This window comes from Leptinotarsa decemlineata, unplaced genomic scaffold (assembly GCF_025532065.1).
Source record: "Leptinotarsa decemlineata unplaced genomic scaffold, Ldec_3_MD MMD2_tig00003736_RagTag_RagTag, whole genome shotgun sequence".
NCBI classification, from domain to species: domain Eukaryota; kingdom Metazoa; phylum Arthropoda; class Insecta; order Coleoptera; family Chrysomelidae; genus Leptinotarsa; species Leptinotarsa decemlineata.
Window position 1 is genome coordinate 2,161,824 of NW_027412593.1, and position 243,793 is coordinate 2,405,616.

The window sequence follows — 243,793 nt, forward strand, 5'->3', positions numbered from 1 at the left end:
TATCAATAGGAAAGTTTTTGAGGATGGATGTGTGTATGTATGTTTGTGTCTCTTTCACGCCTGAACGACTGAACGAATTCAGATGAAACTTTACATAAATACACCTTATACATCAGAATTGATATTGTTAGGACCTTTTACCATTTGTGGCATGGGGGTTTGCTGCCAAACTTCGATACTATGGCTGTCGAATCATTTCTGTGTATGGCTCTTCAGCTTACTGAAAGAACGTTCTCATACAACATACAAATAGATCAACTTAATCACCCAAAAAAATTTTTCAAAGGGAATAGGCACAACGAAGGCGAATTCAAGCGGACGATACGACCCAGAAGTGGCTTCAGCTAGACCCCTCAATAGTAAAGCTTTCTTCCCCTACGTTAAAAATATTACATAACGGATTGGGAGAATTTTGGAAAAGTAAAACGAAAATCAGTTTTCAGGTCAACGAAAGTTATCAGAAAGGGTGGGTCTGAGATCGGCCAAGAACCATAGAGAGTCTTCAGCTGAGGGTCGATCTACATCGGAACCACGAAGTACCTCGGGCAGAACGACAAGTCATCTATAGCCAAACGTGCACTCAAAGAAGGCACATACGTTATCCTGTTCGAATATACACAGGCACCGGACAAATCTAAAATCACTATCGAAAATCACACAGGGAAGCAATGAACACGAAAATGATTTCAATAGAAAGAAAAAATGCATTAACATCAATGAAATCTGGCTACCTGCCGTCAACAGTACACAAATTAGATTATTCAACTCAGGTTATAGGAATAAACCAGAAAAACAAATATGGGACGAAATGTGAATGTCCATCGCACAAACCAAAAAAATTGCTTTGACAGAATAGAAGAAATTATCAAAAAAATTAACATTGTATGAACGATGAAATAAAAATCATCAGAAACTGTTTCTGCTGAGAAAAATTCAACAATTTATTATGAAAAATGAGATTTGAAACTTTCTATGGTTTTTGCCACTTTTATTTGTTACTAATGTTACTGCAGTTTCGTCCTATAAGGACATTTTCAAACTTATACATTGAACTTAAAATGATTGATTACATTAGCCCTTATATAACACCACTGTAGGTAATAACAGAGGTACTTGAATTGATTGAGTAGGTACCTGAATTTTGTTTACTAGTTATAATGCGGATATGCTCATTTAAAAACCGGTGAGTAAAGTAGGGCGATTTGATCATTGAACAGCATGCACCCGCAATATTTATGCTTATGATTCCAAAATATTGAATTTGCAACCCATCCTTGCATAGTGCAAAATTTCCGTATCGTTTAGTTTCGGGAACATGTGATTGCATCCCAGGTAATGCTTTGAAAACATTGAATCATTTTTACCTAGTATTATAAACCTTTCATGTCCAGCAAACCGTTTTTGAGAAATTTCGACCACATTGTCCCACATAAACACTATTACACTCCGGACCCTTAAGCTTATAAACTCCAGATTTCTCCAATTTGTCCACTTTATCTTTGGAATTGAAAAAGAAATCAGATAACTTAGCATATGGGCTTAATGCAACTTTCACATTGTTTTTTCTGAAGAAACCCGCAATTATCTCTGTTCTTTTAATAAAATATGTTAGAGTTACCCATTTCTTGATTTCTGATTGTTTGATCCGGGGGTATATAGATCTGTAAGAGAATTTACGACTTTATTTTCTGACTATGCAAGGGAAGGTTGTAAATTCAATTATTTGAAATTCTTGGAAAGTCATAAGCATAAACATTGCGGGTGCAACCTGTTGAATGATTAAATCGATCTAGGCCGTAGTCCGAATCACGCTCACAGCGCTCATAGCGTACCAACGCTCGGTCCGATTCGTGCTTTTCACGCTCACCGTTAGCGTTGTGAACGCTATGACGTCACATGTTACGTCACACCGTAGTGCTCACAGTACTCACGGATCAGATCGTAAGCACTGTAAACATTGACGTTATTTTGCGCCATTTATTTGAACTATCGAGTGTTTTATTTTTGTGAATTGAAACTTCCGAAATTAAATTTATCAAAACGTCTGTGAGTTTTTCCGTATCAATTGAAGAAACTGGCGAGATAGAAAATCTGAGAATCGTTTCTTCGACGTAACGTTGATTACGAGGTCTGAGCTCCAATTTTCCTTGCTTCTTGTTCAACACGAGAATTGTGTTAACCAGTTCATCTTCAGAGCTACTCAATGATGACGAAATATCTAATATATCTTCTACATCGATATCACTCTCGTCACTTTCCCCGATTGCAGAAAATGCTAGAAATACAAGCATTTTCCGATCTTCATCAGCTACACCACATACTCTACTCATGTTTATTTAAAAAAATGCATTGTTAGGTTATGTTTGACTTGTGGAATTCGTAAACACACACACACACACACAACTGGTGCGAATTATTAACACTGCAAACAGACGTTGGCGCGCTCACGTAAATCGGACCTGACGACAGCAGTGTAGAAGTCGTAAGTGCTGTGAGCACAATTCGGACCACGGCCCTAGTTTACTCATCGGTTTTCAAATTAGCGTATCCACATTGTCACAAGTAAACTAAATTCAGATACTCAATTAAGCTAAGTACCTCTATTATTACCTACAGTTGTGTCATATAAGGGCGAATGTGATCAATCATTTCTAGTTTAATGTATAAGTTGGAAAATGTCTTCATAGGACAAAACTGTAGTAAAGTTAGTTACAAATAATAGTGGTAAAAACATAGAAAGTTTCAAATCTCAATTTTCATGATGATTTCCTACCAAGTAGTAACGGCTAAATCCATCAATTTATCAACAATTTAATCCCACTTCGTTCAATTAATTATTGAGCACTTAAGAAAAAGTTTAGCTCAGAACATCGTCCTTCATTTGAGTAATTCATTAATAGTACAGTTCTGATTTGTTTCTTTGAATAATTAATTAGCATTCTTTCTATAACTGGATGCCTTTATTATTTATTATCCTTATTCAGCAGCATTAAAATTATTATTTCCTAGTTCGCAATCACCCGAAGGCCGAGTTTAACATACATCAGCTTAAAAAAGCTGATTGTTTACCCCGAGGAAACAAAAACAATCGATAATCTTACGCAATGATTGGTTCAGTTTCGTTATACTACATTGAGGATGTTGTTTATTTGAAACAGCTACTTATCTTATCTCAAGTAAATAAGAGCCCATCCAAAATATGAATATGGCCTTGTTGGTTATCTGAATTTTTTTTCGAATGGGTTTATAGCAAAACACTCCTTTCAAATATATAAATCCACGCGAAAGTAGACCATGTCATTTCTTTTGAAATTTCGACAGCTTTCTTTGTACTCATATGCCTAAATCAGAATTGTTGGAAGGTGTTTGCCAATGTTTCGTGGTGCATTTCATTGATTTGAACTTCCATTGTCTAATATGATATAAATTCATCTTGAATTCCACGAAAGAATCTAAAAGGAATCAAAAAGAATAGCTGACAAATAAAAATTCCAAGCCAAGTTACTTCACGACTTCACGAACCATGTAAATGCAGAACTAGACACCTTCCTGAAACACATCAACACTTTCACAGTGAAGATGGAAGACCACAACGAATTGCCATTCTTAGACGTTTTGGTGAAGAGGACCGACACTAAATGGATAATATCTGTATACCGAAAACCAACTCACATGGGACAGTATCTGAACCAGGAATCCAACCACCATCAATTGACTGAGAGAGAAATCATCGAAACTCTAGTAGACCGTGCTTTTGGGCTTTGTAATACAAAGGAAGGTTTCTAAAGGGAACTGGGCATCATCAAAAATGACCTTCAACGGAATGAATAGTTACTCCAAAGTGAGGGTGGAACAGACGTTGGCTAGAAGACAGCAGAAGCCTCACAAGGAAGGGAAGCCGCCAAAACCAGTACTTGTACTTGGAAAGAATAAGAAGAATTGGGTCCAAGTTTAACATCAGAACCTGCTTCAGATCTGGGAACAATACCTGTAGCAGCTTCACGAAAACCGGGCCACCAAACGCGGACTGCGATTTCAAGAATTGCATTTACCCTGTGAGTGCGGAGAATCATACATCGTTGAAACTAAGAGGCCATTGAAAATTCGCATTTTCGAGCACAAGAAACACACACAGCGAGGAGAAACCAGCAAATCAGGAATAGCAGAGCATGTTTGGACTCGTCAACATAACATCAAGTGCTCTCAAGCTGAAATCATCCACAAGGAGGAACACTGGTTCAAGAGAAAATTTAAAGAAGCCGCAATACTGTTGACCAACAACGCATTCAGCCAAGCTAGCGTGGAGATACGCAACATATGGAAACTTATCATCAAGCGGAACACGACCAACTCCCACCAAACGGCCATCTCTCGCTAAAAACCAATGAAGCGGAGAGAGAGAGAAGTGGGGATACGTGGAATGATCTATAAATAGTGAGATATCGAAGGAATAAGTCCAGTTATCACCCGAAGACGATTGTGGATACTAACAATCGAAACGTTGTGAAGTAACTTGGCTTGGAATCTTTTGATTTTTTGAATTTTCATTTCTTATTAATAATTTCAAATTTTCATCTCGTATTGATAGTTCAATTTTTTTATTGTTGCTTGTATTTTATTCCATTGTAATTTCAGTTTTTTTGCGTATTATAATTGTTATTTTTCAGCTAATCTTTTTAATTCTTAGATTCTTTCAAGATCAAGTTATATCATATTAGACGATGGAAGTCCGAACTAATTAAATAAATCAGAATTATTTACCATTCAATAACAAACTTTATAAACAGGATTCAGATTGACCAATGGGCTCACTCCTCAATTCACTTCCGGCAGACATATTTATGAACAGCTTGGAGATCACTATAGTTAATAATGACAGGGATTTTTTGAAGGACAAAACACAAGCACTACAAGAAAATCCTTAAGGCGCTCTAAAAGCAGTGCCTGTGCGAAAGTAGCGATTCACGTTGGATTTGAGTCGCTGGAGATTAAATTCATTGGGAAAATCGTTCTCGAGGAGTTTATTCCACAAATGAAAGATGTACAATAAAAAGAGGGTTGGAGACAATATAGATCCCTGGGGAACACCAGCGATGATGTTGAAAGAATTGGAGAGTATCAACCGACGGTCACTTGCAGGAAACGAAGTTTGGTCAGCAAACCCTTATTCCACACACGGTCAAAGGCTTTAGAAATATCAAGCGCAACAGCTTTCGACTCTTCACGTTTTTCGATTGTGTTGTTTCAGATATGGGTGACAAACGATGGAAGGTCGCTTGTTGATCTATATTTCCGAAAGCCATATTGATGATCGCTCAAGATATTAAAGCCTTCCAAATTCTCAAGGATGTAGTGGTGGATAAAAACATATTCATTTTTGGTACAGATATTTAGACGATATTCTCGCCTACACGACTACTGAAATACTACTACACTACACGACTACACGACCTCTGAAATACTTCATGACATTTATGAATAATCCTAATAGAGACATACAGCTCACACTCGAAACAGATATAGAGAAACAGATAACTTTCTCAGACCTCACCATTACATATGACCATGATAAATTCGAGTTCAATGTGTTCACAAAACCAAGCTATACAGACATTACAATCCCAAGTGATTATTTCCATCCCGACAGCCATAAATTAGCAGCCTACAATATCACGTAGAGCATTCTCACTACCTTTGTTTACTAACAATCTGGATAGGGATATTAATACAATTATACAGATAGAACAGAATATCGGTTTCAACGCAGACACAATCCAGAAGTTAGTCAGAAAACAAAGCCTCAAATTTAGGTATAGATTAATGTACCCCCAGATCAAACTATCAGGAATCATGAGATAGATATCAGTCCATGAACCTACTGTAAAGGTAAGGGAAAACGGTCCCGAACGAATTGTTTCTTCAGATAATTTTTCTATACGTATCAAAATATACCAACGGATTGGCTCAAATTTCTGAAAAATTTAATAGTTGACGGGTGTAAAGTTATCCACATCCACAAAGTACACTGAGAAAAAAATATCGCATTATTATTTTTTCATTTACCGACTCTGCACACCTACCATTTTTCAATATGATACACTTATTGACTGAATTAGTAGAAAAACAGAACCGTCCTAATTTATTAAACTGCCTGAAGGGGTGAAAATAGGGTGGAAATATTTTAAAAAATCGTAACATGAAAAATCGACTTTGTACACCTAGAAAATTGAGATATGTTAGTCCTGATGATCTACTCGACAGAAAAAACTTCACGTCAGAGTTTTCCAGGCCGTCTGAGGAGGTGAAAATGGGGTGGAAAATGTAAAAAATCGTATCTTCGAAAATTGAATGTGTTCACCTACAAGTTTGAGATACGTTATCTATCGTGATCTATTTGACAGAAAAAACTTCACGTCATAGATTTTCAGGCCGTCTAAGGGGGTAAACATGGGGTGAAAATATCAAAGAATGTCTTAACATGAAAAATCGACTTTGTACCCCTACAAAATTGGGATGTTATTTCTGGTGATCTATTCAGCTGAAAAAACTCTACGTTCTAGTTTTCCAGGCCGTCTGAGGGGGTGAAAATGGGGTGGAAAGTTGAAAAAATCGTATCTTCGAAAATTGAATGTATACACCTACAAGATTGAGATATGTTATTACTGACACTCGATTTGATGAGAAAAACTTCACGTTGTAGTTTTCCAGGCCGTCTGAGGGGGTACAAATGTGGTGGAAACTTGAAAAAAATCATATTTAAAAATCGAGTTTGTACACCTACAAGATTGAGATATATTATGCCTGACACCCGATTTGACGCGAAAAACTTCACGTTATAGTTTTTTGGCCGTCTGTGGGGGTGAAAATGGGGTTGAAACTTGAAAAAATCATATATTTAAAAATTGAGTTTGAACACCTACAAGATTGAGATATGTTATTCCTGACACCCAATTTGACGAGAAAAACTTCACGTCATAGTTTTCAAGGCCGTCTGAGGGGTGAAAATGGGGTTGAAAATTGAAAAAATCATATATTCAAAAATTGAGTTTGTACACCTACGAAATTGAGTTATGTAATCTCTGACACCCGATTTGACGGGAAAAACTTCACGTTATAGTTTTTTGGCCGTCTGTGGGGGTGAAAATGGGGTTGAAACTTGAAAAAATCATATATTTAAAAATTGAGTTTGAACACCTACAAGATTGAGATATGTTATTCCTGACACCCAATTTGACGAGAAAAACTTCACGTCATAGTTTTCAGGCCGTCTGAGGAGGTGAAAATGGGGTGGAAATTTGAAAAAATGTCTTAACATGTAAAATCGACTTTGTACACCTACAAAATTGAGATATGTCATTCCTGATGAACTATTCGACTGAAAAAAATTTCACGTTATAGTTTTCCAGGCCGTCTGAGGGAAGAAAATGGGGTGGAAAGTTGAAATTGAGTTTCTACACCTACAATATTGAAATATGATATTCCTGATACCTGATTTGACGAGAAAAACTTCACGATATAGTTTTCCAGGCCGTCTAAGGGGGTGAACATGGGGTGGAAAATTTAAAAAATCATATATTCGAAAATTGAGTTTGTACACCTACAAGATTGAGATATGTTATTCTTGATACCCGATTTGACGAGAAAAACTTTACGTTATAGTTTTCCAGGCCGTCTAAGGGTGTGAAAATGGGGTGGAAACTTGAAAAAATCATATATTCAAAAATTGAGGTTGTACACCTACAAAATTGAGATATGTTATTCCTGACACCCGATTTGACGAGAAAAACTTCACGTTATAGTTTTCCAGGCCGTCTGAGGGGGTGAAAATGTGGTTGAAACTTGAAAAAATCATATATTTAAAAATTGAGTTTGTACACCTTCAAGATTGTTGCAATTGTTATAATTAATAAATAGTGTGAAATATTTTCAAAAACATGCTTTTACTCTAACTCTATAGTTCTCCTTTGCTTTGGTTTTATGGTTTATGAAAATCAAGGGTCTGATATGTTTCTTTGAGGCTATTTATTACTACAGTTCAATCAGATATGTATTCATATAGAGCATCTGAAAGATACTGACTTTGCAGCGTTGTCAAACTGTTTCCGAAGTATCTAGTCCTACATACATTACACTAACATTTATCAATTCATTACATTAAACAACTAATATGGTGCAGAAGTTTCCAGTCTTCTCAGAACTGAAAAACTCTGACACGTTGTTTTTATTTGTTGAATCGATAATCAGGAGAATCTCAATCTTGTAGGAGTTCAAATTCAATTTTCAAATATATGATTTTTTTAAATTTCTACCCCCTCAGACGGCCTGGTAAACTATGACGTGAAGTTATTTTCTGTCGAATAGATCATGATGGAAAACATACCTCAAAATGTTTTTTTCAACTTTCTACCCTATTTTCATCCCCTCAGACGGCCTGGAAAACTATAACGTGAAGTTTTTTCAGTCGAATAGATCATCAGGAATGACATATCTCAATTTTGTAGGTGTACAAAGTCGATTCTTCATGTTAAGACCTTTTTTCAAATTTCCACCCCATTTTCACCCCCTCAGACGGCCTGAAAAACTATGAGATGAAGTTTTTCTCGTCAAATCGGGTGTCAGGAATAACATATCTCAATTTTGTAGGTGTTCAAACTCAATTTTTAAATACATGATTTTTTCAAGTTTCAACCCCATTTTCACCCCCTCAGATGGCCTGAAAAACTATGACGTGAAGTTTTTCTCGTCAAATCGGGTGTCAGGAATCACATATCTCAATTTTGTAGGTGTACAAACTCTATTTTTAAATATATGATTTTTTCAAGTTTCAACCCCATTTTCACCCCCTCATAAGACCTTGAAAACTATAACGTGAAGTTTTTCTCGACAAATCGGGTGTCAGGAATTACATATCTCAATTTTGTAGGTCTACACATTCAATTTTCGAAAATACGATTTTTTCAACTTTCCACCCTATTTTCACCCCCTCAGACGGCCTGGAAAATTATGACGTGAATTTTTTTCTGTCAAATAGATCATCAGGAATAACATATCTCAATTTTGTAGGTGTACAAATTCGATTTTTCATGTTACGATTTTTTAAAACATTTCCACCCTATTTTCACCCCTTCAGATAGTTAAATAAACTAGGACGGTTCTGTTTTTTTACTAATTCAGTCAATAAGCGTATCATATTGAAAAATCGTAGGTGTGCAGAGTCGGTAACTGAAAAAATAATAATGCGATATTTTTTTCTCAGTGTACTTTGTGGATGTGGATAACTTCACACCCGTAATAGTTGAATTGAAGCTGATTTGAAAACAGAAGTAGTCATCGTCTTTCAATCATCCAGAATATACAATACTACTGTATTTTATGGGAGAAAATTGATGATTCTACCGAGCCTTTCTACATTTCGTCGAATCGACCAACGAATGACAAAATTCACAACTTTGTGTTTGTCATTCTCTTGTGATATTTCTTTCAATTCGCTCATTAACCTTTGTTGACAAAGGTTCCAAGACCTACTCTATACGAATGCGACCCCTGCAAGAAATACGTACTCCAACGAAACTACAATGGAACTTCAACATTTTTTGGTACAAGAACAGATACAATTGTGAGTTTTTTTCAGAAAAAACAATGTGAAATAGGCATTCAGGCCGCATGCCTGTTTGTCTAATTTCCAATTTGATGTCAAAAATGAAGATGACAAGATGGAGAAATCTGGAGTTTATGAACTTAAGTGTCCGGAGTGTAATAGTGTTTATGTGGGACAATATGAAAGGTACTTCAGACTAGGTAAAAAGGATAAGATATTTTCAAAGGATTCCTTGGCATGCAACCGCAAGTTCCCGAATCTAAACGATACAAAAATTTTGCACTATGCAAGGAAGGGTTGTGAACTCAATTATTTGGAATCCTTGGAATTTCACAAACATAAACACTGCGGACCTACTGAATGACCAAATTGACCTGGTCTACTTGAAGGTTTTCAGAATAGCTTACCCGCATTGTCACAGGTAAACGAAATTCAGGTAATAAGATCATCAAGGAAATACTGTTATTGTATAGGTATATGAAGGGGTACATTGTTAATTATTTAAGTTTATTGTATTCGTTTGAAAATGTCCTTGTAGGATGAAACTGCGGTAACGGTAGTTACAAATACAAGTGGAATAAAATAGCTATTTATGATATGAGTGTTAAAAGTAAGGTCTTATTTTGTGAGAGAAAAAGTTTTGCGAAATGAGCGTAGCGAGTTGAAAAACTTACTTTTAACACAAATATCATACAATTTTTTTGTACAACTGTCCTGTTTTCATAATAAAATAGATAAATTTGATATTTCTATGAAATCGCATTTTTACATTTCTTGTCAATTAACTGTTTTCATGTTGCTGTGAAGTGGCCGTGTCAGGTGACGCCGAATCACCTGGTTACCAACAAACAGAATTGTTTACAGCTCACGCGTTTTATTTAAGATCACATTTGAAGTTATTGCTGGTGTCTGATGTTTTGCATAATGAAGAACAATAGTGAGGAATTGTGTGTTCCTGACGATATAGAAGAGGCTGCAAAAAGAACTTCAACTGACTTGTTAATCGGCTCAGCACTACGACATCACATATTCTAATTTTCTTAACTGGTGTAGACTTAAAAATATCGAAGGAAATTTTAGCGAAACCGTCTTCTTAGCCTATCGAGAAAAGAAATAGAAAATATGGAACTCGTCAACTTTGTGGAACAAGTTTTCAATAATGTAGTCGAGTGAGTTCGTTAAAAATGGTGTTAATACAAGCAATACAAGCAAATGTTTCAAGGTAATAGCATTCTTGAAGCGGAAAAATAAAAGTTATAGGCCAAAAAATCGAAAACTCTCACGTTTGATTAAGTTTATAAATAAGGCGCCAGATGAAAAATATTTGATATTTTTCAGATTAAAGTTGCTACTATTTTGGAATACATGGAGCCTGCCGGCGTGAAGAGCTGTGCCATTTATCATCAGGAGACATTTAATTAATGGATAAATCATTAATTGTTCAAATTCCAAATACAAAAACGAAAATATGTCGTTGTTTTGCATTGCTGGAAAAACATTGACTATTTTAATAAATACGTTGCAACATTGCCTTCTGTCATCAGTCATCAACGTTTTTTTCTGAAATACTCGAATTATATATTCAGTACCAACCCAGTTGGTATAAACACATTTAGGAAAATGCCCTCTACCATTGCTGAGTTTCTGAACCTCCCGGAACTTAAGGAATATGGTCACTTTTTCAGAAGGTCTTCTGCTTCTCTGCTCGTAGAATCAGGAGCAAATATAACGGATATCAAGAAGAACGGAGGATGGAAGTCTACAACAGTAGCTGAGGGTTACATCGATCAATCTATTTCTTATAAAAAGGCTATTGTTGAAAGAGTAATCCCAACAGCTAGCTCCAGCGTTACATCATCGTCCTCTTCACTTCAAGAATTATATTTTGATATCCATGAGATTGTCAACTCAGATAGTTCAAATATATTACAAGGCTCTTCAACATCGCAAAGTATTAATATCAGCAGTTGGTCTAATGGTACTTTTCACATTAATGTTCATAAATAATAGTAACAATAATGTAATTATTGTATATAATACATTTGTAACAGAATTTAATTGTATCTATATCTATTGTCCATGATAGAACTTCCTTGAAAATTGAATAATTTTGTTTTGTTTATTTCTATTTGGTAGAATAAATCGTGTTAAAAATACTTTCAACACTAGTGTTAAAAATATTTTCAACATGCTATTTTATAATCATCATCTTTCAATACCCTTGAAAACTTCTTCGATTGACGACTTGTTTATTTTGTTGAAATTCATGTTCACTGAGGATACACTACAAAACACACTTTTGTCTATTTTCCACTATATTTCTTTATTGTTGACCGGTTTCGGCTATTATACCATTTTCAAAACTAACTCATTACATTTAAATCCGAGTAATTTATACCTATATTATTCTAGCATAAATGATTTGATATACCTGATATATCTGATATACCTGATATGAAACGCAGGTACCGGATATCAGGTATATCAGATATATCAGGTATATCAAATCATTTATGCTAGAATAATATAGGTATAAATTACTCGGATTTAAATGTAATGAGTTAGTTTTGAAAATGGTATAATAGCCGAAACCGGTCAACAATAAAGAAATATAGTGGAAAATAGACAAAAGTGTGTTTTGTAGTGTATCCTCAGTCACCCTTGAAAACCATTAAAAATGACACTTTTACTGACAGTTGTACAAAAATATTCTGATTCTTATTTTTCATTAGGCAGATTTTTGAAACTCTATGAATGAAGATATGTATACAAATTCTCTGTGTCTTTGAAAAAAAGGGAGAAATGCTCTTGATTATTTCATCTTTGGTTGCCAATGAAATCCTAACTTTTTTTGGTTCAAACCTCAAATTTCCTACATAAATACCGAAAACATCAACCTCAAATTGAGCAGAAATAACCTAAGTGATGAGTTTATAGAATAATTCTACAATGATCAACAGAACAATTGCAGAAAGAACATTGGAATAGAAAGAAGTAACGTATTTAATTCCTGTTAGACATTTCCATCTCAGCTTTGAAAAAGAACCCTGCGGGAATAAACAAATGTAATTTATTCTGTAAACTGGAAACGTGGATTTTGATTGTTCGTCTCTATAGCTTCTTCATTATGTTCAAATGTGAAGAAGCGGCCATTATGTTTAAATGTGAAGCGGCCACGGACCATATTTTGAAACAGTTGCATTATACAGTTATTTCACTGCACACACTGCGCCTTGTTTGTGTTGAGCCACCTTTAACGTTTTCTTCCCAAATACGGACCTGCATTTTTATCACAATTTTTGGTATAGGTATAATTCCATATTTTCTGACAAGTTTGTCAATAGTAGTTGGTTTGAAGGTTATTGACAATGTTTCATGATGAATTTCACTAGTTCGGACTTCCATTGTCTACTATATAAAATGATTTGAAATCCCTGAAACAACTAAAAAAGAAGAATTAAAAATGAATAGCTGAAAACAATTATATTGAGCAAAAAAAACCTGAAATGAAATAATAGTGAAATAAAATACAAGTAAAAATAGAAGGACTGAATAAAAAAAAATGAAAAAAGAAAATAAAAATAAAAAGTTAAGAGATTCCAAGTCACGTTAGTTCACGACGTTTCGATTGTTAGTATCTACAATCATGGCCAGGAATCCAGACCAGAGACAATCTGTTGAGTCTTCCTATCGAGGAGAGTCGTTTTTGGCAATTTGCTACCAATTTAGACGTTGCTCGATAGGAGCCAAGAGCTTCCAACGCTTGACTGTCCGAGGATATTTTTATTGACTTTTGTATGAGGTTGGAGTCTTCCAATTCCTCCGCACACAACTCAATATCGTAAATTTTCTCTTGAAATACAGTCTCCCAGAGAATCCAGTCCCCTCTAATGGGGAACAGTACAATATAACATAGTTCGTAGTTGTCAGTTGAAGGCATAAAGTCAGAGGTCATTCCCAGAATCCTGTGACTTCCAATGTCAACGAACAGTCTGTTGCACTCTGAATTAAATTGATTAGGTAGTGGAAAACTTTGTATTTTCTAATGACACGATTAATCAGTTACATGCTAAATGAAGTTTAATTGTAACCTATATCACCAAATGATTATTGACAAAACTCATAATGAAAAATTCAAGTCAGTCTTTTTTTCGATTGAAAAATTTTCAAGAATGTTGTTGGGGACAAATGAATAAATATTCCATGGATTTCATCGTCACATAAATAGCTTATGAATTCAATGGAGAAATAACTATGAAAAATTGAACCAAACGTCGTGTATTTATTATACATTTCAGTTTATTGAGTGACAGACGTGTACAAGCTATAAATTGAGTGTTATAAAAATGTTAATTGCGCTGGACTGATGTAATTACGTTTATTTCACCACAGACGTTAAATGATTCAAACGAATTTCTACAAAACATCACAAAAAATGAATAGAAAATGTTGCAAGAAGAATTAGCTCTTATAATATATGTTAAATACTCTTACTCAAGTAAAAATATGATACTATGATGACCGATAGGTACTTGATGAAAATCCTTTATAACGTATTGAAAAAAACTCCAAAATGAGATTTTCACTTTCTATTCACCCTAAAATATTCAACTTCCTATTCACCCCATTACTATGAAAAGTAAATATTTTAGATAATGAATTCATCAAGTAGAAATTTGTCAGATATTAATATCATTAGGACTCAAATAATTATGAAAGCATTATACAGGATTGATTTAGTCAGTATTGTGAAGCCTGAAGATTGTATAGCGAAACACGTGTCGCAGTTTTGTAAATTGTCGAGTGGAAGTCTGACATTGATATTTTTTCAATACGTCTCAGTGCCGAAAAATGTTCAAGAATCATAAACAGAAAATTCGATATTCATAGGACGATGGCAATTGAAATTTTGGAAAAATAAAAAATCGTAGAAACAAGTATCATATGGAACAAAAATAATTATTCACTCTCAGAAATGCTGAGTCGAAAATTGGACTTTGAACTCAAAATTTTGACCTCAACCTTAATATAGCAACTTTCTAACTAGAAACGTGGACAAATTCATATACTCGAAATATAAAATATAAATTTTGAATGGTAAAATTTCGTGTTCAAAGTCATAAATTTCGAATTTTGAATCCGCAATGTTACGAAACAATACTATTTCCCTATGCCTATATAGATAGGTATAGGGAAATAGTATATGAATTTGTTGACAAAGTGATAATGAATCATAATAAGATATTATATACGGGGTGTTCCATTTGAAAAATCAAAGAAGCCGCTACTTTATAGTAGAATCGACAACGCTTCGTCTAAAATATTTTAGGCGTGTAGGTCATATTGACTTATTCATACTGTAGAATTTTCAGGTTAATCCGTTGAATAGTTTGCCAGAAACGGCTAATTAATGCTCATCATGAAAAGCCTTGTATAGTTCACCATCTTGGGAAGCCCGTTATATTGAATTTATAATTCACATTGAATTTTTCAAATTCTTTTCAGCAAACCTTCTATTTTCATATAAATTGATTTGAAATTCCTGAAAGAATCTGTGAAAAATTAAAAAATTCAACCTAAAAATAACAATTTTATTGAAGAAAAAACTGAAACTACAAAGAAATAACATATAAGCAAGAACCAAAAAATAAAAAAATTGAAATATTAAAACAAGCTGAAAATTGAAAAATTAAAAAAATCAAAAAATAATATCAACAAGAAAGGAAAATTAAGAATTTACAGATTCCATACCAACTTCTTCCCTCCCTTCTTCCCTTGTCCAGCTTCATTTTTTAATTTTCAGCTTGTATTCATATTTCAATTTTTTTATTTTTTGGTTGTTGCTTATATGTTATTTCTTTGTAATTTCAGTTTTTTGTTCAGTAAAATTTTTTTTTTCGGTTACTCTTTCCAATTTTTTACAGATTCTTTCAAGGATTTCAAATCAATTTATTAGACAATGGAAGTCCGAACTGATGAAATACACCACGAAACATTGTCAACCACGTTCAAACAAGCAAACCCTTTCTTTAATTTGATTCCCATATCATGGGAGTGCATCAAAAACTGGTCCGCTATCTTAGGCGCCCCAACCATATTGATACTTATATCATGTGGGTGCATAAGAAAACTAGTCCGCCATCTTGAGAAGTCAGTTGATTCAGAGTGCAGTTATATTGTTTTAGTATTCTTTTCATAAAATTCTCTCATCTGATACCCAAGATCATGGTGATGTATAATAACTAATCTACCATCTTGGGTAATTCGTCATATTGGATTTGGAGTGACGTCATGGTATAAAAAACAAGTTCGCTATTTCGGGTGGTCCACCATATAGAATGACGTCACTTAGCTAATCCTGAATTGTTTTCCATTGTGTATGGAAAGTTACAGCTGAATCTAATGAGGATGAGTGCTTCAAAGTTGAATCGCAGAAAAAAAAAACAAATTATTACAGTTTATTGTGTGATTTGCACTATAAAGGGTTTTACAAACGTAAACTGTTTACGCTGTATTAATTAATTTTAATATGGATTTTCATCAAATACAGGCCAGTTCTATTCGATTCAATCACAAGATTCAACCTGAACCAGTGACGGCTCGTGCATTGGAGAACAGGGTAGGCTTAAGTCATATAGACTATATACACACAGAAAAGCCCGCCGGAGGCGCGAAAATTTTTATGTTGTTGCACGCTTTGCTCAATACTAAAGTTAGGGCATGGGCATGACAATGCGTAAAAAGTACATGAGGAGCTATTGACTTTATTTTAGTTTGTAAACCATTTAAATGGCCGGCCATGACCGCAGCCCCATCATAGGTTTGTACCAATTAACTTTTGCCTAAAATTATGGGTGTCACAGGTACGAATTAAAAAATTAAACAAATCGTCAGCTGTGCGCCCAGATGAAACATCATAAAAACCCATAAAACGTTCTGCCACATTACCATCTTTGACATATCTGAAAACGACTGAAAGTTGTGATGTACAGGTAATATCGGTAGTTTCATCAATTTCCCATGCAAAAAAAGGAACACTCTCCTTACTTATATTTTCCTTAATAATGTATGCCACACTGTCTATAATAATCTCATTCTGGATGGTTTTTGAGGTGCCCGAACAAACACTACCGTTTAAAAAATTGCCAAATTGTGAATCATATTGGCCCCATAACACGAGGTGAATTTTTTGAATCGGAGTATCCTATTTGAGACCACGTTTGGTATTCGGTTAGTACGGAAAATTAAACACAGGGCCAACAAAAAAGTTTTTCTCGTTTAATGGAGCCGGTTAACCAATCACATTTATCGTACCCACTAATATTAAATCCCAATTTTGTGGATTATCTGACGATTTAATTGAAATCAAATTTGGTTGAGGCCTTGCCAGAGTTTTAATAATGTAAAATTTATTATCATAAGATAAAGACTTAAAATTATTTGTCAGCAACCAATCGACTATATCGTCAGATTTTTCAATTTCGTCCAACTTATCCATAATGAATGAAAAAAAAAACTTACCGAAAAGTGAAAACCTGAAAACACCTTCAAATTGAAAGAAAACACTTCAAAAACACATTAAAAATATTACCAAAAAGCACTGCTATAATATAATACTGCCTGTTTTATACACAAATAACAAATATTATCAAGAAACACTAAAACGATTTACCGGAATATTTTTTAGTCCCGGTCCGTCACGGTATCCCGTCCGAATAATTAAATAAAAAACAATCGCATTCGTACACTAACGGAGACCAACTGGAGGCAAGCCTCCTCTGTCGCTATGATTTCTGAAACTGAAATTACAAATCGGGACATATGTCGCTGGTTGGATCGGTCTCGTGGAGCTTCTGTTTTTTAAAGCGGTCAGAGGCTTGGCTCCCTTGCAATGTATGTCATTTATTATTTCAGGTTGATAGTTTATTCGTTATTCGTTCATGGGCGGTGCGTTTGAGTTTTGTTGATGCAGGATACAGTGTGGTACGTACTACGTAGTGAGTGATAGTGTTTTTTCGGGCATATTATGTATTTATATTAAAAATTAATGGTAAAGTAATGATACCCAAGCCTTTTTAGAAAAAAATAATCATAATTATTTGTCAATATCTTTTAATTTATTGCGATGAATAGCCTCAAATGTTATGAGGAGGCTAGGCCTCCCTTGCCTCCTCTGACGAGCCGCTAACCTGAACTGATATGCAAAGCAAGTTAAATGAATGCTGGTGTAAATACAGGTGTTTGAAAATAGTTACTTGATAACGAATAAACAAATACAACGTCGCATATGAATGAAATAAATGCCAATTTCATCCTTCACGATAGCTATTTGTAAGTATATGTATGCTTCATGAATACTTTTTGTAGAAGGAAAATATCAAATCTAGTTATTCGATTCTTGCCATCAGTCAGATAATCACATTCCAGATTTTCCAGATTTTTATTTCATTTAACTCACATCGTTACATCCAACTTGACAGAGAGTGCAATTCAATTGTGGCTACCGTGTATATCCTATCATTACTCAAACATTAATTATTATGAGGTGATACATTGAGTACAAAAACAACATTTTTTGGGAGATTTACTGGTGGTCTGCGAGCTAACAAACTTGTTTGTCTATATACACTAATATGGTAAAGAGAAAAAAATTGTTTATTTCTTTGTAATAGATAGATTCAAAGATTTTACTGATGTCACCAAAAGAAAGATACATCATTAACAAGCAACATGGACTGGATTAGATTTTCAGAGTTCTTGTAAGCTGACCTGAAAAAACACTCACCAAATGAAGACATCGGCTTCGTTAAAAATCTGTATTTATTTTGACCTGGTAAAAAGTTGAGTTTAAATATACGTAGAAGTACCTATATAAATTCAGCATGAAAGTATGGTATGTTTCACTAGAAAAATTAGAAATAACTTGATGACTCCATATAGAACTGAATTCTACGTGAATCTGTTACATAGCCAGAAATATCACCTGATCTGATACCGCTTGATGTTTTCATGAAGTATGACCACGTTGAAACAAACATACATATGTCAATAAACTCTTTTTTTAGGAAACAACATCTAACAGTATCTTGAATTATTTATATTTCAATAATTTTGGCGTTGATTCATTGAATACTAGCCAGTCAATAGTAGAAATTATATTTTTGCAAGCATTCTGTGCTCAATTTGTAAATTGTTTACAGAACATTCCTGTATCTAATTAAGAACATTCGAATAACGTAGTATGTTCCTCCATCTATCGTCGATTCTCAACATTACAACTCTAAAATAGTTTTCTGCTTATCCATATTGACTCAGTGTAACTCATGCCATTAAAACCTCCTAGATGACACCCGTATACATTAAAGTGGGAAAATTTAATTCTTTTTCAATATTTTTCTTTGTCATAATAGAAAAATTTAAATCAAACTACTCACATATAGAAGAAATTATTTCAAACACATAAATGGTGTGTACTTGAGAATATTTTAATTAGTGTTCTTTTAACGAGAGTAAGATTCAAATAACATACCAATTCAGAACTATTAACTCAAGTGTACGAGTGCGAAAACTAATGAGACAAGGTATAAGATCGCACCAAATGCCATCAAAAAACAGGGGCAAAGGTGGTATTCGCAATCATAATAATAAAAAATATGGACCATTTCCATAATGTTTCTACACTTTAGATTTTTTTTTCTATAGGATTCCTTTAAAGTCACGATTTTTTTGATTCATTGACGCTTCTGTTAATTGACGCAGGTAATAGTGTTTAAGCATATTCTTCTTACGAGCTTTCAATTAACTTGCTATATATATATATATATATATATATATATATATATATATATATATGAAATCTAGAAAGGTTAATGCAGTCAAGCTGCTGGAAAATAATTCCATGAAAATCAAAAAATAAATAGATAAGTACTCTTTGATCATTCCCATATTGATTTCAATTTAAGAGCCACCGGTATACAGCTGTTTCAGCCTATTGGGCATCGTCAGTACCGGGCAGGCGGTCCTCGATTGAAGACAAAATGAGAAAAAACCAAGAAAGTACTTGATAAAAATAGCTGCGTAAACGCAAGCGAAACATAAGTGGAACCACCTATTGGTGTGACACCCATATACTCATATATATATATATATATATATATGAGTATTTTAAACCCATCAATTTATTACCTTACAATTTATATGATATGAAAGCTTATTGCGAGAATAATCTGTGCAGATAAATAATGATATAATGTTTCTGATTTTTTTTAGTTCAAAATAACTATAAAATATATTGAAGAAGAACGTAATACAAATTATGAAATTATGAAACAACAAAAACTTATTGGCGCTGCAGGGCTACTTCATTGATTCCAGTGGCGCATTTGCTTTTTCAGTTGCAAGAAAACCCAGAAAAACCTGCAGCACAACATCATCTGAAGATCGTGATTTGCCAATGACCTCTCTTCCGTAAAATAAAATGTAGGGGGTCTCCAGAGGTTTCAATAAATTGAAGACATTGCCATAACACTTAGTGACACGACTATCGTCAAACTTAAACCAGTCCGTTTCGTCTTTGACCAATGCCTAATAATGACCAGATTCGACGCGAGAACCACAGAGATTGAAGTGTTCATCAATTTCGAACCTTCGTAAGAGTTTGATGCTTCCGTCAGAAGTTTGAAGATCAACAGTGTTATTATTAGATTGACTGGTGCCTCAGATATACTTGTTTTCTTATAATGTTCAGTTAGTTTGGCGCATGTTTGGCAATACACTTGATCATCACCGGTTGAAAGTTCCATTTTCTCATCATTTAACAATAAGTCTTGCACGGACTGGTTATCAGTCATATTAGAAAACGCTAGTTGAAGTTTAAGAAAATCACATACGTTTTTGCTACCTCTTGAACATTTATTACATATTGAACATGTGAGTAATTTTCCAGTAAAAAATCTACAAACACAAGACGACATAGATGTACGGAATTATTCAATCCAGAGCAGTCAGAAGTAATGATTTTGCTATTTTTCTGCTTACGAAGAGTATTCAACAAGAACCCCAAGAATTCGGAGCAATCATCTTGTTGTCCTAACGAGTATCTAGTGGACTTCGAAGACTCCAGGAAATCGGTTGGTGGGAAAGATTATATATTCTTATGAAACTGCAACTGCATAAACAATTGTTTGAGTTTGGTGAATAAGTAGGAAACATTCTCATTCTCGTTCTAAAACCTCGTTTTTGAAATTCTTCGTCATGAACAACACTTGTAAAATGCTAATCATGTAGCAAGTGTTTCCTAAATTATCTAATCCTATTTTACTTTCAAGATTTTCAAGACAACTGTCTACTGATTCGAAAGGATATACATGTTTCACAATTCACAAAATCTGTATCAGAACCATTTCTCAAGCTACAATCGATCCTTTCAAGTGATGAAGGGTTTCGTAGAGGGATCGATTCGTAGCTTGCTTCATGAAGCTCTTCCACTGAAACCGCAAGGACTGCAGCTCAGATTTGGGAGGCAAGAATGACCTAAGTCCATTGACTGCACTGAAGAAGAGAAAGGTGGATCAATCACTTGCGAATTAACCTTGATAGGATACTGATGAATATACACATATCTCCGCTTGTTTCGAAGAGATTTTAGTTCCGTGCTGAAATGGGGGCAATGCATGATCTCATCAAAAACAAGTGAAAGAGAAATAGTTCCAAGGACTGAAGCAGCCCCACCACGTTGAATATCAATATTAATTATTTCTATCAAAAACGTAGTAGAACGGTAATCTTTCGTTGCTTGGCCTATTGTTCTTCCGATTTCATGAACGAATAACAGATACTCTGGGCCATAAACATCAAAAGTTTCAACCGCTACTGGGTGGAAAAGATAGTTGTTACCAAGATTTTGAAATTTTTTTCGTTTTCATTTTTCGCCAGACAATGCAGACTTCGACGAGATGGAAAGCCGCGACCGTGTCAACGCAAGGGAACTCTCATACCATTGGTATACCGTATTTCCATGTTATGAGAGACATACCATCTGGTTGTTTACCATCATCTCGGCTGGTACGTTGGGGTTCTAGAATTGCAGGAACATCCGCTCACACCATTGCTCGTTTCAATATATTTCTTGATCTTGAAATGAGTTCATTATTTTCGTTACTGCTCCACTGTTTATAGTTCCATTTAAATGGAAAATAAATATGTGCATTTGAGCTGAATAAAAAAACCTCATTGACTCCAGAAGCTCATTTTGATGAATCATTGGAGTTAAAAAAAATTGTCTTACCAAAGGAAAGTTCACAAATGCTCTTGAAGATTTTCCTATTGTAGGGACTTTTCCTACAACTGCTTAGTATAAAAACATGTAAATTCTTTATTGTCAAGCAGTCATTAAAAGTCGAACACAGTAATCGAACACTCGAAAATCGAGTAGTCGAATTCTCGAAATGTGCGTTGGCTAACCTGAACTTCCGGGTCGACACCTGAGGAGAAATCCAGAGACAGGAGTTCCTTTCTGATCCCGACTGTGGAGTGAGTAACATCGAATCCATTCACTGAGGGCTAGGTCTGCAAACACGTTGTCTCCGTTCTGCAAACCACGTGGTCCCTCAAATTCTTCTTGCTATTTTGCTGTAGTGTTTTGTAGTGGTGTTGTGTTAATAAATATTATCGTTGAACACGTGTAAATAATAATTTACCTATCACCATCCCGACACTATATTCGAGGAACCAAAATTTGCAGTCTTTTTTCAATACTCAGTACCCGAACCGAAAATAAATTTATTTTGGGGGGATTTCAATAAATATTTCATATCTTCTGTATAAAGTTCAGGGTTGGTTGTTGAATATAGCTCCAAACAATACCAATCTTGAACCGAAGTCATTTTTCGTGAAAGAAATCAGAGATTTCCATTCTCTTTAGATTGTAGAAGATAAAAATACCCAAAAAAGAGTAAATTCTCCATTCCCTTCGGAAGTCCGCTGCTTGTTGCAACAGTCTTGGCTTCGAAGACAGTTGATATTGTATTTCTACTCAATTTGCTCAGTACTGCGTAATCAAGATGGATGATAGTTAGTTGCACGAAGTACAAACATGCAGTTGGAAGGCAGATCGCATATTTATGCTTATATGAATAAACTGTTTCCCTAAAAACATAAATTCGTATATTCCAAATAACAGATCAACAACATGTTTGCATTCGTGCTATAAGTAGTGAACAAGCATCTTATATTTACGTAGTTGGGCCAGTATCCCAACGGGTATATGAGCAAAGAGGATCAGAGAGAGGTGTGGCTAGTTGCAAGAAGAATCAGGTTATCTAGCAATAAATACAGAACGTAGGACTTACGGTAGTATGAACCTCTCTATGGCATGGATCGATTACCGCAAGGCATTGGATGCATTGCATGAGCTCCTAATGCATTTCCACAGATGCCTTGCGGTATTCGACTTCTTAGTGAAATACGCTGAACAACTGATCTGGAAGATTCGCTTCACCATAACTTCTGGTCGACCTAGAGTCCAAACAGAGCAGGTCACTTTCGGAAACTGTGTATTTCAGGAAGATTCCCTCAGCCCTCTTTTCTGTGTGTAACTCTTGCCAACCGTTGCTCTCAGGAAACTCGAAACAGCTGCAGCACCGAGATGATCACAATTGTGTCACTAATTTACCACCCAGCCAGAAAATGACCCACATTAATTCAGTTCAATACAATAAATTGATGTAGCCGTTACTACGTGGTAGGAAATCATAAAAGGAAAAGAGATTTGAAACTTTCTAAGTTTTTACCGCTTTTATTTATTCAATGTATAAGTTTGAAAATGTCCTTATGGCACGAAACTGCAGTAACGTTAGTTACAAATAAAAGTGGTAGAAAACATAGAAAGTTTCAATTATTTTTTCTTCATCAGTTCAATACAGTACAGTTCATTTCATTTATAAGTTCTGGAATGTTATTTATTAAAATTACTCTTATGGTAAAATTATTTTCTATAAGGCTTTCAATTCGATCTAACACTATTTTGAAAAAGAAACAAAAATGAATCGGGATTTGGTTCTGATTTCAATTCAATTTGTAATCATGTTTGTGCTCTCTGAAGCGTGGTATTTTTCACAAGTTTTACCAGTTTCTCAGTATCACATACAGAAAATAAAACTTCTAACGGGTAATTACATATGAATTGTTCATCTACATAGAGTTAGTAGGGACCAACTTTATTTGCCGTATAAACAGGGAGGGCTAAATCTTATTGATTTTGAATTGAAAGCAAAAGCTCTATTCGTCAAAACCCGTGAAGGAAAAATATTTTACAAAACATATTTGAACTATATGCTAAATAATAACGTGAATTGCCCAGTACACAACTGTATTAAGAAATACAAAGAAATCATTCTGGAGGCGGCCGTAGAATGTAATCAAGATAAATAGGTATGCTGCTGAAAACAAAACTAATATACCAAAGTTTTATGAAAAATAAAATACATTAAACCGCATATAGAGTTGAAGTTTCGGAACATTAAATGGAATACCGTATGGAAAGTAGTCGGAAATTGTAGATTTCCGTCAAAGTGGAGATCTGCTGTTTACAAAGCGATAAATGGAATATACCCGGTAGGTTCTAAAACTTTACGTCACGGCATTAGCGACTCCAATTTGTGTTCGAATTATGACGATATTGACAACATATCGCACCGTAATCTCGAAGGTTTCATGGAAATGGTGCTATACAAAAAAGTTTCGCATGTGTAATGATAGTGGTGTTTCAAGAGAGATATTTCAAACTTCCTTTAAAAGGGAAACAGATACAAATGTTTGGCTTTGGATATACAGTGCTTCATTGTATAACAATTTAGAAAGTTTCGATACCCTGATGTTCCTAAATCTGAAACCCTACCTTTAGTTTCTAACTTGCTTTCTCAACACCTAACATCTGACTCTACTAAAACAGATATATTAACTTTACTTAAATTTTGCATTTCCCAAGGTTGTTTTGTTTTCAATAATTATTAAATAATGTAAAATTGATTATAATCAATTTTACAGTCAACCTGAAGACCTTGCAATGGGTAACCCCCTTTCACCTTCCCTAGCCGACATTTTCATGGAAAATTTAGAAAATTACTTCATTATTAATAAAATTGATAAGACTCTCAGCTGGTACAGATATGTTGATTACTGCCTGGTTTTCATAGATAGCAACTCTAATTTGGCGCATGACATTCTTGATTCCTTAAATAACTTACATCCAAAAATCAAATTCACTCTCGAAATAGAAAAAGATGATGAATTAAACTTTTTAGATCTTACTATAACAAAAATTAACAATAAACTAGATTTTTCCATTTACAGAAAACCAATCCAGACTGATCATGTCATCCCCTTCAATTCATTTCATCCTATTCAACATAAAATGACTTCATTCAATTGGCATGTCAACAGATTGTTGAACATTCCTTCATCAGCCTCCAATTTTAATTTAGAATTTAATACATTAAAACAGATTGCTGTCAACGATGATTATCAACCACCTATCATTCAAAAATTAATAAGTAAATTCAAACACAGGTCACGTAGAAGATTGGCCTTCAAGGCCTTCAAGGTTAGTTCACCTTCTGTGAAATATTTTTCTTCACCTTAATTTGATCAAAATATGTGTACTGTAGTTTCCAAATTAACTTATAGAAAATACCATACCTGGCACAAACATTTCTTTTAAATCTCAAAATAACTTAAGCAACTTTTCAGTAAATTCCAAAGACAAAATTAACAAATTACACCCAAGTGGAGTCTATAAGCTTGACTGCTCTTATTGTTTTGCATTTTACATTGGTAGAAACTGTAGACCTCTTTTAACTCGTATTCATGAACATTTAAAAAACCTGAAAAATCTGCTTTTGGCCACCACATTAAATTTCACAATCATAACTTTAGTCCCAATAGAAATTCCAAAATATTACATAAAATAGATAATAAAAATTTCCTCAGACTGGACTTGTTTGAAGAAATGGAGATTTTCAAAGAACTTTCCAATAATGATCATTGTTTGAATACTCAAGTAAACTCAAACAGAGATTTTCTTCCCCTTCATAAAAGGAATATGAATTGTTAATTATTCAAATTTATTACTAATATACTTCATTCTATATTGGCTTCCCCTCAACATAATTATTTTAAATCCATAATGGATCACTCCTCAAGTTGGTACCATTATTTTTAACATGAAACTTGACACATCTTGTCTCAAGTTGCCCTTCTTTCATATAATACCACATGGCCTCAATCCAAAAATGTATTTTCTTGGCTATCAGCCTTTTTTGTTTTATATAAGTCAAATATTACAAATGTGCCATGTACTCATTTTGATACTTCCTGTTGCCTGACAAGTAAGTAATCATAAACAATTTTCCAAATTTCATTACCTTTAAGAAATTTTTGCAAATTTCAATTTTCACAAAACTTTCTTTCCAATTAGATCACTTACTTTCAGGTGAGCACTGATGATGACGAAAGTCGAAAGCGCTTTGCAATAATTTTTTAATTATACACTTTCATACAAAAACTCTTCAATTCATTCTTTCAAAGATTTGACTAGTTTAATAGATACCTACACTTCGAAGAAATAGGTGGAATATAATAAAGACTAGTAATATTGTTAATTTTTCTCATGAAATTTATTTCTTTCAATAAATTTTCACACTGTGATGATAGTTAAGTTCTACTACTATTATTGGTTTTTTTTCTGATTAATTCGGCCGTTACTTGATGAAGATCTATAGTAATTTTAAAAACTACAGCTCACGATTTGATCTCCACAAACTTCATTTGAAAAAATATAATCACAACATGTTTCGCTAGCACAGTAGCTTTTCTTCATTCATACACTTAAAAAGCTACTGTGCTAGCGAAACATGTTGTGATTATATTTTTTCAAATAAAGTTTGTAGACATCAAATCGTGAGGTGTAGTTTTTTGAGATTACTATTATTGTGCTACTTTTATGAATTGAATAAAGTGTTTAAAAATTAAAAAAACAGGTACGCTACAGTTTCCAAAATTATTCTGAAAGTATGTTTACTTAGATAGTTACACACCCACAGATTTGTATGAAATTTCATTTTCCACTCAAGACGTAGTTCATGACGAAGAAATGTTACGCACAACTGATATGAAATGTTTATTCAATGTAGCGGTGTTATAGTCTGAGAGCTGGCAATTCATTTGTTGGATGGGCGGTGTGATTACAGTTTTAGTTTGTACCCTTTTAAAGAATTTTGATTGGGAATTTTTGCTAGGTAGAATTAGAACCTCAGGCGTGAAATGAATCTGAAAAAACACTTTTAATCTCACCAAAAATAAAACACTGATTGTCGACACAAGTTTCGCTGAGAAAGTTTTCAGGATCAGGAAGTAAAAACTGAAGTTCATCAAATAAATTCCTAACATTGTGTGAGATTCTAATGGTATCTTGATACCTGATTCATTCTATATCATTGAGTATATGTTATGTATCTGATATTCACTCAGTTTCTAATTTCTAATTATTAGGTAAGAAAGTGTTATTATAGTTCTCCTAGAGTTTGACCAGACTGCTTCCTTTTTGTGGTATCTTCTTCCAGGTTGCCAAACACTTGGACTATACAAGCAGTTTTGGAAGTCACCTTTATGTTCAACCAATCAATTGTTGTTTTTGGATCACATAAAAAACTATACGAGTAAGATTCGAAGATATTATCAACTCATCTAATAAAGAGAAAAACTGAAGCTCCACCATATTCTGTTGTGGACAATGGTGGTAGCTATCGGAAATAAATCTATAGGTGCTAGTTTTTTTCCAATTCTGAACCCTTATCGACATTTCTTATGACTAGTACTTCCAAAAGAGGTAACTCTCTGTGATTTTCATTTCCATAGGTGATTTTTATTTTTGGGAATTTGTTGTTGAGACAAGATATATTATTCTCTACCTTACTCATATTTTTTATTAATAATAATAATATACTTTATTGTCATTAAGAATAAATCTTGTGGACAAAGCTTGTGAAAAATACATACAAATATAAATATAGAAATATAAAATGTGAATATAAAAACACCTACAAAAAAGTAAAGTTAGAACATACACTAATAGTTCAACATCGAAATTTTGTCTCAACATGGTTGTGTACAGATTTGTTTAAAAATATTATCAACACTCATATAACAGACTTATAAACATATATATATATATACTTATATATAATCTAATATATGAAGATATATTGTTGGTTGGTTTGTTGGTAAGAGATAAACTTCTACATCGCTCAACCGATCGTGATGAAACTTGACATGTATAAGTAATTTTTCATAGAGAAGGTTTTTAGACTATCAATTTTTCTGTAACTTGCCACTAGATGGCGCTGTAGAACAATTTTTTGAAAGCACTGTTCTATAACGCTGCGCACCCCTAAGTTCGTTGATTCTGATTCTGTCAAACATTGGAACAGCAGCGATACAGCAATATAGTACTAGTATAACATAAATGAACACACTCATTGAACCAGACAAACAAGCATTTATATCCAAACAAGAATATAAACAAAAATCTTATATAACCTGAATTCAAATATGTACATTTTGTCACGTAAATTTATCATTATAGAACTCTTGCAAATTATAATAAGGTCCATCAGCCAGAAATATTTTTACAATTATTCTAAACATTTTGTTGGTCAAATTTGCTTGTCGCATATCTGAGGGCAAGTGATTAAACATCTTGCCCCCATTGAAATGAATAGAATTCCTGACCGAATTTGTTAAAGGAATTGGCAATTTCAACGCGATAAAACGGGTGCTATAATAATGGCATGAAGCATCAAATAGGAACATATTTTTGTAAATGAGGCAAACCGTTTCCAAAATGAACAAAGCAATCACTGTTAAAATATTTTGCTCAGCGAATTTGTGTCTGCATGAATCACGAGGTTTAATTTTACATATAATATACCTGATAGCCCGTTTCTGCAGTACTAATACAAAGAGAAGTGCTGATGAATTGCATAACCCCCAAAACGATATTCCATAACATAGGTGGGATTCAACGAGGGCGTAATACACCGTTCTGGCAGTTTTGATTCCCAAATTTATTGAAGTTACTCTTACTGCATGACATCCAGAACAAAATTTACTTTTGAGTTGTTTAATATGCTCAATAAATTTGAGCTTGTTGTCAATGTGAATACCAAGAAATTTAAATTGAGTCTCGTTCTTGATCACTAAGTTATCACCGAATGACAGGTCATCAAGAGCACATCCAAATGATTAAATGTTTGTTTTAGTGATATTGAAGGATAGCAAATTAGCATCATACCACTCCTAGATTTTTTTATATCAGTAGATGCATTGTGTAAATCATTTGAATTTTTGTTGTTCCACAATATCGTCGTCTCATCAGTGAAAAGAGTGAAATTTCCAAAAATGCTCAAATTTGCAAAGTCATTGACATAATATAATAAGAATAAGATGGGTCCCAAAACTAATCCTTGTGGAACACCACACAAAATTTCCCTTTTTTTTCTGAAAGTCCTGCTATTCTTACCATTTGATTCCTTCCTGAAAGGTAATATTCAGACCATTTGAGCGTCATTTCTCTGCAGCCGTATTGGTGAATTTTTCTTAGCAAGATCTTATGATCAACGCAATCAGACGCCTTAGAGAGATCACAAAAGATCGCAGCTGCTACACTACCAGAATTAAACTTTGAGTAAATATCATAAAGAAACGAAAAGATGGCATCGTGCGTATTTTTATTGCTTTGAAAACCAAACTGGCTTTCACTTAGAATATTGTGGTGTTGTAGACGTATTTTCACAAGTTTTTCGATAACTTTGGCTATAGTTGAAATGAGAAAGATCGGGCAAAGATTCGCGGGATCATCTGAATCTCCACTTTAATATAATGGAAGGACAAGGGATGTTTTCAGAAAATCACAAAAAATTCCATTGTGGAAAGAGGTGTTGATTAGAGATACCAATGTTTGCAGTGCCTCAATGGGAAGATTTTGAATGATTTTTATGGAGATTCCATCATATCCAGTTCCATTTTTATTCTTTATATTCCTCAAAATTTCTACTAATTCACTAATGTTTGTATCGTACAATGGTAGGTTATCCTTAATTCTGACATCTTCAAAAATTTTTAAGGGATCGTAAGGTACCACCACTATATTCTCACTAAGGTTTTTTGCGATCGAACAATAATCATTGATTTTATCAGGACTAAGTGATATTCCCAAATGTTTTTTTTATTTTCCCGTAATACCACTGATAGCAGACCATGCTTCTTTCATTTTATTAGTCGACTTACTGATTTGGTTATCATAATGTATTTCCTTCGGTCTCGTGATAGTGGATCTATATATTCTGCGGTAGTTATTTAAATAGTCGTGAAAGCAAATATTATCAGTAAATTTTCGCATGTTATGCATATATTTTTCGAAGAAATTTTCAATCCTGTTGTAATCCATGGTTTTCTTTTTTTGACTTTGATTTTTTGCATGGGGAATGATTTATTAAATAAAAAAGGCTTATAAGTATTGGATCCAAATCCGTGGAAAGTAATTTAGAACTTTTCTTGCTTCCCTTTCAAATTTGCTTATTAAACACGAAGAAAAACAATGGATTCCCCACTGCAGAACCCTCATGCTGCTTGTAGAAACAATTGTTAAGCTGGAAGCAATTCTGTTCCATACAAATATGTGTGAGCTGCGTGTGTATTTTATCAGTTCGGACTTCAATTGTCTAATATAATATAAATTGATTTGAAATTCCTGAAAAAATATTAAAAAAGACTAACCGAAAATAACAATTTTATTTGAACAAATAAAAATTGAAATGTTAATAAAAGCTGTAAATTAAAAATTATTATTAACAAAAAATGAAAAATAAAAATTAGATTTCGAACTAAGTTATGTTACGCCGTTTCGATTGTTAGTATCCACAATCGTCTTCGGGTGATAACTGGACCAATTCCTCCGAGATCCGACTATTTATATGCCATTCGAGTGCTTTCACCTACCCCATCTTTTCTCTCTCCGCTTTATTGGTTTTTAGCGGGAGATGACCGTTTGGTGGGAGTTGATCGTTTTTCGTTTGATTAGTGGTTTTCATATGTTACGTATCTCTACGCTAGCTTGATTAAATGCATTGTTAGACAACATATACGCGGTTTCTTTGAATTTTCTCCTAAACCAGTGTTCCTCTTTTTGGATGATTTCAGGTTGAGCCCACTTGATATTATGTTGATGAGCCCAAACATGCTCTGTTATTCCGGATTTGCTGGTTTCTCCTCGCTGTGTGTGTTTCTTGTGCTCAACAATGAGAACTTTCAATGGCCTCTTAGTTTCATCGATGTATGATTCCCCACACTCGCAGGGTATCCGGTAAATGCAATTCTTGGAATCGCAGTCAGCGCTTGGTGGCCTGATTTTCGTGAGGCTGCTACGGATAGTGTTCCCAGATGTTATACTTGGACCCAATCCTTCGTATCCTTTCCGATAATCCTCTGATGTAGGGAAGTAAAAATACTGGTTGTGGAGGCTTCTCTTCCTTGTGGAGCTCTTGCTGTCTTCTAGCTAAAGCCTGTTCTACCATCACTCTGGAGTAACCATTCCGTTAAAGGTCGTTTTTGGTGATGCCTAGTTCCCTTTCGAGACCTTCCTTTGTATTACAGAGAAATCATCAAGACTCTACCAGACCGTGCCTTCGGGCTCTGTGCCGGTAGCCTGTATATACGGCAGAGCAATTGCCACACTCCATATACAGGCTGATTCACGGTGGATGGCACATTAGACGTTTCTGGTGAACCAGACAACGGATCACTTTGAAAATTTAATGGAGGGCATATTCGGACATTCTCTAGCCAACTAAAATATTTTCGATAATGCGGTGTTGCCGCTTCTATTAGAAAGCAGTAGCAACTTTGATTTTTCAAACGGAACACTCTGTATATAATATTATTTTTGGAATTTCCAACAATTGCCCGACAACTTTTCTTGATATTTCCCTATACCTATCTGTTACTGTTTTCGAAATAAAAATCAATTTCAATTTTTTTCTTCAAAAATCATGACTTCTAAAAATGCCGATATCTTTTAGTTAAGAAGTACTATGATATCGAAATTTGGTTTGGAGTTAGGTGATACTTGGACACCTCCCACACATCAGCCTAATCTCCGTTACTTCAATACAGGGTGGTAAAAAAATACAGTTTTTTCGTTTGCTTGAAAAAGTTGCTGAAATTTGATTATTTTAAATGGAACACCCTGTATTGTCTATTGGAATGTTAGAAAACATATTTTTCACGTCGAATGATGAAAGTTTGATATCATTTTTGATATACAACTTTGATAATTTGTCAGCTAGGTCTACTGTGTTTAAATAATTTAAACTTCGATATCTACCTGAGGTGCGTAGTATATTATATTTTATATACCCTATTCAAATGCTCCCGAGATAATTCGACGGCATTTCGACTCTTAGGTCTCCAGTATATTCCCGTTTGTTTTTCAAAAGCACTGGCATAATACGTTTTAATGACGAGCAGTAATCACTTCTTATAGATTTTATTATAATTTTGATATGAGTCCTAGGCAAAAAAACAAAATGTGTAGTAACTTTTGAAAATGGAAATCACCACATTTTTTGTATAAAAATATAACTTTCTCAATTTGAATAACATGCTATGGCTGAAATAAATTCAAATAAGTGTATGAATGTCATTTGGTACTGTCATCCAGATATGGTAAAATATAGAAAAAATTGTAGCGGATAACAAATAAAACGCGAAACTTTTCCGAAGTCCACTTTGCTTAATGACGTATTCCAGAATTATATCACCTAGTTCAAAAATTACCTGATAATGTAAAACAAATTAGATGCGATAAAGAATTATATGATGATATCAAAACCGTGTTGATACGGTGGCTGTTATTATAAATACTTATCATTTTCACATGACTATCTGACGAACAAATCCAAGTGTGTTCATGATTCTATGATACATATTTAGATTTTCGTTGTTTGAGAGTATAACAAATTTTAAAAAGGACACCACTGGAGAAAGCAGAAAATGCTAGGATGAGTTAGGGAATGATAAAAAATTCAGAAATACATCAACAATAACAATTCACTTCAATTGTGTCTCTACTTTTTCATTTTCTCTTCAGATTCGTAGTAGAGTAGAGCCTTGAAGATGATAGCACGACCAGCCGTCGAAAGCGCTCGCATATGATGAATTGGAGTTATAAAGCTTCAAATCCTTCTTGTGGCATATTTTGATATGATATATATATATATATATATATATATATATATATATATATATATATATATATATATAATGACTTTTTCAGCATCTTTCTTTTTTTCAAACATTTCATGGAATCAGCAGATTCCAGTGAAGTGAAAAAATAAGAATTTTAAATAATAATACAATATTATTGTTTCTTGATATTATTTATTTTGGCAATAATGTTCCGAAACAGAAAACTGTACATACCTCAGCAACTTTTAATGCTTTATAAAGCTCAGATCAGACCTTCCTTGGAGTATTATTCTCATGTATGGAAGTACAGCCCTAAATATACCCTGAAGATGCTGGAGTCCATCCAGAAAAGAGCCATCCGCCTGATTGGAGACGCGAACATCACTTGCAACCTTGATAGTCTGGAATATCGAAGAGAGGTTGGAGATGTGCTCTCTTCTACAGACACTTTCACGTGTTAAAGTAACTTGGCACACGGTACATATCAGAATTACAAGACGAAATGTGACTGCTCATCGCTTTAATGTTCAACTCACTACACTTCGAAAATTCTTCCATTTGGAGAACTGTGTTTATGTAAAATGAACTTCCTGAGATCGTTTTTCTAAAAGTACTGAATCTCCAGCGATTTAAATCCATTGTGAATCTTCACTTCCGCACAGGCACCTCTCTTAGAGCGCCTTGAGCGCCCTAAGTCACTCCATATTAATCGAGAAAATAGCTCGAATGGGCTCAAATCTCTCACTAACTCAACTCCTTCACTTTTATTTGGATCAGAGAACCAATGTTGTTTTTTATAGTGGATTTGCGTCTGCACCACACTTATCACCACCCGGTTTGCCACAAGGCTCCAATCTGGGACTCAAACTTTTCCTCATCTTTATAAATGATGTCACCTCGTATGGCAACTTCCTTTTTGCAGACGACTTGAATATCTTTTCATCTATCACAAGTTTGCTACTTCACACGTAATGTCAATATTATTGGGTATTTTTATACTTTCGTGGATGAAATACTCCTTTGCGAAGAAGCTGCCAAAGATCTAGGGGTGAAGTTCGACAGCAGGTTGACATTTGTTGGCCACACCAATACTGTCACGGCATCGGCTAGAAAAATGCTTGGGTTTGTTCTGCGCAACTGTAAATCGTTCACCAATATTACCACCTCAACCATACTTCATACATTTCTCGTTCGCTCCAAGTTAGAGTATGCTATTTTGATTTGGTATCCTCTCTATAATGTATATAAGAAAACCTTGGAAAATATGCAGAAGCATTTTCTGAAGTTTTTTGCATTTAGAACTGATGGCATGTACCCTGCTAGAAGAACTAATGACCACTCCACATAACCTCAAAGATTCGGTCTACCTTCCTTGGGGCAACGTAGAGTTTCATCAAGTATTGTTATGTTATACAAAATTTTGCATTGTTCCATTGATGCACCCTCGTTACTAGAACGAATTAACTTCAACATACCTCAAGCTACTACACGTAGACAGATCACTTTCCATATTCCTTTTACTAGATCCTACCTTGGAAAAGTATCTCCTATAAATTTGATGTGTGATAATTATAATACCCACTGCAGTCAATGCGATATTAATTTCGATCCACCATATTATCCAAAATTAAACAAACCATCATCTAGCTTACTGTCTTCATTTCATGTTATTTAGAAATAGTAATTAATTAATATGTCATCTATTTTTCTTAATTCGTTCATATATGTGGATTTATTACTTAATATGTCAATCTTTTATTATATATTTAGTTCAAGTAGCCTTTATTTATACTGCATAATTATATTTTATATTGTCCTGTAAATGGATTCATCTGTTGGACAAAAATTTTGTTTTTATAAGGACTCTTCTGTACTGCTTGTGTTTTGTCCTTGAAAAATAAAAAAAAATATGAAAACCTTTTGGCGCTGATTTGACCCGCCAAGCTCCCATCAGTGATGGTAGGCTGAAACACTCAACAGTCGTGAAAAGGCAGGTCTGAAAGTTGGGGTGATGGCATCTTCCCCTACGAGACGCCATCTATAGCTTGTTCTTCATAGGACAGATGAGTGGTTCAGGCTAGTACCATGGATCGAAACAGTGCGATCTGGTATTGGATCACCAGTTCATCTAGTTGCTTTGCAGTGGAAGCTGCAGTGAAAGACAGAAGACGAATCTCGTTCGGGAGAATTTCATTACTTTACTCATCTTGGTAACACAAAAAAGTTTCTGATTCTCTATAGAAGTGTGAAATCAGGAATAAATCAGTCACTCATATATTATGAGATATAATAATCTTGATTGAAATTTTTCATGGTGTGCTAAAATGCTAAAGTATCTCAAAATTGTATTGCAATCGTAATTTAATTTGAATTGATTGAGCCGAAAAATTCAGTAGAAAAATGAGAAATGAAGTTTTCTATGTTTTTTACTGCTTTCATATGTAACTATCGTGGAGCTCATATTGGATTGCGACTCAAACTCTCACCACTTGAGCTGGGGCCGCAAGGATATCAACGCCAGAGGTAAGTCCCTATATGAATATATAATTAACAAAGATCTAACAATCTTGAACAGAGGGACGGAGCCGACATTTATTAACGCCCGTAGCCAAACATCAATGGATATCACGCTTACGACAATATCAAACAAAATCCAAGACTGGCAAGTCGTGGACCATATTTCTATATCAGACCACCGCTGGCTGACCCCTACGGTAAGCCAGGATCTCAGGACCACTGTAAAATCTCGTGACCCGAAGAGGACGGATATAGCTCTCTACAATCGACTCTCAAGAGGAGCTCTGTGGGTAACAGAGGTCCTGACTCCTGGCAACAATAAAGAACTGGAGAGGTACACGGTATCTATCCACAACAAAATAGACATTGCCTATAAGGAATCCTGTCCGATGAGATGGCACAACCAACACATGGTGGTGCCCTGAATTGGAACACCTCAGGAAGACAGCGAGAACGACCTTTAACAAGGCAAAACGTACAAGACTCGAAGAGGACTGGGGTATATATCAAGCCAACCTCAGAGAGTTCAGAAAAGTCTGCAGATGAAAGCATAGAATAGCCTGGAGAGCCTATTGTGAGGCAGTCGAAGACTTTCCACTAGCTTCTAGGCTACAGAAGGCACTCTCAAATGACCTCCATAAGAGTATCGGCATCCTGACGAGGGAAAATGGCGACAAAGCCGCCAACCTTCAGGAGAATGCTGAGATTCTTATAGAAAATCACTTCCCAGTTTCTGTCTTTCCTGGAACGACGAACTGGACGGATGTACCAACAACACTCTCACAATACGACTGGCACTCTGCTAGTGCAGTAATTGATGAGAACAAAATAAGATGGGCTATATCGGGCTTTTCCCCCTTGAAGTCACCAGGACCTAACGGTAGAAGACCAGCCCTACTTCAGGGGAACTGGACACTCTTATGCCACACCAGGATGGAATATTCAGAGCCTCTCTAGCTCTGAGGTATATTCCCAGTAAGTGGAGAGAAGTAAGAGTAGTATATATACCCAAACCTGGTAGGATGGACTACACCCTACCAAAAGTATTCCGACCAATTAGTCTAACATCGTTTTTCTTAAAAACTTTGGAGAGGCTATGTGAGCGGTACATAAGAGATGAAGTACTAGTTCACAACACACTTCATCCGAATCAGCATGCATGTACTCCGGGAAGGCCTACTGATTCGGCCCTTCACCATGTGGTTGGCTGAATCGAGGGATCATTGGAAAACAAAGAATCCACCCTGGGTATATTCATAGATATCGAGGGAGCGTTTGATAAAACAATCTTTCCAACAATAACCCAGCAACTACACTCCAGGAATGTACCCCTGGTAGTAGGAGAATGGATACTCAAAATGCTCTCTAGTAGAACAATAAGTATTCTGTTTCTGTTTAAAATCTGTTTTTCCGTTAACCAGCTGTCGCACCCCTACGAACGACAACCCTCAGAAGTCGAAACTTGTGCGAGCTAAGGATTAACGAGGTCTTACCTTTTAACGTGTGATTCCTAACACATTAATGTAGAAGACATCACAGTGAAAGGACTGGTCATGAGGGGATGTCCATAGGGAGGGATCTTATCACCCCTCCTCTGAAACATAGTTCTGGATACCCTGATTAATCACCTTAACAAAAATGGATTCTACACAATTGCATACGCAGATGGCAGAATTATCTTGCAGACTGGCAAATTTGTAAACACACTGTGCGATAGAGCGCAAGATGGGCTCAAATTAATAGAAACATGGTGTAAGGAACACTCACTGTCGATCAATCCCAAGAAGACTGAGATGGTCCTTTTCACCAGGAAAAGAAGTTTAACGGGCTTGAAATCTCCCGAAATCTTCAAAAGCAAACTAAACTTCTCTGAAGAGGTGAAATACCTTGGAACTATCCTCTACATGGAACTCTCATCTACAGAGTAGAGCAAAAAGAGCATACGTGGCTTATGAGCAATGTCGGAGGACAGTGGGACGCGCATGGGTTCTTTCACCCCGTGTGGTCACCTGGATCTACACTGCAATAATAAAATCTGTGTTAACGTATGGAGCCATTGTATGGGTACCAAAAGTTTTACAAGTAACGGCCATCCAAAAATTATATCAAATACAGCGACTGGCTTGTTTAAACATCACAAGAGCTATGAGAACAACACCAACCGCGGCAATGGAATTAATCACGGGTCTGACCCCTCTAGATCTGTAGGGTAGGAAGGTTGCGTTAATGATCATGGTACGACTGCACATGGACTGTAAACCTCGAAGTAGGTTGGTTAATGCTGGGCCTATGGCGGGAAGCGCTTACTGCGCAACCTCTGATGCAGGCAACCTCTGATGCAATTGAAACCAGGTTTGTGTTTAATAAACCCTACAAAATACAAATTGGGCAGTACACAGAGTCAGATGCTACAAATGCAATACGGATTTATACAGACGGCTCAGGATGTGGAGTGTACTCCAGATTACTGAGCCTAAATATTAAGTGGAGAATGGGAAAAAATACCAGCGTGATCCAAACAGAACTGGCTGGTATCTCAATCGCCACAAAAGAAATAACCAAGAAAGGAATTACTGGCAAAAACATAACAATCTGCACTGACAGCGGACAAGCCCTACTAGCCTTGAAGAGACAACGTATGACCTCAGGGCTAGTACTAGAGTATCACCAAGATTTAGCCAAATCCTCGGTAGATAATAACATTATCCTGAGGTGGGTTAAAGGGCACGACAGGAGTAAAGGTGATCGCATTGCCGACTCTTTAGCCAAGGAAGCGGCTGAACTAAGAATTTCAGGACCCAGTGGCACTCACGGCTTGATCACTTCGACAATTGCGGAACTAGTCAAATGTTTCACCCATGCTCAATCCTTAAAGAGATGGGATGGAATCAAAGGATGTAATCTTGCCAGGATCACCTTGGGCGACCCTGGGAAGCTGGCGCCGAAGAAATATCTGACGATGATCAGGAAAAATCTACGCCTAACAGTAGAATTTTGACTGGCCACTCTCAACTAAGGAAACACCTCCATAATATGGGGCTAGTGGACACTCCTCTATGCCCTGTGACAGTGCCCTTTGCTTGCATAGTGCACAATTTCCGTATCGTTTAGATCCGCGAACTTGTGGTTGCATACTGAAGGACTTTTCATGTTTAGCATACCGTCCTGAGAAATCATGGCCACATTGTCACACATTTATTTTAGTCAGAAAAAAATCTCATTAATACAGTTTATTGTATGATTTTTGCTGTAAAGTGTTTCAAAAAAACCGCGACACGTGTTTTGCTATACAATAGCTTTTTCAAGCGTTAATAATTATTAACACTATATAATAGCTTTCACAATAATTATTAACGCTTGAGAAAGCTATTGTATTACGAAACACGTGTCGCGGTTTTTGTAAAACCCTTTATATAGTTAAAAGCATACAATAAACAGACTTATTAATGAGTTTTAATGTGGATTTTCATCAAATACCTGCCAGTTCTATTCAATTAATTTTAATCAGTTCAAAATCAGAATGATACAATATTTCAAATCTAAATGTTTTTACAATGTAGAAGAGAAACTTTTCAGAAAATAATTTTTGAAAATATTATAATAGTTGTATATGATTATAATTTATAAGAAGACAATATTAGTTATATTAGTTGTTAATCTTGGTATTGAAGATATAATTGGTCTTCTTTGGTTAAAACCTCCAAACGTTTCAACTGCAACTGCGGCAGTTGTCTTCAGTGGCGTGGTCAAAATATTCTTCTTGACGTGTCATCTACCGCAGTTTCAGTTGAAACGTTTGGAGATTGTAACCAAAGAAGACCACGGCAAAACCCGGAAGCCTATCAAAACATTGATGCCAGCCGTAAAAGCCTACATTCCTATATTATTATTGAAGTGTTAGAGTATTTGTTTTTTTAAGAAAAAAACACAAGCACTGCAGGAACATCCTTAAAGCGCACTCAGAGCGGTGCCTGTGCAAAAGTAGCGATTCACATTGGATTTAAATCGCTGGAGATAACAGTTAAATTCGAGGTGTATTGAGTTGAATCTCAAAACTATGAGCAGCAGAGATGTGACTTATCTTAGTTAAAAGTATCTGAAATACCGATACAAGATACAAAATACGTATTTACATCTTGTATTTGAAATACATTTTATATTTTTCATTTTGTATCTTATATTTAGATACATGTTCCTGGTATCTTAGTATTTTGAAGATACTTTGTTCCCCAAAATACTTTTACTAAAATAAATTTCAGTTTTTCTTTCCGATATTGCCGATATTGCCGGAAACCAAATGACAGATGGCGACACTATCTTTCTAAAAATGTCACCGCCTAAGATGTCCCACCGTCATTCCTGTCACTCATTCCGTAATTTTTTCATATGTACGGTGTTATATATAATAATTATCAATAACAATATCGCCTTTGTGAGATTCGGAATCGCGAACATGGAAACGTAAGTCTTATTTTATTTTGCTAAGTTGCATATTACATGTTTGTCAGATATGTGTATGTAACTTGCGAACAGAACGGAAAGAGTTTAGGTTAGAATAAAAACAATTTCTTAATTTAGTACACAGAGTATTTTTGTATATACACGAATTTAGTAATTTAGTTCATTAATATTAAGTTTGAGTCGAATCAGAGTTCATTCTGTTATGTTAGGTGTTATTCTGGCCACTTAACCCGTTGCTTCGTCACTGCCACGATAAAATTTATATTACTTGAGAAAGTGTATTTTGTGTTTTCTGGGATAAAGAGAACAAGTTGAGTATACCACTCATTTTAAAGTACTGCTTTAAAGATATTAAGCAAATGGATGGAAGTGATGTGAATGTGATGAAAGAACTGCTTTCTTTTAGGCATCAACTGTTTGTTGAAAGTGAGAAAGATACTTCAAGTTTATTTCCTTGTAATTATTTTATTATTCCAATACTTGATATATATTTCTTACAGACCCTTTGACATACATCAACCAACAACAGAACACTTATTTTCCAAGAAACTTATATCTACTCACAGAACACATATTATAAAGGTTTTAAGAGAACTTGTCATGAAAAATTGCTATTCTCAACACCCCCCCTCAATTTTACCTTTTCAAAAAAAACGGAAATCATTAAATATTCTTACCAAAGAGATACTAGATACACTTACATGCTAATTTAATCAAGTGGAATTACTCCAATAGCTGTACGCAGTCTCATGAAATGGGCCGCTGTAAGACCTTTAGTGAGAATATCAGCCTTTTGATCTCTCGAACAAAGATACTTGTGACACAAGATCTTTAACAAAATTATACTTAACATCTACATGCTTGAGCTTCAAATGATTTGGTTTTGTCAACAAATGTATACATGAGGTATTATCCTCAAAGATAGGTAATGGGTAATCCACATGTATACCCATATCTGTAAGCAAACCTTTCAACCACAAGGATTCACAGGCAGCTAGACTCAATGCGACGTATTCTGCTTCTGTTGAGGACAGAGCTACAGTATTTTGTTTCTTTGTACTCCATGAAACTGTACCTCCAAATATTTCAAACAGATATCCAGACGTAGACTTCCTGTCGATTTCACCAGCCCAGTCTGCATCTGCATATCCAATCAATGGATAAATACTTGAACGTGGAAAAAATAGCCCATAATTTGAAGTACCTTTTATATATTTAAGAACCCGTTTTAATCCAACCCACTGAATCTGTGTTGCATTAGTTTGATAACGACTATAAAAATTTACTGCAACACTCAAATCTGGTCTTGTGGACACCATGGCATACATTAAACATCCAACAAGTTCACGGTAAGGCTTAAACCCAGAAATACAAGGACCCTCCAATTCCCTTGGTGGGTGCACTTCCAGAGGTGTAGACACAGGGTTACACTCCTCCATACTAAACCTTTTCAGGACGTTTTTGAGATATACTTCATTTGATATATATATGCCATCAGTTGTATGAATAATTTTAATACCTAAAAAATAGGTCAAATTTCCTAAGTCCTTAGATTTAAATTTAAACTTAAGTTTAGATTTTATATCTTCAATCAATTGAGAATCATTACCAGCAATCAAGATGTCATCGACATACAGCAGTATGAATATCATGTTATCTCTACAAATCTTAGAATAAAAACACTGATCATATTTACTTTGTCTGAATCCAAGATTTATCATAAACTCATTGAATTTTTCATTCCAGGCTCTTGGAGCTTGTTTCAACCCGTATAGTGCCCTATTTAATTTGCATACTCTGGATGTGCCATCCTCTAGGCCTTGAGGCTGTTTCATAAAAATATCCTCCTGTAATTCCCCATTCAGGAATGCATTATTGACATTAAGCTGCTCACAGTAAAGATTCTTATAGCTAATGATTGACAAAAGTAATCGAAATGTTGTTAACCTGGCAACAGGTGCATACGTTTCATTGTAGTCGAACCCTTTCTTTTGGCTGCAGCCCTTCACAACTAACCTTGCCTTATACTTTTCCACCTCACCATCAGGGTTTCTTTTGAGTTTAAACACCCATTTGTTGTCGATGGCTTTTCTTCCTTGAGGAAGTTCACACATCGTCCAGGTGTTATTTTGCATAAGTGCTGACATCTCTTCCTGTACTGCTATATTCCAAGCATTTCTGTCATCCCTTTTTACTATGTCCTCATAGAGGAGTGGTACATTGTCAACATAAGATTCAGCACTTAGCGCAAATACTGCAACATCCTCCTCTAAGACATAATCCTGCAGATGTGTTGGCAGTGTCTTTGGGCGTGTACTTCGACGCAGTCTTTCTGGCTCAACTGGTTGAATTTCTTGTTCTAGCTCTGTGACTACTTCTCCGCTTGAGTCATCTTCAGACTGAGACATTTCCAATTCATCCCCTGGCTCAGTTGCATTGTGCCCATTTGAGGTTTGGGATACTTCCTCCCATTCACCCAGCTGTTACTTTTGATGAACTTATGATCATCAAAAGTAACATTCCGTCCTTCTATTACTTTACTCTCTTCAGGATTCCACAATCGATAGCCATTGTGGCAATATCCTACAAAAAAACACTCAATGGTCCTGGTTCCAAACTTCCAGTCTATAAGTCGCTTGGGTGGATGTAGAAAAGCTACACATCCAAATACCCGAAGCTTTCTTACATCTGGTTTCTTCCCAAACCAAGCTTCTGCAGAGACCTTGCCTTCCAGGCAGCGACATATGTTTAAAACATATGTCGCTGCCTGGACAGCTTCACTCCACAATTCTTTCTTTAGACCTGATTCCAAAAGCATGCATCTAGCCTTTTCTGCTATTGTTCTATTCATTCGCTCAGAGACTCCATTTTGCTGAGGAGTGTCCCTGATGGTGCACTCATACTGAATGCCTTTGGTTTCGAAAAACATTCTCATGTTTTCTGAAAGATACTCAGTTCCTCGGTCACATCGGAATCTACTTATAGGAAGATTGAAGTGTGCTGTCACCATGGCTTCATAAGCCTTAAAGTACCTGAAAGTTTCAGACTTGGCTTCCAGAAAATATACCGAGGTAAAATGAGTGTAGTCATCTACAAAGCATAGAACATACCTCTTTCCATTCCAAGAAGTAATATTAATTGGCCCCATTATGTCACTGTGGATCAACTCCAGTGGTCTTTTAGCTCTAGTTCTTCCTTGACTATGAGGTAGTCTGGTTTGCTTACCAGCAACACAAATCTCACATACTTTCCTTGCATCAGGATTGCATGAGAGTTCCAGTCCATCAACTAGTTTTGTTAGTTTTTGCAGATTTGCTTTGCTGATATGGCCAAAACGACGATGCCAGAGCTGAGCTTCTGTTTCAGTGAGATAAGCGTCAGCTGATCCTGACAGCCGTTCCAGACTTAGCTCATATAATTTATCATTCCTTTGGGCTATAGCTGCAATTTTATCATTTTGTTTGATAAGAGCTTTCCCATTTACAAAGATTACGACAAAACCACTCATTTCAAGCTTTCTTACTGACAAAAGATTATGTTCTAGACTAGGAACAAACAATACATTTTCAATCAATATGGAATAAGTTTTACCATTTACATATGATTTGAGCGTCAAGCTTCCATATTTTTCAGCTATAAGATGTTGGCCTGACTTGGCTACCTTAATTTTAATTGGATTTGCACAATACCTTATATTTTGTAGAACACTGTCATCTGAAATAAGATGTTCACTCGCACCTGAATCCAAGTACCATTTCACCTGATTGTTAGTGAATCCACATTTCTGAGTACTGGCTGAGAAACAGAAATCATATTCCGAACCCTGATCATTGCTAGAGTCTACCTTAGCCCTGTGGACTTGACCAGAATTTTCTTGACTTTTTTTGCGCTCCAACCACCTTTCCCTTTTCCGACATTCTGACTTCTTGTGTCCAACATTATGACAGAAATGACACTTGTATGGAAATTTTTCTCCATGGTCTTGCTTGTTACCTTGATGAGAACTTGCCTGGACTTTGTTCTGGGATCCTTTGAACCGCCTTTCACCATTAGAAAGAAATGCAGCTGAGGAATAAGTTTCTTCCTTATTCTTCAAAACTCCGACACTACTTAACCTCGCTTCCTCATCCAGTAGTCTGCCTTTCACCACTGGTAAGGTAATGAGTGAGCTATTAGCAAGTGATAATGTTTCAAGTGAGCTTATTACGGTTTGATATTCCTTACTAGGCAGGGACTGAAACAACTGAAGAATGACTTCTTGTTCTGAAAGTGATCCTTCAGCTGACTTATATTCTCGAACAAGTTTCTCAAAGTTGAGAAAATGATTAGACAAGCTGTCCCTAGAGTTAGCTTTTAGGGCTTCCAGCTGTTTCCTGATTCTGTATTGCGTTGGTAGACTGTCTCGCTCAAAGACAATTTGAAGGCTTTTCCACATCTCATAAGCAGTGTCTTTACCCTGAATGTATTCCAGATGGGAGTCTGCTACTTTTGTGACAATTCTTCTTTTGCAGGCTTTGTTTTGTTTCTGTTTTTGTGCATTACGCACTTGTATACTTTGAAGTTCATTTGGCGTTGCACCCGCTGCTGGAATTTCTATCTCAAGTGGTGACTGTACATATTCCAAAAGTTCCAATTCATCCAGCAAAATCTCCATTCGAAATTTCCAACTTGAGAAGTTTGTGCCGTCGAACAAAGGAATCTTAAATTTTTCGTCTTCTGAAGCCATTTTTTCCGTTACTCCTTTTTTTTGGATTGTTAAAAAAAACTCAAACCTCACTTTTTCCGACTACCAAACAGTTACCAAATTCCGTTGGTCTGGGCCCATAACCTGATGAAAGAACTGCTTTCTTTTAGGCATCAACTGTTTGTTGAAAGTGAGAAAGATACTTCAAGTTTATTTCCTTGTAATTATTTTATTATTCCAATACTTGATATATATTTCTTACAGACCCTTTGACATACATCAACCAACAACAGAACACTTATTTTCCAAGAAACTTATATCTACTCACAGAACACATATTATAAAGGTTTTAAGAGAACTTGTCATGAAAAATTGCTATTCTCAACAGAATGTATCTGCAGTATGCAATGTATGTTCGAAAACGATAAAGGGTAGTGTTACTACAAATTTCCTGAAGTATTTAAAGGTAGGTTTTGTAAACTGATGCATTTGTTTAAAAAATAATTCATTTACTTACTCTGTGCTAGATTTTTTTTTACTTACTAGGCTTTTGTCCTGATGAAAGATATTAAATTTTCCATATTACTTACCTACTTATATACATTTTTATGTTATTACAGATTAAAGGCCACTCAGATCTGTTGCAAAATACAACTCTTAAAAAAAGAAAAGTTACTGAGATTAGTAGCAGTGGTGCCAGTGGTTCAGAATCAACATGTAAAAAATTGAAGCAGTCTACTCTTACAGATGTAAGTGGTTCAAGATTTGTTAATTTGGACAAATTAATTGTACAATTTATTGTTGAAACCATAAGTCTTTCAAAGCTTTGATTGAAGGATCACAGCAACTAAGTCTCCCAAGGTTATGTGTCGTATTACAGCTAAGAATAAAATTAGTAATGAGTACAATGAATTTAAGAAAACCTTAAGCTAGAGTTGGACAATGTTGAATTTGTGTGCAGTACAGCTGAAATTTGGTCTTCATCTAAAAGAAGTTACTTGGGGTTGCAGTCCATTGGATTGGAAGTGAGACTTTTGAAAGGAAAAGTACTGCAATTGCTTGCAAAAGATTCGAGGGGGCTCACACATACGAAAAAGTTGCTGAAATGATAGCTGATATACATTCAGACTATAATCTGAAACTATCAAAAATTGTTAAAACGGTTACAGATAACGGCTCAAATATGGTTGAGGCTTTTGAGGTATTTGGAAAGTCTGATTCAGAGGTAGCAGAAAATGAACATGTTTCACAAACATTAGGAGATCTTGAAAAAACATCACTTGATGAAGGTAGTGAAGATGATGATTCACTTCTAGTACTACAAGCTTTTCCAGATGCTTCATCAGACTTAGAAGGTGATTGCCTTCTGCCTGGACATGAAAGATGTGCTACACACACTTTACACCTGATTGCTAGTACTGATTTCAAACAAGCAAGAATCAAATATACAGTTTATAAGAAACTACATGACACAGCATTATCAAAGTGCCAAGCACTGTGGAACTTGTGTGCTAGATCCCCAAAGGCATGCGAGACATATTTACGAATAACAGGGAAGTCACCAACTTCTCCATGTGCAACTCGATGGAACTTCTACTATAATTCAATACAAGATCTTTTAGCCGTGCAGAACCATCTTAGTGAAGCCATGAAAATGTTAAAGTCACCACCGCTGAAAGAAAAAGAAATTCACTTTTCAAGTGAATATGTGGACTGTTCAAAGCCTATAGCAGAGGCTATTCAAAGCCTGCAAGAAGAAAAAGACAATTATTATGGCTGTCTGTTACTGGAATTATACAGAATCCAACATGTTATCAAAAGCCTCAGAATGGGAAATCTAAAATACTGCTCTGCTAGATGTAATAGAAGAAAACTTAGATAGACGGTTTAAACGGTTTTTGCAGTTGGAACCAGCAGCAAACGATGCTATATTAGCCTCAGTGTCCGATCCAATGTTTAAACTGAAATGGGTACCAAAAGCGCGAAAGGAATATGTGAAAGAACTTGTCCTGTCTGAAACTAGAAAGATCAATCGATCTGAAAAACAAAAATCAGAGGCTTTAAACAACATTGAAGGTGATGTAAATAATAGACAAAAGATGAATCTTATTATATGTTTCTAGAGGACTCTGATTCTTCAATTGCTAGTGGCGAAAACACAAGCAGCACCAGTGATTTAGAGACACTCCAGCACCTGAACAATAAAGATGCAGATTTTAAGAGCTTAAATGCTTATCCTACGATAAAAAAATATTCCTGAAATATAACACCTGTTTGCCCAGCTCTGCCCCTGTGTAGCGACTCTTTTCTTTTGGGGGCATGATCATGAGGCCTCATAGAAGGAAGATGAGCGACAATATGTTTGAAGAATTACTTTTAGTGAAATCTCAACTAAAATATAAAGATTAAAAAAATTAAAGTTTCAATTTGAATACATACCTTCCTATATTATCGAAAATTGTTTTCTTGATTAAATAAACTTGGCAGTTCAATTAAATATTGTTTTCTTATAAAAGTATTTTATCTTCAAAAAGTATTTGAAAGATAGGTATTTTGTATCTAGTATTTCAGATACCTTTTTAAAAAATTATTCATATCTGGTATACGAAATGCCTTTTTTTTGAGTATCTTGCATCTTGTATTTCAGATACTTTGTATAGGGTATCTTATACATACTGATGAGCAGCTACAGTCTATCGCGTATTTCTGATATGTACCGTTCTTGATGGAATCAAATGTGCTAAGTCACTTGAACACCTCCCGTGAAAGTATCTATAGAAGAGAGACAAATCTCCAACCTTTCTTCGATGTTCCAGGCTATCAAGGTTGCACGTGATCTTCGCATCTCCAATCAGACGGATGGCTCTTTTCTGGATGGAATCCAGCAACTTCGGGGTATGTTTCGGGGCAGAACTGCATACAGGCAAACAATACTGAGGTGTGTACAGTTATCTGGTTCGGAACAGTGTTCCAAGCTTATGAGAAGCAGCCGTTGCAATTCCAGCGAAATGATTGTGCCAAGACATTTCAACCCCCTTGTCGAAGCAGAAAGCGGGATTGTCTGACCTGACATTATTATATCCGGTTCGGAGACATTCATCTTTTTGGAGAAAACCGATGCCTGGGTTTTTGTGGCATTGAAATGAACCTGGTTACTTTCACCCCAATTCGAAATCACTTCTGATCCTCATTAAGATATGCAATCTCCTACTGCCGGTGAAGATGTGTCTCTGCAGCTGATGTCCTGGAATCCAAATGGAACGACGAGATAAGTGCGCTGTTGTCAGCAAAGCAATATTTTGAATTCTTGGTTTTTTCCAATAAGTCGTTGATATATAATAAAAAGAGGGTTGAAGACAATATGGATTCCTGGAGAACACAAGCTTTAATGGTAACAGTATTCGAGAGATATCCATGGACGGTCACTTGCAGAGAAAGTTTTTTCAGGAAGCTGAAGAGCCATACACAGAAATTATCCGACAAGCCATAGCATCGAAGTTTGGCCAGCAAACCCTCATGCCACACACTGTTAAAGGCTTTAAAAATATCAAGTGCAACACCTTTTGATTCTCCATGTTTCTCGATTGCGTTATTCCAAATATGGGTGACATAAGACAGAAGGTCGCCTGTTGATATTTGTTTCCGAAAGCCATGTTGATGATCGTTGAAGATGTTGAAGACTTTCAAATAATTGAGGATATAGCAAAGCGACTGGTCTATAGTTATTTGAACAATTTTTCTTTTTTTTTTTGGAAATAGGCTAAACGCGAGCAATCTTCCAACAAGAAGGAAAAACCCCTTTCTTGTAAGACAGATTGAAAAGTCTGCAAAATACTGGTGCGAGTTCATTTGCGCACGTTTTAAGTACGATGACGGGCACTTCATCAGGGCCAGACGCCTTGTTGATATTGAGCTGTTTCAAAATTCGCCTAACTAGACGCTGTCGAAAAGTAATTTCCGGCATTGTAGATTCTAGTGTGGAAATAGTGGGTGGTGCCGTTCACAGAAAATCTACTATGGAATGTGACGCCAATTGTTCGACTAGTAGATTTGCTTTTTCTATGGCTCTTGTTGCAATTGAACCATCCGCTTGTATTAGTGGTGAAATTGTGTATTTTTTAAAGTTCTGGTTGACAGCTTTAGCTACCGACCAGAAGGATCTGGACCTGTCGGAACTGGCAAGCATTTTATTCCTAATTCTCTGATTGTGAAGTTCTTTGCTTTCATTTATCTTAAGATTGCAGCTGTTGCGAGCATTAACAAACCTAGTTCGGTTTTCGGCACTGAGATTTTTGCGCCACTGCCGGTAGACGAGATTTTTGGAGGCGACAGATTGTTAGAAATAAGACTCTTTATGTATCGCAGTTGAATAAATTATCTATTTCATGACATCATTTCACGAATGTGAGTTTTATGAGATCATTTACTTTCTGTCCTATATATTCCTGGTGACCATTTTCATGACGTTCAAACAATAATAAATATTGAATTTCAAGTGAGTGTTCATGGAAGACGCACATGTTCCACAACAAATCCTGTAACGGAAAAAGAGAGTACACCAGCTCATGGACTATATAAACTTCCTTTCAGCTTTGACACCAGTTGAATTTGTTACGGCTCGATGAAAACAACAACGCATGCGTCTCGTTGAATATTATGCTCGTGAAAGCGCAACCTTTGCTGAATATAGTCGCAGTTTTAGTGTGTGGCTATTGCGGGCATTCATTAAGTCAATCTGCGTTAATTAACAATAGTTTTCAAGGTAAGAGCGATTTTATATTCAAAGGATTTTGTCGGCTAACAAATGTTTGCAATTTTTTGTAACTCCGAAACAGTTTATAACCGAATAATAATGCAATATACTTCTTGCAATTAGGCACCTTTTCATTGGAAAGTGAGCAATGGAAAGTGACCAGAACCGCTTCCTTCATTCATTTCATTATAGCTTCTGTTTTCATCCATTTTTGAAGTGTGTGGAGCGGATATACCCAAATTTATCATTGACAATCGAACAGTAGTATTATTTTTGTAAGTCTCAGTGATGAATTCAAATGCTGGTATTCCAAGAGAATACGTTTTTGATGTAAATAATCTAAACTTACATGGCATTGGAGAAAATGTTCGTTTAGTTTACCGATCACCTTCACATTGAGTAGGGTCAAACTATTCACAATGTTTACAATGTTCTATTTGCGATTTTCACATTATAATTCACAAAACGGCAACACGTTTTACAGTAATCCTAAATACAGGCTCCTGAACAATCTATTTTATAGTGAAATACGTGTACAGTATTGTAAACTGTTTTGTGAAAATTTCACAAAGCATTATTATAAAATGAAACACGTGTAGAGACTTTATATATTCTCATATTAGAGTGTTGTTTAATGTGTTTTCTTAGATTTCTGTTACTGCTTTGAAAGATTCTGCTACGCATTATTGAACTCACAGTTAGTCCCTCGTTGACAACAAGGATATTGCGGTTGCTGTATTTCTTGATATTGACGGAACATTTGACAATGCACTACGTAAATCTAGGCTAGGAAGAGTATAGAATCCACCATAATTGGCTGGATCTATGCCATGCTAGTAAACAGAACTGCAACTAAGACTCTTCAAGTCGAGGCCACTCGGTTCAGGGTCACCAGGGGCTGCCCTCAAGGTGGGGTACTATCTTCCCTTCTGTGGTCGCTCCTGATGGATAGTTTGATTGATGTCCTCGACAGAAGAAAAGTTGATCTGCAAGCTTATGCACATGACCTTGTCATCCTGGCAAGGTCCACGTCGGTCTTGTAATATCCTCCAAAGCGCGTTGGACGTTGTTCACAGTTGGTGCTGAGGGAGCAGATGTCTGTCAACCCCAGCAAAACTGTGTTAATCCCCTTCACCTTCCCCCAATGGTGAGGTCATTCCATTTGAAACGAAGGTGGAATATCTTGGCATTGTCCTTGATAAAAAACTCACCTGGAACGCTCACTTGGAAAAAGTTTTACACAAAGCCAGACTGTCTCTATGGACATGTCGAAGGATTTGTGGTAAAACTTGGGGTTTAGGTCCCAAACAAATCCATTGGATTCATGTGATGATTGTCAGAACAATGATCACTTATGGTATAATTGCCTGGTGGTCGAAGGCTTTACAGAAAACGGCCCAGGCGAAGCTCTCTGGCTTACAGAGACAGGCTTGCCTGGGTATCCGTGGTGCCATCAGTACCATAGCGTCAGCGGCCATGGAGATCCTTCTAGATCTACCTCCTCTCTACATTTTTTCTGGTGAGAGAGGCTAGATGGACTGCATTCGGACTCTTGCACATTGCCAATGGCAAAAATCAATTTAATGCAGAGTGCAACAACTGTTGGTTGACACTGGAAGTCACAGCATTCTGGAAATGACCTCTGACTTTATGCCTCCAACTGACAAGTACGAACTGCCTCATAAAGTACTATTCTCGAGTAGAGAGGACTGGATCCTCCAGGAGAAGGAAATATTAAAAGCAGACAGTTGTTGCACATCACGTGCAACCTTGATAGCCTGGAACATCGAAGAAATGTTGAAGATTTGTGTCTCTTCTATAGATACTTTCACAGGAAGTGTTCAAGTAACTTGGCACATTTGATTCCACCAAGAGCGGTACATATCAGAAATACGTGACAGACTGAGGCTGCTCGTCGTTTTGAGGTTCAACTCAGTACACCTCGAACTTCACTGTATGACTAGTCTTTCATTTGAATAACTGCGTTCATGTGGAATAAACTTCCTGAGAACGTTTTTCCAATTGGATTTAATCTCCAGCGATTCAAATCCAATGTGAATCACTACTTTCGCACAGGCACCGCTCTGAAAACGCCTTAAGAATTTTCCTGTAGTGCTTGTGTTTTGTCCTCAAAACAGAAAAACGGCATTGCCTTCATCCAAAGGATCGAAACCTCTTTATCAAAAAAAGTATTGACACCCCATATAACCTCGTAATGAACATTTCAGATTGGGAAATATCAACAATAATTTCCTTTGAAGTAGCTCTTCTATTCACGATTTCAAGCCTCTTCTTCCGGTTATGAATAAATCAATTTGATGATGAGGAACCTGGTAGATAAGCCAAAGGTAAGAATGAGAAAATACCACGGTTTGAATAAAAATGAGCCAGAAAATATTGCACTGCATATTTCAGCTGAATGTTCCTAGTGCACGGAAGTTGAGTGGGTGTACTTCAAAAATTGATCGTTTTGTCCAATATTTTGTGGGTTGAAAAGCAATTTTACCTATTTACGCAGTATTTCGAATCATGATTTGAACGGAAGCTCAATTATTTTAATTTTTATAGCCGTAAAGAATGTTGGAAATGATTTTTAATGCGAAAAGTACATTGTTCCAAAAATATTCTATTGCTCGTTGAATCATTCCAATTACCAGGTCCGGGTAATCATTTTTTAGATCATACGCCAAAATTTGGAAGTATGCCCTTCGTAGATTGGTCTGAGGAGAGCAAAACATTGTCTTCAAATATCTTCTAATGAAGATGCAGAAAATGCTAATAACTGTCACACAGTGAACAGCAGAATAGGGCTGTTAAACTACCAAATACTTCAATTGAATTGATAAATCTAATGATTCTCTTTCTGCTATCTATAACAAATAAGTACCTGCAGGGTTGTCTTTTGTGAAAGACAACCAAACCTCGACAATCATTGTCGCTTCCTTCTCTACAGCTTTCATCACAAGCAGAGTGGTGATCTCGAAGTTTGGATTAGTAACAGGCCGCTGTAGAGACACCACTTTCATTTTGGATGAACTAGGTTTGGGTTTTCAATCGATGATCACTTCACCGAATATCTTACAGAAGAGACACTAATCTGACGACACTTTAACGTTGATGGGTTAAGTTCTGTGGAACGAGTAGCAGATATGCCCAAATTTTTTCTGTGATAGAGTCCCACCTTTTTTAGATGAGGGAGTTTTGCCCTCTAGATAGTTCTAGAACAGTCCAGAACATTTGAGAGTAGGACTACTCACTGGTAGACGTGTAAAAAGCAAGATCCGTCAACGTTATATAATTTGAAGTTTTTCCTTTTATTCCAACGACCACTTCAATCAACATTCAGAGTGGAGCTGTGGGTATCTCAGCAAGAACTTAACAATCAATAATTCAATTAAAAATAACACAAACTTTGACAATTGATAACGGCCATTTCGTTGAAGCTGAAGTTGTCATTTATTCAGTCTCTTTTACCAAATCACCATGGACGGATGTAGCACTCAACAATACATGGCTTTGCCCATTTCACGGTCGCCATAATAAAAATAATGATAATAATAATTTAATTTAATAATGAAAAGAGAGAGAATGCATACAGCAATTACAATTTTTTTGCATAAATGATACCTACTCGATAAGTGAGCATACACCGGTTTCGTGATAAAAGTACATTACTCAACTACCTGATAAATATACAAGAACACCACAAAAAAGGCAATACGCTTGAAAAATATATATGGTAATAACAGAGTACGTCAAAAAAGCAAACACATTATTAAGAACATTTCAAAAGTACAAAAGTGTTCGTAAAATAATTTTTTGCTGCGAACTGGTTTATTTCGGGCAAAAAAACTCAAGAGACATTTTTTTATTAGAATGTAACAGTCTATCGGAAATAATTTTTTTAATGGTGAACAAATAATAAGACAAAAAGTTACATCGGAAATAAATTTTAGGGGTTACGTTTTCCACCCCTTACAACCATGGGGTAAACCAAATAAATTACTGGCTGAGTGTCTTTTTGGTAGTACAAAACGTCAGGTTAATTTCAATATTGTAACTTTTTTAGTGCTTGTGAAAAAAATTGTTATACAAATTTTATGTACCCCCTTTAAGGGGCTGTATCTTAACAAGGGATGCTCCAATGAAGTTTCTTTATATGAAAGATTCTATCTTTCTTTCAATGAGAAATCACCTCCTCAAATGTTTTACACTTATTTAGTTACACCCTGTATACAACGACATGTGTTCGTTGAATACTCTCTGGAGCAGTTGGCAACTGAATGATTGGGTAGGTAGGTAGGAGCACTATAGGTCGATGGTTACACACTTTTTATGGCCTGAATTGTATAGACTAGACATCAACATGTGGTTTCAACAGGACGGCGATACGTGCCACACATCTCACGTGGAGGTGATGTCAACTGGCCATCGAGATCATGCGATTTGAACCCATTAAACTTTTTCTTGTGTGGTTTTCTCAAGTTGCAGGTGTATGCGAATGAGCCACAAATCACAGCGTTCTCCAAAGCCAACATAACCCATGGCATCGGTCAAACTCAGCCTTATTTATGCGCCAGAGGCATGGAAAATTGGAAGTTTAGGAAGTTTAGATGATTTCTCACACACACTTCATTTTATTTCAATTTGAAACTAGGAAACGCTTGATGTGATATATATATATAAATATCGGTTTGTGACATCACTTTTTCGATAACTCTATATAATATATAATAAATATATGGTCTGTAATGCAATTATCTTCCATGATTTTCAAGGTAGCCAACGTATTTTAATGAGAATAATTTGGAATATCTAACGTCTCTAGACTCGCGTATCGCTAAGCAAATTAGCATCATCAGGAGATGACTGAAACTACTTAAAGTCATGTTATTGTTTTCAAATGTACTAGACGACAGATCACCTTGCAAATAAGGGTCATTGAATTGATTCCTAGTATTTTGTTATTGTTTCTATTATCATCTACTACCTGATTGAAACCTAATCTTCACCTGCAATTACGTAAGAGTGCGAACCATGGACTGTTTGTAATGATACCTTTATCACCGTTCATAGCACTCGTTCCACATTATTTGATTGAATAATGTGACATGAGATGCCAAAAAAGTCAAAATCCAGGAAACTACATAGTGTTGTGAGGTTGTTCGTGTCAGAAATTATTTTAAAGTTGAACAAAGCACGATGGACGTTGTTGCCTGAGGAAGCAGATGTCTGTCAACCCCAGCAAAACTGTGACAATCCCCTCCACCAGGAGGAGAGAATTGGACGATATAACGTCACTTTCCTCAATGGTGAGGTCATTCCACTTGGAACGGAGGTGAAATTTTTTAGCATTGTCCTTGATAAAAAACTTACCTGGAACGCTCGCGTGGAAAAAGTTTTATACAAAGCCAGACTGCCCCTATGGACATGTCGAAGGATTCATGGTAAAATTTGAGGTTTAGGTCCCAAAAAATATATTTCAGTTATGTGATGATTTTCAGACCAATGATCACTTACGGTGCAATTGCCTGGTGGCCGAAGGCTTTACAGAAAACGGCCCAGGCGAAGCTCTCTGGCTTACACAGACAGGCTTGTCTGGCCATTAGTGATGCTATCAGTACCACACCGTCAGCGGTCATGGAGATACTTCTAGATCTATCTCCTCTCCACATTTTTCTGGAGAGAGAGGCTAGATGGACTACAAATAAACTTGTGCACATTGCTAATTGCACAAATAAGTTCAATGCAGAGTACAACAGACTGTTGGTTGGCACTGGAAGTCACAGCATTCTTGAAATAATCTCTGATTTTATGCCACCAACTGTCAACTACAATCTGTCAACTAGAACCTATCATTGGCATCGCTCAAGGCTATGCCAAACAAAGATTGAACACCTGGATGGCAAGAAGATTCATGGACTTCTGGCAGAATCTTTCAGGATAAGCTCACTCCAAAGCGTTCATTCACCTTTCGAAGCTTGATACTAAACAGTTGTTGGACTACAGTAGAAATGAACTACGATGTCTCACAGGTCTTCTTACAGGTCACTGTCATTTGAATCATCATATGCAGATACTTGGACTGTTGGAAGACAGTTTGTGCCGCCTCTGTTTGGAAAATGATGAACCAGCAGAGCACATACTTTGTGCCTGCCCCGCTGGGGACCGAATCAGGTTTTTAGAGTTCGGAAGAGCCGTCTGACCTGAAAGACTACTCACCATACAAACTAATCGACTTCGTTAAGAAGCTGGGTTTATTTGGTCGAGTGTGAATAGGTGTGAGCCACAATGAACCCTTGCGGATCGCGATGGAGGGTCGAAAAGACCCACTCACTTTGGACCTAACTTAACCTAACGTAAACAAATAAAATATGTTAATGAATACGAAGAAGTGTCATTGATGTAAAACTGTTGACGTGAGACATGATACACAAAATTTACGTGAATTCACAATGAAACGTCTATTAAAACATCCAAAATTATTCAACAGTACATGTGCTAAGTAACCTTGAAAACTTAAACTGAATTATGGCATATGAAGTATGTCATAGAAATCAAGAATATAATATCTGTCAAAAGACAACCCATGAAACAATATCTGTTGAAAAGTGGCGAAAATGTGTAATATCCGCCATGAAAGTATACTACCAAATGAGGAAAAACTGCTACCGACTGCTAGAGAAGAAAAAGGAAATGACATTTATTTTATAAAAATTATTATCTGTCAAGGATTTTTTAACTTCAGGCACAGATTTTCTTCGATATCGAGTAGTAAAAAAATACATTTCACTGTCAGTCTTTCTATTGAGGTAATAATTCAACTGTGAAATGAAGTCAATTTCCATAAACAATCTCTAAACCTCATTTTGTTCAAGTGGGATGATTTTGGTTGAATTATTGTCAGATTTATAACCTTCTTTGAAATCAGTCACCAACAAAATGATGATGACCAAATTAGCTTTATTTCATCATGTTCACATTCACTGACATCTCGTATACAACAATCACGTTTGGAATTGGCGTCTGTCAAATAAGTTCATGTTTTCTGTTCCATGCTGAGTGTATATTTTGTAAGATGAAAGCAGTAGAGAAAGGCAGAAAGCGATATCTCCTTTGACGGTCGATGTCGAAACTTGTATTTTTACATATATTGATACTTACTTAACGCCCGATACTTAATGAAAATTCATGTTAGAATTTGCACAGTTTACTGTGATTTTCACTAGGAAAGACTCAGCTTCCTCAAGCATGGTAAAACACGCATCAAGGTTTTGTAAACTTTTTTAAAAGTGTAGTAGAAATTTTTCACAGACGGCCGTGAGAACTCTCATTCATATTGAATGGAAAAGATTCGAGTATGATGTTGATTCCGTAGATGTTATTTTTGCATGTGAACTTATAATAATAATGATAAATGGTTTAGTTTATTTTTCGCTAATCTACCAGTCAACCAATGATAGCTGTATGTCTTGTCACTTCGTGTGTTCTGAATTTGAAATGTATTGATTTGACTGAGCTGTTTGTTGTTTTACAAGTTGTTTTTCGATTTTTTCTTTGAATTATCGAAAAGCTCTTAAATTTTTCTTCTTAATTTGCTTTCCTGCCAGTCTTCGTCTTAGGCCATGATAGGCTGGCCTTATGGGTAATTCGATCCAGTTGAAAACATACTTAGTAGGTTTCCTACGATAATATGTGTCCCTTATCGAAATCAATTCTCATTTATTCTGGAACACAAGCCGATTATTGCTCAATTCGTATTCATATCTTTCACGTTAGCAATAATGTAATTTACTTCCAACACTATTTTGCACGATCAAATATAATAAATTTAGAGCACGTTTTCGAAATATAATGTTATACAATTATTATTCACTGATAACTTGAAACACAAATATTATATTAACTGAGAAAACAATGTTCGATTTGAAAACCTTTAGATATAATGTTATATGGACAAAATATGTGAAAAATGAACTATCGTTTGGGTTATGAAAAATTAAGAGTTGGTTTATGGAAATAAGTCTCTAAAACGTTCATTACAAACATAAAAGTTTTATCTTCTCTAGCTGTGGTCTGTGACTCTGAACCATCATTAATTCCCCGGCTCATCATAAATTAATGGATTCAGACTCCCGAAGAAGTTTCAATAACAACTATAAATAATGTCTACATTACAATTTACAATTTTACAAAATATTTAGCGAAATGTGAAATAAAAATATTCATAAATCCTTATGTCTAGTGACTACATTACTAAAAGATTAAACAAATCTGGTGCTTACAAGGAAAAAGATGTAACAAATCTGGTACTGACAAAGAAAATGGTAAGATAAAGAAAAGCTTCGGAAACGCTATAGCTTTTTCAATTGATTTTTAAAGACCTGAAGTGATACCTACATTAAACAGATCTAAGTTATTATGATATTGATTTCCCAGCTTCAAAATACGAGGAACCGGACTGTTCAAAGCATAATTGGTATGGAAAAAATGTATATGATTTTTCTCGTATCTTTTTGATTGAAATTAAAAGTTATCAGTTGAAGTAGTTCTGGGCAGTTTATCTCACTATTTATTAATTCGAAGAGGAAACTCAAGTTCATAGAAATTCTCCTATCTTCCAATGATTTTATATTCAACTTGGTTAAGAGTTGACAGTACTCATATTCATTTTGTTGAATACCAAAGTGAAAAGCACAATTCCTTAAGAATTTCTTTTGAACATTCTCAATCAAATCGATATTTACATTATAGTATGGGTCCCATATAACCAAACAATATTCAAGAATGGATCTTACGGAAGCACAATATAAAAAAAAATTAAATTGGTAGAAGCTTTTCACAGAAGGTCGACGCTCACCTTGGACGCCCCAGAACATCAACAACCTTCATGAGTATCGCATGAGTATCGTTCAGGAATTGTTGAATGACGTCAATGGCGATCCAAAGCTTGAAGGTCATAACTGAGGACGAACCATGATATATCATGACATCGAAACCAATCGTCACAATGGAGGAGCCCAGGAGAGCCAGGACGTAGCGTAGTGCATCTGGAGTTCTTGCCACATGGTCGTATGGTCAATAAGAAGTTATTCCCCTTGAAGTTATTCTCCGCTTGCGAAAAGCAATACGAAGCAAAATGCCTGGTATTGAGGAGAAACAATTCATGGCTTTTGCATCAGTATAATGCACCTGCTCACTCGTCATTGCTTGTTCGTCATTTTATGGCCGAAAACAACATCGTTATCATGCCTTAGCCACCGTATTCACCAGATTTGGTCCCTTGCGACTTTTTCCTGCTCCCAAGATTGAAGAGACCTACGAAAGGATGGCGTTTTGCGACAAATTGAGGAGAGAAGACAACTCAAGGACATACCAAAAATTGCATATTAGGACTGCTTCGAGGATCGAAAAAAAAAAACGCTGGCGTAGGTGTATTATATCTGGGGGACTTCTTTGAAGAATATGAATTGATGGATATATGAATATTTTTTGAGTAAATTGAAAATTCACTTTATTTTTTGAACAGAGTAATATACGAGGTCCGGCTGGTTACGAAAAAGGTTTTATTATAAAAATTATTCTACATTCGAATGCTCTCCTTCGATATACTCCCCTCTCCTCACCACATACCCTTCCATACGTTTTTTCCATTGATCGAAGCAGTGCTGGAAGTCTTCTTTGGTGAGGGCCTTCAGAAGCTCTGCCGTTTTTTGCTATACCGCTTCCATCGACTCATTTCGGGTCCCTTTCAAAACAGAGTTCATCTTCGAAAACGAAAAAAGTCACACGGTGCCAAATCTGGTGAGTACGGCGCGTGTTCGAGCACTAAAGTGCGTTTATCGGCCAAATACCGCTTCGCAGATATCGCATTATGGGCAGGTGCTTTGTCCTGGTGCAAAATCCACGAGTTGTTCTTCCACAACTCGGGCCGTTTCTTTCGAATTCGTTCTCGCAATGTTGCCAAAACTGACAAGTCTAGTTGACAGTCTGACCCTCTGGAACCCATTCAGTCATCACGATACCGTTAATGTCGAAAAAAACGATCAACATTGCCTTGAATTTTGATTTGGAAATCCTTGCTCTCTCCGCCATCACTGAAGCGTTTACACCCTTGAAAAACACGTGCACGTGATAGAGAATTATACCCATAGGCCTCTTGCAAGAATTTATAGCACTCAGTCGGAGTTGTTTCAATTACACGAGAAATTTGAGATTGATACGTTGCTCCTGTTTTTCGTCACACATGGGTTTCGGCACGAAAAAAAACACGTTCGTTTCAAACCGCTACTGCACAAATACTATAATAGTGACGAAAACGTGTTTTGGTACGTGAATAGAGAAGATTTCCAGATACTCAACGCACTACTTGTTTTTCCCCACCCCTCTAAGGCGCCCTCTAGGCGCGCAGTATCGTTATTTAATAGCCGGACCTCGTATATGTGACAGAATTGTATGTAGGGAAATGCTTGATAAATCGTTGCAAATCGTTGTTGCGGTTTTGTGAACGGTCTGATGGAAAGTGATTTCGTAAATAATGTATCTAAAATATCAAACTGATGTCAAAAATGTTATTGCGAATTTAGGAGTCAAGTTAGAAATTCTGATGTATCACCTTGAAATGTGTCTCAAGAGAGTTTCAATTCTCATCAAGTATTACGCAATATTCAACCTACTTTTTATTGCCGAAATTGACAAGCCCCTTTTTTAATGATGTATCATTTTTCTCGATAACCTAATTGTGTTATCGAACTTATCAATCTTAATCCTATTCTAGTCAATGGAAGTAAAAAAAAATGCCTCGATGATTATAGAAGTGAAGCTACCTACACGATTTTTCCCGAGAGAAAGAGACCGTTCTTACCGGTTAAATTGGGATATTTATTAGGCCAGGCGTACTATGTTGAAAAATACTGATTTTTCAGAAAAATTCCTTACAGGGTAAACTCAACGGGAATGGTTGGGAAGGTAGTCAGTAATGTTGGGGCAAAAATTCAACAGCTGAATGTTTGCAGGGGCGGAGGGGTGGATGTGAAAATGGGTGAAAAACGGTTTTTCGTGGTTTGCAGACAAAATAATTGTTTTAGAGAAAAAAGTTCAATGAGAAAGTTGTAGATAATAAAAAAATCTATAACTTTTGTATTTATACTTTTTTCACATAACCTCAAAATTTTCGAGTAAAATGCAAAAAACCACTTATTTCGTTTTTTATTTTTCATTTGACGAAAAAAAGGCGTATCATTATGAAAATTCAAGCAATTGTACTATTTTTCATTACAAATAAGTAGCAATTTTTTTTTGCGATAAGTTAATTAATTTCTGAGAAATTCGTGTTTTTCGAAAAAAAAACATTTTTTCAAGTTAGTCTAAAAGGTTTTTTTTTGGCCTAGACAACTTTCACCCCGCTCATTTTTTTCGTAATTACATCAGCTTTCAGATGAAAAGATAAAAATATACTACTTTAAGCAAAAAAAATCGTTTAAAATGCAAAAAACTGAAAAATTGTGCTTGTTAATGTATGTAGAATCACTAATGTACACGATTAAACTATCGTTGGTATTAATTCGCTCTTCTTTACCTACAAATGTTAATTTGAATTTTGTAGTTCATGTTCAGAGATCAAAGCATCATAGAGGGGATATTTATTGTTTGAATTACAAATTTTGGAGCAACAGCTGTGCTTCGAACGGAATACCGTTAAAATCAGTACGTGAGCGTCTTTTCAGTCAGAGCGTTTCATAGAGTGTTTCATCGTAAAATAACAAGTGTTAATTTGGTAATTTGTTTTGTGAAAAAAGAACTTATTTAAGTGAAAGTTTACTATGATATATTATATAAAATTTATATTTTTTTATTTAATAGAATTGAACATATAATTATATTATATATTATATATATAATAATTATGTATTATATCATATATTATATATATATATATATATATATATATATATATATATATATATATATATATATATATATATATATATATATATAAAACTGAAAAATTGTGCTTGTTAATGTATGTACACTCCCTAATGTACACGATTGAACTGTCGTTGGTATTAATTCGCTCTTCTTTACCGACAAATGTTAATTTGTATATATATATATATATATATATATATATATATATATATATATATATATATATATATATATATATATATATATATATATAAAATAAGTGAAACAATATTTGGGTATGCAGCAGGCCAAAACTTAATGTACGCTTATAACACAGATTCCAAGCTTTCGATAATCTTTATTATCATCACTGACGCGCTCGAGAATTTCTGACGATCAATTTTTTTACTAATCTGATCCTTCATCCTTCACGGGCGGCCTAATATATGGGGCTCATATTTGGTGAAGGTACTTAACCGAGTACAAGGTATCGCCCTGTATATTAATTTGCCGCGCTTCAGTAAATTCCGAAATCCCCGCTTGGGCTCCCCTATTATCAGCAACTTCTCTAAAAATGATTCGACGATTCTCCATTACAATTTTTTTCACTTTCTCATCATTTTCATCGATTGTTGATGTACTGGTTGATGTGCTGAGACATCCATTTTTCTCACAAAATTGATGCAAATTCTTCGATCCATTTTTTTCGATGGTAGAAAAGCGGCGAACACGCAAAACACTTCTATATAACTTTTATGTCTCTTACCAACAAACAAAACAAAACAGCTGAAACTGTGAGCATATGTTCGAGACGAGTGTACCAACATAATAAAAAAATCTCAATCCGAATTTTTTTGAAAAATATATTATTCAACCTGACATCAGTTATTATCATCACCCGAAGACGATTGTAGATACTAACAATCGAAACGTCTTGAACTAACGTGGCTTGGAATCTCTTGAATTTTTTATTTTTATTTTCATTTTTATTTCTTTATATTTTTGTTCAATCGTTCTATTTTTACTTGTATTTTATTTCACTATTCTTTCATTTCAGGTTATTTTCGCTTAATATAATTGTTATTTTCAGCTATGCATTTTTTAATTCCCCTTTTTTTAGTTGTTTCAGAAATTTCAAATCATTTTATATATTAAACAATGGAAGTCCGAACTAGTGAAATTTATCATGAAACATTGTCAATCACCTTTAAACAAACGTTGAATACCCGGTACGGACCCAGAACCATCAATTATTACTCCAACCTCTTTTCAATATATGTACATATATGCGAGAATTTAAATCGTGAAACCTTTTTGATTTTGGTGTGATTTCCTTAACTGAACGATCACACCGAAATCAATGTAGGTCACTGTTTAACAAATAAAAAGTACTTTGATATCAAAGTAATTTCGTATGTATAGATATCAATATATAAGTCATTGTTTCTGACGAAATCTTATCAGACATGCTGTAGTGTATATGCACTTAATATGAACTTTCATTCTGATATCAATATGAACTTTGATTGTCTACAAAGACAATGAAACCGTTCTATTATGAACATTCAATAACTACCATTCCCAAAAAGGTATTTTATAAACTCGTACCAATAATTTCTTTCAAACGGGGAAACTTTGTTCAGATAAACTTCAACTTATTAATGAAAATTGAAGCTAATAATTAATCTAGTGATGCCAGTTGAATCCAGTTCTGAATGAAAAATAACCAGATATCATAAGCAAACCAATGATTATTTATTTTAGCAAATCTCTCAGTGAACATGAACGGAGTTCTTTCCCAACACCAAATCGTTATTTTTACACCTCGACACGTGTTTTAATTACCAAGTGATCATCTTCAAGAAGAAGATTAAACCCAGTTTAATCTTTCTTTTGAAGATGATCACTTGGTGATTGAAACACGTGTCGAGGTGTCAAAAATAAAGGTTTGGTGGGGGAATTGAACTCAGTAATATTCATTACTACACTAAAGGTTCCAGTAGCGATCTCTCCTGTCTACCGGAGAAAATGCTGGAACCCTAAAACTTTGATGTCATGTGGTTCAAAACAATATCAGAGAAGATCGATCATTGAATATCAACGACAAACAACTAATATTTGAGGGAACTTGTATCCAAATTCACAACCACCGGTAGTGTACATAACAAAAAGCCCTCAGGTCATCCGTCCATTCCGGAAGAACAGCAAGTGCAAATAATTGGTGATATGTAAGTCCTGTAAGAGTGAATCCTGAACAGTCTACTTATTCCGTCACGAATATTTGTGAGGTGTCTCCTACTGTGTGGAGACTTTGGATAGAAATAGGTATCATCCATACAAAATTGAAATGGTACACCAATTAACTGAAAATGACACTGAATTCTGCGAAATCATTGCAAGGCATCTTACCTATCCCCTCAATATTTGTTTTAATGACGAATTTACTTTTTTCCAAACGGCAATGTTCACAGGCAAAATTGCCGTTATCGAAGTGACACTAACCCTTCCCTTTTCCGAGAAACACATACCCAGTATTCAGAAAAAAATTAACGTTTGGGCAGGAATATTGGGACACTATATTGTAGGACCTCTATTTATTGATCAAAATTTAACAGGAGAACTGTATTGGAATATGCTGAAAACTTCTGTTGCCCCTCTCACCACTGAAATCGTCGAAGCGAATCCTAATGAATTCGATATAGATATTGTATTCCAACTGTGGTAAATTCGAATATTACCTGTCACTGGTGAGCATTGTACAAAAAGCTGAATGTTATTTTATTTTAGTGTTTTTTCTTATGTTGGAGTTTTTCAGAATTCGAGGTTGATCCTTCGTCATTCAATAAAATGTAACTGAAGTGTCTGCGTCTTATTTAACATATTAAAGATTATTATTACACAAAAACACTACACCAATAAGACGGAGCACCACTATATTACTCCATACAAGTAAGAAACTATTTGGATACTACTTTTCCCAGTCGTTGGATTGGCCGTCGAGGTCCTACAAAATGGTCAGCCCGCTCGCCAGATTTGACACCTTTGGACTTTTTTTATAGCGCTATTTGAAGCAGAAGGTGTACGAAACTGAACCTGCTTCAATATTGGATATACGGCAGAGAATAATGAATATTTGTAGAGATATTGACGTTACTGTGTTCGGCGTGAAATATCGGATAGGCTGTTCATATGTCAAGAACTTCAAGGCAACCATTTCGAGCATCTTCTGAACTGACCTCAAGCTTACTACCTCATATTATGTAGTTAAATGCCCATGTATTCAGGCAATTATTGAAAGTTCCGCCATTTTGTAGTATTTGAAGATTTTGACATTATATTCTAGGGTTGTGAAGCATTTGTCAGGAGCTTCAAACAGTCGCCATCTTGAACGTTTCATCTGTCAATTTCACTTCAAAATAAAGTATTCTTGCCTTAATTTCATTATCCCTGATTTCAATTTTTTGAGTTGACCAGTTCAAACAATAAAAGGGGGACATTAAGGAAATGCACTGTATAACCAATAATGCTCTATTATATTGTCCATTTCCGTCATTACTTTTGACTACGACTTTTTCTATGATGAGCGCTTTTAAACTTACTGAATATATTTTCCTGGTACTGACTCATATATATTTTATCATATGCAAAATTCACATCTGAAGTGTTCTGTTTTTTTGTTTACAGGAGGAACGAGTACGAGATTTCAGTTCCAGTGTACCTACTTGCACTTGCGAATAAACTGATTAGGAATTATTATAAATTTGATTCGTGAAGGAGTTTCACCTTTAGTTTGAGAGAAGCAAAACAAACGAGTGATGAGATCGGTTGAGAAGTTTTGTTTGAGGGAGCCTGAATGGATTCTAGACAGAATAGGATCAGGACCGCTGTTTTGGAGAAGAGATTCCAGCGAAACAAACTCAAGGTGAACAATATAAAACTTTTGATTATTCGAATTTACTTTTATGTTAGAACTTCTCGAAAAATAGTAGTTCTCAAGATTCTCGTAGCAGAACTTATTCCCAAAACCAATATTTCACAACTAAAAATTCCAACCAACCAAATTCTTCAAAAAAATTGCCTGGTGTTCAATGTTAATAACGTTTTAATTTCACACTCGCGACGAAAGACTCAAAAATAAATGAGGAAAAATAATCGAAGATGGCTCATGTTTGTTTAATACATACAATGTGTAAAAGCCAATTGGAATAAATTCATTATTTTGGTTACGGTACATGTTTAACAGAATGTCGAAACACGTCAAATTTAAATTATAATTTGATATACTTCAAAGGAAAAATGCTAACCCAACTGCAAACCCCGTCGAATGACAGGTACAACCCCCAATTTTTCAAATGGGAATTATAGACTTGTGATATATCGTTTGATAGGTCTCTTCATTCTCTATTCAGAACTGTTATCGCTTTCAAGTTTATTGCAATAATTGAGATAAAATAAATGAAAATCTTGTGGTTACCGAAATTCGATAAAATACACTCAAAACTTACTGCAATATACTCAAAACTTAGTTCATATTGAGGTATTGATAATAAGAAAGTGAGCAAAAACCATAGCAATATTTTTTTTATGGTTTCCTTCAAAAAACTGTAAATACTTTCCGTGGAAACGTTAGTTTAAAACTCTTTGTCAACTTGTTTTGTATGTAACAACATTAGTCGTCAGTATTTTAATTTAAGTTCAAATTTCGTTAACTTCAAGTCTGACAAATGGTTAGATTAACAAAATGCATAAAATAACAGTTTTACAAATGATTGATAATGGAGATAAAACCCGAACAAAACAGGAAGAAGCTCGCTTATTTCATGAGAAACTTCCCAATTTACCGCCCATATCTCAAAGAACAATAGGCAAAATAGAGAAGCAGTTTCACGAGCTTGGTCATGGGGGGCGAATAAAAGAATCAGCTGCCAATGCAATGATTGATGAACTTAAATTAGATGTGATGCTTGAGTTTGAGAAAAACCAACATACATCGAGAAGACATGCATCCACTACATTCAATGTTAGCCATACATCGATAGTAAACATATTAAAAGAAAATAAAATGCATCCCTATATAATGATACCTACGCAGGAGCTCATGGAAGACAATTTTGATAGAAGAACTTATTTCTGTGAGCAAATGATCGACATGTTGGATAACAATATCATCCAATTAGTAGACGTTATGTTTTCTGATAAGTGTATTTTGGCTCTTAACGGTCATGCTAATCGGCAAAATTGCCGCTACTGGGTAACTGGATGAGAGAAGAACACACGCAATACACTCAAAAGGTGAATGTTTGGGCAGAGATTGTAGGAAACCATATCATTTGCCCCTTTTTCATCGAGGACAACTTGAATGGCGATAATTATTTGGCACTACTTCAAAATGATGACATTCCAAGTTCAGCAAATTTATATCCTGATCTAGAAAACCCTCAAGTTCCAGAGAATATGATATGGTTTCAGTAGGATGGAGCACCACCACATTACCAAGTTGATGTTTGGCAATACCTCGATACAACATTTCCCAATCGGTGGATAGGGTGGCGAGGATCGATTGAATGGCAAGCGCGATCACCTGATCTTTCATCATTAGATTTTTTTATGGGGATATGTGAAAAGAAATGTGTGCCAAACCAAACCTCAGATTTCAATGATCTAAAAGAACGAATAAAGCTTGCGAATACGTCAGTCACGCCTGATATGTTGAATAATGTTAGAAAACACTTTCACTTGAGATTAGAATGTTGCCAAGACGTTCGCGGTGAACATTTTGAACATCTTCGTTAAAATCTATAGTTTTTTTTCATATTCTCATTTCATTACGTTTTGCATTACATTTTAGTTTTTGAGAGTATTTAGTTTTTGAGATGTAATTTCGGTAACCGCATGATTTTAATTTATTTTATCTTGATTGTTGCAATGAACTTGAAAGCGATAACATTTTTGAATAGAGAATGAAGAGACCTTTCAAACGGGCGTTTTTACGTTGAAAAATGTCAAATTATATTATAATTTACATTTTACGTGTTTCGGTTTTTTTTTTATAAAATGAATTTATCCGAAATGATGAATTTATTCCATTTGGCGTTTACATACTGTATAGAAGTTGAGTTGTTTATTTGCAGCATACCCCAATATTCGACGCGACGTCTCAAGTGTTAGTCGACCGTAGAATAATAATTTTTCCGGTCTCTAGGGAGCCTAATTCGTTTGAGGTTTTATCACCACTTGAAAGCAATTGAAGATATTATCGTTTTTCTGAATTGTTGAACTCTGTCTCATAATAAGATACTCGTATTAGCAATATTCAATTTTTTTTGTCAATTTTGTGATCAGTTTCACTGTTTCTTCAGGTCAGTTCCAGTGAAATGCTTTCGATCCTTAGAACATTTGTCTTTTTGTAATGAAATATGATTCTATAATGGAAGATGCATTAAAATATATTTCTTACCAAGATCGTTTGCTGTTATAAGCCCTTCTTGTTTAGATTATGAGATAGTATTATATCATTTTCAACATTATTCATAATAATAATTATACAATTTTCACACTATAAAAAAAAGACTTCAAGAAATTTTCAAACGAGAATCTCCGAATACAAAAAAGTTGTGTATTCCAAAAACACTTTATTGTGAGATTTTCACTAGATTGTTTTACAAAAACGCAACACGTGTTTCGCCATACAATGGCTTCATCTGGCGTGTCTTTCACGCCAGATGAAGCCATTGTATGGCGAAACACGTGTTGCGTTTTTGTAAAACAATCTAGTGAAAATCTCACAATAAAGTGTTTTTGGAATACGTTAAGCCGCGTTTACACCGGAGTTAACAACACGAGTTTTTAACAAAAAGTTATTAACTTAACTGAATCGCCAAAAAATTTCTCTTAACAAAAGTTAACAACTCGTGTTGTTAACAGAAAATTCCATGTTGTCAACAAGATTTATGTTAACCATCAAGAGTCGGTAAAGATCAAAGGAAATGTGTTTTGTTTTTAACAAATGTTAACAACAAAAGTTAAAAGCCTCTTTTAGCGCGTTAACTTTTGTTACCAACAGGTTCCTCTCTTCCCCCACTACCCCCTCGCCCGGCATCCTGTTACACAGAGCGGGCCAGTAGCCCCTCACCCCCTCAGTACCAACTACAGCAGCGGACGAAACACGTGGAGACAGACTGAGTTTATTGTTGACGTGAAGTGTTTTGTTTATTTCTAAAATTATGGAAAGTGAATGGAATCAGGAGCAAGTTATCAATTTGATAGATCTATATCGCGAGCGCCCAGTGTTGTGGGACCCAGCCAATGCTGATTTTAAAGATAGAAACATAAAAAACTATGCTTGGACAGAAATTGGCCAAGCTCTACGCATGACGCAAAGTGACCGCAAGTCTTTCTTTCACTAGAATGGTTTTTCTGTAGTTGGTGTCCTTTTTCCCAATTCTGTGCCCCAGTTGTCCGATCAACCACTCAACATCACAGCTGGTCATGCGGAGGAAATTCTTTATGCTTCCGTCGCACCTTAGCTCACCTGAAAGAGGGTCACGATCGTCTTCTTCCAGATCGTTTAACATGTCACTCCCACTGTACACAGTCCTTGCTCTGAGTGACGGTTTCACCCAGTATCTCCTACGTCTCCTTTGAGCGGCGGTAGCCAATACAACGCACGCAGCTGCAGCGAGAAGCACGTCATCCTCTCGTACCATTGTCTCAACTAGAAATGCTGGCTGTGCATGAGCGTTGATTAATAAGATGGCGGACTTTTAACATTTGTTGTTAACAAAACTAGCAGCCAAAAGAAAATGTTAACAACAAATGTTAATGACTTTTGTTTTTAACATCAGTTGTTAACAAAAATGTTAACAACTAATGTTATTAACTCCGGTGTAAACGCGGCTTTAGTTATGGATTTTCATCAAGTATCGGCCGATTCCATCATATAAAAAAGTTGTGAATAAAAAAAATGTTTTCAATTTAGTACATTCGTATTGAAGCTTGTCTTGTAATACGTTTTTTTAATTATTTGCGACGCCACTGAAATTGAAATTCAAAATATAATTTCATGAAAAGCTTCTTGTTACTCAACAAACACACATAGTTTAATCAAAATGGGCGAAAATGATTGTGAGTTATTCATAAACGAACAATATTTTTAGTAAAACTGTGACACCTCGTTATTCGGAAACGAAACAAGTTAGAACACTCGTTCATATGAACTTTATTGGATCATTAAGCTTGTCGCCCACTTGTCCGGCTCAGCACAGCACGGCCCGGATAGGACTGGAACAATGAAAATGAATGGACAAGGCACAACCAAAAGCGTTCGCCGCCGGAAAGGATTCCAGCTCTCCGATCCTGTCCGGCAAATACGATACGTGCTGTGACGGACTGGCCAAGTGAGCGCGTCGCCGGCCAGCGCTTGCCAGCATCAACTTGTTCAAACGTGCCTGGGAAGTTTCTGTCTCTCTGTTTTGCTATTCACAGTTTTCAGCACAGTGTCAGACGGTACCTATGAAAATGGACGAGAAAAAATTGAGTTGCTTGTTGAGGCAGGCTCTGGAATATCCAGAAGTTCTGAAAATTTGCCTGAAGTCATTAAGAAATACTGGAAAAATTTCTCCTCGTCTTCTTTCAGGTCGTTAAAAACTTTCTTTTTTGTAACTATTTTCTTCTACATTCAATAATGCGGCCACTATAATGATGACTTCTTCATCAGAACTGCTAGTAATAGACATGTTTCTGTCACCGCTTGATGTCAACTGAAATTCCCTTGAAATCGAACAAACAGCATCTTCAGTATGCGATCGGGCGATGCCCGATGCCCCGTCGCCATCAGGCCACTATAATGACTTCTTCATCAGAACTGCTAGTGATAGACATGTTTATGTCAACTAAAATTCCCTTGAAATCGAACAAACAGCACTTTCAGTATGCTGGTTGTAGCTTTAAGCTACAGAATGGCGCTGTCCTCAGCCTGATGATGACGGGTTGTAGCATCGGCCACTTGTCCAGCTACAACCAGCAACTGAAGGTGCTGTTTGTTCGATTTCAAGGGAATTTCAGCTGACATAAACATATCTATCACTAGTAGTTCTGACGATGAAATCATTATAGGGGCCGCGTTATTAAATGTAGAAGAAAAATATTGTGGGTCCATCCCATTAATCAAAAAAGGGCAAATCTGGGAGAGTTTCATCATCTTCTCAACGATCTGAAAGAAGACGAGGAGAAATTTTTCCAGTATTGCCGAATGACTCCAGGCAAATTTTCACAACTTCTGGATATTCTAGAGTCTGACTTAACAAACAACTCAATTTTTCCTCGTACATTTTCATAGGTACCGTATGACACTGTGCTGTCAACTGATGGAATAGACACTATGCTGTCAACTGATGGAATAGCAAAACAGAGATACAGAAACTTCCCAGGCACGTTTGGACAAGTTGATGCTGGCAAGCGCTGGCCGGCGACGCGCTCACTTGGCCAGTCCATCACAGCACGTACCGTTATTTGCCGGACAGGAGAGCTGGAATCCTTTCCGGCGGCGGACGCTCTTGTCTGTGCCGTGCCGGGCTAGTGAGCGGTTGTCCATTCATTTTCATTGTTCCAATCCTATCCGTATTTTGATGGGATGGGCCGTGGTGTGTTGTGCCGGACAAGTGGGCGACAAGCTTCATTGTTTTATGTCTCAGGCCTCACCTGGACGTTGAATACCAATCACAGGATTTTATCATAAAACCCTATTTCAACTGATTAAAATATACTCATAATTATTATATTTTTCAGGGTGAGGTTTCGCTACGACGTCGACGTCAAGGAATTTCACAGGCCCTCACACGAACTTGAAGATAATAGCTGGCTTGAGCAGGGAGCGGAAATTTTAACAGCGAGCTTATGTGTCACTTTCTGCATCACAGTAACTGTTTTTCTACCGTGGTTCCTGCTCGTAGCCAAGAACTGAGGCCTATCTAAGTGACGCTCATTTGATTTCGAATATATTTCCATTTATTTGTGTAACTGATGACTCGTTCATTTTGTGGAAATTCATGATGACTTTAATGAAATGAATGAAAACGCTTTTGTTTGATTTCCACTAGTTATTTTATTTTTACGACCGGTTTCGGATTTTCACCTGGGTAAGAGGGTAATTTTTCATCCTGATGAAATTACCAGGGTAATAAATTACCTTGGTAATTACTCCGGTTTTTATACTTGATAACGGGATAAAATCCAAAACAGGTCGTGAAAATAAAATAACTAGTGGACATTAGACAAAAGTATTGTCATTCAATGCGTTAAAGTGATATTTCCATCAGAACACTTTTTCTTCAATCAGGAAAAACTGTATAGTGGATGTTTCTGATCGATCCATTTCCTTGTAGAATGAATGTTTTCAATTGTTAATACGTCATAATGATGTTTGTGATAACTATTTTTAGGCTTAAAGAGGTTTGTTTATCCGTTGTTGTTTATCCTCGAATGTTTCTCATATTACAAATAGTATTTATTTTTATAACAGAAACTCAATAAATTATTATTATCTAATTAAGTGTTACAAGTGTAAGTAGTAAATATATAATAACCAAGAAAGAAACCAAGCTGTTTTGATTCATTAAATAGGGCTTGAGAATTATGTTCAGAGCCATATTTATAATATTAGATACTTCTTCTTCAATTATCTCTATTACCTTCATATCAAATTTTCGAAAACTATTTTCAATTTTCCCCAAATCGACTCGATGGGATTGAAAACACAAAAATAGGGGGGAAGTCTCTGTATGGTGTGTCCATACTTTTCAGCATTACTCCCAAGGGCATACACCTTTTCAAATGTTTTTGACCCTAAAAATTCAAGTAGTTGGTTTTTGGTATAGTAATCTTTAAAATACAAATTGTTATCCATTAAAAAACTTTGTATTTCATCTTTCCTAGAATTTTTATACGGTACTTTGATCAGCTGTCGCAAATGATAGGAAGCGTTGTCAAGAACTATTACACTATTCGCATCCAAATTCGGGATCAATGTGTTTTCAAACCATTTCTCGAAAACATTAGCTTCCGTGGTCTTATGATAGTCATTATTGCCGTCCTCAATTTTTTTCCACAATTTCAAAGAATTTGCAACCCATCCTTTACTTCCTCTGCAATGCACAATGATCAGTCGCCATCCTTTGTTTGCAGACATGTTAGGCGTACACATTCTCGAACTATCAGTCCACCCTTTCGTAACTATGTCCTGAGTGACGTCCAAATAAAAAATTTGCCGTTGTTCTTATCTATATTTAGCTATTTGTTCTATGAATTTGTTACGCAATTCCACTATTCTTCTGCTTTATTCCATAACTGCTTGACGTTTGTTTATTATTTTAAATCTGAATCCCAGTTTCTTTATCTAATTCTGAAGAGTTTAACAGCAGCTCACGTTATGGCCGGAAGTATTCAATTTCTTCCTTATGATTTCAGTTGTAGAAATCCCATTGTTTTTGTAACAGTCGTATATTGTTTTTTTCAATGATTTTATTAGATGATTTTATTCAATATTCAAATGCATTCGAATCTTATTCACTGGTATCTCTTTTTCGCATTGTTCACCATAGCTAGTGAAATCACTCAAATCGCGATCAGTTCCTAAACTGAACACGACGGTTTTTACTATCCCCGCATTCCCCGATTTCTATTCGTCACCGTAACATGACTTCAAATTTAATTTTATGACTCTTCAGCCAATCATAACACTCGGTTAGTGAAAATTATCCAATACGAACCGCCAATTCCGCCGATTCATTTCTATGTTTTGGTTTTTTTGGCCTTTGAGAGTGCCGCCAACTTTAAATGTTCACAATATCGTTTACTTCGACTAAAACAAGTTGCTAATGGCAATCAATATTATTGGGAGAGTAGTGGTTTTGATTGTACTAAAATCAATAAATAAACATATGCCTGAGTCAGAAAGTTATTTAATCGTTGTTTCAGAATAAGATCTCAAAAATATGATAGCTAGAAAGCATTTATAGTTTTCTTTATTAAAAAGTATATAATTCGGTAACATAACAAATGAAATGATACGACGACGCTGCAGCTGCAGTAGTATCTTAACAAAAGAAACTATGTATAAATTTATATGACTTCCAGCAAGGTTTTTTTTTGTACCTTGGGAGCGGTCTGACTTGTCCATTTAGTCCAAGTCTTCAGAAAACACTGCAGCCTCTTGGGCTTATTGCGTTTATTCTCCCATCTTCTCGTGACACCCATTTCATCAGTCTCGTTCTCTGTTCTATTTTGTACAGGTTCCATGTTGGATGTTCGTCATATTCTTCTGGGCGTAATTTTGTACGTCCATATATAGCGTGCCTCTTGTGATTCAGTGCCTCATATTCGCATAAGATGTGTAAAGCTGTTTCTATCCTTTCGTTGCATAATATGTAGCTGAGATCTCCGTTGTACAGCCCCATTTCATTCAGGTGTCCTCTAAGCGGACAATGACCGGTTAGTAACCCTGCAATTATTCTGAGCCGATCCCTCTTATATTGAAGTAGTTCTTCAGTTCTTTTCTCGGACGGTTCCCTAATGAAGGTTCTACTGTGTTTGTTGCGAGGTATTTTTTTCCTGGCATCAAGGCTACAAAAATGATTTTTGAAACGTTTGACGCATGTAGGTACATTTAATTCAAAAGGGAAACAACAAGATATCCAAATGTAAATTATCTTTGTAACGAAAATCAACTCCGACGTAGAAAAAAATTGGAAATTGTTCACCATATGAGTAACTTTTTTCTGGATGTTATCAGCAACAGGCTGTCTGAGGGTTCAGGTAGAGTCTGAAAGGTTGGAAAACGATATAGTTCCGCTGTTTGGCTATATTATAAATACCCTGGATTCGAGAAGTATACTTTGAACTGTAGCAGCTCAACTTTCCTTTTCCCAAAACTGGTCGGCAGCAAAAGACGGTATTTGGAGATCCAAAAGTATTTCAAACCAGACAAAACGTTCACGGCGGTTGGACAACCCACGTTCCATGGAAAATACCAAAGGCTGTACTTGTCCGTAGAAAATTATCCCAGTTGTAGTATTGGTTCGAGAAATTGAACAGTTGAAATAACTCACCTCCTCTGACGTACACGCTGACGAAATTTGTCTACTCAAATGACTTTATGTGAAGTATTCATTGAGCATTCCTTCTTTCTGAACTACCAAGTAAATTACTGGTAATTATGGAAAATGAATTCCTTCAATAATAATTCGTTTTTCTTCAGACCACCAACTATTCCATGAAATACAGAATTATCAAAAAAAGAAATAGCTGATGTTTATTAGATTGGATGGGTGATAAAGTCAAATTTTCACGTTACAAGTTGGAAAAATATATGAAAATATTCATTTCGGAATGAGAAAATGACGTATAAATTGAATGAAATGTGCAAACATTCATCTCGCCCGACACAGTGGGGTCTGGATAATACCTACCGTAAAACAACTACTTCCCTGACTAATATCCGACAGATATTTACGAAATTACCTCTTTCCTAGGTCTGCTACTGATGAAATTTGCTGCAAAACCTAAGAGTATTCTTGATTCATTTTTGAAACAGCAGCTATCTGCTTCTCCGGAAGAATCCAGTCGTCTCTTCTTGGTTTGGGACTATACAGGCCGTTTTTTTTACACAAAATGAAACTCGTCGTAACTTGATACATAAATAATTGCTATGGTGGATTTCTGCTCCTCCACTAAATATAAAAAGTTCCGTAATGACTGCTGATAAACTACCTTATACAGGCCGTTTTTTTAGTGGATCTCACTATTGCTATCTCAAAATGGTAACACCTTCAAGGTCGGTTGGATTGGACAAAAGTTTCCTATTTTGGGAACTAGAATAATATCTTTTCAGATCGAGAATATCAGTGGTTGTTTCTGAAATATTTGCCAAAAATTAGAATTGTCGAAATTTGGTTTTTGGCTCTTTCTTCTCCATTTTGACTGATATAAAAAATGCAGAGGAACTTTCAAAAATAATGGGGAATAAACAAATTAAAGACGCGATGTTGGGTCTGTTAGGTTATGGTAGATGTCTGGTGCGCTCAACAATTGAGGTTATGACATTTACAATCTTGCGAATAGACCAATCCAGCGACCTGTCAAAACGAATTCAATATGGCGGCGTAGGGCAAACATTGTATTTTATGATATACGACCATAGTAGTTATTGTTTCTTTTTGTGATTTCCTGTGCGTATTTCGGCAGTGTTTTTAAATTTTAATTGATAATTAGTGCTTCAACTAAAGGGAAATGCCCATTACGTGCATTGTGGTTGGCTGTGGATCTGGTAACAACAGGGATAAAGTCGGGTTTTACTCTGTTCCTACAGTTTCAAAACACAAGTCAAAACACAAGTTTTTGACTAATAAAGATGAGTTATCCAGAAAGCGAAAATCCCTATGGTTAGCTGCAATCAAGCGAGATGATCTTACAGATTCGAAAATCAAGTATTAGAAAGTCTGAAGCAGATATTTTATAACAAGTGAGTCTCTGGATACTTCAGGTCTCCACTGGAAGCTATTTTGCGTTTAGTGAAAACTACTTGATAATATACATATTATTTTCAGGCAAACTTGCTTCTTCAGAGGATGAAACCAATCCTGACTGGGTTCCTTCGCAGAACATGGGTCATTTAGCACAAAATGTTCGAGAGAAGAAGTTGAAAGAAAAGCGAGGTTGCATAAAAGAAAATTATCTAAAGTAAGTGGTGTTGTTTCAGGTGAAATACTTATGTATTAACATGATTTTGAAATGTCTTTTGTTGACAGAATGAACCCCAGTCTTAAATGAATATTGATAATGACGAACCTAGAAATGGACAAGAAAAAGGCATTTTAACAAGGACTGATTTAACGATGGAAGAACTGGCTCTAAAATTTGAACAACTGACTGAAAAGACTATATCATAAATTGTATTTTGAGTGGTAATATTAAAACTCTTATTATATATTCTTCATAAATTCATTAATTGAAAGTTGATATTCATGGTACACAGCACATTTATTAAATGAAAACATAGATAATAAACATCTCAAGATAACTCAAAACAGAGCTTTTCACACAAACCAAGTTCAACACTTCAAAATATTTTCAATTGACTTTGCTGTTACTTCATGAAAATCCATAGTAATTGTAAACTCACAATTCATTTCATGTACTGGTACAATTGGGAACATCTGTGTCATGGATGGCATTGGCCACACAGCTTCCATATATGTGCATGACATATCCGCTTTTTTGATATTTGCATAATCAGCAGCAAATAATATGGCGCCAACGTGACTACAAACTTCACTGTCTCCGGCCATAAAAGTACAGTGAGCTGTACATACGCTTCCATCTTTTGCTATGATGCACCAAACATCTAAAGGTTTCGCATTTGCTTTCTGTGAATGCTTGACCTGAAAATAAGTCATTAAGATCAGTCTCTACTGTAAGAATCACTCTGGGACTCTCAAATGAAAAATTGAATCATTCTCTTGATCAACAAAGAAGACAATAAACATAAAAAGTCACAGGTATAGCTGATCATGGATACACACAGTTTAACGTGTATCGCTTCTTAGATGAATTAACTATACCATTAGGAAATCAGAAAGTTAGCATACTGCTTGCTTAGAAAAACTCACCTGTCCAACTGAAATGTATAAATTGTTATCAATCTTTATTCCCACCTTCAAAACGAAGCCAGATTCAAAATATATATACAATTCCAAACCTTTATATGCCTCCATCTGCACATGCGTGCAGTATAAAAACCAAATATGAAGCAATATCCACATATGTAACTAGTAACACCAGTTATGTAACAACATCCATTGAATAATCCAAATTAGAAACATTCAATGAGACAGGGTCTAAACCATTGACCAATCTCAAGTTCATTATATATCTGTAACACAGTGATAAAAATGTAAACAGATGATGGTGTATTTTTTTGAACATACCGTTTAGCAACGTCTCTGCTGTTCAGCAATAGTGATTTCAAGTATTCACTTTCCATTTTGATTGAATTTAAACACCACAAAAAGCTCCAAAAATGTGAAAAAACACTCCACAATAGCGAACAACACCACAACCAATAATACTCTTATGACAATAGGTAATTAGATTGTTTGCCCTACGCCGCCATATTGGGTCACAGTCACGTGGTTTGGATTGCTCTATACTAATATCTCTTATGTCATAATGGTAGCCAAGGAACAATATCTATCACAAATTATTTACATTGAACTTTTCACAACGAAGTTGTACTAAAATTAGACTACGAAATATGACGAATCAATCTACTCTACATGAAGACTCATTACTTTCCATAGTACCTAATCATTAAATGACTGTGAAATAAAGAAAAATTTTCTGCTGGTTTTTAATTCAATCTAAGTAATATTTTCCCGATACAAAATCTGCTGCTAAAAATGAGCGTGACTTGGCAATATTGGCCGTGTTAGTTTGATTCTCAACTTCGTGCTTCATAAACACAATATAAAAAGTTGATATTATTCAACTGATAACTTATCAAATAATTCATTTATGGTAAGGTATCAATCACTGGGAACAATGATATTCTGCTAATTAGACGAGACCTCCAGTTTGTATCGTTCGAACATAGGCGTAACATATCAGATACTTTATTTTCACAAAAAATATTAAAGAACAAAATGAATTGTCTTTCGTTATTATCAATAATTTGCTCAGATGTTTCGAATAGAACAATATAAGAGCACATGAATTATTCATTTTACCTTTCAATAGAACAAACTGTTTGCAGAACTCTCCTCTATGTTGATGCGTTAAATGGGGTAATACTCCTGCAAAATACTTCGATATTTTTAATCCTACCTACATGGTCGTTCACGGGCAAAAAAATATTGAAAAATTTTTTTTATAAATTATAATTCATTGATACATTCTGTCAATAACTATAATTCAGTTTTTATTGTTACTGTATTTAATTCTAATTCATCCTTTATTTCAGACACTATATACATGTGTTTTATAGGTTACTTTTGATTTAATATTAATTCAATCGTGTGGATAGTGTAGTGGAATTTACTGTGTGTATGTAAAATATAAATAAATAAATGAAGCTTTTATTGAAAATATATTTCTGCAAGGAAAGTTTTTTCATATGCTAATTTATTATAAGTAAGTTATTTACACTGTTCATTTTACAAATACACAACTCTTTGAGAAAATCTAATTCAATGTTCAATCTAACTAATTTTTGAATTTCAAATGTGCTTCGTATGAAAAAAATGTTGCACCACACTGTATGCCACACCTTTTATATATGACCAAAGATGAGCGCTGTAGCTACACTTCGTCCATTATTGTCTTACAGCGACACGCAGCGTCCAATAGAAGAAACAGTTTTGCAGAAATCAGACAGGAATCCTTTTTACACTCTTCTTCAGTTCGATGTTAACTGGCAGAGGTCGGTAGCATTTGAATTTTGAAAAACTATCAGGTTGTTTCAGAAGTTTTGTCTGTTTCTATGAGATTATTTTGATCTGTAATAGGTATCTTAGTGAACACTCATTCAATAATACATTCATAATGTATCAATAATAACAAAATTTCAATAATTGGAGTCACGGAACATGGCTCGCTCCAGAATATCCAGATAAATTTGTTACTATACCTAACTTCAACTTGATACGTATGGACCGTGATGGTAGAGGTGGTGGCGTATGTTTTTTCATCAAATCGCTGTATGTATAAATACAAATTATATTACTCTTCAATTTCGCCAAATGGTCTAGAGCAGCTATGGATTATAGTCAATATAAACAAACAAACAGTATCCTGTGGACTTGTTTATGGCCCACCAGGAACAAATGTAGAGGACTGTATGCAGGAGTTAGCTGATTTACTGGAACGAGTGTATTTGGAAATATCTAGTGTAGTGTTAGTTGGTGATATTAATATTAATTTGTTAAACTGTGTCTCTCGCGACACTCAACTATTCACTGCCCTAGTTTCTTGTTTCGATATGATTCAAATTGTAGAAAATTCTACTCGGATAACAACTTCTGAATCTCTGATTGATGTCATTTATATTAGTAAGGAAGTAATGGTAAGAAATTCTAATACACTTGATATGAGTGATCATCTGATATGGTATTTTGCGATATTGATTTCGAAGGCGAAGATACTTATGATAACTTGATTTTTTATAGAAATTTCAAGAATTTCAATCATGAACTTTTTTCTCAAGGTGCTGCTAACTTACAATGGGGTGATATTGTGACTATGCAAGATATTAATTCCAAAGTAAATTTTCTCAACGAATGCATCATTATGTTTTTTGACAAACATGCTCCAATTTGCACTGTAAACAGAAAACATAAAGCATATCCGTATATAACTTATAATATCAAATTGATGATGAAAACCCGTGATAGAGCTCATGCCAAATATCTCAAAGAAAAGACAGCATCCGCTAGACAGTACTATGTAACTTTACGCAACTACGTCAATGACGCAGTAAAACGTGAAAAAACAGCATATATACAATTCGTTTTGAATAAAAATAAAAACAATTCAAAAATAACATGGAGAAATCTTGCATCCTCGCAAACCAATAATAGCCTTCCAATTGAACTACGTAGACCTGAAGAAATCGATGACTATTTTTTAAACGTGGCTGGACATTCAATAGTGAATAATGACACACTTTAATTCTACATTAATAATAAATTGAACGCTCCTATGAACTTTTCCCTCACAGATATATGTGATGATGATATTTTGACTGCTATCAAAGACATCAAATCTGAAGCTTTATGTATTGACAATATAAATATCAAGATGATTTCTTCAGTAATACCACACTGTATTGATGAAGTTGAATATATTTTCAACGAGTCCTTCAGACAGGATATTTTTCCAGATGTTTGGAAAGTTGCTAATATAATTCCAATTTCGAAAAAAAATGCACCTAACACGTTCAGTGACCTACGCCCTATCAGCAGTCTGCCCTCATTCTCTAAAATATTCGAGAAAAATGTTTCCCGACAAATAAGAGCTTTTCTGGAAGAAAATCGAATACTCCCGTACGTACGAGCAGTCTGGGTTTCGCAAAAAATCGAAAGTCACCATTTCAATACTGCTTGATCAAAGTAAAGCTTTCGATTTACTCATAAGCAAGCTCAAGTTCATAGGATTCGATGACATTTCTCTTGAATGGATGACCAGCTATCTCACAGGCCGATCACAGAGGGTCAAACTGGATGATTACTCATGGTCATCCCTAGAAGAAACAGTCTCAGGTGTACCGCAGGGAAGTATTTTAGGATCCTTGGTGTTTTCAGTGTTTATTTTTGATTACCCCCACTTTCTTATCACATTGTCAAGTACATCTATACGCATGAATATTACCGGAGTTTTTTCCCAAGACCAAATCGTTATTTTTACACCTCGACACGTGTTTCGATCACCAAGTGATCATCTTCAAGAGGAAGATAAAACTAATAACTACTCAAAACTAAAGCTACTTATACTAATCAGGTACATCATACAGATAGGTAATCAGTAATACCACCCATACAAGTGTACCACCCTAAATTAATTTTACAATTGGCCTTTCTATTATTTACAATATGTCCTTATGTATGTTTAAATGTTACAGCTATATATAGAACAATTTTCCTCTTCCTCTTCCTCTTCCTCTTGCTCTTGAAGATGATCACTTGGTGATCGAAACACGTGTCGAGGTGTAAAAATAACGATTTGGTGTTGGGAAAAAACTCCGGTAATATTCATTACTACACCAAAGGTTCCAAACAGTATATCACAAGTACATCTATACGCAGATGATATACACTTATATTTGTCTTCTCATAATATCGATACAGAAAAATGCGTGGCCAATATAAACACAGATTTGCACAAAACATTCATATACTGAAAATCAATGGACTGAAAATCAATCCAAATAAAACTTTGGCCTTATGCATAGGGTCTCAAAGACAAATAGTAGAAACTCAATGTAGCTTCAGGCTCACTCTTGATAACGCAGACATTGACTGGGTAGACAGTGCTAAAAATCTTGGCGTAACCATAGATAGCTCTTTGTCTTTCCATGAACATGTGACAAACATTTCCAAAGTATCATTCTTCAAACTCAAATCGCTATATAAATTCAAGTATCAGTTATCAGAAGAAATGAAACTCAGGTTAGTTAAAACTCTTATTTACCCCCATATCGAGTAGTGTTGTTCGGTGTATTACAATTTTTTGCCGCAATATAACAAACAGACGTTACAACGTATACGAAATGGTTGCATGCGATTCGTATGCTGTATACCATACGGTGAACATGTCATCCCATTTTTGTTAAAAATGAAGGAGCTGAATGTGAGGTAATATGTGAGTTCAATATTTGAAAAAAATGTTTTTGTTTAAGTTGCTTCAAACTGAAACACCCAGTTATTTATATAGTTTATTAAGCAGACATTCTGACATACCTACATATGGTCAATTTGAGAATAAACTCATTCAACATACCTAGGCACCGTACTTCCAAATTTCAAGGATGTTTTTTTTATATAGCCCCTTCTCATCTGAATGAAATTTTACCCCTTTTAAATCATACTATTTATCAATTCAAGAAAGAAATAAAATCACAGATGCTAACTGCCCAGTGCTAATTTGAAAATTTTAAATTCAATGTATGGTAGTGCAATGAAATTGTTAAATTGACCAAAATAATGTTAAGAATATTAAGAGTTATTAGCAACTATTTGATGTATTAATTTTTTTCCTCCTCTATTATTGTTATGATAGTAAATAAGTGTGTTTATAATTATTTTCTTATAGGTACTCACTGTATAATTTTTGGGATCGGTGGAAGATGGCCTTTGGCTAACCCTTTTCCTTTTATGTATAAATGTATTTTTATGCGTAATAAAAGATATTATTTTTGTTTTTCACCGTAGTGTGCGCTGGTCAGGCCCTATCCCGCGACGCCCCAATGCATTCGGGAGGGCGCGCCAGCATTGTCAACCAATGATCACTCCCCACACCGTGGGGTAAGTGATCATTAGGTCCGAGAATCATGTGCCCTGACCAAGCGCAGTGAGCCAAGAATGACAACCTTCTGCATCTGTTATCTGTGCGGCGGATATTATTATTTTTTTTTCACCGTAGTGTGCGCTGGTCAGGCCCTATCCCCCGAAGCCCCGATACATTCGAGAGGGTGCGCCAGCATTATCAACCAATGACCACTCCCCACACCGTGGGGAAAGTGATCATTGGGTCCGAGAATCATGTGCCCTGAGCAAGCGCAGTGAACCAAAAATGACAACCTTCTGCATCTGTTATCTGTGCGGCGGATATTATTATTTTTTTTTCACCGTAGTGTGCGCTGGTCAGGCCCTATCCCCCGAAGCCCCGATACATTCGAGAGGGTGCGCCAGCATTATCAACCAATGACCACTCCCCACACCGTGGGGTAAGTGATCATTGGGTCCAAAAATCATGTGCCCTGAGCAAGCGCAGTGAACCAAGAATGACAGCCTTCTGCATTATTATTATTATTATTATTATTATTATTATTATTTTATTTTTTTTTTTTTTGTTTCCCCGTAGTGTGCGCTGGTCAGGCCCTATCCCCCGAAGCCCCGATACATTCGGGAGGGCGCGCCAGCATTATCAACCAATGACCACTCCCCACACCGTGGTGTAAGTGATCATTGGGTACGAGAATCATGTGCCCTGAGCAAGCGCAGTGAGCCAAGAATGACAGCCTTCTGCATCTGTGCGGTTAAGATTTCTGCCTTAGTGCGGCAAGCCGGTATGATTTTAAGATTCGAGAGTAGAGAGGACATCATTCCACCAAGGACTCCAATAATCAGAACAACCATCTTGACAGTGATCTGAATAGAGTCTGCGGAGTTCGAAGAGAAAATCTCGATATTTTATCCGTTTTTCCTCCGCTTTTCTGACGATATTCGTCTCACCAGGAGCTGAAAACTCCACGAGTTTTGGTGGTCTGGTGGTCGAGAAGGACTACATCAGGCTTATTAGCTTGTATGAGCCTGAGGGTAGGGAACGAATAGTTCCAATAAATTCGGCACTTCTCGTTCACCACAACGGATTCAATATCCCCCGGGGCGTAGGGCAACACCGGTGTCTCGTCAATACCGTAAGAGTGCCGTAGATGGTAATGTAGCACTCTTAGGGCCGCGTTATGTCGATGGATATAGGCCGAGACCGCATATGCTGGACATGCTGATAGCAAGTGAATTAGGGTTTCGGGCACCTCGCGGCAGGCCCTGCACCTTGTGTAAGGAATCTCTATACCCATCACGCGACTGCGGTAGACTGAGGTGTTGAAGACACCATCCTGGCAAGCCATGATGAACCCCTCAGTTTCCGACTTCAGCCCACTCGACCTGAGAAAAGCGAACGTCAGGCGGTTTGATAAGCCAAAGTCTCCAATGTTATTGAAGAAGACCCCATGCATTGGCTTATCCTTGTGTCTTCGCAGAAGTAAGGTGATCTCTGCGGCTTTTATCTGACCTTTTTGCTGAACGGGTTCCAACTCGGTAACAGAGTTGTAGTCACCTCGTTCAGAGTCGAAAACTATACCGAGTTCATCAGCTACTCGGGCAGCTGCCCTAAGGAGAGAAGCTCAAATTCCTGCTCTCTCATGGTCACGGACCATGCAGAGAAGGGGATCCGAACTCCTGACGACTTTACAGGCTGTATAAAGTACCATTCTGACATGTAGACACTCCAAACTTAAAAGTCCACGACCTCCCTATTGTCGGGGGAAGTACAACCGTGGAACGGACGATTTGGGATGCAAACTCCTATAGAGATGCATCATTTTTCGGGTCCTTACGTCGAATTGATACAGCTCCTCCCGAGTCCACTTCACTACTCCAAACGAGTAGAGCAAGATTGGAATGGCAAGCACTAATTATTATTATTTTTTTTTCCACCGTAGTGTGCGCTGGTCAGGCCCTATCCCCCGAAGCCCCGATACATTCGGGAGGACGCGCCAGCATAATCAACCAATGACCACTCCCCACACCGTGGGGTAAGTGATCATTGGGTCCGAGAATCATGTGCCCTGAGCAAACACAGTGAGCCAAGAATGACAGCCTTCTGCATCTGTGCGGCTAAGATTTCTGCCTTAGTACGTCAAGCCGGTATGATTTTGAGATTCGAGAGTAGAGAAGACATCATTCCACCAAGGACTCCAATAATCAGAACGATCATCTTGACAGAGTGATCTGGATAGAGTCTGCGGAGTTCGAAGAGAAAATCTCGATATTTTATCCGTTTTTCCTCCTCTTTTCTGACGATATTCGTCTCGCCAGGAGCTGAAAACTCCACGACAAATATCGTTTTGGTCTGGTGGTCGAGAAGGACTACATCAGGCTTATTAGCTTGTATGAGCCTGAGGGTGGGGAACGAATAGTTTCAATAAATTCGGCACTTCTCGTTCCCCACAACGGATTATTATTATTATTATTATTATTTTATCACCGTAGTGTGCGCTGGTCAGGCCCTATCCCCCGAAGCCCCGATACATTCGGGAGGGCGCGCCAGCATAATCAACCAATGACCACTCCCCACACCGTGGGGTTAGTGATCATTGGGTCCGAGAATCATGTGCCCTGAGCAAACGCAGTGAGCCAAGAATGACATCATTCCACCAAAGACTCCAATAATCAGAACGACCATCTTGACAGAGTGATCTGGATACAGTCTGCGGAGTTCGAAGAGAAAATCTCGATATTTTACAATTGTACTGACATTTGTGTCAATACTTCTACATTGCATAATTTGTAACTTTCTGTGTTATATAATCAATTTTTCATTCCTCTATTGAAATTCTACTTATACGAATATTTTATAAATACGTTGTTCCAGCATTTACTTCCATACAGTTCTATATCCCATTATTTTTAATATTTATTTCATATATGCTCTGTAATAAAAGCATTTGGCGTTTGGCATTGTCTGAATAATTTGTGTTGTTTCTAAAAAAAAGTCAAAGCCTGACAAAAAACCAGTCATCAAGAGTCAGGCACGTGATTTTTTAAAAAAATGTTCAATTATTTTCAAAGTGTTAAATGTGAGTCGGATTCGTTTTCATATGTGAAAAATAAAACATCTCGCTACAGGTAGCATTGAATAAATTTGAAAAATAACTATTTCAACACAAATCTTCATTTTATATTAGGTATTTCAATATGAACCATTGAAAGAGGGGTTGAAGAATGGGAACCATTAATTTCTGCAAATAACGGAGAAGCAAAATTTTCCACCCCGAGAAAGAAGCGGCCTAGAAGAGCACCATCAACTGATATTACCCAGTATAAGTATTCCAATAATAGACGGATTATTTACGACTTTCATAATATGGAAGGGTGTCGTAATACGGTAAAAAAGTTCCAACACAAAACTAATGAAGTTTTGGAAAAACTTAATTCCAAATTCACCCGTGAATTCGGTAGTCGTGACCGATAATGCTCCATAGCATAATATTCAAACTAAACCAGCCCCCAACATAAATTCTAGGAAGGCTGCCATGGTGAAGTGGCTGCCCCTAACATGCTCAAACCCAAATTATACGAGTTGATCATGGTAAATAAAAATCATCGTATTAGATACAAATTTGATGAGGTTTTGCTTGAACACGAACATAACGTTTTGCGACTTCCACCCTACCATCCAGATTTGAATCTCTGTGAACTCATTTAGGCTACTGTCAAAAACAAAGTGTTTTGAAAGAATATTACTTTCAAATTGGAAGTTATGAGTAAGCTGGCGGAGCACGAGTTTGATCAAAGCACTGCCGAGGAATGGCAAAAGCGTTGCTCACATCTAGTAGAAATAGAGCAGAAATATTGGGAAAATGAAACATTCACAGACGTTCAAGCAGGGGTAAATCTAGTGATTATAAATTCAAATGACGATATCAGCACAATCACAAGCAGCAGTGAAGATGATAGTGACTGATTGAAGTTAATTGTTGGATAAGTGTATCAGTCTTGTACCTGCGCGATCGCTCGCCATCAGTCGTGGCGTGTACATCTTGAATTATTTATAACTTTCACAATGTTTTATGTGCTGAAAAATGGTTTCAGTACATTTTTCTAGCAATCATTACGGAACGAATGAGCCATTGCACGTATTTTCCTAACTATTATCTCTATTTCGTAATATTTTCACCTTGTGAACTAGACTATAATGCGTCTAATTCAAGACGTGTCAAAACAAGTAGACTGTAAGCGATAACTCATTTATTTTATTTCAGATCGTTCCATGAAGTGCCTTTTACACAATGGACAATAAAAAGAAGTTTTGAGGCATTGTTTGAGACAGTGTGGGTGAAACAGGTGATTACAGGGTGTTATTCTCGCGCTTGACATGCTACACAAGCAGACGGCACATATGTCAGCCCATTCTTGTATGTCCTCTTTGGTAGCCACTCGAAAACTCCGATAAGTTTGCCTCTCCGCTCTGAGGGTCTTCCAGTTGTTGTGGTAAACATCTTTTATCCGAAGATATATAACAAAGTATACAGTGAGTAAGATAAAATGGGAATATTTGAAGAGGAGAAGATAGAATATCGTCACAGTCGCTGCTGCTATTGCCACGAAGTTCAGAGCCATAGGAACATAGAGATGTTCCAGATTTTCCAAACTTTCAATGTTCAAAACTTCAACCAGCTCTGGTATGATCTGGAGGAATATCTTCTCGGAACACAAGTAGTAAATGAAAGTCGCGATACTGTAGATCAATTTTGGTTCATAGTAGATGCCTTGTTCTCTGAGACACATAACTATAACAACGGCTTTGGCCCACTCGATCAATATTTTACACATCCACTGCAGAAAGCGCCTTCTATTGGAAAAATTTAGAATTGGTCTTACTCTGTTCGTCTGCCAAACGTCTCGCATTCTTGATACGAAGTAGGCGAATACAGAGTAGAAGAGGATACTTGATAAGGCGATAACGACGCTTTTGTCTCCTCGCGATTCGTCGAATTCAGGATGTTTATCAGTTGCGGCGTCGAACAAGATGAAAAAACAAATCTGGAAGAAATTGAACGAAACGTATTAATTATATGGATATGATAATCATAATGATAATTGTGTGATATTATTCAACAGTGATAACATAAAAACCTTGATTTTTTTATAAAATTTGTTCGTTGAAACTATATTTTCAGATGTTCTGCAGCTGTAATACTAATAGACCAGAGCTGAAGCCATCAAAAATGGTAAAAAGTGAAAAAAAAAATAGTACAATGAAACCGATTATAAAAGGAGGGGAAAACGATAAAAATTAAAGGAATAATAAATTACGGGTGATCTGAGTTAGAGAAGTGGGAGGGGATGAGTTTTGAAGGGTAAAAAGTGGTTTATCTTGATTTCCGGCAAATCTACAAGTCCTCTGGAAAAAAGTTAAATAAAAAGATCCACAATTTTTTTATTCACAATTTTTTCACAAAACCTCAAAATTCATGTGAAAAATTCAAATAATCAAGTTTTTAGTTTTTTATTTTTATCTTTCTCAAAAAAAAGTTTTTTTCACAAAATTTGGTGAAAACTTACCTTTTTATATCTCAAATGCACTGTAATTTAATTAATTTGAAACATTTATTTTTTCACCTTATTTTGACTCAATATCAAAAAAGCGCCCTAATTTTCAATCGAAAATTCTCGCGTCAAAATATCAACTTTTTCCAAAAAGTCGATATTCTTTCTGTTTGTTGAGATCTCTACTTTCTGATGGTGTAAAAAATATACATTAACGTGGTAAATGTTCTCAGAAAATGCGAAAAATTAAAAAAACTCGAATTCGACTTTTTTTAAGTCATCATGTACAATTTCGAGCTATTTAATAAAATTTACACTTTAATCACTCAAAAAACGTAAAATTCCATGTTACATTAATAAACAAAAAAATTACAAATCGAAATATAGTACTACTTTAACTAACAAACAAATAAGTTTAATATAATAGTTATTTATTATACAACACAACTCGAGGTTGTGTTGTCTCCCCACGCGAAGTGGAGGGAGACAAAAAACCGAGAGCTAAAATCTAATATTTTTCCCGTGTATAATGCACAATTTTTTCTGTGACGGGAAGAAGGACGATTCAATATTGAAAAAAACATATTATTACAATATGTTAGAGTCAGAAAATTATCGATGTGAAATTTGAATTTTTAAACAGGTAGGCTGTGGTGCTTATAGCGTTGCTAGAAAACCAATCAATAGAAAAGCAAATATATGTGCTGCAGGTTTCTCCGGGTTTTCCTGCAGCTGAAAATGCAAATGCGCCACTGGAATCAATGAAGTTGCCCCGGAGCGCCAATTAATTTTTATTGTTTTGTTTTTATTTTTATCGTTGTTTTAATAAAATATTTGTCAATTCAATTCTGTGATTTGATTTAAAAATTGCGAACTCAGTGGTCAGTAGTTATTTTGAAAATTGTCTAATTCCGAGTTTTCTCTGTCTCCACCAGACTTAGTAGAAGCAGCGAAAGTAGCGTCACCAAAATTATTGCCAGCTAAATCGTGGAAAATTATAAAAAAGACATTCAGTTCTTCCACGGAGACGGTGTTGTTGGCTTATTTTTCGGAACTGGCACAACAACAAAAGCCATCAACAGTGTGGTCGAATTATGTACCTATATTATTATATTAAAGTTGTTAGTCATGTTGAGATATCTTATGAGGTCATTTTCATAAACTACATAGAGTATTGGTCCCAGGATCGAGCCTTGCGGAACTCCTTGAGGTATGTGTAAGGTATCTGCGGTATTGATTAAGTTTCACAACTTGCTTTCGATTGCTTAGAAAAGAATCTAGCAGGTGCAGGGATACTCCCCTGACACAATATCTCGATAACTTAGAAATCAGTAGTTTACGATCGACTCAGTCGAAAGCGCGTGAAAAGTCTAGAAATAGGCCCATCACAAATTTGTTGTTGTCCAGATGTTTCATTATATGGCTCTGGAATTCACAGAGAGCAGATTCTGTACTTTTCTCTTTAATGAAACCATGCTGCGATATTTATCGAAGAAAGCACACAGCTGGTTTTTCATATTCAGCTTGAATAGTTTTGAAATACTAGAAATAATGCTCATAGATCTATAGTTATTTCACTTGTTATACCACTTGTATCTGTAACTTATGCAATTGCGTCCTACAAACACATTTTCAAACGAATGTTTTCCTTTGAAAATGTCCTTGTAGGACGAAACTGCAGTACCTAACGTTAGTTATAAATACATAGGAAGTTTAATTTTAATTTTTCAATAAGATAATAACAATTCATCAGCTGATACTTTGGAATATGATAATTATTGTAAGGCACAGGTACGAAATTCTATGGATAATGGTAGACGTCAAAAGAATCTAAGCGACCAAGATTCAACAGAAGCAGAAGTGGCTGATTATTGCTGATATTCTGAATAATGCTGATATGAACCCGAAGAAGAAAAACTTCTCGCTAATGTTCAGTATTTGAAATTGATTTTTACCTGTGGAATTGGCCGCGGTGGGAGTGCGCCTGACTCACGATCGGAAGGCTGTGGGTTCGATTCCCGCCTCGACCAGATATTTTTCTCTAGAGAATTCATCTGGTTGAAGCTAGGATGATTCTGCAACCGTGTTAGGAATCACACGTTAAAAGGTAAGACTTCGTTAGTCCTTAGCTCGCACAAGTTTTTCAACTCCTGAGAGTTGTCGTTCGTATGGTGGCGAAAGGTGATTAACGATAAAACAGATTTTGAACAGATGTTTTTTAAACCCTAATAATGTTGAAAAGTACCTCTCTCTCTCCGTTATTTTGAATTTCATGCGTGAACTTTTTATTCCGGGATCCAATTCTGTAGAAAGCAATCTAAACTCTACCTTTGTTTCATTTCAAGTCAGTTTATGATCAGATGACCTGACTTTGTATCGAAACGTGCATCGAGAGACACTGTTACAGTTCTGATTCATGGTATGAATGTTTTCATCACCCCCCACTCTACTTATCAATAATCAACTAACCTGGCAGACAAATGCGTATATACTGTGAATTTTAATGAAAAACTGTTCAACATAATGTATTTCCTCCATCAATTCTCTTCCCATTTCCATGAAAAACGTCGATAGAGATGGAAACCATCCTGGAATTAAATAAATATTGTAGCTTCCCCATTCACCATGGAAATAATTTTTACCTCGTCTTACTTTCATTACTGTTCAAGTAATCATCCGAGTTAGATTCAGGAAGGGTTGTGGTCATAATAAACTGGAATAATTTTGATTATTTTTCCGAATGATGTGAAAGAAATGTCAATTATAGTGATTTTGAAGCTTGAAGTTGAGATAAATCAATTTGTTTCTGTCACTAATGACATACCGCATGATTTCCCAAGTCTCTATACAAGTGGACCAAATTACCATTGACATTACGTGAAGAAAACTTTCTGAATTCAATAATAGTCGTAATTTGAAATTGAAGTATATATATTATTTCTAAAAAAAATTTCACTAGTAATACAACTAGTGGTTAAATTATTTTCGGATATTAATTTGACCTCGCATGGTATTCGGTAAGAAAATTCCACACCGGAATGTGGTGAAAAATTAAATATTTTTAAAATACATGATATGGTAGCAGCCACTCAATATAACCATATATGCAAATAGACTCGGGCCATTATCAGGAAATAATTAACACAATAAGGTCTGTTTCAACTTCGGCAAAGACGATTCAAGAATCTCTGAATCAAGAACAAGCAACTACTTCCAATCAACCTGCCATAGTCTATAATAATTGTGTTTTCCATATAAAGAATAATTACAATAGTCAAAATAATATATTTAGATTTATCATCACTTGTAACCATTCATATAAAATAAAAAACTAAAAACTCATCTTTTTTTTAAGCCAAAGTGACAACCTAAAGCATAAAATAATATATTCTTCTATGTTATATCAATTTTGGATTACTACAAGGAATAGAAAGTTATAATTATATCATAAAAGTAGTCAAAAGTTAATTTTTTCAAATGAAACCCCCCATATATTACTCGATAAATTGAAAGATGGTAAAAAATGCTTCAAGATGATATATCATGTCCCTATACCTAAATCGTCAAGTTTTCTCAATAAAGTCGCTTCTTCTAGAAACATTATTTTTTTTAGAATTTGGATTTAGGTAGCAGTGGAATTATCAAGCTTATAGCAGTTTGGTTACTTTTATAAGTAATTCACAAAGAGTTATCGACAGTGTTTCGAATCATCTTCCAAAATGAATGCAAATATCGATTATTCAAACGAAGTTTTTATAAAATTATTTATTATACACATGAACAAAGTGATCAAATCATTGTCAGAACGTGTAAAAAATTCAACCAAATGTATCCTGAATTAACACCAATGAACGAGAGGAAGTTTGTAAGGTTACAAAATAATTTCCTTAACTATGGCTCAAAGTTTCTAGGGAATAACTGTACCAAAAATCAGTCATTTCTAGGTAAAAAGTAGGATTTTGTGGGCTAAAACATGTGAAAGTACAGACAATAACTGTATAGGATGATTCAAAATAACAAAATTGTAAACAAAACACGATAAATGCTAAGAATGTTGTCCATTACATTCTAAACGCTTTAAAATGTTTTTATTACGCGACTTGTGGTTGCTTTTTCAATTTCCTGGGGATCCAGATCTTCAATACTCCGCACTATTCGCCGTCGCAATTCTTCTTTGGTAGGCACTGTATACCATTTCTTTTGAAACACCCCATAAAAAAGTCAAGTGGCGTGAGATAGTGTGGTCTCGGTGGCCAATCCCACGGCCCTAAACGCCTAAACCAACGATCGTCGAAGAGTTCGTCAAGTTTCCTGGAAACTTCCTGGGTGAAATGAGCTGGCGCTCCGTCCAGTTGAAACCACGAATTCCTATATTCCTCTAAAGGCAAATTTTCAAGAAAATCGGTTACAGTCGTCCTTAATATTTGGAGATATCTCTCTGCATTCAGTGTTTCTTCATAAAAGAAAAAGCTAATTTTATTGTTCTTCAGAATACAGAAAACATTCAGGTCAAATTTTTCTTGAAAACCCATTTCTTTTGTAACATGAGGATTATGATCAGCCCAAAAATGTTTATTCCTTCTATTGAAAATACCATCCTTCGGAAATTTTGATTCGTCGCTCCAAATTATTTTTAACAAATATTCCCGATCTTCCTGTGTATGAATCAAAAGGGATTCACAAAAATGCATTCTACGTTCGAAGTCTTCTGCTTTTAGAGCTTGAACTTTGGTAAATTTATATGGATGCATTCCGTGATTTTTCAAAATTCGTTGTACTGAAGCATGTGATACACCTTAATCTTTTTCTGCACTGCGAATGGAAGCTTCTGGATATGCATAAAAATATGCCAAAACGTTAACAGTATTGTCTTCATTTGAAGTAACAGGTTATGGTAATGTTGAAGGCGCTTTTAACATGGAGCCATAGTTAAGGAAATTATTTTGTAATCTCACAAGCTTCCTCTCGTTCATTGGTGTTAATTCAGGATACATTCGGTTGAATTTTCTACAACTTCTGGCAATGATTTGATCACACTGTCCGTGTATGATAAATAATTACATAAGAACTTCGTTTGAATAATCAATATTTGCATTCATTTTTGGCGATTTTTTGAAACACCGTCAATAACGATTTATCAATTACTTATAAAAGTCACCAAACTGTCATAAGCTTGATATTTCAACGGCTACCTAGAAATCAAATTCTTTAAAAATTACTTTTTGTACAACTGTTTTTGAAAATATCTTTGATAGAAACACTTCAATCAGAACACCTACCAAAAAATCATTTAGAGAAGTTCACACATACAGTTCGTGCTATTGGTAATATTAAATCCCGATGAAGTTACTGATGAAGTTATCAGCAGTAACGTTATACAAAAAAATTTGTATGATACATTTGTTAAAAGTGATTTCATTTTGCTCCACTTGCTGACGTTCGTTTTGCAATAATCCCCACTCACAAAATAAAATGCCACTTTCAACACTTGTAGGTTAAACGTGAATAACTATTTTTCCACAAAAATGGCTTTATTAAGAAAATTTGACGATTTAGGTATAGGGACATGTATATCATCTTGAAGCATTTTTCACCATCTTTCAATTTATCCAGTAATATACATTTGAAAAAATGAACTTTCGACTACTTTTATGCACAATGGAAATAATAGTAATTTTAGCACGCCCTGTATGATATGGAGTCGATTTCTTGGTGTCATTTGAATATTTCGAGTTTGTTAAAACTATCATCAAAATATCAACTTTTCATGAATTGAGAGTACTGATGTACTCAATTTCAATTAAGGCTATGTTTTGGACAATATTTAGCACAATTTATTTTTAATCTCGAAAACAGATAGAGATAGATATAGGACATTATCAACAAAAAAGTATTGAAATACTAGAGCGATTCCAAAAATGTATTAATGTACGGGGTGTTCCATTAAAAAAAATATAATTGCTATGACTTTTTGATAGAAGTGGCAACGCCGCAATGCTGAAAATATTTTAGATCGATAGAACAGGTAAGGAAATGTGAGAGGAGAAATTTTCAGAAAAATCATGCTTTGCGTTTTCCAGAAACGTCTAACCTACCATCGACCGTGAGTCACGCTGTATATATAACGTATTCAAAAAACACTTAATTATCAAGTATCGGCCAATTCCATCATATATCTGTATATTACATCAATCTACAACAGACATGAAAGCACGTAATCGGAGTAATAAAATAAATAAATTGATAGGCACCGCTCGTTATTAATGACAACTCATATATCATCTACACTAGAAACTTTAATATTCGTAATCCCGCCCTCTAATTTTTCTATTTGCTTAGGCCATCTATCAAATTGAATAAATCGGAATAACCTCAAAGTTACATGAACGATATTTCTATTATAAAATGGGTCAGTATGTATTTTAGTACAAAAGTAGGATCTCCCAATTGATTGAGGGAGCTAATTCAATTGGGAGTCAACAAAAACTTCAGATGTTAGAATGATCAGTTGAAAGTAGAATGGAAACGTCTCGTGTGGAATGAATTTGTCTGAAATTACTTTTTGAATACATCAGAACCTTCAGAGGTATGATTTTCAAATTGAATTTTGATAATTTTTCAATCAGAGCAAAAATAACTGTAATTCTATAATTTTTGTAAAGCCCAAATTCATTTCACAAATCGTTGATACTTGTGAACTTTTCCGTTAGATTTGTAACAAAATATCTTACATGAGACAAACTTGGTATCACTTTCAGTGAAGAAATAATCACCCCTGTAATAATAATACAAATTTTGATCCTAGACTTCATACTTCGAAACTGTGGCGAATATAGAATGTTGATATGACAGAAAACCACATCATTGACGTTATTTTGATAATAATATTCGCATTTATGGTAGATAGTGTGAAATTTAAAACGGTACAAAAACAGAGAAATAATTAACTATCTACCAAAATGCAGAGTTCACACCTAACAAATAAACAAAGGCACAGTCTTCTACTCAATCGTTGAAAAATACCAACACTATCTAAAGTAAACTGCTTGGTAATAATCATACTCTATAAAATATTACTGGAGTTTTTTTCCCCAACACCAAATCGTTATTTTTTTAACACCTCGACACGTGTTTCGATCATCAAGTGATCATCTTCAAAGAGGAAGATTAAACTAGAAACTAACGCGAAGCTAACGCTATTTATGCTATATAGATATCCCATACAGGTGAACCACCCAGGTGTACCACCCATACAGGTATACCAACCTAAATTAATTGTACAATTTTTGCCTTATCTATTATTTTACAATATATGTTTAACTGTTATAGTTGTATATAAAACAATTGTCAGCTATATAAAAATTAATTTCACAATATTGCCTATCTAAATTTATTTTTGCAATGTGTCCTTATCTAGTAATCAGTAAACCCAACAATATTATTTTAACAAGCTATATAGTATGTATGTTCTTTGGTAAAGGTCCGTCATAGTTATTCATAATATTATTGTGTTTACTTATTTCCACACTCTCATAGGCATCTAGTTGCCTGTTGTTAACTTGTCTAACTAATTTTAATGAACTGAAGTCTATGGAATGGTTTTGTTGCAAAATATGATGGGCGACTGCTGATTTTTCAGGTCTTCCATATTTTAAGTGTGCTATGTGTTCCTTATATCTTACTTCAATAGATATGTTTGTCTGTCCATAATATTTTGCATCGCAGTCCTTTCATTCAATTTCGTAAATTCCAGACTTTTCCGAATTCTCGACTTTGTCTTTTGGACTTCCCAAAAGGCTCTGTAGTGTATGACTTGTTTAAAAAACCACCTTCATACCTAGTTCCTTGAAAATATATATAGCTTGTTAAAATAATATTAATGGGTTTACTGATTACTACATAAGGACACATTGCAAAAATAAATTTAGATAGGCAATTTTGTGAAATTAATTTTTATATAGCTGAAAATTGTTTTATATACAGCTATAACAGTTAAACATATATTGTAAAATAATAGATAAGTAAAAATTGTAAAATTAATTTAGGTTGGTACCTATACCTGCATGGGTGGTATACCTGGATCGTTTACCTGTATGGGATATCTATATTAGCGTTAGCTTCGCGTTAGTTTCTAATTTTATATTCATCCAAAGATGAAAATCGGACCAAGTACTGTTCCCTGAGGTATACCCACATTGATTTATAATGTTGCACTGAACGTACTACCGATTTCAAAAGTATGTGTTTGTTCTTTAGAATAATCCTACACAGTTCCAAAGCATGACCTCTGATACCATTATTACACAATTTATCGAGTAAAGTTTCACGCGACATCGTATCGAAAGCCTTTGCCAATTCCATAAATACCGCGAGACATTTCAAAGATTTGTTCAATCCATTTCAAAATGAACTATTGATAAAGATGTGTAGATTATGCATAGAAGTTACTTTCAGGCAAAACATTTCTTTCCCAAAAATTATTTGCTTCCTCAAAATATACCCGTTTCAATTTCTGTCTGTCTGTCAACTACTGCCTGGTTATAGATTACTAATGCTTTGTCTTTGAGACCCATTTTCATCAATTTGCCTTGCAGTGGGTGCTGCAATCAAATACAGAAAACGAATCTCATTCTTGTAGTCGATGTTGAAGCTTAGCTTTGCAACGGATCGCCTTGAATAGTCTCGTCTTCTTGTGATCTCATAGATGGCGTCGTGGTAGGTGGAGATGCCGGTGCCTTCTAGCGTATTTTCTAGATGAGGGAACGAAAAGAAGTCGCTTGAGGTTAGATCTGGTGAGAAAGGCGAATGGTTGAGCATTTGGGAGAATATACAAAACTATCGGCGGTAAGAATATACAAAACTATCGGCCAGTACCACTGACTTGTGCAACAAGTGCACCCATATCTAAATGAAAAACAACATGGGTTCTTACCTAAAAGGTCACGATAACTATCTTAAATGTTTTATACAAGAGGCAAATCAAGTTGTCGGAAATAATAGTCAACTAGATATTATTTTCACAGATTTTAGTAAATCCTTCGACAAGGTTGACCATGAGGTTATGTTGAAAAAACTATACACTTTTGAGCTTTCAGATTGACTCTTGGAGCTGTCAGCTTCGTATCTTATAGACAGGAAACAGTATGTAGTTTATATATAAGGGATGGGAATCAGAGGATTTCTCCATAAGATCCGGTGTACCCCAAGGGTCCAATCTAGAAACTCTTTTCTTTTTATTACTAATATATGATCTGCCGGAGGTAATTCGGGACTCGCAATGTGCACTATTCGCAGATGATTTTAAGTTATTCAAGGAAATCAAGAAGATGTGATTTTGCTACAAAGTGACGTATAGTTTACGAGTGGTCCCTGTCAAATCGCCTCGTATTCAATGTTGACAAATGCTTTAGTATGTCAATCACTAGGAAAAAAATAGGGAATAATTTTCAGTTTAAGGTAAACAATGAATATTCAGCCCAAAAGACAGAATGTAAGGATTTGGGAGTTACGCTGAATCAAAAACTGACTTTTGGTCAACATATGATCAACATTATAAACAGAGCATATATAAACCTATCTTTATTATTAGGAACTCATTCAAATTCACAAAAATATCCACATTACTAACACTTTATAATGCATTTGTCCGTAGTATACTGTAATATGGTGCAGTATGGTCTCTTTATTATTCAGTTCATAAAAATGAAATTGAAAAGGTACAGAAAAAATTCTTAAGATTTCTACATTACAAAAAACATGGTGTATATATTTTCAATCTTAGTTCATACTTCTTTGAATGAATTCAAATTCACATCCTTAGAATTTAGAAGAAAATTGCTTTTCTTTTATTTTTCTATAAGCTATTGCATAATAAAGTAGGTAATCCACACTTATTGTCAAAAATTTATCTGAACTGCAGTACATACTTCAATAACACAAGTTTACAGCCAATTTACGACTGTAATGCCGACGGCAGTTCTTACTTGGGGATTATTGTTGCTTCCCTATGAGGAAAAACGATGGAACATATTAACAAAAGTCAACATTTGCAAAAAGGTAATGCACAAAAGACTTCATTTGAATGTTTTTCCATGTGTATTGTAAATGAAGTCTATTATGCTCAAAATATATTGTTTTTTTCTGGTTTTGATCTTATATGTCCTTAAATTATGTGAAAATTTTTGTAGAAAATATAAATGAATATAACTCAAAATCTTTACGTGATGGAAAATTGTTTATGTCGAAGTCGCAGTCAGGATGCTTTAAACTCTAATGTATAGCCATTATAATATTACTCGCAATTTTTTTTCTCATTTTTCGGCTAGTGTAATAGAAGGAAAGATGTATTTGTTTTGCCTAAACCTCGAACCAACCTAGGTTTATATTCCCCGCTATACAATATGGGGTATCTTTCAAATTGTTTGAGAAATATAGATTGCTTTGTCAAATGTAATGTAAAAACATTTTTAAAAAATATTGAAATTGAGATATCATCCTTAGAAATCAATATTTATTGTAACTGAAAGTCAATTTAAATAAAAAGGGTCCATTTGTCATTTTCAACTGAATGTGTCTTTGAATTTGATTTTGATTCAGGTGAATTGAAGTAATTTCAGTTTAAGTCATTGTATTACAATGAGAATAGTTATTTTATTAGTTTTTCATATTGTAATTGATAATTGGAACTATTTGTTCTGTGGATTACTCAATAAATAAAGTGGAGAAGAAGATAAAAAAAGTTCAAACCCTATTTCGTGGATTTTTGCCATGGCAAACGTTGAGGTGTGGTGAAATAAGATTGTTTTTTTTTAAATGTGGCCGGTTTTCCGCATATTCTGCCTTCAGCTTTTCAAGTAATGATGCGTAGTATGTTGTTGTGATGGTTTTTACATTTTGAAGATACTCGATTGAAATAACTACACGACTATCCCAAAAAACAGCCACCAACACTTTCTCAGACGAAAAAAAAGTTTTAGCTTTTTTTTGAAGGTGATTGACAATGTTTCATGATGAATTTCACTAATTCGGACTTCCATTGTCTGCTATATAAAATGATTTGAAATCCCTGAAACAACTAAAAAAGAAGAATTAAAAATGAATAGCTGAAAATAACAGTTATATTAAGCAAAATGAACCTGAAATGAAATGATAGTGAAATAAAATACAAGTAAAAATAGAACAATTGAACAAAAATAAATAAAAATGAAGAAATGAAAAAGAAAATAAAAATAAAAAGTTGAGAGATTCCAAGTCACGTTAGTTCACGACGTTTCGATTGTTAGTATCTACAATCGTCTTCGGGTGATGATTGTGCTCTGTAATTCGAAGGAAGGTCTCGAGAAGGAACTAGACATAATCAAAAATGATCTTCAACGGAATGGCTACTCCAAAGCGATGGTAGAAAAGACTTTGGCTTACAGACAGCAGGAGCCTCGCAAGGAAGAGAAGACGTCATATCCAGTGCTTGCACTTCCCTACATCAGAGTATTATCGGAGAGGATAAGAAGAATTGGTTCCAAGTACAACATCAGAACCTGCTTCAGATCCGGTAACACTATGCGTAGCAGCCTCACGAAAACCAGGCCACCAAACGCGGACTGCGATTCCAAAAATTGCATTTACCGGATACCCTGTGAGTGCGGAAAATCCTATATTGGTGAAACTGAGAGGCCATTGAATGTTCGCATTGTCGAGCACAAGAAACACACACCGAGGGGAAACCAGCAAATCAGGAATATCAGACCATATTTGGACCCATCAACACAACATCGAGTGGTCCCAAGCTGAGATCTTGCACAAAGAGGAACATTGGTTTAGGAGAAAATTCAAGGAAGCCGCATACATATTGTCCAACAACGTATTCAGCCAAGCCAGCGTAGAAATACGCAACATATGGAAACCCATCATCAAGCGAAAAATGGCCAACTCCCGCCAAACGGTCATCTCCCACGGAACCAGTGAAGCGGAAAATGGGGAGGGATAAGTGAAAGTACTCGAACGACCTATAAATAGTCATCTCACGGAGGAATCAGTCCAGTCATCACCCGAAGACTACTACCGAAGATACTAACAATCGAAACGTCGTGAACTAACGTGACTTGGAATCTCTCAATTTTTTATTCTTATTTTCTTTTTCATTTCTTTATTTTTGTTCAATTGTTCTATTTTTACTTGTATTTTATTTCACTATCATTTCATTTCAGGTTTATTTTGCTTAATATAATTGTTATTTTCAGCTATTCATTCTCAATTCTTCTTTTTAGTTATTTCAGGGATTTCAAATCATTTTATATAGTAGACAAAGGAAGTCCGAACTAGTGAAATTCAGTTTTAGCTTTTTTCGGAGCCGGTTACCCCTTTGCAATCCACAGTTTGGACTGTATTTTTGTTTCGGGCGTATAATGGTGTATCCAAGTTTCACCTAAAGTAATTAAACGGCGCCAAAACCCGGATTCATTCCATCTAAACTGCGCCAACAGAGCGCCAACAGGTTTTTGTTCTAACGTGAGAAAATTGGGCACCCAACGAGCGTCAGTCACCAGGTAGAAACTGCATCATTACCATGTACCACTCATTCGATAACCGCCGTTTCTTTTTTTGTTGTTTTTTCCGCTTGAGGGCAACCAATGTGAGGGAGAGGAAGGCCAAATCCGCGTTCGAAACCATTGCTCACCGAAATGAACCACCAGCGAATGAACAACAAGTGTGTACTGGTCCTATTTCTGGTGAGAAGAAGGTTTTGATCAAAAGATTGAAGGGCTGATTGCAGTTGATTGAAGAGGAAACGTTTCCAGCGTAATGTACACATCTGTATCACATAAAATCCAGCCCGAGGACATTCTTTTCCTTCATGCGATAAACGGGTGCGATACTACCTCCGCACCTTTTGGGTTGGGAAATAAGAAGGTGTACAGTACGTACGCCAAATATCCCTCCCTTAGGGCAAACATGGCCATTTCTATCAACCCAGATACGACTGCATCAGAAATTTGTGAAGCAGGTGAGAAATGCCTAGTGGCAATGTATGGAGGAGATACCAAGCTAGATAACCTGGATACACTGCGATACAAGATATTCATGAAGTCACGAAGGTGCTGAAAACAAAATTCCAACTTGCCCGGCTTCCACCGACTAGTGAATGTGCAAGATATCACTCCTTCCGCACATACCAGCAGGTACAAATTCTATTAGGGAACAACAAAATCCCTACAGTTTGAGGGTGGTCACTAAGCAAGCAAGGAGTGGTACCTACCACCACCACGAAAAACGCAGCCCCGGATTCTCTCCTCAAAAGTCTTGCCTGCAAGTGCGCCAGAGGCTGTAACACCGCGGCTTGCAGTTGCAAGAAGGCAAGTCTGCAGTGCTCAGTAATTTGTGAGCATTGCTCCGGCTATGCCTGCAAGAACTCGCGTGAGTCTAACCTCAGTGAGGAAGACGAAGATGATGACGTCGATGAGGAGGACCTCATGGATGAGCTTATCGCCCAGGAGGAGCACGAACTAGGGCGACGACACCGAACCTCCGAAGAGCTTGACGAAATAAATCCATTCTTCGTTTTCTTTATTGTCAATTGCTGCATCCTCACAAATGTGATATTCCATATTTTTGTTCGTGTTCGTTGTAAATACATTGTTTTGAATAATGACGTTTTTTACTACTTATTACGTATGACCTCATTCGCCGTACATACACACCGGGTGTCCCACATTTTATGTGACAAGCAGTATCTGGTTTGTTGAAGGAGATACACAAAAATGTTTCATACAAAAGTTTTAGGAGTTCGTGAGAGCTATATTTTGATATAATTTTCAAATATACAGGGTGTTTGGTGTAGGGGCTACAGACCAAAATTCCATTTTTTTAAATAGAACGCCCTGTATATCATTACATATTCAGATGCTACGTTAAATTCTGATATCATTTCATGTTTGGTTTTTGAAATTCGGTTACGGCGTTGTTGAGTTATTGCTTAAAATGTAAAGTCTTGAGAACGACTATTATTTTTAAAAATATCTCATACAATTATTCTCTCTGCATCAGATCACATGAAAATTAGTCAAAATTTTGGGTGTTCGAAGTAATGGTTTCAATTTTGAGTTGTGGAATTCAGTCAGGAATCATTTTGAATATGAAACAATTGCGAAATTGAAAGAGGTGTATTCGAAAACAAATCTTTAATTAATAACAATGTAAATAATATAACTTGATGAATCATTTCATAAGAATGGTAGGTACCTAGAAATAAGTCATAAAAATTGTTCAAAGTGATGCCCATTAGATTAGAATGTGAATTAGATATTATACAGGCTTCGAAACGTCGAATCACTTCTCTCGTACAAGTCGCTCTTATAATATCAGGCGTAATATCACTGCACGCTAGTCGAATTTTCATTTTCAGATCATCCACATTCAAAGGGGGAGTAGTGAAAACAATATCTTTTAAATAACTCCATAAAAATCAAGCGGTGATAAATCTGGGAAACGAGCCGGCCACCGAATTGGACCCTTATTACCAATCCATCTATTTGGGTACGTTCTATACAGATATTCAGTAACAACCTGTGAATTGTGAGGAGGAGCACCATCTTGTTGCCACCAAATTCCTTGTCGTTCTGCTATGGGAATATCTTCCATCAACTGGATCAAATCATTTTCTAGAAAATGTAAATATCGCAATCCATTGAGATTTTCATTGAAAAAGTAAGGTCCTATGATGCGGCCATTGAACAATCCACACCATACATTAATACCCCAAGTAGTTTGAAAATTACTTTCGCGGACCCAGTGAGGATTTTCTTGAGACCAATAGTGACTGTTATGTCGATTCACAACTCCATTATTGTGGAATCGCGATTCATCGCTCCACAAAATTTGACTGAATATGTTAGGACTTCCATGTAATATTACGTTCAAAGTCCGTGGGTTTCAAACCTTGTACCAACTGAATTTTGAATGGGTGGTATTTATTTTCTTTCAGAATTCTCTGTACATTGGATTTACTCACACCGACTTCTTCTGCAAGAGTACGGATAGAAACATGTGGATGAATAATAATATAAGCCATTACATTGATCTCTAAATCTTCAGTTCTAACAGATCTCGTATGATGACGATGCTTTATAGTAGAAGGAAATGACCCAGTTCGCAATTTTTCTACAACTCTCGAAAAAGTCATTCGTGACGGAATGGGTCTGTCTGGAAAACGTTCTTGATATAGACATTGTGCTTGACGGCAGTTTTTCTGACATTCCCCAAAAATTAATAACATTTCAATGCAATCACTTGGACTAAACGCGAAAGGCATACTGGAGTTTTCGCACAAAGAACACAGTTACTGTTTTCCAAAGAATCACTGAATCGAACTGACAAGTAGATACAATTCAACAACATTTGTTACTATGGTATCAACAAGCATAAGCTACTTGATGAAATTGTGCAATATAAAGCAATTCACCCTCAAGTTAGTCACATTCTCAAGAATTTCAATATTATATTCAACTGATATCGATATCGTATCGTAGAGGTGAGAATAATGGTTTGTATTCAGTATTAGTCTAGTTCAATTTAATGAAAGATATAGACTGGATTCGTGTACGAGTAAATAAGTTTTTTTGAAACTTTATATTTAAGGAAAAGTGCAATAACTCAACAACGCCGTAACCGAATTTCAAAAACCAAACATGAAATGATATCAGAATTTAACGTAGCATCTGAATATGTAATGATATACAGGGCTTTCTATTTTAAAAAATGGAATTTTGGTCTGTAGCACCTACACCAAACACCCTGTATATTTAAAAATTATATCAAAATATAGCTCTTATGAACTCCTAAAACTTTTGTATGAAACATTTTTGTGTATCTCCTTCAACAAACCAGATATTGCCTGTCACATAAAATGTGGGACACCCGGTATACAGGACACAGTACGGTATAAGAGGCGATTATGGGTCAGAGAGATCAATAGTCCCAGGAAAGTGGCAATTTCAAATTTTTGGGACTTATTGAACTCTTGAATTGATGATTTAGAACTTTCAGGGAGGAAGTATGCGATTGGAATTGATGGTGTATGGCTACAGCACTTTGAAAATGGGTTACAGCAGTTCGTACCGGAATTGAAAAAAAAAAAAACTATTTTTTGATCGTCCGTAAAAACTTTCCTATCTGACCAATTTCGAATTATTTTTTTTGAACGACGGGAAATTTTGTTTTCTTCAATTTAACTTAGAATAACTTTTCACACAAGATTGATGGTATTCGAGTTATAGGTAAAAAACTAAAACAAGTAAAAAAAATCGCGGTTTTTTGGCGACTAAAAACTTTCCACAACTTACTCGAGGTCGAAAACTTGGATTTGACATCACTAAACACGTGTAAACAAAATACTAAAATTTCATTTATTGGGGAATTTTTCGTTGCTAAAAGTACCTGCCGATTGGACTACTAAAAAAACTTGAAGTCATGGTTGAAATAGACCTTCTAACATTTTGAAATAATCTTTTGAAAAGGGTAGTGAATAAGCGTTCAGATGAATGACTCCATCAACTGGCAACTCATCCAAATAATTCAGTCCTTTTTTTTCAAATATAAATAGATCCAAAAAGCTTTGCTGGAATGATGATGTAAGTAATCAATTGTTAAATGAAAATCAAATCCACAATGAATTATATTATACTAATTACAAAACCTTAAGCTAAGTGAAGTGTAAAAATATATACTGATTGGTCTAGCACTGAAGATTATTTAAAAAACATATGATTATATTAGTGTATGAAGGTATATTCCCTTTTACAAATCGGACAAATCGAAGAATTATGCAGGCACTGTCGCAAGCAACTGGCATGAAACATATGCTGACAAGGAGTCACCCTTGCGGTTTCCATAGAGCTCAAGCAGACAGCGCAAACATCATCGCAGTTTTCGATTTCTTGGTCTGTTGCATATCTGAACTGTTCCAGTACCCTTTTCTCGTCTCTGAGTTGTCTCAAACTGTTCAAAATCATATCTTTCAGTCTCAAGTAAACAGTTAGATAAAACGATAGTGAAGTGAATCTAGGTTGCCCATGAAAGCTCAAAAGCGTCACCAAAATCACAGCCAGACCAATCGTGTAAGACTTGAGGAAAACTGGGGCATAAAGAGGCTCTAGCGCTTCTAGAGATTTGAGTCTAAGCCACAGCAGGAAGGGTAAAAATAAATCTACGAATACTTTCTCAGTGCACATGTAGTAGGTCCATGTGATGAACGTGTACAGAGCAGTTGGTTGGTAATGCTCCAAACCCTGTTCCAATCCGAACACCAGCAGCATAAAGGTTACTGTAATTATGAACGTTACTGCTTTGGTCCATTCTAGAACTATTTTGGTCGCAGACATGGCAACGTGCTTGATATTGCTGTGCTGCGTCATTCTCACTGTAACTGACCAGTCTTCTTTCTCAACGAGTTCTTTGATGTAACTTGTACAATAGGCAATGACGTTGTAAAACATCAATGAATAGAGTCCAGTGATTTTTTTTTGAGGGCAGTGGGTACCTCCAAACGAGCAAAGCAGCACTCTGTCGCATATCATGAAGAAAACTAACTGAAAATGAAAAATATTTGTAATACAAAAATAACTGACAAAATAGTTAAGGCGTTCACAGCCGAGGTTTTGAGTGGCATTATTTTTCGGGTTTGAAGACCGTCGATTTTTGGAATTCCTTCCTGGCGTTTTGCTGGCACGAGTGGCTATCTTCTTCAGAGGTTTATACAGTCTAAGTTATCTGCGATGACTGTATATCACGGCTGCCCAAATCATATGTGTGTAGTTTGGTGTGCTAATACCTGTACCTGGATTAGATGAATTTCGTAAAGCGTGTTCATGTTGACTCAGGTAGTTTGGTGTGCTGTTACCTGATACCAATAACATTCATTGACCTTGTTCTACTTGCCGTTGTGGTTTCCTTCACTGAGTGCGTGTTCCGCCACAGCCGACTTGTCCCTAGGGTCACAGGCAGAATTGGAACTCTCTTGGGGAAACACAATATCGAAACAGTTCTCACACCCAAGAAAACACAACAAAGTATCAGGCCGGCTGAAGACAAGAGAGACCCACTGTCAGCAGCAGGGGTCTATCGGATATCGTGCACTTGTGGGAAGGTATTAATCTGAATCAACAAAAGATCAATGGAAACATGGCTGAAGGGACATGAAAGGAATTGCAGACTAGGTCATACGGACAAGTCAACACGCCACAGCCGTAGCTAACTTCACAAAATACACAATTCCACAACTAACACAAGCGGATGGTTCAATTGCAACGACAGCCATACAAAAGGCAAATCTACTAGCTGAACAATTTGCGTCCCACGCCACAGTTGATTTTCTGGAGAAGACACCACCCACTATTCCCACAATGCCGAAAATTACTTTTCGACAGCGTCTAGTCAAGCGAATTTTAAAACAGATCAATATCAACAAGGCGTCTGGCCCTGATGAAGTACCCGTCATCGTACTTGAAATATTCGCAGATTAATTCGCATCAGTATTTTGCAGACTATTCAACCTTCTTATAAGGAAGGGGTTTTTCCATCTTGTTGGGAGTCTATTCCCAAAAAGGGCAAAAAAAATCTTCCAAATAACTATAGACTGGTCGCTTTGCTATCAGTGCTATCAAAAATCATAGAGGAAGTCGTAAATCACCATATCCTGAAATATTTGGAAGGTTCCAACATCTTGAGCTATCATCAATATGGCTTTCGAAAACAAAAATCAACAGGCGACCTTCTATCGTATGTCACCCAAATTTGGAATAACGCAATCGAGAAACATAGAGCATCAATAGTTGTTGCGCTTGATATTTTTAAATTCTTCGACCGTGTGTGGCATGAGGCTTTGCTGGCCAAACTTCGATGCTATGGCTTGTAGGATCATTTTTGTGTATGGCTATTCAGCTTTCTCAAAGAACGTTCCCTGCAAGTGGTCGTCGATAGATATCTCTCGAATACTTTCACCATCAACGATGATATTCCCCAGGGATCCATATTGTCTCCAATCCTCTTCTTATTGTATATCAACGACTTATTGGAAAAAAACAAGAATTCGATATATTGCTTTGTTGATGACAAGCACACTTGTTTAGTCATTACTTTTGGATTCCAGGACATCGACTACGGAGACACATCTCCACCAGCAGCAGGAGGTTGCATATCTTAATAAGGATCTAGAAGTGATTTCGAATTGGGGGTGAAAGTAACCAGTTTCAATTCAATGCCACAAAAACTCAAACATCATTTTTCTCCAAGAAGATAAATGTCTCCGAACCGGATATAATGTCAGGTCAGACAATTCCGCTTTCAGCTTCGATGAGTTTGTTGGGGGTCAAAATGGACAATATCTTGACACAATCATGTCGCTGGAATTGCAAATGCTGCTTCTCAAAATCTTGGAACAAAGTTCTGAACCAGAAACCTGTACACACCTCAGCCACTTTTGATGCTTTATAAAGCTCAGATCAAACCTTCTTTGGAGGATTGTTTTCTTATATAAAGTTCTGCCCCCAAACATAGCCTGAAGTTGCTAGATTCCATCCAGAAGAGAGTCATCCGCCAGATTGGAGACGCTAACATCATTTCTAACCTCGATAGCCTAGGACATCGAAGAAATGTTGGAAATTTGTCTCTCTTCTATAGATACTTTCACGGAAAGTGTTCAAGTGACTTGGCATATTTGATTCCACTAAGAGCGGTATATTTCAGAAATTTGCGACGAACTGTGGCTGCTCATCGTTCTCAGGTTCAATTCAGTACTCCTCGAACTCTACTGTTTGAGAACTCTTTCAAATGGAGAAATGCATCGGTGAGAAATGAACTTCCTTAATGGAGAAATGAATCTCCAGCGATTCAAATCCTGTAGTGCTTGCGTTTTGTCTTAAAAAAAAAACAGGATACTGTTTGAAAACGCGATGTATAAATCCTGAAGAAACTAGCCACTCCCACCAACGAAACGTCAGGAAGAAATGCTGAAAATTGACGGCCTTCAAATCCTAAAAATAGTGATACTGATTAGTAAACGGTTCCAGTACTCACTACAAAGAACTTTCCTCTCATTTCTGTGTCTCTTATAAAATGACCAAAAGTGATAACCTTAACCGTTGGTTACCCTTTTTTAGAGTAGCAAAATTACCATTTTGAGAAAAATGTTTCAATAATTACATTACTTGGGTTGCTCGGATGAAAGAATACATTTCGCTCAAAATGTAGATGAGACAAAAGATAAAAACTCAAGTTTTTTTTTAACTAAGAGGAGTTCCACGATGTAAAAAACTTAATCGAGTGAAGACTGTTAGAACTCTAGGGACTCAGCAGAAAAGAACTGTTGATACATCTAAAAATTTCGCGGAGGCGGAAAAGTCCATAAACGACAATCCATAACCTTCAAAACAAGGGAGAGAGAATTTCAGTCATTTCCTGATGATGCTAATTTGATTAGCGGAATGTGCGCCGGGAGAGTGGTATTGTCGTTCAAAATATTTCAATATGTTCAAATGTTGTATGAAGTATTACTCGAATATATGAACGTAGAGATCCTAGCACCATCTCCATTACAAAACGGGAGAGTTGAATCCAGTAGAGTTCTTGTTCTTCCTGCTCTCATTCATTTAGTATTGGTATATTTTATTCTCAATACATGGTTCCATCCCTCAAATTTCACATTTGAAAAGTTCAAAAACTACTATTCATTTTCAGTTTTGAATAATTTTAGGTGGTCTGAAAAGTTTGCTACCTAACGAAAATACAAGACATTTTATCATTTTTTTTTATTTCCAACATAATCTATTTTCAACTCTACACACTTCTTCCAGCGATGCTTCCATATTTGTAACTTGTCCAAATTGTTCTCGAATCTGATTGCCTTTTCATTTGACGAAAATCTCTGACCTCCGAGAGAAATTTTTGGATGCGGTAATAAAAACAAGTCGCTTGGGGCTAGATCTGGTGAGTAAGGCGGATGGTGAAGCAGTTAAAATTGTAACTCGTGGATTTTCGCCATAGCAACCACTGAGGTGTGAAACAGTGCGTTGTCTTGGTGAAACAGGATTTATTTTTTCAGCAAATGTGGCCATTTTTCTGCAAGTTCCGCCTTCAGCTTGTCAAGTAATGATGCGTATTATGTTCCTGTAATTGTTTTTCCTTTTTGAAATTGATCCACGACTATTTCAAAAAACAACAGTCGCCATCACTCACCCAGCCGAATAAACAGTTTTTTTTTTGGAGCCGGTTTCCCCTTTGCAATCCACTATGTGGACTATATTTTTGTTTTGGACATCTGTATCTGTAGAATAGGGAGGTTGAATGTAAGCCCACGGCACTTAGGCCACATGTGACCCATTGTACATCCTCCCGAAGAGTTGTCCTCCTAGGACATCGTCCATCCTGTCCTTTCCAGGAAGGTGGACAGGTCACTGAAAGACATCTCCTTTATATCGGCAGGTGTAGGTCAAGACTCGCTGAACACACTCTCTTATTGACGATAACTCCAGGCACTCGCATAGGACATGCCTGACAGTCTCATCTTCCTGTTCACACATCCTGCATAAAGGTGTGTCCACTAGCACCATATTATGGAGCTGTTTTCTTAGTTGACAGTGGCCAGTCAGAAATCCTACTGTTAAGCATAGATTTTTCCTGGTCATCACCAGATATTCCTTTGGCGCCAGCTTCTCAGGGTCGCCCAGGGTGATCCTGGCAAGATTGCAACCTTTGATCCCATCCCATCTCTTTAGGGATTGAGCATGGGTGTAACGTTTGGCTAGTTCCGCAATTATCGAAGTCATCAGGCCGTAGGCGCCACTGGGTCCTAAAATTCCTAATCCAACCGCTTCCTTGGCTGAAGAGTCGGCAATGCGATTACCTTTATTCCTAGCGTGCCCTTTAACCCACCTCAGAATAATGTTATCATCTACCGAGGCTTTGGCTGAATCTTGGTGGCACTCTAGTACCTGCCCTGAGGTAACACGTTCTCTGTTTAAGGCTAATGGTTCTTGTCTACTGTCAGTGCAGATTGTTATGTTTTTGCTAGAAATTCCTATCCTGGTTATTCCTTTTGTGGCGATTGAGATACCAGCCAGTTCTGTTTGGACCACGTTGGTATTTTCTCCCATTTTCCACTTAATCCTTAGGGTTAGTGATCTGGAGTATACTCCACATCCTGAGCCCCCTTTGGATTTTGAGCCCTTTGTAACATCCGACTCTGTGTTCTGTTTTATTTGTATTTTGTAGGGTTTATTGAACACAAACCTGGGTTCAATTGCATCACTGGTTGCTGCAGCAGAGGTTGCGCAATAAGCGCTTTACGACATATGCTCATCCTCAATTAAGATTAACGCAACCTCTTCAACGTACAGGTCCAGAGGAGTCAGACCCGTAATTAATTCCATTGCCGCGGTTGGTGTTGTTCTTATTGCTCTTGTGGTGTTTAACCAAGCCAGTCGCTCTATTTGATATAATTTTTGAATGGCCGTTGCTTGTAGAACTTTTGGTCTCCATGCAATGGCTCCGTACGTTAACATAGGTTTTATTATTGCAGTGTAGATCCAGGTGACCACCCAGGGTGAAAGATCCCATGCGCATCCCACTGTCCTCCGATATTGCTCATAAGCCACATATGCTTTTTTTGCTCTACACTGTAGGTGAGAGTTCCATGTTAGCTTCCTGTCGAGGATAGTACCAAGGTATTTCACCTCTTCAGCGAAATATAGTTTGCTTTTGAAGATTTCGGGAGGTTTTTAAGCCCGATAAACTTCTTTTCCTGGTGAAAATGACCATCTCAGTCTTCTTGGGATTGATCGACAGTGAGTGTCCCTTACACCATATTTCTATTAATTTGAGCCCATCCTGCGCTCTATCGCACAGTGTATTCACAAATTTGCCGGTCTGCAAGATAACTATGTCATCTGCATATGCAATTGTGTAGAATCCATTATTGTTGAGGTGATTAATCAGGGTATCCAGAACTATATTTCAGAGAAGGGGTGATAGAACCCCTCCCTGTGGACAACCCCTCATGACCAGTCCTCTCACTGTGATGTCGTCTACATTGATACTCATTGCTCTACTAGAAAGCATCTTGAGTAACTATTCTCCTACTACCAGGGGTACATTCCTGGAGTGTAGTTGCTGGGTAATTGATGAAAAAGTTGTTTTATCAAACGCTCCCTCGATATCTATGAATATACCCGGGGTCTCTGTAACTCTGTAAATAGTACTGCAAAATAATTGTTCACGAAGGTGATTGCCTCTTAATTTGACAAAATTTCTGGCCTCCGAGCGGATGGGGTAACAATAAGAAGTCGCTTGGGGCTAGATCTGTTGAGTAAGGTAGATGGTCAAGCAGTTCATATCATAATTCGTGGATTTTCGCGATGACGACCGCTGAGGTGTGAGACGGTGCGTTGTCTTGATGAAACAGGATTTTCTCTTTCTGCAAATGTGTCCATTTTTCTGGCAAGTTTCGCCTTCAGCTTGTCAATTGATGATGCGTAGTATGCTCCTGTAATGGTTTTTCCTTTTTGAAGATAATCAATTGTAATAACTTCATGACTATTTCAACCATGACTATTTCGCCATAACATTCCCAGTCGAAAAAAGAGTTTTTGATTTTTTTGAGTCCGATTCCTTCTTTGCAGTCTACTGTTTGAACAGTAGTTTTGTTTTGGGCATATAATGGTGTATCCAAGTTTCATCTACAGTAAATAATCGGCGTCAAATCTCGGATTAATTTTGCCAATAGATCGTTGTAAATGTTCATTCGGACACGTTTTTGGTCTAACGTGAGCAAACGCGGCATCCAACGCGCGGACAGCTTTATAATACCTGAATGTTCATTCAATATGTGAGAAACACGTTCTTTTGACATGTTCATAACCTCTGTTACCTCTCTAATTCGAATGCGACGGTGATTTTTGGCGATGTTTTCGTCGGTAGTTGCAATTTTTTGACGTCTCAAACGTCCATCATCTCCCAAGCTCTCACGGCTTTGAAGTGGGAAACTTCGCAACCACCCTCTATATCTCTCAATGGGTTAAATGAATTGAAACTTCCCAGCTACAGAAAATATTTGACTATATATAAAATACATCTTCAAATCATAGGTGAGCAGTTGAACCTGAAGGATTTCGTTGTGCAACATAGTAATAAATGAAAAGAACTAGGTGTCAAACGGTAATGACATCTCCCCTTACGAACATGCTATCTAAGAGATCGACAAAAAACTCAATCTACAAATATCAGAAACAACGAGGCGCTAGAAAACCTCCAGGTCAGTTGCAAAGCCAATTTTCGACGTCGACCGACATTCGTTCTCTGCCTTTCTTTGCAGCTTTCACTGCAAGGTGACTGCTTGAATAAGGACCAAAAATCAAGGCATCCGTGATCCAACCACACAGAGCGCTTAGTCTTAGCTGCCATCTGTGTTGCTAGGCTCAATAACGAATGCAATGTTAGACTCAATCGTCCTCAAAGGACAAGCCTGAGTAATAACAGTGTACTACTCAGTTTCACTCACTCAAGAAACAGTTGAATCAATTGTTCCACTCGTGGTTCAGCCTAGCACCACTGATGAAATTTATGGCGAGTTGATACAGCGCTGTGTTGAATCACGGATGCTTTGTTTTTGGGCTCTGATTTCGAAAATAAATATATATGAGTGAATAAAAAGTTTTTACCTGGGTAGTTAAATTAGAGATGTTAGTCATTTTCATGAATAACTTTTCACATCTATCCAATGGGTGGTAGATTCGACACATGATGTACCACGCTGGAACATAGTATTTTACGAACAAACCTACAAAGGAGAGAAAATGACAAATGAATTTGATTAAAAGTCAAGTTTTTGATTATGAAAAGAAAACAGTTTAAAAACATATACCGTGTCCATTGAGTTCGCAACAAATATCTAATTCTTTTATTCGGTGTACAGGGTGGGCCAAAATGGGCACTTTCAAAGGGAAACTCCTGTTTTCAAACAAGATAGATGAACACTGATGGCTGTGACTGAGAATTAAATTTCATGACAAATATAATGGTGAAAACCGTATATAAATATCTATCATCGTTTCTGAGTTACAGCATGTTTTTCAAAAATGCACATTTTCGATAAGGTGCTGTAACTTTTTTCCTGTCAAAAATTTCTTGTTTCCATAAAAACATTTCCAAAGCACTTTTTTACGTAGACTTCGATAGTGTGAAAAACTTATTTTGTCAAATGAGATATCAATAGTTATTTATGAAAAACTGTTTTTTTTTTCAATGAGACACCCTGTATATTCCTACATATTTCAATAGAACCTAAACTCACCTTTCCAAAAATGAAACACACTTAATATTTTGCTAGTCATTTTTGAAATACGGAGCTTTTAGGTTTTTTCATGTAGTGTCATGTAGTGTGAAATGCACCCTTTAAACAAGTAGGCTTTGAACGACGCGACGCGGCGATAAAACTGAAAGAAATTGTTCAGTAGTAGCTATCAAATGCTATCATTGAATAATGAGCATACTCTCAATAAAACTGATAATAATTCATACTATATATTTATTACTAATAAATGAAACTTCGACAATAATAATAATAATGATAAAGAACAAACAATGAAATATATTTTTTCCGAGAAGGTGTTCGAAATATGTACCAGCTTCTCCTACACACAGGCAACACCTTTTCTGAACGTTTTTGACCAAATTAATTAGTTCAATAGAAGTGAGAGAAGAAAACTCTCGTTCACTTCGTATCTAGAATTGGTCGGCAATTCAAAAATGAGATCTTTCAACCTTCCTAAGAGGTAAAAGTTCTTAGGCGTCAGATCCGGTGACCTGGTCGGCCAACGGTTGGGTCCTTGTTTGGCTATCCAATTATTACCAAAATTTTTAGCCAAAAAACTGATGAAAATTGTAGTGTTGTGAAGTGAAACCTCCGTCTTGTTGATAATAGATTTTTCAGAGCTCCATTAGTAACAATTCATCAACAGGGGTTCAATATTTTGCCTTAAAATTTGTAAGTGGGAGTGCCATTATGAACGGGCCGATAATTCTATCCCTAAAAACACCTGCCAATACACTAAATCCAAATTTATCTTGACTTTTCTTCTCCACAATAGAATGAGGATTTTGTTGTGCTCCAGTATAAGAATTGTAGTGGTTGAAAATGCTGGCACTGCATAAGCTTCTTTTGTCCAAATACTATTTAATGAGAAATCACAACTTTCCTGGAACTACTGGCAAATAGCTATGCGGCGTTTAAAATCTCCTGGTCGAGTTGATGAACTCTTCTGGTCCTGTATAGCTTTTTCAAAATCCTCCTAACGTTAGTTCTTGGTAGGCCTGTTGATATTTTCAAATTTCGCGTCGACTATTTCTTCCAACTCCTATTTGATTCATTTAATTTTGACTTTTTTTTCACAAATTGACCACCATCAATTAGGTTGTATCGCAACCTCTAAACAACCTCTAAAACCTTGTTTTTTCTCTGGATATCTCTCGTGAGACAAATTGCTTGCTGCTTCTAAATTTTCCTCGGTTTGTATAACACACAATATCATATTCCATTTTTCATAATTCTCATACTTCATTGCGGATGTGTTTAAAAATTTAACAAAAACTATAAATTGCATAGCGTCTTTACTGCTCAAATCAAAATTTGACAGCTACCAGTAAAGATTTGCATTCAGTTTTATCGCCACATGATCCAAAGCCTACTTGATCAACGTGTGCGTTTTAAAATCTACACGAAAAAACCTGAGAGCTCTTCATTTCAAAGTGAAACATCAAGTGTGTCACATTTTTGAAAGGTAATTTCAAAAATATGCAGGAATATACAGGGTGTCTCGTTAAACAAATTGTTTTCCATCAAGAACTATTAATATAAATGCGATATTAATTAATAATAATAATAATAATAATAATAAATGGAAAATGTTCTGATAGAAACAAGAAATTTTCGACAGGAAAAAAGTTACATCAACTTTTTGAAAATGCACTTTTTCGAAAAACATGCTGTAACTCAGAAATGATGATAGATATCGATATGCAATTTTCACCATTGAGTTCATCATAAAATTTGACTCTCAGTCACAGCCATCATCAGTTTTCATCTATATAGTTTGAAAACAGGGGTTTTCCTTTGAAAGTTTCCAATTTGGCCCACTCTGTACAATGATATTTGAATGGGTTCAAACGTTAGTGCATGTTCGATGACAATGAAGGATGCACTAAGAACGGTGTTCAGTCAAACAACATACAGGGAAGATCAGAAAATATCAAATTCGTTCAAGAATAAGGTACCTTCATTTAGAAGAATACAAGAAATTGTTGTTAAGAAAAGTATTTCAAAAGTGGAATTTATTTCTGGAATCCCAACCAGCAAAATTGTTTTATAATTTCATGATGCCGCAACAGTTTTATTTTGTTGGTATTTTATAATTACTTTCAAAATACTGATTGATTATATTAGACGAGCTGTGAACATAATACAGTTGTAAGCAATAAAAGTGTTTTATTAATTTATCATAGAAACGTTTATGAAATAAAACTGAAAATGTGTTATAAAATAGTCACGAAATTATCACAGTTTTAACAAATAACTTATCAAACATATTTGCCTATATAAGTAAATTGCTTTGTAGCAGTTTCATAGCACTTTTCTGTGACGTTTCTATGCAATTTATAAAACTGTTTCAAAAATATTTTATAACTGCTTCCTGTAGCTTTAATGAAATTATTTATTTGGGATGCTTTCGAACACAATTATGTTTTCATTATCATATTGTCACTTTAATGATAATTTCCCAACTACTTCATAGTATGGTATATTCACTACAAATCCAAAACAATAAAGTAACTTATAAAATCAAATTGCTTTCGCTAATATATATGTGCCGTCGCCAAGAATGAAATGCAGCATTCGAAAAGAACCAGCTGACATTGATTTCAGAGGTCGTGTAATGAAGTATTATTTGTCAGTTTTATTTGACTAGTGTCCCAATAACTATATACCTAATAACGTCCTGTAATATTGGTCATTGGAAGAAAATTAAGAGAAGTGGTTCGTTTTAGACGAAGACCCATGTAACTTAGTGCTTTTGTTCCTGCTAAAAACAGGAAAGGGTTATTGATGGTTGAAATCCGTCGATTTAAGAAGAGCACCATGTTTATATACACTCTAATCACTAGTCAAAACTCCTTCGGAATTCTGCCTTTATAATCGATGGGAGAAGCTTTTTAGCCAAAACATTACGACAGATAATATTCATCCAAACAATACGTGAGAACTTCTATCTTCATTTTCATAGAAATCTCTAGCTTTGAAAGTAGTCCGACTCTGCCGCATTACCATCACTCCTAGAACTAAGTGTTTCTTAACAGTTTTATAGGGGTAACATATAAGCTGAAATACGTCAAAACTCTTGCTATCGATACTAAATAATTTTATAGAACGACGCCAATTTAAAATGATAGCAATTTGGAATACTGACATTAGATGAGTTGAAAGTATGACATACGGCACATATAGTGATATTTACAGATGAAAAGTACATATATATTATAAGATTATATTATTTAGAGCAAACAGAGTTAATTTGCGATTAGAAAATGAATACGTTGACAGAGTGACTTTTTTGTATAATCAATAATTTTTCCAAAAATTTTAATAAAAAAGTGGCGCGCTTAAATTTTACTGATAATAGGCTATAAATTTGTCAATAAAATTTCATTCACAGTTAAAATATCAATCTTTGAAGCACGAATAATGTCTTTAACAGCTTTATAAGTACAAAAGTGAAATTATCAAAATGGCCCCGATCTTTCTACTCGTTAGTTTTCAGTTGGTGACATATCTATTATATTTTCCTAGTGTCCAATACAAAATTACTTCTTGTGCCTTCTAGAAAACATTTAGAACACTTTTTTATTTTATCGTCATCCTTTTAGGCTGCATTATATTTCATAAAGCTTACTTGGAATTACTAAAAAACTGTTATAAAATTGTATTTCAATTATTTCATAAGATTCTTGACGAATAGTGTTAGAAAATTTTGTAGTAACTGAAATGTTTACGAAACTATTTTGTAGTGTTTGTAAAAGGCCTTACAAAATATTTATGAAGACTATAATGTTTTATAAAACGGTGCCAATTTCCTTTTTATAGCTGTTTTATAAATACATTGAAATCATTTATGGAAGAAATATAGTTCTATAATTTGTTTCTCCGAAACGTTTTCACAACCATTATGAAATATAAAATTGCTGGTTGGGAGCCTCTTATTCAATAATAATATAATATATAATATAATTATATATTAAAACAACGACAAAAATAAAATAAAAACAACAATAAAAATTAATTGGCGCTCCGGGGCGACTTCATTGATTCCAGTGGCGCATTTGCTTTTTCAGCTGCAGGAAAACCCGGAAAAACCTGCAGCACCACATTATCTGAAGATCTTGATCTAACAATGTCCTCTCTCTTATAAAACAAAATGTAGGGTGTCTCCAGAGGCTCCAATAAATTCAATGCATCGCCAGAACACTTCGTGACACGACTATCGTCAAACTTAAACCAGTCCGTTTCTTCTTTGAGCAAAGCGTAATAATGACCAAATTCAACACCAGAACCACAGTGAACAATGACTGCATGAATATTATAATAGTGGTCTGCTAGGTTGAAATGTTCATCTATTTCGAACCTTCCAAAGAGTTTCTTGCTTCCGTTAGAGGTTGAGTCTTGTTTGAAAATCATCAGTGTTATTATTAGATTGACTGGAGCCTCAGCTATACTTGTTTCCTTATAACAGTCAGTTAGTTTGGCGCATGTTTGACAATACAATCGATCATCACCTGTTCACACATCACAAATTCCATTTTCAGATTTTCCAAATCCTTTCATTTTCAGATGATTTAACAATAAGCTTTGCACGGACTGGTTATTAGTCGTATTAGGAAAAGCTAGATGAAGTTCCAGAAATTCACATAAGTTTTCGGTACTTCTTGAACATTTACCACAAAGTAAACCAGTGAGGATTTTTCCAGCAAAAGATTTACAAATACAAGACGAGATGGGTTGTACGAAATCATTCAGTCCAGAGCGGTCAAGAGTATTGATTTTGCTATTGTTTTGCTCACGAAGAGTATTCAACAAGAACTCCAAGAATTTGGAACAATCCTCTTGTTGTCCTAACGAGTATCTAGTGGACTTCAAAGACTTCAGGAAATCGGTTGGAGGGAAAGATGATACCTTCTTACAGTTGTTTTAGTTTGATGAATAAGTAGGAAACATTCACGTTCTCGTTCATCATTAAAACTTCGTTCTTGAAATTCTTCGTCATGAACAACACTTGTAAAATGCTATTCATATAGCAAGTGTTTCCTAAATTATCCAACCCAATTTTCTTCAATTATTTTTCGGAAACTTTTAAATTATAGGGACACCGTAATCATCTAGCGGTGAAAGGGTGAGGGTATGTATGACCTACGAGATGAGATGGGTTGTACGAAATCATTCAGTCCAGAGCGGTCAAGAGTATTGATTTTGCTATTGTTTTGCTCACGAAGAGTATTCAACAAGAACCCCAAGAATTCGGAACAATCCTCTTGTTGTCCTAACGAGTATCTAGTGGACTCATTCATCCTCATTTCTAGTAAATGGATGGTATAAATTTCTTGAGGTTCATTGGCGGTAGATTCGGATACATTTCATTGAACTTTCTACATGTTCTGCTGATAATTTTGTCACACTGTCCAAAAATAATAAACAAATTCATAAGAACTTCGTTTGAATAGTTTTGTTCCATCGTTTTGAAGGTATTTGCAACTTCTGAAGTGACGAAAATGTCGATATTATTAAGAGAATGTCACAACACTACTGTCAAATAAGCCTGCTTACCAAATACCGAATGGAAATACCATTCTGAAGGGACATTTTCACAAATAAATGTTCATAAGTACGAAACTTGACTAGTTAGGTATAGGTATGATATACATAGAAAGAAAGCAAATTTCAGCAGCTTTCCGAATTTTCAATAATTTAAAATAATCAGCAACTTTTACAAACAAACGAAAAAACTGTATTTTTTTACCACCCTGTATTGAAGTAACGGAGATTAGGCTGACGTGTGGGAAGTGTCCAAGTATCACCTAACTCCAAACCAAATTTCGATATCATAGTACTTCTTAACTAAAAGATATCGGCATTTTTAGAAGTCATGATTTTCGAAGAAAAAAATTGAAATTAATTTTTATTTCGAAAACGGTAACAGATGGGTATAGGGAAATATCAAGAAAAGTTGTCGGGCAATTGTTGGAGATTCCAAAAATAATATTATATACAGAGTGTTCCATTTGAAAAATCAAAGTTGCTACTGCTTTCTAATAGAAGCGGCAACACCGCATTGTCGAAAATATTTTAGTTGGCTAGAGAATATCCGAATATGCCCTCCATTGAATTTTCAAAGTGATCCGTTGTTTGGTTCACCAGAAACGTCTAATGTGCCATCCACCGTGAATCAGCCTGTATTTGGAACAGTTTGTTCACTTACCTTCCTGCATTTTGACGAAAGACGGGAGAGTAAATGAAAATTTCAAGAATGACCAAGAAGTTTTAATCATCACTGTTCAAAACGTTTTATTTTTCAGTCGAAGCTTTTTTTTGTACTTTTTTGGCTGTGTGTGTAGTCTGCCATCATGTTAACATTCCACCGACCTTGGATTCTGCGTTCCATTTCTTTTATGTCTTGATGGAACCATTCTCCTTATTCTTTACTCACAGCCCCCCGATTTTCAGGAAAGTAGTCCAGATGTGAGTGAAGGAAATGGACTTTGACACTCATGTTGCAGCCCAACATTTTGTAGTTTTGTATAAATTCAGCAACCAAAGTTTTGTAATTTGGGTCTTTTTTGTTTCCAAGAAAGCCTGTTGGAATAAGTTTAAATGAATTCTAGGCATTTTGTTCTTTTATTTCCATTTTAGTGACAAAGCTTTCATCTTTTAAGTTTTCTTATATCAGGCCCAACAAAGACTCCTTCTTTCATTTTAGCATCGGATAGACCAGGAAACTTTTCAGAAAGATACTTGAAACAATCTCTTTCTTTGTCTAATGCTTTCACAAACTGTTTCATCAGCCCCAATTTAATATGGAGTGCTGGAGTTGGCTTTTTTTGGGATCCACTAAACTTTATTTTCAAACAATTTTAACTCCAGGAATAAGACCCTGTCTTATTGGCCACACCTGCTTGACATAGTGTGTTCCCTGTCACGGCTATCCCATTCACATAGGAAACATGGAAACTTGGTGTAACCACTTTGTTGACCTAGTAACATTGAAATAACTTTCAAGTCTCCACAAATGGTCCACCCATGATCAGAGTAGCTGAGCTCATTAAGAACAAATTCAAAATTTTCATAGCATTCTTTCAAATGGACTGGGTGTCCAACAGGCATAGAAGCATATTGGGTCCCATTGTGAAGAAGTACAGCTTTCAAACTTCTTTTTGATGAATCGATGAAAAGTCTCCATTTCTCTGGTTCATACGTTATGTTGAACATTTCCATGACGCCAGGTATATTGTTGCAGGAAACTAGGTCACCCTCTTGTGTAAAAAAAGGGACAAATTCCCTTTCTCTAAATCGGTCCCATGAAAATGAAACACCGGAGGCTAAAATATGTCTTTCTTTCAGTCTAGACCCTAAAACTTCAGCTGAGTCCTTTGGGAGGCCCAGATCCCTTACTAAATCGTTCAAGTCTGATTGAGAGAAAATTGACATCTTCGGGAGGCAACTAAAGTCGAGCATTCACCGCAACGGGGACCACATTACTGAGAATATCCAGCCCTTCCTCACCCTGCCACTCGACATTGAAAAAGTGAAGACTGCCAGAGAAGACTGCCAGAAAACTTCCAGTTTTCCTCATTTTCCATCTGAAGTTTTTCGAATACAGCCACGACCGTTGCACGAAGATTATCAATGCCTTTGGATTTTGACTTGACTTGAAGATTGATTCGACTTTGGTATCGTCGGAAACACCATCTTCAATAGAGATGCAATACAAGCTATTCGCCGTCGTTCACGAAGGCAAAAATGCCAACATTGGACACTACGTGACCGATGCCTTCCAGTCGGCTACAACTGCTGGATAAGGTACGACGATTCTTCGGTCAAGACCGTGCAGGAAGAATACGTATTGAAGCCCCAGGAAACTTGAGTTCCTTATTTGCTGTTCTACAGGAAAAGCGATTTTATCCCATCTAAAAAAACTCCCCCCTAGGAGGATGAGGTTGCTGCTTTTACGTAGAGTTCAGCGTCCGGAATCTTACGGAATTTCTCTTTTTAGTTATTATTGAATTTGAATTTTTTCTTTGGTTTTAGTGAATTTTTTATTCTTTCATTTTGTTGTAATTTATGGCATGATGTATTAATTTGATAAACCAATAATAAAAATAGAAAAAAAAAGACAACAGGAGACGTTTAGGAGAGTAGTTATAGACATTGATGAGCTACCCAGGCAATTACCAAAGGCAAAAACCCATGAAAAAAAGGTCTAGCTACTGTATAGTGACTAGTGTGATTTACTATAACTTTCTGCAACTGAGCTAGACCATCAGCAGAAGCCGGCACTGCTCAACAAATGGGTTCCGATTCTGCCCCACAACAACGCCCTCCGCATGTATCACAAATCACAACCAAATTTGTTGACATCATCTGCCGTCCTTAGATAACTTCTCGTCCGAAAAAGACTTCTTAAATGCAACATTATATAGCGAGCTCCATTTGAAAGTTCAAAACCGAAGTCAGTAAAACCGGAAACATGCGAAATATCTCCTCCTCATATACCAAATCTCATTTTGAGAGAGATTATGGCTTGTCTGAGAGTTTCGTTAACATCACCCGGTATGCCCAGAGTTTATAAGGAATTCATAGACTTTCTCTACATAATTTGTGCGAAATTTTCCTGTAGGTGTTTGCGGCTGACTAACTGTCCCACATATTGTACCCAAGTAGATTCATTGAAGGTGAAATCTACACAATTTCATCAATCATTAATATGTATTGACACGCCAGCTTATTTAACTGAATGTTAAAGGTTACGAATTCCATTACCTATAAAACTGTTGACAGATCTGGAGTCTGAAAGAAGATATACTCGTATGACTACAGGACTGAAATATTCCATGAAGAAAACGTGGAAATGATAATTAAAAAATGAAAATGAATGGAAAATGTACAATGACATTAATTTGTATACGTGATATAATCAGCTGCAACTTGATGTAAATCCATAACTTAACCAAGCATTTTCTTACTCGCGCTTGAAAACGCCTGAGAAGTCTATTGTATAGCGAAACATATTTAAACTTTTCAGTAAAAATCACAAATTGACATTATTTGTGAAGAAAAAAGTAAGTTAAGTAGAATGATGTCAGAGAGAAGATACGTGTCAGTTTTTCTCTAAGAAAATAAATGTACGAGGAGTTCCAGAGTTCTGAATTCCACCGGCTACATTGATCAACTTGAAAGTTGTCGATATGTCGGCACAATCACTTGTGTATGGAGTTCCAGTCCCTAAAAATACGGCATGTTTAATATGCAGAAGCAGAAGCCTTGAAAAAATCCTTAAAACGCTTAAAAATCCATGATCGAAAGCGAATTTGGAAAATTTGTGATACAAAGAAATGATTCGTGTCATGTACCGGCATATGGGTGTATGCCGTATGATGCCCACTTCGAGTGGGCATTACAGGCATTCAAGAGTGCGTGAAGATTATGACTACAAAGGGCTTAATTGTCTACTACATAGTTACTCATATCTGAACTTTCCAGAGGAAAGTTTATGTTTATATCGAATTTGCATAAAAATCTTTCTGTTGGTGTTAAGTATTAGAATGAAATAAAACGCTTCCGGCTCACAACTATACATGTATTCCTAATTCCAAAACCAAACCACAACTGAACTCGGTTTCCCATGAGTCGGTAGCTCATGTAAAAAAATGTACAATAAAAACCTTTGTTTTTATACATGATCCGATATCTAACACCTTCCCCTTTTAACAATTGCAGTCGGAAACCAATACCATTAGATATGGGAACATCTAATAATTTCAGGAATATACACAAATATACACATATATATATATATATATATATATATATACAAATTATACAAATATACAATGAATATATTACAAACAATATCAATATGTCAATTCATCTGGAGGCCGAATCTGACTACGCCGTCTTAAAATTCTATCATTATTAGATTTTATATTTTCCCGGGTAACATCTAATATGTCAGCTGCCTCCGAAGATGAGGGAATTTCTTCAATTTTTTCTGAGATGGTAGAGCGAGGTATTATATTAATTGCCTTATCCTTCCCTTCCGTTTCAAAAGTCTTATTTGCTTTCAGTTGATTTTTGTGTCTTTTCCATTTTAAACCTCCCTCTACCTCTACAATATAAGTTCTACTTCCAATTTTCTTTAAAATTATCCCTTCAAACCACGGTGACTTTCTCGGTCTGAAATCTCGCACTCAAACCTTTTCGAGTTCACTAAAAATAATATCCTTTTTATAACCATAATATTTTATTTCATATTCCTGTTTTTATGAACCTGTCTTTCAACTGAAGGTAGCATTAAATCGAATCTGGTACGCATTTTTCGTCCCGATAGTAATTTAGACGGTGTCTCCACGGTGGTAGTGTGTGGAGTATTTCTATAGTAAAATAAAAAACAATTTATGATATGATTGAGACTTCTTTCATTATCTTCTTCTTTATCTTTAATCAGGGCTTTTTTTATTATTTTAACTGCTGATTCTGCAAACCCATTTGTGGCAGAGTGATATGGGGCTCCTGTAATATGCTTGATACCATTTTCAAAAAAAAATGAAATTCATCCGACAAAATTGGTTGAACATTATCGGAACAGAATTCCCTGGGTAGCCCAAATCTTGCGAAAACAATAGTAAGAATTTCTATGGTAGTTTTGGAAGACGTATTATTCATTTGAAAACATTCGATCCACTTGGAAGTGGCGTCCTCCAAAACTAAAAAGTAACTGTTAAAGATTGGACCAAAAAATCTGCGTGCAACCTTGTCCACACTTCTTTGGGCCAATCCCAAGGCTTCAGTGATATTTTCGGGGGATTATTAGAAAATTTTGCACAAATTTTACAAGTCTTTGCCACTTCTTCAATGTTTGCGCCCATTGACGGCCACCATACATAGGACCTTGCAATTGATTAAACAAATACTCTATTCTCGGAACAGGGTATTTTTGTGCCTCCAGGTGAGGATTGAGGGTTATTTTAAAATCGCCACAGAGTCTAACTCCACCATTTTGTTTCAATATCGGAACGATGGGTGTTGCCCATTCCGAAAATTCGACAGGCATTAAAATATCATTATCAACTAATCTTTTTAATTCATTTTCTATTTTAGGTTTCAAGCTGAATGGAACAGGGCGCGCCTTATAAAATTTTGGAACAGCCCCTGGTTTTAATTTCAAAGAAACTTTAAATTTGTTAAAAGTGCCGAAATTATTTTCGAATACGGCACTATACTTCATTAGTAAATTGTCAGGATTGACAATAAAACTTATATTGTTCAGATTATTTTAGATCTTATTCACTTTACTTATTCCTAAGTTTAACATTTTTAATCCATTTCTTCCTATTAATGGTGGACCTCCGTTTTTAATAATATATATTTTCAACATGTAAGCTTTACCTTCGTAAAATACTTCAACTTCTACAAATCCTAACGGCTTGAACGAAATTCCAACATAATCTCTTAACAACAAATCATTTTTCTGAAGTAACTCATTTCTAAAATGTTTTTGAAATAAACTTTCAGAAATTGCGGCACAAGCAAAGCCGGAGTCGGCTTCAAAACTGAATGGTTTATTATCAATTATCAATTTAACATAGGTGGGTTTTACATTTCCTTTATTATCAATTTCGATATTTTCTAAATTAAACAGGAACTCGGCAGTTTGTTCGGATTCTATGTCTTTTATGAAATTTTGGCTAACATTAGAACGATTGCAAAATGCCCCTTTTTCCCGCATTTATAACAACTGTTATCCCGGAACCTACACTCAGAACTTTTATGGTTTAATCGACCACATACATAGCACTTACTTGAATCTTGTGAAATACTTCCAGAAGAAAGCACATTTCGCTGTGCACACCCTGTCCTACCTGCTGCTATCCATTTGCGAAGCCTACTACTTTCCGGGGAACGACTGAAATGGACATCTTCAACTTCAATATTCGTTCTAGCGGCTTCCACTGCTACAACCTGCACTTCTTCTTGTTCTTTAATAGCGGATTCCTTTGCTAAAGCTATTTTCACTACGGAAGCTAACGTTACTGCTTCACTTGATGCATCTTCCTCAAATAAACGGGACATAATTTTTTCGTTTCCCATCCCAATTACAAATATGTCTCGCAACACTATTTTCAATTGCTCCTCACTGAACTTGCAATTTGTAGCGAGACTTTTCAACTTTGCTTCCCATTCGGAAACACTTTCACTCATACTTTTTCGAGCATTGTAAAATTTGAAACGTTCCGAAAAGCACGATTTTACGGGGAAAAATACACAGTTAGGATGTCGATGATTTCACTAAAAGTTTTTGTTTCAGGTAAGTCCGGTATGCATAAATTACGCAGCAAAACATAGCACTCTTCGTTCAAAGTATTCATTAAGATTGCTTTCTTCCGTGTTTCTTCTTTGATCTCATTCGCAATGAAAAACTGTTTCAATCGTTCATTAAACACAGAAAAGTGTGAGTTTTTGTGATCAAATACAGCTAGAGAACCAAGAAGTCCTGTTGCCATTGTTTTTTTCTGTTCGATGTTTTTATTCTCACTTTGCCACACTTAATGAAAGAATTGATTTACGTGGAATTTCTTATATCCTCGTCGCCAATTGTTAAGTATTAGAATGAAATAAAACGCTTCAGGCTCACAACTATACATATATTCCTAATTCCAAAACCAAACCACAACTGAACTCCGTTTCCCACGAGTCAGTAGCTCGTGTAAAAAAATGTACAATAAAAACCTTTGTTTTTATACATGATCCGATATCTAACAGTTGAATAAGAAGTTTTCAAATTTAGCACAAAAATTCGGGAAAAATATGAATTGACCGTTTTTTGTGAATTTTCTTCTTTCTTTGCGTTTCGGCTCCACGCCTAGAGTTTCTTCTTTTATTCATCATTGTGATAATCTCTGATGCCGGTTCTCTGTGGTCTGATCCCAAGCGTTATCGTTCAGTACTTCGTCAATTTCTGGCAATCGGTTCAGGCTCCTCAATGATTCTATCAACATCCCCGCCTTGCCCTTCCAGTAAATACTGGAGGAACTCTTGAGGGTCTTGTTAGGCATAACTCATGAGTCAAGAGGCAAATCTTTGGATCTACCTCTTTAATGGAACTGTGGTTAACACTCTATTTCTCTGAGAGAGCTCTTGGCTCAAGTTCTATGATTTCATTAGGGAAAGCTTCAATCAAAACATTTTTCATATTAGATATATGAATGTTCATATTTTTTATGTAGGCTTCCTTTACCAAATATCCAGCAACCATCTTGTATTTGATTAGCACTGTATCATATATTCTAAAAGTTTAAGGCTTTCGCGGCCAGTCATCGGAGATATTAACTTAGGATGTAAAAACCTCTGAGGAAGCTAGCTACTAGCGACTAACGAAACGTCAGAAAGAAACTCCAGAGGGTTTTTACAGAGCCATGCACTACTGGTCTGAATTCGTGACACTGTTGGCTCGGCAATTCGCCACTACTCTCCTTATCTATGATACAGTGACTTTCCTTATCACTGAAATCCACTGAAACCCACAGTTTGATAAAGGGTTGAATGGATGAAGTGTTGAATGAAGGTAATAAGATTAATAATAATAATAATAAGAAGATAATAAGAATAATAGATCTTGCAGTTTTTTTAAGAAATTGGACAATCGTACGAAGAGTACATGCTATCGATATGAAATTAGGAATAAACAAATGTGCAATGGTTCATCCGGAGATTACGCTCGTAGATGGAAGCATCCTATGTTTTCTGGATGCCAGAGAGACGTATAACTAACATTGCGGTGGAGCAACGCCACTCCCATACAGTGAAGAACACTGCCCCGTGGTAATACCAGCACAAAGTTCGATAAATCTAGTCATTGGAACTGTTGGGAAAGAACATAGTTGCTGCAACAAACATGCTTGCCGTTCCGATCGTACTGTACGTTTTTGATATAGTCAAGTGAACTCGAAAAGAGCTGTACTAAATCGACATGAAGACACAAAAAATTATGCACATTCATAAGAGTTTGTCTCCCAAATCTGTTCAACGTCTGAGATTAAACGGAAAACTGAGAGGCCGTAAGCGAGCGATGAACTTTATTTTGTTTTTGACAGTGAGCAAAATAACCATAACTTTGTTACTGAGTTGGAACCCGCTCAGCAAAAGCACAGTAATCAGTTCACTTTTGCGGCTCAACAAGGATGAGCCGATTGATGTGGTTTTTTTAACGACATTGAAAACATTGGCTTATCAAGGCAACTAATATTTGCTCTCCTCAAAACGAGTAAGCTCAATTGGAAAACTGAGAAGTTCATCATGGCTTGCCAGAATTGTATCTTCGATAGTTTGGATAACCGTAGTCGCATGATGGATATGGACGTTCCTAATACCAGATGCAGAGCCTACCATAAAGAGCCGGGACCCTTAACATTTGTTGTTAACATGTCCAGAATATGCAGACTGAGTCTATATCCACTGATATAACGTAGCTCTAAGAGTGTTTTATTGTCACCTTCGGCACTCTCATTATATTGACGAGACACTGGCCTTATGCTCCGGGGGATATTGAATTCGTTGTGGTTTTTCACCCTCTGATAGATAAAAAGCAATAAGTATGATGTAGGCCTCCTCGGCCATTGAAGTGAGACGATACCCGTCCTGGAGTGATGAAGCCAATATATCCAAATGAGGAGGAAAAAAAGATGAAGTATCGAGATTAACTCTTCGACCCCATACAGACGCTACCCAGACCCATCTGTTATAATGATTGTTCTAATTATGATAGTCCTAGGTTAAATGACGCCTTCACTACTCTATAATCCCAAGAAAAGAAATGCAGAAAGATATCAGCCTTTGTTGGCTACGACTGTTCAGGTCACACGATTATTGGCCCCAAGCACAGCTTATTGATGATTGTGGAGAGTAGTCTCTGGTGGACGAAATCATAGACGATAACAGACCGATAACATGCTTAAATTCCTGTTTTAAGTAGTTTACGAGCAGAGTATTCGAACGACTATATGAGCAGAGAGTTGAAGATGGGAGTTGCTGGATGTGTTAGAACCTGTTCATCGATAGAAGTGTTATGTAGGATTCGATACGGTAAATGCGTAACCTCTCTATGACCTGAATTGATTACTACAAGGCATTTGATACAACAAATATGTCTGATCATCGGAACTGTCGGGAAAGAACAAAGTTGCTGCTACGAATATGCATGCCATTCCAATATTTCTTACTGTACTTTGTATTAGTTAAATGGACTCAAGAAGAGCTGTATCAACTCGACAAAAGACGTGGAAATTGATGCATCTTCTAAATCGTTCGTTCGATGGTTGTACTTCCGTCGACAACGGTGAAGGACAGGGTCTAAATTGTCAAAAAACATCTTGAAATCAGATAGTGAACATCGAGTGGAATGGAATAGGACAAGAACCTCAATGATGCCTCAACCCAATGAGCCTCACTCTAAGAGACGTAAGCTAGAAGAATCAGCGTATATTCTCATATCTGGAGAGAATTGTATTTCGAATAGCTCTTTAGAAATAGACCGTACTTGGCTACCCATCTTGAAGAAAAATTTGGATAGTGGTGAATTTTCAACATACTGATATCGGAGAGCACCTTGTATTACATCGAATTTTTCAGTTGTCAATCAACAACATTGACATAATTTCATATTTCGAAACTCCTTTGATATCTGTCGAAAAAGTAAAGAAATAAATAATCAAAAAGGAATAACTGCCAGTGTATTAAAACTTTTTTGTCCATTTCTGAAGACGGAGGCAGATTTTAGCCTCCGTAACGTTAAGATAAGTATTGCATTATTTCTTAACAATTTTTTTGATAGGCAAAATTGTTAAATACGACAAGTTACTGATAAATAGAAGATTTTTATTTGTGAAAAATACTTTAATTTCACGCAGTAACTTATCGTGGTAAACTAAAAAGTTTGACGTTCTACGCTTATATAAGGTTCTCCATTATAAATTTTATATTTTTCAGATTGTGGAAGGTAACAAATACCCACAAAAGGTCGATAAAAAATGATTTTCCTCTACAAAAAAATAACTTTTGTTGAAAACTCGTATTCTATTTATTCAAAGTTATATGAAAATGATTTTTCATAATTTTTAGCTCTATTTGTTTGAAAAATTGTTATAAACAAATGTATTGTTTATAAGATATTTGAAATTTGTTGAGGGGATTTTCATCAGTGATGAATATTATAATTTTTGAAAACAAAATCGTTTCTCAAAAACATTTTTTTATTGCTTGAAAACGCATCTATTGATTGAAAAAATTTTTTGCTACTGAATATGAATATTGAGGAACAATTTTTTTTAAATCATAAGTTCTATTTCTCTTTGATATTCTGATATTTTCTTCATTTATTCAATGAGCAATTTGTTTTAAACAAATTAACTTTCACGAATTTTTTTTTCAAATACTACCAAAAAGCAGAAACAACCATGTGTAACTTTTTGTGTAAAAAAATGTTTCTGAATTTTTCACAATTTTTTTAATACTTATCTTTTTTTACACAAAAAGTGACACGTTTTTTTTTTGTTTTTTTTGGTATGTAAAAAAATATATATCGTAAAAATTAATTTGTTTGAAACAAATTGTTTATTAAATGAATAAAAAAATATAAATTAAAAAAAGTTTTTTTTCAGAATATCGAAGAGAAATAGAAATTATGAAAAATAAAATCGTTTTCTAATATCCATATTTAGTAGCAAAAACAAATTGTTGATCTACAAATTCGTTTTCAAACAATAAGTTTTTTTTTATCTATAAAAAACATTATATTCATTATTGATAAAAATCCCCCCAAAAAAGTTTCAAATATCTCATACACTATATATTTGTTCATAACAAATTTTTAAACAAATAGACTAAAAATTATGAAAAATCATTTTTAAGTAACTCCAAATAATAAAAATAAAAATATATTTGAATATTGAAAAAAAAATTTTATGGCTTCAATTGAATTTTTCACTTTTCAACGTTTTTATTATTAATAACAAGGTGTAAATTTTTTTTTCAATTTTTCCAACGGAAATTCAAGCAAAGCTCCAAGAAGTAAACAAAATTTTAGGTTTTCAGATTGAAAATTATCATCAGAGTTTTTATGTAAATTTAAAACTTGCGAAAATTAGTTAATTAACTGAAGTATATCTAATAAAATAATGACGGGAAAATTTATTTTCAATGGATTTTTGTTTATTCAAGTGTCTAGAAGGTATGTGATTTTTTTCCTAATAATGATATTTGAGTTTCCCATATCATATGGGAAACTTTTTTTTTCAAAAGTTTCGATGAAGTTTAACTTCGGCACTTGTTTGTGCTTTAAATTCAACTTATAATGATGCGGCTAACTGCGACCCACTGTCGTTCAGTGTTTGTCAAATTCAACTTTTTTTTTTTGAAAATGTGTATTTCTAGATCGAATTTAACAAAAAGTTACTTGAAAAACTTGTGTCTACGGCAATTTTATATCCATATGCCAAATTTCATGCAACTAGGATACATGTTAACGTTTTGCTTATTTTTGACAGATATCCCCTTTATTTTAAAAAAACAAGTTCGGTTAATTGTCATCAATTGATGTATACATAACAAACTCATCATGGTGTTTAACTTTTCTGATACATTTTTACTTATACGGACATTTTTAAAGAGAAATTGAAACTTTGCACCAGTCATGTTAAAATTTTTATAGCAAAATTTTAATTTCTCTCTAAAAATGTCCGTATAAATAAAAATGTATCAGGAAAGTTAAACTCCATGATGAATTTGTTATGTATACATGAACTGATGACAATTAACCGAACTTGTTTTTTAAAATAAAGGGGATATCTGTCAAAAATAATCAAAACGTTAACTTTATCCAAGTTGCATAAAATTTGGCATATGGATATAAAATTGCCGTAGACACAACTTTTTCAAGTAACTTTTTCTCAAATTCGATCTAGAAATGCACTTTTTCAATTAAAAAAAAAAGTTGAATTTGACAAACACTGAACGTCAGTGGGCCGCAGTTGGCCACATCATTTCAAGTTAAATTTGAAGCCCAAACTTCATTGAAACTTTTCGAAAAAAAAGTTTCCCATATGGTGCGCACTTTAATGATGACATTGTACATATATATATATATATATATATATATATATATATATATATATATATATATATATATATATATATATATATATATATATATATATATATAACACTTCATTTCCAACAGGTGTACACTCAATGAACCTTTTTCCTAAAGTACGAAAAACCACTCACTAGCAGCGCTAGTAGTTCGGTAGGGACAAACACTGCCTAATCCTCATATAAACATATGATAAAGTACAATTAAAAAAGAATGTCTTCAACAGAAGAAGATGTTCCTGGAGCAAAACTAAAATTTGCAACTGTAAAGGATAACAATGTTGTAACATTAAAACGTTGGCTTGCATACCGTAATTTTAAAGTAACTGGAAAAAAAATAATTAATAGACAGGTTATTTACAGACTCTAGTGAAAGATTAGCGGTAGATTCAAACTGTAATAAAAGAAATTCAAAATAATTATGAATTTCAGATATATTTCCGAGTGAAATATGAATCAAATATAGATGGTATTCAAATGAATTTAATTAAATATAATGAGTGAATATAATTCAATAAACGATTGAGGTTATATCTCACTCTAATCAATGGTGATTAACTATGAAAAACTCACTATTCATTTCGCGTTCAGACCATATATATTTATTTATTTTTTGCACTGTTAAATCCACTCTCCTAGAAGCATGTATCCATTTCCTACATTTAACCTCATTGATATGAGGTTTTATAAATGATATAAAAAACACGTTTTCTTCCGGATATCCATTATCCGACGTACAATTCGCAAAACAGCAATGCTTTGTTGGCATTATACTAGCACAAAATATTTTTTTATATCAGATTTATATTTTTAAATGATAAATTAATATTACGTAAATAATACTGTTTCACATGTGAATAGTTTATGTATGTCCCTACTACTAGTGCTGCCTCTCGTGACACGTTCGCTATTCTCAGGCTCATTGCAGAAAATGTTAAAATTGCGGAAAAAATAACATTATTAGATTCAATTGACATATTGTTAATGACTAAGTCTTCACAATATTGATATCAAACAATTGAAATTTACAAGAAAAATCTATAAATCAAAGATTCTTTGTGGGATACAATCCTTGATGAAGTTCAAGAAACTTCCAATAATATCACACATGTTGCATACTAACTGAAATTATAATACATTACTTTCTGGTGCTCTGACATATAGTTGTCGAATGTCAAATGAAATGATCATAGGTAAAACAGCATTTCTATTATTAAATTAAATTTCATTGGATATGTAAATATCCAATCTCTCTTGTCGTTGATCGTTTGTTATTATAGCATCGACATTTTTGATAGGATTAATGAGGCACTGTATATTCATTTTAATTTAGCAAGAAGAAAAACAATTAAGGTCCACACTAATCGAGAGACACCATGTCAAGGGTTCCTGATTTGATGTGGAAAAGACACTTCGGGGGTGTTATCAAGAGTATAAAAATGAGTTGCTGGTATGAAGCTTCCTCAATAGCCCAGAATCCTTCGACTGAAGTCTTCTCGCAAGGTAAGTTGTTTTGTCTATGTTTTACTGTGTTTCATTGAAGTGCCAAATCGGAAATATGAAAAAAAAATATATATTTATATCAATGGTTATAGTTTGAAGTATTCGAAATATTATCGATTACATTTATCAAAAAAATACAGTTCATAGTTTTTTATCTACCTTTTTTGGGTATTTTTACCTTCCACAATCTGAAAAATATGAAAATTATAATGGAGAACTTTATATAAGTGTAGAAAGGGCAAACTTTTTAGTTTACCCCGATAAGTTACTGCGTAAAATCAAAGTATTTTTCACAAAAAAAAAATCTAGTTACCTATCAGTAACTTGTATTCAACAATTTCGACCATCAAAAAAATGGCTAAGAACTAATATAATACTTATCCTTAACGTTTCGGAGGCCAAAATCTGCTTCCATCTTCAAAAATGGACAAAAAATTCAAAGATATTTACAGTTATTCCTTTGCTGATTATTCATTTCTCAACTTCTTAGACAGATGTCAAAAGAGTTTTTTTCGATAGGCAAAATTGCTAAATACGATAAATAGAACATTTTTCTTTGTGAAAAATACAGTTACGCAGTAAACTGAAAAATTTGCCCTTTATACACTTGGATAAAGTTCTCCATTATAATTTTCATATTTTTCAGAGTGTGGAAGGTAAAAATACCGAAAAAGGTTCGATTAAAAATTGAATTTCCTCCACAAGAAATGACTCTTGTTAAATCCATAGTTGTTTCTTCATGCGTTTACTTATTTTTAACGTAATTTTTCATTCTGTCTCCAATGGACAATTTCAAGATTTGAATATATATCAAAAAAATTATATTTTCATCTTACTTTAAACAAATAATTATGAAATGAGTTCTGGTAAATTTTCACAAGTAAGTAGTAGTAGTAGTAAGTGATAATTCATATTTAATAATTTTGTATTACAGAGATTTTATGTACTGAATGATTTGACTCATGCTGCATCAAATCTTGAATTCCAAACAATTACATTGAGCAAAATGTGAATGTTTGAAATGAAAAAAATGATGTATACATTGAAAATTTAATTGACTGTCCTTCAAACGACACATTGTTATTCAGGTTACGATATATCAAGTTAATGATTATAGTTGAATTTGATTCTTTATAGCAGATGTAAAGAAATATGTATGTTTCTTGAAAGGTGTTTAGATTATTGTATTCACTGAAAAACATTTAACTGTGGACTTTAATATTATATTACCATTCCATGGGAAAGAAAGTTTTTGGCTTTCTACTACTCCATCTTAGTAAAAAAATATACAACCCCTTCAATTCAAATTACCATTTCACTTTTTATGGAATAATGATTGAATAATGACTTTTTATCATAAACTCCTATATAATTCACGATAGTTTTGATTACGCAGATTTCAAAACAGATTTAAATTCAAGTCATATCACACTGAAATCTTGTATTTAGAAATAATCTTCGTTATTCCAAATCTGGACTATATAAAATTCGTCCGCAAGAAGATATTTGAAAAATAGGATTGTGTGGAGGTTCCAGAGGAATAATAAAAGAAAGTGTCGCCAGAAAATAATTCCTGAACTTTGAATCATTCTACAGAAATATGATATTCTGGCATATTCATATACATATTATAATGTTTTGTTCAGGATGTAATGAATCGATTCGTTTTCAAAAACAGTCGAATACTGTTTTGATATGACATTCATTTATTCAAAAACAATAAAAGTGCTAACAAAATCAGTGCAATCTTTGAAATATTTGAAATGGAAATTCTGAATGGAACAACGAAGAATAATCTATGTTCATTCAAACATTGTGAAACGATTTGAGATATAAATCCATGCTCTAAAAATAGCATGATAAAAGTTTTCATGTACGTGTACTTATGTCCCTAAATAATACATCAGTTGTCATTCTAAATAGCATTTCATATTGAAATTATCAAATGTTTTGAAACATATTTAAAATTCTTATCCATTTTGTATAATATACATGCCTGTTTAGATTGTACCTTTTGAGAAGTTCATTATGAATGTACTGTATAAATTCCGTTGTTGCTATTTTCGTTCAAAAACCTCAATGAAAGCCATACCGTCATAATATAGAAAATTGATTGAATTCACCAATAAATGCTTTCAATCATCAATCCTTAATCAAAAATTGTTAATATTGGATTATTTACCTAGTTTTTGAAATAATATTCAATACTTTTTGAATCCTCTTTTTGAAAACGATTGTTGGAAAAATTTACAGGTGGGAATGTCAAAACGTAAGACCTCGTTAGCCCTCAGCTCGTACACGTTTCGACTTTTGAGAGTTGTCGTTCATAGGGGAACGACACTTGGTTAAGGGAAAAACAGAGTTTAAATAGATTTAAACAGATATACTTTACCATACTTCTATCAGTATATATAATACTTTTTTTCAGTATTCAGAGACTTTTTGTTTACTCGAAATTATGTTGATGTTTTTCATTTCATTAGGTTGTTCCAAAATTTTTGTCCGTTTTTATGAGCCTATTTTAAACTGTGATATCCCATACTTATTCAATTTAATCAAAATTGGCGCTGTTTGAATTAAATTTGAAAATCGCTCAACAATATCATATAGTAATAAGCAGAAATGGAGCAAAATACTAATATTTGAAAAAACAGGAACAGCAACAATATATAGAGTACAAACATTCATTGATAAATTCAGTTCTGTTTTTTGAATTTTTTACATCTTTGTATCATTCCTGAGTAATTATCAGCGATAAATCTTTTCATAAAATGAGATATTCCTCAAATAATTGAATGCTACGTTTATTTCTTTCAAAACCGCAAATTCAATGGAATCTTTATTGAATAAACAACCAAATTTCAAAAAGTTTTATCATACAGATGAACAATACTTTCGAGAAGATTTTAAAATAGGTCAAGACGATTCCAATCAATTATCATTCGCATTATACAAGCAAAAAACCACGTGCAGAGCTATCTTCTGATAATTTTCATGTAGTTTTGACGACTGATTATCATAATTGAAACATGAATCTCAAATTTCACTGAGTCACGTAGAAATTCAATCTTACCCACGAGTTTATTACCAAGCCGTCTGAGCCATCTCACTGGATACTTATAATTGGCCGATATCAATACAGGTAGTACCAAACAGGAGTACGTGGCCAAACACCAACCTCCAAGGCTAAAAAGCAACGGAGCATGTCCTCTTGAACAATATGGAAGAAGGAACAAAACTGACAGAAGACAAACTGAAAAAAAAATTACAATTAGTTTTACAAATATACGTAGTATGCATTTTGAAAATTAAATTAGTTCTGAACACCTAAATTCTAGAAATTTTAGAAATTCTAGTTGGCAGGTTTGTTATTCAAACACGCCAAAACGAATTTGGATGAAAATTGGCACATGGATGGCCCAACGACTGTTACCACTTCAGGTTAACTCCATTATACTATCCTCAAAATATAAATTATGGTATGCTCATCTCCAGATTGTTTAGTCTAGTTGATATGATGTGGCTAACTCAGTTCAAGAAACGCGCATCGAGAATACTATTGCAGTTCTGGTGTTCAAAAGTGGTTGTCCCAACACAAAAATACTTGTCATCCAGCATAATCGTTTTTGGTAGGAAGGTTTTGGCTTTCTACGAAGTCTTTTCAAAAAAATGAAGTGAATTTTCATTTTTCCCAAGGAATATTTATTTATTCATCAATTTCGATTTGATCTCCTTCAAAGTAGACCCTCTCAGATATAATAAATACATTTGTGTTCTGATATGCCCTTTTTGGTATGTGAGACGCTCGTCCGTTCATGGGTTTCTTCAATCTTGGAAACAGGAAAAAGCCGCAGGTAGACAAATCTGGTGAATACGGTGGCTGATGCATGATTACGGTGTTGTTTTTGGCCACGAACAAGTAACAAGTATTGTGTGTATTGTGATGTGATGTTTCCTTTACATTAAGTGGCGCATAACTCCCGAATAATACTTTTAATTGACCATGCGGCAATAACTCTTGATGCACTACCCACAGTTATCGAAAAAAAAATGAGCAGTGCCTTGATATTTGATCAAACTTGATTTTTTTGGTCATTGCTCTCCTGGGCTTTTCCATTGGGATGATTGGCCTTTGGTTTTTGATGTTATAATCATACATAAATAATAATACTATCATTTATTAATGAAAAGATAGAGAATGTATACAGCAAATACAATTTTTTTGAATAAATGATACCTGCTCGATAAGTGAGCAAACCCTTGTTTCGAGATAAAAATAACCCTACTTAACTACATAAAAAGAAAAATATATTCAATTCAATACAAGAACATTAGGAAAAAAAGCATCACACTTAACAAATATATATGAAAATGAGACAGTGTAATACGAAAAGCAAAGACAATAATGACAACATTTATACAGTACATTTTTTTGCATAGATGATGCATACTCGATAAGTGAGCAAACATCTGTTTCGTGATGAAAGTACATTACTTAACTAACTAATAAATATTCAGTCCAATACAAGAACACCACGAAAAAGCAATACAATTAAAAATATATGTGGGAATAACAGAGTACTTAAAAAAAGCAAACACATTAATAAGAACATTTTAAAAGTACAACCATTTTGGAATAATAGTTATGAAAATAAAAATTAAAACCGTGCATGAAGAATTGAAAAAGCGAGTATAAATAAGATGAGATAAATTGTTTCACCTTATTTTTAAACATGTTAAAGTTCATTATTTACTTCTTCAGAATGGTCAGGAATAAATTGAACGCCTTGGGTGCTATATATATATTATACCCCAACAACATGGCTTTGTAGCAAATGAATCTATCAGCACAAATCTATTCACTTCCACAAATTATGCAAATGAAACCCCAGGGCTCTAATTTGGGGCCCCTTCTGTTCGTTCTCTTCATTAACGACCTACCATTAGTATTAAATTATACTGAAGGTGCTTTGTTCGCTGATGTTTTTGAATTTTATAAACAAACTGTTAGAGACTGTGTATTATTTCAGAAATATTTAAATAGCATTTTTGAAAGGAGCATAAAAAATAAACTGTATTTTAATGTTGAAAAATGTAGTATTTTGTCTATTACGCGATTAAAAGAACCTGTTATGTTTGAGTACAGAATGAATGAAGATGCCCTAAATCGGTGTTCTGAAGTAAAGGATTTGGGAATTACTTATGACCACCTACTGTCCTTTTCCACAGATATTAAAAATATAGCTAAGTCTGCAAACCGATTGCTAGGTTATTTAATTAGACAATCATTTAATTTTACCAATGTACAATCCCTTGAAATTTTGTATTATAGTTTAGTAAGGCAATAATTTGGTGCAATAATTTGGCTAGAAAAAATGAAAACAAATTTTTAAGATACCGACGAGTGCTTAACATTTTGATGATTTTGTTTGAAATTATCAATAATAAAACTAATTCACCAACGTCATTTTCATTACTGCGGTTTAATGTGCCTCCAAGGAGAATGCACTCTTCTGTTACTATCGCTGTTTTATATAGAACTACTATAGCTCCTCTTGCAACAATGTGTCGACTAGCAAATTATTATAACACACTCATTGATCTGGATTGGTCAATAAGTCAAAATATGTTTAGAAACATTATAACCAAACAAATTATTAATTTATCATCATACTGCTAACTGATTATAACCACTACTCAAATAAATTTTCTTATTTGTTAAATTGAAACTAATATTGTGAAAATCATAGTGTTAAGTTCACTTTTACTTTTATTCTCACTTTTATTTTTACTTTCACTTTATTTTTCATGTTTATGGCTTGTAAATCATTATAATTCATTTGTAATATTATATATTTATCCATGTAATCAGACCAATAGGTCTGTTTGGTGACTTTCTACTAAAACACAGTATAGTGTTTTCATATGATTGAATGACAAATTTTTCTTGAGGTAGTTGAATTCATAAAGGATGTTCTGTAGTTTTTTGGTGACCTACAGAATGCGATTTATCCATTTCAAATTACTATCAATGGTTACACCTAAGTATTCGATTTCTTTCACAGGTAATATTGAGAAACTTTAGTTTTGTGAAGTAATGATTTCAAGATTGTCAAAATGCGGTCTGCTTACATCTCTATTTATGTAGAGTAGGGAGGGTGAGTGTAAGCCCACATCACTCAAGCCACATTTGACCCATTGTACATCCTTCCGAGGAGCTGTCCTTCTAGGTTATCGTCCATCCTGTCATTTCCAGGAAGGTGGACAGGTCTCTGGAAGACTTATCCTTTATATCGGCAGGCCAACTCGCCGAACACACACTCTCTTATTGACGATAACTCAGGACACTCACATAGTACATGCCTGACATTCTCATCTTCCTGTTCACACATCTTGCATAGAGGTGTGTCCATTAGCCCCTTATTATGGAGGTGTTTCCTTAATTGACAGTGGCCAGTTGGAAATCCTAATGTTAGGCGTAGTTTTTTTCTGGTTATCGCCAGATATTTTTTCGGATTTCATCCTTTGATTCCATCCCATCAATTTATGGATTAAGCATGGGTGTAACATTTGACTAGTTACGCCATTGTCGAAGTCATCAGGCCGTAGGGGCCACATTATTGCAACTGACAGGTGGGTAATTGCTTTTTTTAAGTTAACCGTTAGTAATTTATGTTCGAACCAGTTCTTTACTAGTGAAAAATCAGCCTTAGCTTTATCTCTTAATATGTCCCAGTTTTCAGCATCATACACTATTGCTGTGTCATCGGCAAATCCAATCATTTCGCCACTGCTATTCAACGAGAACAAACCATCTATATCTTTATTGAACAAAAGAGGTCCCAGAATACCACCTTGAGACACACCATATTGAATAGTTTCTTCCTGACTGAGGACATCGTCTACCTTTACGATCTGCCGTCTATTTGAGATAAATCTTTCATATAATTTCAGGTTTTCATTCCTAATACCAATGTTTTCTAATGTTTGCAGGAGTAGGACATGACCAACAGTGCCAAAAGCTTTTGATAGGTCTATGAAAACACATAGACCGGACTTGTTCTCATTCAAAGCATTATTTAGTTTCGTGGTTAGGGCCAGGATTGCATCTTCTCTTGACGTGTTTTCTCTAAAACCAAATTGCTTGTCAGATAAAGTTTTTTATTTTTAAATATACGTAGGCAACCTTTTCGTTATCCATTTCTCGAATATACCCATGATTAGTCACCAGTTACGATCTGCAACACTCTTGTCGATGCGCGAATAATCAAATAAGTTGATATCTTCGGGAGATGAAGAAATTCAGATGACAGTTTTCAAATTATTACAATTGTCAAAATGCTTCGCTTTTCATAACTGATGAAGCAACGTTTTTCTACAGATGCTATACAATGTGCCACTTCTCTTATCGTTTTCGTATATTCAAAAAGAAATATTTCTCACGTAGTGACAAATATCCGCCATTACAGTGTAATGGCGATGTACTGAACTTATTGGAACCTCTGGAGACACCTTACATTTTGTTTTATGACAGAGAGGACATTGGCAGATCAAATTTATAATGTGGTGCTGCAGGTTTTTCCGAGTTTTCCTGCAGCTGAAAAAGCGCATGCTCCACTGGAATCAATGAAGTCGCCCCAGAGCGTCAATTGAATTTTATTGTTGCTTTATAATTTAATATTTTTTACTGTTATCAAAAAGTCAGTCATGAGTTGTTACATGTCAGATTGATATGACACATTCTCCATGTTGACAACGCTATGCCGACGATTCGCGTGCAATATCCAAGTAGCCCATTGTCGGCGTTTCCATAACAACAAAACCGAAGCACTGCATAATTATTGCTGTCAACTTACTCAACGAAAATAGTTTCATTTTTGATTGTTATAGTATAAACAGTTCAGATTTATCAAATTTCAAATATAATGGAATACGAAGATTCAGAGTTGAAAAATACACCTTCAGAAATTGTTCAGAAAGCAATGGATGTTTGCAATAATTTGCTACCAAGCACATCAAAAAAAAAAGAAATCGCTTACAGAAACTGTAAACGATTGGACTGGAAAATGAAAGCCGAAGTAAATTCTTGTTTCGAAAATACCTTGTTAGTTTATTTTGAAGAGTTGTCAAGAAGATTGAAATCATCAACATTATGGTCTCAGTACCTACTCGATGGTAAGGAGTACCTTGACTATCAAAAACTGTGTTAATATATCAAAATACGTGAAGCTACGTGCATTTTCAAAACGCAAATCTGAAAACTATGCTCCAAAACAGTCAAAAACATTAACTTCTGAAGAAATTCAACAACATCTGATGAAAAGTATTTGCTGATAGAGGTATGAATTGAAAATTTTTAAATTGTTATCGACAAATTAATGTTTGGTATTGATTTCAGGCTGCTTTAGATATTGGCCTTACAGGAGTATGCCGTTGTGATGAACTTCGAAAATTAAAAATTGATAACATGGAAGATCTTAATTTAAAAAATATGTGAAGCCTCGACCATGCACAAATGAAACACGTTTTTTTTTAAATTACAAAAATAGCAAATGTACGAAACAGCCTGTGGGGATAAATAAATTTGACACCATGGCGAAAGAAATAGCGAAATTTTTGCAATTACCGAACTCGGAATTATATACCGGCCACTGTTTCCGAAGGTCACTACTTAGTATTCGGTAAACTTTGCTACTGCGACTATTTTAGTTGCAGGGGCAGATCTTTTAACATTGAAACGCCATGGGGGTTGGAAATCCAGCAATGTTGCTGAATCTTATATCGACAACACCATAGCTAACAAAATGAGAATTTCAAAAAGTATAGTAGAATCCATTCAGCCTCCAGTCTCATTAGAACCTGAACACAACAATGCTGTGGAAGCTCAGTACGTTTCCCCATCAACTTCAACTTCAACCGCAGCTAAGATTTCAATTACCGAAAACATGTTGGAACAAAACGACCTACCAGAAATTACTTTACAAAATTGTTCAAATATAACTGGTAATTACTATTTTCAATAAAATATAAAAATGAATTAATGACATACAAGTATTATTATATATGTATTTTAATTTTCAATAAATGAAAACAACGCAACCGTAGTGCGCAAAGTACAGTGTACAATGCGTGAGAAAATGACATATTTCTCACTTATTGTACAATATACTATTTTCTCGTCAACAATTTCTGGAATGGAATCACAGTATTGGTTTTCTCTATCATATTTTTTGAAGTCAATGAAAAATAAATACTCATAAACGTTATAGTATTTTGTTTCAATCAATTTTTTATGAAAATTGACATATTTTAGATGTCTCGATTATAACAGAATGCAAAGCGAAAGTCTGAACCCTCTTCAGTCATTGTTTTTTGCATATTTCCTCTCATAAAACACAACTTTTGGGAAATATTTGTTCTATAAAATTCTATCAAAATTCGAAAAAAAATTTGTATGAATTACATTGGTATTGATTCAATAACAACAAATGTCAATAACAATCTGAATTGTTTCTGAATTCGATATTTATTTCGTTATAGTTGAAAAGATTTTGTAAATTATAAGTCATTCTTTAGTGCTGCATTAGGAGCTTAAATACAGAAATTATTCACCCTGATACGAATTTGCATCCAGGAATTTTTACTGCATTTATATGAATATTGAAAACTGATTTCTCAACCTTCCAGAAACTGAAGAGACCAGTGAAAACATATCTCAAGGCAAAATACTCCACATATCATTTGTTACATTCAGTGTCACTTTCAGAAAATAAGCCTCGTTTGGAATTTTTCGAACAAAATAGAACTATTAATCAGATATATCCAAAAACAGCTTTCATTTTTGTTTCTGGTTCATTGGAAAAATAACCTCGATAGTAGTTTGTTTATCTCCAGACATTTCATGAAATCGTGGCGTCTATTCATGCATGGTCCATTAAAATTAGAACCAGAATTAGAACTAACAAATACCCTATTCATAGAAGTCAGTGATATAAATGGAGGGCATTATCCAATTTAGGACTTTTTATTAGATTCGATTCACATTAGTTGTTATTTGTTGTTTCATAAAACTATGTCGAGACCTGTATAAAGGTCTTCTAAAATATCTGAAAGTGCATTTGCACCCAAATAGAGGTTACACAATTTTATAAATGTAAATAAAAAATTGTTCAATTGAGGTACTAATTTTCTGAATTATCACGGAAATCCATTTATCTAAATAGTGAAATTCATTGTTGGCAAAAAAAGCAATTTCCATTGATTTCTTGAAATAATCAGTTGGCTAGAAATTATCATGATTTTTAATAAATTATAGTTTCTTTGAAGGGAGTTGACAATGTTTCGTGGTGCATTTCATTAGTTCGGACACCCATTATCTAATGTGATATAAATTGATTGGAAATACCTGAAAGAATCTGTAAAAAAAATAAAAGAGAGATCAGCTGAAAAATAACAATTATATTAAGCAAAAAAACTGAAATTACAATAAAATAAAATACAAGCAACAACCAAAAAATAAAAAAATGAAACTATATCAGGACAGAGATATCAACCTGTCTAGGAACCTATGCAACTGTATTTCAACCGGATATTTATGCTATTGAATTGTGTGCGGAGCGATTGAAAGAATCTCATCCCATACACAAATCAATTTAAATATTCTCGAACAGTCAAACCGCGTTGGAAGCTCTTGGCTCCTACAGAGAAACGTCTAAATTGCTGGCAAATCGCCAAAAACGACTCTCCTCGATAGGAAGATTCAACAGATTGTCTCTGGTCTAGATTCCTGGCCATACTGGCCTGGAAGGCAATGAGGCTTCTGACTCTCTTGTGAAGGAGGGTGCTGCAAGCAGCTTCATCGGACCAGAACCTGTCATTGGTATCGTTTTAGGCTTTGCCAAACATTGAAGACCTGGATGGCAAGAAGATTCATGGACTTCTGGCAGAATCTTCCAGGATTGGCTCACTTCAAGGCGTTTATTCACTCTTCGAAGCTTGATACCAAACAGTTGTTGGACTACAGTCTACAATGTCTAACAGGCCTTCTTACAGGTAACTTCAATTTGAATCATCATATGCAGAGACTCGGACTGTCGGAAGACAGTGTGTGTTGCCTCTGTTTGGAAAATGATGAAACAGCAGAGCACATACTTTGTGCCTGCCCCGCTGGGGATCGAATTAGGTTTTTAGAGTTCGGCAGAGCCGTACTCTTACCATCTGACCCGAAAGACCACTCACCATACATACTAATCGGCTTCTCTCTCTAAACTCTTGCGGGTTGAGATGGAGGTCGAATAGACCCAGTCACTTTGGACCTAACCTAACCTAACCTCATTTACCTTACGACCATGTGGCAAGAACTCCTGATACACTACGCTACGATAATTGAAGAACACAGTGAGTAGAACCTTGACATTTGATCGAACTTAGCGTGCTCTTTGCGAGCTATAGAATCTTTTATTAGGCGCTTCCCATCTTCAAATTTAAATATAACAAAGTGAGTGTTCGATTGATGACCTATTTATTCGGTAAAAATTCATATTGAATATAGAATAAAGGAAATAACTTTCGTCTGATTTCTACTAAGTTTTTTATTTGTTACGACCGGTTTTAGTTTGTTAAACCATTGTCAAGAAACGATTTTAGTAAAGAGTAGAAACCAGTTTTTTCCTTCATCTTATATTCTAAGTATGATATTATCGAAAATATTTAATTCGTTTGAAAGACATCTTGATGACATTATGTGTGGAATATAACATCGTTCAAATGTCCGACACGACCGAAACGTCCAATTTTCCATAACTCTGGCGCATAAATCAGGCTAAATTTGACCGATGGCATGGGTTATGTTGGCTTTGAGGACCGCTATGGTTTGTGGCTCATTTGCATACACCCGCAACTTGAGGAAAACCTCACAAGGAAAAGTCTAACGGGGTCAAATCGCACGACCTATGTGGCCAGTTCACATCACCTCCACGTGAGATGTCCATGGCCTCAAATCGATCGTGCAGAATATCTAATGTGGCATGAACTGTGTGGCACATAGCGCCATTCTGTTGAAACTACATGTCGTTGGTGTCCAGATCATCCAATTCAGGCCAAAAGAAGTTGGTAATCATCGACATAACAAACAGCGGATAAGTTTTCGGTAAATCTTGCGTTTCTTCAACGTACGGGTGTTGGTCGATCGTTTACTGAACCAATGAACTCAAATTCACATTGCGAATAGTCCTCTCAGCAGGACAATTACGGCGAAGCGCTCGGTACGTTTTCCGCAATATCCATTCATGATAATTTGGTAAAACGAACTGAATAAATGGCAACTAATCCTACAGATGTAGCTTCAACAAGATAATCGTTATCAATTGTCAAAGTTCAGAAGTCCCTGTTGAAATAAGACTCTATAGAATCGAAATGTTTAATGATTAGATTAGATCAGATTGTCTGGGAGCTAAACCATGGCCTGATCCATCGCGACCTTTTCAAATCTATTGTAATGCTTCTTGGTTGGTAGAGGTCATTGTCTAGCTTGATTTCTTTGACAAGACTCCATAGCATTGACACTGACCATTTTATATAGCTGGCAGCCTCTGGTTTCTGCATCTTGCGTGTCTCAGCCTTGCTATCTCTTCGCATTCACAGAGCAAATGCAGTGCGGTTTCTTCCTCTTATTGACAGAACCTGCATTGGGTTTCTTCTATCAGACCCATGTTGCTCATATGTTTCCTGAGTCAGCTATGCCCCGTTAGTAGACCCACCACTACCCTTACAACCTTACGGTTGTGGTTTAGCAGGTCTTCCGTGAATCTAGTAGATGGTTCCTAGGAGCTTATTCCATCAATTCATCGATTTGGCTTGCATCCATGAATTTATGGATGTCTTTATAGATGCTTTCGCTACCCCGCAGAAGGGTTCTGGGCCGATCATAGCCTTGGATGCGCCTTCACGGGCTATTTTGGGTACTCCTTGAGTACCCAAAATAGGGTACTCAAGGAGACAGCTTCCCACCAGTCTTGAGAAGACTTGAAATAAGCTGAGCGCCTTAAATACCGCCTGGTTGTCGGAGAAAAATGGCAATGGTCTTATTTCAGACCTTCTGCCTGTTTATTTCCTCTAAATGTGTAATGATACTTTTGTTTTGACTTTTCATTCCTTTCTCCTTTTGTGACGTTAACCACTATATAAGAGGCGAGAACCTCTTGTATCAGTGACAACACTATCTATAATCGGATCCAAAAATTGATATGTATCCGTATACGGCATCTTTGTTTTGAAATCACTGTGTCTTGTGTCTTGTTCTGTTACCGAATTAACGTCAATTCACTGGTTTCAGAAGTTTAAAATATTCAAAATGTGGAGACAAACGTTCATCACCAATTACATTATTTCATAATCATATGGAAGTAACAAACAGGTTTCTGATGAATCTGAGAGCCTTACTACTAACCAAGTGGAAACAACAAACTCCATATCAGAGGAAAATTAAAAATACAATGAAGAATGGAATATCTTTGCGAGCTGAAAGTGAATTTTCATCATGTTTGTTTTCTCTCGAATTTTCTGTCTTATCTCGATCAAGATGACCCATTCTTCCGTCTTGTTGAGACATTATTTTTTAGGAGGAAATCTACTTTTGACTCGTTCGATACAAGAGACGAGAATTTCTTGATTTGGTGGCAACAACTATTGTTCAGAAATTTTTGAAGCAGAACTGCTATTTTTACTCGTCATGTATACAATACATGACGCCTTGAAAGACAAATTTTGCAGAAAAATATTTTTCATGATCCTATTTTATAGGTATTCGCATCGCATTTCTAGTCATATCTAGGTTTTTACGTTCATTTCCAAAATGAGGATTTTCCTTTTCGTTGAATGACGAAGGTGTGGTTTGAGATCATTCATTTCTGAAATGCATCTGTTCATTAAAAATTTGTCACTTATTTTTCAATAAAAGTTTGAACAGACAACTTATTTTCAAGGTTTACCATCATCATCGTATAAACTTGTTTTTTATTTTTTTTTTTTGTTATTTTCACTGTTAATATTGAGAAGTATAGTTGAATTTCGACTTTTTTCCTCATATCTAAACATGTTGTTATTGAAGGCTTTGAAACACAAAAGATTTGTTTCCACTTAAATCAGCCAACAACGTTTTTACGAAAAACTCCAATTTTCTCAGTAATAAAACATAACCAATAACTTGAAATTAATTATTTTAGTAATTTGTGCCAAATAACATTTCACACACGAGTTATGATTATGCAGTTTAGAAAACCAAGCTCAAATTTATAAAATTTAGTAAATTGCTGCATACCATAGCTAACAGAGCACGATATATACTTGATTTGGAACGCCGTACCTTCTTTTCCGTTAAAACTGAGACTACTTTTCAAGAAATCGTGCATTATATACTCTTGCAGAATGGTAAACAAAATATTCTCCTTAAGCTCAATTAATTTTTTTCCAAAACGCAGCCCTCTGTTGACACCTAATTTCACCAAAACAAAGAATACTGTCAGTGAATTTCATTAGTTCAGACTTGTCTGAACATTGAACATTGTCTGATTTGATATAATATAAAATGATTTGAAATCTCTGAAAGAATCAATAGAATTATAATGAATAGTTGAAAATAACAATTATATCAAGCATGAAAAATACAAAGCAACAATAGAAAATTGAAAAGAAATTAAAAAAGTTCAAGCCAAGTTTCTTCACGACTTTTGGATTGATAGTAACCACAGTCGTTTTTGGGTGATAACTGGACTTATTCCCCCCAGAGATGACTATTTATAGGTCATTATAATGCTTCCACCTATCCCCTTTACTCTCGCTCCGCTCCACCGGTTTAGCGGAGGCTGACCGTTTTGCGGAAGTTGACCGTTTTCCGCTTGATTATGGGTTTCCATATGTTGCGCATCTCTACACTAACTTGACTTTATACGGCTTCTTTGAATTTCCTCCTGAACCAGTGTTCCTTTCTATGGATCTCAGCTTGGGATCACTTGATGTTGATGAGTCCAGATTTGCTGATTTCGCCACGCTGCGTATGTTTCTTGTTCTCGGTAATGCAGACTTTCAATGGCCTCTCACTTTCACCGATAAAGGATTTTTCGCACTCGCAGGGTATCCGGTAAATGCAATGCTTAGAATCGCAGTCCGCGTTTGACAGCTTGGTTTTCGCGAGGCTGCTACGGCTAGTGTTTCCGGATCAGAAGCAGGTTATGATGTTGTACTTGGATCCAATTCTTCCTATCCTTTCCGACAATCCTCTGATATAGAGAAGTGCAAGTACTGGTTGTGACGGCTACACTTCCTTGTGAAGCTCTTGCTGTCTTTCAACCAAGGTCTGTTGCACCATCACTTTGGAGTAACCATTTCGTTGAAATTTTCGAAACATTCCTTCGCATTTTCCACTATTCATCTTATTGATTTTTCCAGGGATTTTAAATTATTTTATATCATATTAGACAATAGAAGTCCGAACTAATGAAATTCACCATGAAAAATTGGTAACCACCTTCGGACAAATAATAAAATACTGTCAGTGTTGATGACCCCAATTATTGAAATATTCCAAGATTGTTTTTTTAGGTCAGGTCCATATTTACAAGCTGTTTCAATTTTAAATTTCGAGATAGATATAATGAGCATTGACCTGATGCAGACAAACAATTTTCTATTCAAGTGAAATTCAAAATGTAAATCAGATTATACCTTACACACCTGTTCAAAAAGTAATTAAAGTCTTGAAATATTGTATTGTAGAATTTATTTTTATCAGTACATAGTGAGAACTACGTGTTTGGATTTTTTCAATTGATGATAACTTACCAGTTTCTGCAATTTTTTCATTTCTCTCTTCGGGTTGCAATTTTTGTAGAGTATGCAAACTCCTCAATCTGCCTCTCACCCTAATTATCATACCCATTATCGTTAACGAAAACGCATAACACACTGAATTCGGCTTCAAATACGTCTCCCAACTTGACACTAAACCTCCACGTTTTCAGTTTTCTGACGCTGAACTTTCAGCGGACGCACTGAAATAGATTTCAGGAGAATCTTTTCCAATTCCTACTCTTTTCTTATTATTGTGAATGCGCCGACTGCGTTTTATTCATGTTTTGATAAATATTTATCTCACTGTGGCGTTTTTTTATTTGTGCGAAATTTTTCATGGGTTATTTATGTCTCTTGGCAACTGGAAGTGTGTTGCCAGTTGATTAGAAAATACCCAAATCTCGGATTCAATTTATAATGAATTTCATTTGTGCGGACTTCCATTGCCTGATCTAATATATAGAAATGGATGTTTGTTGGTTGGTTGGTTGGTTGGTTGGATGGTTGGTAAGTGATAAACTTCTACATCGCTCAACCGATCGTGATGAAACTTGACATGTATAAGTAATTTTTCATAGAGAAGGTTTTTAGGCGATAAATTTTTCTGTAACTAGCCACTAGATGGCGCTGTAGAACAATTTTTTGAAAGCACTGTTCTATAACGCTGCGCACTCCTAAGTTCGTTGATTTTGATTCTGTCAAAACATTGGAACAGCAGCGATACAGCAGCATAGTACTAATTAGTACTACAACTACCAAATTCTACGCGGGCAAAGCCGCGGGCAACAACGAGTATTAAATAAAATGATCTGAAATCCCTGTAAGAACTAATAAAAAAAAAGAATTAAAAAGTAATATCTGAAAATAACAATCATTTTAAGAAAAAAATCCTGAAATGAAATACGAGTAAAAATAAAACAATAAAAAGTTGAAAGATTCCAAGCCAAGTTATTTCATGATATTTCGAATGTTAGTATCCACAATCATCTTCGGGTGATGACTGGACTACTTCCTCCGAGAGATGACTATTTATGGGTTATTCGAGTACTTTCACTTATTTCCGTTTTCTTTTTCGCCCTTCACCGGTTTAGTGGGAGATGTCCGTTTGGCGGGAGTTGGCCATTTTTCGCTCGATTATGGGTTTCCATATGTATCTCTATGCTAGCTTGGCTTAATATATTGTTGGACAACATGTATGCAGCTTCTTTGAATTTCCTCCTAAACCAATGTTCCTCCCTGTGTATGATCTCAGCTTGGGACCACTCGATGTTTTTCCTTGCAATGGTTGTATTATGGGGAGTAAAAATCCAGACAAGTTTTGAGCAGCCAAATCTCTGGAGCTGATGATCTGTCTGAGTAATTATGAAATTACTAGGCTGCTGTGTACGAAACTGTTATTGACAACTGAAAGATGAAGTATTGACACAAGATGAAGGACTGCCAATGGAATCGTCACTTTCACCAGTCATAGCCAGACGACACCTTTATAATATGGAACATGGGAATACTGAACTAGACGCCTTCATTAATCACATCAACAGACATTTCATCTCTCTCACAATGGAGTGGAATGTCCACAACGAGTTGCCATTCTTAGACGTATTGGTGAAGAAGACCTACACTAAGTGGAAACATCTGTATATCGAAAACCCACTCACACAGGGCAGTATCTGAACCACGAATCCAACCACCATCATTCGAATAAAAGAGGAATCAAGACTCTATCAGACCGTGCTTTCGGGCTCTTTAACACAAAGTATTACGAAGAACAAAATCAGATCCTGCTTCAGATCCGGAAACACTATCCGTGCAGCCTCACGAAAACTAAACCACCAAACGCGGACTGCGATTTCAAGAATTGTATTTACCGGATACCCTGTGAGTGCGGAAAATTCTATATTGGTGAAACTAAGAGGCCATTGGAAGTTTCACATTGCTGAGCACAAAAAACACACACAGCGAGGGGAAACCAGCAAATCAGGAATAGCAGAGCATGTTTGGGCCCATCAACATAACATCGAGTGGTCTCAAACTGAGATCATACACAGAAAGGAATATTGGTTTAGGAGTAAATTCAAAGAAGCCGCATACATGTTGTCCAACAATGTATTTAGCCAATCCGGTTTAGTGGAAGATTATGGAAACCCATAACCTTCCACTAAACCGGAAAGCGGAGATAAGAGAAAGTACTCAAATGACCGACAAATAGTCATCTCTCGGAGGAATTAGTCCAGTCATTATCCGATGATGATTGTGGATACCAACAATCAAAACGTTGTGAAGTAATTCGGCCTGGAATCTCTTAAATTTTTATTTATTGTTCAATTGTTCTATTATTACCTGTATTTTATTTCACTATTTTTTTCATTTCAGGTGTTTTGCTCAATGTAAATGTTATATTCGGCTATTCTTTTTTAGTTCTTCTTTTTTTATTAGTTCTTTCAAGGATTTCAAACCAGTTCAGGTTTCAGACAATGAAAGTCCGAACTGATGAAATTCATCATGAAATATTGTCAATCATCTTCAAACAAACATATACTTATATTTCTACAATTTTGTGAGGAAAAGCACAAAACCAAAGAAATCCAGAATTAAATCTGAATAACTTTGAAAATATTAGGAAACGAGAAGATAATGACAATAATTACATAAAATACGAAAAAAGAGAAATACTGTGTCAGAAAAACAAATATACATCAGACAAGAAAACCAAATGTTTACGACAGAGAAATAATTCATATACATAATGTATACATTGATGTGAGAGAAACAGAAGATAATGACAAAAGTACGGAAAAATGGCAAGGAAGCAGGTTTATACTTCAATCCCCTATCTCAGGGGAAGAGATACTTATACATTTCAAACTGCCTTCTTACAATGATTTACAAGAAAGACGCAAGAGTATTACCTTATTGAGTATGATAATACACCATACAACAAATATTAGATAGAAAAAACAGATCTACAGCGGTTTTGCTCACTGTTTTCTTCGATTACTGTGGCATAGTGCATCATAAGTTCTTGCCACATGGACCTACGGTCAATAAAGAGTAGGTATTATGCTCTGCTTGTGAGAAGCAATATGAAGAAAATATCCGGTATTTAGGAAAAACAATTTATGGCTTTTGCATCACGATAATGCACTTTCTCACTCGTCATTACTCGTTCATAGTTTTCTGGTCAAAAATAACACCGTTATCACGCCCCAGCCACCGTATTCACCAGATTTTGGCCCGAGCGACTCTTCTCTGTTCCAAAAATTGAAGAGATCCATTGAAGGATGGCGATTGAGGCGATAGAAATGGATGAATGAATAAATATATATTGTTGAACAGACATTGATGTGAACAACAAACAAAGTGAACAACAACAACAAAAACGTACACTAAAGACGATAGATAGGGCATTCATGGATTTGGGTAGAACTCTTCGAAAAAATACCTACAAAAATATTTATGGGAAATTCCGGAGAAGTAAGAAAAACATTCTGAATGATCCAAGAAATATATGAAGATAAACCAAAACGGAAATTAATAAATCAACATTATTAGGAGAAGAATGGAGGGAAAAAAATTGAAAAAATAAAATTTTACGTTGGTTTTCGATATCTAAAAAGAACTGATTTTTCAAAGGATGCATGTGCTGACGATGATCTAAGCAGAAAGTCAATAAGTTTTACAGAAAAACTTAAAAATTCTTATTTACACACAAAAAAAAATGTATAAATAATAATAACAATTATATAGCATCTAGGAACATATAAATATCTTTGTATCTTATGAAGAAGATTTGGTAAAGAAAAAACAATTTGATTGAAGTACTGTCAATCTATAGTACCGATTGTGATGAAATAACGTATCACTTGTTCACTGAATGCTCTGAAAAATCATTAGTTGCACTACGATTTTCAAATGCTTTTTCCGATTTCTCCATAAATCGATTGAACAATACAGAAACTACTAATACTTTTCGTAGAGAAATCATTACTTTCACAACGGCAACATTGAAAAAAATATCTGAATTGAACTCATGGCGGGATTTACTACGTTATTCCTATTCTGGGAAAGTAAACATGTTTTCATTTTGGATTATGTTTTGTTTTCACATGAGATGGAACTGAGTGGAATGGGCGATGAACATTTACATATTCTTGGAATTCAAGTCAATCTTCCATTGGGTCAGCGCCCTTTTAGTTCCAAGACAATCTCTTTCAGTGCTTCACAGCGTTGATTGGAATCGTACCATTTTACTTCATTTGATCATGTTTTTTCGCGGATTTCAGTTCAGGTTTGCCAATTCACAGAATCAACTAAGGTCAAAAACTATGGATTAACAGAGATTTTCAAACGATTTAATAAAACAAATGTATTCAGCCATATAGAACTTAATGGAAAGTATTTAGGTTCAAAGTCTCAGAATAAAATGTTACGTACTATGATCATATAATGTATTGATGATAATGAAAGTAACAATATCATTATTTATGCGATATCAATCCTGAAAAATATTTTCTCTTCTGAATGAGAACAGTATTATCAACATTATTAACAAGATCACGTGGAATGAAAAATGTAAATTCTTTAAGGAATTTTCCCTCTGATAAGACAACTGCGATATATTGATTCATATTATGTATAAATCAATAATTCTGCATCAGATTGTACATTTCTTTCATACAATCTTTAACTACATTTGAAAGTTCACTGCATTGCATGCTCAAAATTATTAATCTTTTCCCAAAAAGGGTTCAGTTCAACGAGGTTCCGTTCTGGGCCCACTATAAATCTGTATATTATATGTCCCTGGTTGACAATGTTCAATCAACAATTCGACAACAACGTGAGATCTATTCAGAATGTCCGAACCTAGACCAGGTATTCCAGTCAACCTCTTTGTCTCTAACATCTCAAGTACAGCTTGTCAAATCTATGAAGCGACTTCAAAGTCTTGACGACAATCTTGTAGTGTCTAATTCAGTGAAGGATAGTATGCGACAAAAGTCTGTGCTCTAAGAAAATGCCATCCGAATCGAAATTGAAACAAAAAGTTTCGTGTGGTCAAGCGAGAGAAGTGACTGCTAATGTACTTTTTTCATGCAACGACAAACTGATAATGGCATAAGCATGAACCTGAAAAAAATTCATGAGCGTTGTGCAAAAGAGGCGGGTGTAAGTTTGGGTAGCATTAAAAGAATAACTAGTGGAATGAAAACAATTGAAAATGGTGAATCATCCTCTTTTTCAATACCTAATAAAAAAGACATAGAAAATCATCAAAATTAGATTTCCGACAAGGATCTTATTCGTCATTATATACTCAATTATTACATTACTGAGAAATAACTTCCCGCGTTAAACCGCATAAATAATTTGTTGACGAAAATTGTTACAAGGGATCATATGGGTCTCTGAGGAGAGTGATGAAAGAAATAGATTTCAGATGGAAAAAAACCAAAAAAAAAATTGCTCATGAAAAAACCGGCGATTCAGCAGTTGCGAAGAAATTTTCTTAGAGACATGAAGAAATACCGTGAAGAAGGTCGAACAATAATTTATATGGATGAAACATATATCCATGCTTCACATACACATGAAAAGAGTTGGTATGATTATTCGAATGGAGGGTTGCTTACATCAATTTCGAAAAGGCATAAACTTATAATCGTGAATGCAAGAGAAGAAAATGGATTCGTGAAAAATTCAAATCCAACACAAAATCGGGCAACTATCATACCGAAATAAATTACAACTACAAAAAGTGGTTGCAAGAAATGAAGAAATTCCTCATGGACATACTGTACTCGGACTGCCTCCTTATCATCCAAGATTTGAACCAATAGAATTAGTATGGGTATCACTGAAACAATATGTGGCTGATAAAAATGTGGATTTCAATTTCAAATCCGTTGAAAGCTTATGTGACAAATTGTTCACTTCGTTTCCTCAAGGACAGTGGAAAAAATTTTAAAATATGTTTTTCCGTTAACCAGCTGTCGCACTCCTACGAACGACAACCCTCAGAAGTCGAAACTTGTGCGAGCTAAGGATTAACGAGGTCTTACCTTTTAACATGTGATTCCTAACACGGGTTGGACGATAACAAGTGGAAATCGATCGTTTATACTGAGGTTTGAACTACCGACCAACACGGCAGTCAATTCGAGTGAGTGAACAAAGCACCCGCGTCGAACCGCCTGGCTACCGACTGACCATTGCAAACACGCAAAACGTTTTGAAGAATTTTATGCTTCGAAGGAACTTGCTCTTGATTTTGCAATAGACAAAATTATAATAAATGTTCAAGGTGATAGTGACAACGATAGTACCAGTGAGGATAGTGATAACTCTACAAGTGATTCCGATCTCTCTGGAGTTGACCGTTTATAATTTTTTATCATAACTTTAGTTATATTTTTATTTTAGTTCATTCATCTCAATAAATTTAATGTTTCCCAAGAAATTTTCATTTTGAAATTCAATCTTCAACCTTAATGAATTACATCTTCAGAATCTTTCTACCTTTCCTCAATAAACCCGAAATCAAATGCAACACAGACTGCTGAAAAAATCAAACTCATTTAAATTCAATTACGTAAATACCGCATAATCATACCGAACTGATAATTGACCATCAATTAAAAAAACCATCAACCCTCATTGCTACTTGCACTGTAAAACCCAAATAGGCGCATCAAGTCGCACGGTAGATTTCATGCTTTTCTATCCTAATGCGTTCTCTGTCAGTAGTGTACGCAGGTGTAGTAAATCATCTGCCCCTCTGAGTTCTCAATGAAGGGTGGTGAAACAAAACAACACTTGTTATTTCAGATACACGGCATAATTGTCGTTCTTATTCCACTTTTTAGTATGTACATCTAAGTTGTTGTTTATTTAAACTGATCTTCGAACTAACTAACTCTGAACACTGAAAGAAAATATCTCAACTATCGATTCTGAGAATTATCATCTTCATGTTCAAAATGTAGTCCTAATTTTATGATAATTTTTTATCAGATATCCGTGATATCTTATCCACAATTACTACTCGTTTTTTTCACAATTTCTCAACTGATGTACCCATTTTACAAAAATTCTGCCTGAGTTCTTTGGCATTCTGCTATGTTGGATCTTTGCTAAAGTTACCTCTCTCAAAACTCCGCAGTAATTTCAGATGTTGAACTAGCTTCAGACCTTACTGCATTTTGGAGTCAAACTATCGTTGAAGGCATGTATGTATTTCGGTCTAGTTTACAATGAGCCAAAGTGATGAATTTTACAATATCTATTCCATCTCATCTGCAAGATGTCTTATGGTTGATTAATTTTTGCCCGTATGGCTTTTTCAGAGCTTTCGAGGTTCTGGTTCCAATGCACTTTTTTTCTTCCATACAGCCGCTGGTATTGGGGAATTCCTCAAGCTGTGAGTGATTTATGAATCACAATTGCTAACTATGAAATCTTGAAGATTGTCGCTGTTGGCTTTATTCGTTGGTATAAATATATTCAGCCTAATTAAGTTGGATTGATTGGGTGTGGGTGGGTGTGTTTGAATTGGTCCTTTAATTTGTTTAATAATTAATGCGGTTTATCATTTACCTCTTCATTGACCTGTTTTTTTCCTTTTCATCATTTCTATGATTTGTTTATTGATCTTGCAAAATTAGTTCCCGACTCCTTCTGCTCAACCGGTGAATATTTACACCCGATCACCTTTCACAAGTTCGACCTTCATTAATCATTTCCTTCTTCAAAAACTACAGTTTGTACTATGTGATGCCTCCATAGGTTTTCAATAAGTGCTACAATTAAACCATGCTCAAGGGAATATCGAATTCATCTACCTGTCGTTGATTTTCTGGTTCATCTCAACATGACCCGTTGCTTATTTTTCAATAACTCAGACTCTTTCGACGACATCCCAAAGTTTTTGATCTCTACACTGACCTTATATATTCCACTTTGCACTTGTTGGATTTTTTCTGTCATTTCCTTCTTTAGAGCTTGCCTGATTTCGTTCAGTGGTCAGACTTACAGTTTTTTCTGCTTCTCTTAGTAGTTCCTTTTCTGCATATTTCAACTTCTTGTTGTTCTAAATGGTTCATTCTTGTTGTTCTAAATGGTTGTTTAGCCTTATTGTATTACTCTTTCCTGCTCTTTCTGTTATCCTTTCAATCCTTTCTCTAATTCTTCCTATTCTTCTTTTGAATCGATATCTCGCTGTTTTCGCCAATATACCTAGGATGCACCTGTGGTACATTGCCAATTTAACAAATCAATTTAATGCAGAATGCAATGAACTGTTGTTGACACTAGAAGTCACAGCATTCTGGAAGTGACCTCTGACTTTATGCCTCCGAATTGCCTTATAAAGTACTCTTCCCGTGTAGAGAGGATTGGATCCTCCGGGAGAAGGAAATATTGAGAGCAGATAGTTGTTGTTTCACAGATAGATCAAAAATATCTTCCGCTTCTGGTGCAGGTGTTTTCAGTTGCAGACACAGAACAGAGATATCAACCTGCCTAGGAACCTATGCGACTGTATATATTGTATTCGTTATATATATGGAATAAGGAAGTATGAACATGTGTCCCACAAGCTTGCGGAATTGAACTGGTTTAACATGAAAGATAGGTTCAAATTTCATTCAATATGTTTATTTCATAAAATTATATTATACAGAAATCCGCCTTATTTATATCGTGAAATAACATTCAGGACAGACGTACACACAACATAAATTTGAGAAAGAAAAATGTAATCACATGTCCACAACACAAGATCTCAGTTTTCCAGAGAAGTTTTTCGTATTCGATTTTTCATCTTTATAATTCTATTCCCGATTCGCTAAAACACCATAGTAATTTTCATAAATTCAAAAAAGAGCTTAAAAGTTTTCTGCAAGTTAACACATCCTGATGCATTTCTCTTTCGTATACACCCTTTTTTTTATAATCTGTGTTTGACAAGTAGTCATTTTTCGTTATCTTCCATATAACTTTTTTTTTTATTTTTTTGTTGGTGGTGAATATTCAGGTGACCCAACAAATGCCAAATACTGTGCTATATAAATTTAGGTTTCCGAATTAGTTAGGTTTGTCTTTGAGTTATATTCTGAATATTTGAAATAGCAAGGATCGAGTGGTAGAGCACCTTCGGGTGAACTCCCCCTTGGGATTTCTGAGTAACAAGACGAATATCACGTAACATTTCATTTTTCATTGGAAATAAAGACATTATTATTATTATCCGTAGTGTGCGCTGGTCAGGCTCTAGCCCCCGAAGCCCCGATACATTCGGGAGGGCGCGCCAGCATTATCAACCAATGACCACTCCCCACAGGTAAGTGATCATTGGGTCCGAGCGTCATGTGCCCTGAGCAAGTACAGTGAGCCAAGAATGAAAGCCTTCTGCATTTGTGCGGCTAAGATTTCTGCCTTAGTGCGGCAAGCAGCTATGATTTCAAGATTCAATGTTTGTGTGCGGAGAGATTGGAAGAATCCAACCTCATAAACAAGTCAATAAAAATATTCTCGGACAGTCAAGCGGCGTTGGAACCTCTTTGCTCCTACCAAGCAACATCTAAATTGGTAGCAAATTGCCAAAAAAAACTCTCCTCGATAGGAAGACTTAACAGATTGTCACTGGTCTGGATTCCTGACATACTAGCCTGAAGGACAATGAGGCTGCTGACTCCCTTGCAAAGAAGGGTGCTGCAAGCAGCTTCATCGGACCAGAACCTGTCATTGGCATCGCTTCAGGCTTTGCCAAACTAAGATCGAACACCTGGATGGCAAGAAGATGTATGGCAGAATCTTCCAGGATTGGCTCACTCCAAGGCGTTTATTCACCCTTCGAAGATTGATTCCAAACAGTTGTTGGGCTACAGTAGGGATGAACTACGATCTCTAGCAGGCCTTCCTACAAGTCACTGTCATTTGAATCATCATATGCAGAGAGTTGGACTGTTGGAGAACGGTGTATGTCGCCTCTGTTTGGAAAAAGACCTGAAAGACCACTCACTATACAAACTAATCGGCTTCGTTGAGAAGCTGGGTTTATTTGGTCGAGTGTGAATAGGTGTGAGCCACAATAAACCCTCACGGGTTGCGGTGGAGGATCGAATAGACTTACTCTCTTTCGACCGAACCTAACCTAACCTGTATTTTTGAGAAAATTATTTCATTTTTGAACTAACAATATTCATCTCTTGATTGTGTCCCATTTTTCATCATTATTTTCCACTCTGAGGAATATTTTTTTTTATTAATGAATAACGATGCGTGATATATTTGTTGTGTTGAAGAATATTATATCTTTATATCCGAGGCAATTGAATTATCCCGTAATTATCACATCCTCACACCAATGACCTTAAAGAAATATCAACTTCCACACTCTCTTAAAAACATTTTACATGTATTTCTTACGTAATAGCATCAATCGAATTTTGGTGAGAGTAATTTAAATTAATGGAAATCATTATTGTTATTGAAGATAAAGTTACTAATGACTTTTAAACCATACTATATTTATTTTTCAACAAAGTTGTTTGTAGTTACGTAGAACTCAGTGAGACACAAATTTTTTCGACTGAAAATTGATTTCTTTCATTCTTGATTTTTTCATAGGATACCTAATTGTGTTGTGACTGAATACCAAATACATATACCATCAGGTTATCTATACAATAATCTGGTGAGTAAACTGAATGCCGATTTCAAAAATGTGATTGAGATACTAATTTTGAATGTCTGAATATGTATATCAACTTTTTATTTACATTAATAACATCATGTTTCATGAATAATGAAATGAACTAGCGATAGAAACAAATAAACGATAAACTCAAAATGATTATTTGTTAACTGAAAATTACTTCCTTACTTAACAAATTAAATAAATGTGAGCAATCTAACCTTTCTTTCTAGTTCTTTCCTAGTTCATAGGTTGAGAAATGATGCACTGAGTTTCTCTTTATTTTGCCATTGGACACATAGTCTTTACCTTTACACCCAGTGATCAGTCAGGATCAACTGGTCGATTTTTTCAAGATGAAACACAAGTACTACAAGAACATCCTCAAGGTGCGAAAGTAGCGATTCACGTTGGATTCGAATCGCTGGAGGTCAAATTCATGTGGACAAACGTTCTCAGGAAGTTTATTTCACATAAATGCAAATCTCCAAATGGAAGAGTTCTTGAACAGTGGAGATCAAGGTGTACTGAGTTGATCCTCAAAACGATAAGGAGCCACAGTCCATCGCGTATTTATGATATGTACCGCCCTTGGCGGAATCAAATGTGCAAAGTCACTTGAACACCTCCCGTGAAAGTATAAACTGAAGAGAAACAAATCTCCAACTTTTCTTTGATGTTCCTGATTATCAAGGTTGCAAGTGATGTTCCTGCCTCCAATCAGGCGGATAGCTTCATGGATGCTAAGGGGGGAGCTCCATACATGTAAACAATACTCCAAAAAAGGTTTGATCTGAGATTTATACAGCATCAAAAGATGCTGTGCTTTGTACAGTTTTCTGGTTCGGAACAGTGTTCCACGGTTTTGAGACGCAGCCTTTGTAATTCCAACGACATGATTGTGTCAAGACATATTGGTGTCCATTTTAACCCCCAACAAACGAAGTTGAAAGCCAAATGGTCTGTTCTACATAAATAGATAGATATATAGATGTTTATTGACTACGTTATATAAGAAATTACATTTGTAGCAGGTCATTAGGTGTGGACAGTTTGTATGTATAAAATAGTAGAACACAGTATTCCCTCAAAGACAAAAAATCACATAGGCATAAAACATTATAATTATAGATAAAAGTTGCCAAGCAGGCAATCAGACAGGTAAAAAATTAGCGGTGTATATTAGCGAAATATTTTGGGAGGCAGATCTGTGAATATTTTTCATAAGTGTGTGACAGAAAATAGGACTAAACTTGTATATCGCAGGCCATAAATTCGTCAGCTGTGTAGAAACAGTGGTGGGAGCATATTTCCATGACTTCTGCTTTGTATTGATTATAATTTAGGTTTTTAATTTCGTCAGGTTTTTTTATTATATATCCTATTATATATCCTAATCTAACCTGACATTGTTATGTTCAGTTCGGGGACTTTTTGGTTAAAACCGATGCCTGGGTTTTTGTGAAACCAGGTTACTTTCACCCCAATTTGAAATCGTCTCTAGACCCTCTTTGAAATATGCAACCTTCAAATGGAATGACGAGACAAGTGTGCTGTCGTCAGCAAAGCAACATATTGGATCCTTGTTTTTTTCCAATAAGTCGTTGATATACAATATAAAGAGGATTGAAGACAATATGAATCCCTCGGGAACACCAGTGTTGATGGTAAAAGTATTCGAGAGATATCCATCGACAGCCACTTGCATGAAACGTTTTTTCGAGAAGCTGGAGAGCCATACACAAAAATGATCCGGCAAGCTATATTATCGAAGTTTGGCCAGCAAACCCTCATACCACACACTGTCAAAGGCCTTAGAAATATCAAGCGCAACAACTCGTGACTCTCCATCTTTCTCGATTGCGTTATTCCAAATAAGGGTGACATAAGATAGAAAGTCGCCTGTTGATCTTTATTTCCGAAAGCCATATCGATGATGTTCCGAATATTTATTTAGAGCCTTCCGAATATTTGAGCATATAGTGGTTTACGGCTTTTCCATGATTTATGATATCAATAATTACAAAGAGACTGGTCTATAGTTGTTTGGAAAAATTTGTGCCGTTTTGGGAATAGGCTGAACGCAAGCAATCTTCCAACAGGAAAGAAAAACCCCTTCTTCGTAAGACAGAGGCACTTTTTGAATACAATGACGGGCAATTCTTCGGGACCAGACGCCTTGTTGATATTGAGCTGTTGTCAAATTCGCCTGACTAAACATTGTCGAAAATTAATTTCCGATATTTTTTATATTTCACTTTATTCGTCTCTGATATTGTAAGAGTTCATTCGTTGGAAAGGTAGGCAAACCTACCAATATAATTGATTCGTCTTTTAAATCCACTAAATTGTGATCAACTGTTGAAATGGTTTGATTATTTTGAAAAAATATATCTAGGTAACCTAATCGACGTAGGGGTGGGAAAAAAGAAAGAAAAACCAATCATACATCTTCCAAAATGAAATTAAATATCAAGGTGACAAATTAGGGAAAAACTTATCATTTTCCTAGAAAACTTCCTTTTTTTACATTTATTATTTGTCATTTCTGATTCGTGCTCTTTCCAACAGAAAGCTTAGTTATTGCATAAAAACTATTGCCACGACAGGCACTGAGACTGTTTATGCATCATCTACTGAAGGTAGATCATTTTCGTTGAGTGTATCAAATCTAATAATGCTCTTGTGGAATATTTAAATTCGCTCTTGATTACGGTCTTGATCAAGAAGAATTTACGTTTCAGTTTGAAGAACCTCAAAATCGCCATGATTCTTTTTTTTTCACACGAAAGTATGGTGATAAAATTCTTATAGTTACATTTGGACCAACAAATAACTTGAACTGAACAGAATGAAATCATTCAGTCTGAACAAAATTTCCAAGAACTTTTATGTCTTATGGAAACTAATAAATTTCTCGTCACTCGATATTCTGAAAATGTGGTACAGTACACACCACGGCTGATGGCGATCGATCGCGCAGGTATAGACTCTCCCAACTAAATTAATATTGGATTACGATAAGCCCCTTGCCGGCCAGTGTCGTACCTACAATTAGTTTTAATTAGGGTAGCAAATGGAACATGACTTCTTTGTAATTCTTTTTTATATTTCATTTAGTATTATAGGTAGTAGTATAGTTCATCAAAATGATATATAATGATACACTTACACAAAAATGAACTTTGATCAGTCACTATCTGAATACAAATTTTCTTTATCCTGCTGCTTGTGCTGCTATCGTCATTTAAATTTATAATCACTGGATTTACCTCTGTTTGAACGTCTGTAAATGTTTCATTTTCCCAATTTTCCGCTCTATATCTACTACATGTCGGCAACGCTTTTGCCATTCCTCGGAGGTGATCTGATTAAACTCGTGCTCCGCCAGTTTCCTCACATCTTTCATCTTGAAACTTACTTCCTTTTAGGACAAGTTGTTTCTGACAGTAGCCCGAATTAGTTCCATAGGATTCAAATCCGGATGGTAGGGTGGAAGTCGTGTTCAAGCAGAATCAAATTTGTATCTAACATGATGCTTTTTATTTACTTTGATCAACTCGTATGAATCGAAATCGAGTTCGAGAATATTAGGGGTGAAGATAATGCTTTTTTTCTTGCATCCACTTCACCATGTCAGCCTTTCTAGAATTTGTGTTGGAGGCTGGATGTTACGCTAAGGAGCATTATTGGTCTCGACTATCGAAGTAACAGGTGAATTTGGGATTAACTTTATTTGTAACCATTTACCATAATTTTCAGGATTCAGGATAATCCCCTGATGGTGTGCCTGATTTGAATATAAGACGACAACTAGGTATAAAGCCTATGTCACGTTCTGCATGGACAATATTGAGTCTTGCTCCCTTCGCAATATTTTTAAATATTCATTCGTATAGTTGGAAGATGTATGTCCACTATGGAGGTAAGTTTCATCAAGAAACACAATTGGTCGCTGTTGGCTACGAAAATAATTGATTTTTTGTAAATTCTTGATTCTCAATGCTTTAATGTCCATTTTCTCTATCAAATTTTTTTAAATATTGTCAGTCCTTCTCCATTTGAAACCTATTTTCTTTCAAATTCTACGAAGAGATGTTTCAGGGGCCACAATTCCCAAAACATCATTAATTTTGTTGGAACTTTTTTTACCGTAATACGACACCCTTCCGTCTTATGAATGTCGTTAATAATCCGTATTATATTGGAATACTTCAGTCACTGGTGCTCTTCTAGGCCGTTTCTTTCTTGGGATAGAAAATTTTACTTCTCCTTTATCTACAGAAATGATTGCTTCCTTTCTTTAACCACTCTTTCACTGGCTCTCATTGAAATACCTAATACAAAATAAAGATTTGTGTTGAAATAGTCATTTTTTAAATTTATTTAATGTTACCTGTAGCGAGAAACTTTTATTTTTTACATTTGATAACTTATCCGTCTCACATTGAAGGTCATCCCTAAAAGAAACACTCCACTTTCTTATCACATTGTCAAGTACATCTATACGCAGATGATATACAGCTACATTTGTCTTCTCATAACACGGATACAGAAAGTTGCGTGGCCAATATAAACACAGATTTGCACAAAACATTCCTATACTCGGAGAATCATGGACTGAAAATCAATCCAAATAAAACTTTGGCCTTATGCATAGGGTCTCAAAGACAAATAGTAGAAACTCAGTGTAAGTTTAGGCTCACTCTCGATAACGCAGACACTGACTGGGTAGACAGTGCTAAAAATCTTGGCGTAACCATAGATAGCTCTTTGCCTTTCCACGAACATGTGACAAACATTTTCAAAGTATCATTCTTCCAACTCAAATCGCTATATAAATTCAAGTATCAGTTATCAGAAGAAATGAAACTCAGGTTAGTCAAAACTCTTATTTACCCCCATATCGAGTATTGTTGTTCGGTGTATTACAATTTTTTGCCGCAATATAACAAACAGAAGTTACAACGTATACCGGGTGTCCCACATTTTATGTGACAGGCAATATCTGGTTTGTTGAAAGAGATACACAAAAATGTTTCATACAAAAGTTTTAGGAGTTCATGAGAGCTATATTTTGATATAATTTTTAAATATACAGGGTGTTTGGTGTAGGTGCTACAGACCAAAATTCCATTTTTTAAAATAGAACGCCCTGTATATCATTACATATTCAGATGCTACGTTAGATTCTGATATTATTTCATGTTTGGTTTTTGAAATTCGGTTACGGCATTGTTGAGTTATTGCACTTTTCCTTAAATATAAAGTTTCAAAAAAACTTATTTACTCGTACACGAATCCAGTCTATATCTTTTATTAAATTGAACTAGACTACTACTGAATACAAACCATTATTCTCACCTCTACGATACGATATCGATATCAGTTGAATATCATATTGAAATTCTTGAGAATGTGACTACCTTGAGGGTGAATTGCTTTATATTGCACAATTTCATCAAGTAGCTTATGCTTGTTGATGCCATAGTAACAAATGTTATTGAATTGTATCTACTTGTCAGTTCGATTCAGTGATTTTTTGCAAAACAGTAACTGTGTTCTTTGTGCGAAAACTCCAGTATGCCTTTCGCGTTTAGTCCAAGTGATTGCATTGATATGTTATTAATTTTTGGGGAATGTCAGAAAAACTGCCGTCAAGCACAACGTCTATACCAAGAACGTTTTCCAGACAGACCCATTCCGTCACGAATGACTTTTTTGAGAGTTGTAGAAAAATTGCGAACTGGGTCATTTCCTTCTACTATAAAGCATCGTCATCATACGAGATCTGTTAGAACTGAGGATTTAGAGATCAATGTGTTGGCTTATATTATTATTCATCCACATGTTTCTATCCATCCTCTTGCAGAAGAAGTCGGTGTGAGTAAATCTAATGTACAGAGAATTCTGAAAGAAAATAAATACCACCCATTCAAAATTCAGTTGGTACAAGGTTTGAAACCCATGGACTTTGAACGACGACTTGAATTCATTGCTTGTATTCAGGTAATATTACATGAAAGTCGTAACATATTCAGTCAAATTTTGTGGAGCGATGAATCGCGATTCCACAATAATGGAGTTGTGAATCGACATAACAGTCACTATTGGTCTCAAGAAAATCCCCACTGGGTCCGCGAAAGTAATTTTCAAACTACTTGGGGTATTAATGTATGGTGTGGATTGTTCAATGGCCGCATCATAGGACCTTACTTTTTCAATGAAAATCTCAATGGATTGCGATATTTACATTTTCTAGAAAATGATTTGATCCAGTTGATGAAAGATATTCCCATAGCAGAACGACAAGGAATTTGGTGGCAACAAGATGGTGCTCCTCCTCACAATTCACAGGTTGTTACTGAATATCTGGATAGAACGTACCCAAACAGATGGATTGGTAATAAGGGTCCAATTCGGTGGCCGGCTCGTTCCCCAGATTTATCACCGCTTGATTTTTTCCTATGGGGTTATTTGAAAGATATTGTTTTCACTACTCCCCCTTTGAATGTGGACGATCTGAAAATGAAAATTCGACTAGCGTGCAGTGATATTACGCCTGATATTATAAGAGCGACTTGTACGAGAGAAGTTATTCGACGTTTCGAAGCTTCGAAGCCTGTATAATATCTAATGGGCATCACTTTGAACAATTTTTATGACTTATTTCTAGGTACCTACCATTCCTATGAAATTATTTATCAAGTTATATTATTTACATTGTTATTAATTAAAGATTTGTTTTCGAATACACCTCTTTCAATTTCGCAATTCTTTCATATTCAAAATGATTCCTGACTGAATTCCAAAACTCAAAATTGAAACCATTACTTCGAACACCCAAAATTTTGACTAATTTTCATGTGATCTGATGCAGAGAGAATAATTGTATGAGATATTTTTAAAAATAATAGTCGTTCTCAAGACTTTACATTTTAAGCAATAACTCAACAACGCCGTAACCGAATTTCAAAAACCAAACATGAAATGATATCAGAATTTAACGTAGCATCTGAATATGTAATGATATACAGGGCGTTCTATTTTAAAAAATGGAATTCTGGTCTGTAGCACCTACACCAAACACCCTGTATATTTAGAAATTATATCAAAATATAGCTCTCATGAACTCCTAAAACTTTTGTATGAAACATTTTTGTGTATCTCCTTCAACAAACCAACAAATAAAATGCCTGCATGCGATTCGTATGCTGTATAGCATACGGTGAACATGTCACCCCATTTTTGTTAAAAATGAAGGAGCTGAATATGAGGTACAGAGTCCAATATTTGATAAAAATGTTTTCATTTAAGTTGCTTCAAACTAAAACACCTAGTTATTTATATAGTTTACTAAGCAGGCATTCTGACATACATATGGTCAATTTGAGAATTAACTCATTCAACATACCTAGATACCGTACTTCCAAATTTCAAGGATGTTTTTCTTATATCCTATCTGAATGAAAATTACTGCTCAGTGTTAATTTAAAATGCAATGTACGGTGGTGCAATGAAATTGTTAAATTGACCAAAATAATGTTGAGAAAATTAAGAGTTATTAGCAACTAAATAATGTATTATTTTTTCTTTTCTCTATCATTGTTATGATACTGAATAAGTATGTTTATAATTATTTTCTTATACTTACTGTATAATTTTTGGGAAGGGTGGAAGATAGCCTTTGGCTAACCCTTATATAAACGTATAAATGTATTTTTATGCATCATAAACGATATCATCATTATTATTATCACTTTGAAAATTATTTCACGTGCCTGACGTCGTAATGTTGTGAAAGAAACGTGAACTTCGTCTCAAAATGTCATCCAGAACAGTGCAAATAAGGAGCTCAGACAAGTGTTTTTGAAGTACACCATTGCGGGTGATAGAGTTTCATATAAACGTTATATCAAGACTTTTTCGTATGTGAATTTCTTTAGTTCAGACTTCTATTGGCTGATATGATACGATTTGAAATCTCTGTACAGAGCATTTGTATGTCTTGCAAGAGCTTTAGTGCTGTAGTGAAGGTTACATTGAAAATGAGTTTGTGCGCATGGGAGCGGGCTCGGCATCACGTTTGGCGCTTGATGTATTTTGCTTGAATTTATTCAATTCCATACTATTCAATATTGTTTCAGAATGAATGATACCCTGGTTATGCAGTCAGGATAAATGTGACCTATGACCTTTAAACTGAAATTTACCAGAGATTCATGATTCTTATTGAAATTCAGCTTCTGGATGAATATTTGTCAGCTGATTTTTCTGATATACTATCCGGAGCACTTTCCGTTTGAAATCCATATTTGTAGTCAATGCCTGTACCATTTAATTTCTAACGTGTCTGTTTCCTAGTGATCATATAGGTACTATTTTTTCGTGACACCAAGTCAATATCTTGTAATCAACTTCAACTCTCAATGAATATTATTATCAGCTTGCTCAATTTTGCATACTTCAAAACACGAATAGCAAATATTTGTTTGCACTCCTGTTGACCTCAATTTCGTATTTCAAATTATGATTTTGTCACTTCCGAATAAAGACATCTGAAAAAAGATCTGCTGCGGTTTCTATTATATTACTAGGTGCGTTAATTAAAACAAAATATAATTAGCAAAACGCAAGTCATAACGCCGAAATCATTACAAGGCCACAATGTCGAATATGTGACCTAAATTATTCGCACAGAATTTGGAACAAGAAGTCATATTAGCAACGTTGATTAAATTACAAATGTCAGGACCGTATCTACTTTTCGACGAACTGTGATATATACAAGTGAAAATATCGACTCTTTCTGGAATGGAATGATCACTGTAAAATTGCATATTTTTCTTTTACTTCTTTGCTCGACGACTTGTTTCTTTTGTGGAAATTCATGTTGGCTGGAGATACACTACAAAAAACACACTTTTGTCTATTTTCCAAGATATTTCTTTATTGTTGATTAGTTTCGATCATTACACCATTTTCAAAACTGACTAGATCACATTTGAATCTAAGTAATTTATAGCTACATTGCCTATCCTATCATAAATAATTTGGTACATTGTCTATACCTGGAATATCGATGAACATAACAAAACAAAACTTTTGATATAATGTAGGTTTGTTTTGGGAGCTGGATTATAAGTTCAGGAGAGGACTATTGTTTAGATCAAGTTGTTCGTCGAGGATAATAGAATTGAGATTTTTCTTTGACTTGCTTATTTCTATAGATTCCAACAGATTCATTCGTAAGAAAATGATCTTTCACAAAAAGCCGAAGAGCCACCTCCTTTCCATTTGAAAAAATCAAGTTAACGGAAAAATTCATATTTGCGACTGTGAAATAATTCTTGAAACGACTGTGAAGCCATAAGCCTCAAAGTCGTATTTTTCCCATGTTACTTGATCAAGAATGAAGCAATTCACACGATCTATGGCTTTCTAGATCAAAAAATAAAAATTGGAATAAAAATGATTTTATTCGTCAAATATCAACAACATTTTTGATCGAAATAAGTAAAAATATATAGCATTTCCCATTCAAAAATCGAAAGTTGGGGTCATTTCCGGTCAAACTGGAAATACGACAAAGCAAGTAAATATGTGGAAAAATATAAATGGAACTATAATACACAACATCTAAATTTCGTTTTTCTGTCTCCAATAATAAAAAAGTTATAGGTGTGAGCCACCGTAGAGAATCACCCGGTATATTCTCAATATGAATTTCAGTCTTCGAAATCTGATTTTTTAATATGTTCATCGTGTTGGTGTATATGTCGTTTTTGCAACTTTTGGAAACTTATTAAATTGTGTTTTGTATGGTTTCCGGGTTTTGCCATGGTCTTCTTTGTTTATGATTTCCAAATCTTTCAACTGCAACTGCAACTGCAACTGCGACCATCAATTTCATGGTCGAAGTACTCTTCTTGGCATGTCAACTGAAACTGAAGCTCCCACTTGACATGTCAAGAAGATTATTTCGACCACGTCACTGAAGATGACTGCCGCAGTTGCAGTCGAAACGTTTGGGAATCATAACCAAAGAAGACCACGGCAAAACCCGGAAACCATCTAAAACATTGACGCCAGCCGGAATACAACCTCGACTTACACTCAGTAACTGAAAACGCGTTAAAAAAATATTCGTCCAAGCGATTTCTTCTCATTATAAATCCATGCTGTAACTCTATTTTCGATATTTCAAAGTACAAAATATAAATCATTTTCTGCTCTGAAAACAAAAAGCTCCCATAGTTAAATTTAGCCAAAACACACCCGTTATCCCGCTTCAACACTTTCGTAGAAATATTATGTATGGCTCATAAACTAATTCTTCCATATATCTTCAGTAAACCTCGAGACCATGTCTGGCAATGAGTTTTAATAGACCTTAAAACTGTCGGTATCTTTTACAGCCGAGGAATGTCATTCGTTTCAAGCACGGAGATTTTCAAACCGAATTAACTTCTGGAATAACTGAAGACTTTGAGGTTGAATTATTGCTCTCAGTTGAGATGGTTTATTTATAGTCGAGGAATTCGATCTGCCTTCATATTTCAGTAGATACCGGGTACTTGTACAATTGTATAAGTGCAAGGTCAGTATATACAAAAGGGACAATGAGCTCCAGACCAAGAAATCAGTAAACATCGTTCGAATATTGCAAGTTGTTGGTTAGCCTCTATTTTGAATGTTGTAAAGAGTCCAAAGTTCCAAAGAGCTTCATACATACGGAAGATTTTACGTGACAAGAGTGGTTCGATGAAAGATGGTGAAAAATCGATGATCAGAGCATTGCATGGTGGGAATCTGATCAAACTCTTAGTGAAGACAGACACTGTCGACTCGCAGATGAATAGTTTGAACTCTGAACTGAATTTCTGAAAGAAATAAACAACCAAACCCCCTTTTCACAATGAATTCGAATTGCGATCAATGTGAACTGGATTCAAGTTCACATCAACTACTTGAGAATGGTTGTGGTTGCTAAAGGCAACAATAAATATCGTTAATGAGCAAGTTAATGGAGTGTACTCCATTTCAACAGGTAATGACTAAAAATGTTCATCCAGGATGATGCGATCGACCATTTGCCAAATTTGTAGACAGGAAGAACCTTGTTCTTTCTCCAAGAAAGAATGAGGTTCATCGGGATTCTGCGTACCATCGTTTGATACTAACTGTCGTGAGAAGATATTGCGATATTTCCAATATAATTTAAGTTAGAAGATCCGTATATCTGTCATCACTTTTCAGGAAACTCTTCTAACCATCATTTCGCCATTTTTTTGTTACGTTACTTATTTACAATCAATGCGGAAATGAATCAGTAACAGTTAAAAGCTTGTGATGCGACGGGGGAAAAAGGAATGGATTATTATGACTGATAAGAGTACAGGTATTCCCTCTCAGAATAACAACTATTTCACCATTATCAAAGCATTCAAATTGTTACGAATGTTTCACAATCTTTTTTCTTGAATATTTGAAGGAACATTTGTAAAAACACTGTAAGAGTGATTTTGCCTCCGGACCCCTATCAATTCGGGAGTTTTTATATTTTGACAAATTATTTTCAATGAACATATTCAGTTTCATACCTGGAAATATCAAAATTCTTAATAAATATTTCATAACCACGTTGGAAACCTGAGTAAAACTTCAATCATTGATATACAGTTGCCTGAATTGATTAATAAACATTTTAAGAATACTGTATATCACTTAATATTTTTGTATTATTCTGTTGAATAATCAATTTCTCACTTTTATGTGAAAAAAAATAATTCATTAAAGAACAGAAAACTCTTGTTTTCGAATGACTGTCTTGTTTCTGAAACAACAAACGGCATTTCTCAACCCTTCTGTAACTCAGAAACAGACGTGATCAAAAATTAACACCTCATTTTATGTTTCTTTGGGGGCTTGTTGACAGTAGGTACTCCTCATATTTTTTCAATGGCATAGGAGACAAGTGATACATCATTTCACTACTATCAAATCTATTTTTTTAATGATCAATTTTTCAGTGAAAAGCAATGTTGAACGTTTCATTTGCAAAAAAAACATTACATTATTAATCAGGTGATTTTGTCATTGACTTTGCCTGATACTTATTGAAAAGAATAAGCAACTATGTGGTCCATGAGAAATTGAATGAAACTTTTACTCATGTACTTTTTGAATACACCAAGGAGTGAAACGGTCACTATAGGCCAATTTTGTCTTATGACTAATCAAATTGTATTTTTAAAATTCTTTATGACATCAAATCTTTTTTTATTACATTTATGTAATGCCGCATCAGTCTCGAGGGTTATTAGCAACAATTCAAATTTTATAGCAATATTGATGTCTTACAATGAATTTTCATATACGATGCAGTAGCTTTATATGTCTTAGAAAGGCAATTAGTTTTTCATAGTTGCAATTTTGTCCTAACGCTGCTTCAATTGAAGGGGGATGTCGTACTCGACTCTCTCGTCTAGTAAGATGCGCACACACATGTTGGAGGGTTATTACCACTGAGGATGTATTCGTGAGTGAGGAGAGTGTGCCCTAGTCGAAGACGTGACAGGATAACTTGCAATTTCCTCAGTTTTGAAAGTGATTTCCAGGGTAAGACCGATGGTTTAATTGGTGATAACTTAGAAGTGGAGTCATTCCATTGCTTTTGCCATACGTTAGTAAGGATATGTTTGTAAAACGGTTTCAGGTCAGGCTGGGCTATTCTTCTTTCAATATCTGTGAGTGGCTTACTAATAGCATTATTGCCAATTGGTCGGCACTTTCGTTGCCAGCATGTCATGGAACCCACGTAAAGTGGATATGTTTACGTTTCTCGATGAGTGAGTGGAGCTTATGTTTGATGTGAAGTATGATGGGATGTTCTGGGTTCAGCTTCGTTACTGCCTCGAGTGTACTCAACGAGTCGGTTATTACCAAGAATTTTGAATGATCGCTTTTCTCTGCATATTCAAGTGTTTTCCATATGGCATAAAGTTTCCTGAGAACACAGTGCTTTCTGCTGGTAGTTTGGAAGAGTGATTGGAGGTAGTATTAGTGAATGCTGCCCCTACTCCTTTTTCTGATATGGATACATCGGTGTATATTTGGATGCAGTCTTCGAATTGCTGCAATGGTTGTTGAACAGTTACGTGGAGACAACAAATCTTGCTGAGTGGTTTTACACCATACCATAAAAAATGGCCAGAAGTGGAAGAAACAGGTTATAATCAGGTTTTCACGTTATAAATAACAAACTACAGCCTTCATTCTAACAATAAGACAAAAGAGTCAACGATGCACGTGTACTATATAAACTAATGAAAGTTTTAAGTTTATGAATATGAGCAATATACATTTAATAATACAAATTATATTGTTGCAATTAAAAAAACCTATTGTAAAATACATACCACTTTATAAAAACACAAACCAGCTTGAATGACAACATTCTACTTCATCATTTGCTGATTCATTTCAAAGCTAATCAAGCGTTCATCAATGTTACTGCAGAAAATAGAGTTAGAATAATTTGGAAATCCCACAAACTGATTACAATACACTCTTGAAAAAAACATTGATAGTTTCTCTATAAGTTAATTCACAGCTTCGCCGCCAGATTGCAGTAATATCCAGTGACACAATAGTCACCTACCCTTACTAACTTCTTCACTCCAGGTTCCCATACGTTTTTTGATTGTCCCACCGATAATAATATAATATTTTTCTCAATATCGTATTTTTTAAGCCAAACATGACAAGCTTGTAAATAACGCAGTATTTAAAATGTTGAAGATAGAGTGATTAACCATTCAAAACTATAAATTCCGTAGCTTCGACTAAGAAAATAGTATCTGCATTCTGAATATGGTACTGATTCCTTGTTGAAGGAAATGACCGTGTTCCTGATACTGCTTTGCTTATGTGCTGGAGTATACCCTTACTTATGCCTTTTCAATTTCTGTTTCATCTATTAATTCTATGAAAACAATAATGTTTTCAATGTAATTATCATATCATTATATTCAAATAGTTTCTCAAATATTAATGGTGTCTCTAGTCTGATTCATTCTTCACCTATGAGAAATAGCAAAATATGACACTCAAAGTAAACCATGACAATGTTTTAAAATGAAGTAGCATACTATCAAGATGGTGGTACTTTTTCGATAAATAAATTTTATGTTTCAGTGACAAATATCAGACAAGCTCACCTAACAAACTTCATGTATAAAATATTATAATTTATTCACCACAACAACAAATACCAGCCCAGAAATCGTTTGAAAATCATTGTGAAGTAAGGTTCGGATATTTCTAAATTCATTGAATCATTAGTTTTGATATTTTAATGAAGTTAGACTGTTGTGTGAGTAAATTTAAATCATGGCTAGGAAGTGTGGTTTCTAAGAAAAAATATAAAGGTCAGTTGAACTTGACGTTACATTATTCATTCTCCTAGTCTGAATTGTCGATGTTGAAAGAGAAATTGATACAAATCATGAAATTATGGAACAACAAAAATCAATTGGCGCTTCAGGGTGACTTCATTGATTCCAGTGGCGCATTTGCTTTTTCAGCTGCAGAAAAACCCAGAAAAACCTGCATCACCACATCATCTGAAGACCTTGATTTGCCAATGTCCTTTCTTTCGTTAAACAAAATGTAGGGTATCTCCAGAGGCTCCAATAAATTCAAGACATCGCCAGAACACTTATAGTGACACGATTATCGTCAAATTTAAACCAGTCTGTTTCGTCTTTGACCAATGCGAAATGATGGCCAGATTCAAAGCCAGATCCACAGTGAACAATGACTGCATGAAGATTATAATAGTGGTCTGCTAGATCGAAGTGTTCATCTGTTTCTAACTTTCGTAAGAGTTTGGTGCTACCCTCAGAGGTTGAGTCATGTTTGGAAATCATCAGTGTTATTATTAGGTTAACTGGTGCCTCAGCTAAACTTGTTTTCTCATAATGGTCAGTCAGTGATCCCCCGCCAGTCACCCCTGACGTCAGACAGCACACTTATCTCGTCATTCCATGTGGATTTTAGGACATCGGTTGCGGATGCACATCTTCATTAGCAGCAGGAGGTTGCATATCTTCATGAGGATCTAGAGGTGATTTCGAATTGGGGTGAAAGTAGCTAGGTTCACATCAATGTCACCAAAACCCAGACATCGGTGTTCTCCAAAAAGATAAATGTGTCCGAACCGGATATAATAATGTCAGGACAGACAGTTCTACTTTCTGCTTCGTTGGAGGTAAAAATGGATATCAATATGTCATGGCACAATCATGTCGTTGGAATTGCAAAGGCTGCTTCTCAAAAGCTTAGAACACTGTTCCGAACCAGAAAACTGTACACACCTCAGCAACTTTTGATGCTTTATAAAGCTTAGATTGGACCTTCTTTGGAGTATTGTTATCGTGTATGTAGCTCTGCCTCTAAACATACCCTGAAGCTGCTGGATTCCATCCAGAAAAGGGCCATCCGCCAGATTGGAGACACGAACATCACTTGGAACCTCGATAGTCTGGAACATCGAAGAAAGGTTGTAGATTTGTCTCTCTTTCATAGGTAGCTTCACATAACTTGACACATTTGATTCCAGCAAGAGTGATACATATCAGAATTACGCGAAGGACTGTGGCTGATCATCATTCTGAGGTTCAACTCAGTACACCTGGAACTTCACTGTTCTAGAACTCTCATTTAGAAAACTGTGTTTATGTGAAATAAACTTCCTGAGAACGTTTTCTCTGATGAATTGTATCTTCAGCGATTCTGAGCGCCTTAAGGATTTCACTGTAGTGTTTGTGTTTCATCCTTTGGAAGAAAAAAAATCCATTTCACTTTTGAAAATCAACCAATAAAATGAAACGTCAAAAATAAATCGAGATCACTAGCATGTAAGTCAAGTTTCTCGATAATATGCACTCATGGCTCAAATATTGATTGAATTCCTCATCTCTCAAGTTAAAAGTATTTAAACCGGTTTGGGAATGAACTGATAGCTGATTAGATGGAATCAGATCCCTAAACAAAGCATTCATTATCCAGCTACGTTTCGACCTGCCATAGTTCTCATCAGTAGTTGATTTGTTTTGAACTCTTAATTCATTTAGGTGGCTTGTCAGTTAAAGTTCGGCAGTCTGTTTCGAAGTTTGACATTCCAAAGGACTTCTGTAGGGAGCCTAGTCCATCTTGGACAAGCAAGGTTTCAGTTTTCTGTCCTTTATATATAATATATAGATATGTTGGGCTAAAGTATTGCTACAAATTTTCAACCTAATTATATCAAATTTCATTGATATTACAACCAGCTTTTTTTTTAAGAAAAATTTCCCACGACCGCTTTTGGTGATTTTAGATTCAATATACTGATTGTTCAATGCTCATTAACATGAAAAACATCAACATGACATGAGGCTACCACTACTTATTTACACATATCGTTCTAAAAATAGTATAAATGTCAAATTATGTTTTTGTTATCGTTATAAAATAATCAATTGAATATTTTGATTTTTGAGAGATTCTGACCTTTACTTTGAAATAATAAATAACATCTCGAAATTTTATCTTGGAATATGATATATATGGAGTAGTGGTCATATTTTATGCAAGTAAACATGTCCTCATCATAAACGACACATAAAAATAAATAGCAAACATTAAGGAATGTTATGTTTCTGATAAAAATGGTCATTGAGAATTCCTAGGATAGAATAAAACATTTGTGATCATTTCAATGATATGAAAACGTGGAGAGGAGTTCAAAAGGGGAATGTTAAATTGGCCTGCGGAAAATAATATCTGCAGAATCTCTGACATTAAACAAATATGTTTGACTCATCCAAAAATAATGTAGAACCTCGTTTAATTCAAAATTTGGGCTCGATAAAGGCAGAGAAAGTAATTGATATCATTGTCGATTTAATGAAAAGTGTTATCAAGTATCTGTTGAGATGAATAAGAAACATCCTTATATTACTAACTAGCAAATGTAATGTGAATAACATCATTTAATAAAACATTTGAATTAATCTATCTCAAAAAGGCAAAACTAATCTTATGTAAGGGTTAGGTTAGGTTATGTCCAAAGTGAGTTAGGATTCAATTAGGGAATAACAGATCCACAAGTGATTCTTTCATTTCCGTATCCAGCGCAGCGGGGCTACATATAAACCCATATCTTCACAGTATTTCTGTGAAATTTTCCCATTGACTATGAAATATGAGTTTGAAAAGTGCCACAGAAATTAATTTATATAATATTTTTATACATATCGCAACAAATGCGATAAAGTAGATTGTTTAGTGAATTAAATGGTTACATAAAAAATTAATAATTATCACCACTTGTTTTTAAGAAAGCAGAATTCAATAATAAAATGTCAAGCAATAAAAAAATAACTGTAGGTAGGTACTATGTGAAAGTTATTAACAACCCAAGGTTCTCTGATTATACAATATGAATAATAATTACTTATTACTAAAATACTATTTCTGATGTTTTGTTCCTTTTCCACTTTTCACTTTAAAAGATTTGTCAAACTAAATTTGAAGTAACGAAAATTTTGGTTCTGTCAGATAATTGTATGTTTGAAGATAAAAACCGTAAAACATTGCAGTTCGAATAAACTTCAAATTTAGAAAGCTTGCCCAGCATTCAACAAACTAATAAATTCATTAAATTATCAAAATTTAAATCACTACAGTTGAAGGACATTTTAAAGTACAAACTTGCTTTCAGAAGCGCTGAGAAATAATTAACTGTCAAGATTGTTCTTCGTTCGCCCACGTTTGCAATATTTGTATCACTTTTCTAAACTGACAGTTGATAACCTTCGGAATAACTAATTGTTCTCACATGTCTTACATATAAAATATGCCCATTAGCATATTATCTTCAACAAAACTTTTGTACTTGACAATAATTTTGGAATACGAACTATTTCTCATATTTTTCATATCATATACTTCATATGAAAAGTAGTCATGTTAGAAAAACAGTGAAGGTTACTTTTCTAACCAAGCTGGTTAGCTGGCAATACAAAGTTTTTGGTCAATCTGTCTATATATAGCCTAAAAAAAATGTTGTCGTTATGAATGTCACTTTCGATAATGATAATGATCTCTTTTTTTCACTCGGTATGGACTTCATAGTTTCCTCTCCAAAAAACTAAGATGCTGAACTTGTGATTGAAAGTTTCCTCGTATTTTGAGTTTACTGAATGTTGTTGTTCAGTTTGTGAGTGGATATATCCGTTTTGGACTACGTGATGTTGGTGAGTCCGAACATGCTTCAGTACTTGCTTGTTTTTTCCCTCCAGTACTCACTGATTGTATTCTCATTTGTTTGAATAATGTTATACTCACCTTATTACATTGTTAATTAGAATCATTTGAGATTGAATGAGGTCCCAATTCTTCTGAATGTCTTCAATAGCACCCCCATATTAGAAAGTGCCGATACTGTTTGCATGACGTTTTGTTTTTCGATATACTGTCGTCTGTCAAGATTTCTTCAACTCTTTATTGAAACCGTCATTGCTGTTCTAATGATAGATTACAAGGACGATCAGCTCCTTAACAAGAACCGTTTCCATAGATTGATAATGCATCGTATGAGTTTCTCCCACTCCTTTGACAAATATATGCATCCAACCCATTATCGATTCTTCTTTTCTCTGATATTTTTTAAATAATGATGTCGTATTGTCCCTACTATTATTATTGTTTCAATAAATTCAATAGGCTTTCACATGTTGTGATTTATTTCTATCACTATCATGTATCATGGTGATTCATTTTCATGATAAGAAAGCATTTCTCGAACATATTGCGAGCGTCTGGCTCGCATTTTGTATTGCTGAAATTCGTTGAATCAAAAACCATAGGAAACCGTTGAATTCATTTGTATTTTGAACGTAAAGTACAGTAAATCATCGTAACGAATTCTCGGTAATAAAATATAGGTGATGAATTACCTGAAACAAAAAATTTTACAGTTCACGCTGTATAATACTCAAAGTTCTTTTATCGATCTTTTGAAAATCTGCTTTAAAATAACCATTTGCAACAATTTTTGTTGTTATTTAAGTGAAACTGTGTAGTTGATAATACCATCACTCTAATCTCTGTTTGAACAAAAAATACTATAGTTCATCGTTGGGAATTGAAACAAATGAACATTGAAAATACTATAATTCTTTCAATCAGTTCTATAAAACAAAAGAAATTGTACGAAATAGGTCACATTGTAATGATTCACAGGACATGGACACGAATATAATAATAATAAAGGTCTTTATTATTTTCAAATAATATACATATAGATTTTAACATTGTATGCAAAAAAAAAAACATTTCTGAAAATAGAGGGCGAAGTTCATTTTCTGCAGACAAACGATAGTTTTACTACGAAAATGAATGTGTAATGCACTGTTTGGAACCTTTGGTATAGTAATGAATATAACTATATTTTTTCCCAACACCAAACCGTTATTTCAACACCTTGACACGTGTTTCGATCACCAAGTGATCATCTTCAAGGGGAAGATTAAAGTGAGTTCAATCTTCTTCTTAAAGCATCAACACCAAACCGCTATTTTAACATCTCGACACGTGTTTCGATCAGATCTTCCTCTTGAAGATGATCACTTGGTGATTGAAACACATGTCGAGATGTTGAAATAACGGTTTGGTGTTGGGAAAAAATCTCCAGTAATATTCACGAATATGAATATTCATTAGAATCAATTATAGTCTGACTTCTATCAATAGCCATCCCACTACGTTTGCCAGATTTCTGAAAAACAGATCATCAAGTAGTACTGACTGCATCCCATTAATAATGCAGATATTATTAGATGAATTTGAAAGCAAGAAAACGATTTATTTTTGTTTTATAGGAAGTTTCAAAGCTTCCCAAGGTGGCCATAACTTCGAGTTCGAATATTGAAATTGTGTCAAAGATTACAGGCAATTTATTACTGCCATTGAATTTTCATAGCTTGTGTCATGGAAGTAAAAGTTTTCACATTTGAAGTTCCCTTACTTGGTGTCTGTTTCATCAGCTTCTCCTGTTGAATTCTGCTGAATGTCTTTCCTGACACCAGTTAGGTTCCTATAATTTCACCATCACTCTCAATGCCTTTTTTCTCTTTGAAGATTTGTGATAGTTGTATTCGTCAGTCACATCATCCTCCTATGTGAGTTTGCTTCAAAGAAATTGTAGAGAATCGTTTCTCTTTTATTGTCGGTCCTCGTCAAATTTTCTTCTAGGGGTGATAATTGATTTTAGGATGCTCCTTCAGTTCAGAATTCGCTCAGTTTCCAAATAATGTTTTTTGATGTACCTCAATCATATTTTAGGATTTTTCTAAATTTGTTCCATGGTCAGGTCGTCATCCTGAACCATTTTAGGGATACGTTAGCTACAGCTTTCAATCAAACCTACCCTTTAGGCATTCCAATTTTGAGTCCAGATGATGCCATTTAGCAGAAAGTGGAAATTTCAGACACAATTCTGGTTTGTCCTTGTTTCAACGTGGTATCAACAAAAATATATTGGTCAAATACCAATGGGTTCAGTTGCAGTAGATTTATTGGGTTTCTCTGCAACTTTATAGTAGGAAAATGATAAATATATGCCACTTTTCTGCACAAGATTCTGGCTCCTGGGTTCACCTATAGGGATGTGTAGAGGAAAAATGTATTGGTGAAGTTGATGTTCCTTCAAAGTTAGATACACCTTGGTCTCTTGATTGAATGAGAATTGATGACACCTTAGTGAATTCCTCTTCTATCAATTTTATATTTGAAGAGAGCTGTGTTTATCAGAACATTGCCATAATAATAATTCATCAAACAATTATGAATTGTATAAGATTCGTAATGACTTGAAATGTATCAAGGAAACTTTCTGAAAGGGAGCCACCAGGACAGATTGTTACAGCGATGAATTGCTTCTACCTAACAGCGATAAAACTGACAGCCATGAAATTAAAATCTACGTATCATTATTTCCATGAGTTACTCTTAGGGCCTAGTTATGCAAATCAAATTGAAGCAATGGAATCAATTATTCAACTATGTTTATGACTATCACAGGTTCGATTTGATAGTAGGGTTATGACAGTAACTGAACCCCAACTCTACTGAGTCAACTCAAATGAATATTTGAATCAAATGAAAATCAACAACACAATGAACAGATACAAGAGACCAAAATAAAAAAGGAATTATCACACTTTACTGATTCACATAACCACTCGAATGACTCGAGTGCCTGCTCTGTGGTCTGATGTCAAGGCACGATAAATTTCAGCAATGAAACCTTAATGTTGGCCTTAATGTTGGAAATGACGAGTTTAGTCATTGACGTAGTCTGTTCATATATTCAAACATCGTGTCGTTAATGAATGTACTCTCAAACAACTGTTCTTGTTGAAATTTCTTCTCATTCAGACAATGAAATTGATTCAGAATCAGATTTATTCATACTAAAGTGAACAGATAAAGATACATATCAACGATTATTATAAAGTTTATGTTGGATGACGAGACTGCATCTAAGTATTTTGTATGCTTGAGTCGTGCTTGTCTGCTACCCTCCAGAAAAATTGTAACTGTACAGTAAATCATTTAATAGTGAAATTGTAACTACTCATTATATTATTCAGTTGAAGGGAGAGTGAGACCTTTATTGAAGAATGATATAGTTCCAGGAGTTTCAATTGAATAATTGATATAACTTTCTTATATCGATGCATTCGGCTGAGGATGTGTTAAATTTCCCATTTATTATCACACAAGATATCTAACCAGCTCACTTATTTGTCTTTTTACTAACATCGACGATACTTCAGCGACCTTCTGAATGCTTGAAAATTATATAATTAAACTGAAATATGAACAGTACACCATTAACAGAAATAATAATCAGTTGTGGTTATTGATTTGTTTATGGAAATAATATTAATTTCCCAATCATTATTACACAAGATAACTAACCAGCTCACTTATTTACATTTTTACTAACATCCACGATACTTTAGCGACCTTTTCTGTTTAAAATCTGTTTAAATCTGTTTAAAATCTGTTTTTTCGTTAACCAGCTGTCGCACCCCTACGAACGACAACCCTCAAAAGTCGAAACTTGTGCGAGCTAAGGATTAACGAGGTCTTACCTTTTAACGTGTGATTCCTAACACGGTTCCTTTTGAATGGTTGAAAATTATATACTCTGACTGAAATATGAACAGTACTCCATTATAAGTAATAATAATCAATTGTAATGATTGATTCGTTTATATTAATTTTCCAATCATTGTATTTCATCAGTTCGGACTTCCATTGTCTAATATAATATAAATTGATTTGAGATCCCTGAAAAAATTGAAGATATTTACCGAAAATAACAATTTTATTAAACAAAACACTGAAATTACAACCTTTTGAATGGTTGAAAATTATATATTTTGACTGAAGTATGAACAGTACTTCATGATAAGTAATAATAATTAGTTGTGATGATTGATTTGTTTATGAAAATAATATTAATTTCCCCATAATTATTACACAAGATAGTATGAATTATACTGAAAACTACTAAAAGTTTTAGTCAACTCCTGATGACATTGTGATGATGACTTGATTCAGACAAGAGGAAATTGTGTTCCCGGATATTACAAATATACCCGTTACGATGAAATTGCTCTTAAAAATCTCGGATCATTATAAGGAACAAATAAATTGAGCCTAACGAAGCGTTAATGTGATATAAATTATTTTGTTTCCGGAACATACTCGACGAAAAATGCCGTTTCAGAATTGACATCCTTTTGCTGTCACTATTCATTCATTGTTTGCGAAAGGAAATAGTGACGAAAGAAATCCATTAATCGCTTCAGGGACTACCTCAACTGTTTCGTAATCATCGCTAAATTGGCGAATGTTTAATTGGTTATTATCATAATTATGTAAACAAAGAGATATAACCAGAACACGATTGACGTAGGTGATAGTATAATTTCCATAAAGCATAATTTGCTATTAGTCCGTGGGCAAGTGAGTAGGAAGAAGAAAAATTATTCGAAGGTAAAGGCAGATTTCTACACTGCAAAACATTTCTTCCAATATATCAAATATGAGTTCAACGAGAAAATATGATTTTTCAAAAAATCAATCTTTTGTTTCTATTCACATATTTTGATTGTTCAAACCACCAATACTGACATAAAAACTTGGCAAGTTGACTTGGGTGTCACACCAATAGGTGGTTCCACATTTTGTCTTCAATCGAGGACCGCCTGCCCAGTACTGACGATGCCCAATAGGCTGAAACAGCTGAAATCAATATGGGAATGATCAGAATGGTACTTATTTATTTATCTTTTGATTTTCATGGAATTATTTTCCAGTAGCTTGACTGCATTAACCTTTCTCGATTTCATATCATTTCTAGAAACATGTGGATTCGATTTTCGATGACATTCCAGGTTAGCTTCCCAAATTTCTGCCACCGCAATTGTCGGTTGATCGGTCAAACCACCAACACTGATATAAAAACTTAGCGAGTTGACTTGGGTGTCACACTTTTCTTCTAAAAGCCAGTTTAAAGGGTAGGGGAGCAGGGATCCAGCCTGAAAGAAATCAAGATGACGAGCAGGTCACATTTTGTCTTCAATCAATAAAAATTAGTGTTTGGTATTCGAAGAGTTTCTTCACTGGTAGCCATTGAAGGGTTTGCAACATATTTGCTATGGGTGTTATCCTCGAACATTGTAAGATTATTCGCATAGCACGATTCTGCATCTTTTGTAATCTGTTTATTTTATTACATTACGACTGTATATCCCGAAACTTCGAAGTACACAACTGTTTCAATTCTGATAACGATTCTTTGAAGTAAAAACTGAATAAGCTTGAATATTTGTCGTGTAATTCAATGTTCATTGAGAATGAGTAGTTTCTAAAGGGTTTTTTCTCTCAGTTTGTATGTGAATGAAACTTCTCTGTATGATCTAGATTTCTTTATAAAAAGAATTTATTATGGTTATTTTCTTTCTTCCCGGAAAGGTAGAAAGCCGAAAACTTTTTTCTTAAAAAAAGTTACCAATTGAGAGGAATTTCGACTATGTGGGATTATTGCCAAAAAAAAACTAACTTTGAACAGGTGTTTTTTCCGGTGCATATAAAAAGTTGATTTTGTCGTGGTCGGATTGAAAATCTGCTATACGCTGTCTTGTATAGCTTGAAAAGTGGTATGTTTTTAAATTACTCCTCGAATAACGTCAGAAAAGTATCAAAATATCTTCGGAACCGATCGGATTTTTTAAAATTATTTCTTATTCAAGCGACCATTTGTCTCTGGCTCTCCGCATCTTGGACAGGCAATATATAAAAAAACATTTGATTCTCGCAAAGCAGCACACATACCATGCATCATGAAGTGAAACTTCTATTTCACCGAGAGTAATAGATCAATATTTTTTCAATAGAAGATAGTAGTAGTATCTTGATGTTGAGAGATGGCGGTAATATCAATCGGTCAATCGGTGCAACCAAGTCTTTAGAAAAATATTTTTTTGGTTTGGTTATTTTCGAATTTACAAAAAAGATATTGTATTTCAGCAACAGTTATACTTTTGCTGGATAAAACTGTTCTTCGGGTGAATTCATGTACCAATCCTAAGTCTGAAGTGGCCAAGTTCAAAGTCATAAGAATAAGTCGATTTGTTACCATGAAAAATTTTAGACATGTGCATGAAAATTAATTATCCATCATTCAACGACTTGAAACATTAAACCAATGGAGACTATCATGTCAATATAAGGAGCAGATAGTTGTTGGTTAACAGATGCATCAAAAACACCTTCCGGTTCTGGTGCAGGTGTTTTCAGTCGCAGACCCGTATAGAGATATCAACCTACGTAGGAACCTATGCGACTGTATTTCAAGCGGAAATTTAGGCTATTGAATTGTTTGCATAGAGATTGGAAGAATCCCACCTCATACATAAGTCAATAAAAATATTCTCGGATAGTCAAGCGGCGTTGGAAGCTCTTGGCTCCTATCGAGCAACGTCTAAATTGGTAACAAATTGACACAAACGATTCTCCTCGATAGGAAGACTTAACAGATTGTCATTGGTCCGGATTCCTGACCATACTGGCCTGGAAGGCAATGATGCTGCTTGCAAAGGAGGGATCCCTTGCAAAGGAGGGTGCTGCACGCAGCTTCATTGGATCAGAACCTGTCATTGGCATTGCTCTAGGTTTTGTCAAACAAAGAATAAACACCTGGATGGCAAGAAGATTAATAGACTTCTGGCAGTATCTTCCAGGATTGGCTCACTCCAAGGCGTTTATTCACCCTTCGAAGCTTGATACCAAACAGTTGTTGGACTACAGTAGGGATGAACTAGGAGGTCAACAGGCCTTCTTACAGATCACTGTCATTTGAATCATCATATGCAAAGTCTCGGACTGTCGAAAGACAGTGTGAGTCGGCTCTGTTTGGAAAATGATGAAATAGCAGAGCACATGCTTTGTGCCTGCCCCGCTGGGAAACGAATCAGATTTTTAGAGTTCGGCAGAGTCGTACTCTTACCATCTGACCTGAAAGACCCCTCACCGTACGAACTAATCGGCTTCGTTGAGAAGCTGGGTTTATTTGGTCGAGTATGACTAGATGTGAGACACAATAAACCCTTTCGTGTTGAGGTGGAGAGTTGAATAGACCCATTCACCCAACATCAGTGAACCTTAAGTGTATCTGATCAACGAATCTATCAGTAAACGTCACTGATTGTCAATGAAAGTTATTTAATGAAGTTGAATTGGAAAGTTAAAGAATAGTTTTCAATTTAACACAAGAAATAAACTGTTGAAAACCTAAAACACACAACAAAACATTGACTGACATTTTCACATTCAGACACCATACTCACTTGTTTCAAATAGTTTCAAAATAGTTATACCGCTAATAATAATCTAGAAACCAACTTGTCAATATTATACAGTGGACCAACTGAGGAAATCTCTTTTTAAACACTGGCATTATTTCAAACATCTCTCCTGAGAAATTGTGTATAACGAAGCTACTTTCTTTGTGATCGATTAACAAACTCTTGAGACAATTATAAGAAATTGATATAAAAAAATTCTGCCTAACTTCTTCATCAATATAATTATACCTAATCTAGAAGAGTAAAAGCTTTGAAATTGATAAAAATCACGATTAAATTGAAAAAGATATATTTCCAAGAGAAATTAATTTTTAGAAAGTAACGTTTTGACTTTCTACTTCTCCATCTCTATACAAAGAAATATGGAAATCTGAAAGAAAAAGCCCCCTCGAAACCACTACTCTCATATTTAATATAACAAGAATAACAAGAAAAAAAGAAAATTCGTTATAAAATATATTCAGATATCATTCACAGTTATACAATATGGTATATGAAAGAGGTTGATTTTCACTTACATAAATCACTGCCATTGTGGAAGTAGAAAGCCAAAACATTTATTTCTCAAAAATTAATCTATCCTTTGATGCTAAAGAGGGAATAAGGCAAGTGTTTTCAACTGAAATATCGAATGTCCACCATTGAGGATGACAGTGTTCCATGTAAGCGAAATTTTACCTCTTTCATAAACTGTATTATGTAGTAATCCTCTGAATCACATCTGATTCAATTCCATAACGGATAGTTGGAGTATACTTCGAATGGGAAAAATAGTTTTGTATAATGAGCCTTTTTCCTGAGAATAGTACAGCAGATGTGTCACGAGAGGCAGCACTAGTAGTAGAGACAAACAATAGATTATTCACATGTAAAACAGTGTTATTTACGTAATATTAATTCATTATTTGAAAATATAAATCTAATATAAAAAATTATTTTGTGCTAGTATAATGCCAACAAAGCATTGCTGTTTTGCGAATTGTGCGTTGGACAATCGATATCCGGAAAAAACGTGTTTTTTATACCATTTATTGAACCTCATAATGATAAGCTTAAATGTAAGAAATGGATACATGCTTCGAGGAGAGTGGATTTAAAAGTTCCAAAAATTTAATAAATATTCATATGTATGCTCTAAACATGAAATGAATAGTAAATTTTTCATAGTTAATTACCATTGATCAGAATGAGATATAACCTCAATCGTTTATTAAATTATATTCATTATATTCAATTGAATTTATTTCATTACCATCTATATTTGATTCATATTTCACTCGGAAATAAGTCTGAAATTCATAATTATTTTAAATATTACAGTTTGAATCTACCGCTACTCGTTTACTAGAGTCTGTATACTAACCTGTCTATTAATTCACTTTTTTTTCCAGTTAGGTACTTTTAAATTACCGCATGCAAGCCAACGTTATAATCTTACAACATTGTTATCATTTACAGTTGCAAATTTTAGTTTTGCTCCAGGAACATTTTCTTCTGTTAAAAACATTCTTTTTTAATTGTACTTTACCATATGTTTATGTGAGGATTAGGCAGTGTTTGTCCCTACCGAACTACTAGCGCTGCTAGTGAGTGATTTTTCGAACTTCAGGAAAAAGATTCATTCAACGTTTACATAAAAGTAATTGTTTCGAAAGTATAATTCCATGTTGATATGAATGTGGTTATTTCCAGAGGGATTTTTCTTCCAATGAGTCTTTGAAAGACACACATGTTTTTGTATGAAGATGGAGAAATCCAAACCTTTCTTTACGATAATAATCACATTATCAGAAAAGATCATATTATTAGATGAAGACGTATAACATCTTCTCCAATTTCACTTGCAAGTAGAAATGAGAATTGAATATGAATGTAATTTTTCATTCCCGTTAATATCTTTATTCTCATGACAGGTCATATTTTCTCTTTTGAGGTTTACTTTGATCTCAGCATGAATAGGAATTGTGTTTTGAAATCAAAATATTGTTCTATATTTTGCATTCATTTTATTCCTTGGTCTTGGTTTTTTTTTCAATTTCTCTGAATATTCAAATCATTTCCGAAAACAAAAATATGTTTGTTATTTGCGTGTTGAAATTCGATATTAATAAACAAATTCCAATATTGTGTGTGTCTATTCTGTCTATTGAACTATTCTTTGAATCACAACGATGGTATTTCTACAACATCAGACAAATAATGTCGCACCTACTACCTCAATGATTATTATCGTTAACTGAATAGAATAGTAACTTCGAGCTATTTACGTGAATCGTATCATTCACATTGGCCTCGATATACGTTTTCTATTAATAGTTTTAGCATCCCGTATCAAAACAGACACGATGTTGATAAACAGAAATAGGAAAAATATTCTATTCAATGGAGGAGTAAAGTGTCTCATCCAGTGATTTTCCGGGAAATCTCGAGTCATCTAACCGCATGCTCTAGCTTTATACAGGGCCATCAATACGTTAAACAGTTAATGGATAAGTTTCGAACTTCAGGTTCTGTTTACAACAGAAAACATGAAGTATCCCGTCCTGTCAGAAATGAAGGAGTTGAAGTTGCAGTTTCAGGACATGTACAAATGTATAATCGACAATCTATCAGACAAGTAGTTAGAGCGTCTGGTGTATCAGCTACTAGTGTTTTTCGGATTTTGAAAGCCTACAAAGTCCATCCTTTCAAAATAAGGCTAGTTCAGGATATGAACAAAGATGATCCTGATCTTCGACTTCAGTTTTGAGAGGTGTTCAGCGAGAATATGACCAATAACACAAACCTATTATACAGTACATGTTTTTCATACGAGAGTTCTTTTATGTTAAATGGTGAAGTGAATAGACATTGTCGTTACTGGAGCGAAGTAAATCCTCATTTGGTGAAGGTAACACATTCACAAACTCCACAAAAATTGAATATCTTTCCCGGCATTCTTGGTGATCATATTGTTGGACCATTGATCACACTGGTCAACAAAATTTTAACTGTTATTGGTCACTATCCAATATTGTATCAATGAAAAAAAATTGGCACAACAGGTTTTTGTCTTGACATCAAAGCATATACTACAAAAATTACAAAAATCAACTATACTCAGAGAAATTATTACTACTGTACAATAAATATTTATGATTTTCGTGAATATTTATCTTCTGGTAGGTCCCTTCTGAGTTTCCTGGGCTCCATTTACATTGATAACGCTTCTCTATCAAGTAAATTTCCTGATGGAATATCTTCCCTTGTTTGTCACTCACAGTACCCGAATCTAGATGAGAGTCAATCATACGTATTTTTTAGGACACATTACACCCCAAAGTTTTTTTATCTGACATTAGCTCCTCTATTAAGTTCCTCAGTATATTTATAAATAAACATTATTATTATTTGTGTTTTCGGCTTTAACATTTCCTAGGAAATTTTGGACAACACTCACAAAACATTTCCAGGCGATTTTTTTCTGGTCATTTAGTTTTCCTTCAGAGCTCTTATCCTTCATAAACTGTTGTCGTGGTTGTAAAATCCACTGACATCTTTGCGCATAGCTTTTACAAATATTTTCATCAGACCGAGTGCAACGGTGGTAAAAGTATGTCATCAGGGTTCACTAAAGGCTTATTTTTAACATTTTTACGGCCTGGAGTAAGTGACTCACGCTTGTGTAATCAACATGTAGTCCAAGCAAATAATAAATAACTTTCAAATCGACACAAATTTTCCAAGCGTGTTCACTGTATTCAATTTTTTCAAGAAGAAATCTCATATTTTCGTAAGTCTCTTCCAGAGCAGAAGCATCAGCAACCGGCGCTGAAGGGTGTTCGTTTCTGTCATGCAGCAACACTGCTTTCAAACTAGTTTTTGAGAAGTCGATAAACAATCACCAGTGACTTGGATCATATTAAAAATTCAATAAATTTATCACAACATAAATATTATGAGAATGGACTAAATCATTTACTGTAGAGAAGTAAACTTTTATTTCATTGTCACAATGTCAAAAATAAGAAACTTTTGAAAGTAAATTCCAGTCCTTTAATCTAGATCCCAAAAGCTCAGCCTGTTTTTTAGACAAATGCAAATCACGTACTAAATCGTTTAAATCACTTTGTGTTTGCGGTTCATAACTTGGGTCACTATCTTCATATTCCTCATGCGAACAAGTTCTTCCGGACTGGAATCCCGACTTTCTGGTCGTTTTAGAGGCTTCGGCACAAGCAGTTCGGGACTATGTAGGATGGGTCTGTTGGCCGAAGACAAGTTTGGATACTGGATGGTATGTTTGGATTTCGTTGTAATACCTTTTATTTTTGTTTGACTCAAATAAAAGCCCAACCGAATAGGAGTCTCACACATGTTACACAACATTTATCTGGGAACCAGAATTTATCTTGATGCTGTACAGTAGATCCAAAATATTCTTAAAAGCACTGTTCAATTAATGTGGTGGAATTTCGATGCTGGGATGTAAAAGCTGATTCTTCACACACATAACAAAACTGTCAGGGTTAGTAGAACACTTTCGTTGCATACATTTTATTTTCGATGTACCTAACGAAAATAAAATGTATGTTAGCTGATGCAATACTTATACAGCCGCCTAAATGACGTATATTAGGTCAGAAATGAATATATAGCTGTCACAAAAACACTGGATGTGATTGTAACAAAATTATTATATATTTATAATGGGGGTACGCCAACATAAACAAAACACATCACAAAGTTCATGTGACAAAAACACTGTTGACCTGTGTCATTAAAGGTAATCTCAATGGAGACACATACCCGTATCTATTACAAGACTGTGTACACAATTTCAGAAAATGATGACAAGTTAGTAGAAAATGAAATAACATTCCTGCAGGATGGTACACCCCCACATTTTGATGTTCTGTTGGGACAGTTTTTGGACGTACGTTTTCTAATGCGTTGGATCGGCAGAAGGAGTCCAGTGGAGTGGCCAGCTAGATCATCTGATCTCACACCAATGGACTTCTTTCTGTGCGGACACGTGAAGTCGAAAGTATACTCTACTAAGCCTACAAATCTAGAAGATCTGCAACAGAGAATTGTTAGGAAATGCCGATTGCTGACTTGGGACATCTTGAATTATGTACGTAACGCTTTCGAGGCTAGACTGTATTATTGTATGTAACTAGGTGGAGGTTATTTTGAACAATTTATCTGTCAATTTTGTTTCCACCGATATAATTTGTTGTTGCTTTCCTCATTAAAAAAACGACAGCAAATTTTCTGTTTTTTCTTAAATGAAACGTTCAACATTCAATTTCTCAAAAACGTATGAACCAATTTCGGAAATAATTACAAAGATTATAGAGGGTCAAAAGACTTTTCAAATGATGTATCACTCGACCCCCATGCCATTGAAAAAAATAGGGGAAGTAGTTGCTGACCGCAGGGGGGTGAAGTTTTGGATATAATTTGTATATCAGAATAAGTCCCACTGAAAATAAGAATTACCCTGCACGCATCGATGATGCGGTTTCTTAAGTCATCTACATCGCGAACAGGAGTACGATAAACCAAATGCTGTAAATGGCCCCAAATAGAAAAATCGAGAGGATTGAGATCCGGGGATCTAGCGGGCCAGTTCTGCGGTCCTCCTCGACTTATCCATTGATTTGCATATGTTTCAGTTAAATTCTGACGTGCTACTTGACTAAAATGGGCGGGAACCCCATCATGCATAAAAAACATATTCCTTCTGACGCCCAAAGGAACTTCCTCCAGCAGTTCTCACTTCTCTTAAAAATTGAATGTATGCCTCACCATTTATTCGAGGAGGTAGAAAATGAGGCCTTAAATCATCCCCAATAACTCCGAGCCACACGTTAAGACAAAACTATTCTTGATGGTTAGTTTCGACAATAGCGTGAGGGTTTTCATCAGCCCATATGTGGAAATTATGAAAATTAATAATCTTATCCCGAGAAAAACTACATTAGTTTGTGAATTCTATCGTCTTCAGAAAGTCACAATTTCTTCTGATCATTTCGGTTCGAAAAGTCTCGCGGTAACAGTGCCTGTACTCGTTGCAGATTTTTAGGGTATAAGAGTTGTTCCTTTAAAATTCGAAATACCGTCATATGATCAACATTTAGCTGGAAAGCAATCTTTCGAGTACTGGTAGTAGGTTGTTCTTCAATCAAATGAAGTACTACTTCCTCAAGCTGTGGTGTTCGTACTTCTCGATGGCGACCACAATCCTGCGTTCTTTTGTCGAATGAACCATATTCTCGTAATCGTTGATGAAGTCGAGCGAATATTCTATGTGAAGGATGCTGCCATTGAGGATACATTTCAGCATATCTTCTAGAAGCTTCTAACCCATTCCCCTGCGACAGACCGTAAACGTAATGCATATCAGCCATTTACTCATTTGTGTATGCCATTTTAACAAGTGAATTATTAAAGTAACAAATTAAGAACAGAACAACAACACACAATTAGTATCAATTCAATTTCGAAAATTCACACACTGACGCGTCCTACCAATTTAATTGTCACTATCGCTAATAGCGACCTACTAGATAGATTAGTTTCGTATTTTCGCATTTATGACGATGTATCTCTGTAATTGTTCGTAAATAATTTTTTGCTGCGAACTGGTTTATTTTGGGAAAAAAACCCAAGAGACATTTTTTGTTAAGAATGATACAGGCTATCGGAAATACATTTTTAAATGGAAAACAAATGATGGGACAAAAAGTTACATTGGAAATAAACTTAGTGGGTTGTGTTTTCCACCCCTTACAACCATGGGGTAAACCAAATAAATGTCTGGCTAAGTGTCTTTTTGATAGTACAAAACGTCAGGTTAATTTCAATATTGTAACTTATTTGGTGCTTGTGAAAGCACTAAATAAGTTACAATATTGTACCCCCTATAAGGAGCTGTATCTTAACAAGCGATGCTCCAATGAAATTTATTTATATGAAAGATCCTATCTTTTTTCGATGAGGAATCACCTCCTTAAATATTTTACCCTTATTCAGTTACACCCTGTATACAATCCACCCACGTACCTATCAAAAGGCCGAATTCAATTTCTGATCCTGTCACGAATGACTCAATCAGAAGTTACTCTTCCATTCAACTTCGAAAAAAATAAATTAATAGAAAATATTGTACATGCACAACATACGTCAATCCTAGATATATGTCATTGGCAAATGCACCAGAATCAATTATGTTAGTACTGACGACAATAAAAAAATAATGGGAATCAAACTGTATGAAATGCTCATTCACATCAAAATTATTTTATTGACAGAGGAGGTGAATAATTTGTGTTCTGAAAACAAGAATATTTTTCTCCGTGTATAATAATCAACCCCTCATGCGATATACCTACGTTGCTTTGGGAAGCTTAATTTATAATTCTATTTCTGGCCGTATCATGCGACGAAATATGTAATTCGATTATTAGCAGCTGTTTATCGAGTTATGATTCTTGAAAATATTGAACGACCCCCTTCCTATTTTTTGTAAGCAGACTCGTGGTGGTAAGCGCTTCGATCAAAGTTCGTTCGAGCTGCGATCAGCTGGTCGTCGGGTGAAACTGAAACCAAACGAAAAGAATAGTCTGACCACTGACCACATAGTAAGAGATAAGAAAACAGGCCAAAGAAATGACATACCTCCAAACTAGAGACTCCAGTCGTTCTTTGACTCACGTAGATCGTAGTCTAGCGGTCGGACTTGTCGCTTTGTGTCTAGTTCAACATGCGTTATAGGGGCACCAAGTCATAATGTTTTTTTGATTAGTTTCTTAGATGATTTATGGAATATTGTGATTATGCGAGTTCTTTTATCGACGGATCATTATTTGTTTTGCTGGAAAAGCAAACACTTCAAGGTATTTATGCTTTCCACATATTCTTTGACTGGGTTTTTCATGATAGTTTTGAACTGAGAGAAGAATTTTTATTCTGGATATCAAATATGAAACAACGATTTGATGACAATAAATCAACGATGTTTTTCAGTCATAATTCGATTCAAAAAGAATAATTTTTATTTCAAAATTATTTTTTATTCAATTATCCTTTTGGTGAGTTGGTAACCCTTGAATTTGAAAGGGTTGATGTTCTTAGGGTTTTCTAATTTAGTAGATGAAAGCGACAACAGTATTACAGTGCAAATTCGTGAAAAACAGTTAAATATGAATATTGTATTCGTATTCAATTTTTAAGGTTATTGAAATTGACGTTTTTGAATTTACTTATTTGTTTAAATTGACAGCGGTTTTGAATAATCTTGTTAGTAAAGCATAAATCATCTTTTTTTCTCTCAACTAACTCTTCTATATCATCTTCAAAATACTAGCAAAAATAATAAAACGCATTTGCTGATGATGAAGTTCAATATCAAGAGGAATATGGAGTGAGAAACAACGAACAATAGAATTATATGAAAATTGAAATATAGTTGGATGATGTCATTTAGCATGTGAATTCCTTCAAGATATAGGTACTTTGATCATGTTGATTGTGCGTCAAGTATTCAAGTATCATATTCATGAAGAGTGATCAAATTCAGCCCGTATATGTCATCTATCTTTTTAAAATTTTCAAAGTATTTTTTTGTTAAAATTATTAACAGGTACGGCTTTTGTATCTTATTATTAAAGCTTAGAATTTTACGAAACTTCCTATTGATTTTTGTTGTTCGGGTTTTCAATTCAGAATCGAAAATTCAACTATATCATTTCTGGAATGATTATTTTTTTTATGTTAGTAGTACAACAAAAAAAGGAATAGCTCGTTTTTAGATTGATTCGTTTATGACAATCTAGAGTTCATCCCTAACTTAATGAGTTGCTCACATTTTCAAGAGCTTCATTTTCCACATTTTTCAACTTGATAAGATTGGACTAATGGAATATTCATGGAATTTGCATTGATGTTATGGCATAAGGAATAATTCCACAAAAATGTACCAAAAAAATGAAGCCAATCCAGACAAAAATCATCAATAAAATATAGACAAAAAACATATTTCGGAAACTGAAAAATTGGATAACTTACATGGAGTATGTTGCAAAACACCTTACATTGGATTGGCCCACCGTACAATGAATTCAACAGTTGAAAAATTGAGGGCAATATTATTCAGATTTGAACAGTTTGAGTTGATATTAGATATTCTTCATAGCTATTGATCACCTAGTAAAATTCCACATCTACTCTATGGACTCGCTTGACAGGAAAGAGCGTGCAAAAATGGTCTGAAAAAATGAAAAGTTTTTATAAAATCGATGCATGAAAAGTTGTTTAGCTTCTTCAGCGATATATCTCTGCTGATACGGACAGAAACAAAATAAGTAGTATTGATCGTGGTTATGGTGCTAGATAAAAATCAGCAAAACAAACGCCAACTTCGAAACTATCGCTTCAAATTACTTGAAGCTCATGGAGGGCGACTCCCACAGAATCTAAGGATTTTTGGCAAAACCCTTGAAAACTGTTCATTATATTTATTGTTCATGTCTTGGTAACTTTAATCCTATAGGTAGTATTTTATTGATTCTCGTCATAAAAAGTCGCCTTCCTTCCAGTTTTTTTAACAATCAGCAGAAAAAGTCCAAGGCTAATAATTAGTAACTTTATTCTTCTCGAGGTCGAACATATTTTGATTGCCTTGAGACGTAACATTTATATCGAAGTTTCTCGATTTTTCTCTGATAGTTGTCTCAGAGATTGTTTCGAATCTAAACTCGGTGCAAACTCACAAAAGTGTTTTTTAGAGCTGCTTCGTTATTTAGTAAGATATATATTTTTCTCTTTGACTCTTTTCAAGTATTTCTGGATCCAAAATGTTTTTCATTAATCAAAATGTTGTATTCATCAGTTACTTATCGTATTCAATAACTTCTTCCATCAATAAAAGACCTGAAAGATTATACAATACTTATCTCAATGTTTCGAAGGCTGAAATCTGTCCAGTCTTCAGAATCGGGCAGAATGTAAGTTCATAAGTAGTTCGCTTCGCTGATTTTTTTTATTTCTCAACTTCCTCGACAGATGTCAATGGAAAGAATATTTTCGGCTTTGTACTTCTCCATCCCAAAAATTAATCTCTCCTTCAAAATACCCAATACAATTTATGTCAAAGTAGTTCTGAAATGTGAAATATGTCAATTTTGTTGATTTTTGAAACATACGATGTGGCCAAGTATCGCCCATTTTTAAGGAGCTATTCGAAATATACTTTTATCCAGATCAAATCATTTTCGTATTGTTCCATTCAACTCGATGTTCACCGTCTGATTTCAAAATATGTTCTGACAATTTTGATTCTTCATATTTGGAGGCTGACCGTAAATTAAATTATCTGAAAAAACAGTTTGTTCAGGCTAGTCTCGAATTACCTACTCTGTAGGTTGATGGACTGACACCTATCAGAAAACAACTACTCCCCTGGCCAATACTACGAAGGGCGTTGGATTATATCCGACGAGTATCAGTGCAAGATTCTTCACTGATGCTATTACTGCATATGATGTTGGCAATATAACCGCCGCAATCGATTTTCAAATATTGGAACCCACTTGCAGACCGGTTTTGATGTATATCAAGTTGATGAGACACTTTTCGAAATTTGCAAAACGAATGATTTTACAATTTGCCGCTATTTATTCGCTAATTAGTTGCGGAAGAAAATATGTTTTCGCTCCATTTTTTATAAAAATACATGTTGTCTCGCTAACTTGATATCAAGTTAGCGATAGCACTTTTTGATTATAAAATGTTCCAGAACTTTGACTAGACCATTGGTTTAGTATATTTATTCGCTAATTAGTTGCGGAGAAAAATATTTTTTCGAATACATGGTGTTGTGTATTACATATATTTATATATTGGGACACCCGTGATATCATTAGTGTAAATTATTATCCAGTTGTCAAATAGATGTCAATTAAAAAAAATCACAAAGAGAAGTCACATATTCATTATAAAGTGGTATTAATACATACATCAAATCAAATACTACTCATTCACAACAGTTTTGGCGACGAGGTGAATTAGAAAGATTATAAAAATCAAAAATAATCGAAAATAAAAACATTCAAAATGGACGCCCAACAGTTCAAAGAATTTATGGAATTTCAAACTGCCATGATATCTACTCTCTTTTCTCAATTACAAAGTTCACAGAGTCAGACAAACCGTGAATCATCAAGCAAGGGAGAAATTGTGATGAATACAGCACTTTTAGCTAACTTCGAAAATTTTAACAGCAAGGAAGAATCGTTTTCAAATTACAAAAGCAGGTTCCAGAATTACCTTCAAATGAAGCAGATCAATACAAATAAGCCTTATTGTGCTCAATTACTACTAAATTCTATTGGAGCTCAAAATTTCAACATGATTACAGCTTTGGCTGCTCCTAAAACTCCTGATCAGTTGACATATGATGAATTGATAAAGTTATTGGAAGAACATCTTGCACCAAAGAAGAACGTTTTAGTTGCTCAACATCACTTTTTGTCAATCTATCAAAATGAACAACAATCAATTCCAGAATTTGTAAGTACACTTAAGAGTAATATAAGTGACTGTGAATTCACATACGAGTGCAAGAAATCAGTTGCAGAAATCTTCCTGACAGCTCAATTCATTCGTGGCTTATACGATAATAGCATTCGTGAACAATTACTTCAGTCTGATAGTAAAACTTTCAAAGACATTTTTACGAGAGCATTTGCGCTCGAATCTTCGAAAATTGATGCTCGCAAAATTGCCCAGAAAACAATTTCAACGTCATCTTCAACAGTTGATATCAATAAAGTCAACTGTTCACACCAACATGTTCATAAAATGCACAGAAATCATTCACGTTCATATATCCCTTCAAGAAATAGAAAATCGAGGTACAATAGGCCACTCAGTTGCAAATATAACCTTGAATCACTAGGACTGCAGAATGTTTGTCTTTGGTGTGGGAAATCCAATCATATCACAAAAGATTGTCACACTGAACAAACCTCGCTTAAATTTACCTTATGCAACAGGACTGGTCACGTTTCTAAGGTCTGCATTACTTCATTAGTTGCAAATAAGACAAAATCTGAATCGGCTAATCAAATTCAAAACGACTATTCATATGAAATCGCACGACAATATGGTGTACAACATATTGTTGATATTCATCAAAATCATAATAGTTCTGACACTGATATGAATCGTTATTACGCCCACGTCAAGATAGAAGGAAAACCAATCAAATTCGAAGTAGATTCGGGATCAGCTTATACGTTTCTTCAACGTCAACAATTACAAGATTTGAATCTGAATATTCCTCTTGAACCAGCAACCATCGGATTCCGCTCATATACTCAAGATGTTTTCATACCCGATGTGAAGATTGTAGTTAACGTTTCTTATGGTAACATCAAAATAAAAGAAGATGTTTATATTGTGCCAGATAATTACGCTGCTATTCTTGGTAGAGTTTGGATCCGACGCCTCAAGATAGATTTGAATCAACTAAGTCAACAAAACACTTCAGTACCCTTTGAAAGATTCAACCTGTGGAGTGTAGAGGAATTAAGCGCCAAATATCCAAATGTTTTCGAAGAGAAAATTGGATGTGTTCCAGGTTTCAATGTTGTTCTCAAGTTACGTGAAGGGGTACAGCCATGTTTTCATCGTGAACGTGAAATTCCCTACGCACTCAGCACATTGGTTGAAAAAGAGTTGGATGCTTTGAAACCCGTTCATCATGAAAAATCAGCACCATCAAATAAAAAGGCACGACAATTCAGCGTGGGAGAGAGAGTTCAAACAAGGTATTACACAAATAATAAACAATTATGGAAGACAGGAGAAATTATCAAGAAATTTGGGCTTCTTCACTATCAAGTGAAACTCGATGATGGATATATTTTGAAGAGACATATTGATCAGATAAGATCGACCAACTTGTCCAAAAGTAAATCCGACTTTTTCGCACCTGAAGTAGAAGTTACTTATGAAGATCAATCAAAACAACCTAATATAACTGATTGGTTGACGATTCCAGTGCAGGATGAACAAGCCAATAAACCCGATAATATTCAAAATGAGGTGTTTGAACCAGATCAAATTGAAGTACCTGATGATCAAATACCTCATCCACCAACCAACATAACAGAGTTGAGAAGATTAGGCCGCCCTGTTAAACTTCAATCGCGCTTCAACGATTACATAGTTGAAAAAAAAATAATTCAATAAGCGTGGGAGATTGTTGTGTATTACATATATTTATATATTGGGACACCCGTGATATCATTAGTGTAAATTATTCTCCAGTTGTCAAATAGATGTCAATTAAAAAAGATCACAAAGAGAAGTCACATATTCATTATAAAGTGGTATTAATACATACATCAAATCAAATACTACTCATTCACAACACATGGTGTCTCGCTAACTTAACGTCAAGTAGGCGATAGGAATTTTTTATTATTAAGTTTTCCAGAACTTTGACTATAACATTGGTTTGATATATTTATTTGCTAATTAGTTGCGGAGGAAAATATTTGATTTATCTTTTGTTTTAGAAAATTCATAGTCTCGCTAACTTTTTATTATTGAATTCAACCATCATATTTCCTTTTCCTTATTTTGAACACACATTTGAGTTTTCTGCAATTTTGACATTAGTCTTATTGTCGGTCAGATTAGGATACCACAAACTCTCATTCCGTAACAAACCAACAACCAGAGCTCTATACAAAATCTACCTTGAGGCAGGACACGAAATCTAAAAACTCTCGAAATATCACCACGGGTGAGGGAGGATGTAGCGAGATAATCACGTGTATTTATAAATAAAAGTTATTGACAAATTGACTTATGACCTATACCTTATACTGCCTTAGCCACTTATTACTTTTGAAGAAAGTCTCGATACTTCGTGGTCTGAGGACAATGTACTTGTCACTTGCCATATATGTACTATTGTAGGTAAAATGGTCAAATAAAATACTCTACTCTATTCTACAATATTGAATATATTCTTTATTTTATGCACTTGAAGATATTTTGAATATATTTATCGAAAAAATACATGTGATTTTGACTAGAGGAAGGGTAGTTCATTACATCACCAAGCATCACCAGAGGGGGAGGAAGGGGGTAAAAAGTTATTAAAAATATCACTTGCCGAAGTGACGAAACAGCTCTCTAATATATTGCTAGATCTATTAAAATTGATCGGTTAATATTTGGGATCATGGTAGATAAAGAATTGATTTTTGTGTATGTTAAATCAGGCCGATTTAATATTTCGTAGCAGAACCTTCGAAAAACAAATCAATTACTTAATGAATCAATTTAAAGCCGAATTCAGGAGGGTTTCGAGAACACCCCAATTTTTTTTGTTAGTAGTCATATAATGAAGTTTCAAATGTTTCAATGTGTTGATGAAGGAGCCTAAAATGAGCCTAGAATTACTGCATATTCAAAATTTCCAAAAAGTGAAGGATTTAGATTTGGTTCTGCTAGCTTAACGGTTAAGCCAAAAGAATCCAACATATTTTCAAAAAGTAGAACACCTGCATAATCGGCGATAAGGGAGAAGGTATGCCTTAAATGAGCCTGAAATTATGATGGAATCCGATTTGAAAAAATGTTTTTGAAAAGGGTGGGTTTTACTAGCTTAACGTCAAGCTAGCAGAACCCATGATATCTACGTTAAACGAAGAGCGAAAAATTCGGCAATAGAATACAAAATTAGCCTATATGTTGATGAAGGAGCCTAAAATGAGCCTAGAATTATTGCATATTCAAAATTTCCAAAAAGTGAAGGATTTAGATTTGGTTCTGCTAGCTTAACGGTTAAGCCAGCAGAATCCAACATATTTTCAAAAAGTAGAACACCTGCATAATCGGCGATAAGGGAGAAGGTATGCCTCAAATGAGCCTGAAATTATGATGGAATCCGATTTGACAAAATGTTTTTGAAAAGGGTGGGTTTTACTAGCTTAACGTCAAGCTAGCAGAACCCATGATATCTACGTTAAACGTAGAGCGAAAAATTCGGCAATAGAATACAAAATTAGCCTAAAATCAGCCTTAAATTATGGCCTGAAAATAAATGTTAAATTCCAAAGTGGTTCTGCTAGCTTAACAGGGGTGACAAATTAACAAGACACCATGTATTTGTTTAAACGACGGGAAATTATAATATTTTCCTTCGCAAGTAATTCGCTAATAACTAGAACATGCTAATGGGGTAGTCAAAGATCTGCAAAACTCGATAATAAAAAATCAGTGAGATTCAATTTCAATAAAATTTTCGTGGATGACAACTTTATCTGGAGAATTCTATGTAAACTGTGTAGTTGATCAAAGCTCATATATCAGACTTTTTGTAGGTCAGAAAATGAACCCACACTCTTGTTTTCATTATTTCGTAACTCTCTCAAAACTTTCATGGATGTCACTTTTTTTCATTAACATATATTATATTACTTACTAAACAAATTCCGTAAGTCAAATTACTTTGTCGGGCAAAAAACAAACCTCCATCCCTGTTTTCATTCATTTGCAAAAAACATTTGTGAATTCATTTTTTATTCTATTCACGAATGTTTGGAAGAAGGTATCAATTTTTGTTGAGAATGGATGAAAACGGGGATGATTTAATGCCTGACAAAATGAATTTTACATGTGTAACTTGTTTATAATATGTAATATAATAAATAAATGTTGATGAGAAACAATTTACATCCACGAATGTTTTGAGAGTGATGGATTAATAAAAACATGGGTGAAGGTTGATTTTCTGCCCTACAAAAGGTCTGACATATAAAGTCCAACATCTGACGACAAATTTCAGTAATTGTAGGTAAATTTCAGGTAATTGTAGTTTTCCAAACAAAGAGTAAGTCAAATATTTCCTTCCGCAACTAATTAGCGAATAAATATACCAAACCAATGTTCTAGTCAAAGTTCTGGAAAACTTTATAATAAAGAAGTGGTATCGCTAACTTGATATCAAGTTAGCTACACCATGTAGCTACACCAAAAGACACCATGTATTTTTTAAATAAAAAGGACGAAAAAATATTTTTCTCCACAACTAATTAGCGAATAAATATACTAAACCAACGGTCTAGTCAAAGTTTTGAAAAACTTAATAATAAAAAAGTCGTATCGCTAACTTGATATCAAGTTAGCGAGACACCATGTATTTTTTAAATAAAAGGGGCGAAAAAATATTTTTTTCCGCAACTAATTAGCGAATAAATATACTAAACCAATGGTCTAGTCAAAGTTTTGAAAAACTTAATAATAAAAAAGTCGTATCGCTAACTTGATATCAAGTTAGCGAGACACCATGTATTTTTTTAATAAAAGGGGCGAAAAAATATTTTTTTCCGCAACTAATTAGCGAATAAATATACTAAACCAATGGTCTAGTCAAAGTTCTGGAAAACTTAGTAATAAAATAGTCGTATCGCTAACTTGATATCAAGTTAGCGAGACAACATGTATTTTTTTAAAAATAGGGGCTAAAAAATATTTTCTTCCGCAACTAATTAGCGAATAAATAGCGGCAAATTATGAAATCGTTCGTTTTGAAAATTTCAAAAAGTGTCTCGTCAACTTGATATACGTCCGGTTTTGGGCTGTTTGGCCATTTGTCAGTGCAAGTTGTCCATGATGAAGTCGATGATTTTCTATGAAATTGAAAATCGAATTCCTTTCAAAGTATCATTCCTGGAACTAAGCTGAAGCGAACAACAAACAACATATTTGTCATCGCCCCATTTGCCTGTGAAAGAGGTAACCTTGTATAAGGAATTGGGTAAATTTCGGACATTCGGTTGGTAACCTCTTTCGCAGGCAGATTTCGGATATGCAGTTGGTTGGCTCTTTCACAGGCAGATGACATGTTGTTTATTGTTCGCTTCATCCTAGTCCAAAGAATGATACTCTGAAGGAATTCGATTTTCAATTATAGGATATCATCAACTTTATGTTGATGATAGACACTTCCTTGCACTGAAGAATGCCGATAGTTGTTGAGTTGATGATTATTGAATTCCTGATGCTGTTTGTAGGGTAATTTGGTTCGTAATTGACTCTTCATTTTCTATTGAATTCATCGTTGAATCCATCAACAAATCTGGAAAAACGTTCTTTCAGAACATTCGATAATGAAGGTTTTTTTTTTATTTTCAGTTCAATAGCAAATCGTTTTTGCTCTATTATAAAGACAATTCATTTTACCTTTCTTAACACTTAACGCATGATGATTTGATGGGTAGTGGAAGTATCAATTAGTATGTGTTTTCTTTCGATAAACATTTGTATTCATTTGATCTGACGACCTCTCCAACATTACGTCATCGAAAGGAAGTTGATCATTTGTTCAATCTATATTGTGAACTTTATTGTTCAGATTCTCTCCGTTGATATAATATAACAAAGCATTCAAATCATCATGGTTTTTATTTCAAATAGAAAACACATCGGATCTCAACCAAACTTTGGAACCGTTCTCCTTAAACAATGACTTTTGTTCACTCATTTTCTATTCAACAAAACCTCTGTGTCACAAAATTGAAAATATCATGTGGAATCGAATAACGTTGATATTTTTATGGTCTTTAAAAAAAAATATCGATTTCTAAGAGACATGTCATTATAAGCAATAAACTATAGATACTTGTTTCATATTCTAAGATATTTTGGTGCTCTTACTGCAAGAAAGACTTTCATTTTAATACACTCACCGACTCAAACTCAAAAATGAAAAATATGATAGGTACTCATGGAATAATCAATTATGTCAGTAGTATTTTTGCAAATTCGTCGAATCCTCAATCACTTTTTGTTATTCACCTTCTGTATGAAACATTTTTGAAATATTCAATACTTATTTTCATGTCTGAAAGTAGTTGACGATGTTTCATGGGGAATTTCATTAGTTCGGGCTTCCATTATCAAATATGGAACGTACAATGAAATTACAATAACATAAAAATGAGTCAAAAATCAAAAATTGAACAATTGAAAACTAATCGACATCAACTACTGAAAATAAAAGCATCAAGAATCTAGTGGATCGTGCTTTCGAACTCTGTAATAAGAAGGAAGCAAGATCTCGAGAAGGAACTAAGCATCATCAAAAAAGATCTTCAACGGAATGGTATCTCCAGAGAGATGGTGGAACAGACTGGCTAGAAGACAGCACGAGTCTCGCAAGGAAGAGAAGCCATCACAACCAGTGCTTGCACTTCCCTACATCAGAGGATTATCGGAAAGTAAGAAAAGAATTGGGTCAAACATCAGAACCTGCTTCAGATCTAAAAACACTATCAGTAGCAGCCTCAGAAAAACCAGACCACCAAATGCGGACTGCGTTTCCAAGAATTGAATTCACCGAGTATACTGTTGGTGAGGCAAATCGCTAAAACTAAGAGGCTATTGAAAGTCTGCATTGCCGGGTGAAGAGAAACCAGCAAATCGGAAGGAGCAGAGCATGTTTGGGCTCATCAACATAACATCAAATGGTCCCAAGCTGAGATAATCCACAGGGAGGAACACTGGTTCAAGAGGATGTTCAAAGAAGCTGCATATATCTTCAATGACGCTTTCAGCCAAGCGAACGTAGAGATACGCAACATATGGAAACCTTCAATCAAGCGAAAAACGGTAAATTATTGTTGAACAGGTTGAGGGGAGAGAGGAGAGGGGATAGGTGAAAGCGTTTGAATGATATACAATCTTCCCGAAGAATAGTCCAATCATCAACCACCCGACGACGATTGTGGATACTAACAATCGAAACGTCGTGAAGTAACTTCGTTTGAATTCTTTTTTAAATTATTTCATTTTAAATTTTTTGCTCATTTTTATTTTAGTGTAATTTCATTTCACTTTTCATTGGTGTATATAACTGTTATTTTTAGCTATTCAGTTTAATTATGTTTTAATCTTATTTGTTCCTTCAGAGAATTCAAATCATATGTCATATTGGACAATGGAAGTCCGAACTAGTAAAATTCACTTATTTTCTACGATATTTTCAACGTCTGTTTTAGTCAAATTGTCATTCCTGGTAACTAATTTGAATCCAGTGATATAGTCCAAAAACAATAATGATTCTTGTGAAAATTATAATCTCCTCCGTATTTCATTTCATATTTTTCTTGCCATTCATGTTGAAAATTGGGACATATCATTTCGCGCGCTATTTTTACTGCTCTAGTTCATTCAACCTGAGAACTGGAGTCCCAATTAAAATGAATAACCCAAAGTTGTTTTTGAACTGTTAAACTGCAGTGACCCATCGGAAGAATGTGTGTCGGATTTTTAATTGGAGACTGTGGTAAGTTAGTCTCGAAATTCTGCATTATTACTTCAGTAGAAAGGGACAAGTAATATCCCATGTTGTAGTGATATAGTTGATCAGTTGTTTTTAATGTCAGTTTAAAGTACTAACGCACTGGTCAACTAACCACTAAAAAAGCTTTACAGTTCCACAACGTGAGCTTTTATTGCGGTTACGAATACACAGGTACTACAACCTAATTTTAGTTTAGTTTTTGAACCGCAGAAGACATCGGCGTGAAAAAAATTAAAATTGAAATGGAAAGTTTCGTACAGGTAAACAGAAGTTTACCGTTCCAGGTCACCCGAAAAATTACTACATGAATTTCATTCAATTTTCGTAAAAGATTTCTTCATAAACAGCAATTACCTTCTCCTAAAATTTCTTTTCATATTCACAACTTATTTCGACTGAATAGATTTAATGAATCGAAGAGGTTTTGTATTAACGTGTATAATATATTAAAATTCTTGCAAAGCGCTTTCGACTTTTGTCATCATCAGTGCTCTCCTGAAAGTAAGTGATCTAGTTGAAAAGGGAATTTAGTGAAATTGAAGTTGTAAAATTTTTTTAAGGTTAAGAAATTTGGAAAAATTGTTTGAGATTACTTACTTGTCAGGAAACAGGAAGTATCAAGATAAGTGAATTGTACATTGTAATATTTAAATTATATAAAACAAAATAGGCTTATAGCCAAGAAAATACATTTTTGGATTCAGGCCATGTGGTTCAGTCAAAGTATCTTATGAAGAAGGACAACTTGAGACAGAATGTGTCAAGTGTCATGTTAAAATAATGGTACCAACTTGAGGAGTGGTCCATTATGGGTTTGATTGAATATGTAGAGGAAAAATATTGAATAAATTATATTAATAAACTGTGATTAATTATTAATTCATAATCCTCTTATGAAGGGGAAGGAAATCTCTGTTTAAGTTTACTTGAGTATTCAAACAATGATCATTGTTAGAAAGTTCTTTAGAAATCTCCAACTCTTCAAACAAGTCAAGTCTAAGGAAATTTTTATTATCTATTTTATGTAATATTTTGGAATTTCTATTGGGACTAAAGTTGTGGTTGTGAAATTTTATGTGGTGGCCAAAAGCAGATTTATCAGGTTTTTTATATGTTCATTAATAAGAGTGAAAAGAGGTCTACAGGTTCTACCAATGTAAGATGCCGAACAATCAGAACAGTTGAGCTTGTAGACTCCGCTACAGTTTAAATTGTTGATTTTGTCTTTAGAATTTACTAAAAAGTTACTTAAGTTGTTTTGAGATTTAAAGGAAATTTTTGTACCAGGTATGGTATTTTCTATAAATTTGGAAATAGCAGTACACATATTTTGATCAAAATAAGGTAAGGAAAAATATCTCACAGAAGGTGTATTAACTAAGGTGGTGGAGTTAAAGGCCAATCTTCTATCTGATCTGAGTTTAAATTTATCAATCAAATAGATTTGATTTGAAATTATAGTGAAATAAAACTCGTAATTATTTTTGAGGTATGAAATGTATTTTTTTACAGAGGCACGCCAATACTTTGTTTATTTATATCTTTTTTGGGTGTTTGCATAATAACAATAATAATAAAATAAGTGAAAATTGTTTTTATGTTGAACGGTTCTAATTTGTGATATTGATGAGTTATTTATTTTGTGGAAATTCATCTTCATTTAAATGATATATAAAAATAATTTCCACTTACCTAATGTAGTAATGTTAATACGACCAAGGTTGATAATGGTGTAAAAACGGAAACCTTGGTCGTTTACTACTATTCTACTATTCAAGCCCTGTCATTTGATACCCATATTGAGGTAGTTGTGAAATAATATGTATTCCGCCATTTTGTAACTGCGGCCATCTTGAATTTAAGTGTACTACTATTCTACTAGTCAAGCCCTATCAATTAATACCCATATTTAGGTCCTTGTGATAGAATATGTAATCCGCCATTATGTAGCTACGGCCATCCTCGATTGATAATTATACATAATTTATTAAATTATATTGTCATTACAACAAAATGTGTGTACAAAATATCAGATCAATCTGTGAACAGGAAAGGGGTCAAACTTCCATTACTAAATTTGACCCAATCAGGGCAAGCTGAATAAAATCATTCAAAAATTGAAATAACCATAAAAGCTAGCTTAGTCAAACGAAAAATTCTACACAGCTTACGTGTACATTTTTTAAAAATCAGTTTTTTGCTCTCCGACAAAGATACGAAGTGAAATAAAATTGAAACAAAATAATGAGCGCATGTGAAATTTGAAAAGCTCTTGTTTTCATGAGAATAAAAATGGATCAGTTCACAACTTTTGAGGATATTTCAAAATGGCTTTCAAAATTTCTTAAACTTCAGCTAACTTCATTTTTCATAGTGGTTCTAGAAAAAAATACATAGAATAAAATCTGTTAATCTCAAATCAGTGCTTTGAAAGCCTATGATATAAGTATCCGCTACCCATTATAACGATATGAATTCATACTATTCACACACACACTTTCATTTGAAAATAATATGTAGACCTATTGAACTGTTGCCTAGAGGCATACATGTTTTCTTGATTTCCTTGATTTCTTTTCAAATGTAGTTTTCCCAAGGATAACAAATTTGATGATACTTTTACTGTCAAATTTGGATTTGATCTATACAAATTTTATTTTCAAAAATATATCACAGTAGCTTTTTCGTGGTGAATGGTGAATGACACCCCACATAATCATTAGTTAGGTTAGGTACTTTTTTTATCATGATTACTTAAAGCATCTATACTCCACCCCCAAATTATGATTACCTAGAGCATATATCATTCTATATCAATAATAAAATGTCGGTTTTCAAGACAAGTTCTATTTAAATCCAATTGGTGATTCAGTGAAATGTTTGAATTTTCAAGTTCATTTATTTCCCTTGCTTCCAAATAATTGAGCTTCAAAACTTTATTTTCTATGTGTAAAATTTAAAAATATCCGTTAAAGATATGATTTTGATTTGAATATGTTGAACTTGTTTTCTCATTTACATAGCTCATAATGTTCTTGGATGCAATTCCTGAATGTTCTGCCAGTTTGACCAATATATATAAGTTCCACCATTTCCACATAAAATTACTATGGATCTTCTTCATCGGCCGATTCAATCGGAGAAGGAATCTAAAACCTATAATTGATATAACTTTTCATTGTGCTTGTCTTGGAATTCTTATTTCATCCTCATCAAATTTACATAAGATGACATTAACTTATAGCACAACCCTAATAAATGTTGGGTTTACCCTTGTAAACAAGTTTTGAATTTTTAAAGGTGTACGTCGTTCGTATTGGAGCTATAGTTGGTTAACAAATAATTCTGTTTCAAACAATATTTTTCAGTATCAACTAGATGTGACATGATTAGTAGCAGACAATCATACAAATATGTATAGATACTTTGAAAGGGTTATATTTTTAGGATTGAATAATTTTTTGGGAGAGAAAGTGTTTGGCTTTCTACTACTCCATCTTGATACAAAAAAATATGGAAATCTTCCAAAGAAAGGAAAGAAGGAATAAATTTTAAAAGAAGTAACTCTATACATAGATGTGTAGATCATACAAAGAAGTAACTTTCAGACACAAACTGGAAGAAAAAACCCTTCTGAAACAGCTACTTTCATATAAACATTGAATTACATGAAAGAAAAATTCTTTCGAAAAAAAAACTTTTATATGAACACTGAATTATACTAAAACACTTCTCTACTCAGTTTGTATTACAAACATTCGTTGTGGAATTGAATCAGATACCACTCACAAGATCTCTACACAATATACTAAACGAAAAGTAAAAATTTCACTTACATGGAACACTGTCATCCTCACTGGTAGACATCGATATTCCGCCGTAAGAACTTGCCTTAGGGCTCTTCAATACTAATCTGAATAATATTAGAAAATACACACAATTCATTCATGAATTACTATTTCTAATGTCACGGAATAAGTTTGATCTACTCATGGCATCGATGACATCGTAATGTCATGTATAGATACTCAATTCAGTACAATATCAAACGTATTCAAAAAATATTGAAGTGTCTAGGTACAAGAATTATTTGAGTTATTTCATAAAAATCAAATACATGGCAATTGAAAATACCAATTGCTTCCTACCTTGAAGGTATTTTAAATGTACACATAAACATATTCCCCATTATTTCATACGTGGATGTGAACAGCAGCGTAATTTATTCAAAAAAACAAAGATATGTTAATTATTGTTTTTTTTGAAGAATCGAAAACATTGATTTATAATTGTTAAAGAATGTAAACTTTTACGGCCGGAGATGAGTATGTGAAAGCCACTTTCCGGTTTTTTCGCCGTGGTCTGCAGGTTTTTATGCCTGACGTTTCATCTGCCACTGCGGTAAACATTATCAAAAGCGATGAGAACAGTCACAGTGCTCGAGCTGTTGTTCCAGTTCTCCCCAACGAAAGAACTAAAATGCTGGTATTCGAATCTGATTTTATATTATTATTTGTGAGCGTGGAGTTATATTCCAGTACTGTAGTTTCTGCGTTGGGAACAACGGGAACAACAATTCGAGCACTGCAACTGTTATCTTATAGCCTTCAATAATATATACCGCAGTAGTAAACGAAACTGCACGAATAAATACCTTCAGACCACGGTCAAAAATCTCGGAAAAAAACTTTCACATAATGATGATGAATTTGAATAAGGTATTTATTATTTATCTATTTATTTATTTATTTATTTATTTATTTGTTTGTTTGTTTATTCATTTATTTTTTATCCAAACAAGCTATTACAGCCTAATTAGATGAATAAAAAAAATGAAACTTCATATAATCCTTGGAATAATCATCAATATACTTTCTTTAATGTCCCCCTCCCCTTTTTATTCTTGAACGTGTCAACTCGAAAAATTGAAACTAGGGATAATGAAATTAATGCATGAATGCATTAGATGGCGACTGGGCGCCATTTGGGAAAAAATTAAATAAAAAGGGTGGTTTTGTGACACATATTTTTGAAGCTCATGACAAATGCTTTACAACCCTAGAATATAATGTCAGTATCTTCAACTATCTACTACAAAATGTCGGAACTTTTAATAATTCTGTTCACTTTACTTTCTTGGCATATGAACAGTCTATCCGATATTTCATGCCGAACATTTTCGAACGAAGTAGGTAACGTCAATATCTCTACAAATATTTATTATTCTCTGCGGTATATCCAGTATTGAAGCATGTTCAGTTTCGTATGCCTTTTGCTTTGAATAGCCCCATAAATAAAGTCCAAAGGTGTCAAATCTGGCAAGCGGTCTGGCCATTCTATAGGACCTCGACGGTCAATCCAACGACCGGATAAGTAGTATCCAAATAGTTTATTATTTGTCTGTAGTAATGTGGTGGTGCTCTATCTTGTTGGAATACAATATCCATATCGTTCATCAGGATTCGCTTCGACGATTTCAGTGATAAGAGGGTCAACAGTATTTCCAGCATATTCAAATATACTTCCTCTGTTGAATTCTGATCAATAAAATAAAACGTGAAGGTTGGTGTCACTCCAATAACGACAATTTTGTCTGTGAAAATTGCCATTTGAAAAAAAATTACATTCGTCACTAAAAAAATATTGTGGGGATAGGTAGGATGGATGCCTTGCAATGGTTTTCGTCATGATTTCGCTGAATTCTGTTCTTAGATCAGGATCATTTTAGTTTTGTATGGATGATACCTATTCCTCTTCAAACGTCTCCACACAGTAGAAGGAGACACCTCACAAACATTCGAATAAATAGACTATTCACGATTTACTATCATCTCACCAATTATTTCCACTTGCTGTTCTTTCGGAATGGACGGATGACCTGGGGGCTTTTTGTTATGTACACTACCGGTAGTTGTGAATTCGGATATAAGTTCCATCAAATATTTTCTACAGATAGGACGATTCGGAAAACGTTCATTGAAAATACTTTCGGTCTCGTGAAAGTTACGCGTCGCACCGTAAATAAAAATCGCTGTAATTTTTTCTTCCAATAGACGAGAATTACCATTTTAGAGATTGTTGACGTGGTACTTTTCTACTAGTAAAACTGAAAACTAAATGAGAATATTCTAACAATATTCATTGTTAATAATTCTACAATCTATTGTAGAATTATTAACTATATGGATGTTTCATCCATTGTCACATATCGATGAATGAATTCGAGTTTTTCAAAGTGGAACAGCTCAAAATACTACTCAGAATCATAAATTTTTTATTGTTTTTGGTCGCCTTTTGAGCTGGAGCGGCACCCACTTTAAAACAAAATGGCGTTGAACAAAAAATAACGCCATTTTGTGGCGTTATTTTTTGCTCTGTATACGGTCAATAATTGAAAAATGAAAGTTATCCTAAGTGTGCTTAGTACCTGTATTTCGGTATATTCGAGTATTTTGAAATCCTAAAAGTTCATATTTTTCATCTCGATATTTATTATTCTACATTTCACATGTCTACACTTTTATATATATAAAAACAAATTTTTGAAAGTCTTTTACATTAAGTTTTGAACTTAAGTTCAGAACCAATTATATTATCTATATGCAGTATCTATAATTCGTAATTATATTACATGCGATTAATTTAATGTGTATAAGCGTACATTTTATATGAGAGTGTGTTTATTTGTGTAAATATATTATATGGTAGTCCGCATTGATAATTATACTTATTTTTCTCTCACAATAATTGTATACTTGACATTTTATTGTTAGTAATTTTAGTATAGTACTCTCGAATAATTTGTTTATATATACTCATGGTGTATACGCCCACATACAAGCAGTACCTACTGCTTCCGTGGTATATTCTTGTTCATTCACAATAATACTGCATTTATTAAAGTATACTTTGTGATTATTTTTCTTCTGTGAATAAATAAAAACAAATAGTATTTCAAAGTTTTGGTGAAGGTACCGGGTCTTCTGATCACATCACGTTCTTCTGATCGCATTGCTTTCTTCTGAATATATAAATAACATTTCTCAATCGAGCAACTTTCCCTGCAAGTCGTCAAGGGCATATTCATGAGAAAATCAAAAGCGGTTTGAACTGAACGATGGAGTTATGATTTCCGGAAAAATATCTTAATTGCTTTCTTATTGCACATAATTATCCATTTACAAACACTTGATAATGACACAATTAAAATTATGATGGTGGCTGGGCATGGCAGATGGCATAAGTTAATGCTCTCAAGTCAATGCTATAATTTTCCTTCGGACCCGCAGACAATGCATGATTATACAGGGTAGCAATTTAACAGTTTCCATTTTATTATTATTTCAAGAACAGTATCACGTGCAGTACGAACTGTAATGAGGAAAGTATAAATTTGGAAGAGGTGTGGAAATGTTTTGAAATCTAGTGATTGTCTCAGGAAAAAATAAGAAATTTACATTAAAAATTTGAAAATGGCATAGAAAAAAAAGCCTTGCAAAATACTAAATAATCCGTTATGAATCTGTGAAAGATCCTAGGCTGACATAGAATAAAATAGCATATTACTGTTGTGATTTTCTTCGTCATCGTTTCCTTTGATTTGTGACACAGTGCATTGACTTGATGAAACAGGACCATCGATGAATATTTCACCATGCGCATCCATCGTTTCACCATGTGCAATCCACTCAGATGATCGTTTTGAATCTATTGTAGAATTATAGAGCCATGTTTCATCCATTGTCACATATCGATGAATGAATTCGAGTTTTTTAAGGTGGAACAGCTTCAAATACAACTCAGAATCATAAATTTTTTATTGTTTTTGGTCGTCTTTTGAGCTGGAGCAGCACCCACTTTAAAGAGATCTTTCGCGTACCCAAATATTCATACACGATGTGTCCAAAACATTTCTTTGATATCTTCAGAGCCTCAGTTATCTTGATCAACTTCACTTCTGTATCTGAATCTGTAGAGTAGGGAGGGTGAGTGTAGGCCCACAGTATTCAGGCCACATGTGACCCATTGTACGTCCTTCCAAGGAGTGGTCCTCCTAGGTCATCGTCCATACCGTCCTTTCTAGGAAGGTGGACAGGTCACTAGGAGACATCTCCTTTATATCGGCAGGTGAAGGTCAAGACTCGCCGAACACACACTCTTTTATTGACGATAACTCCGGACACTCGCATAAGACACGCCTGACAGTTTCATCTTCCTGTTCACACATCCTGCATAGAGGTGTGTCCACCATTCCCATATTATGAAGGTGTGTCTTTATTCGACAATGGCCAGTCAGAAATCCTACTGTTAAGCGTAAGTTTTTCCTGGTCATCGTCAGATATTTCTTCGGCGTCAGCTTCCCAGAGTCGCCCAGGGTGATCCTGGCTAGACTACACCCTTTGATTTCATCCCATCTCTTCAGAGAATGAGCATGGGTGTGACGTTTGGCTAGTTCCGTAATTGTCGAAGTCATAAGGCCTTAGGTGTCACTTGGTCCTAAAATTCTCAGTCCAGCCGCTTCCTTGGCTAAAGAGTCGACAATACGATTACCTTAACTCATGTAGTACCCTTCAACCCACCTCAGGATAATGTTATCTACCAAGGCTTTGGTTAAATCATGGTGGCACTCTGGTACTAGCTCTAAAGTAACACGTTGTCTGTTAAGGCTAATACGACTTGTCTACTATCAGTGCAAATTGTTATGTGTTTGCCAAAAATTCCTTTCCTGGTTATTTCTTGCTCAGCGATTGAGATACCAGCTAGTTCTGTTTGAACCACTTTGGTATTTTTTCCATTCCCGACTTGATCCTTAGGCTCAGTGATCTGGAGTAAACTCCACATCCTGAGCTTTTTTTGGTTTTTAAGCTGTTTGTATATATGCGTATTGCATTTGTAGTATCTAACTCTGTGTTCTGTTCTATTTGTATTTTGTAGGGTTTATCAAACACAAACCTGGGTTCAGTTGCGTCACTGGCTGTCTGCAGCAGAGGTTGTGCAGTAAGCGCTTCTCGTCATAGGCTCAGCTTTAATTGAACCTACTTCAAAGTTTTCACCTGCCGTGTGCAATCGTAACATGACCATTAACGCAAACTCCTCAACGTTCAGGTCCAGAGGGGTCAGACCAATAAATAATTCCATTACCGGGGTTTGTGTTGTTCTCATGGCTTCTGTGATGTTTAAACAAGCCAATCGCTGTATTTGATATAATTTTTATATGGCCTTTGCTTGTGGAACTTTCGATCCCCATGCAATCGCTCCAACTTCACTTTACTCGGTGCTCATTTCATCTCGTTTAAACTCAGCAAACCACTTTTCAACGGTTGATTTTTCCTGGTGCGAAGTCCAAATAATGTTTATATGGCTTCAACAGTATTTATTGTTTTGCCAAAATGCAATACTTCATTTACACACGAAATTCATGTTTTTCCATTTTCTTCAAACTAACAAAAGTTGCTTCACTCAAAATGTTCTGTCTCATAAACTAATAGACGGACAGCTGTGAAATTATTACACGTTTCTTTTGAAGTTTAGGGTTAACTAAAAACCATATGGAGTTGATACTAGTAGCGCCATATGTGTATATGCCCACCTAGTATCGTAGTACCACAAATGCATTATTAGGTAGGTTATCAGCTCCTCAATGAAGCCTATCAGCTTGCCCGAAGAAGTCTTGTTCAGTGGAACACGTATCGTGATTTTGTAAAAATTTTTGAACCTCTGTACAAAAATGGTGAAGGCTTTCTCTGCCGAGGTTTTCAGTATCACTATTTTTTGGGTTTGAAGGTCGTCAATTTCTTCCTGACGTTTCGCTGGCGCGAATGGCTAGCTTCTTCTGAGACTGATATATCTTGAGTAATCTCAGATGACTGGATATTAAGGCTGTGTAAAGCGTACGGTAACTCAGCTAGTCTTGTGTGCTAATACCTGTATCTGGATAAGGTAAAATGTCAATAACATTCGTCGACTCTTTTCTACCTGGCGTCATACTGTTTGCTCTTCTTTGCTATTCTTGAACTTCTTAGAATAGGCTTCCATATTAGGTTGAAGCTCACAACTTCTTCTTTTCTGTTGAAATTATCGGAATGTTTCTGGACCTCTACTGTCCCCCGTACCAGTCGGCTATGGTATCCCTGGTTGGGAGTAATGAGTTTCGTGTTTCCAAACAGAATCATGTGGTTTCCTTCACTAGTCTGCAGTTTCTTTCATGCTCCTTCAACCTTGTTCTCATGAATCTTTTGGTAGTTCCGACGTATACCTTCCGACAATTGCACGGTATGCGATATGCACCTGCTGCTGATAGTGGGTCTCTCTCGTCTTCAGCTGACCTGAGACTTAGTATCTTCTTGGTGGGTTTGAAAACCGTTTTAATGTTGTGCTTCCCCAATAGTTTTCCAATTCTGTCTGTGATACTAGGGAAATGTGATAGATACACACGTGCAACCACCTAAACCTTCTTCCCGTTTTGAGCCGTGAACTGTTCAGATTCATGACCTTTGTTGATTTTGGGTACACTGCATCCATTCGATTTCAAGGACACTTGAAGACGTTTCAGTTCTTCCTCGAGATGCTCCGGTTCACATATTATTCTTGCCTGTTCAGTTAGAGTAAAGATGACTCCTCTCTTTTGACCAGAATGATTGTTTGATAGTGCGTGCAGGTATCTATCCGTGTGCGTGGGTTTTCGGTACACTTTGTGGGTTAATGGTGAACCATGGAGACTGAACAGAACCAACTATTGGAAAACAGATATGTTAAATACAATTCGTGATTTTCAAATATTTATTGAGGGTCCGAACTCTACAAATTGTATCGGTTGAATGAATGCTTGTCTGTATCGTTTGTTTATGTTATGTTATGTTTATATATTGAAATAACTTGAAGAGAGACACGTGTCTACAGGGTGGCAGAGTATCCTCCGATATCTAACATAACGGATAGCATTCCTAGATGTACTCATCTAAGAATATCTTTTGTCGGATTCGTTTTTGTTTGAATTTTATCAAAAGATATAAACAATCGTTTCAATGTTTAGAACAACGTATTCATTACACTTAGATTGGATTGTCGGGGAGCTAGTCCATGGCCTGATTCACTGCGATATTTTCAGATATACTGTGATGATCCTTGGTTGTGGAGCTCATTATCCAGCTTGATGTCTTTGATGAGACTACATAGCCTTGACACTGACCCCTTCATATAGCTGGCAGCCTCTAGTTTCTCTTTCCCGCATCTTGCGTGTCTTCCTCTTCTTCACAGAACCTGCATTGGGTTTCTTCTGTCAAACCCATGTTGCTCATATGTTTCCTGAGTCAGCTATGACCCACCTTATAACTTTACAGTTGTGGTTTAGCAGGTCTTCCATAAATTTGGGCGATGGTTTCTTTATGAACTTTTTTGCTTGCCTAATTCCTGGGAGCTTATTCCATCGATCTATCGATTCGGCTTGCGTCCATGATCAAATGGTTGTCTTTATACATGCTTTCGCTACTCCGTATAAGGGTTCTGGATGCACCCTCACGGGCTAGAACACCGACCTCGTCGTTGCCTTTATGACCCTCATGTCCGGGTACCCAAACTAGAGTGACCCTATTTTGAGAACATAGCTCCTTGAGTGTGCTCAGACACCTTTCCACCAGTCTTGAGAGAACTTGAAATGAGTTGAGCGCCCTGATTGCCGCCTGGCTGTCGGAGAAAATGGCAATGATTTTATTTGTGACCTTCTACTTGTTTATTTTCCCTATACAGTATTCGATGGCCGTTTCTTCTGCCTGGAACACAGTTGCAATATGTCCGAGGCTGAGTGCAATTCTCGTCTTTGCCCTTCCTCAGTATATACCGACTCCTTCTGGCTCTTTGAGCCATCTGTATACCAAGTTTCTTCCGCTTCTACCGGTGGGCGGTTTTGCCAGTCCACTCTACTTGGTATGATGATTTTAAAATATTTTTAAAAGTTGTAGTGCGGAACTGTGTTATCCACGGGCATTACACTCATTTCACTTACATGTAGAATATTTTTTGATAAATTATTGAGTAATGAGTAGGTTTCACTATGGATCATCCTATACATACATATACATACTACAGTCGAAAATAATTTCAAATTGTGTTATCTGTTTTCGATACACTAGATCTAAAGAATCTAGGAGTATAATTAAGGTCTCCATAATTATTTATAAATATTATGACAGGAAAAACCAAAATAATGTTATCTGGTTCTGTATACAAGTTGCGTGACCTCTTATATCGGACGATTCTAAGAATTATGTAAACAGTCATCACATCGGATGTCCTTCGTTTTCATTATACCGATATTCGTATTTTTCGTCAGTAAATTAGGTTGTTGAATTCTGTAACCAACCGGGTGGCTCCGTTTCATTACATTCTCCTGTAGTTTGGCTAACATTCAAAATGGAATGAGAGATTTTTAATTTCTGGATCAAAATCCAGATGTGATCTACATTTGGAAGGTTGAACCGAAACCTCTAGCGAAACCTATAAAAATACTTTTTACACACCAGAACAACACACAACAAATTAGTGTTCCAAACAGATTATCATATAAACGAATACACTCTAAATATTTGGGTTTTTCTACATAATATATAAGGTATTTCATCAAGCACTTCCTATATTTGAATGAAACAAAGCCTGTGTGAGATAATCATCGAATTTTCATTCGTTTGAAAGACATATTCATGCCATTATTGATGTCACAGCTTCTCTAGGTGGAGCGCATCCGGCACATCTAATTTTCCATGACTCTGGCGCATAAATCAAGCTGAATTCGACCGACGGCGTGGGTTATGTTGACTTTGTAGAAGTTAACTCATTTCAAGCAGACTATGACGTCATTACAACAGTCTGGTTACCTTTCAGCTCGCCAGACAGAGCAGACAGACCACCTAGTCAACCAGAGCACGTGGTGTCCTGTCACCCAGCGGTGCACCAATCAGAGTGTACCAAATTGTTACGTAGCATCCTCAAACTGTCACGAAGCTCGCCAGCTTATCAGAGTACACATCGTGGCGGGAGATTTGAATTTTCAGTGGACATAAATAATTCAGGCAGACAGGCGACCAGGCGTATCCCTCCACGAGACAGACCACCCAGTCACGTGGCGCGCTTACGTTAGCCCATCTTTTCGCTCAACACATTTTTGTTTCATGACGTCATAAAAACAGTTTTGACTTTGAAGACCGCTGTTTCTTATTCGCATACACCTGCAACTTCAGAAAACCCCACAAAGAAAATGTCTAACGGGGTCAAATTAGAGTCAGTTGCCAACTGCCCCAAAGCCCATTCATTGACCACATGTTGTTGTCTATGATCGTTTACCTCCAGTTCCTAGTTCAGTTGAATTTTGTACGGGTACTGGCCCAAGTCACGATGCAAAATTTGGCAAGTTGTGGTCTGCGAAAGGCCGAGTTCTTTTGAGCGACACGAAATCGGCTGCCTTGGATCCTCCTGCACACTCCCGTAGACAGCGGCAATGTTTTCGGAAAATCTTGCGTTTCGTCAACATTTACGGAGCCCTGGACTCAAATTTATCAACCACATTGCGAATTATCGTCTCGGTGGGATAATTATCGCTACCATAAAATAGACGAAGTTCGGAAGTCCCTTTTGGAAGACCATATACAGTGCATTTCTTTAATATCCCCTCTTATTTTATTTTTTGAACGGGTCAACTCAAATAATTTGAATTTGGGATAATGAAATTAATGCATGAATACTTTTTTTTGAAGTAATTTTGACAGATGGAACTTCCGAGATGGCGACTGGGCACCATCTGGGGAAAAAAATCAAATGGGTCTGGTGACACATCATTTTGAAGTTCCTGATGAATACTTCATAACCCTAGAATATGAAGTCAATATTTTCACCAACTACAAAATGGCGGAACATTCAATAATTTCCTGAAGACAAACACATTAATATCGATATTTCTAGAAATATTTCTTTTTATCTGCCATATGGCAATTCCAACAGCCCGACAAGGTTTGTTAAGTTATTTTTTGTTTGCTGTTAATGGAGTGACACCAAACCTCACGTTTCCCGGAAAACACATATCCAATATCCAGAAAAAATCAACGTTTTGGCAGAAATATTGGGAAACCATATTGTAGGACCTCTATTTATTGATAAAAATTCAACAGGGAAACTGTATTTGAATATGCTGGAAACTACTGTTGACCCTCTCACCACTGAAAGCGTCTAAGCGAATCCTAATGAATTCGATAAGGATATTGTATTCCAACAAGATGGAGCACCACCACATTACTTCAGACAAGAAAGAAACTACTTGGATACTACTTTTTCGGTCGTTGGATTGGCCGTTGAGGTTCTACAAAATTTGCCAGCTCGCTCGCCAGATTTGTAACCTTTGGACTTTTTTATGGGGCTATTTGAAGCAAAAGGTGTACGAAACTGAACCTACTTCAATATTGGATATACGGCAGAGAATAATTAATATTTGTAGAGATATTGACGTTACTGTCTTCGAAAATGTTCGGCGTGAAATATCGGATAGGCTGTTCTTATGTCAAGAAGTTCAAGGCAACCATTTCGAGTAACTTCTGAACTAACCTCAAGCTCTTTCCTCGTATCATGTATAGTTAAATGTCAATGTATTCAGGCAATTATTAAAAGTTTCGCCATTTTGTAGTAGTTGAAGATATTAACATTGTAACCTGGGGTTGTGAAGCATTTGTCAGATGCTTCAAAAAGATGTGTCACAAGACTCCTCTTTTCTTTCATTTTTGCATGTGTCAATTTTACTTCAAAATAAAGTATTCATGCATTAATTTCATTATCCCAAATTTCAATTTTTTAAGTTGACTCGTTCAAAAAATAAAAGGGGGGGGGGACAATAAAGAAATGCACTGCATAAACACGGTTATCAGATGCAGGAAATTAATATTATATTTTGTCGGACCTAGCCCAACCTGATATAATGGTGAAACAAATTTACATTCGAACTCCGTCGGAGTTGTGCATGATACTGAAGTTTACTGATACTGAAGGTTACTGATACTGAAGGTTTTCCCGTAACGCCTCCCTTCAGTTTGCTGTACTCATATATCTATTCAGATGCAGTACGTGCAGATCTAATTCAAATCATTTCCAATAAAACAATCCGTATATAACAGCACTAATAGCTCAAACTGGTATAACATTCACAATTTCAATAATAGCAATGTATTTCTATTGTACCTTCACATTCCAGAGAAAAATATAAACGGCCATTCTCTTTCAGCGTAGCATCAATTAATATAAACTGTATGACTCGTTTCTATATTCATTTCAGTCGGCATTGAAATGAGAGAAGTAGTCTTTGAAATATAAAGAAAACTGAATCCAAAGAGCACTTGCGCTTTTCTCACCATTCTTTCTTTTTAGTATGTTCCTCGCTCATCATTATTCGTAAATTATATTTATGTCCATAAATTGGGCCATCTCTAAATATTCGTTCGAGGACTAGTGGAAGAATATAATATATAATTTGATCGCGTAATAGTGATGTTTTACTAGACAAAAAGGCAGAGGTTATTTCCAATGACACCAGTAAAACCAGTCTGTAAGCATTTTACGTACTCGTACATGGTTTTTCTTCAATAATATTCCATTATCAATTTGAAATTTCAGTAAACTCATGCCAATGAACTACCATCACCCTAGCAGGGTAGACCAAAGTGCTCAATAAACTATACCCTGGTAAACCTTGATAAATTCTTCAGACAACTGACCTGAGAAAGGCAAACGTCAGGTGATTGGCAACATATTTGATGATGTATGAGAAGACCCTACATATTGTATTATTTTATAAACAGTATGATGAAGTGATCTGCAGTTTTTATACGATCATCCATCAACCCAGGAACAAAGGTCTGGGTTTTGTTGAAATAAAAAACATATCAAATTCATCAGACAGCCAAACCAGTGCTTTAAAAACTATTATTTTTTTATAGACACGGGTCATGCAGAGAAGAATATCTGAATTTTTGATGACCGACAGGTTCCATCTAGTACTATTCAGTTATTGGAATACTCCAATTTAAAAAAGCATGGTTTATAGTCATCACAGCAAAAAACAGCTTTTGTTGAAAAATATCGGGTAGTGAGATCGGACAGGCAGTAACAATACTAACGAAGTTGCAGCAGATAATAAAGTTCATTACGGCGATTGAATCTTTAAAAAGACGTTAATCCATCGTTCCAGAAAAGAATTATTGCACATTTTTCCATGTTATGTGTGTAATCCTTCACCACCCTTGAGAACTATTGAGGATCGTGTTTGCTGAGTCATGAAATTGAGTTTTCTATGGAGGTATACTATACGAAAAACAGATATTTTACAAATTATACCCAGTTTTATTAATTGTTGTAACCACAAAAACTCATTCATTCACGTTCACTTACTCAAAATGTTTTCAATATGAACAATAATGAAAAAATAATTTTAAAAGATAGTATTTATCGATATATCGGAAAATTGTTTTTCCTGATAGCCATGGATCGAAGGAATCTTGTTGACTCACCCTGTATATCAAATTTGAACATTGGCAATAATGAGGTGATGAAAAGAAAGATTTTCAGCATGTAGAATCTGGATTCTAGAGTCTGCATATTTTCGCCTACTTCTATAATACATCGCTTTCAGTGGAATCAAGCAGGCCGAGTCAATGAAACACTTCCTGTGTTTCATCGCTATGGCATATTTTCTTTGTCATATCAGAAAGTAGAAGAGACTTGAATTCACCGAACACTGAAAAATATCTACTCATTGTTTCTTGGGCAAAAGATATATAACGATCTACCAAATGAATTGAAACAACTGAACTTATTATCTCTGTTCAAGAAGAAGCTGAAATTATGGCTGATTTCAAGATCAAGAATTTCAACACATCGATTAGTCGATATAAAAAATACATACTATGATTGATATTAAATTAAGGCTATATAAAATAATTTCTTTCACACACTCGTTCTGTCAGATTTTTCTGTGGAAATCTGTGGCATACCATCATCACATCAACACAAGTTATACTTTCCTGATTTTGATGATCGCGCTTGCCCCATATTTCATGATCAATTTATGACGTAAATATAATGTTTGAAACGATTCTTTTGTACTAATTATCCTTACTTCACAACAAATTATAGTTACAATTCGTATATTCTGCTGAATACTCTCAATCTTATCGTTATGATAAACTGAATAGTAATTTTATTTTTATGAAATTTTTGGTATTATCATTTAGTATTATTTCCTTGGAAAAACATTATACTGTTTACACTTTTCTTCAGCCATTTGTGTTCCAAGTTTGGTCTACTGCTCTTTTTATAATTAAGCTATATCTGAAACTCTCAAGCTAGTTGAAAACACATTCTTCTGGTTAACCTGTAATCTCATTTTTACCCTTGTTTTTTTTTCCATTAATTTGACTGTATTTCATCTGATTCGTCAACATCACACCATAATAATCTCACCATACACAAGCTGATAATATCAGCTTCGGTGGATTTTTTGTTTATTCTAAGCCTCATATTACCAAGTTTGTTTTTATTCATTTGATTTTGTAACAATAGAAGGTCTGTATTTTTTCACTATTTATGAATAAACATTATTATTATTGTAATTGTGATGCGTCACATAGCACTCCTGCCTCTCCATAATGGTTACGTTGAATATTATCACTAATATTATACATTTTCGAGATGGTGATTTCAGATCTGAAGTCAGATTCTTGTACCAGGTTTAATTCTTGACATACATAGCCGAGATTCTCGATCATAACGTCAAAGTTGACTTAGTAAATCCTCATGACACAATCAAAGGTCTTCAAAAGTAAAATTTCGAAACTTCTTTTCGTCGTTTGCATTATTCCAACGATTGATGACATATTGAAGAAGGCTGCTTGTTGATTTTTGATCATGGAAACCATTTCTTTGCCTATGATGTTGAAGCAATTCAAATAGTTATGTTAATACATTAAACATTTTTTATATCATTTTGAGTTACTTGCTGAAAAATAGGCTTTCTCCAATAAGAAGAGTGAATCTTTATTTGTAACCGAATTCATTGGCGATTTTTTAAGATGTCAGACATAGTATTGGAACCAGAAGCTTTGTTGACGTTATTGTTTCAAATGATGGGTATTTCTCGACAAGGAATACCCACCATTGTAGATTGTACAGTAGATTTATTAGATGGTGTTTTTTTCTTAAACAAATTCTCAAGTTATTCCAGAGAGAGACACTTACAGAATCCAAGAAGAACATTTTCGTAGTAAAACTATCGTTTGTCTGCAGAAAATGAACTTCGCCCTTTATTTTCAGAAATGTTTTTATTTTTTTTTTTTTGCATACAATGTTAAAATCTATATGTATATTATTTGAAAATAATAAAGACCTTTATTATTATTATTATTATTATCTCTAGGGAGACATTCTCTCAATACCTAATATCAATGGGGTGGAGTAACCATTGGTAATCTGAATAGAGACACATCATTCTTAGAGAAGATTTGTGACATTTTTGGACCAATGAACTACCAGTATAGAGACCCATTGAACGGTAGGCCGCTTGGGTAACCAAATCTCACCCCAATCGACTTCTTTTTTCCAACCCATACAAGGAAAAAAATGAATAATAATACTGCAGATTTCATCTTGATCACTTTGTTTTTTAGAACTCATTAGCTAGTGTATATTTTAAAATAATCACCCTGTGTAGTAGCACCCTATCATCGTTCTATTCTGAACTTTGAAAACTTCCTCTCGATCCATATAATTGAAACTCTTTCGAAATTACACACCGTGTTTATTATAAACGAGTATGATGATAAACATAATTATAATCTGCCATTCCATTCATAATGTCATTATCTGTAAAGATTCATAGTAGTTTTCCGGTTATAAAATCGAATTCAACATCAAAGCATAGTCTTATCACAATCATGTAGACTCTGATAAATGTCAAGAGACTCATTAAAAATAGGATAACAATTATCATCAAATAAATGACTGTTTTTTATCCAGTACAGTGATTCTAAAATAATATCTACTCAAATGAAGTACCCTCATTAAGAAGATACTTCATATATTTTTATTGAAAGAGGTATATTTTTAGGAGAGATTAATTTTTAGAAAAGAGAGATTTCGGCTCCCTACTTCTCCATTATATAAATTTTCAAGGATTTTTTTATAAGGATGGAGAAGTAAAAAGCCAAAACCTTTCTTTCTTAAATGTATGTTCCATCCAAGAAAACATCACAATTCAATTCATTTATAGAATATTTTTCCAATGATTGCAGGTGATTTTACTTGTGAATTAACTAATATCTAGTATCTATCTAATGAGTTTATTCTAAAATCTGGGAAAAAATTATTCTCCAAAACTGAGTAAAATTCCTTATCTTTAGGAATTTCGAAGAGCAGAAGAATTTCGAAGTACTACTTTCTTTGCTAAAACCATGAAGAATATTGAATAACACAATACACAGAGTTGCAAGATTTCTTTTGTCAAATGTTGGTCTGTAATTCAATTTGTATCCTAATTTCATCTGAAGAAATATGAATTTTACTCCCATTTTGGACAGCTAGGAGAGATTAACATTTCAAACTCTACAATTACCTTTACACAGTCAATATTTTTAGGGGTATTATTCCTTTCATTGTCATTTGTTCAAATATTCCAACCAACGAAAAATTTTTTAAATTTTCAATCTCATTTTTCAGAATATTGAAATAAATGTAAGCGATTGAATTAGTATCTTCAAAATATCAAAATCCACGTTTAGTATTTTCTGCAGACATTATATACATCATCATGTATATAATGTCTGCATCATTATACAGGGTGTCCCTGGACTTCCTCTTTTCTTCTCGGGAATGTATAGATGGGGTCAAAATATCACCAGTACTTCATATAACTTTTTTTCCTAAAATCCTTCGTTACCAAGTAACGGGCCCTCGAAGTTACAAAATGAAAAATGTTTTTCTTTGATAACTTTCCAAGTGAATATTCAAAATCATCGAAATTTTGGTAATTGACTAAACAAATGAATTCCTTCGATGAGCTTTCATGCAGGAGTCAGTTGTTTTGCTACAAAGTCAGGAACAGACTACCCCCGATGGTCCACACCCCAAAACCTTGAAATGACAGATATTTTTCAATATTTTTCAACAAAATAAGGTTACTTGGACAATTTTATGAATAAAAGTACTCGTGTGGAAAGTCGATCGGAGCAACGAGTCTTGATAAAAATGTAGTTTCACTCGACGACATCAAACCCGCTCGTCCACCATTATTTGAAATGAATAATTATCAAAGCAGAAATAATAATGATAACGTTAATTCAACAACATTTATCCTGAGATGTCTACCATTATTCGAAAATATTAGTTTTTAAGGAAAATGGAAATGATAGGTAAAATGTTCATAACGAATTTTTATAATGCAAACACGTTTAACTAACGAAACTCAAGAGCCTCAAGAGCAAACAGAAATGAAAAATCCGCTAGAGAAACTGCTCGATATGACCACCTTCTCTCTCTATACATTTTCTTAGTCTGCGAAGACATCCTCTCTGTACTTGAAATAGCATTCCAGGGACGTTTCGTATGGCTTCACAATGTAATGTTATTCTATTCAACAATGCATCTCTTGTGTGAAAAGGTGTAGCGTAAACAAGGCTTTTTAGATGCCCCCACAGAAAGAAATCCAATGGATTTAAATCCGGAGACCGCGATGGCCATGAATATGGCCCACCTCTATCAATCCATCTATTGTGGAAAATATGGTTCAGATGGTCACGCACAATCAAACTAAAATGAGGAGGAGCGCCATCATGCATAAACCACATATCTCTTCGGGTTTGCAATGGAACATGTTCCAAGAGTCCATTCAAATCGTTCTTAATGAACTCCAAATAACGTTCTCCATTCAATCGGTCCTGTAGAACGAATGGTCCTATAAGATGGTTTCCTATGATACCAGCCCAAACATTCACGTTGAATTTCCGTTGGTGTTTGGTTTGCAATATCCCATGGGGATTTTCTTCGGCCCATATATGGAGATTATGAGAGTTGATAACTCCATCTCTACTGAAACCTGCTTCATCAGTGAATAAAACTCGATTAATAAAAGTCATATCCTCTCTTTGCCTATCCATGAACCAATTGGCATATTCCAGTCGTGCTGGAAAATCTTGAGGTGTCATGGCATGTACCTTCTGGATGTGAAATGGGTGGAGCAGTTGTTCCCTAATTATTCTATGAATAGTGGACTTGGATGTATGGAACTGATCTGATAGATTTCTGATGCTCATTGAAGGATCATCAGCGACGGCTTCCAAAATATTTTCCTCCAATACAACGGTACGTACAGTCCTAGGAGCGCCCTCACCACCTCGTTTTGGCAAAACTGTACCTACAATAATATCGAAATAAAACAACGTGCTCAAATTAATTATCAATTATTACATACCTGTCTCCCTCAAGCTGCGATCGACACGCTCGAATGTTTCTCTTGACGGTACCGTTCGATTGGGAAAATGCTCGGAATACAGACGACGAGCTTCTGCAGCATTACAAAATGCTCGTCCATAAAATACATGCATATCTGCATATTCATTGAATGTAAACTGTTCGGCCATATCAAAAAAATTCAAAATATCCTATAGAATATTGACAATACAATGATAGTCATATGACAACGCACCACTCAACAAAACAAAATCGCATTCCAGTTTCTCATTTTTTATCAAAACTTTCTAAAAGGTTTTTTGTCAACATCTGTGAAAGAAATGGAACATAATTATTCCCTGGATATTTTTCCCCCTGATCATGTGCAGCCGTTTGTATTTCATTCGTTTGCTTTTTATTAGTATAGTAAATATTTTTTCCGATGTGCGTTTTTTCAGCTGAATTTAGATTCGTGTTAAAGAATTTCTCCCATAAAATTATAATTATCAGTGAAACTCCTCAACAGTTTAGCTGTGAAGAAGAATTTGAAACATTCGAATGTTGAGTTTCATGAGATTCAGATAACTGATCAACACGAAACGTGATTATTCCACACGTATTATGTACATACAAAATATGGAATGAATTCGATATTTCATAGTAGAGTAGCTTGTTAGTTTATAAACACCACGAATCTACAGAACTTGATATTTCTTTTGAAAAAATATCTGCTATCACAATTGTGACTTAAACTTCCATATACATAAGTACTGTACTTTTTGTTTACGACTTCATTTTAGCATACTTTGTATTATTCCTGTTATAAATGTTGTTGAATTAACGTTATCATTATTATTTCTGCTTTGATAATTATTCATTTCAAATAATGGTGGACGAGCGGGTTTGATGTCGTGGGAAGAACTACATTTTTATCAAGACTCGTTGCTCCGATCGACTTTCCACACGAGTACTTTTATTCATAAAATTGTCCAAGTAACCTTATTTTGTTGAAAAATATTGAAAAATATCTGTCATTTCAAAGTTTTGGGGTGTGGACCATCGGGGGTAGTCCGTTCCTGACTTTGTAGCAAAACAATTGACTCCTGCATGAAAGCTCATCGAAGGAATTCATTTGTTTAGTCAATTACCAAAATTTGGATGAGTTTGAATATTCACTTGAAAAGTTATCAAAGAAAAACATTTTTCATTTTGTAACTTCGAGGGCCCGTAACTTGGTTACGAAGACTTTTAGGAAAAAAAGTTATATGAAGTACTGGTGATATTTTGACCCCATCTATACATTCCCGAGAGGAAAAGAGGAAGTCCAGGGACACCCTGTATATATTTCATCATCAAATGGTGGTATCTCTTTGGACTTTTGAAACAGATGGCGCTCTTGTTGGAAGATGCAACCCAAGGAGGTACGACGTGCACCCGTACCACCGAAAGAGGAACCAGGAAGAACGGTTTTCTGTTTCATACAAAAACATCAGAGAATATCCAGACAAGTTTTTTACCTATTACCGAATGATCATAAAGTCGATTGATGAACTTGTGGCAATTGTTCGATCTTTGCTACAGAAAGATTGCACCAGAAGAGTACCTATCAGCGTTGAAGAAAGGCTAACTGATATACTGAAATTAATTCAAGTTTATAAAATTGTCCCACAAATAAGGGAGATTTTCTACGCTACGAATTAAAGTTTTCACTTCCATGTTCGAATCGCAATTGAAAAACCGCTCTGAAATAGCCAACACAGTTCCATTCATTACCTGAGTTTTCCCTCTCTTTGGTCGCCCTTGCCCTCCGATTGTCACCCGGAATCCGACAACCTGTCGGCTGTAAAAATCACCGCCCTTAAAAATCGCAAACACTGTCATGTTCCATTTAAATGCGGGTGTTGGCATGAAAATAAAAAAAACCGTGCTGAAAAAAAAACACTCGGAAATCGCGAATTATCACCGGGATAACTAGTACACAATAATGGTCAATAGCTGTATCTCTAAAACTAGGGCTGTTGGAAAGAAAATAAGGGTAGATTTACAATCACCGAATTACCCATGGAATTTCATGAAGCAAAAAAAAACAATTGAATTTTGTTTCCTTGTGTACCATAGTGCAACTTCAGTACATCAACAATTCTATTCCAGCCTAGGAATTCTGATAGTTTTATCAAAACTAATGAGTTTACTGGAAAATAATTCCTTGATATCACAGACTATTCGTGTTATCCCTTTGAGATAATCGAGCCTTTTGCAGAACTCGACACTGTCAGGCTACAGGCTCAGTATCAGCAACTTTCACCCCTCAGGAGAAGCTTCAGTTGGCAATATATTCCAGGAATTTTTGAGATCATCAAATTTTCACTGTGACAATTTTTCTTCGAAATCGTTCCCAAATTGGATAAATGTAAAAGTCTTGACATCAGTAAATACTAATAATTTCATTTCAATTTTTTCATGTTCATAGTCTTCAATAATTATTAATGTCTTTCGAATATTACTAAAATTTATTTATTTGTCGTATTAAGTGAAAATTTTAATTTTTTAAGATTTTGAAGTTTGATTAGAAATGATTTTCAAAAAGAAAGTAGTTGTTGAGAAAAGATATTAAATTGAACTATCATTTCCTTCCAAGCAATCTCTGGTTTTTTTAATGGAGTTCACTTGACGAATGACACTTTTTTAGTATCAGTGGAAACCAATTACTTTCTGAAATTGACTAATTTGAAATGAAGAATTTTACAGTTATTTTAGTAACAAACCAAATAATTACTTTCGAATCAATCAATCAACAGTAAAAGCAGTTTAATTGCAAAATAAAAACAAAAACGAAAGTAATCATTCGAAAGCAAAATTCCAAATATTTTTCTCTTCGAACTTTCCCAAATAGGAGAATTATATTCGCCACGGGCAGTTGTGAATGATTTGCTTGATAGAAACAGCTATATTTTTTTACATACATCAAAAGAATCAAATATCTAAATGTCATATGCGATAGACTACATTAATACATATACAGGATGATTCCAGTTGATGTATTGTTCACAAGTGAAATTTTTTTTGGTTTTGAGAACGGGAAATTATTATTTTCCAAAATTTCAACTGTCTGAAAAAAGCTGAATATGAAAATTACATCGTTTCCATTCATTATTCACTTTATTGGTAAAATTTATGAATACAAGTTACTGAGTAATTGGATTCTTCAGTGGTTTATATTTCGCAGTAACTTTTCTGGGTGAACCTTTCAGTTTATCCTTCATTACGCTTCAGCACATTCTATACTGATTGTTCATTTTTCAAATTGTGGAACACCTGAAAACAGTAAGACACGCAAATATATTATATGTTTAATTCCTCACGATTAAATTTTCTTCTCCTCATTATCATACACATCTTTCATAATACTTCAAAACAGATAGTGTTTACATTTCAATAGCATTAATCTGAATCGTCTCAAATATTGCTGCGTCTTGCCAATTTTCGAGAATAATATTACCTTCAATGTTATATATTTTCCCAGAGAGGAAAACAGTAAATAACTGGAAGTAACCGTTCAGTGGAGGATTTTCCGATTGGCTCCAAGAAATGTTTACTCCGTGATATGACCTTTAGTTGTTTCTGGACTTCATTTATCTTTATGTGGGATGCGTAAATAACCGTCTGGCAGTATATTTCTAGAAGGGCGTTTCAGTGTTTGAATTGCTTCAATATTTTGAAGCAAATTGTTTTTCAAATCGGTAAGGCCCTCAAGAATATATTATTATTACCCCATTTATTATTCTTTATTTGAAAAAATCTTCCATTGGTTACACAGACTTCTTCTCAAACAGTGAAATGGAAAATTGTGTTTTCAAATCATTATGAGACACTTTTCCATCATCCGATGGATGTCTCTCAAATTGTTGTAATTATAGCGTTGAACACTCCAAAACAATCATATAATTTGTGTAATTTTCTTTTCTGTATGTGAAAGAATATTTGTTGAATCTGGCAACACTGGGATACCGTTTTCTTTTGTGTTTCACTGGGACACCTAACTTCAATTTAATGAATAGAATTGACACCTCTGCTGTCTTACTTATCTCCAAACGATGCTAGGTTAGGTTAGGTTTCAAGTGAGTGGGTCTATTCGACCCTCCACCGCAACCCGCAAGGGTTTGTTGTAGCTTACACCTATTCACACTCGGCCAAATAATCCCAGCTTCTTAACGAAGCCAATCAGTTTGTATGGTGAGTGGTCTTTTAGGTCAGATGGTTAGAGTACGGCTCTGTCGAACTCTATAAACTTGATTCGGTGCCCAGCGAGGAAGGCACAAAGTATATGCTCTGATATTTCATCATTTTCCAAACAGAGGCGACACACACTGTCTTCCGACAGTCCGAGTCTCTGCATATGATGATTCAAATGACAGTGACCTGTATGAAGGCCTGTTAGACATCGTAGTTCATCCCTACTGAAATCCAACAACTGTTTGGTATCTTGGTATCTTTGGTATCTTGGTAGCTTCGAAGGATGAATAAACGCCTTGAAGTGAGCCAACCCTGGAAGATTCTGCCATAAGTCCATAAATCTTCTTGCCATCCAGGTGTTCAATGTTTGTTTGGCAAAGCCTAAAGTGATGCCAATGACAGGTTCTGGTCCGATGAAGCTGCTTGCAGTACTCTCCTTTGCAAGGAAGTCAGCAGCCTCATTGCTTTTCAGGCCAGTATGGACAGAAATCCAGACCATAGACAATCTGTTAAGTCTTCCTATCGAGGAGAGTCGCTTTTGGCAATTTGCTACCAATTTGTGTATGAGGTTGGATTCTTCCAATCTCTCTGCACACAATTCAATAGCGTAAATTTCCGCTTGAAATACAGTCGCATAGGTTCCTATGCAGGTAGATAAATCTGTCATGGGTCTGTTACTAAAATCACCTGCACCAGAACCGGAAGGTGTTTTTGATTCAAGTGTGAACCAACAACTATCTGCTCTTAATATTTCCTTCTCCCGGAGGATCCAGTCCTCTCTACTCAGGAATACTACTTTACAAGGCAGTTCATAGTTGACAGTTAGAGGCATAAACTCAGAGATTATTTCCAGAATACTGTGACTTCTAGTGTCAACCAACAGTCTGTTGCACTCTGCATTAAATTGACTTGTGCAATTGGCAATGTGCACAAGTCTGTATGTAGTCCATCTAGCCTCTCTCTCCAGAAGAATGTGGAGAGGAGGTAAATCTAGAAGGATCTCAATGGCCGCTGATGGTGTGGTACTGATGGCACCACTGATAGCATGACAAGCCTGTCTCTGTAAGCCAGAGAGCTTCGCCTGGGCCGTTTTCTGTAAAGCCTTCGGCCACCAGGCAATTGCACTATAAGTGATTATTGGTCTGACAATCATTACGTAAATCCAATGGATTTGTTTGGGACCTAAAACCCAAGTTTTACCACAAATCCTTCGACATGTCCATAGAGACAGTCTGGCTTTGTGTAAAACTTTTTCCAAGTAAGCGTTCCAGATGAGTCTTTTATCAAAGACAAGACGATGGTAACTTGGTTAGCGAAACCCGCATCGAAAAACGGTATATGTTTCTGGTATGTGAAAAGTGTTTTAATAGACATCTACTTTTACAAAAAAATTATAAAATCCATATCATTACCGAAATTCGTCCATTTGGAAAAAAAATCGAATTTTCAGAAATAACTGTGATATCACTGCCAATGAGAATGTTCCCCCCTTTAAAATCATGCTCCAAAATGTAAATGACTTTTATGATGCAGAAAAAAGTACATAACTGAATATACGGCCTGGATACCAGCGTGAATGAAGTTAACCACTTACTTTTCACTTTTTGGAAAAACTCTCACACATTTCAATCAATACAATGGACTAATACGACACTAAATAAAGCCCTATGATGGCCTCGCGTACCTTCTTTGTGGACGTACGTTATTGATACATCCATCCACTACCACGGCCACCACAGAACTACAAAATGCTTCTTAGTTTCGAAACTAACCATCAACTCGGCCTCAAAAACAAACTGGCAATGTCGCACACAGAGTCAGTACAAAAATATTATAGGAAGAAGAAGAAAATTATATTGGGAAATATGAATGGATTTTACAGTGTTGCCAAGTTCACATCCAATATTAGTGATATTATGTTACAAAATATTGTTTTTACTCCTTCTTTCAAAAAAACTACCGATAATAAAATTGTAACAAATATAAAAAGAAATAGATGTAGTTTTCACATATGTGGTTGTTCCAATATCAGTGTAAAAGTACTTTCTAATTTGAAGTAAAGTCCCCATTGGTTACAACTGTACTGAAAAATTTCCACTTCTTGAAGGGTGACTCACTTGTCCAAAACAATTTGTGGAAATGAAATGAATAGGGTCAATCTTTGGTGCACTGTCAAGAATTGGGTGTTCCACCTAGTTGAAAAATGACATCCGTCAAATCTAACCAGTAGCATAGTAGGTAGAAGTAAAAGTTTCAGTACAGTCCGAAAAGAAAGCCGGCATGAATTGTGTATGTCAAATGTTAAGCTACATTGTTAATCATTTATTTGTATATATATCTGAGGAAAATTTAACTATTTATTCTTCTCAAAACCAATATTAACTGTTTCCACACGTCAATTATAAGGGCATGGTAATTGAGAAAAAACGAAACCAATTTCGAACATTCACCTTTGTTCAATGTATCTTTCTATTGATATTTGATTCGAATTAAAAATGCTATGGACTAGTCGAGTACACAAATAACCGCCAGGTGACATAATTTTACTTTTACAAGCTGGTCGAAACAGGACTTTCTGATGTTGAATTACGAATGCTTTGTTGTTGTACATAGTTGCCTCATAGTGAAAACTTGGTGAGGGATGAAGTCCATATCTATCCATATTCAGCTAGTCCTTTGATGACAGTTAGTCCGGCAATGCATTCGTGGTGCAGCCTGGTAGCACTGAGATGGTTCACGGATGTTTTTGGGCTCTGGTTTTATTCAATAAACCAGAAAAAAATTGCACTAGCATTTTCCGAGATTCTTGTTACCAGCAAGTTGTCAGGCAAAAACTTCAGGTAAACATACAGGTATTGAATCTGTTTCCCAACTTCTGTATTTCTTTGTTGTTGTCTTTGCATCACTGATTGATAGTACTGGCTCCCAGTGACTTAAAAAATGACATTAAAATAGACATTAACAGACTCAGACTGGACATATTCATAAACATATGTATATGAGTATACAAATATAGATACAAATAGAAATATACATATACATTGAAATACAAATAGAAATATATATTCATTCTTCACAGAATTGAATGAAGCAATTATTACAAGAAATTATCAGTTGAAAACTTATTCAATCTGGTTTTTAGCCTAAGCTAACCACAAATCCAATTATTCCACCTACACATATAAATAATCGATTGAGTCGAACCAGATATTTGATCAGGAATTCTAGAAAGATAATTTTGCATTGTTTATTTTTCAGGACAAGTACTTCAAGCCATTTTCCACTCTTCACATCATCTGTACTACAGCTATGTCCTCAACTCTAGTCTACGTCGTATTGGCTTTAACAGTTTTCTTTATCTTATGTCCTGGCACGTAAGTAAAATTACTGACGTATTCTTCTAGAAATAAAAGAATGGCATGTGAAATAAAAAAAAAATTAGAATTTCCTGGAAATTAGGCAGTAAAAAAATTAAGTTCTGTATCCCACTGCAACCTTTTTTTAAAGTGCCTGGTCAAGGTACGAAATGCAATTGCTAAAAGATTGTTAAGTCTATTTCAATGCACCCAGTATCATATCTGAAATGCATGAAAGTTAGTATTTGTCACGTTATAGTTCCTTAAAAATCAGACGAAAAAATGTCGAATTAAATGTGTTTATGAATTAAGAGAACATCAGTAGAATTGGGAAATAATATAACTTGCAGTTTTTACTATCAAAATAGTTTTCAATCAACTTCCTGATTGATTCGTTAATATAAATCGTCTGACTACCTTTCTAAAAATAAACTGACTGGTATGTTTTAATTCATCTAGTAAATAATTCCACAGTCGAGCTGTGGCTGAGCTATAGTATTTCCAATACCAATTGGAACAGAAAAAAATAATATGCCGACATAGGCGTCGGCATATTATTTTTCAGTGGTAGTTTTTCAGTTAGTTATTCTTACAAGCATAGCAATTGATCAACTGAATTTTTCCACCATGAGTAATTATGAAAAACTTCGAAATTTAAGGTAGTTAATTCCCGAGTCGAAAACATATATTCACAAAATAATAGAGGCCAACAAAATTGCTAGAAAAATCAAAATTTTTCTTCGCTACATTCGGATGAGGTGGAATCATCATCGGGTTGAATAACGATCGAATTTATGGAACTTTGCACATAATATTTGTTCTCTTCTTTTATAACGTGGACCACACAGTTCTTCCACACATCACTGTTACCTACTTCATTCGCCACTCGCTTTATATTGTCAAGCACTACAGCATTTAAAGTCGGTGACTGATTACATTTCCGCAAGGTTTCTTTCATTGTGGCCCAAACCATTTCAATTGGATTGAACACACAATAGTATGGAGGCAAACGTAAGAGAATATGACCACGTGTTTCACACATCGAATCAATAATATACTCTTTTTTGAAATTACGTTGTTTTATGGTCGCCAGTAATACCTTTTTCGTTGGAATGTTTTCGGGTATTTTCAGGTCATGATTTCGCATGAAATCAACAATATCTGCTTTTTTGTGTTACTGTTTGGTTTTGTAGTCAATAACCGAGAATGATACGAAGCGTTATCCATAACAATAACCGAGTTTGGAGGAATATTTGGGAGAAGCTGCTCACTGAACCAGGTTTCGAATTCATATCTTCGTAGTAATCAGCAGACAAATCTTTTATATTTTTGGCCTACAGAAACAAAGCGTTAGGTACGAAACCACTTTCATTCCCGGCATGCAAAATTATAATACGTTTTCCCCTTGAAGAAGGTGTGTTCAAAGCACAATACTTGGTTTCGTCTACCCAGCCATATTTGACAACATCATGGGTGTCAAACCAAGTTTCGTCGAGGTAGATTATATGTCTGCTGGATTCTCGGTAGCTTTTCATTCAACTCAAATATTATTGTCGGAGTTGAACAATGCGTGTCGATTCCATTATGACCATCCGATTGTTCAATTTTTTATATTTGAAACCACAAGACAATAAGACATCTCGTAGAGTTTCTAAATATTTGTAATTGTAATCGGGATAGTCGAGTAATTTATACCAAATCATTTCCAAGGTTGGTACTTCATTTTTTTGGTATATACCATGAATCACATCTTTTGTAGCACCATCAACGTTTGCGAATTTTTTATTCCTTTGTTTTCGTTCCATTGCATGGTCAATGACATTCCCTATTTTAATGACTCGAAGAACTGTCTAACGAGATAGTTTCGTTAACTCGCATATTCTATTCATAATGGCATTCATATGAAGTGTGACAGTTTTCCTTCTTCAAGCATTCATGAATATTTAAAATTACTCGCTGAACTTGAACATGTAAGTCCTTATTTTCAAATTCCGGATCCCTGTCGATTGACACAGATTCCTCGCACATAATGTTATCATTTGTTTCAAAAGGTCTCCAGAAAGCCATATCTATTGTTGACAAATTAATTTGTATATTTAGGTATATAAACAGCTGATCCTTGTTTTCAGATTCAGTATCCATTTGATTCTCCTTAAGATGCTAACCTTTTTAGCGAAACGCGCGTCGAGTGCAAAAATATCAGTTTGGTGTTAGGGTAATTGATCTCTAGAAAAAGTATTCAAAAATCGGTTTGCAAAACCACTCACTACCTCACCTAACCCCACGAACACACGGCACTGATAAAGAAATATTGTGAAACGACAAAAAATCAGTATTCAGCCAGTCCAGCTAGCCGAAGCCTTTATTCCTCAACTACATTTGATAGCACGTTTACTAATTATCTGGGCGACTAGGGGCCACAGGCAAGAAATGTTTATGACTGTACTCATCTTTTTATTGCCGTTCCAATTGGGAATGGATAGACTATAAATGTATTGAAGTAAAGCACTGAAAGAAGTTAGTTAAGGAAGCCACAGATTATGCTGTAGACGACCCCTCCCGATATAGAAGGCCCCGACACTGTCGAATGAGGCCCTCATGTCCCCCGTTAACGGATGAATAACTTTTCCATCCATCCCACCCCAGCCAGGTAGGGGGATCCCGTGAAGGGCGGCACTGATGTCTAAGGACTTCATGCCGTCACCAATCAGTCATGAACCCATTGATCCCTCTCAAGACCAACAATCAGCCAAAAGGGTAGGGGAGCTGGTCTCCAAACCTGGATGAAATGACGATGACATTCTGACTGAAAGAAGTCTGAATAAATATTTCGGTTGTTCCTTGTTATCAAAAAAGTATGGAAATGAAGTTGACGGATATGCATACGTTTCGCAAATGTTGAATGTTTTTAAGAAATATTTGCAGCTAGTAAGTGATTATGAACTACTATTATTAAAGTTGTGATTTGAGATTAGTTTGTAAATGAAGTTGAATCAAACATGAATGTCGGTGAGAAATGAATTCACGTATTTTGGTATACACTGTCTGCTCAAAAATAAGGTGAATATTCAGTTTTCTTTCTGAATATTCATATATTCATCAGTTTTCTATTTCATCCTTCTCAAAGTAGATTCCCTGAGATATCATACACTTTCAAAAAACTAATTAATACAGTTTATTGTATAATTTTCACTTTAAAGGGTTTTACAAAAACTACCACACGTGTTTCGCTATACAATAGCTTTCTCAAATATAGCGAAACACATGTGGCGGTTTTTGTAAAACCCTTTGAAGGGAAAATCATCCTCAAGCGTAAACAGTTTACGCGTAAACAGTTTACGCTTGAGGAAGCTATTGTATAGCGAAACACGTGTCACGGTTTTTGTAAAATCATTTAAAGTGAAAATCATCCTCAAGCGTAAACAGTTTACGCTTGAGGAAGCTATTATATAGCGAAACACGTGTCGCGGTTTTTTTAAAACCATTTAAAGTGAAAATCATCCTCAAGCATAAACAGTATACGCTTGAGAAAACTATTGCATAGCGAAACACATGTCGCGGTTTTTGTAAAACCCTTTAAAGTGAAAATCATCCTCAAGCGTAAACAGTTTACGCTTGAGGAAGCTATTATATAGCGAAACACGTGTCGCGGTTTTTTTTAAAACCATTTAAAGTGAAAATCATACAATAAACTGTATCAATTAGTTTCTATTCTATAATACAAGCGTTTTTTGCAATCCTCGAAGCAGTTCTGATATACATCCCTTGGTATGCCCTTCAGCTCTCTCAGCAATTCAGTTTTTATATCCTCAATCGTCGCAAAGCTCCATCCTTCTATAAGTCTCTTCAATCTTGCGAACACGAAAAAATCATAGGGGTCAAATCTGGTGAATAACCTGGCTGAGGCATGTATAAAGTGTTGTTATTGGCCAAAAAATTACGAACACAAATAATGAGTAAGCAGGTGGATTATTGTTATGCAAAAGCCATGAATTGTTTTTCCACAATACCGTATTGCTTCTCGCAAGCAAAATCATAGGGGTCAAATCTGGTGAATACGCTGGCTGAGGCATGTATAAAGTGTAGTTATTGGCCAAAAAATTACGAACATAAATGACGAGTAAACAGGTGGATTATTGTTATGCAAAAGCCATGAATTGTTTTTCCACAATACCGTATTGCTTCTCGCAAGCGGCGTATAGGTGCGTATTTACCAAAAAAGCGAGCACGAGCGAGCATTCGTGTATGTTTGCTCGTGTTCGCCCGTGTTTGCTTGACATATTGATGTCTCGTCCACACCAGAGCGAATATCTTCAAGTTCGTAGTACCGCCTTCTTCTCGATCTTTTCTGAACGCGAACAAGCATACGTTCGCTCGCTCGCTAGCCCGTACTCACCAGACGATTATTGATGCAGAATGCTCGTTCACTCTTGTTCGCTCGTGCTCGCTTTTTTGGTGAATACGTACCTCAAGTACAAGATATTGCTCCTTATCGACCGTACGACCATGTGGCAAGAACTACTAACAGTAAGGAAAACCTTGACATTTGATCGAATTTGGCGTGCTTTTTTTGGTCTCTCCTGGGCTCTTCTACTGGGACGATTAGAGTTTGATTTTGATGTTATATCCATATAACCAGTATTAGTCACTAGTTATAGCACTTTTAAGCAAATCTGAATCGCTCATGCGACGGGTTTTTTAGTCAAAATTCAGCAATTTTGGAACGACCTTCACATCCTCAGCAACTTCTCTGAGAGAGATTTGACGCTTCTTCATAACAATTTTTTCACTTTTTCAACATTTTCATCGGTTTCATCTTCTCGACCTTCTATGAAAAGCTTGTACCACTTGTAAACATTTTTCTGACTCAGAGTACAATCACAGTATGCCACTATCACTATTTTCAAGTATTTTGGAGCACTCAATTCCATTTTTTACACAATTTTATGCAGATTCTTTGATCCTTCTTTTTTCGACAACAAAACAACTGAACATGCTTAACATCTGAAACTGAGACCATATATGTGTGACGAGTGTACCAAGATGAAAAAATTTCAAAAAATCGAATGTATTTAACCCTCTAAATTTGAATATGTACCTTATTTTTTGAAAAGTCGTACAAGCTCAGGGTTCTACAACTACTCCATGAAGATCCTCAAGAATAAGCGTTACATGAAGCTAATTGGGTTTCGAACCACTTTCACTTTGTAATCAAGTGTCGAACTTTCGAGGAATCATAAATTGTTCGTCAAATTTCAACTTTCTAGTGAGGTACACTAGTTTTCACTTCCCGATTATATGTTTTCATCCTTATTTCTTGTTGGAAAGTATATATTTTAAAACAAATTCTCAATTCAATGATTAGGTTTGATGTTTGAGCATATACTTCAAAGCAGGTGAACTCCCGAGGCTTACTTGCGAATGGAATAATTCAAACACAACTCTGAAATGAATTTGCTCGTTTCAAAGGTGTGACTTACGGATCATTTCGGTTACTTACCCAATAAGAAACGGTCACATAAATAGCGCATTTTTAATATTTATAGAAAAAACTAAATTATACGTCTTCCCTTTCAGAAGTATTGCTGGTCTATGGATTTGCAAACCGTGCGAGAACCAAGCTGAATGTGATTCTCAACCCAAAGAATATTGCGTCTGGGGAGAAGTCAGAGATGCATGCAACCGAAGAGCATGCGCAAAGGTTAGTATCTATATTATTCAAAAGTGGGTTTCAAATTGGTTTTTCGTTAATAAAACGACAGAAGTTGAAACTCATGAGACTTTCTGACTTGTCATTTTTTATGCCTCCTGAGTGAATTGTTTTTAATTCATCTGAGTGAGTTTTGAATGTAATAGGACATTTATCTCTAATTCAACAATCACATTTTTCAAAGGAGTTTTAGATGATTTCACAGCGAAGTGAACTTTCTCAAAATACGTTTTGATAATCAGTCATTTCTTTTTAGAAAATTCAGAAATTCGGAACGTTATATTAAAAAAAGTTAATCTATAGATGTCCATTTCGAATGTCCAAAATTATTAAGTATTGATAGCGATCTCAAGAAAATGTCAAAATAGTAGGATTATTTCGAAACCCAAATGTCTGAAATGTGCTATTCCTTGACAAAATTGCTATGCCACATTTTTTTGGTGCGGTAATGAAGGTACTTTGAAAAACAATGGTTACAACAAGTGTGAAGTAGGTATAGATTGAAAATAGATAAAATTATTTCAAAAAAGGAAAATAAACTGTTCACTTCATTGATATGTACTTGATAATTATTCATAGTCAAGATATACCTTTTTGGGAAAGAAAGTTTTTGGCTTTCTACAAGATATACCTATTATCAATAATCGAAAAACGCTTCATCTCTTGGGTTGCTGTGGCAAGTGATATAATCATAAATCATAAAATAGAATAAAATAGACACAATTGAAGCCATCACACCTTCTTGGATGTAGTGCATTCTCCAAAGTCTAAGGAAATCTGTATATTGGATAAAATCTGAATGAATAGCTCTTTGGTAATTCGACGAAACGTTGTTTTTGGAGAGAAACAAAACGTGAAAATGCCGAAGAAACTAAAATTGTTGAAAATGGTATAGAAATAGATGAAATTCATAAGAATTCTAGATTCAATTCGAAGATCTATCAGGAATCGCAAAATATTTGAGGATTTCGAACTCTTTCATCAAGAAGCACTTATGAGATTCGAAAAAGAACAATAGAATGTTGCAGTAGAGGAGAAGGAAAAGATTCTTTGAGGAATTCACTTTTTGGTCCTACGTATATGAGTCTGACATACACAGAAATGAGATTCTCACAAATTGTTCGCTTTTCCAAATGAAAAATAATGATAGATTTCTCATCTGAGGTTCAGGTGAAACAATTTTTCTTCACTATCCTAGCGTAAACGCTATAGGCAAAACTCTGTGGACTTTCTAAGTGACAAACTTGACAAAAAAATTGCATTGCAATTCCTGAAGGGGTTTTCAAAAACTGAATTAGGTACAGCTTGTCAAATTTAGGACAAGACTTGGGGATTCTCTTTCTCTCTCTTATCAGTGAACATCATCATACCAAAATTAAAAAGCTTTTGCTATATTGAACTGTACATACTTGGCAAATATAGCAAGAGCTTTTTTATTTTGATATGATGCCGTTCACCAGAGAGAGAGAGAGAGAGAGAAAGAGAATCCTCAAGTCTCTAGATTTGATAAACTGTATGTAGAATATGCCTAATGAAAAAAACAGATTTTACCAATTTCTCAAAGACGCTGGTATATTCCCTCTCAAACTGATCAATCATTATTAGCCATATATGTGAATACAGCATTGTATTGATGAACGATGAAAGAGAAATGAACATTATAGGGCAAGTTAGCATAAGTTTCAAGATGTCAACAGATCATTTTTCTTTCATTTTATGTTTCGATTTAGAACACTTGATTACAAGTCTACATGGTATACATATACGTATGGGTCTTCAGCTCCCTGGTATTCCCCAGGGATCCATATCGTCTACAACCCTCTTTTTTATTGTTCATCAAAGACTTATTAGAAAAAAACCAAGAATCCAATATATTGCTTTGCTGGCGGCAGCACACTTGTCTCGTCATTCCATTTGTATTCTAGAACATCAGCTACGGAGGCACATCTTCACCGGCAGCACGAGGTTGCATATCTTGATGAAGATCTAGAGGTGATTTCAAAATGCCACAAAAACCCAGGCATCAGTTTTCCCCAAGAAAATAAATGTCTCCGAACCGGATATAATAATTTCAAGTCAGACAATTCTGCTTTCTGCTTCGATACGTTTTATGGGGGTTAAAATGAAACAAAATCTAGGAACACTGTTCCGAATCAGAAAACTGTACACACCTCAGCACCTGTTGATGCTTTATAAGGTCAGATCAGACCTTCTTTGGAGTATTCTTCTCATGTAAGGAGCTCTGCCCCCCAAACATACCCTGAAATTTCTGGATTCCATCCAAAAAAGAGCCATCCGCCTAATTGGAGACGCGAACATCACGTGCATCCTTGATAGCCTGGATCATCGAAGAAAGGTTGGAGATTTGTCTCTCTTATATAGATACTTTCACGGAAAGTGTTCAAGTGACTTGGCACATTTGATTCCACCAAGACCGGTATATATCAGAAATACGCGATGGACTATGGCTGCTCATCATTTTAAGGCTCAACTCAATACACCTCGAACTTCACTGTTTGAGAACTTTTTCATCTGGAGGACTGCGTTTATGTGGAATAAACTTCCTGAGAACATTTTTCCAAATAGATTTAATCTCCATCGATTCAAATCCAATGTGAATCGCTACTTTCGCACAGGCACCGCTCTGAGAGCGCCGTAAGGATTCTTCTGTAGTGTTTGTGTTTTGTCCTTAAAAAAATGGAACATCTGTCCCCCTGATGAACACACATTGAAAAAAAATGACGCAAAACCGGTAGTCTACCTATTGTTTGGTTTTTTCTCTGGGACAAAGAATCGAGGAAGATCAGAATTGTCGAGTATTAAGGTAGGCCGATGGGTTACTTTTCCAGAAAAACTGAAACAGAGTATTCCCTTCAGGTTGCATTATGAAACTTATATAATCGAAATCATCAACAAGAGCATCAATAAAAACTTTTCTATACCATCGAAGTGCCACAAAGCTAATCGGAAGTAGACAGAACAGCCGAACGAGTAAATATATTGATGATGAGAGGTATGGTTTGGATTAGGTCAAAGAGCAGAAAGCACTTTTATTTTTTTGACGTTTGACGTTGCCAAAAAACAGTGATTGTTCGTATCATTGACATTCGGTACTGATTTGTTACATTGATGTTATTATACTATGCTGTAGTCTTATGTAAATATTCCATTTCTCTGCTGAACATTTTTATAAATCAGCAGTATAATCCAATATAATAATATAATGTTGTATTTTTTGATGTGATGATTTCATGAATTATGTTGATTCATGAACGCCCACAATTGTCACCATGTTAGGAATGATGATGAGTTATGGTTGTAGGAAAAGTTTTTATTTTTCAATTACGATAAATATAATGAATTTTTTTTTTGTTACAGGGCCCAGGAGAAAGATGCGGAGGTTCCTTGAACATTTTGGGTCAATGCGGAGAAGGAATGATGTGCAAGTCTGATGAAAAATGCCACGGATGTTCTCTCCAAACCATGCAATGCTACAATGAATAGAACTTAATTTGATCTCAATATTACAAGAATCAGTATTACCGGCCCTTCGGTCCAGACATTTCCTATATGTGACAAACGCCCGATATTAAATGTTTAGTTTTTCAACAACATAACTAGGATATATAATGAATGTAACTATATTTATAGGTAAATTATTTTAATTATTCAATGATGCGAACAAATATACCAAATGGATACTTTGTACATTTCAGAAAGTTGTGTTTCATTTAATCCCCGTTTCTTAATGTAAAATATACTCATAAGGTAAGCCCATACAATGAAATTGAAGACATACTTTCCATGGCTGTCTAGAGTAGATGAGTAAGTTTAGGTTAGGTTAGGTCCAAAGTGAGTGGGTCTATTCGAGCCTCCACCACAACTCGCAAGGATTTATTGTGGCTCACACCTATTCACACTCAATCAAATGAACCCAGCTTTTTAAAGAAGTCGTTTAGTTCGTATGGTGAGTGGTCTTTCAGGTCAGATTGTAGGAGTACGGCTCTGCCGAACTCTAAAAATCTTATGCGGTCACCAGCGGGGCAGGCTTTAAGTATGTGCTCTGCTGTTTCATCATTTTCCAAACAGAAGCGACATACACTGTCTTCCGTCAGTCCGAGTCTCTGCATATGATGATTCAAATGACAGTGACCGGTAAGAAGGTCTGTTAGACATTGCAGTTCATCTCTATTGAAGTCCAACAACTGTTTGGTATCAAGCTTCGAAGGGTGAATAAACGCCTTGGAGTGACCCAATCCTGCAAGATTCTGCCAGGAGTCCATGAATCTTCTT

The 243,793-nt window shown here is 35.2% G+C and overlaps 4 protein-coding genes and 2 long non-coding RNA genes across 9 annotated transcripts; 2 read left to right on the forward strand and 4 right to left on the reverse strand.

Annotated features, from left to right (window-relative positions):
• The first annotated feature begins 49,164 nt into the window (after window positions 1–49,164).
• LOC111510353 (uncharacterized) lies at window positions 49,165–71,819 on the forward strand. Its single transcript, XM_074178265.1, has 3 exons — window positions 49,165–49,323; window positions 64,906–65,143; window positions 71,008–71,819. Exons 2-3 carry the CDS (start codon window positions 65,037–65,039, stop codon window positions 71,180–71,182), a joined length of 282 nt encoding a protein of 93 aa, XP_074034366.1. The 5' UTR covers window positions 49,165–49,323; window positions 64,906–65,036; the 3' UTR covers window positions 71,183–71,819.
• A 4,416-nt stretch (window positions 71,820–76,235) lies between these two features.
• On the reverse strand, window positions 76,236–77,565 carry LOC141483556 (uncharacterized). The gene is made up of 2 exons (XR_012466152.1): window positions 76,884–77,565; window positions 76,236–76,655 (listed from the first exon to the last, which is right to left on the reverse strand). It is a non-coding gene; the product is annotated as an uncharacterized lncRNA (long non-coding RNA).
• Window positions 77,566–86,501: 8,936 nt separating this feature from the next.
• LOC111510354 (uncharacterized) lies at window positions 86,502–90,629 on the reverse strand. Of its 2 annotated transcripts, none has more exons than XM_023166256.2 (3): window positions 90,474–90,629; window positions 90,291–90,409; window positions 86,502–87,314 (listed from the first exon to the last, which is right to left on the reverse strand). In XM_023166256.2, exons 1-3 carry the CDS (start codon window positions 90,526–90,528, stop codon window positions 86,520–86,522), a joined length of 969 nt encoding a protein of 322 aa, XP_023022024.2. In that variant the 5' UTR covers window positions 90,529–90,629; the 3' UTR covers window positions 86,502–86,519. The 2 variants fall into 2 exon arrangements, with proteins under 2 accessions (XP_023022024.2, XP_023022025.2); XM_023166257.2 differs by having other exon boundaries at window positions 90,464–90,620.
• Window positions 90,630–104,469: 13,840 nt separating this feature from the next.
• Window positions 104,470–148,979, reverse strand: LOC111510351 (uncharacterized). Its single transcript, XM_023166255.2, has 4 exons — window positions 148,663–148,979; window positions 135,899–136,078; window positions 112,523–112,641; window positions 104,470–105,400 (listed from the first exon to the last, which is right to left on the reverse strand). Exons 1-4 carry the CDS (start codon window positions 148,757–148,759, stop codon window positions 104,585–104,587), a joined length of 1,212 nt encoding a protein of 403 aa, XP_023022023.2. The 5' UTR covers window positions 148,760–148,979; the 3' UTR covers window positions 104,470–104,584.
• LOC111512000 (neuroparsin-A) lies at window positions 132,691–243,219 on the forward strand. Of its 3 annotated transcripts, none has more exons than XM_074178264.1 (4): window positions 132,691–132,825; window positions 233,693–233,808; window positions 239,368–239,491; window positions 242,879–243,219. In XM_074178264.1, the coding sequence occupies exons 2-4, from the start codon at window positions 233,744–233,746 to the stop codon at window positions 243,002–243,004; spliced, it is 315 nt and encodes a 104-aa protein (XP_074034365.1). In that variant the 5' UTR covers window positions 132,691–132,825; window positions 233,693–233,743; the 3' UTR covers window positions 243,005–243,219. The 3 variants fall into 3 exon arrangements, with proteins under 3 accessions (XP_074034365.1, XP_074034364.1, XP_074034363.1); XM_074178263.1 differs by lacking the exon at window positions 132,691–132,825 and adding an exon at window positions 192,980–193,244 and having other exon boundaries at window positions 239,371–239,491; XM_074178262.1 differs by lacking the exon at window positions 132,691–132,825 and adding an exon at window positions 192,988–193,244.
• Window positions 192,633–195,529, reverse strand: LOC141483557 (uncharacterized). Its single transcript, XR_012466153.1, has 3 exons — window positions 194,791–195,529; window positions 194,416–194,615; window positions 192,633–192,947 (listed from the first exon to the last, which is right to left on the reverse strand). It is a non-coding gene; the product is annotated as an uncharacterized lncRNA (long non-coding RNA).
• Window positions 243,220–243,793: the final 574 nt, after the last annotated feature.

Excerpts from the sequence above, each read along its gene's own strand:
- LOC111510353 (XM_074178265.1), top strand. The coding sequence starts at position 65,037 with ATGAGATCGGTTGAGAAGTTTTGTTTGAGGGAGCCTGAATGGATTCTA. Across the intron at positions 65,144-71,007 it reads TCCAGCGAAACAAACTCAAG|GGTGAGGTTTCGCTACGACG; the intron begins GTGAACAATATA and ends TATATTTTTCAG.
- LOC111510354 (XM_023166256.2), bottom strand. The coding sequence starts at position 90,528 with ATGACCACAACCCTTCCTGAATCTAACTCGGATGATTACTTGAACAGT. Across the intron at positions 90,410-90,473 it reads TTACTTGAACAGTAATGAAA|GATGGTTTCCATCTCTATCG; the intron begins GTAAGACGAGGT and ends ATTTAATTCCAG. Across the intron at positions 87,315-90,290 it reads TATACGCATTTGTCTGCCAG|ATTTGTTTTTTCATCTTGTT; the intron begins GTTAGTTGATTA and ends AATTTCTTCCAG.
- LOC111510351 (XM_023166255.2), bottom strand. The coding sequence starts at position 148,759 with ATGGGTATGATAATTAGGGTGAGAGGCAGATTGAGGAGTTTGCATACT. Across the intron at positions 136,079-148,662 it reads TGAAAAAATTGCAGAAACTG|TTTGTCTTCTGTCAGTTTTG; the intron begins GTAAGTTATCAT and ends TTTTTTTTTCAG. Across the intron at positions 105,401-112,522 it reads TCTCTAATTTAACTACCCAG|TTAGTTTTCTTCATGATATG; the intron begins GTAAAAACTTTT and ends TTTCATTTTCAG.
- LOC111512000 (XM_074178262.1), top strand. The coding sequence starts at position 193,185 with ATGCGAGTTCTTTTATCGACGGATCATTATTTGTTTTGCTGGAAAAGC. Across the intron at positions 193,245-233,692 it reads GGAAAAGCAAACACTTCAAG|GACAAGTACTTCAAGCCATT; the intron begins GTATTTATGCTT and ends TTTATTTTTCAG. Across the intron at positions 239,492-242,878 it reads ACCGAAGAGCATGCGCAAAG|GGCCCAGGAGAAAGATGCGG; the intron begins GTTAGTATCTAT and ends TTTTTGTTACAG.